At 43.0% G+C, this 288,358-nt stretch overlaps 3 protein-coding genes, 1 long non-coding RNA gene and 1 pseudogene across 8 annotated transcripts; 3 read left to right on the forward strand and 2 right to left on the reverse strand.

The window, feature by feature from the left end:
• Positions 1-1,006: 1,006 nt before the first annotated feature.
• LOC306659784 lies at positions 1,007-15,676 on the forward strand. Its single transcript, XR_013763435.1, has 3 exons — positions 1,007-12,509; positions 12,994-13,162; positions 13,489-15,676. It is a non-coding gene; the product is annotated as an uncharacterized lncRNA (long non-coding RNA).
• Positions 15,677-26,773: 11,097 nt separating this feature from the next.
• Positions 26,774-202,576, reverse strand: RBM20 (RNA binding motif protein 20). 2 transcript variants are annotated; one of them, XM_079138670.1, is made up of 14 exons: positions 202,276-202,576; positions 79,052-80,138; positions 77,561-77,622; positions 75,886-75,977; positions 75,467-75,555; positions 63,866-64,006; positions 61,452-61,583; positions 53,080-53,159; positions 50,737-51,403; positions 44,468-44,572; positions 42,725-43,385; positions 41,047-41,181; positions 33,971-34,092; positions 26,774-29,754 (listed from the first exon to the last, which is right to left on the reverse strand). In XM_079138670.1, the coding sequence occupies exons 1-14, from the start codon at positions 202,449-202,451 to the stop codon at positions 29,644-29,646; spliced, it is 3,660 nt and encodes a 1,219-aa protein (XP_078994796.1). In that variant the 5' UTR covers positions 202,452-202,576; the 3' UTR covers positions 26,774-29,643. The 2 variants fall into 2 exon arrangements, with proteins under 2 accessions (XP_078994796.1, XP_078994797.1); XM_079138671.1 differs by lacking the exon at positions 202,276-202,576 and adding an exon at positions 97,033-97,157.
• Positions 174,245-175,567, forward strand: LOC306660439 (CMP-sialic acid transporter-like; annotated as a pseudogene). Its single transcript has 3 exons — positions 174,245-174,443; positions 174,638-175,020; positions 175,205-175,567. The product of its transcript is annotated as a CMP-sialic acid transporter-like (transcript).
• Positions 202,577-202,725: 149 nt separating the features above from the next.
• Positions 202,726-209,500, forward strand: LOC306660442 (uncharacterized protein). Of its 3 annotated transcripts, none has more exons than XR_013763625.1 (5): positions 202,726-203,463; positions 204,827-204,901; positions 205,354-205,507; positions 206,165-206,268; positions 209,058-209,500. XR_013763625.1 is itself a non-coding variant. In XM_079138691.1 (5 exons), exons 1-3 carry the CDS (start codon positions 203,523-203,525, stop codon positions 205,357-205,359), a joined length of 318 nt encoding a protein of 105 aa, XP_078994817.1. In that variant the 5' UTR covers positions 202,726-203,522; the 3' UTR covers positions 205,360-205,507; positions 206,165-206,268; positions 209,058-209,500. The 3 variants fall into 3 exon arrangements, 1 of the variants encoding a protein (XP_078994817.1); XR_013763626.1 differs by having other exon boundaries at positions 205,357-205,507; XM_079138691.1 differs by having other exon boundaries at positions 202,726-203,759.
• A 33,280-nt stretch (positions 209,501-242,780) lies between these two features.
• Positions 242,781-274,440, reverse strand: SMC3 (structural maintenance of chromosomes 3). Its single transcript, XM_079136900.1, has 29 exons — positions 274,285-274,440; positions 273,204-273,279; positions 268,220-268,258; positions 266,685-266,752; positions 264,825-264,896; positions 264,535-264,614; positions 264,187-264,265; positions 262,706-262,823; positions 261,608-261,783; positions 261,280-261,360; positions 260,669-260,833; positions 260,239-260,360; positions 259,112-259,325; positions 256,115-256,218; positions 255,836-255,935; positions 255,270-255,430; positions 254,761-254,902; positions 253,199-253,349; positions 250,770-250,922; positions 249,686-249,837; positions 248,424-248,582; positions 247,609-247,716; positions 247,094-247,202; positions 245,925-246,172; positions 245,626-245,838; positions 245,153-245,344; positions 244,784-244,961; positions 243,776-243,882; positions 242,781-243,187 (listed from the first exon to the last, which is right to left on the reverse strand). Exons 1-29 carry the CDS (start codon positions 274,297-274,299, stop codon positions 243,116-243,118), a joined length of 3,654 nt encoding a protein of 1,217 aa, XP_078993026.1. The 5' UTR covers positions 274,300-274,440; the 3' UTR covers positions 242,781-243,115.
• Between the last annotated feature and the right edge of the window lie 13,918 nt (positions 274,441-288,358).

Raw genomic sequence — 288,358 nt, forward strand, 5'->3', positions numbered from 1 at the left:
TATCTCCTGAGGGAATGTCCAGAACCTTAAGCTGTCTCTCTGCTCTCTGGACTCAGCCACAGTCTGGGCCGGATTTTCCCATTGTCTAATGAGCAATATTTGAGTGTTGTGTTGGTCTCTCCAGAACCTGCCTCCTCCTCCACCAGCTGGCTCCTTCTCCTGATTTACCCTTTTCTACCCGTCTCACTGCCTACATATCACTTCTAATGCTATTATTGCACAAAGAAACATCCTTCACTAGTTTCTCGTCACCTTCTGGAGTATCAGAACCTCAGCCAAACATTCAAGGCCCCACAGCGTGACTTGAAGGCTTTCTGGCCATGTCTCTCCACGCTCTTCCCAGTACATTCCCGCCTTTACCTCAACCCACTTGGATCACCCACTGCTTCATATGCTTCCCCATCTCCTTTATCATATCACCTTGAAATGCCCCTGTTCTTACTCCATCTCTGCCTGGTGCAATCCTGCCCATGCCTCATGGCCCTGCTCAGTCTTTATTTTGCCGCTTGGTTTACCTGATCTGTTTTCCTGTCCCCTGATTTCACCCAGTACTGGAGGCACTGATCACATTTTACCTAGCATTATTTTATGAGTTCCTGTCCTAGCTCTTCTCTCCCCAACAAGAATGTAACCTTGATGAGGATAAGATCTGTCTCACTCGTTATTGTTGTGGAGCCTAAGAAAATGCCTCATACACTTGCTGCATCCATACAATGAATACACCTTGATACATGAGTCCCCAGAGGTTCTCAGCCATTGGTTGTCACCCCCTTCTATTAGGCAGGACCTCAGAATTAGCCTCATGAGTCATGTTCACGTTTTAAAATCAGAGCTTCCCAGACACTCAGTTTTGTTTTGGTTTTTTTTTTTTTTTTTTTTTTTTTTTTTCCATCATCTGCAGTCCTCTTTTCCCTTCTCAGTCTCCTTTCCATTGAGAGGCACTTAAAAAAAAAAAAAAAAAAACTCTCTCTCCATATTTTTCATTCTCACTTGATTTTAGTTCTTGACCCTTTCCTTCTTCCTCCCTCCAAACAACCTCCTCTTAACTCCTGCTGGATGCTTTCATTTACTCGCTCATGCTCATTTAGCTCATTTATTAAGCACCAGTGTCATAACCATGTTGTGCTAGGCAGATGTCCTAATATCTATTACAAAAGAATGGGATATAGTTACCATTTTTAAAGAGCATCCCAAACACTCTCCTTTTTAGCAAATCACCCCCAAAAGGACTCATAAGGGAGTAAAAGGTTCACATCCTTTTTGCCTATCATCTCAAACACTACTCATGATGTCTGGCATCCCAGGACCCATCTTAGGGTGCAGATGACCACTTTGAACCAGATAGGAAATGGGATTCTGGTTTCAGTTCCCCCACTAACTTTCTGTAAAACTTCAGCCCCTCTCAGAATCTCTGTTTCTGCACTAGTCCAATTCAGAATTGGAGTTCAATCAGTCGTTCCCACAGTAGTTTCCAAAGAATACAAATTTTGCAGAACTTTAATAGATATTATGCAAAAAATGGGGGAGGGATTGTTCCATGGTCAAAACCTTGGAAAGAACCTCTTTGAACAAACTTAAAATTCTCTTTCCCCCCAACTCTTCACAATAAGTTTAATAAACTATGCACCTTTAGATTCTTGGAGGACAGGGTAGGAAACTTAATCACATTTCCCAGTTTATTTGAACACAGAATCATTTTTTTCCCTCAAGATACCCCAGAATTGGTTTTACTTAGAAACCAGCGTGGGAAATATAGATGACAGCAACTGTCACCAACATTCCTTCCAGCTGTGTTGAACCCTGGTCACCTATGCCTTTGTAACTAAACATAAAAAAAGGATAAAAATAAAAGAACAAACTGAAAATGGAAACATGTCCAACTGCCAAGAATTTTGGCCTACCAAGTCAATCCACAAATATTTATTGTGTGCCTATTCTATGAAAAGCCCAGAGTTGATCCAGCTGTGTTCTTGGAAAAAGACATCATTCTGTCTTAGGATAGGTAATGCCTGAAGCCAAGCGCTGCCCAGGTTCTGGGTCAAAATATACATTTTCATTTCACATTATAATCATCCTTGAACAGGCTTTCCGTTACTTGTAACCCTGAGCCTGTGGGCTTAATGTTAATTTAACTGTTGGATAAGAGAGTTCTTCCCTTTACCTCATTCTGTTCAGAATGATGGAATTGCAATTTCATTTCCTTGCAGAATGACTTATTCCAGGGACTAAGGAGAAAAAGGGCCACCACAGTTACCCAGGATGAGAGAGCTGTTCAGAGGTGGCAACAGGTGTACCTCATCTTTCCCATACACCTCAGGTTCAAGCATTGTCAGGATGCGTAGAGGAAAAGAGTATTTGGCTTGTTAGAGTGTGTGGGATCAACGGTAGAAGGTAGTTCTATTTTTTGCCTCGGAAGTTATTGATTTTTCCCCTAATTGTATTGCTTTGGCATTTCACTTTTATTTCATGAACCAGTTGAATAAGTCAATGTTCTAAACTATAAAAGACAAAATTACCCACTGCAGGGGGGGTTTGGGAAGCCTCTGGTTCTGCATTCTGGGATGCTGAGCAGGGTATTTAGGTGGCATGCAGGAGTTCTGTGAACAGGAGTCAAGAGATGAGTTTGCACTGGTGGCAGGAGAGGATTCTGTGAGCTATGGACAGAAAAGTACTGTCACTCTCAAGAAGGGGCTTTCTCTGGATGCAGAGCTCATCCCAAAGCTGGGAATGATGGATGGCTGTTGTAAAGTTTGGAGTGCTAATGAGTTAATGTAGGTAAAATACTTGGAAATACAAAGATGAAAGGCAAAAGATAAGCACCTAGGATTATTAGTATTATCCTTGGAACTCTCTCCAGTCTTCATGCTTTGAGCAAAGCCTCATTTTGAGAACTCTGATTCTTAGTAAGCACTGTTCATGCACTCTCATGAGCCTGAGAAGAGGCCATTTTCCTGAGGACCAATGTAGGTCAAGCCCACTTTCTTCCAAAGAACTGTGAGATGCTGCTGCCATTTACAATAACTTCATCTACCTGAACTGACATCCTCCTTCCTTTTGTCAAACCAAGACCTGGATTTTAGGAATTCCTATGAGGCAGAAATTGTTCTTTAGCACAAATGGTAAAAGGTCAGTGAAATGTGCTTTGAAGAGAGCTGCAAAAAGAATTCTAATGAGAGTTAGCATTTGCATTTTAAGGCTTACTGAGCACTTTCACGTACACTTTCATCACCTCTCTGTGAAGTGGACAAGACTGTGCATGCTTTAAATGTGAGGGAAATGAGGCTTAAGCAGGTCGCTGGGAACCATAGAACTTTTATGCTAAAAGGAAATTTGGGGATTCTGTAGTTCAAATTCTTCATGTTACAAATGAAGGAATAGAGACCCAGAGAAATGCAATGTGCTGCCCAAACCCACACAACTAGTCACAGTATCAGAGTCACAAGGGCAAATGCCATTTCAGTGTACCAGCCTTGTAGGGATCCTGTAGACAGGGGGAATCCAGACCTTTGGGCACCCAGGCTGGGCTGAATTCTTTCTGTCACTCAGCCTTCAGTCTTCTGAACACAAATCAAATATCTGTACCCTTTTCTGGTTCAGAGCTTCCTAGGATCAGATGAATCCATTTAAGGTCCTGGAAGTAAGAATGAGGGACAGAAGGAGATGGAGAGAATTTATATGTTAAGAAACTATTCATAGGGCATTTTCAAGAATCTCTTTCCTGGAGTAAAGAGCATGGAGTATGTGAATCATAGCACAAAGAAGTACATGCAATATTTTAAAATAGTACCAAGAGGTATTGAAAGAATAATAAGGTCTTACTTCCCCAATCAGGTTTTGAGTGGTTTTCTTGGTGCATTTGTCTTTTGTGGGTTTTATCCCCTGCCAAATCACTCCTGCTACTTAAGGATTTAGAAACAAGTTCAATTAGGGTAGAAGAACTCCAGTAAGACATCTGTCCTCAAAAAGCCCATAAATTTTTACCACATCTCCTATACCTGGCCTGAGTTCTAAGCCTGTGCAAACTCCAGGCTTCTCAGACTTTTGCAATCATGGACCAATTCAACCCTGCACTTTTCAGTGTTTCATATAACTGCCACACCCTCCGTTTAATTACGATTAGTTGTGCTCCTCCAATTGCATCTTAGGGGGCTTTATTTGCATTCTTCTGGAACACTGGGTCCCTGGCTAGGCTTCACACATCTCAGACTCAACCTTCTCTTCTCCAAAGAGCCCTGGATGCACTTAACAACCTTTATGTCCTCTTCCCCTCTGTGTTTGCAGTTTCTGCTTGCCTCCCAAACACCATTCAGAGTCAGAGCCTAGGGATCATGGGATAGAAATGTGGGCCTTTTGTTCTGGAACATAAGAGAAATCAGTGAGCTGTGATTAAGAGAGGCAGCTCTATAAGAAAACACAGAGAAGGCTGGAGAAGGGTGAGGAGTGGGCTCAAGAGATAAAAGCTGGTTAGAAGGGAACACACAAAGAAAAAGAAGCTAACAGATTGAACCTATATTTATTTTGATAAAAAAGAAATATAATGGTGGCGATATGAACTGGGAAAGCCAAGAGAGATTTTTGTTTGTGTGTTTTTTTGTTAAATGTTTATAATAAGAATGCAGTCATCCCCATGAAAAAAGGGCCCGAGAGATGACCTAGTGAGGCCGACTTGTTCAGATGATAACCAAAACTGAGGTCCGGAGAGGGGAGACAGTCTGGCTGCAGGCAAGTTCCAGTTAGAGCCATAGTACCTGATCCCATTATCTGTAGCCACCTTCCTTTTTCCAAATGATTCTCTGCTTGTGCCTTGTCCTTCTATCCCTGTTCTCTTTTTTTCTTTCTTCCTTCTTCCTTCCTTCTTTTCTTTTCCTCCTCCTCCTCTTCTCCTGCTCCTCCTCCTCCTCCTCCTTTTTTTCTTTCCACAAAGCTAGCAGGGTAGCTTTCAGAAAAAGAAAAAAAAAAAAAAAAAAAAAAAAAAAAACTAAGACTGGCACTTTTAAAACGCAACTCCAGGAAATCCCTAAGTTCTGTAACTGAGCACAAACAAGGACATGATTGGCAACTCCTCAGCACAATTGACAAAGCCAACAACAACAGGAACTAGCAGGCCATCCTCCAAAAACCAAGAATCCAAAAGAAAGGAAAACAAATAACTGCTGAGGGGCAAGTGACAGTTTTACCACCATTTCTTGTGTTTTGTCTTTGCGTGTGTGTGTGTTGTTCTTGTTGTTGTTTTCAGACAGTTCTCCGAGAGCAATGAATCTAGGTTGGCAATTTATTGATGGCTTCAAAGGGCATATGAACACCCTAAAATTTTATCAATTTTTATTACAAATATGCATCTGATCTCATAACAGGTCCATAACTGTTTTTCGTAAGATGCCAAAAAAGAGTTGTGTCCCCAGAGAGATCAGGAACTTCTAGAAAATAGCATATTATTGCATTTGAGCCCATGTTTACAGTAAGCATTTTACCAGGAGAAGCCAACAGACTTTCTTTTTTGTGTCAAATCAGATGTAAAATTGGAGTGTGTTCAAAATAACCCCACAACAGCAAAACAAAATAAAATTGATTTTTAGGACTGTAGTGGACCTGAAAAGAGATGGAAATGCCATCTCACTGATACCTCATGGTCAGGTATGGCATTATGGTTGACCTCAATAGGTCAGAAATAAAAGTTGAATCTCCCCAGATTTCCTAAACAAAAGTCATAGCTCCATCACCATCATTAAAAATCTTTGAACTTGTTAAAGAAAGAAAGCATGGTATGTTGTCTCTCACAATATGCTCCACAGATGTTCTTCCTCAAAAAGGTACTAGGAGGAATTAAGTTTAGGAAAACTGCTTATCATCTTTTTACATGTCACAAGTAAACCCATGTGATTTTCTTGAACCCCATGTTTGCCGAACTTACTTGACCATGGCACTCTTTTGTGCTTGTCTATCAATATCTTTTAAAATACCTTGGGAAACACTGAATCAGTAGAATAGGATCTGGCCTAGAAAGCCAGAGGCACGGTTTTCAATCCTTATTAATTGGATGTGTGGCCTCAGATCTTTTAACTACTCTGAAGCTATAGAACTTGAAAGGTCTCCCAGGTGCTTTCTGGGACTGTGAGGTCTGGGTTGGTTGCTAGTCTAAGATTCTGCTTATAGCCATTTGCTAGGATTACACTTATTTTCATTCAGCAAGCTGTGTGGTACAATGATTTTGCTTATGAGTTACCTTCTCTTAAGAACCCTTTGGAGAGACAAGCAAATGTCGAGGCACTAGAACCAAAGGGAATCACCACTGTAAAGCTGGGTCAGTATTATTCACTGTAATGAATATATATAGGAGGCCCAAAACCATGGACTTCAGCAAATGCAGGTTGTAACTGTTGGCCAGGGCATTGATGGAACTGGTTTTTACAAACTTATACAAGCTCTTTGAAACCAGCAAGATTTTACGAGGCATGATCACATGACCTTAAAGAGCAAATGCTTCTTTTCAAAAGACCAAAGTTATTCTGAGAGGAATCGTTACTGTCTGGGAGAATTCCCTATCTCAGAGGAAAGGAGTTCTGACCACACCTCACTCTCAAAGGTGTTTCAGTGAGTAATAGCCCTAACTGTGGCTTTCTCAGGGAATACTAGAGGCCTGGGAAGACTTGAAGTACCACCTATGAACTGTCTTGAGCTCTTGCATAATCAGAGGGGACGTAGCCTAGGGTGATGCATTAAGACTATACATGCTTTTTGCATCCTAGGCACAGGAAACTCTATAAAATTTCTGCAGGCATGAGGAAGACCTTTAAAAGCAGAGGCCCTAAGGCTGCAGGGAACAGGGCCATAGATAAGTTGGTACTTGTCCTATGGGAGGACTTTTTCCCAGTCACCACTATAGCAATATATGTGACCTTGTTTCCAGGTGAGGCCACATTTTCAGGTGTGCAGCTTCCTACCTCCTATAAGGAATCTTTCAAAAACAAACCCATCTTATCGTCCCTTTGCTCCTTGGTGCCTCATGAAATCTAAACAGTTTAGCAAAGCATACCTATGTCTTCCCAGATGAACTTTACCCTATGTTGAAAGTCTGGGCTCAACAAATGAAGTACTAGTTTTGAGCAAGTTACTTCACATTCTCTGATCCTCAGTTTCCATGCCTGTAAAATAGAAATAAATACACTCTTTGTTGCACTAGGGCTGTTGTTTAAATTAAATGAAATAATGTTGGTAAAGTACTTAGCAAGATATTTAATACCATATTTTAAGTACCTAATAAGTATACTTTGATTGCTATTGATATGATTTTTACTTATTGAATTCTGACTGATCCTTCATAGGAGGCAAAATACCTCCTGTGAGAAGTTTTCTCCAGACCAGGGTAGAGTGAAAAGTCTCCCGTTATTTGCCTGTCGGTTCTCAGGCTGGTCTCCCAGACTCAGTTCTTTTTTTTCCGCATTGACTCCCAACTGGCCTGAAAGGGCTCCTGAAAGGCAAAGCCCTGCTCTGCAACAGGCACCTGGTAGGTTCTTGTCAATAAATGTTTGGTGAAAGAATAAAGGAACTAATAAAATTTCTGTTTTCTGTGCAAGAGCCTGCCTGGGCTGTCCTTGGAGTTTCACTTCCTGGTTTAGCTCAGCAGATGCCTGTCTGTCATTTGCTGGGCCTGCAGGGAGCTGCTCAAGAGAATAAAATAAACCACAACCAGCAGCCTTCGGGGCTCGCAGCTGAAGCCCGACCTCGTTGTGAACGTGCCAGAAGGGGAACTGTGGCAGTGCACGAGGGCCCCCCAGGAATGGCAGGAAGCTGGAGTTTCCCTGCCACACTGGCTCCTGGGCAGAGCCTGCAGACTCCGCCAGATGTCTGGGGCTGAGGCAGGATTAATGCCTCTGCCTCAGCCCAGGGATCAGGCTTCTGTCCTCTCTGAGCCTGCTTCACTGGGGTGAGGCCTGGTTCAGAGGAAGAGCTGATAAAAATAAAACCAGAATGGCAATGAGCTGTGCAGGAAGTGGCAGGTCTGGGAGCCAGAGCAGAGCACAGCTATTTAGGTGACATACCACAAGAAAAGCTGCCTGAAGATCAGACCATAGGACAGAACCCTGACTCTATTTGCATTTGGGGGTTTCTTCTTTCAGGAGTCAAGCCCGCAATGCCTGTGGTTGTCAGGCAGTTTAGGCCCAGGTTTGGCCTCTGCACTAACAGGTGGGTTGGGGTAAACAAATGGCCTCTCTGAACCTCGTTTTCTTGTCTAGGAGTCATTGGGAGAACCATAGCAAAAAACTATCCAAAGGATTAAGTGTCTGCATAATAAATACGTTTCTTCCTTTCTTTGCTGTTGAGCACTATGGAGGATAAGGAAGTTCTCCACAACCTTAGTATAGGCTTAAGATGCACCACACACATATATACACAGCACATACATACACATACCACACACAACCCATGTACACACACCCTACACAGCCACGCACCGCACACATACACACACATTCCCCATGCACATGCTAGGTTGAGAACCTTCGTGAAGCAACAACTCTATATGTTATTTCGTTGGCTGCTCCCTAACTAGAAACAGATCATCTTCCCCCAACTGTTTCTGGGCCAGAGTTCCTCTAAATGGGGATCTACTCATGGTGATTTCATTTTCTTTTCTCAGTCCATAATCATTTGACACATTGCCTGGGTGTTCTCTGCAGCCCTGGCCTTTGGTTAATTCATAAATCTAGGAACTGAGGGAATGCTTATAAAAATTCATAGAGATTCCACCATTTATTAAGTGACCACTATTTGTCCAGCACACCCTACATCTGCCTGTCCTTGTTACACCCAGCAAGAGACTGCTATTAACCTTCCATACAACAAATGAGGAAATGAAGACTCAGAAAGTTCAAAACATTGTCCAAGGTCTCTCAAGAGTAATGGGCAGGGTTGGGATTTAAATGGCAATGGTCTATTGGCCTGAGATATCTACTGCCCACTGCAGCCTACAGACATAAGACCCAGTTCAAGTTCTGGAGAAATTCCTCGTCCACTGCTCTGAGGACCACCCAGGATGTTGCTCTCACAGGTTTTCACTCAGGTTCTGCTTGCCCAAGGGTCCGCTCCTCCCTTTTGCCCTCTTGGAGCAGAGCCCCACTGGCAGAAGCCTGGAGGCCTCCACTTCCCCTGCCCCCAGCAGTATGGCCAACACAAACTCCTGACTGGAAAACACCAGGCCCTCTGGACAAGGGCTCTGTGTGATGCTCTAGTACCTGCCTGGTGTCTCTTCTGTGAAAAGCCCCAGCTGGGGTAGCTAGGCTGCCAGGCCTCAGACAGGCAGAGTTCATAAACAGCTTCTCCAGTGGTCCAGCAATGGAAGACTAGAGCCAGCTGCTGCCTGCCTCAGTGCCTACAGTGTCCCAGGCTTGGCCAGCTACAGCCATTTTCTGGAAATCCAGCAGGGAGCCCGATCTTCCGAGGGCTGAGGCTGTGAGCTCATTCACAGGAGAAAGTGGGCTTTGGTGTCCGTGAGAACTAGGTTTAAATTCTAGCTCTACCACCTTCTACCAGTCTGGTTTTAGGAAAGTTGCTTCTGCTGCCCAGACCCCTGCTTCTTCAGCTATAAATTAAGTCAACAACATCTACTGTCCCTAACTTAGTGCTATCTCCTTGTCTCTGAAAAGAAAGAATTGGACCTCATGACCCTGAGGCTTCTATCCTAAATGCTGTCTGTGCAGGCCAGAGTGAAAGTGTCATCCTATTTCTGGGGTCAGTGGGGAAGTTGAATGCCTCCTTGTGAGCTCAGTCCTGTGGAAGGTTTCCTTGTTTACCTCAACAAATTTTATTAAGCACCCCACAACTCACCCCATACTTGAGGCCTCAGGGTACAGAGATAACCAAGCAACAGGCCCCGCCTGTAAGGAACACACAAGAATGATAAGACCCATAAAAATAAGTATTGTGTACAGTGGAAAGTGATAAATGCTTTAGGAGGGGCACAGATTAAAGGCTACAAAGGTTAAGAATAGAGAAAGGGTCATTCTTAGCTGGGGAGACAGGGAAAGTGGTGGTCAGTCCATGAAGGGTCTTCAATGGTAGTGTAAACATTAGAGGGCCAAACTCTTGGCAGATCCGAACCAGGGGGGTTGGAGCCTTTTGTTAGTCTTCTGCCACCTGGAGAACCTGGACTATAAAATTTCTAAAAGGGAAATACCAGTTTCCACCATTTTCCCAAGGGTCTTATTCCCTGAATGAAACATTTCAGCATTTGCATAAAATGTGTGGTGGTCCAAGGCTGCCCCTTCTTCCTGGCTGTGAGTGTTCTGCAGTCTAATGCCCATCCTCTCTTTCCTCTGCCCTCTCACCCAGCCCTCTCCCTGCATGAAAGACATGAGAATAAGGCAGGTGGAGCAGGAGACAGGTGTCCAGATCAAGGAAATAGTCCTACCTCCACAGACAGAGGGCCCTGGGACCTTTGTTGCCCTGCCAGCTTGCCTTGGCCCAGATCTCACCATTCTGGGAAGGAGTTAGCCTCTTGAGGAAAGGATGTGTCAGTGTTAGTTGGCTCAAGTCACCTGATCTTCGTGTGTGTGTGTGTGTGTGTATTCAGGACTAGGTGTTTTGCAGCAGCTGATTTCAGTCTGGGTCAGAATTGTGCAGCCCTCAGCATGCTGCTATCTAGAGAAGATTAGCGTGCACAGTCCCCTGCAGGCCTCAACTGCAATAAACTAACAGTCTTGATATAAACACAGCTATTTGCCAAACTAATTCCTGATGATGAAGGGACCTACTTCATTAGCAAAGAAGATCCAGGTGGATTGTAGAGTTGGTTAGAACTCCCAGAGAGACAAGGGTCTGAGTCTGGTCTTCCCAGGAGGGGTCCTGGGAAGATGTGTCCCAGCCAAGCTTTTGGCTCATAAGGCCAAACCTCATGGAACCACAAAGTGGAAGACACACTTGTTTTAGTGCTTGTTCTGTCCCTCATTTGCCATGAGCTCTTGAATCAAGTCATTGTGTCTCATGGGCTTACATTTCTTTATCTGCAAAGTGGGACAAGAGCCGTAAATGAACAGAAGAAACGACTTCATCTCATCTGTCCTATCTCTCCTTGGCTCAGAGAAAAGACCCTTAGATCTTCTCCTGGAGCCTGAGTTTTCTCAGTTCATAGAGTGAGGGCATGCTTGGTTTTCTGGCTTCCTAGCCTACCAGTAGATGACAATCATTGATTAGCAGGGAGTTTGTCTGCTCGAGATAAGCACACTGATTACCAATGGAAACACACAAGCAAACAGGAAAGCAAGGGAAGGAAAAGAAAAAACGTAGGGGAGAAACAAGATCTTTAAAAGTCACAGGGGCCAGTTAGTCCCAGGGCAAACTGTTTGTTCATATCAACAACTCCAGAGACCATCATGCCCAGGAGCCTAGTGTGATAATTGATATAAGGGCTTTCCCAGCTCTCTGTAGTTACAGTTTAGCAAGGCAGGACTTTACAAAATATTATTTTAGGAAAAGATTTTTCAAGTTAAAGATGTTTGGGGGCTTAAATGGGGGAACTCTCCAACATGCTGAACTTCTAGATATCAGAATATACCTAAGTCTTCCACGAGTGCTCTGGAAGTCAAAGTTATTATGCCAGTTCTCCTGCATATCAGAGTTTGGCCCATAGATCAAATTAAACAATAGAGATGTAGGTACTACTGAAAAGGCTTAAAACATTATCCAAATTATCCACTGGGACAGTGATGGGTAATTGCATTGGTCTCAGATTGCTTTTGAAAACTGTTTAGCAATGATCCTAATAAATATGCTTGTTGATGAGTTGCCCTAGGATGTAAATTCATTTTGCCTTGTGTTTAGACTGTGAACTTCCAGCAATGTTTGTGGGCATGTGGCATACCGATGATTCGGGAGAAGGAAGAGGAGGAATTTCCAAATACAGATTCCTGAAACACACACACACACACACACACACACACACACACACACACACACACACACATATATATATATGTATATATATATATATCCCTAAAAGTATTTGTAGAAAGCACAGGAGACTAATTATGTAACATCAGGATGGAAAGATTGCTTAAGCAAGACAGGAAACCCAGAGGCCATAAAGAAAAAAACCGACTGATTTGAATACTGGAACATTTTGAACTCCTGAATGATGAAATATTTGAAACTTTTAACAGAGGAAGGATGAAGATGCCTCAAGTCAAGCACAGACCCCTGGAACCCCGTACCTGCTTCAGACTCTGACTCCTATTTCATCCCTGGGTATTTCAAAACACATGGTCTTGTCTCTCTGCTGACAGATATCCATGCTTAATGTACAAAAAGTGCCTACGAATAAGAACAACTTGAACATCCCAACAGAAAAATAGACAAGGAATATAAACACAGAATTCAGAGAAGAAAGGCAGATGGCTAACAAGCATAAAAAGATGTTTGACTTCACTGTTGTCAGAAAAATGCAAACATTAAAAAATTAATAGAACCCAGTACTCACAAAGATATATGGAAGAGTACTCTCATAAACCATGAATGTAAGTATCCATCAGCACAACTTTAGGAGTGAAGTAATTTGGCAGAATCTACTAGAATGTACATACTTTTTGACCCAGAAATCTCACATTCAAGGAATTGAAATCATAACACAGATTCATAAACATACATGTCCTTTGCAGCAAGATTTGTAGTAGAAAAAAATTGAGCCAAGCAAACATCAGTATGTTGTGTTAATTACCATATACCCATGCTAGAAAATACTATTTGGTCACTGAAAAGAGTGATATTTTATATGTGTTGACTTGATACGTACGATATGTTGTTGAAAAGGAATGAAGCAGGACACGTGCAGTAATATTTGATCTGTAAAACTGTGCATGGGGATGCATACTTATCTGTGTCAGTATAAACCTTGGGAAAAGTCTGGAAGTATTGAACCAAGGTATTAATAATTCACATCTGGATCAGGGGATTTGGTCGATGAAGAAGACTGACTTCTCTGTTTACATATGTTTTTAATAGATTTGATCACTATCTCCATTTTATGTGGAAGTTTACTGAGGCTTATAGATGTTATCACTCACCCAGGTCAAATAATGAAGCTGCTACTGAGTAGCAGAACCAGGACTGCAGTTGAGGTCCACCTGGTCCCTAAACCCGTGGTCCTTCCAATTGCCATGCTGCTCCCAGGGTGGGTTCACAGAAATAGCTTACGTTATGGGATTCTACCTGGGCGTTTATGGACCCCGGGCAGACAGGAATCGGGCTATGACAGCCCCAGAGCCATTTCTTGGGTGGTTTCTGTTAACAGAGGGGGAAGGGGTAAGCTGCAGGGATGTTCTGGGGAGGTGCTTTGCTTCCAAACTAGGCCTCTGTTTTGGGATCCTCAGAATTCTATTTCAGGTCCTGGGGGTGGGGAGTGGCCACTGAGGCACCCAGCTTGTCTCTCTGGGCTGCTTCTTTTTGAGAAAAGGTCACATGGTCTAGGTGTGGTTTACTTCCTACCTGTCACCCTAGAAGCCTAAGGGGGACCGGAGTATCAACCAGCATCATTGCCTCACACAGAAGGTGGTCCAGCTTCACCGACAGGATCGCCTCTGTGTTCCCCTTGTGCCATATCCTCAACTGCAGGGTGTGATGTGTCTATGGCCTTATCCACGATATTCTGAGAGAAGCAAAGAGGCGTTCCTGGACTCTTCTGCTGACGATCGTGGCCCCAAGAAAAGACAAATTCCTAATCTAAAGGAGGGAAGTCAAGACTGTGACCTCCTTCCCCTCCCGAGAGGAATTCCCCTCCCCTCCCCTGCATCTTTGCCGGGCTGAGAAGTCCTTGAGCCCTGTTGTCCTCTACAGGGAGTGGAGAAAAGGCCACAGCACAGAATGTTTTGCTCTGGGCCCCCGTCTCCTTGTTTTTCATGTGCTGGTGCTGTTTTGGCTAATTCCCTGGCCTCCTGCCTGAACCAATATAACAGCGCCACCCTATCCTGGTTGACATCCCGGACTTGGCTTCTCCTCTGTGGTCTCATGGTGCTCACCTGATGCTGCCTTCCTTATACACCCTTCCGGAATTTCTCAGTCAGGGCCCTTCTGGATAGCCCTGTCCTGCCTGACAAACTGATACTGAAAATTCCAAAGCTCTCAGGGGTCACTTTGACTCAACATCCTATCCCCCTGCACACACGAGCTGGTCAACTTATAATGACCCGCCTCTGGATCATAAATTCCCTGTGAGGGCACTGGCCACATCTGCATGTCTGCAGACAGACCAGTGGTAGGGCCTTGTACATAGATGTTTCCCATAAGAATCTGGTGACTAAATGAATACTGGATGAATCCACTTAGCCTCCCTTCTCTCCTGCCACATACGACAGCTTACATCTTTGCAGATAATCCGCTTGAGCAGAGTTTTTCTGTAAGTAACCAGCTTATAAATATTTTAAGCTCATAGGCAAGAAGCAAATTCTAGGTTCTTATATAGGTACTTGAAAGGCAAAAGAGAAAACAAATATCTACAAAATTTTTATTGATGAAGTTCAAAATATAATAATAATTGAGTACAGTTTGTTGGTAATATAGGTCTCCTAATGGTAAGAATAAAATTCCTTTTTGAGGAATAACATTTGGCTTAGTTGAGATTCAAAGTGTCTCCTATTGTTAAAATCTATTGCAAGTGTTCATCTGTTAGTACTGATGTGTGACAGGATTTTATAAGTTTCAGCTTTGAAAATGACAGTTGAATTTCACATAATTTGCACATGTCATAAAATCTTTTTTTAAAAAAATGATCGCGGCTTGCAGGCAGTGTAAAAACAGGCAGTGGCTGGTTTCAGTTTCAGGTTGTTAGTTTATCAAGGTTGCAGGCTAACAGAGAGCAGGGTCTTGGCATTCTTCCTCTTGCTTCTGTCCCCCATATTTGTGTTTGTAAAACCTTAGGGCTTCAGAGACTCTTTCACTCCCTTTCTTAGTGCCTCTTCCTGAGTCTGTCAGTTCCAGAGAAGCGCTCCCGGGCTTCGTTATTGCTCAACTGCCTCAGATCAGAGTGGAGGCAGACTGCTGTAGGCCCTTCCTTTCCCAAAGCTGGCGTTACCTCTTTGTCAATTGCACAAAAACCGCTGGGAAGGACTTGCTTGTGGTTCTTCTCCAGCCCAAACCACACAGAGAGGGGAGGCCTCCAAAAGGCTGGGGTAATGGGAACCAGTTGTGCTCGCCCGGCCCTGCACACAGAGGGAACGAATTCAAATGCCTAAAATCTCTGTACATCCTGAAAAATGTATCATCTGGGGAAGGCAACTGACCACAGCTCAGAATGCAATGCGGGCAAAATGACATAAATAATGCACCACAAGGACCTCACTTTTTGTAGATGTAGGGAGTACTAAGGAGATCAGGGACTTGAGAGAGCATCAATCATTCATTGACTCATTCATTTATTCAACAGATCTTTCAAGGGTCTGTGATGTGCTGGGCTTATATCAGGCCCTGGCACACTGCAGAAAATAAAGCAGATACAGTCTCTGCTCTTGCATACCCCCCTCTTGGATACCCAAACCCACAAATGTCCAAGTCTCTTAGGTAAATAGCATAGTATTTGCCTATACGCTCTACACACACTCCCACATTCTTTAAGTCATCTCTAAATTACTCATAGTAACTAATACAATGTAAATAGTTGCTATATCATATTCTTTAGGGAACCACGACAGGAAAAAAGGTCTGTACATATTCAGTACAGAAACAATCTTTATTCCACATGTTTTTGATCTATGACTGGTTGAAACTGTGGATGTAGAACCCATGGAAATGAAGGACTCTTGGGTAGTCAAGAGTATTTGCTGGAGCCCAGCACTCTATGGCATATTATCAGTATTCCCTGAATTTAAATGATTACACCAGGAACTAGTTGGGGAGAAAAAGAACTAAATAAAGTAACCCAGGCAACTTTACAGCGAGACATTAGAACGTTTATTGTGCAGTTTTCCATTGAGCATCTCCAAGAGAGGATATAAGAATTCAGCCTTCCCAAGCTTATTTAACTGTGACATCCTTTCACGAGTTGCATCTTGTGGCAGTGGAGTCACATGGAACATAGTTGGGAGCACAGCTCTCAGGGTCACTGAAAAAGTCTAGTGAGATCACTCACAGACACCATGTTCATGGTCCCTGCAGCTGTACGAGGAGTGAATTTGACTTTGTCACTAAAGGGAAGCACAGGGTTCACAAGACCCTGTAAGCCTCAAGACCTGTTGGGTCCCAATTCCAGAGTCAAGCCTGACCAAGATAGGAAACAGTCACACCACACCACCGTTGAAAGGAGCCACAGCTCCTTGCCTCTCAGCTCTTTCCAACAGAACAGGGAAGGTGCCAGTATTTATCTCCATGTGATTCTGAAAATAGTTTTGACCTTGTGCAGAGATCTAAAGACTACTATCTTCACTGATGCACAGCTAGCAAATCTTGGAATTAGAGTGTGTCTTTTTTAATGGTTCTGGTAGAATCATGGGGAAGATTTGGGGGGGCCCATTTGGGCCATGCTCCTCTCCCTGAATCAATCACTGTGACAGAGAGGATAAAGTACTCTGATCAGATCTGGATCCTATTGATACCTGTCTGAGAAGGATGGAACCGATCATTGCAATCCAATCAGAGGGACTGGGTTCCTGTAGTTAGCAGTGATTTTCCTCATAGGAAGACTAGTGAAGAAATACTGCACAGGCAAAAACAAATGATAAGTGACTCATTAGGGTAAAAGAAGTCGAAAATAAGGCGTGGGGCAAGGACTGCACCCATTCTTGAGGGGTCCTGAGACCAGAACCAAGCAAGAAGGGGATTAAGGCTAAGAAGAAGGTTCTCAGGCAGGAGCATATCCCTGAGGGCACCAGCTTCTGGAACCAGTTTGACAGCATTTTAACTCAACTCTGCAGGCAGAGCCAGGCCACCAGACCCCAGATGGGTCAGACTGTGTGCGTGTTCACAAAGGTAGACATTTCCTTCTACGATTCCTTTCAAGGATGGTGGGGTGTGAAGGTTACCATGTTTCCTATCTGGGTCAGGCCTGACTCAGGAATTGAACCAAGTGGGTCTTCAGAGATGGTTGGTGGGGCAAGGCAAAGGAAATTCAGAAGTCAGAGCTGGGAATAAGAATGACTATCCAGAACATCCATCAGTTTATAAAAATGAGTCATGTCACACCCGGCACAGTATTAGTATTAGTAGTAGCAGTAGTAGCAGTAGTATTTTGGTACTGGGGATTGAACGTGTGGGTACCTTACCACTGAGCTATACCCCCCAGTCCTTTTTGAAAATTTTGAGACAGGGTCTCACTAAGTTAGCGAGACTGAAGTTCTTGCTAAGTTGGCATGGCTGCCTCTACTTTGCAATTCCTCTGCCTCAGCCTCTGAGACATTGGAATTAGGAACAGGCCTGAGCCACTGCTCTAGGCTCGGCTACCCCAATTTTTTTTTTTTTTTTTGCATTTTTAAAAAAATTATTTATTTTGATTCGTTGAACACAAATGGGTACAACTGTTGTTTCTCTGGTTGTACACGAAGTAGAGTTGCACCATTTGTGTAATCATACATGTACATAGGGTAATGATGTTTGTCTCATTCTGTTATTTTTTCTTCCCCCCACTGCTTCCCCACCCCTCTCATTAGCTAGATTGTGGAACCAACCTAGATGCACTTCAATTGATGAATGGGTAAAAGAAACTGTGGTATACATACACAATGGAATATTGCTCAGCCATAAAGAAGAATAAAATTATGGCATTTGCAGGTAAGTGGATGCAGTTGGAGAATATCAGGTTAAGTGAGATAAGCCAATCCCAAACAACCAAAGGCCGAATGATCTCTGATAAGTGGATGATGATACATAAGGGGGTGGGAGGGAGGCAAGAGTGGAGGAAGGATGGATTGTATAGAGGTACCCCACTTTTAGAATGGCATCCACTCAGATGCATTTCTACCTAAGTTTTCTCACTTTAACCATTTTCAACTCTGCATCTTGTACTCTCTTACCTTCAGAATCACTGATGTGATCCACTAATTTGAACTTTTGGGAGCAGTGTCCTCTGGTGACCCAAACTTCTCCCTCTTGAAATACTCTCTTGGGTTTCCTTGATGTCATACGTTCCCGGTTTTCCTCCTGATTTTCTGACTGCTTCTTCTTAGATTCCTTTACGATCCCTTAAATGATGGCAGTCTTTGGAGATTCTTTCACAAAACCTCCTTTCATCCCTTTAGGCAGTCTGATCTGTCCCATGCTCTCAATTTGTACCACACTTCTTTCTTAGAACCATTGCAAACCGATCCCACTACTGCATGCACAAATGCATCCTTTGTGTGTGAAGTTTCTTCTATACTTTTCTCAGGAGCCTGGAATCTTCAGAGCAATTTGTACATCATTGGCACCAATGCCATTATAAACCCAAACATACACAGGGGAACTGAAACCAAGTCATTGTGACCACCCAGATGTCCAGCTAGTGGTGTGGGTGTGGGGGATGTATGGGGGCGTGTATGTGAGCCTGTTTTTCTATCCATCTCTCAGATTGTCATTTAAATGGGGAAAAAAAATCTGTGAAGACTTTTGGAAAGACTTGGCTGCAGCTTTTAGAAAATGTGGTTGCCTCTGTACAGTTTAATTGAGTAAAAGAGTCCCTCCTATGTGCCTGACACATAGAGCAGGCATCATCAGAGTTCATAGTGAAAATGGATGGGGAGAAAGGGACTGATACAGACACACCTGTAGTCAGAATCAACTTTAGAGTCCCACACAGTCCAGTCCCAGACCATTGTTGCATCTTAAAGAATCTAAACTAAAAGTACTGTATTCATACATTTTAATACATACAATGATTTTTTTTTTTCACATTTTAACATTGATGAAACCAGGATGCATCGAACAAATGAGTCATGTGTTAGGGTTTGACTGATGGTGTAATTTTTCCCCTTCATTGTTCAAAATATAAAGAAGAGATTTATACTTGATGCTCTTTGATTAGATGAAAAATATTACTTGGATCCCTCAAAGAACATGAAGTGAGATCAGATTTGTCATTCACAACAATGCCCTGTTTCTGTTTAATACCTTAAGGCTGCCCCAAAGTCTCTCTCTATCCCTACCTCTTCTCTCCCCACCAAAATGCACAAAATCCTCCCTGCAGTCCAGAGGGGGTGGGTGGGGAGATCTTTCTTCCTCTCCCTCCTGTTGTCTCTCCCTTGATTCCTGTGTCTCTCTGGAGTCCATTTCTGACACTGTAATGGACACATCCCAGCCCAACTCCTCAGTTTCTTCTCCCACACTGATGGTGGCCTGCTCTACTTAACGGGAAAGAAAGAGAAGGAAACACTTGGCAGGTAGAATGTTCTTTAGCAAGGAAGGTGGTAAGGAGAGAGGCTTTGAACAGTCCCACAGGAATAGTAGTTGTGCCCCGAGCAAGGACAACAGGAAGCTGGAGGTGGATGCACCCTTCTGCAGCAAGGCCCATGCCCAGGGAGTGTTATCTACCAGGGACATCCCAGGAAGGCTCAGAAGATAAAATCTCCAGCTGTGACGGCTGCTCTCCAGGCATCGTGCACACTCACACACACACCCATGGGCACAAACACACAAACACGTGCGTGCGCTTAAACAATAGACCAAGGCCTTTCTCTGCTACCTCATATCACACCAGAAGGGAGCAAGGCAGGGCCAGAATGACTGCTCCTTTTCTAGGGATGAAGATGCCCAGGAAAGGGAGAGGGAGGTGGCAGCATCGTCTCCCAGCAAATCAGAGGAAGAGGCAGGACAGAAACCTGACTCCTATGTTCTGACCAGACTGGCTCAGATGGGAAAAATGGCTGCCTAGAGCTTGGAGGAGGTGGGTAGTCTTGTCCCAGAGCAGAAGGACCTTGTTAGCTAGGCTGGCTTGAGGCCAGAGCACCAGAGAGGCTGAGCCCTGCTCTATCCCTACTCCCCCACAAAAAAAGTCACAAAAGGCAGACAGCATGTGAGAAGAGTGGCCTCATGGGATGAAGACGACCTTATAACTCTGGGGAGGGGTGGGGCTGGAAGGAGGAAGTGGAGGCAGGAAAGTGGCCTCTGGGGAGATCATGCTTACCAGGACATAAAGAAAATAAGGGAAAGCTGGAAGGATGAGTCTGTAGAGGAGGTAAGAGAGGAAGCCCCAGTCTGTCGCCTAGCTGCATCCTGGAGTTTGGGTCCTCAGCCTCCAAGGTCTCCAGGGGCCGGCTGGAATCTCAGGGATCTTGTGATGGGAGAAGGACCTCTGGGAGAACCTGAAGGTCCCTGATGACGGGAGTGGGCTGTAGTCTGGTTGACCAGCTCCCTCCTCTCTGAGATGAACGCGTTCCTGTGCCAGCATCAAGGAAGAAGCCAGTACAAGGCACGCTGAGTGTGCCCTGCCCTTCTGCTGGAGGCTGGGCGGTGGGACTGTTAAGAAGGGACGAGGCTGTGCACAGGAGCTCAGAAGGGAATCCTGCATCAACACAGGTGCAGAAGTCCTGTCTGATCTGCAAATCCAAACCCAGAGCAGACCCGCCAAGGCTGGCTGCACCCTAGGAATGGTCCAAGGCAGCTCAGAGGTCAGAGCCTGTGGGAAAAATGGGGAAAGGTTTTCTTTGGCAAGATTTGCAGAGCCAAGGTAGAGGGGCAGAAGGCCCTGAGTCTAAGAGTCCTATGTCCCTATTGGCTTTCAGATCTGGGCCCCTGCTGAGCTGCAGAGGCTCCTTTTTGGTCTCTGCTTTCTGCTGATTCCTGGCTGTAGTCTGTGTCACTGGGAACAGGTCAGGTTTAATTATTAATCATCTGACCAAATCAATCAATCTAGACCAAGGTCTCTCTCTTCCAGGGCTCTTCCACTTAATGGTCCAATTCCCTCTTCCCTCCCCAGTGCCTTCTAGATTCTAGAAAAGGATGCTGGAGCCTTCCTGCAGCCCCTGGGTCTGTGTGGGCACCAGGCAGGCAGGTTTCCAAGGTGCAGGGTGAACCAAGGCCATCCACCCTGTGTTGACACAACTGTCATAAACCTGCTTTGTTCCCAGCTCTGCCTGAGAAGGTCCTGGAGAACCTGGAGGGCCTGGCTAGGTGGGGATGCCAAGTGAGGACAGACTGGTTTGGGGAAAGGATGATCAAGTGAGGACAGACTGGTTTGGGGAAGGGATGATCGGGAGGCCCAGAGAGATGAGGCCGACAGAGGAAGCCCAGCTCCGTGGCTGCAGAAGAATCTAATTGTTCAAAGGCTGAGTTTGAAGCCCAGTATCAGAGTCAACTCCCAGCCTGGGTTGGGGGACCTGGGGAGGGAGGATAGGCAGGGGCAAGACAGGGGTTGTGGGGTCTGGCACTCCTCCCTGGACTGCTGCAGCTCCTGCAACCAGCCAGCTGGATCAGTTCTCATGGTACCTGGTGACCGGACGGAGACCTGGGACTGAGGCTCCTGTTACTCTGCCAGTCCCAAGGATGGGTGAGGGGCTGTTTCGTTGTTCAACTCACATCCACTGATACTGGCCCTGTGGTGAGCACAGTGGGCAGGACGTGCTCTCTGCCCTCGTGGACTCAGCGAGTGCTGAGCGAGGCAAACAAGGCGACGTGATAAGAGCTATAAAACAGGAGCCTCTGCATGTGTGTCCAGGGGAGGGGTCCAGAGGGTCCCAGGACACGGCCAGGAGCAGGAACACCTGGGGAAGGCCACAGAGCATCAAGGAAGGCTTCGTAAAGAAGGTAGCACTTTACAACACTAAAGTCAGAGTCTCCAAGTAGTGGAAACGCGAAGGACGTTCCAGGCAGTGGGAAACCCACATGCAACCCAAGGAACTGAGAAAGGCCAGTTTGGGGACCAAGGAAACATGAGCATGGCTGAGCCACAGACGAAGGCTGGTAAAGGGATGGCGATGCTGGGGGCGGGGCTGACAGCCAAACTAAGGCATGTGAGGTACACATGAGGCCAAGACGGAGAGACCAGGGCAGCCGGCCCTGACGAAGCTGCTCCACAGAGCCATTTGAGTGCTCCTGATGGCAGACACCAGCTGGGGGTGGGAGGACGGTCACAGGGACCACATTTCCCACACGCTGTGGCTCCTAGTACTGGGGTTATAGAGCTTGGAAATGACCACCTCAGCCCCACTTTTGACGGACAGTGAGTCTCCTCTCCTGTCTTTCTTCAGCTCCAACAACCTCAGGCAAGCACAGAGCACATATCAAAGGTACAGATGAGAAGACTGAGGTGCCCAGAGGTAGACATTGCCCCAGCCTCAGAGCGAGTTCATGGTGATTTGTCTCAGCGACTCAAGGGTCCTGATTCCCTGCAGTGACCTATGCCTAAGCCAGAAAGCTCTCTCCTGCCTAGGCTTGCAGACAGTGAGGGTGAGAGATCTCATGGGAAAACAAGGTTGCCCTCTGCACATCTCCTCCCCGCCACCCTCCAGGGTACCTATCAGGTGTGAGAGGCAGTTCCCAGGCTGGCCTGAGGGAAGCAGCACTTCCCAGATAGGCTAGGTTCCCTCTTGATGGCTGCCGTCCTTTGAGGGGAGGGGGAACCCAAGAGTAATGCTGGGGAGTTTTTTCCCCCAGGACATAGTCAGGCAGAATCCCTTCCCCTCACACCCCCTCCCCCAACCAAGCTCTCTGGTGTGGCAGGACAGGGCAGTCAGATGGTGGGAATGACAGTAGCCTCCCCCTTGTTCTAAGGACATTAGTTCTCAGAAGTTCAGTCACTTAACGGGAGAGACTTGAAAATGAGTTTGAGAACAAAACAAACAAGCCCACAAACTCAAGCCAGTACATACTCTCAGATGGGCTGGGTAGGCATGAGCCTTTAGACACTGAGAGGCGTCACCCTGACATCAGCCATCTCCTCGCACAGATGGACCCCTCCTATTGTCCCCTCCAGAGGCACCTCCATGTGCTTTTCTCCAAAGTTGGGCTGTCAGGTACCTAAGGACCTTTTCAGATCATTAGTGCCTCAGTACCTCTACCCATACCACGTACCATCCCACAGAATTCTTCTAGAATATAGATTCAGGAAGAACAATCTCCCCAGGTAAACGAATGCCACCTCCATTTTAACAAGAGAGTCATGCAAGAGAACATGGTTCCTCTTTTTGCCTTGGCTCCCAGGAAGCTCATTTCCTTGGCCACTACTCTATCAGTCCATACAGATTACATATTTGCTACTTCCAAACTTCTTCCAGTCTTATCTAAAACTTTTCTGTTGGCTTAATCTGATACACCATCTCATTTCCTTGTAAGAGAGATGGCAGGTAAAAAACAATCAAGTTTCACACAGGAAGGTCAAAAGTAAAAACTACTAGCTGGCATTCTGGGGTCTTGGGAAATCCCCTTTTGATCACACTCCTCTACCCCCAAATCCTCAGAGAGCAGACATCGGGGTGCTTTCCTTTCCTCCCCTACCCAAAGCAGGAGGAAGTTGAGCAGACCCCTGAGGGCCCTCCTTCCTCTTTTCCCCAGAGACCCTGCTCCCCAGGCAAAATCTCCAGAGGAAAGAGTGGAAAGAAACGCTGGCCCCTTTGTTCTTTCTTCCTATTTCTCTAGTGGCTGAAGGCCTTTCTCCATCTACTTTCTAGAGAAAGAAGGTATTGGGGAGAACAGTTTCTAGAATTTAATAATTATGATATCTGCCACAGGTTCCTTGAAGTGTAGCTCAATTAGGATGCTCTCAGTCCGCCCAGACCCTAAGGGCTTCAGGGAGATGCAGGAACAGAGGGCCCTGGCCTAGACAGGCAGGTGGGACTAGTGGTTTGAGTCATTGAGTGGTGGACCTGGGTTTTCCTTTTTTTGTTTTATTTTGTGGTACTGGGGATTAAACCCAAGGGTACTCTACCACTGAGCTATATCCCCAGTCTCCCACCTTGTCTTAATATGCTTTATTTTGAAATAGGGTCTCGCGCAGTTGCTGAGGCCAGCCTTGAACTTGTGATCCTCCTGAGCTGCTGAGGTTACAGGCGTGCACTTATGCACTGGGCAGAGGCCTAGGTTTGAATCCAACTCTGCTGCTTACTGCCTGTCTGTCCCTTCGCAAACCACTCTGTCTCCAGGCATGGTGGAGATGCCTCTGGAGTGGACATTAGGAGGCTTCCTCGTTTGTGTGAGGAGGTGGCTGATGTCAAGAGTGATGCCTCTCAGTGTCCAAAGGCTCATTCCTACCCAGCCCATCTGAGCCTCATTTTCCCCAGATATGAAATGGAAGAACAGCAGCACCTGCCTCTCAGCTTGTCGAGAAGTCAAGGGACAATGTCTTTGCAGAGTGCACACTGGGCATGGCACATGGACGGGCTCCGTAATCAGCAGGGCTAATGCTGGTCCTAAGAGTAGCTCATGGAGGGCAGGAGAGAAAATGCAAGTGAATCTCGGCGTCCCCGATGCGGTGACGTGGCCTTGGCTGTGCCACTGTTTCCCATCACTGCAGTCTCCCCAGAAGGACTGCAGGCCCTGGGCAGTTCTCCGTCCGTAGGGGCAGACCTCTCACCAGATCTCCAGGAGTCTTCTTAAGGACCTCCGCGCTATCAGCCATTAATAAAGACATAGGGAGTAAAGACTGGCTGTCCTGAGTGGAGTAACTAAAAACATCCTCCACATGCCACAAACCCAGTCTCATGACCACCCCCTCCTCTGCCAGCTCCCATCTCCATCTGCCACAGGCAGGCTGATCTCCTTTTTCTACCCCTGCACCCACTGTATCAAGCCTTTTTACACTAGAATTCCCTCTACTCTGAATGGTCTCCATTCATATGGTCTCCGGCACCCCCCAACCAGTAAAATAAGTGCCCCTTCTATCCCAGGAGCCTCTGGGGAAATCCCTGCTTGACATCTACGGTAGCGTGGTTCACAGTGTGCTCGGTGAACTCTACCTGCCCTGAATTTCCCCCAGAATCTTGCTAAAATGCACATATCTAGGCCCTTCCCATGACCAGAGTCTTCACAGGAGAGGGTCAGGAATCTGTATTTCTAGCAAGCTTTCCAGGTGATTCTAAAGCATGAGCCCAGATATCCCACCATTACCTAGGAGGAATACTTGCTATTATCATTCAAAAGGTAACAGGTCTCAAGCTAGATAGGGCCAAGATTTGTATTCACATGACCTGACCCAGTGGGGCACTGTAAGCAGCAACCCCAGTGTCCAGGCTGTGACAGAGCAGGGGCAGTCTGGAGCTGACCTCTGGGGGGAGGTGTGGGAACAGGGAGTGGAGGGAGGGGTCTGGCTCAGAACCAGGCTGTGAGTCCTGCCAGCACATCAGAGAGCAGAGGGGAACACCCAGGCATGGGGAACAACTGCTCAGCTCCAGGGGCAGCCATCTGGTAGGGTACAGCGTGGACCGTGCTCTCCAGAATCGGGCCACCTAGAGCGACGTGCTGCAATGAGGCCCCTGGGCATCCTGCATCCCAAACTCAGGGCAGCAGGTCGGCTCTAGGCCCATCCCCTACTTCTGCCAGCTAAGCGGCAGAAGTAAAATAAAAAGTGCAAATTATAGGGTTGGTGATGGGCCATGCCAATGGAACTGTATAAAAATAAATAGAAATAAATATGTATATATATACGTACAAGTACAGAATCTCAGATGATTTTAAACTGAAGGTTCTGATTGAATGCAGGGACACTCTCCTCTCTCCCTCTTGGGGGTTGTCCCCAACTTTCCAATATGAAGGTCAGTCTACTGCGGGGAAGGATGCTTCTTTGGTTGAGAACTGGAGGCTTTAGCTCTGTCAGAGGAGGGCCACCATGGGGTGGGGATGAGGCAGGGGCGGAGGTGGAGCAACAGGCTCAACAGGAACTTTCTTCAGGTCAGCAATCTGCTCTCAGTAATTACAGTAAGCCTCACTCTGCCCTCTGGGTCCATCTGCCCAGCCCCTTCCCACTGACTCTGGGGCACTCAGGGAAAGGCCTAGAGAAGGATCTCGGTCTTCTGAAGGACTGGCCAACTGAGCCCAATAGATTGGCCTTATTTTGCTAAAAGAAATCGTTGAGCTGGGCTGGGTGGCACACTCCTGTAATCCCAGTGGCTCAGGAGGCTGAGGCAGGAGGGTCATGAGTTCAAAGGCAGCCTCAGCAATGGCAAGGTGCTAAGCAACTCGGAGAGACCCTGTCTCTAAATCAAAAGATATGGAACAGGGCTGGGGATGTGGCTCAGTTGTTGAGTGCTCCTGAGATCAATCCCAGTACCAAAAAAAAGCGAGAACTTAAGAACTTCTGAAATGTGGAGGGTTGATGCACACGGCACAGACTGCAAAGGCAGGTAAGATCTGGTGCCTTACAGAGTATCAGATGCTCTCACCATAATTATCTAACCCTGGAGGGGTCATTGACCCTTTTACACCTAAGGAAGCAGCCTTAGGAAGTCACAAGGCTAACAGTGGCAGGATGTGGCCTCTGCTTGGCCCACTATGTCCACTACAGTGCTGACCACCAGATCTTCAGTGTCATGGGTCATGGAACCACCAGAGGTGGCCTGACTATGGTGCAGAACAGCTGGGTTCACTGGAAGCTGGGGTTCCCTGGGGAGTAAAGCTAGGGTTTATAAGAGGACAAGAGATTGTTCGCCTGAGCTCTAAAAGGGACAGAAGCCTCTCACTTCTTCAGGCTCACTCCCCAGAGCCTCGCCCTTGAGAATCTCTGATTCTCTCTGATTTCCTAACCAGAGCTCTACATGGAAGCTGTTTTGTCCTTTCTCTTCAAGTCTTTAAATATTCATGAATCAGATAGAGACCAGATCCCAACTTTTGCACTGAGTGAGCTACCCCCAGCCAAATGCTGAAGGACCCCCACATGACATGCATAACACACGGTCACTCACTTATAAGCTTTCAAATTCGCTTTATTAAAAATCTTTTCCCCCTTTTGTAAAAACGAACACCTTGCGGTCAGTTATACAAATCAGGAAAAACGGTGACAATTTATAAGACACTCAACAAATTTCCAATACTTTACAAGTTCAAACTTTAACTAGTGTTTTTGTTTTTCTTATAAACTCACAAAACAAACTGGTCCAGTTCAAGTATAATCTAACAGATCACTACCTCAGACTGTCCAAGAATGGGAAACCCTGATATTAATGGCTGCTGCTCACACCAAGTTCATCAAATTCTTTGGGAGTATTATCTGAGTGTATTTTATTCCAGGGGTTAACAATGAAAAGAAAATGACCCAGGTCTTCTGTTGTATTAACCCAGGGCACAAATGAATCTGTTGCTCAAGGTAGCACCCTCTCTTGAGCAACCCTTTCAAGGAGACACTTTGAAATGGTTGACAAAAACACTGAAGAAAAGCTTTACAAAAGAGATTGTTATTTTTCTGGTTGCCTTTAATACTGCATCGTGTGTGACACACAGAGGAATAAAAAGTGCAAATTATAGGGTTGGTGATGGGCCATGCCAATGGAACTGTATAAAAATAAATAGAAATAAATATGTATATATGTATATATATACGTACAAGTACAGAATCTCAGATGATTTTAAACTGAAGGTTCTGATTGAATGCAGGGACACTCTCCTCTCTGCCTCTTGGGGGTTGTCCCCAACTTTCCAATATGAAGGTCAGTCTACCAGCAAGGAGCCATTGCATTGTACGGGGACCTGCAATCTGGATTTCTACAGAACACTGCCAGGGGCGGGGGGACCTAATGCGGTCTACTCCCACTTTGCTGGGGGTGAAGCGTCCAGCCTCTCTAATAATGGTGCGCAGCTCCAGCCTCTGATGGAGGAGGTAGGCTTTTCCCAGCAAGATTCAGTGAAGAGGCCAAACTGCTGCTCCCAGAATCCTCTCCAGTGGGAATAAAGACACACAGGGTCAACGGTTTTCTGAGAAATGGAGGAGACAGCTGGTGTTCAGAATGTTGTGGGGTGAGCCAGGGGTTCAGTCTGGGCTGAGCCACAGTCTTCGGGTCTTTTCTACTTGAGATACCGACCTTCCTGAGGCCTCCTGTGGCCTGTGGTGGGCTCTGGTTTCTTGCTTCTTCCAATCTCTCTTCACCACTCCTGTCTAAACTGCTCTGTTTTCCTCTGGTAAGCGCCTTGACTCTTCTCTCTCCACTCAGGGACTGTGTGCCTCAAGGTTTACACGTGATCCGCTTACGTTTCTACATTTGTTTCTTCTGTGCCTCAGTTTCCTCACTTCGTTGAACTAGATCATCTTTTCACCTTTCTTGCATTCATGGAGAAGACAGCATGTGCAGAATAAGGGGGAAAACCCCACATAATCCCTGCCCAGTCTCCCTGCCCATGTGGAGGAATGGAAACAATAGGAAGCTCCCAGAGGAGAGACATCCATCTTCCTTGTCCCCCGCTGAGGGGACTAAGCCATGGAGGCACCTTCAGGGGAGGAACTCAGCTCCTGGAAATAGCACTGCTCCCTTCTTCCTGAGCTCCACTCGTGGCATTAGCAGAGTATTATTTCTTCCAGCAACTTTGTCCTAAATCCTTCCACTGAATATCAGGCTGAGACCCTGCAGCCCATCTGGGGCCTGAAGGCACTGACCCCACTTGGAATAAGGGCTCTTCTGTTCTTATAACATTTTGACATCAAAGTCTGCACATCTGGTCAGCCCAGAGCAGCACTCTACCTTCTGCCTGGCTGGAAAGAACCCACCTACAAATACCTGGCAAACCTCAAAGCCACTCTTCAGTCCTGTGGCCTTCTCTTAGCTCCCTGCCACTGAGGGATCATTTTAAAACCTCCCCACTGTGAGGTCCTTGGACCCCTGAGTGCAGGCACCCAGGGTGAGTCAAGGACAGTCGCCTGGTTTTCGCATCTTTCCAGCCAATGCCGCACGGCAGAGGCCAGCATTCAACCAGAGCCCACACCAGCTGCTGTTCAGCTAGAGGGAAAAGACACTTCTGTCCTCAATTTTAGTTAAAATGAATCTATACCAAAATCACTGTCCCAAATAGAATAAATCCTGACACCTCCTGAAATCAAGAGGTGGGATGTAACTTTGGAATCGATCAGAGCTTCAACAATGCAGGGCTCTTTTCTTCATAAAATCAATCTGCTTTTACTTTAAGGCATTTCAGTCGGGTGGATTGCTAGAATCACCGCGAGGAGAAAGTTATTTAAAATAGGGATTTTTCAAAAATGTGGGATCCAGCTGAAAGAAGCCGTTAATGAAACCACTCTCTGCTTCTGTCAACAGATTCTCTCTAGTGGCCCCGTGAGGACTGGGCTCCCTCCCCGGCTCCAGCACCCAAGGGACACACAGATGCCAGGCTGAGACGCTGCTACAGATTCACAGAAGTAGCTCTCCTGACCCAGGGGTCTCCATTAAACCTCTTCCTTGCATGACTCAGTCTGGCCTGATCTGTTCTATTCTATCAAGAATTTAAACACTGAAAATCCCTGAGAAGTCGGATTTTATGAAAAGAAAATGATTCTTGGCACAGAAGGAAGGAGATGGGGAGGGAGCAAGAGGAAGAGAGAAAAGCAAAGTTGAAAGATTGTGAGAGAGAAACCGGGGTCCAGAGGGAGAGAGCTGAGGGTGACTTGGCTCACGGAGACACTTCAGGGGTTTTTAATGAGCCCCAGGCAACGTGCCCTGCCTGGTTTTCCTTCCTCTTTGCTTCCATCCTGTCCATCCGGGAGGCCCCACCTCTGCAGGACTCCTCTCTCCACTTTCGGAGGCAGAGGCGGTGGCCGCAGCAGCAGCAGCAGCAGCAGCAGCAACATCAGAGCCTCTTCCTTTCAAAGTGAGGCACAATTCCGCTGTCCTCAGGCCTGGGGCTGCCTGCCCCCTCTGACTCCTTCAGGCCCTCCTCGGCCAGCTGGGACAAGTATTTCTGTGGTGAGAGAGGGGGACAAAGGAGGCAGGGAGATGTCAGTGGTGGCCTGCTGGGAGAGGAGAGAAAGGGGTGTGCCCAGGGCCCCTCAGGTCCTAACATCTGTACCCAGTGAGCAGACCACCCTCTACTCTTGCCAGTTACTTGTGGGATACAGGACCCCATTATGTTAGTTTACAAATAATATGAATCTCTTAGGGAAAAAGGAGGAAGTATAGATACAAACAGTAGCAACCACTGCCACTTTCTAACTGCTTGGCTTGTATAAACTCAATCCTCGTGACAATTCTGTCTGCCATCCTGAAAGAGCCCAGTGTCCAGGCAGCATGTCCACATGTAAAAGGCAGAGGGAGGGAAGCCAGAGGATAGGACAAGACCAGCACTAGCCCAGCCTGACACTGGAGACTCCCAACAACCTGTTTCCTGTCAGGGCAGGCTAGTGGGGGAGGGGGAAGGTCCTGGAGGTCCGTGATGGATTGAAATGGGCTCATCTGCTCTGCAGCTGGAGGCCACCTCCACGGCTCACAAGGCACTCACAGCTAATGCTCTGGCCAAACATGAACCACCAGCTGGGGCTGCCCTTGGATGTCTGGAGTCCATGCAGAGACACAGGAATAGGAGAGACCTGAGACCCCAGCTGGGTCCTCTGACTGTGTCAGGGCAGCAAGGACAGGAGAAGGAGGTCTGGATTAGAGGTCAGAAAGGGTTGGTCCAGCACAGATGTTAAATGTTCAGGCTGTGCCATCTGGTGACCTGGGTTCAAATCCAGGCAAGTGACCGAAGATCCCCAACATCTGTAAAGTGCAGGTGACAGTGGGAACCTCACACAGGGCTGCTGTGAAGTCCCTGAGACAACACAAAGCATTTAGCATGGCGCCAGGCACAGAGTGAGCACTCAGGAATATCGGTCTTTCTCATTAGCAATGCTAATGATCTGGGGCAGTCCCTCATCTTCTCTCAGCCTCAGGCTCCTAATCTGTTAAGTGGGAGCAGTGGTGTTTTCCCCACCCCTCCCCTGGGATGAGACTGTGGGTTTTGGAGACGGGTACAGCCTGACAGGGAGAGGGGCTACTGCTGTGTCTGTGGGCCTGGCTGCTGCTGGGGAGCCGAGTTTCTCCTCTGCCTTAGCCCAGGAAGGGGACATGGCCAACGGATGAGAAGGACGCCGCATGTGGGCCGGCTCCCCTCCAGGTCCTGGAGCCAAGCCCATGTCCAATTTCTGTTTGGTGCAGACTCCACCTGCCATTCCCCATCACTTCTGGAGGATTCTCACAGTGTGCAGCGGGGCACAGCAGGGGCTGCTCAGAGAGTATGGAGGCTCCTTCCACCTGCTCTCTGCTCCCACGGTGATCCCGACCCCTGCCTCAAGGCCTCCTGGTGGGTGTTAACTTTACAAGTTGCCTGACTTAGGTGTCGGCCAGCACCTCTGCTTGGGTCTGAATTCTTCACTTTTCACATGCGCAATCTGGAGTGGGATGGGTGGGGCTGTATGGACAGAGGCATTCTGTCAAGGCCCCTGACAGAAACCCTAGCTGGGAGGCCTCTGATGGAGGCTTCCGGCTCTTGACAGGTGCTCCAGGCAAAACTGAACTGTGGCTGCTCCGCATGAGGGGCTTAGCCAGTGTCAGCACCTGATGGCATCTGGGGACCACAGGAGTGGCTCTGGCCAGCTAGGGGAGGGGAGTCTGCCTGGGGTTTGGCACAGAGGCACAGAACACAGTGCAGTCTACTGCCCTGAAAACAAAACAAAGCAAAACAAAACAAAACAAAACAAAACAAACAACCAAAAATAAAGACAGAAAACAAAAAACAGGCCCTGGTAAGTCTGAACTCTCCCGAACTTTCTGAGGGACAGTGAACTGCTTGGTCTCCTTGGGGGCTACCCAATCCCATGAGAATGCTGGATAAAATAAAAGATTCTCACATCAAGGTGTCAAAACTTGCTGGAAAGATTATTTAAAATGCCCAGCCTAGAGGCAATGAATAACCCAGAGGTGGCAGGTGGGATCCAAGAAGGTGTGTTTTTAAAAGATGCCAGCAGGGACAAAGACTATGGTTTGGGAAAACCAGGACCAGATATCTCCATGACCCCTCCAGCTCTGCTATTTTATAGGTTTCGTTGTGCTGTTGAAAGGACAACAATGTCTTCAGGCTGGACAGCTGTCCTCTGTTGGCTCTGTGGATCCCAGTCTGAATCCCCTTCTCTGGCCAAGACAGGTTTTTTCCCCCTACCTCCCAGGAGAGGCTGGCCTTGGTCAGAGCAGCTGCTCTGCTTTCCAGAAGGAAATCAAGAGGCTTAAGTGGCCTGTATTTGGGCACAGCCAATGACAGTGACTTACAAGTGTTGACTCAGGTCATGAAGTTACCTGTCTCAGTTTCCAAGACCAGATAATAGAGTAAAAAGAAGAAAGTGATTAAGAATCAGGCAGTCTGGTCCTAGGCCCCGTCACTTACTATTTGCCTGGCCTTTGACAAATCATAGGCTTTTCTATGATCCTATATCCTTATTATAACATGAGAGTCAAACCACATCTGAGTTTTTAAATTTTTTAAATTTTTTGGTACTGGGTATTGAACCCAAGGGCACTTTACCCCGAGCTACATTCCTAGTTTTTTTTTTTTTTTTTTTTTTTTTTTTTTTTTTTTTTTAATTTTGAGACAGGGTCTTGCTAAGTTGCTGAGGGTCTAAGTGGCTGAGACTGGCCTGGAACTTGCGATTCTCCTGCCTCAGCCTCCTGATTTGCTGGGGTTACAAGCAAGCCCTACCAAGCCCAGCTGAATCTCTCAACATGGAATGCAGATTCTATCATTCGGGGAAATTTCTCTAATTACATATTCCTGTCTTCCTCCTGTTCCTAACTCAACTCAGTATCTGACCTGTACATGTATTAGTACACGTTCTTTCAAAATATTGTCCAGGTGATTCCTGTTCACATCCCTGGTTAAGAACAACCAGGTCAGTAACTCTAACAATTTAACTGAAACAGTAATGCCTGGCTTGAACTAGGGTGCAGACGCTGTGGGGATTTCTCAAGTTGAGCTTGTGGAGCAAACCACTGGCTTGCTGCTTATAGTAAAACTGGGAAGTGCCTTGAGATGCTCACACCTGGCTATCATATGCCTGTCTCTGTTATGTTGCTAAAACCCAGCCTGTACCAGAAGTTAATCACGAAATCCACATTCAAATATCCTCTATCTTAGGTAGGTCTACAGTACAGAATACACTATCACAGTTCATTGATTTTTTTAAAAAATACATTAACATCTCTGAAATCACAATGCATTTTACAGTTGATGGAGTTTACTGTTGAATTCTCAGCATAGCATTTTCTAGTTGGTATCAAAAAATGGTGTCTTGGGCTGAGGATGTAGCTCCATGGTAAAGTGGGTGCTTGCTATGCTCGAGGCCCTGTGTTCAAACACCAGTGCTACACAAATGAACAAAAACAGTATCTTACAAATGATGGCAGATTAAACGGGATGAAATATGGTATACAGTATATTTTTATATGTGATTTTTCATATACTATATCCACATTTATTTTATTTGTTGTTTGTCTCCTATACTAAAATGGAAGCTCCAGGAGGACAGGGATTTGTCTGTTTTTGTGATTATATCCCCAGTGCCTAGAACAGTGTCTGGTACATAATCTACCTGTGGTTATTATTTGCTATCTGGATGAACATTTAACTGGAACACAATCATGATTTTTATTCTAGCAAATAGGGCTACCTGCACAGAGGAAGAGAAACAGAAACATACCACCATACTTCACTGATATTAAGACACCTTAAGGTCAGGCCAGGTGCAGCAGAGCTGGACCCTCCAGGTCTGGTGGGAAGGGGTCAGCCCCAACCCTGGGAAGGAGAACTCAGGCTCTTCTGTCTAGCTGGGGAGGAGATATTTAAAAAGCAAGCCCAAAGGGAGGGATGTAAGTTTTAAAGGTGAGACAGATGTTCTGGAGCCCACAAGAGGCAGCCACCACGTGGCACAGCTGGGGGTGGTCAGGCATTGTCCACATGGTAGAAGGACATAGAAACTCATGGAAGTAGACTTGAACGGTGAGCTTGGGGAATACAAGTCTCTATGCCTCGAGTTCGCCTCGTGGGTTGGGGCTCGGATCAGAGGCAAGCAAGGCGGAAGACTCAGGATGCCTGGCCTCAGCACAGACTGGGGGACCCCATGGAGTGCTGAGCCAGTTAGGCTGGCAGTTACCTGTAAGTTCCTGTAGTGGACAGCGCTGCGACAGTGGCTCACCTTCGCCGCCTCCTCGCTCGTGTAAAACAGCCCACACAGCTTGCAGTAAAATCCAGTCCTGGGAACCACGAACTCCACGCCTGGGGGAGAAGCGGGAGGAACAGGCAGGCGTTAGGAAAGCCAGCGGTGGGAGTCCCTGGGGTCCTGTCAGCCGCCAGAGGAACCAGGAGCCAGGAGCTCCACCCTCGCTTGCTATTGACTTTGGCTGGTTCCCTAGCTTCTCCAAGCCTTACCTCAGTCTCCTCATTTGCAAAACAGTCACAAAGAGGCCAGCCCCTGCTCCCCTCTATTGCTCTGCATCTTGCCGCTGGGAATCTAGGTCCAGACCCCCTACATCAACTTGCTTTCAGGGAAAGATGGAGGAAGGGTGTTTCTGACATTTCATTGCCTTTGGATTTCATTTCTCCACACTGGACCCTTCTCTGAAGCTACTGTGACCAGGATTTTTGGAAAAAAGTTCTCTCGACTTCATTTATTTCAGAATTATGTTCATTAAAGAAAAAAATGCTTAAATAATTAAAAGCAAAGGGAAGAAGGTCACCCCAAGTCATTCCAACTCAGTTTCCTTCCATGTGATTTATCTTCATGTAGGGCCTTTTACTTTCTACTTGTTTTGGGGGCGGGGGTTGGGCAGTTTTAATCATACTCCACGTGCAATCCTGTATCCTCCCGTTTTCACCGACAAGTGTATCTTACACACTTTCCCATTTTCCTCCCATCTTTATATCTGATCCATCACTTAACAGTATTTCCTTTGTGATTTTTTAAAATATAAGTTCCAGAATTCTGGGAGGCCTTTTGATACAAAAGACATCTCCCCCAGCCCCGCCCCCAGTCGCAGTGAAGTGAGTGTCACTGCCGGAGGATTCAGTTTTGGCCCCCTGGTGGCTAGTCCAGCTCTGCGAAGGTGTTTGGCGGGTCTTGGTTCCCCTCTTGAAGACGTGGTCAGTGGTGTGCAGGGAGCCCAGATCCGAGAAGGCCCGGGCCAGCTGCTCAGAGCCCATGCAAATGGGACGAGTGAGCTGAACCGCTCCCAGGGCCCAGGGTCCTCTCCTGAAAGTCAGGGTGAGAAGAACACATGCCCTGTGCACAGGGCACCTGCTGACGTGAAGCTCCATCAGGAAGCAGGGTGTGAGGGCTGTGACCAGCAGGACCCCAGGGAACTAAACCAGAGGGGCCAGGGCTCAGGCACTCGGGTCCCACCTGCAGGTTGGGGGCATGCCTCCCTAAGTGTGAGCAGACACCACGGCTCCTCTGCTGAGGTGGGCAGAGCGTGGGGATCAGGTCACCCTGGGCAGAAGGGAGAGAGGGGACACAGCAACTCCTCACAGGGCGTTGACAAGGGAGGGAGATGACAAGGTCTCACTAATGAGGGCCTTGAGTCCATCTCCTGGCCACAACCCCGGCTCCTCCTCCCCCTCACTTTCCTCCTCTTGCCTTCTGGGGACTGAGCTAAGTGCCTAGGAGACCCTGTCATAGAGAAACAGCCTAGACTTGTAATTAGAACTTTTTCCATCTCAATATAGCCACTTATTAGAGTCAAGGGGCAGCCCTGGCAGAGGAGAGGAGCGAGGGAGGGCCCGGGAGGCCCGGGCTGCCTGCAGCCTGCCTTGACACGGCTGCCTCCCTGGCCTGGGTTTTCTCTAACTGCCACGTAGCCGGCAGGCGAGCCCTCAGAATCCACAGCAGCAGTGAGCGGGTGTCACTCGGGTCCAGCTGCCCGGCGGGGGCTGAATGTCTTTTCCATCCCCCCGCCTCCCCCAACGGCAGAAGACGGACATTTGGCCCTTTCGGGGCCACTAGTCCCTTCACACAAACAAGATCCTGCTGTCGATGGGGAAGGAGCTTTAACCAAGGCCAGCCTCCTTTCCCTGTGGCCACCTGCAACAGTTTTGGGCTGACTGCTGCTCCATGGGAGCTGGGACCCCCACAATCCAAGAGAAAAGCCACCAACAGAGGGCTTGGATCAGTCACGCCCTCTGTCCCACCCCAGGCCCGCAGGCCGACAGGGTGGTCCCAGGAACAGAGTCCTGCAGTTTCCTCAAGCCCTGTCCTGGGACCCCCAGAAGGGGTGCAGCTGCCTTAGGCTTCCCACAGAGCCTGAGGCAGGAACCGAGCTGCCAGCTCCTGTGCCTTGCAACCTGAGCTGCACAGCTACCATCTATGGGGTTCTGGGTGAGATCTCACTTCAACAGAGGCTTCCACTGCCAAAAGAGAAAAAGAAAAGAAAAAAAAAAAAAAAAAAAGACTTGGAAGAAACCACAGCACAGTGGAGAGAATACGACACAGAGAGTCAAATAAGCCTAGTTCTTTTACTTATGCTGTGTGACCTCGGGCACATTAATTAACCTCTCTGAGCTTGGTTTCCTTATCTGTAAAATAGGCATAATAATACCACAAATGATGCCATGGGGAAACACCTGTCATTGTTCCTGGTGCTAAAAAGTGTATTCGTTTGTACACATATTTCCAAACTATTTCTCCACGGAAGCCAAGTGCCTAACTATTGGGCCTCTTGCCTGCCCCTGCTCTCCCCAAGGCCACTAGAGAACCGGCTCTACAGTTTGCGAGGACTTTCTTTTCTGGCCCCGCCCAGTGGGTTGGGTCAGTCCCTACAGTTCAAGGACAGGGAAAGAGGATCTAGGGCGGGAGAATCCCCAAAAGGCTGGTGGCCCACTCATGATGCAGTGGCCACACCACTGCTTCAAGAGGCCTCTGGGGTGTGGGAACATGAGGCGGCAGCAGCGGGAAACACCGCCGTGGCCCTGAGGAGCTCTGGAGCCGCTCGTCCTCCCACTTTCCAGCCTCTATTAAGTACAATCATTAAAGCTGCATTTGCCTTCTAATAATAGCTCCTGGCACGGGTAATTATGACTGTGTCATCCTAGCAAAGCCCGGTGTGGAGGGAGGGGGAAGCTCGCTTTTTGCCAGCAGTGCCGTTTGGTCCTGGTAGGAGCAGGCCTTGGCAGGCCCGGCCGCCCGGGGTCACACAGAGCCAGCCCGGATCACATGAGCAGCGCCCTTCCCCAGCCGTGCCCGCCCTAGCACCTGGCAACAGGCCTGGCCTCCCTTTCCTCCCAGTGGGGTGCCCAGTTCTTGGCACCCCTCATTTTACCTCCCTACTTTACTCCAAGTCTGAAGATGATATCACCTCCCTGATGTCACATTTCTTTGCAGACAGGGATCTGTCTTGGAGGTGGAAGGGTTCACAGCCCCAGTAAGAAGCATAGTAGGTCTCAAAAAATAAACAGTAACAATAGACAAGCCTTAGTAAGTACCTCCTCCTGGAAGGCACCGAACCCCACACATATCCGTTCCTTCAGTCCTCAAAATAACTCTGCATGGCTGGTTTCTATTACTGTGATTTATAGGGGAAGAAACCCAAGTGGAGAGGTGAAATGAGTTACTCTTTGTCACTCAGCCATCAGGTAGTAGGATCTGAACCCAGGGACTCAGACACCGAAGTCTGTGCTCTTAACTTCTGCACCGTGCTGTTGGCCTGAACTGGAGGACAGGAGGGCAGGGTGGTCAGAGACCAGACATCCTGAGTTTGAAATTGAACTTGCTGTACGAACTTGAGAAAATCTCCAGATTTCAGTATTCTCACCTCTTAAACAAAGAAAATAGAATCATGTCCTGTTCCAATGAGCTAAGGGGCCTCTAAGCTAACCCAAGGCAATCTGTCCAAACTGAAAACAACCCAAACTAGGTAAATGAATCAACAGAATGTGATGTATCCACATCCATCCCCAACAACAGAAAGAAACAAACCATCGATATGCCCAACTATGTATGTAGATGCATCTTTTTAAAAAATTTTTTTTAGTTGTCAATGGATCTTTTGTTCAATTTTATTTATTTATATGTGGTGCTGAGTATCGAACCCAGGGCCTCACACATGCCAGGCAAGTGATCTACCGCTGAGCCACAACCCCAACCCTAGATGCATCTTCTTATTAGGGGAAATAAAAGAAGTTGGGCAAACCCAACAATATAGTCCAGGGTTTCCTTTATATAAAACCCTAGCCAGGCACGGTGGCACACGCCTGTAATCCCAGTGGCTTGGGAGGCTGAGGCAGGAGGAGGGCAAGTTCAAAGTCAGCCTCAGCAAAAAAGTGAGGCGCTAAGCAATTCAGTGAGACCCTGTCTCTAAATAAAATACAAAATAGGGCTGGGAATGTGGCTCAGTGGTTGAGTGCCCTTGAGCACAATCCCCAGTACCCACACCCCCCAAAAAAAGCTCTAGAAAATGTGACCAAATATTTAGGGACAGAAAGCAGATCAGTGGCTGCCTGAGGATTGAGATGTGAGGAGGGAATCTCAGGAAATTTGGGGGTGATGAACGTGTCCAGTACCTTGATCGTGGTGATGGTCTCACAGGTACATGTAAGAATCAAAACTGATCACACTGTACCCTTCAAATATGTGCACGCCACTGCCTGTCAATTATACCTCAATATAGCAATTTTAAAAAACGGGATACCATTTTCCTCATAACAGGCTGGCAAAGATTGAAAGCTACAAACACCAAAGCTGGCAAGGAGGTGGGGAACAGGAACTCTCCTTCAAGGTAGCAGTGAAAACTGATACCATCTTTTTGAAGTGCAATTTTGTGACAATTATAAAAATTTTAAATGCAAATACAGGTGGCCCCACAGTTCCCCACCCACCTGCTAGCACCCTGGCCCACAGCAATGCTGGCTGGCACACAAAGGTGACCAAACAAGGCATCTGGAAGACAACAAGGACAGGGGTAAGAACATACTTCTAGAATTTTGAATCCTGACTCCAGTCTTTGCCAATCATTAGTTTTGTGATTCTGCATCCCAGATTTCTGAACTATAAAGTAGGGATAAAGATGTCACCTGCCTCATGGGCATTATGAGCAGTCTTAGTGAAATAATACATGCCAAGTCCTGGAATGCCATCTACTAGGTAAGCGAGGACAATAAAAATAGCAATTACAGTGTTTCATAATGGAAAGAACCAACATAGAAGACAACTGAAACGCTCATCAGTGGAGGAAAGAATTGACAATCTGTGGTACGGTTTTTAGAATGGCATATTTGCAGCAGTTAAAAAGAATATGTTGGGCTGGGGGTGTAGCTCAGGTGGTAGAGTGCTTGCCTAGCATGCACAAGGCCTGGGGTTCAATCCCCAGCACCACCGAAAAAAAAAAAAAAAAAAGAATATGTCCTCTGTGTACCAACTCACAGAGATCTCTAAGACCTGCAGTTAAGTGAAGAAAGCAAATCACAGAACATCACGTGGATAGTGTGATCCTATTTTCAGTGGGCAAGACACTGGCTACCTGCAGGCTGGGGAGAGACTGAGAGATGAGCTAAGGCCTTTAACACTTGCTTCATGTGGTTCTCCTTGTTTGAATTTGTTTCAATAATCCTTCACATTTTTTGTAATGAAAAACAAAAATAAAAAGACATGAATTATAAGGCAGCAGAATTCACCTTTAAATTTTTGCTTGTGTTGATTGAATTTCAAGTTCTCGGGTGACACAAGATTGGGGGTACACTCTTGGTTGGTTGCCCTACAGTGCCCAGTTGGGTGTCAGGTTGTCCAGTGCGTACTGACTGGATGACTGAGTGGACTGTGGTCTCTGAGGCAGGTGTGGCAAGGGTTTTCCAGGTTTAAAATATCCAGGAGCATCATGATTCATTCTAATGTCTGCCTTTTTTTTTCTTATTTTTTAAGTTTTTGTCTTGGAAGATGGTATGCCTCAAATTTATCCTTTAAAATAAAGAAAAAAATCTGACTCTTCACAAGTGTACAGTACACTTGGTACAAAGAATCAGTCAAAGTTCTTTGTTTTGTTTTAAAGAAGAAAACGAGAAACTTGGATGGAAGGGGTGAGCCCCCACATGGATGAGCCCTTCCCAAATGGGGGACATGCATTTTTCCATGCCATTGGCTTATCACACTTCCTCGCGACACTTCCCCAGTGACATCTTCCCAATCTCTCCCTCCAAGCAGCTGCTGTTCCTCCTCCTTTCCAACCTGTCAGGGTTAATGCAAAGACTCAAAGATGATTAGGCTGGAGTGAGTCACTGTGAGGGAACACAGGGAACTTTCTTTTTCTTTCTTCCTTCCTTCTTTCCTTCCTATTTTTCCCTACTCTGCCCCACCAGGACTGAACCCAAGGGCACTGTATCACTGAGTTCCCAGCCCTTTTTATTATTTTGAGATAGCTTCTTGCTAAGATGCCAGGCTGGCCTCCAATTTGTGATCCTCCTGCTTCAGCCTCCCAAGTTACCAGGATTATTGGTGTATATCACCATGCCTGGACCAGGGAACTTTTTAAAAGTATCTTTCCTCTTACTGTGAGCTGCTACTTAACTCCCCCCTTTAAAAATATGTTCTAGGTGGTTCTATTATCACACTTCCTCTGCCCTGTCCCCATATCCACCCTTGAAAAACCACTGATCAAGTCCAATTCCATGTTAACAGATGAGAAAACTTGGGCTCAATGGAACAGGAAGGACAAGGACCTAGGTCTGTCTGTGTTCAAACCTCCTTTTATCAGCCATCTACTCTGTCCCAGTCACAGTCTAGTCAACATCACTGAAGGCCTCAGACAGGCTGGTCCTTCAAAGAGAAAAATTGTAGCAGTACTCCAGGAAGGTCAGGGACAAGGAAAAGATAGTAGGAGAGGAGCTGTATTTCTGTTAATTGTGTGGAGGCTGCTGAGCCTCTCATTCCTGCCTGATTAGGGACTGAACTTAGCCTCTCTGGAAGTCAAGAATAAAGTATTCTCTGACAGGGAAAACAGGGCTCTCTGGGCTCTGAGTCCCTGCACAGTGCTGTGCCAAGCCTGGTTCCATGGAGTATCTGGTCTACCGCGGACACCTGAACTTGCAAGAAGCCTTAAAGGAACATTTTGCCCATCTGGGTTATGGCACCATACATTAAAATGACAAGGACAAAATGACAGAAAGCCCTGGGGTGTTGGGGGTGGGGTCCACACGGAACTGTCATTTCCTGGAGCCAAATTTCAGGAAAGACTGTGCAATTTCACCTACCCAGAGGAATGCTAAGTTCACTGAACACGTCCTCTGGCTCCCAGGAAGGCAGAAGAAGGGGCTCTTTCAGCTCCACTTCAGGATAGTCCGGTGATCTCCCGTCCCGCGATTTCACTTCCACGTACCTGGGGTTTTCTGCAAAACATGAGCCAAGCCAAAGGACTAATGAAACACAGCATGCCTCAGAGAGTCCCTGTAATTCTGTCCCTTGTACTGTGTGATTGGGAACTGTCCCTCGGACTGCTTAATCACATGAGGCCGGGCTGCTGACTGCTAATTAGAACCAAAGCACTGTAATTAAGAGCATTTTCCACCGCAAAAAGAATGCCACACACGTAACACTCGGCAAGTCTTCACGCTCGTCCCAGGGGATGCGCTGCTATGGCCTTCAGCTGGGGTGATCCACATCCCCTCCACCCGCAGTGTCCCCCAAATCAGAATCGCTCCATCTCTGCAGGCCCAGGAATTGTAGAAGGGATCTGCTGACATCCACTAAGGCTGGGACAACAGGTAACACCATTCTCCCCCCAGGCTTGTGAAGCGGTGTTATTAAATGTGAACTCCAAACACTGGATATGCTAATGAACCACGGACACTGGAGCATGCTGAGACCTAGGCCGCAAAACAAAAGGCGCTCCATTGAAGAGGTGAAAATGTCAGCACCCCTTTATTCCTGCCTCCTCTCCATAGTCTGGGTCTCCTCATTCCTCTAGCCACAAACAGGCAGCTTGCAGCAGAGTTTCCATGGAGACTCAGATCCCAGCAGGTGAAAAACAGCTCAGGTCAGCTTGACATGGAGGAGGAAAGTCCCATCCCCCAGGTCCCGACAGCTTGGGCCACCCCCAGGGTCTGGGTTGAATTGTTTATTTTTCAGCCTTTCCTCTGTGCTTTCTGCCCCATGACCCTTACTTCAACCTTGTTACACCATGAGCGTTCTGTAAAATGAATCTCTAGTTATTTTCACTATGAGACTCTCCAGGGCTACTCTCCTTCCCTCCCCCGCAGAGCCCTTGATAGATCTCGGTTTCCACTTGGCAGAGGAGCAGGGGCTTAGCCTATTTTAAACTCTCTGTTTCATGATGTCACAGTGCCCAGCATAGACACAACATCACCTCCGGTGGAGGCGGAGTCCCTCCTGGGACGAAGCTCGTATCACAGTCAGACCCTGGGGGAAAAATGGGTCTGAGATAGTAAGAAGGAAAACAGCCATACCCCTCATCAGGCCCTGTTCCTTCCCTGTCTCCTCCTTGATCTCTCTTCTCCCACAGTCCCTTTCCCATCACAGAGAAAACAGCCAGGGGAGTCCCCCACATGCAGACGGGAGCGGTTGGCTGATCCCAAGGAACCCAAACCCCTTTTGCTCGGAATTCAAGCTAACTTTAGATGTCCAAGCCCATCTGGGCTCCCACAAAGGCAGAGTGATCTAGCCTGTCTGAGTTTGCTTCCCAGAGCACATGCCACCACCTATCTGATTTCCTTCACGGCATTTGCCTGAAACTCTTAACAGTTTAACTAGGCTTTTAGAATTTTGCTTCCGTTAGTAAATGACTTTCTGCATTGGCTTCAAGGCGAGTTGAAAGCTCATTTGGTTTTGATCCAGCCTGCACATGCCCATCCTTCTTGAGGGAAGCAATGGTCCGATCCACCCAACCGCCCAGGAGAAAGGGGAGGTAGTTACCCTCGGTCAACACTCCTTGGCAAGGCTGGCTTTGGAGGTCGGTCTCAGGAGTGGGGCTGGTTTTCTCCTCCAGGAGGCTGCCTTCCCCAGCCCCATCTTCGGGGGTCCCCCTGGCCTTGCAGTCATCAAGAACTGGGCTCTGCTGTCGGGCCCTCTCCTCGGCTGGCTGGGGGGAAGACATTTGCTGGGCTGTAGGGGCCAGACAAACATCTGAGCTCTGCGCTCCCTTTGCCTCCTTCTCGTAGCAATCCGAATCCTCCAGTGAGAGGCCTGTCTCGCGTTCAGCTGGCTTCCGCTCAGCGTCCAGATTTAGGCCAGGCATTTCCACGTCCGTGTCACTGGGACAGCTCGTGGAAGCCGAAGGCAGTTGTCTGGACAGCTTGGGGCTGATTTCTGCAGCCCCGTTCCCTACGGTCTTGACTTCCTCCCCGGTGAAATCCTCGGCCAAGTCCAGATCTAAGGTGGTGGTCACACAGGGACACACTTCAGGGCAGATTTTGTCTCTCTGGGCAATAGGTATAATTTCTTCCAGCTCCGGGATGTCTGGCTCCATGATAAAATCTTCTTCTTCCCCTACCTCGTCCACTGTGACGAGCTCCTCCATATTCGTGGGGTACCAGTTCTCCCCCTCTGCCTCACTTCCACTCTCCCAGTCTTGCTCCTGTGTAAGAACGTAGAACGGAGTCAGAGAGTGGCTGGGTATCCAACCGGAGGACACAAACCTTGGCCATAAGGACCCCTCAAACCAGAAAGATCCTCAGCATTCTTCCTTCTACCTGGGAAGGATTACTGGGTAATTAGAAGCTGTGAACCACTTGAGTCCCACATCACCGACTCGTGCCGAGGATGAGACTCAAAATGGCATACCATTTGGAATAAATGCTTCATGCTTGATCTACCATGTTGAAAATAAGACAAAGAATTTCAATTCCTAGTTCATAACAGATGCTTGATAAACAGGTTTTGAATGAATGAATACATTATAAATGCTAAATGCCTGCTGGAGCTAACTCCTTGTCTGTGGGGACACCATTGAAAGTAACTGTGGCAAAGTCTCACAAAATTCCTCCAAGCAGCTTTTCACAGGAAGGCCACAATCTCGGTAGCCAGAGCAACTTCCACCCTCACCCTCGACCCCTCCTAAGGTTTTCCTCCCAGCAGCCCATGAACTCAGCAGACAGATTTGGGAGATCAGCTTCTCCTGCCTGGAAAGGCACAAAGCCAGCCATGTTCCAAGAACTTTTTTTTTCCTGCTGTGGAAGCCCCAACCCAGAAGGACTCTAACTGGTTTTCCTTTTTAATTAAATAAAATGGCCATCACAAGCACAGTAAGTGTCCTGCTGTTCCCAGGGTCTGGGCCTGCCGAGGTCAGGACTCCAGCTCGAGTACCTGAAGCAGCGTCTCCCTACCTCCTAAGGGACCTGCTTATTTTGAGAGACTGGCTTTGAAGCTGAGTCTTTTTTGGGGCACATGTTCTCTCTCAGGAGCACAGCCAAGTTGCTGGAGAGCGAAGCGGAGCCCAGGCAAGTCAGTAAAGATCTTCTTAGTAAAGACAATCCAAAGATCCCAGGCAAAGTCACCCACTCCAAGAAGAGGTGAGGGGACCAGGTCACTCATGGAACCAACAGTGGGGTCTCAGACACATTTGATACAGCTGGTCATTGCCAAGCAGGGTGGGGACTCTCATGCCTCCTGGCTGAAGCACAGATGTGACTACACTGCTAGTATCTGGGACAAATTTACCTTCTTTGTCCTTGTGTTTTCTGGATCAGAGGACTCTGTCTCTTTCTCCTGTCTGCCCACTGACTGGGGGCTTCCTTCCATGCCCTCCTGCTCCTCTTTTCCAGCCTTACCGAGGGAAGAACAGAACAAACAGAAGCGACCGTGAGCAGAGGCAGGGAAAGAGGGAGCACCAGGAGAAGAGTGCCACTGAGCACAGCTGGCCGCTACAGATGCACCTCACGCCCATCACTTCCTCTTTCTTTACAGAACCCCTCAGACACACCTGTTGTCATCATCCTATTTCACGGAGGAGGAAACTGAGGCTCAGAGAGGTTAAGTAACTTGCTCACAACAGAGGCAATGCAATGTCTTTAAAAAAAAAAAAAAAAAAACAATACCTTTGTTTTATTTTATTTATTTTTATGTGGTGCTGAGGATGGAACCCAGTGCCTCACACGCGCTAGGCAAGTGCTCCACCACTAAGCCACAACCCCAACCCAGAGAAATGTCTTAAAGTCTGGTCTGATGTCTTTGTAAACTGCATATTTTTTGCAGTGAGGGTAAGTTGAAGAAAACAAAGGTGAACTGAGTTCGGGTGACCATCCTGGTGACATCTTCCCAATAGACCCATCCTGCCCATAAAAATATCACAAGTGGCCACTTGTGGGCAGGAAGGGCTGTCACCCAGTCAGTGCCTCTCACCTCTTTTGCCCTGTCTCTGTTCTATAACCTTAGCCAAGCTCACACTCCCTTTCTTGTGTCCCTCTTTCCATTCCTTCCCCATTTAAGGTCCTCACAGGAGTGTCCACGAATGAGAAACAGAACACCTGAAAGCAGCTGTTTGGCTTGAGAATTTAGGCTTCCAGCCTTGTACAAGGGTCGATCATCTATAATCCACAGGCCACATTTGAACTGCTGCCCATACGTGAGCTAAGAGGGGATATTATAAGGTTGAACAGTTTCATTTTAAACAGTTACATAAGTACCCACATAAAATCCTGTTTTGCCTTTTGGCCCACACAGAATATCTACCATCTGATCCTTTGTAGAAAAAGCGTGCCAATCCCTGCTTTAGAAGTTTCTCCCATGACTTAAACTTTGGTGATCAAATCAACGACTACTCCTGGGACTTCCTGGGGGCAAACTGCATTTTCTTGACATTTTTGGCTGAGACTGGTTCAAAGTAAATGACTCCAGCTCTAATTACTTACAACCAGACACGCCCCCTTGGGCTGACAAGGAGTCAGCTGGGGCAGGAGCCCAGGGCTGACTGGTTTAACCTGTTACAACCAGACAGGAACAGATTGTTCAAATTGTCAAGCCCTTGTTCTTCTCAGTGTTTGGAGACACAGATTCCACCAAAAGCTTCAGTTCAAGTCTTCTGACCCAAGTATGAAGTGGCTACAGATAACCTTTTCAGCCATGGGAAGCCACAGCCTCTACCAAACGGTGACCACTTTTCTTTATCTCCCTTAATACATTATTCATGGCCCTCCCTTGCCAAAATAAATAGCCCTTATCCTTCACAAGCAGTTCTCACAGAAACACGCTCCTAAAAGCAAGAGTCAAGCTGGGAGAGGCAGGGACAGCCTTGGGAACCTGGCTGAAAGTCCCCAAAGAGGGAGATCCCTGCTTCTCCTCCCTGTAGGTAAAGGAGCAAGGCGGTGTCATCTCTGGCTTCCCTCTGCCCGAGGTTCACTTCCAGGTGAGAGACAAATGCAGCCCATGCACCCAACTGCCCACACTGGTTAAAGACTAAGATATTAGGTCCCAAAAGTTGCCAAGAGGGCTCTGCCCCGGACTGGTGCTAAACTATCTCCAGACTGGTCTCTCACTTCTGCTCTGAGCATCCCCTAGATCTATCTTCCTGTAAGGCAATTAAGAATGACCATTCTAAGATTCAACAACTATCATATCTTCACTTCCTTGCCAAAACGTTTCATCTGCTTCCCCTCACTTTAGGATAAAGGCAAACATCTCGAATCTGCCTACAAGGTGCATGATGCCGTTGCTGTGGACAAATCAGCCTCCCCTCCCTGACCGTCTCTACGCCAGCCACACTGGCTTCTAGCCACACAGGGAGCCATGGCATAGGCTGTTCCCGCTGTCCAACCTCCTTCCTCTTCACCAAGGAAATACTTACCAGGCCTGCACATCCCCACAGGCACATCCTGATCCAGGGACGCCTCGGATTCCTTATAGGTACTAATAGTGCCACAGACCTCTCTCCTCAGCACTTCACAGTGATACTCTTCTGTTTATTTGAGGAATGACTTCATTAACAAGTCCTTCTACTAGATGACTGAGTTAGGAGATCAGGAGTCAGTTCTGCTTCACACACAATTAGTGACCGTGGATACTGGTCAATACAAAAATGGATCTGATAGAAGGGGTTGAGGTGAATAAGAAATCTGCACCTGCCTCAGAGCATGCTAGAGTCTCTGTACTGAGTGGTTTTTCCATTTATTCCTCTTATGGATTGTTTATACTAGGGGTTGCATTCTGAGGATCTCTGAGCTGCAGGTGATCCACAGACATGTTTTCGTCTATACAGTTTGGAAAGCATGGGAAATTTTATACAGATATCTGGACTTGGGTCTTGCTCCAAGAAAAGGAGATCTAATAGTAGGAGGCAGGCGTTCCTAAATGACAATTATAGACTACAGCTGAGCAGCTGCTGGCTGCCCCCCGACAGACAGGCACCAGAGATGGTCCGATCATTCCCAATCAGCCCCATTTTTCCATCCTTTCTGGTCCTGCCTGGCTTCTCTAACCTGGGTGTCTGGGTCCAGTGAAATGGAAGACTTCTTTCCCATGCTTTTTAAAATCAGAGATATGGTTTCTTTCCTTCCTCCTAGGATGCAGTGGTCAGGGCTAGGTCTCATGTGTGGACGGGGACACTGAGAACACTGAGTAAGTGCACACCTGGGCTTCTCCACCACAGACACTTTCTCCAGAGATCTCTGAAGACCTCTGCTGAGCACACCCTCATTAAAGTGCTACAGCAGCCTTGTGATCATGTCCATTTTACAATCAAAAGCCATGAGGAAGAGAACAGGGTGTGCCCTGGTTCTCAGAAGCCAGGTCTTTACTGAGAGTCTTGGCTCCTCCATTCATTCTTTCAACAGTGCTTATCAAATGCCTCCTCTGTGCCAAGCCCTATGCCATGAAACAGGGCACAGCTGTGAACACAACAGACCACGATTCCTGCCCCTTGGAGATTACACTTGGGGGTGAGGGGTGAGGATAGATGCTAAATAAAATAAAGAGGCTAAGTCATTAGCACTACCCAAAATAGGAAATTGGAAAAGGGAGAGAAGTGGGTTGATGTGTTGAGACTCTATGCAGTGGTAAGGGATAAACTGCAACCAAGAATAAAGACAGGAGGTGGGGAAAAACCCAGGTGGAGTCTGGGGTGGTCACCTCCTTGGCAGGGAGATCGTGTGCAAAGGCCCAGGGGGGAGAGGAACCTGGTATATTAGAAATGCAGAAAGGACATGTCCTCAGCCTGTCCCTATTGTCCTCATTTCGAAGTTCAGTCATTTCCTATTAACTGACTTCTGGGACAGTCCTGTACAGATCTGGGTTTTTCTCAAGTTCATAATATGGAGTTTGAGAAGAGTATAGAAAACACTTTGTTCTACTGTTATTCCAACACACAGCGTTGGGCTGCCTGGCTCCAAACCCACAGAAACAATCTACTGGGGACCCTGACAAATACTTAATGACTCCCCTCTGAGGGCTACAGAGACAAAATCAACTAGAAGTATAGAATTAAGGGAAACTTGGGCTTTTCTGGGAATCTTTCTGGCTCTTGGGATGACTCAGTGTGTGTGTCCCTTAAATGGACAATAATATGCAAACAATGAAGCAGGGCAGGAAAAATCAGGTTCCCAAAGAAGAGTCTCAGAAGTGTGGGTAGGCATGCAAGGGGGCAGCTCTACCCCTTTGCCAAGGGCACATATAAGGCCTGAGCTTACACTCCTGCCAACTTCTGCTCTCTGCTACTCTGAGCCTTTTGTTGAGGCACTGACCCATCCACCAGCACCCTGAACACTTCCAAGCCAATACAGCTATCCTTTAGTGTCCAACGGGATGTGTCCAGAACTCCCTTCCTGCACCAACATCTGCAGCTGTTCAAGTTCCTTTCATAAAATGGCACAGAATTTACATATAACCTAGACACATCCTCTCGTGTACTTGAAATTATCTCTAGATTACTTATAATACCTAATGCCATGTAAACGTTACTGTGAATAGTTGTCACACTGTATTGTTTAGGGAATAACAAGAAGAAAATAAGTCTGTATATGTTTAGTACAGACTTAACATTTTTCTGCAAAGGTTTCAATCCACAGTTGGTTGAATCCACAGATCCAGAACCTGCAGATTACAAGACTGATGGTACACTCTTCTTAAAAACACCTGCTGGTTGACTAGGTCCTCCAGATTCGTTTCAAGACCTTAGCAAGACACACAATATCCTTCATGAACCCACTCTATCCATTTTCCTAATCTCATTTCCTGTTCCTCCCCTTGCTGAGCCAGTCAGGAAAACATGTGACAACTTTAAATCAGGCAAAAAATTTACTAGGTATCCTTTCAATAGAACACTGTGCATTTGTCTAGCACATTCTTCCAGGGTATCTGATTCTCCAGGGGTTAGCATCTTTCATTGTCTTGAGCTGAGCTATTTCACAACTTTGTAAGTTGCAGAAAATTGATCAAGATACAAATAATTCTTGTTCAGAGAGATGCAAATGGATTTTATCTGATAGAGATGCAACTGATTCCCCATCCTCTGTGGAAGAGGCCAGTTTTATATCATTTGCAAATTTGTTTCAGCATTCCTGATTGCTTATATGCTTGCCTGCTCTTTGGAGTCTCCTTTGGGCTGACTATTACCTCTTATGGGTCCCTCATTAATGAATGAATTGAATAAAATCTTTAGCCTGTGTTCACTATATGTTTACACCAGAGTTATGGTTTTACTTTTTAAAAAACAATCATCTTAATATGCCCTAAAGATGTAACCACATGGAGTATCTCCAGGTTCTTAAAGATAGTCTTTCATTTTCACTTTTGCCCTTACTACTGCTTCTTCCAGGAACCCCAAGCTGCTTTTTGTCCACATTTAATACCCAGCCCAAATATCACCTTCTCTGTGCAAGTTTCCTCTTCTCCCTGGGCAGAGTTGATTGGCCAAACAGCCACTAGTCCACTGTAAATTCCAAGACAGGTTCTGTTGTATGCAAATTATTTTATAGGTCTGTCCCTACCATTAAACCTTCCATTCTGCATAACACGGGCTACGTCCTATTCATCTTTGAATTCCCTGTGCCTAGCATACCACCTGGCAAGATGGCACTGCACCCATGTGTGTGGGAATGAAGAATGAAGTATCCAAAAGTGACCTCCTGGTGTTGGTGGAGTTGAGAATTGGGCGCCTTATTTGGACTTAGTAGTTGTTACCAACTCCTGAGTCAGGGTGGCCAGAAGACATGCATGGAGGATTTTAAAAACTCAGCTTGCTTATGCAGACCCCCAACCTACTTAAAAGTAGAAGGCTCTGGCAAGAAGGAAGCATAAGCCAACTCAGAATACAAACCCAGTACCCAGAGTCCTGCCCATGACCCCCACCCTCTGTGACGACAAAAGCAATGTGGCAGGGCATAAGTCTTCTTGACACCTGGCTGGAAGTGCCTGCCAGTTGCCATGCATTTTCATTAAAATGGAACTAAAACCTTGTGGGCAGTGTCTCCAGAAACACACCACGCCCTGGGTACCCAGTATAATTTAGTGGGTCGTGACTCCTTCTCATATACCACTCTCATCAGAACTCCAAGATTGTCAGATGCTTTTGGCAGCAGAGAGGACAAAGTGGACCAAAGATCTAATCTCCTCTGGCAGACTCTTTGGGTTCAAACACTCAGGGTCACTCTACCCCAGACAAACAGGACTACAGAAGGTCTTTACCCTATGTCCCTCCCTAGCTTCCTGAAAAGGAAACAAAGTGTCATGGGCTTGGGAGCCAGGTTGTCCATAATGGCCCACGATTCTGGCTCTGTCTTTCACAATGAAAGTCCTTGGGTAAATAACGTAGTTCTCTGTGCCTCAGTTTCCTCATTTGCAGTATCAATGATACCAACCTCTCCAGGTTGCTGTGAGCATTAAGTGACTTAATTGAGAGCTCATGTTGAGCAGAGTGCCCAGCAAGCTCACTCATTCAGTAAATGCTCAGAATCGTTACATTCTCCTCCCCTACCAAGTGAAGGAGATGGCATCATTACCTCATTCTCCGCCATTTTGTTTTCTTTTATTTCATCGTCTCCTTCTTGGTCTCTCTCAGGTCTCTTGGTTTTATTCTTCTCATACTGCTTGGATGTGGCACCCTCAGGGGCCCTAGTGACCTTGGGCCCCAGCCCATCTTCCTTGCCAGAGTCATCAGGGTAGAGGTGTCTGCTTTCCCGCAGCCTGGCCTCATCTTTCCTCCTGGACCTCCCAGGGGCGTCCTGCTGCTTGAGGTACTTGTCCAACTTGGCCTTGGGCTCTTTCCTGTAGTAGCCATCTTCCCGGCTTTTGTAGCTGGATGCAGAGTGGAGGGGGTTGGGGGACCCAGACCTCAGGTACTTTTCCCGGTGGCCCCTCCCTCCTTCAAGTCGCTCATCCAACTCAGCTTTGTCCAGCTGTCGGGGATAGTGTTTGCGATCATGTGCCCATGTGTCCGTCCTGTCCCTCTTGTCCTCCCCGTTCTCCCTCCAGGGGACTGGGTCTCGTTCCTCCTCCCTCCTGGCAAAGGGAGAGTGCTCCCACGAGTCCCGGCCATTGCCCCAGTCCCCTCGGGAAGGGCCTGGAGGACTGTGGGAAGAGCTGCAGGAGGTGAAGCTTGGAGTGTGGGACCTTGGGGAGAGTGACCGGCTCACAGGACTGCGAGACCGAGGACGTTCTGGGCCATATCTGTGAGGGAGCAAAGGAGCAGGATTTAGAATCTGCATGCTTCCCACCCACCCCACCCCACCCCCAACCGACCCTGACATACTCAGTCTCTCTCACAGATATACTGGGCATAACCCTACCCAGCTGGATACTCTTCAGTCACAACTGCCCAGAACCACAGGACATGGTCCAGGAGAAAGACCTGTTCTGCCTACTGGCTTCTATGAGGTGGGACTTTCCCTAAGGGTGGTATTGGCCGCACTCTACCCTTTGCTCATTCTGTTCCTGGGAAGAATAATCAGATTGGTTTAGTTCAGTCACATCCTTTTTCTTCTTGGAAGTGAGCTATGCTCAGAGACTCGGGGACTCTCCTCCTGGGGCTATGGGTGTGGGGACCAGGAGTCCAGGCTGTCTTGGTCCAGCCTGAGTAAAGCTGCCTAACCCTAGTGTTCAATTAGCCAATCTCTTTATAAGACTTGAAGCCACCCCTCTACTTGGCCTCTATCAGAATACAGGTAACCTCTTGGTTTCTACTTTTCTCATTTGGTGCTCATCTTAATTTGTTAAGATCCTGGGCGTGGGAGAAGGATACTAATTGTTAGCAAGTGACAGGGGGGAAGGGGGGAGCCCAGAGATTTCAAAAACAAAGAATTAAGCAGGCTTTAAGGGTTGAAAGAGACCTCAAAACCAGGATCTTCTTGTACTCGAGATGAAGAAACTGAAACCCAGATCAGGATCACAACATGTCTGACCCCCCTCCACTCTATCTCAGAAGTGCAGGCCACACAATATGGTCTTACATGTTGGTTACAAACCCGAATTTTTAAAAATGTACAAACATTCTAAGCATGAACACTTAACACACACACACACACACACACACACATATACACTCTGAAGCCTGGTATCAAGCAGATCAACCGAGCCACATGTCTGCTATCCTAAAAGGATGGGCATTTTTCATTTGGTTCTCAAATGTAGGACAACCACACCGCCCTTACTGGCCAGGGGACACATGTGTGTCTTCCTAGGACCAGGCTGCCTTGACCATCGTGGGAGACAGCCTGGGCTCTGACCTCCGCAGTGAGGTCAGAACACCATCTGTGGCATCCCTGGGTAAGAACTATGGGCCGTGCTGGCCTCGTGCCCCCTCCTGCCTGCTTCCCATCTTGGTTCTCCTCAGGGCTGTCTTTACAAGGGAGCGACCCTCGTCAGCTTGTAGCTGTACCTTGATCTGGTCACCAACTTCAATTGGAAGAAATGACTTGGAAAAATGCATGCATCCTCTGTTCAGAGTAACCCTGCAAGAAGCTGGGTGTTTTGAGACCATCTGTATTCTTTTCATTTGTCTACATCCAGCTCATAAAAAACCAAGAGCTGGCTCTAAATAGAAACCACACACACCACATGTATGCTCAGACTGTTCTAGGGGAGAACAGACTTGCCTCAAAGGGCCACATATTAACAGACCCTTTTTTCTATTCCTTTCCAACAAAAGAAAAATGGCCGAGCTTTTGCATTCCCTTGAGGTTAACCTGAGCAGCCCTTCTGGACTGGTGCTTTCCATCAGGAACACGGACAGGTAGGATCCAGAAGGGAGGTGGAGGGGCAGAAGCAAGGATAGGGCTTGGTGTGACTCAAATCCCAACTGCAGTGTTCCAACTGCCTAGAACCTGCCCAGAGACGCGAAGCCTCACCTGTCTGCTTCCCGGAACATGTCCCTCTCCCTCTGGGAGTGGATGTCCTGGATGATAGCGGCCACAGTTTTTCCAGGTTTCTGGGCAAAGTTAGAGAGATCACCATTAGATCAGAGGTGGCCTCACCAAAGCCAGAAGGCGGCAGCAGTGACTCTGATACAGTCTACCAAAGGGGGAAAGTGCCTTTCATTAGAAAGAAAAAAAGGCCTAATCCAAGTGATGAGGAGGGTGAGCATCATATCAAATGAGGTAGGGCTGAGGTCCTGAGAGTGTGGCATCCATGGAGCTGGGCATAAAAGGAACCTGAGTTCATCGCCCATGTGCTAAGGATAAGCAGGGTCCTTAATCCCCACCTCTTTCCTCCCCAATTAAAAATAAAAATACAAAAAACTTAAAACATGAGGGAGGGAGGAAAAGGAGGGACATTATAAACTTGGAAAGAGATCTGAAGGTCACTGAATGCAGCCTCTGCCTTTTATATGCGTATCAACAGACTGGGGTCGAGGCAGACTCTGCCCCGCGTAACTCCAGGACCATCAGTCACACTGTTTCCCATGCAGATGGCGACTCCCAGAGTTGAGCTGGGTTCAGGGTCAGAGAGTTCAAGAATCTGAACTTAACAGACACTTTACCTCCAAGTTCCTTTCCATGACATATGACCCCTTCCCTGCCTATTCTCATGTGTTCGTAAATAGAAATCATCTGGTACTCAAGGTAAACTTGTAAGGTGAACATGGAGAGCTGTTTGGAGCCTTTCACAGCTGAAAATGCCAGGTACCCCAAGGCTCAGCCCTTTCCAGAGTCACTGTGTGCTAGCTATGCCAGAACAGGACCAAACCAGCCCCCCAATCTCAACCAAAGCCCTTTCCTAAACCCTGGATGGACAAACAATAACAAAATAACAAAAAGTTAAATGCTTTCAAAATATAAATTTATAAGCACCAAAGAAAGGGCAGAAGCATTTCTCAAAAGACTAAAGAATTCATCCATTTAATAAACAGGTATCGAGCAGGGTGACTTTTAGGGTATGTAAATTATGGTTCAATAAAACTCATATTAAAAAAAAAAAAAAACAGGACTAAAAACCCTCAGTCTACAATGTCAAAATGTGATAAACATTTTTATTGAGAAATTTAATCGGTTACTTTTTTTTTTTTCTGGACTGGGGATTGAGCACAGGGGTGTTCTAGCACCACGCTGTATTCCCAGTGTTTTTTATTTTTTGAGACAGGGTTTTACTAAGCTGCTGAGGCTGGCCTTGAACTTGTGATCCTCTTCTTGCCTCAGTCGCCTGAGTAGCTGGGATTTCAGGTATGTACTGTGGTGCCCAGGATCTCAAGTATTCCTTTTTTCCCATGTAATCCTACAAAACCGTAAAAGTCATTCAAAATCAGGTACCATCATGTATCTCATTGTACAAATGGGAAGGCCAGGTTCAGAGACGTGATGTGGCTGGAACCAGGATCCAGTGAGTACTCTAAGTGGATAAGCTGCTAGCCTGTGTCACTGTGGAAGTTGAAGGCCAGGCTGGGAAACACACAGAGTAGGTGAGAATGAAGAGCGAGCTGCCCATGGTTTCAGGGTGAGAGGTCAATGCGAGGACACAGGGAACAGATATGGAATGTTCAGTCCAGGGGGGGAATCTCATTATCAGCTCAAGATGCAAAAGGAATGAAAGTGGAAGAGCAGGCAATTGGCCCTACCATGTGAAGACACAGGAGGTCAAGAATCCAGTCAATTCCTGTACAACAGCATGTCTAAGAACTTACCACTAGTTGGGACAGCCACCCCAAAAGGCACCTTGAAACTTTGGTGAATGGCCCCTCTATGTACAACTACAGCTATAAAAGTTGACCCTTTATGAGCATATGAAAAGTGCCACTTCCACTAACCAGGTCACCCAGGATGCACACGGTCAACCAGCACCTCACCCCCTTGAACTGGGCCACACACAGGGACCAGGGATGAGCAAGTGAAGAGGCTGGGGCTGTCCTGGGCTGAGAAGGCTGCTACCCAAGCTGCTTCCTGTCTCCCTCCACCCCACCACCCGACTTGAGACCACCGGTTCTTTAGCCTGGGTGATTGGTCACTCCCTTGCTGTAGAAGAAGGAGGTGACGGTATTTAATGTGGATTCCACTGAGTGGGTCTCCTCCTGCCTGTCTACCTTGAACCTTACAACGGAAGCCAGCTACTGTATCATCAAGGGAAAAGCCAGCTGGGATGCTGATCCACAGAAAGACCCACTACAGTGCTGCCCTCACGCAGGCCAACACTTCAGGAGCAGTGGAGCTTGAGAAAGTCGGTGGGAGTCATCAGGGACCAAGTCCATGTGACGAGATCTGCCATTACTCCAGAGGACACATCCTGGGTCCCAAATCTGAGGTTCACACTACCAAGTTAGAAAAGGCCAAAGAATGTACTCCAAACTGGGTAAAATGTACATTACGATTTTTCAGAATATAAAAGTAAAAATTCCCTGAGGTGGTTAGATGGGGGACTTTTGTCCAAGGTCCCAACTATCTTCTGCTCTTTTGGAACCTCAAATCTTCCCAATCATTCCTTCGAGTCCAGACACAGGAGGTCATAAGGACTCATATGGAACAGGTGCCCCAAAACACCAGCTCCGAGAAGAATGACTGGAGAGACAGAGGGATGGAGATGCAGAAAATTAACTGGCAGAGACAGAATGCAAATAGGACATGCTGGGGCTAGTGATTACAGGCATTGTGTCCCCTTCTGAGGATCAGAGGGTCAGTTCCACTATTAGAAGTGATAATGGCAAATTGTTTGGCACTCTCTGGTCCAAACACCCTGCCAGCTGCTATCTGAGAAGGGGACAGAAATGACCAAAGATTTTCAAATAACAGAATTGACTTCGCAAAGCTCCAAGAAAAGCCTGTCAACCTTTCTTTCAGGGCAGCCTCTGCATTCTGTGGTTAAAGGTGTAAAGAAGGCAGATGGAACAAAGTTGTCATCACCTCAGAAAGGTCAAAAAGGGAGGGAACAGAATAGGCCTACGATGAAACTTGGGGTAACTTTTTATTGTGGTAAATTTTGAACATAGAAAATAGAGTGAATGGTAGATGGAGCTCTATAAATCCCCTCCCCATCTTCAACAAATCTGTTCAATCTTTTTGCATCTGTACCCCCACTTACATGCCCCCCCCCCCCCCCCCGTTATTCTGAAGCAAATCCCAGGTGTCACTTCTTTTCATCCATTCTTTGATGACACTGATGCAGTCCAACAACCACACAGGGGCACCCACGGGGCTCACAATCAACACGTCTTGCTGCTTCTAAGACAGGGTGGTTGATTCCAAGTCCCATGTTGTGCCCCCAAAATGTGGCCTCCTGAGAGGGAGACACCATGGCTTGAAATCTCAACCCAGAAAGAGCAGCCCTGGCTCTGCCTTCCACTGGCTGGGTGACCTGGGGTCAAGACTGGTTGCCTGTGGAGACTCACTTTCTCCACCTGTAAAGGTGGGATAATGAGGCCCATCTGTCATCCACCAAAAGCAGCGTGGCAGGCTGCACCCACGAGAGTTGTGGAGTGCTTGGCAACATAAGAGGAGCTGCTGGGCAGTTTTATGTCTTCAGATGGCTCTGCGACTGTGGTTCATACCTCCAGCATCTTGGGAAGATGCTGAGATCGCCCAGATGAGCCAAAGCCCATCAGAGCCAAGTCCTACGGAGGCAGCCCCGATGGTTCTGGCGTTACTGGACATCCCAGCCTCTCCATTTCCTCTCATCTGACTCCTGCCTAGAAACTCCCTAAGTAGGGTCTCCTTGGAAACTTCTCCTTCTTTATGTTCCTAAATCACGCCAGTGTTTACCTCTGAACTTCCAGTAGCCCCCGTGCTTGTGGACTTACCTTTAAATCTTGTATCATTTTACACAAGAATAACTAGTCTCCCAGTTAGATAGTAAGCCCTCTCCCACCCAGGACCGTGTCTCAGATCCATTGCAGCTGTTGGTGCCATGTGCACAGAGAAGACCCTCAACAGTCAATTTCTCAATTTAATCTTCTCAACTGAGAGCATCACGGCCCACTCATAGGGCTGCTTCTCATGACCAGAGGCACTCTGCAGCCAGGAGGCTGGCAAGACCAGTGACTCTGAAACCAGGCCCTCTGCCTGCAGAACCCTAGGACTATCAGTCCCACCACAAACCTACTGAATGAGAATCTGGGCATGAGGACCCCAAAACTCCCTCAGCACCTCTCGGATGCAGTAAGTAGAAGACAGTGGTTTAAATTCTACCTTGGAGACATTAGGACTTTATACTTATTGAAGAAGTCTCCAGAGATTCCAGTCATCCTTCCTGGTCTGCAGCACGGATGACACTCTTTAGAGGCTGTCTTTCTTATTCATTCTATGGGTAGGGTAGCTGATTTATGAAAAGCTCTACTCTAAATCCCCTGAGGAACAGAATCCCTGTCCAAAGAGAGTATGAAGAAAGAAGATATGGGCATAGGAAACAGCAATCAAAAGAGATGAAAAACACTTCAAAACCTATTCTTTCCCTCCTGGCACTTTGCCTTATGAGCAAAAGGCAAAGTTAGAGCAGAACCATGAATCAAATTTGCCCCCACCTCTACCTACCCTGGTGGGGCAGGATGTGGTAACCCCTTTGACTCAGAGACACAAGGATGTGGCATTTTGCCATCTGCCTGCCCAGTAGCCATTCTCTCTCCTCCTGGTAGGAGCTGTTCCAACACCATCTCACTCCAGAGGTCTGCGTAGGTCCATCCCTGGCTCTGAGGATGTAGCAGGAGATGCAGCTGATTCAAGTATGGCCTTCCCCAGGGCCACAGAAATATGCTCAGGGACAGGCACATGCACTAAGCTAAAGAAATCGAAATGACTCTTAGGACTTTTTTTTTTTTCTTTTGTGGTGCTGGGGATTGAACCCAGGGCCTTGTGCTTGCCAGGCAAGCACTCTACCAACTGAGCTATCTCCCCAGCCTGACTCTTAGGATTTTTATGGGAGCTACTAGGAAAATCCCTGACACTCTCTTGTTGAAGGACATGGGGACATGAGGAGCCAGAGCTGCTGAAGGCACTGAGGCTATCATGCCATCTAGAGGAGAGAGACTGGGGCTGCTAAGGGCCATCCCAGGAGGCACCCAAAAACCAAAGCCAGGACAGCAAGAGGCAGAGAAAAAAAATCAAGTTCTAATGATCTCATGAGGGTCCTGAATCCAGCCATACCTGCAGCCAAGAGCTAATCCTGGACTTTTCATTTACATGAGCCAATAAAGTCCTTGTTTTACTAAGTCCATAGACTTAATTGGAATGAGTTTCTGCTGCTACTTACAGAGAGAATTCTAGCTGATTCATGTCAACAGAGGAGCATAAGGAATGCATTACTATGTAGTTGAAATGCTCTCACGTAAATTATCCCATGAGACCTTCGCATTGACCCTGAGAAGCCGTGTAACAGCATGGGGAGAAAAGTCCTACTGAAGATCAGAAAATAATGTGCTCCAGATCCTTGATACTTCTGGTGTGCTTCAAGGACCAGGAACATCAGCATCTCCTGAGAGCTTGTTAGAAATACACAGTCACAGCTCTGCCCCAGATCTGCTTAATCAGAAATGCATTTTGACACGAACAGCAGGTGATGTGCATGCACCTTGGAGTATGAAAAGTTCTGTTAAAATGCTATTTTTGCAGTTTCCTGAATGGGTGACTGTAAGTAAATTACCTAATTTCTCTCTCTCTCTCTCTCTCTTTTTTCTCATGTGGACAATGGAGATCATAACAACATAATATAACAATGAAGACAGAGTGCAAAACCAAAACAATGCTAGGTTTTAATCATGCTTCTTCCAGTAACTGTGATCTTCGGCAAGTTACTGAACTTCTATTAGCCTCAGTTTCCTCATCTATAAAATTGAGATAATAATACCTGACTGACAGGGCTGACGTCAAGATTAAGTAGATAATGCATGCAAAGTACTTGGTTTATCACCTGCCCCTGAGTACCAGGACTCAATTAAGGGTACATGTCATTGTTGTACTCTTGTAATTACTGTTATTATCCACCCGGCATACTTCATGGGGTAGGGTGAGGTGAGGCTCAAAAGAGGATGTACAAAAAATTTTTTTTTGCTTAAAACCAAGGAAGTCAAGGTATAGTAAATTCCTGATCTGGATGCTGAGGTTCACAGAGGTTATGCAACTTGTCTAAGCTCATCGAAGTGGGAAGGAGCAGAGCCTGGGTTGGCACCTCCACCCTCCAATCTGGCATAGGTCACATGGCTATCTATGGTTCCTTGTTTTCATGTCTTTCCTCCTGCCAGACTGAGCTTTTCTCAAGCTTGCTCCCTCTATGTCCATGGCATCTGGCCTAGTTCCTGCCCATAATAGGCACTCATTGAACATCTGCTGAATGCAAACTTGAACCATTTGACCTCTTTAACCCATAGTTTTTGCATCACCCCAACCCAAACTATCTCTCTTGGTAAAGTGCCTTTGTACTTTAAGAAGCTGATTACTGCTGTTCTAATTAAAAACTTGTGATGACATCTCATTGGGACACCAAAGCTCCTCCGGGAACATAGTGCACAAACTCAATTTCAGCTTTCAAGGAAGAAGCCAGGAGAACAGGAGCTGGCATGGTACAGAACAGGGCGGGATCTTCTACTTGTCTGATGCTTTCATTAGGAAAAGAAAAAATGGCAGATTCTGCCTGAAGCAGAACTATTGGCAAAGAAACTTCAGAGAAAATGCAAGCAAAGCAGAATCAGGACTTGGGAGACCGGTTGACATATTCTCCATTTACATATGTAGACTTGTCGGAATGCTAGTCCTAGCTAGACACTACTAAGCCTTTGTCTTTTGATGTCAACCTTGAAGATGAAGGGCAGATTAAGGACTGTGAGTCTTGAACAAAATAGATCCTAAATAAACATGGAATGAACTGGAAAAATTCCTATTAAATGGGACAATAGAAAGCACAAACTCGTACAGTAGATTGAAACACAAATATGGCATTAATTACAATAAATCCAAATGGACTAAATGCTCCAGTTAAGAGAACTCCTGTCAATCAATCAGAAGACAATGCAAAAGAAAAGTATGGGTAGATGGCTTTAAAACAACAACAGCAACAAACCAAAAACAAACAAAAGCTTCCCACCAAGAAGATCCAGATGAAATAGTCAATAAAAATGAAAAAGTGCTCAACCCCAACCAGTCGTCAGGAAAAAAAAAATAATGATAAACCTTACACTATCCCCAGACAGACAAAAACTATGTACATGTGTATCAGAATTACACTTTTAAGAAGGATATCAACATTGTCCCCAATATCTTAAAACTAGAAACAAGTCAAATGTCCATCAGCAGAAGAATGGATAAACAAACTGTACAGCCATAGACAGAAACGTATATACCAGTGAAAATACACAACATACCCAATGACATGGAGGACATAATGTTAAATGAAAGAAGCAAAACCTGAAACAAAGTGCACAGTATGATTTCATTCATATAAAGCTTAAAAACAGACAAAACTTCAACTTCTCACCATTGATCACTGTTTAGGGAGTCATGAATGGGGAGTAGAACTAGAGAGAAAGCACAGAAATAATTATTATTGTCCAAGTCGGGGTGAAGAGGGAAGTCCCCAGCATGAGAAGGGACTCTCCGGGGCTTCTGGGTACTGACCATATTCCTTCTTGACTTTGGTGGTGCTTTCATGGGATTTAGGCGATTTCCCCAAATACTTTTTACATTTTAAAATACAAAATTATCCACTCTGCTGATATTTATTTTACTTCTCAATAAAACAGGAAAGAAAGGAAAAAAACAAGAAAGAAAGAAATGCAGAAAAAGCTAAAACAAAATTGGAGCACGGTTTGGAAATATTTCAGTTCATCCCCGTGTTCTTCCAGTGGTCAGGTTAGTCAAGCGCTACTGAGAAAGACTTCTGTGGGGCTTAGGACATAAATATGGAAGAGGGAGGAAACAATAAGAGACCAAGGTGGCGTCAGAGGAAGAACAGTTACTGAGGGCCTGTGTACGCAGAGCAGAAGCTGTCTTCAGGGTTTAGGCCTACCTCCCCCCACCAAAAGGCAACCAACCACCTTTCCCACTGACTTCCTCCTTCAAGACTTCCTTTGTAAACATCTTACCCTGTAAAATCATCCTTTGCCCATGTAGTCTCAGGCAGCCCTTTGCATTTGGCACTTACCTCAATGAACACTTTTCTTGCTGCCTTTCCAAGTGATATCCTCAAAGTAGTGAGTGATTTTTTAATCTCTTCCTGTATTCTCCTTCCAACAGCACTTAGGTCAGTGCCAGGCAAGTAGGAGAAAGTCAACTGCTGTTTGTTGAATGCCTGAATGAATGAGAGGGTGCCTTACCTTCAGTTGCAATTCCTTATATCTCTTGGACATCCGAATGAGCAACTTTTCACCATTGATCACAGCAGATTTTTCTTGATAATACTGGACCATGGCCTGGGCAGCTTCTGTGTAAGCCATCTCTAAAAAGGCCTAGAAGAGATGGAAGGACATACATTGGACTTGACTTCACTGGTCTTGAACAAATTTCAGTATGTGGTATGGGTTCATGTAAATGAAGTTCAAGAACACGCAAAACGGATAGTGACAGAAGTTAGAACTGAGCTTCCATTTGGAGTGGGGGTGGGGAGATGACTGGAAAGGGGCATAAGGAAAACCTTCTGATGTTCTGAAAATGTCCTGTGTTTTGGCTTGGGTGCTAATTACATGGATGTACATATGTAAAAAGAATGAATGGAGTTGTACACTTAAGACTAGTGTACTTTATGCACTTGAGAATATCTATTTTATAACTCAATAAAAAGAAAAAATCAGTATAAGGAAGAATTCTCTTTGATCTCATCTGTTCAAAGAGACCTTTTTATTAACTTTACCCAAAGAGTTCATTAGAAGATGGCCCCCTTCTCCTGATCTCCATGGTTACCAAATTATTATTAATTATGTATGTCTGTCCTGGACTACATCATGCCACAGAAGCCCCTCTGGGGTGGGAGGGCCCATTAACTCAGAGCTCCTGGGTTGGGGGCTGTTGCCCATGTGGCTCGGGCTGCTCGTTGGTGATGAGGAGGGCAGGAGACGGAGGCACACGCCAGGGTTGTTTGAGCTCTCACTCTTCTTACAGAGAAAGAAATATATTCTAAACCTTGGGCCTCACAAGCCCTTGGGCTTGAAGGAAGGCTGGGGGCACTGGGAGTTCAAGAAAGGAAAAGACCCAACCATGTTTCCACAGCACCTTTCCTCTATTTGTTCTGATGAAACACGGAGAGAAAGCCCCTTTCCACTCAGTTGTGTCTATGGAGTTTCTTTTTTTTTTTTTTTTTTTTTTTTAATTTTATTTTTTTTAATTGTAAACAAATGGGATACATGTTGTTTCTCTGTTTGTACATGGCGTAAAGGCATACCATTTGTGTAATCATAAATTTACATAGGGATGAAATTGGAGAATATCATGCTAAGTGAGATAAGCCAATCTCAAAAAACCAAAGGTTGAATGATATGGCTAATAAGTCTATGGCGTTTCTAAATAGACTGTTTCGATAGACCTGCCAGTTCCCTCCACTAGCTGCTGTAGCAAGTTTGCTGCTGATGTTTCTTAGATTTGTTTGGTTTGTACTATCCTGAGGTGTACTGATTCTGGCCCCTCTATGTTGAGAGGGAAAGGTGGTTTTCTCCCATTTTCTGAACTGAATGGGTGATGCAAACTCATTGGCCTTCCTTCCCTCCCAGTTGTTGGCTAGTCTCAAATGCCTGGTTTTCTTCCAAGTTGTCACAATCTATGACAGAAGTGTGTGCACCTAAGAAGTCAAGATTCTTTGGGGTTTATTTCAAATTCTGCACCTGGTTTTCTAAGGGCTTCTTGCTTAATATAAACATGTTAGTGTCTCTGCCTGCCCCTAGTAAACCAGGAATAATACTAATGTAGACAATCTCACTGTATTAATGTTGCAAGCTAAATTTTGTACATTTACCCAAAATAGAATTCCTGAGCAGTGGAAACACAGAGACTCAGTGGTCTATGCCCAGGTTGAAGGAAGGAGGCCCTGATAATCTGTTGTGGCTTTAAGTCTCCACAGTTCATGCCTTAGTTGGGAAAATAATTTCTTCTCTACCTGTTCCTTGGATTCATAAAGCAAATATTTTTATTAAAATAAAATAGAAAATATTCTGACTTTTGACCACTTCATGTATAGCACCCCACCCCCACCACTCTGACTTTAAAAATGAAGACAAACATATTCAGTTCCCAAGGGCTCAGTCAATTCCCACAGGTTAAGCATTCTTAGTTCCTTAGACTTAGGAGGCCTCTAATGATTCCCTCCTGCTCTCCTGCCGAGACCCAAGGGCCTCATATAGAACAGAGGACGGTTCTTGGCTGACTCCAAACCTGAGCCATCAGATGTGATAAGCTTAGATGAGGCTGTAGCATACACTTAGAGGATTGGCAACACGGATGATCAAGTCCACAATCCCTATTCTGGGGCCAATTAGCTTTTCTGTGTTACTGAGCACCTCATCCCAAAGCACCTCCTCCTCCCTCTAGGCGACTCACAAAGGCCTGCACTCATCACAAGAAGGACGGTGAAACATCAGGAAAAAAACAGCCCCACAGATAAATTCTGCTGTGCCAACAGGAGCCAGCTGTGAATTGCCTCTTTAAGTTAAGAATAGGCTTTTTTAAAAAAGAAAAAGTATACAGTCCCCTTTCACCAGTGTAGACCATCCCGTCCCCCCAGAGTGAAAGTCCCCAGGTCTACCTGGTTAGTCGACTTCATGAGGATGTAATTAGTGACCTTTCCAAAGGGCAGCCCCAGGTTAATGACATCATTCTCGGTACAGCTTCCTTCAGGGAGATTGCAGATGTGCACCACACGGCCAGCACCTTTTCGCTGTGCAAACTGATGGAAAAAGAACAGTGGCTCATCTTCAACAGGCCTTTCCTTCGCCTCCTCTATTCCAGACAGTCCTAATGGTTATCCTCCCCCAAATAATGATCGGAAAACAATCATTTGCAAAATCAATGCAGAAAAGGAATTCACTTGCAGGCACACATAAAGTGTCAATTCTATTCCCTTTCTTTACAAAAAGGATTCACATTCCTAAGGAGCAAGAACACCCAGGGCTGGTGAGGATACAAGGAAATGAGCGTATCCATATGTTGCTGGTGGGGGAGTGTGTCTCCAATCTTTTGAAAATATACTTTCTCCATGATCCTACCATCCCAATTTTGGAAATCTATCTTACAGAAATTAAAACGTCAATATAGACTTGTGTATAAAAACTTTTACTGTAGTACTTTATGGGGTGGTAAAAAAATTTTGGAAACATCCTACATGTCCAATAATAGGGGAATATTTGAGTGCATGATGATTCAAGCATACAATGGAAAACACAGACCCATTAAAAGAAAGAAGGTAAATGTGCTCATATGGAATAATTTTTAAGACAGCTTGTTAAGTAATAGGTTGCTAATTAGTATGCACACTATGAGCCTATTTGTGTGTGTGTGTGTGTGTGTGTGTGTGTGTGTGTGTGTGTGCACCTTGGATTGAACCCAGGGTCTTGTGCTTGCGAGGCAAATGCTCTACCAACTGAGCTATATCTCCAGCCCTCCAGGTCTTTTTATTTTTTATTTTGGGACAGGGTCATTCTAAGTTGCCCAAGCTGGCATCAAAGTTGTCATCCTCCTGCCTCAACTTCCTGAGTAGCTGGAATTACAAGCAAATGCTGTCATGCCTGGCTCTATGATGTCATTTTTGTAAAACAAAACTATATAAGAACAAGATAAAGAAAGAATCATAGAATGTTGATAATTGTTGGAAGTGGTTAGTTAACAGGGGCTCACTATAAGTCTCTATTGTTTTCTATGTCTGAAACTTTTTTGCAATGAAAACATTTTAAAGGCTCTCGCCACAGACAAAGGCATGGAGTATACTTAGCAACCTGTCAGTGCTGGTCATCTTCAGAGGAGCAGAGCAGGAAGGTAGCAGGGGACATGTATTGAATCTGTTTCATATATGCCTCAAATTATTTGACACAATTTAAAATTTTTCCAATAAAGAAAAAGGACATAGAAAGGTTTGTGGGAATCTAATACATATGCATGGACATTTGCAGCAACAATCTGTGGTTTAGGGCATTGGTTTTCAAAACTTTTTTTTTGCCTTGGAATCTTTTCTTCAAATAAAATTCTATACTCCAGTCCAATATATTCAATCAATAAAAGGGCAGCTATTCTGGTCAAACTTTGGGGTCTAGCACCCTACTACCTTGCCCCAGGCACCTGAAAGGCACAGAACTTGGAAGCCAAGGCCTGGACCTAAATCAAAGCTCGTAGAGGAGAGAAGTGTGTTCCTTAGGCCTGGTGAAACCTTAATCAGCCTGGAAACCCCTGAAAGTTCAAGAATTAGTAACCATAAGCCAATTCAATGTGGAAGAGAAGCATACAATTTTCCAAACCTAAAACATATTCTAATGGCATAGCCTACATTTGCAGTCACAATTTTCTACAATAAAGTGAACTTCAACATCTCATTACACTTGATGTGAGTCTGACTCTGCCAAGGTAATAGAGAGGCACGTTTGAGGTCTCATTCCCATCAAGTGTGAGTAATTCTACCACGAAAAGCCCTCCCTTGTCTCAATTGGAGGACAATTGGAGTCAATGAGAATTTCCATTCATGGTTCAGTCCTGAATTGGAGAAGCCCAATTGCCCCTTTCAGACTTTCCCGGTGATAGCATCCCAATGTCAAGCACCTTCCCAAAGGGGAATAAGAATTCAGTGTGTGGCATAAGCACTTCCCCTCCCCAGAACATCCCTCTGTCTTCATGAAGTGCAATGGACTCTCAGAAAGCTGAAAAATTGAGTCTAAGTCTGGGTAGCAAAGAATGCGCCCTTCTGCAGGGACGATGGGAGAAGGGCTGTCAAGGGCAGGATCTCTGCCTTCCATTAGGGTGAGCCATTGACATAAAGACACAGACCCAGCCGAGCTTTCAAGCACAGCCCAGTGGCTGGTTCTCTGAGTTTATCAGCAGGAGGGCTGGGGCTGGGCGAGCTGCCTGGTCTCTTTGCGGGGCACGTTTCTGCCCCATGTGACTTTGCTGTGGTTGGTCTGGGCAACGTGTGCTTGGACAACAGCACAGACACACAGGGCAGTTCTGAGCCAATCCCTCTCCTGGCCTGTCTAGTTGCCTAGTGACCAGGCACTAGGGCCAGCACTTCTCTCATTGTCTCCTCCAGCCTAAAAGGAGGACTCAAGAGGCCTTTATCTGAGCACAGCAGAATAAACAGGAATTCACCTCCCAGAGAATAAACACCCTCCCCGCTGCCAGTCACCAAAGGAGACAGGAGATGTAGTCATGCTGCAGATGTTGTTGCCAAAAGCACTAAAATGAACAGGCGTCAATCAAGGGTTTCACTCAAACTTTAAAGATACACTCCCCTCTCTGCAAGGTTCTCGTCTGAACTAGAAAGTGAGTCTGACTGATTCCTGTGTTGTAATTTAGTAAGATAACCATGAGATTTTTAGCATTCTTCCAGTTAATTATATTAATTTGGAGCTTCCCACTTCATGAAATGCAGATGGGTTTTAGGTACACTTAGATTCCCTCAGGCAGTGGGCCAACTACCTCGAGTGCCCAAAGCAGCTTCTTCAGTTTATCATTTTCTAAGTGAGCCATGAAATGTAAACCTTGAGAATTGCAAATATTGAGAACCACTGGATTAACTGTTATGTGTTGTGTCTGCTTCAGGGGATGGGATAAAGTCTATTCAATTAGAGAAATTATTTTTGTATGTTAAGTTCTTTTGTCAATATTTTACTTAGTAAAGTTAAACCTAACTTTTTTTTCCTATCATTTATATAAAATATCCTTCTGTTGTTAAATTCAATTTAGGTTCAGGACCATGTTTGGGTCATAAAAAAAAAAAAAACAAACTGTAGGGTGATACGTATTATCACGCTAATCCTGAAATAATTTTATATAAATATGGTTATTGTTTATGCCCTATGGGAGATCTGAATGAGAAGGGAGAAAGGGAGAAGGAAGTGGGAGTGAGGTCCCTGGGTAGTACCTCTAGGGTAAAGTTCATTCCCAGGGGGCACTGATAATCCTAAGTGCTTTTGAGAAAGCGGTATGACAGAATTATGTAGTAATTCCCAACCTGAGTTCTCTAAAGCATTTCTGAAATTAATAATACAGTAGTAGTACCCCTTGTCCACAGGGAATATGTTCCAAGACCCTCAGTGGATACCTCAAACCAGAGTACAAAAATGCTGTTTTCCCCCATACGTACATATGATGAAGATTAAATTTATAAATTAGGCACAATAAAAGATTAACAATTACTAATAACAAAATAGAACAACTATAACAATATGCTATAATAAAAATTATGAATTTATAATAAAACTTTTGAATTGTTTATTTCTGGAATTTTCCACTTAATATTTCCGACCAGGGTTGACCTTGGGTATTGAAACCACAGACAGCTAAACCAAGGACAAAAAGGAACTATCGTATTGCAGTGCTGTCGGGGGCTAGATAATATTTTTGACATTCAAAAAGCTAAATGATGTCAGACTTTGAGTTCTTTTACGCTCTTGATTTAGTAAATTTGTGTCAAATCAAACTAAATTTGGCCCAAGGATGCCTCTATACTTTGGGACCTTACTTAACACCGCACAACCTAACTTACTACAGAAAGTCCAACTCAGGAGTATACTTTTGCAACAAATAGCCGAGTTTCAACCAATCACAGCAGCTGAACTTCAGTCAATCAAAGGTGGTCAACCAATTGGAACAAGTTCAAATAAAGCAATTGGCTAGAGATAACCAATCCAACTGTGCCTTCCTCACTTCTATTTCCTGTTCATAATGCTGCCTGCCCACCTGGTAGAGTACAGCTCTCTAAACCCATTCTGATTCTGAGGGCTTCCTGATTTCTGAATCGCTCTTTGCTCAGTTAAATCCTGTTAAATTTAAGTCATTCAAAGTTTTTCTTTTAACACGGTTTAGATCTTAGGCTGATTGGTGTGTCTGTATCTTTGATTAGTAAAAATGGGTAACTAGTTAATTACTCATTAATATACGTACTTGACAGATAAAATCTTTCCAAATAGTAGATAGGACAGGGGCAGCTTGGGATAGGAGTAAATAATAAAAGGGACTTTGGGCTATAAAAAGCATGGGACTTCCTGACATAAGTGGAAAGAACCCAAGCCTGGAAAACAGAGGACCTGGGTTCCAGTCCCAACCCAGCCACTGATCAGGTGTATGACGAGTTTCCTTTTCTGGTCCTTAGTTTCCAATATCTGAAATGAGGCAGGTGGCCTATATGTCTAAAGTCTTTTCCAGATGTAAAGGACTGTGCTAATGGTTTCAAGTTCCAAAATTTCACTCCTCCCAGAAGCCTTGAAGGCTAAGCCCTAAGACACAGGATAATGATACCCTTCCCCGTGGGTGCTCAGCATAAACAGGAAAGCCCTGCTGTCCACCTCCGTCCCAGCGAGCGTGCTGTTTACCCTCTCCATGTATGAGCTCGGCTGTTCAGCTGCACATCCACTTACAAGCTTGTTCACTTTTCAGGCATGCCTGTCTGTGTTGGTAGTGATCTCATCTTTCCAGTACTGAAGATAAGCTCTAAGTTTATCTTCTTGTTTGTGAGCTCTGCTGCTCTCTGAATCTGCTGCCATGGTACCAGAAAGAGTTGAGATGATAGATACATTGAGATGAACTAAACACTCAGGCCTGGTGCTTCTCTGAGCACAGAACCACACCAGGCACCAGGGTCAGGGCAGTGGGGTATCAGACAGACCCAAGTCTGTGTCTCTGCTGCCCAGTTACTGAAGGCCAGCATAGGCCAATTACTGAATTTCTACAGAGCTGAGTTTGCTTGCCTCTAAGACTTATTCCATAAAACTTATTCCATGGGCCTGTTGAGAAAAGGAAACACCACGAGGCAAGTTAGATGCCTTGGTGCAATGCCTGGTATCAGCAGGCTCCCCTGAACACACACTGATCTCCTTTTCTCCAGCAATTAAACAATGAGCCACAATGATGATCCTAGATTGGGGGAAAATATTGCTATAATTACGTAAGAGAAAGTTCATGTTCTTAGGAAATTCACACCGACATAGAGTTCAAGAGGTCCATTATCTCCAACTTACTCTAAAATAATGACTCAGGAAAAAATGCACAGCTGCCTAAGAGTGACAGAAGAGCGAGCCATGTTTAGGGGATGGGCAAAACGTGAATCTGGGCAGAAGTTATATGGGAGTTCCTTACACCTGCTTTGTAACTTTTCTATAAATTTAAAATGTATTAAAAGTTACCAAAAGTACATTTCAAAAGATGAGTAGGTGGATTTAAAGGGAATGGGAAGAGCTCACTGACTTGAATTTTCAGTGTGCGCACTGAGCGGCTCAGTCCACAGCCCCCCGCTTGCTCTGCCTGCTGAGGGCTCAGTCCACATCCCCTGTCTTGCTCTGTCTGCTGAGTTCCCAGGAGGCACGAATGCAACAGGTGCATTTGAAACTCTCCAGCCCAAGGTCAGATCTCTAAAAGAGTTAAAGTGTCAGGGTTGTAACCAAAGCCCTAATTACCAACCTAGAGGGAAAATCATCCTTTCCCAGCTGGCAGAGGCTTCGGCCTGCCTGCAGGCCTGCACTAACCTCGAATGCCCCCCATGGGATCACAGTCCTGGGCTGTGCATTTTCACTTGCTGGGGCTGCTAGTTTAAAACCAGATGCTGCTTCTAATGGTTCATATGGCTGAGTCCCAGACCTCCCAGCTCACCCACAAATCTTCTATAGCTAGGCGAAATGTGAAAAGAGCAAACAGACTTGAATATGACAATTCTGAGACCTTACATTAATGCCCTTTGGTGCAAGTAGGAACAGGCTTTGCACACGAGTTCAAAGAAGAGGCCCAGTTTAAATAACTCAGAGTTTCAATCAGGATGTGGCTAGGGCAAAGGCCTGTCAGGTGAGAGAAGCCTCTCAACGTGATTCCTAGAACTTTGGAGCATAGATTCAACCTTCAGTAAGCGATATTTGCGCCTCAGTCCCCTCTCTTTGGGTGACCTCATTTCATGTGGCAGAGTCTGCAGACCTCTGCTGGTTGTGTGCTAAACATACCTATGGACAGACACAGGGCAAGTGTTACTCCTCATGATGTTATTCTGAAGGTGAGATTGCAGATGGAAATGGGCATGGATTTCATTGCTATGGATCTTAGTTTAACTTAGAGGCCTTTATTGACACTTTCAAATATTTTATAGAGCAGACTAGCTTTGACTTAGAGTGAATTCACTTTACTGGTGCCAGACTTGCCTGTGATCTTGGGTGGTTCACATGCTGGCAACTTTATCCCCGTAAACTTTGCAGTCATGGGATTAAAACTGGAGGTCAACTGCCCTACAGCCAAAACTGGATGGGAGGACACTGAAGTCTGGGAGAAGATGAGGAACTGAAATCTGTGATCAATTTAACAGTGGTAGATTTGTAATTAAAACTCAGGACTCAATGAAAACTCTATCCATCACAGGCTTAATGAATTAAGGTAAACATATAATAATGACGTTATAAATAAGACTTTATGTTCTGATATGGGAAATTAATTAAAATATATAGTAAGTACTCATGTTAAGTGAAAAACACCAAGTTGCATAGTAGATTATATGGCATTATCTGACTTGTGCAAAAAATATACTTTCACTCATTCAACATGTATACATCCATCAGCTAAAGTTATATGTAGTTATAGCAAAAGATATTTATCTTCAATTTTCTCAGCAAAGTAGGAGTTTGTTTTTTATATTTGTTAATGTTAGAACTACATATATATATATATATATTTTTTTTTTTTTTTTAATCTTGTTTGATTACTTTTTTTCCCCCAAACAAAAGCTATTTAATTCACAAGATGGCCACTCACAGAGATGGGAGAGCAAGGGTCGAATCCACCTCTTGTGTTACTTCTGTTTGTTTTTGCAGTCCTGATTAAACCCAGGATTGCTCTACCACTAAGTTATATCCCCAACCCTTTTTATTTTTCGAGACAGGATCTCACTCAGTTGCTAAGGCTGGCCTCAAACTTGAGATTCTCCAGCCTCAGCCTCCCAAGTAGCTGAAATTACCCCTCCCATGTGGCTGGAAAATGCATAAAATGGCCCCTAGTGAGGGGACAGAAGCCATGGCAGCTGGAACGGTGGGGCAGGGAGAGGGTGCAGGTAAAACAGGCCACATCGTTTACAACTACTCATACTCAAGAAGTCAGGATACTAGAGTACTCTGAGCCATAAACTCAGAAGGACAGATAGATATTCTAGAGACAGCCAGCATAGAAGGGACAAGCTATGACTTAAGCCTTTGGTCTTCCACAAAGATTTGTTTCCCTGAGTCTCAGTTTCCTTTTTCATACAAGTCCCCAGAGTGCACAGAACTGGTGAGAAAGAAATAACAAAAACCATGTGTTTCGTCCAAGGCCAGAGAGGCCCATTCATGGCACCTGCACTAAATAAACTCCAAGGTGGCTGTGAGAACGGCGAGACAGTTTTATGGGGACAGTCACCGGCAAAACACACCTTAGGCCAGCACAAGAAAACTATTTACAACCCGAGAAGGCCCCAACAGCACCTCCCAGAAACCTGATTACGCTGTTTATGACTACTCAGGAGGCCAAGGAGAAGGAGCCTCAGCTCTGTCAGATGGAGGAGGCTTAAGTGAAAGGGAACACCCATCTCCAAGATCCTGGAGGGAGGGGCTGGGGACAGACACAAATACCCTGTCACCAGCAAACACAGCACACTAGCGTCACTCCACTGTCAAAAATAAACATGGAGCTGGGCACAGTGGCGCATGCCTTTAGTCCCAGTGGCTTGAGAGGCTGAGACAGGAGGCTCGCTAGTTCAAAGCCAGCCTCAGCAACTTAGTGAGGCCCTAAGCAAATTACCGAGATCCTATCTATAAATAAAATACGAAAAAGGGCTGGGGATGTGGCTGAGTGGTTAAATGCCCCTGAATTCAATCCCCAGTACCAAACAAACAAAAAGCAAACAAACATGTAGAACCAGGCACAGTGGCACATGCCTGTAATCTTAGCAACTGGGGAGGCTGAGGCAAGAAGATTGCAAGTTCAAGGACAATCTCAGCAACTTAGTGAGGCATGAATCCATTGAATATGGAAAATGAAAAATTCCAAGAGAGTGTGACCTGGGAAGAGGAACTGAAAAAGAAAACCCTACATTGATAGCTTTCATCCCTTCCAAGATAAATCCTTTTCAGATGCTGGCCACTGGTTGGGAGAAAGTGCTTCATCAAACCTAGAATGAGAGTCTCTAGGAAACACCTCTTCCAAAATGAATCCTCTCCAGGTGCTGGCCACCGACCCCCAACTCCAAAACCCAAATTCCTGAATGCCCAAACGGACACACTCACTAAATCACCTCTCAGGATAACCTATATAAGCCCAAACTCCTCCTTTGACCAGGGGCTCATTTCCCACCAGGAAAGTGGGTCCATCAGAACCACAACTCCATTCCTGAATAAAGGTTTTTGGCTGATTCGTGAATTTTGTGTTTGCCCTGGTCTTTTTGCGCTAACATAAGCAACTTGGTGAGACCCTGTCTCAAAATAAATAATAAAAAGGGCTGGGGGTATGGCTCAGTGGTTAAGTGCTCCTGTACCAAAAAATCTCCCCCCGCAAATCCCCAGTACCAAAATAATAACAACAACAACAATAACCAAAACAAGAAATAAACATAGAGAGAAATGTTTGGACTCCAGCAGAACAAGTCAAGTTTAAATTCAGCCCAGCTGTTGCCAGAAGAGCTGGGTGGTGGTAGCAGATATTTTTGGTGGTCAGTTCAGATTCAGGGCAGTTCAGATATGTTCTACAGGCTCAATCCTGAAGCCCTGTGTGTCTTGGTTCTCCTGCTTAAAAACAGGGTGCTTCAGAAGCAGTAACTGCTGTTTGCTCCAGGGACAACAGTGATCCCACAGAGGCAGATCCCTGGAGGCACCTGATTTTACCCAACAAAACGTATTTCTAAAAAGATGGCCCGTGAATGGTATTCGACAAAAGAACCTGGTGTAAGACTGGGACACGCCTGTAGGGGATAATGCACCAAAGCCCTTGCGAGATCTCTGACAGGGGTTTCCCTCTCCTCACTAAGGCCTTCTCTTCTGTTTGAATTTCCACCATAAGCATAAAATTTGTATGCAGGAAAAGCCAGGTTCTTGGCACTCACTGGAGCCTGGCAAAATGCCCTTTGGAAACAGCGTAGTCATTCTTTGATGCCTGCTTGTCTTTGAAGATCAGTATTCGTACAAAGAAAAAAAATCAATAATCTATCTGAGGAACTCTCTTCCTGTTTAAAGGAGTCTGAAAAAATGTTTTTGAGTCGCTGATTAATCAGCTCTTCATTTCTCAACTTGTCTTCAAATGTTAATATGTTTGCATTTCAGGTTTTCCAGAAGAGAGATACAGGGGCTTTCAATTTCATTTGCCAAAAATGGCTAGCACGGCTCCAGAATCCAACAGAAGGGTGTAAATGAACATTGGCCCCTGGTAAGGCAGGAACTGGTTGGGGCAGCCTTTGTCCCCGCAGATGTCTTTAGGAAGGTTCACATGACCAGCAAGATTTCAGAGAACATATAATGATAAAGCCAGTCAAATAATGCTTTTCCCCTTACATGGAGTTTATAGAAAATGCCTTCAAATGCCTGAGTTCATCTTGGGAATGCTGTCCCAGTGCAGAAGAATCTGGATGCCCCACATGACTGGCCTTGCTCCATGGTTATCTTGCTCCATGGTTGCTGAGGCCAGGGAAATCCCTGCCACCCCCAAGGTAAGCTCAGATCCTCCTAAGTAGCTTATGGGGTGAGAGAGGGGAGAAGCGGGGTGTGCTTACTAGGGAGAAGAACCATGTGGGCAAATGCTGTCTTTTCCACTGAGCTACATCCTTAGTCCCTCCAGTTTCCTTTATAAGGGACTCAGTTGATGCCAATTCTGTGTCTTTGCCCAGACCTCTAGAAGTGGTCCATGAACAAGGTCTGGTCCCTGGGCCACCTGTCACCCAGCACAGCCCTCCCTATCTCAATCACAGTCCCGTCTACCTCAGTGCCTGGTGTGGGGGTCCCAGAGCAGCATGTGAGCACAGGTGCCTCTGTGACCGGTAGGGCCTGGGAACAGGCCTGGGAGTCAGGGAACAGAAGACGAAGTCATGTCGCTAGGGGTCTGTCCTCAGAGACAAAGGATGGCCTCTCTGAAACCAGCACTCCACTCTCCCTGGGACTGAGCCAAAGCTGCCAGTGATTTGGACGTGGCTCTGAGTGGTGAGGATGCAGACGGAAACCATCTAATTCCCTTTCATGAAAATATGGGCTTCCCGACAGGTGCCATCTCAAAGCCCTTCTCCCACACAACGTCCCAAAAACAGATCTGGACGGACACACCTGGGCCCGGGGCAGGCCTCACGTTTGGTGATGAAGCTCCCTCCTCCCAACTCACCCGCCTGGGCCTAGAAGCTACGCTTCACAGCCTGCTCTTTCCCTGTTTTGCAGGAATGCCCCAACACTGGCGGGGACAGCACACGGAGGCCTGCTGCAGAGACCTTGTGCATAAGAAGGGAGAAAGGCTGCAGCTTTGCTCCACAGAAATTGAAAAACGCAGGCAGAGGGGAGAACACTGGACCAGGTGCCCGCTAGCTGGATGCGGCCATGCACGGTTTGCTTTAAAGCCATTTTGGCCTCATGTCCCACCAGCCTTTGGTGTACCAGAGGGGGAGGCTGCACATAGCAGGAAAACACTTGATGTGTAAGAAAGGGAGTTGTCACAACCAGCAGGCAAAGGAAGGATGAGGCTTTAGGGATTTGGGGTACTAAGTGCATGTTACATAGAGAGAAGAACAAAACCAAAGCCAGAAAACAGAAATCATTAGACAGTACCCACCATTTCCCGGAGGGGTCATCAAACGTGACTAGTACAGGGCCCGGCTGCCTCTTTTTGGCTCAAGTTTCAGAATTACCCTCACATAGGGAATGATCCACTTCAATAAAAATCAGAAATTATTTTAAAATTAAAAAATAAAGAAAGCTCAGACTTTGTTTTCTAAACCAGTGCTAAAGGCTAGAAAGTCAGTGAGTGCCTTTGATTTGATGAATTTTGTCAGCTTTTCATCCATGTTTTGATACTAGCTGGACTGAGTGAAGCAGCTCTTGACTCTGTCTAGGGAGGCTTTTCCGAAGGACACAAAGTCTCATCCTCAGAGTTGCATCCCAGCCTCCTCTGCACCTCTAGGCCCAGATGTAGCAAGTAAAGCAAATGACAATGGAGAAAAGGTTTCTGTACTCACATTTGTCCCTGAAGGAAATGCAGGATTTGACTGAGCAAACGACCTTGCCGGAATGGCTGCATACGATGTTCCAAGATTGGAGGCATAATCTAAATAATAAGTGACACAAGCCAGGTGAGAACTTTAGAGTCATGGTAGGGACACACATGGGATGAGAAAACTGAAAATTAGCTTAACATATTTATTAGCGACTGGCATGATTACATCTCTGGGCGTGTTGCAATCAGCAATACTGTAGGTGTGAAATAGCTCAGAGAATGGGGGAGACAGCAGGCCCGTTGCATGTTGGTGGCTTGGGATCTGTTTGCTTTATAAATGCATAGGAAGGACACATCAGAGAAGTTCTGGTTCTTCAGGACAGGACATAACGAGGCTGCAGGAGCTGACTTCTGCAAACTGACCGGTAGGGCTATGCTCACCTTCATTCCCAGCGGGGCTATAAACAGCTGTGCTATTGGGGGAGCCACACAGCGTTCCCTCTGCCGAAGCCAGTACACACCGGATGTCAGCACTGGAGAGGGGTGAGAGGGCAAGTCAGTTTCTCAATAAATTAAATGAAAATTTACCATATGCCCCCAAAATTACACTCCTGGGTATGGATCCTAAATAGTTGAAAACAGATCCTCACACAAAAACTTGTTCATAGCAGCAGTATTCACAATGGCAGACCATAGAAACAACCCAAACACCCATCAAAAGATGAATGGTTAAGCAAAATGTTATATATGTGTAGTGGAATATGATTCAGCCATAAAATGTTCGTATGTGTGGATGAACCTTCAAAATATTATGCTAAGTTTAAAAAGCTAGTTACAAAAGGTCACACAGGATTCCATTTACACTCTGAGAGGCTAATCCTTAGAGACAGAAAGCAGGGGCAGGTCCAGGGGGCCAGGGGAGAGCAGGGGGCAATGGCAGAGATTGCTTAACAGGGGATGAGGTTTCCTTTGCGGGTAATGAATATGTTCTGGAACTAGATAGTGGTAATGTCTGCACAGCCTTGTGAATGTGCTAAATGCCACTGAATTGTAACTTTACTTTAAATTGTGATAAACCACGACATGAAATTGACCATCTTCCCTATTTTGAGGCAAATGGTCAGTGGCATAAAACATGTCCAATGCTGTTGTGGGGCCATCCATCTCCAGGACTCTTCATCTTGCAAAAGAGAAACTCTGTGTCCATGAAAGACTGACTCTCAGCCTCCCACACTCTGGCAACCACCATCTGTTTTCTATCTCGATGAGTCCATCTTCTCTAAATGCCTCATACAAGTGAAATTACGCAGTGCATGTCCTTTTCCAACTGGCTTATTCATTTTGTACATTGTCCTCAAAGTTCAAGCATGCTGTACCATGTGTCAGAATTTCCTTTCTTTTCAGGGCTGAGTAATATTCCTTCATGTGCATAGACCACATATTATTTACCCATTCATCTGTTGCAGCTGCTCCTGGCCTTTGGCTGCTGTGAATTATAAGGTGAGATCTTAAAATGCACACATTTCAAACCACGGAACCCAGTTGTCTCTTCTACACCCTGGAGTCTGAGCACATCACTGCTTTGCTCAACCCTCCGATGGCTCCAAGCACACTCACAGCAGCCCTGAGTCTTCACAATGACTGAGGGCTCTGCTACTTCCCTGGCTTCTCTCCCTGCCTTTCTGCCCTGGTCACACTGGATGCTAGGATCCAGCATCCCAGGTCCACCCCAGCTTCAGGACCTTCACACCTGCTGTCCAGTCTGCCAGGAATGGGTTTCCCCCAGACAGACCCAGGCTCATTCCGAGGTGTCCTCAGTGAAGTCTCTTCCAAATGCCCTCTAGAAATGCAAGGACCAGCCCCTCGTGCCCACATAAACACACACGCACTTCCCACTCCTGCCCCAGCGCTGCTTCTGCCTAGCCCTTACCACCAGGAACGCTAACTTATTGTTCATTTTGTGTCTCCCCTGCATTAAGCGGAAGCTCCTTGCAGACAGAGACTTTGCCTATTTCTCCGGGGTTTCCTTTGCACCCAGCACAGAGCACAACAGACAACAGGCGTTACCAATCTTGTTGAGCACATGCATGAATCTAACCTCCGGAAGAGCACTTACTTTTCAGAGAAAAGCAGGCATTTCTGAGCATGCAGCTTCCCCTTCACATGCAGCTCCCAGTCCTAGGCCAGAAGGAAAGAAAAATGACTAAAGTAGAATTGCATCCATGGAGAGGCAGAGGGTGAGTGCAGAGTAATCATCAGGCAGGGAATACTGAGTTCCCAGAGGCTGGACCAACCCTGCAGACTCACCTCTTCCTCTGCCTCCTCCTCCCCCTGCTCCTGCCTCCCCACTCTGCCTTCGCTCCAGGGCCCTGGTCCGTACATCCCACACCCATCTTGGACAACAACCCAAACTTGAAAATCAGACTTCTTCGTCCCCTTCCAGTGGACCCTGGAACCCACCTGCTACACCTTCTGTTCTTGCAGAGAGACCACTTCTATTTCTATAGCCAGCTGGGAGATTCTGGCCAGTGGACTCACCAGTAATAAGACCTCAGAAGAGGCTCAGTCCTTGGGCATCTCCAGAGTTAGCCAATCCCCTCCCCAGGCTGGAGGTGAAAGGGTATGTCCCACCGAGTCACAGGGATGTTCATGGATGATCTGACTCAGGCAGAGGAGAGTAACACCCTGTGATGTGATTCCCACTAAGGAGGGACTTCATTATGTTCTGCAACTGGGTGAGAAATGGGAGACAGGACAGTCCAGCACCTAAGAGGTGCAGGCCTGGGGCAGGTCAGACACATTTTTGGGTTTGGTTTCTGCAGTGCTGGGGATCAAACCCAGGACCCACTACTGAGTTACATGCCACGTTTGAATCTCTACTCTGCCACTTTCTAGCTAGGAGGTCTGGGGAGAGTCATTTCATCTCTGTGCCTCCGTTTTCTTGTTTGTGAAGTGAGGATAATCCCAGGAGAGACCTCATAGAGTTGCCCCGGCACACAGAAAGGGTTGGATATGTGAGTTATTATAATCATCATTGCTTTGGAATATATCACTGCATCATCAATACATTTTTGGGGGGAAATTATACTATAATGGACTTTTGTTTGTAGCGGTTTGAAGCATCTTAAAACCAGTTGGAAGGTGTCTTATCTCTCCATATTGCAAATTTTGCAGCTGAGGTCCCCTATAATAATTTGTCTAAGTCCCACCTGAGAATTGCTCCCCGCCCATGACCCTAAATTCCACCTTTTCTTCTCCTTTCAAACTCAGTCCAACACATGTACTTGAGGAGTGGTGGCTTGTCGGCCCACCACAGAGGAAAAGCCCTCCCCAGGGAGGCAGGAGGCCAGTCCCTGAGCCCTTCTCTGCAACCCCGGTTGGGGTCATTCCCTCCCCTGGGCCTCAGCTTGCTTACCTATAAATGGGCCTTAAAGTAAGGCTGGGCCTCTGACATACTTGTGAAATTCCTTTGGGTTTTAGTACTTCTGATTTTAATCAAGGGTGCTGGCAAGGCTCTGTTCCCTAGTCCCCAAATGTTCGCTCTCTGGGCCAGCTGGATGATGGTGGGAGCCAGAGCAGACTCCCCAGCCCGTCCTGGACAACTCACCTTCAAGTCAAACACCTTCTTGTCGCACATGCTACAGATGTGCGGCAGATGGAGGGGCGCCACACCGTGGAAGTCATTCAGCTCGTGAGCCTGCAGGGGCCGCACAGACAGCATGGCCTGCTCCTCCTTGGCTCTCCGCCGGGCACCGCTGAAACCCTGCTTGCTGTTGTTGAGTCGACCCCCAAAGGAGGGGGGGGTTCTGTCTGAGGTGGGTTCCTCGGGGTCGTACAGTTCATAGGGCTGGCTGGGGGGTGGAGGCCACAGGCTGGGACCTGCTGTGAGGTCAGGTTTGTTCTGGCCAGAGAACCCAGGGGGGCTCTCCCACTGGCTGTTTGCACCCTGCAGCAGGGCCCCTACCTCGCCTTTCATGCCCCCGGTCTGCTCGGCTGGGAATCCACCTGCCACGTGGGACCCTTGGGCGTTGGGTCCATAGAAATCTTTGGGAAAGGCGGCTTGGCCATCTTGCCCTGTGTGGCCATAATGCCCTTCATAGGTCACACTGCCCGAGGCAGAGGCTGAGGCTGGCAGGAAGCCGGGCTGACCGTCTGCTTCGGAGCCGAATGCCTGGCCAGTGCTAGCTTTACCGTACTCGTAGAATCCCGTGGAGGCCGGAGCAGCCCCAGCCTTGCCAAGGCCCAAGATGACTGCTGGCTGGGCAGGGGTCTGAGGCATCACCCCGCTGAAAGGATGCATCACCATGGCACTGGGGGGCTGGCTGGGAAGGCTCACGGAGGCTCCAGGGCCTCGAGTCTGGCTGGGGGGCGAGAAGGCAATCGCACTCGAGGGAAACCGAGTGCTGGGTACGGCTGCAGCATGTTGAGGCACTGCAGTGTGGCTATGGGGAGCACCGAGCACGGATGGATGCCTCAGCTGGCTAAAGAGAGGCTGGGACATGGCCACTTTGGAGAGGACCTGGTTCAGCACCGTGGCAGCCGCAGTATTGTTGGTGACAGCCGTCTGTGCCAACTTCAGCCGGTGGAGGGTGAGCTGTGCCTGCAGTTGGGCCAGCTGGAGACTGGCAGGCGAAGGCAGCAGAGGGTTCGGGTTTCGCACAGAGAAGGGCTGCTTGTCCAGGAGCTTGGCGGCGCTGCAGGAAGATGAGAGGCCTGATGCACGGCTGGTTTTGGGGAAGGGGCAGGAAGCTGTTTTTGCTTCTCTTTGGTCCCCCTCCCACATAAATAAGGCCCTTCTATGTGGGTATCAAATACAAGTGAGTTGAAAATACCTGGGCTCACAAATTTTAAAAAGCCATAACTCCAAAAGGAAAATTATATGACAGAATGTTCCAACTCCCCGTTAATTAGAAATACAAATTAAATCCACTAGAAACAAATATTTACCTAGCAAAACAGCCAATATTAAAAATAATGACAATGATAATAATAATAATGATAATGATAATAATAATAATAGCACCCAGTGCTGGAGAGATTAAGTGGAAGTGATACCTTTTTTTTGGCACTGGGGATTGAACCTAGAGCCGTATGCATGCCAGGCAAGTGCTCTCCACCACTGAATCACTGAGCTACAGCCCCAGCCTGGGGAGATGAAATGAAATAGACACAATATCGGTGCTAGTCTGAACTCATACCAGTTTGGTAAAAGGTAGTCTGGCAAAATGCATTCATCACACTAATATTTTTTACCCAAAATTCAATTCTATAAAACTATTCTAAGACAAAATACCCGAAGATGTTTAACATTACATTGTTTGAGAGTTCCAAGTTGAAAATGACAAGCATCCAATAGTGGGAAGATGGGGTTTGAGCTGAGTAAATTATATCTACATAATGAAATATTAAGTAATCATTTTCCAAAGACATTTAAATTTCTACATTATTATGTAAAATTTAAGACATTTTTAAAAAGTATATTGGACCAGACTCAGTGGCACATGCCTGTAACCCCAGTGACTCAGAAGCTGAAACAGGAGGCTCACAAGTTTAAGGCCAGTCTCAGCAACTTAGCAAGACCCTGTCTAAAATTTTTTTTCAAAATTTTACAATAAGGACTGGGGATGTGGCTCGGTGGTAAAGTGCCCCTGGATTCAATCCTCAATACAAAAAAAAAAAAAAAAAAAAAAGTATATCCAGTATCAAGCCTAAGATAGAAAACATTCCAACATGCTAAACCCCCTTGGGGCCCTGCTCTCCCCAACCTAACCTGCCCCATCATTGCCAATAATAAACACTGTCTTGAATCTTTTAGGTAAAGTCACTGGTTACAAAAACAAAAATTAAAAAAAAAAAAAAAACATTTAATGACATGAGAAAATCCATATGCTCCAATGTTAAGTGAAAAAAAGCAGGTTTCAGATTTGCATGCAGAGTGAATTGTATGTCTATTGGTGCCAAACTTATTTTCATCCTTGTCCTCATTTCACATCCAAGAATAACAACCCAGCTCTGAAACCCAACTAGCATAAGCAGCAACCCAAAAAATTACAAGTGAAAAATCTAAATTTGAGGTAGTAGGCAGTAGTCAGCTCTCACAGAAACTTATGGGGCAGGAGGTGGGGCAGGGGTGGTATTCTGCCTGACATGGACCAATCGGGTGGCCTGTGTTGGTTGCTTATGGTGTTTTGTGGACCAAATGAGGACACATAGTCTAGAAACGAGATAGACTCTGCCAGAAAGTCTGAGATGTGTGGTTACCAGAGTCAGGGCTCTGGGGTCTTAAGGATCCCTTGTGGGAAGTGGGTGTAATCAAGAAATGTGCTCGAGATTTGACGAACTGGACTCCTAAGACATCTGAATGGGAAGAACGGGCCTGTGAAATCTGAAATCATGACTGCCACAGACAGTCCTGGCCATGTCGTCAGCATACTTATGAACGGTAGACGGGCAGCAAGTCCCCAGCTGGGACAGTTTACTCTCCTCTGTCTCGGGCACTATGCAACAAAAGTCCAATGACAATGAAGCTAAAAGAGAGAGAGAGCGGCTGGGGTAGACCGAGGTGACGTGTGGCAAGCGGGTGGCACGTCACAGCTGTCCCTTTGGAGATGGGCCTGTTGCAGCTCTTCCACATTGGAGTCGAAGTCGGCTTCTGCTCAGTTTTGCACTTGGCATTGGAGGTGGTGTGGAGGTGGTGGGAGGAAGGGGAGTAGGCAACACTGATCACATTTATTATGATGCAACTGTGTGGCCAGTGCTTAGCCTGTGCCACCTCGTTTGGTCATTTCCACCCCAATTTTGCAGAGAGAGAACCTACAGCTTGGCGGGATTTAGTGACCTCTTTACTGAACACTCACTATCAGTGAAGACAGGGTGGTGAGGATGTAGGATTCAAATTCCAAAGAGGCTTTGAAAAGAAGAGGAGCATCAGGCAATTGGAATACACAGTCTGGGCCCCTTTGATACATCCTCGTGGGCTGTTTCCTGTCTTGTTTGAAGTGAGTTCCCAGAACATCAGACACACCCACATTCAAATACAAGTACAAGACACATCTCAGAGCCATGTAAACATGATGTTATAGTTTGGATGTGAAGCGTTCCCAATTGGCTTGGTACCCAATGCAGCAGTGTTCAGGGTTGGGGCTTTGGGGAAGCGATGGGCTCTTGAGGGCTCTGACCTCATCATTTGATAACTGAACAGATTTCTGGGAGGTCGTGGAAGGTGGGACCTGGCTGGAGCAATGAGGTCACTGGGGGCATGTCCTGGAAGAGTATTTCTTGTCCTCTGCCACACACACACTCTTTCCCCCTCTCCCTCCTTCGCCATCTTCCTCTTCTACTTCCCTGCCACTATGCGGTGGGCAGCTTTCCTCTGCCACATCTTTCTGCCATGATGTCCTGCCTCAGTTCAGGCCCAAAGCAACGGAGCTGACCAAGCCTGAACTGACATCTCTGAAATCATGAGCCAAAATTAATCATTCCTACTTTAGATTGCTTTTCTCAGGTATTTTTCACAGTGACAAAAAGCTGATTAACACAAATGATCTTGTTGTTCTTTCCCATTTGTGTGAAAAATCAAAAACTTGCTGTGAAGTTGTTAAAGAAACACCCAGCCAGCAGACCTGCTGAGTTCCAAGGGCAGAACAGGCTGGCGTTTTAAGATACTGGGAAGATCAACGTTAAAGGCAGTTATAGACCTTTTCTTTTTTCCAGGGAGATGGAGTTGCCCTGTTATAGCCAAGCTCTGGGGACTTTAGTGTGACCCAGCACAAATCTTGGCGGCAATGAGTAGTAAGGCACTAATTGCCTTCACAGATAAGAATACAAAAGAAGAGGATGGTCAAGTCTGGTGATAGATTTTAACTTGTGTAGCATTAGGTAGCTCTGCTTTAGAAGAGCAATTAAGCTTAACTCAAAACCCTGTCTACGCAGGGCCAACTCTTCCTACCAAGTTTGTCCATCACACAGACTGTCCTTACTAACAAGGCGATAATGAGGTGCCAATTTGGTTTCCATGACCAGAGTAAGACAAGGTTGGTTATGTTTTTTCCAGAGAAGTCAGCTGTATTTCTCTACTTGCATTCTGGGCTGAAAGGAGCTCTTGCTGGAGACTCCTCTTCACCTTTAGAAAGCCATGGGAGGGAGAGCTATGTTCCCAATCAGGAAAGATGACCACGCTGGGCCTATGTAGGTCAGCGACAGAAATGAGTGCTTTTCAGAGTATGCCCAGGTTGGAGGAACTTACCACTCAGATCCAACGTGAAGCAAGAGGACTAGGTGGCACTTTGCCTACCCAATACCTATTGTCCCAAATTATATTCAACCTTCACAAGAAGTGATTTTATATGAATCATAGTTGAACACCTCTTTTGAACTAAAATCTTCATTAGAAAATGACACATCATCCTATTAAAGAAAAAGAAAGACAAAAACCTAAAACTCTTAGCTTGTAAGAGTCAACAACCTGAAATTTCAATGCATCTAGTGAAAGAGAATAATCCTAATGAACTGTTTTGCTGTTTTGTTTGAAGTGAGTTCCCAGAACATCAGGCCCACCCACACTCAAATACAAGTACAAAACACATCTCGGAGCCAGATAAAAATTACTTTGTTACCCTTTCCCATATGTGTGAAAAATTAAGCTCCACAAAAGAAGGGATATGTTGGAGATAACTTAGGTTTTTTCAGCATGCTATCTACCACTTGAGTCTGCCAGGGACAGAATGAAGAAGTAAGGAAATGGCCGTGGCTTTGATGAGATGTGGACATCTCATGTGAATACACATTTCTGTGAATAAAGGCCCTTGAATAGTTCAAAAAGGAGAATCTAAATATGCCCAGAGAGCAAACAGATTTTGCTGTTGTACAGCTAAGCATGTGAATAGGTAGATGGTCACCTACCTAGGGTACTATCTATAATTTCCCATTCCAGCACAGGAGTTTCAATACATTCTTCCCCCTAAGTCTAGGTTTTGGAATTGAATAAGATATCCACCTTCTAAATCCACAGCCTGTGACTATTACCTTACATGGTAAAGAGGACTTTGCAGCTGTGATCAAATTAAGGCTCTCGATATAGGAGAAGGTTATCCTGAAATTATCTAGGTATGCCCTATGTAATTGCCAGTCCTTAAAAGGTGGAGTGAGAGAAAGAAGGTGTAAGAATGGAAGCAGAGGACAAAAACAGGGAGGATGCTCCCCTGCTGGATTTGAAGGTGGAGGAGGGGCTATGAACACAGGAAATCCAGGCTGCTTCTGAAAACTAGAAGAAGCAGGAAAGCAGTCTTCTCTGGAGCCTCCAGAAAGAACTGACCCCCCACCCCCACCCCGACTTTAGTCCACCAAGATTTTAGTCCACTTCAGACTTCCAGAACTGTAAGAAAATTAATTTGGTGATAATAAGCTACTAAATGTGTGGCAGGGCACTGCAATGACAATGGGAAATTAACGCAATCTCCAAAGATACTTAGATGCCAAAGAGGCTTCACTCAGAGCAGCAGGGGTCAGGGGCACTGACTAGATCTGGTGGGTATGATCTTATCTCCCCAGGAGCCTTGGGGAACACAAACCACCTGTGTGGGCATCCCAAGACCTTCGGGGAACTTGGCCAGGAGCCAATTCTACACAAGCAGATAAAACCTAGAGGTCCCTTCCTTTGAAAGTCAACTTTCTTTATTCAGCTGGAGCAGTTGCAACTAGGGGAAGCTTAGAATTGCAGGCTCTTGGGGATCAACTCATCCAACCTCCTCATTAACACAGAGGGAAAACAATTTGTCCCAAGCCACACAGCTGGCTGGTAGCAAAACCCTAAGGAGAACCCGGTTCATCCAACTCAGTATCCAGTGCCCAGGAGAATAGCTTTTGCCTCTAAAAGGCCTAGCAAAGTCACAGGACTGTCTTTCTCCTCACTCATACTGATTTGTGCTTTGTCCTGCCACTCAGAGAGGTACTAAGGCACTCACTGAGCACTGGGGAAATGCAAAGATGCTGGCTCTCTCTAGAATCCCCCTAAGCTCCAGAGTCTATGACAGCAGGGATGCCCCCTAGGGTATATGGGGAGGGGGGAAATTCTGGGCACATTTCCTCTTCCAAGCCTCACATTGCAGTCATGTAGTCAGGCCTGGGAGCTGCAGAGGAAGAAGAATAGCACAGTGAATTACAAAGCTGGACACCAGGTACAGAGTGAGAAATCTGTCTCACAGCCACCTGAGGCTGATCCACACTTGCACATCAAACAGTACACTGTGGGTGCACTAATCCAGCCAGGCCCCGGTTAAGGTTAAGGCTGGCTGCCCCAGCCCGGGGCTGAGCTTTCATTTCTGAGCCATTAATTGTTACAAAGAATTCACAGTGTATAATTAGTTTAAAACTCTGTTTCACTATTTGCTTAGAAAGATTTTTTTTTTTATATTTAAATTAAAGCAGCATTTCTCTCAAGAGTCTTAAAGATAAAATATAACATAAAGGAGAATGCTGGAATGTTTGAAAGAGGCAGATGAAAACTGTTTCTAGGGGTTCCATTCCATTGTGTGGAAAGGACACGAATCTACTGATTCCAGCAGGAGGGCACAGCAGCTGTCTGGGCTCCACAGTGCTCCTGGTTGATCCCAAATCTCTTGTGCCTTTTATTTGCAGTCCCATGCATTCATATTTGGCCACAAGGAGGGGGAAAAAGTGTTTTCGGTTTGTGGCAGAGTGCTGGAAATTCAGCAGGATTTTTGTTATGTCCTTCATTCTGTTCTAAAAAGAAGGGACAGTGTCCCCAAGATACAGGCAGAAAAACCATCAGAGGGCCAAAAGGATGCTCAGGAGTTTGTCCATTCCTGCATGAACGGAGTATCTATCCTGGGCTGTGCAAAGCTGACAATACCTGAAGATGGAGAAGGAGAAGCCTTTCCAATACCATAGGAGAGGCAGAACATAATGCACAGGTAAACTGAGGCAAGCTGAGGCAGGACACAGAGGAAGGGGTTCACAGCGCAGAAGCTTTAGGGAAACTTAACAAATGAAAGAGAGCAATTCAAGGGCTGTTCCTGAACTCTGAACAAAGATCTATCAACACTGGTCTTGTTAACGCAGCCACAGATGTGAGGATGCATCGGGGATTTGTGATTGGCAGCTGGAGGGTGAACTGTGGTCACAGACCTGGGCCTCCATCCGCCTGTTTTGGGATGTGAGATTGGGGGAAAGTTGCCTAATTTTTCCAGCCCTCAGAATTTTCTCATCTGTAAAATGGGAATAGAAAGCCCCATGCAACGAGTCTCAGACCTAGGCAGTCAGAGTACCACACCCTGCTGGCCACCGTGGTTAGTTCAGGAGGGTCACTCCTTGAAATTTCGCTGGAGCTATCAGGAAAAAGATACTCTGTCCTGCTTGGTTGCTAAATCAGTTGTTAAGCCTCCGCTTAAGGAGAGCCTGCTTGAGAATAAAGCCGGCTGAGAAGACACTGGCTGCCAGACAGGGTACAGGCAGCTGCTGGCTGGCCTCAGGGAGCACCCTGCGCTGGCTTTCCCTGGATCCATTCTGGTCTCTTCTGCACATGAACCAAGACATTTCCTTCATTCGCTTAACAGAAGGAATAATGCTAAAAGAATGCCAACCTACTTCAACCACCTACGTGGAACTCCCACAGTTCCTGATTCCTCTGCAGGGCCCACACCGACTCTCACAAGGTTCCCCAACGCTCTCCTCCAGGAAGTGGACTCACTTCAAGGACCATGGGAAGCTAGAGCAGGAACTTTGGTATGAGCATCTGCCAACCAGAGAGCCCTGCTTCCTGAAGGTTCAGGAAACAGAATGTTCCTCCACCCTGCAGATAAGAGCTCCACCCCAGGGTCACAAGGCCAGGGAGAAAACAGTGTGGGAGGAGAGGGTGTGGGCTGGGGACAGCCTTTCACAGGTTCAGAGCTCCAGCTCTGGACACTCAGGTGCCCCTGTGAGCAAGAGAAACAGCACCTTCGTCCTCACGGTGGGGGTGTGGGGGTGGTTCATCACCCTCTGCACCTAACAGATCACTTTTGCTGCACTAAGAACTGATTTTGCATTAGTTATCCCTCAAGGAGGAAAAGATCTTTAATAAAAAATACAATGGTTCTTCGGTCTTCTCAGTTGGGGCCCAGGGGAGTATACAGGGAGTGCCTAGGGGCTGTGGGCAGTCCTGAACGAATTAGAGATAGGACTGGGTTCTCCTCTCAACACCTCAACTTTCTGCTTGTCAGCTGTGTGACAAGAGACTATATCTTTGAGCATCAAGGTGTCGGTTTATAGAATGAGGATCTTAGCAGTAAAGCTGTCAGAGTGCTCTGTAGACTGCTGGGTGCCAGAGATGTAGGGTGTAACATTCTGTGCAAGATTAGTGGACAGAAGACATATTCTGTGTGATCAGACACACATTTTCCTTTCAGAAAATATCCCTCTATACAGGAAGTGGTATTTATCACACTCTTGAAGGTAATCTCATTGACACTGTTATGGTTTAGATATGAGATGTCCCCCAAAAGCTCACATGTGAGATAATGCATGAAAGTTGAGGCAAAATGATTGGGTGACGAGAGCCCTGACATACTCAGTGCATTAATCTACTAATAAGGACTAAGGCATGCCTTCGGGGTATATATTTTGTTCCTGGTGAGTGGGACACATACTCTCTCTCTCTGCTTTCTAGTGGTCATGTCCTGAGCTGCTTTCCTCTTGCCATGAGGTTCTGCTTCACCTCCAGCCCAGAGCAATAGAGTTGGCTCTCTATGCACTGAGACCTCTGATAACCTGAGCCCCCAAATAAAGTTTTCTTCCTCTCATTGTTCTTGTAAGGCCTTTTGATCACAGTGGTACAAACATGGACTAAAAAAATCAGCAAGGTTCAGGGTACAATGAGTTAACATCTGTTCAGTCATGTCAATGGGAGTACCCATCATTTCAATGTGATTCTTCTGTGCATCGCAGCTGGAAGAGAAGGGACATTGCCCAGAGGCTAAAAGCACATTTCAGGGTTAGTACCAACCTGGGTACAAATTCTAATTGACTATTGAAAAGCTGGTGGCTGTGGGCCAATCCTTCTCTTCAGTGTCATCGTGGTTAGAAGGCAGTTGTCTACATCTAAGCTAGGGGCTCACTGTGAGTGCTGAGTGACAGGGGTGCATAAATTGTTCAGCACAGCTCCTAGCACACAGCAAGCAACCGCTGCTCTATTATTTTGACCGTTGTCATTATCATTGCCATTACCATTACAGTCATCACCCCATCATTGTTACCCGCAGGCGGGCTGCAGGTGCACTCTGCCAAGGCAGATGAGTCTTCCTCGGAGATAGAAATGGATGACCAGCAATGCAAAGCAATGAAAACGTGAAGAGAAGAGGAAAGAAGGTCAGAGGCAGAGGGCTGCTGACAGAGGAGAGAGCAGGGCTGGGGCTGGCGCTTGAGGGGAGCAGAGTTGTAACAGCTGCTTTATGAACCAGACCAGAAGTCAACAGGACACAGCTGAAGTTGCGAATTATGAGCATTTGCAGACTCAGTCACTGGCTGTTCCCTGGGTGATATGCAGCCACCCAACAGCAGAAGCCAAGAACCACAGTCTAGAATATGGCAGTGTCTAAACCAATCTAACCAAGCCTCCTGGAATACACACCACTGCTTCCCAGGTGACCAGCTCAGGAATTTAAATCCACTCCCAGTTTAATTCAGTTCACTTTCCTGCCTGAGTAATGAATATTCCATTTCTTCCCTTGTGCTAATATATAAAATATAATCCAGGTGAGAGGATTCATAACCAGGCAAGAGAATGTTTTCCAGGTTTTCTCACGTGGCCAAATCAAATAAAGCACCAAGCTGAGGGCAGGTCTGTGCTGGGCCCTGTCCTTCCACGGTCTGCTGGGAGCTGAGTGTCTTCTAGAGCCTAGTTTCTCAACTGCAGTGCTCACTTTGGCAGCACAGATACTTAAACTGGAACAGTGCAGAGATTAGCAGGGCCCCTGTGCAAGGATGACACAAATTCGTGAGCCGCTTTTCCTTTTTCTACAGCACAGTAGAATAGTTCACAATAATATATTAAATAGTTTAAGAAGAACTACAAGAGAGGAACCTGGAGTCCCCAAACAAAAAGAAGTGATAAAAAGATGGAAATGCTAATGTCCCATATGATCAATACACAATGTTTACATGTATTGAAATATTGCACCGGACCCCATAAATATGTAGTTATTATGTGTTAATGAAAAGGAACTGAATCCTCAGCTCTACTGTAGGGCTCTCAGAAGGTAAGTCCAGATATGAATTGCAGGGGTAGTCCCTACATGCCAGGTTACAAAGACCATAAACACAGGGGACCTAAAGTTCAAAGTTAGGGTAATTGTCACAGATTTTAAGAGCAAGAAGGCATATTAGAGATCATTTCATTTAACCCACTCATTCTACAAAGGAAAAAGTGAAAGCCAGTGGAGTTGGGGTCATACATGAGTCAGTCCAAGTCACCCGCTTGGATAGAGGAGCTAGGATGGGGACCCAGGGCTGATACAGTGGCTAATGGTGGGACAAGTCCCCAACACCCAAGGCGGGGGCTCTTCTCCTTTGTGGAGAGAGCGGATGGCATGCTTTTTGATGGCGCCCTCTTCACTGGTAACAATAGTGCTGCTGGATCGTCACTGGCTGGGCCTCTGTGACTAATTTTGAGATTACCGGGTCAATGCTGCTAACCCGTGTTTGGGCCTTTGCCATGACATTACCATACGATGATTCATGTCACCATGACAGCTCTTGGAATGATTCATAAAAGCAATAATAATCCTGCCATCTCTCTTTAGTTTGGTGTTTTTTAGTTGGTGCGTTGATAAGTGTTTTCATCTCATTCGTTTTCTGATCTCCAGAACAACTACATGGGTAGTTAAGTCAAATATGACCACTTCTCATTTACGTTGAGACCGAGACCCAAAACGTGGGATGAACCACCTGAGGTCATCTAGCCCTGAGTCTCTCATAATTGGCTACTTAATCCAGGAACATGGCTGAGAGTCTTTTCACTGTGAGGCCAATGGTTATTTCCTCTGTTTACACGTTTGCTAACCGGAGGTTCCAAAACTACATTGGTGCTCCCTGCCTGGTGCTCCATACTACTTTATCAGATAGAGTGTGAGTCCCAGAGCCAGAGCAATGGCAGGCATGAAAAACAGCCAGAGGTTTTGTAACCGAGAGGAGGGGGCCTTACCTTTCCTGCTAGAGTTATTAGAAGAATCAGAACATGCAAAATAAAACCAAACAATGAGTCCAGTGCACACGTTCAGCCAAGCTGTGACAAGAGAGACTTGAAGCAAAGAGAGGACAGAGGTCAGCCTCACCACCAGGAGACTCATGCTAGTCCTTCTCCTCTTTCTCTTCCCTCCATACTGCTTTTCTTTCTTTAAAATATCATTTATTCACATTATTACTCAATAAATGTGAGTTAAGTGAAAAAAATCATTTATTTTATAAAATGATGGTTTTAGAGGTGGGGATTTACTTTTAATGTTAAAAAATAGCAAGAATATAACAAAACCTATGAACTCATTGCCCAATACCCCAAACATATGCTGCCATAAATGTCATTTTTGACTCAGAAATTTTTTACCAAAACAATTATAAAGTCTCCATTGTAACTGAGTCTGGTCTAATTCCACTTCCATCTCCCCAGAGACATTCGTGTATAGTATGTATGTCTACCATTCTGTACATCTGTCTATCTACCTACATACAGAAAAACTAATAAAAATAACAGACTTTTCCTATATACATGTGTACTCATAAAACAGCAGGTGGGACTGGTTTCAACAAAATTTGTCCTTAAGAAACAAAGGCTTATTCTCCCAAGGGCAACACAGTGAAGTGAAAAATTGCTGAGCGAGATCAGAAGACCCAGTTCTGGTCCTTTGGTCATGACAGATGTCCTGTGGGACAGCAGATCAATCTACTTCCTGGATCTCAGGGAAAGTTTTTTTGTAAAATGAGAAAGCGGGATTAAAGACTTTTTGAGGTCTCTTCCATCTTTGAAATCTGACGACTGTAAGGTTCAATTTCCTCATCTGTCAAGTGGAGACAGTAATGTCTGTCCTGCTCACTGCTGCACAGGACTGTTGTAAAGGTCTAGCACAATCTGCAGGTGCTCTGCCATGTGTGTGATAATAATAATTATCATTATTCACACGAATTAAGATGTTTTTAAGCTCCTAGAAAAACGTTTTAAAGCAAGCCTTGTTATACACACGCTGGTTGGGATGTCTGTGTTATAGGCCAACCAGTGGATAGTGATTTAATTTCCTATCCCTGTCATCTTGGGTAGGCAGTTCAGCACAGCTCTCTTAACTCTATCCATGAAGGTTCAGTGAACAAAATACCAAAGCTCCTCATTGTACAAATCTCATGACACATTGTACAAATCTCAAAGACACTTCCAGATAGATCTATAGCTTTCAGAGTACAATGAATTTGAACCCACTAAGAGCTGGAGTTGATTTACCTTGAAACACATTTCTTCAGAAAACCCACATTGGCCAGAACTTCCCTGGCTTTGTATGGGTTAAATTTGAGGGAGCTGATTTGACCTCTGGGGTTAGAGCAGATCTTTCCATTTTCTGAGTAACATAAGATGGGGTAAATTCTCTACTGAAAAACGTTTCTGGGGAACATCTGAATCTTTGAGATGGAAAGATGAGCTTTTGGGACTGTGTATTTAATAACTATGACACAAAGTTCTCTAAAATACCAAATTGCTCATGTTTGTACACATGAATGAGATTTAGGGGTTGATAGAGCCTATTGTCCCACGGAAGACAACACACACACACGGGCATTAAGGTCCCTGTATGCACTGGCCCCTCTCTGCACAACTTTCACCAGGAGAACCCCCATCCTTCAAAAGGCAGTTCATTAGACACCTCCCTCATGCAGCCTTCCCTGACTCCTGGCCCCATCCAGTGGGCACTGGTGGCCCCCTCGTATGAGCCCCAGAAACCCCGGCCATTGTGCCAGCCTGACTCGACTCTCTCTCATAATTGGCTACTTAATCACTTGCCTGGCCTCATAACTGTCCCGTGATCTTCTGAAAGCAGAATCTCCATGTTCCGCACCAGGTCAGAGTCTGGCACATGGTAGATACATAGAACCAATACCATCCCTGTCCATGTACGCTCTTGTTCCATGTGCATCCACACGTAGGATATTAGTTGTGTATCATTCTCAATTTGTCTTCCTGGCTAAGTGTTCCCTGTGTGCTGCTACAAAGCTTGGAAGGATGAAGTTCTGCAGAGAATACGGATTAGATTCAGTCTTTGAACACTGGCAAAATATGTAAATACCGCCAACTACATCAAGTATATAATTCTAAAACATCCAATAAACAGACTTGTTGTCACATTTTCCCTCTTAGCCAAATCTGATGAAAATACCTCTTCAGTGTGTGATCTGAGCAAATGTGTCTAATCCACATGATTCTGAGAGGAAACACATGCTCCGGAAATTCTCCCTATGTCCTCTGAATTTTCTTTTCAGTAGTGTATCCTGCTGAGGTTTTTCTACCAAGACACTAAGGATGGTTATCAAATTCAAGCCAATTTTAAACCAAAATACCATTTTAGATTAATTTCAAAGAATAGAAATTCTCAAACTAGCTGTTCTTTTCCTAGAGTTCCCTGACTGTTAACCTAGGCCTTTAACTGATGTGATTAAAGCCAAATGAAACTGAAGGAATCCAAATGAAACTGAAGAGGCAGGACAGGCTAATGAAAGGAGAGAGGGGCACTTTTTTGGTTCTAAGTAGACCTACTTCTTATAAAGGCTCTGGTATCAACAGCTATGCATCTTATGAAGGTTTGCCCTGTAGATCTTAGTTTTCTCATCTGCAAGATGGGAGGGTCAGATGAGACAACACTGAAGGTTGCTTCAGGCCTTGTGATTTTAAGATAGCAAGTGTTTTCTTTAAGCAGTTATTTATGGCACACGGAGATATTAGGATGATACGGAAAGAGGTACAGAGACGATTTCAGGACTGAGTGATCTTTGTTTCTAGCCCCTGTTCTTCCTCTGGTCCTGGGTGACTTTGGGGAGAAGTACTTAATCTCCATGTAATTGAATTGTGTGGCTGTAAATGCATGAAGAGACAGAGGGACCCTCAAACTTTGGAAGCCAACAGGAGAACTTCTGAGGGTTTATGACCAGTGTCTGACCCCGGAGCTCTGGGGTGGGGCCTGAGGATCTGCATTTATAACCAGTTAGGCGACACCGATGCTGCACTCTGTGAACTGCTGAACCACGTTACCTTGAAAAACTTTTCAACTCTAAGAATCCATGGCGAGTTGTACCATGACTTTGGTAACACCTACATTTTTAATGAGCTACTTCCATCTCCTAGCCACCCAGTACACCAAGGGGGCTCCTCTCCCCTTGCAGGTTTCAGACACTGCAAAGTGATTTCAAGGGCATGGGTAATTAATCTTATAACTACCTTCTTTTGTGAGACTCGATCAAACATCTGAACCGACATCTGAATAAAAACACTCAAGGTTCAGAAAACCTTAGGCGACTTAGTTGCTTGATGGGCTCAGCATTTTTGGATCAGGTTTCTTGAACCAGAAGAAAGCACAGCTCCATTCACACCTAGTTTACTAATGTGGAGGAAGAGGGTCAGCCTCCAGAGAGCCAAATATTCTTCAGTTGAGCAACATCATGGTAAGGAAAAGGTCCATTCCCACACCCATTCTGTACAGCCTAGGCTAAAAAGCAAACATAGAAGACTATTTAAAATTGTTGTTTTGTTTTTGGCACTGGGGATTGAACCCAGAGGTGCTTTACCACTGAGACTCATCCCTAGTCCTTTTTTATTTTTTATTTTGTGACAGGTCTCACTATGTTGTTTAGGTCCTTGCTGAGTTGCTGAGGCTGGTGATACTACTGCTTCAGCTTCCCACCATGCCTGGCACAAGACTTTTTGGTGAAGTTATTCATATCACCACATCTCAAACTTGGTGGCACTTCAGAAATAATTGGTGAGTTTAAAAAATGTCAATGCTTGAGTTACACCTCCAAAAAGTCTGATTCAAACAGGGTATTGAGATTTTTTAAATAGCTCCCTATTGTGAAGCAACGTTCAAGAATCACCAATCTAAAAAGAAATAGAGTACATCTGTTCTTTATAACTTGGTGTCCCTCAAGTCATTTGGACATTCCAAACAGTGTGATCATTTGTGTTAAATTACCCTTAAGAATAAACACTAAAATCTTTACAAGTCCACAGGGGGTCACAAAGAGAATGGGCAATCAATAAATATTTCTTAGCTAAGTCTGACGTACCCTTTATACTATTCCATAAAAAAAAATTTTAGAGGGGCACATGCTTGAAATCCCAGTGATTTGGGAGGCTGAGGCAGGAGGACCACAAGTTTGAGGTCAGTCTCAGCAACTTAGTGAGACCCTGCCTCAAAAGAAAAAGAAAAAAGGGCTGCAGCTGTAGCTCAGTGGTAAAGTGCCTCTGGGTTCATCCCCCCAGTACCACCAAAAACAAAACAAAACAAAACAAAATTGTGACAAGACATCCCCCAGAGGACAAATACAGTTTCTGCTGCAGAAAGTCAGGTAAGGTTTGCTGAAGAGGAACTTTGCCTTCTAAATTATAAGTGCTTTGAGAAAATTATCCACATCCTAAAATCTTTCAAACTCCCAAGTGCCTGCTTGGCTCAGTGCTGGGCAAATTAGAGGCACTGAACAAACAGTTGTTCAACTGACTTAAATTTCTGACTGTCTTTAAGCTTATGGGAATGTAGATTTTAGCAGAATGTGCTGTTTCATCATAAAGTATAAGGCATATGTTTCTCTTGGTATTGGGAATATGCAGGGTTTAGTTTAGTTCCCTTACATTCCTTAGACTAAATGAGAACATTAGGGTTGCAACTTTATAAATGAACTGCATAACTACTCCTTGGGAAAGCATCCATTTCCCAAAGCGAATGGAAGTTTCCGGTGCCTTAAGACACACCTTTCTGACTACAGCCAGCAAAACCCAGGTACCACCTATGGCAGAGAACACGTGTAAATTACTTCTGGCTTTTGCCTCTCCCTTATAAAGCTTTGGCCCTGTGAAAGCGACAGCAGAGTGCAGATAAAAGAAAACACAGCAGGCCTTAGAGCGACAGCCCATCTCCATTTCATTTGCACGTGCCACTCTCAATATTTTCCCCCCGAACACCACAAACTAAACCTGTGGTTAACATCCAAGCAGTCTGAGAACTGCCTGGGCTGAGGCCAGGGAGGGTAAAACTTGAAGTCTGATTTTTCCCTTGAAACTGCTCTCCAGCACTTGCTCTGCCACCCTATGCATTGCTAATTAGGAGCAGCCAAGGCCTGACATGAACACAGTCCTCTATGGTAAAATTGATTATTATATTACTATGGAAAGTAAGGAAGTCATTTTGTTCAAAATATCAAATTCCACAAAATCATACATGGCAGCTGTTAGTGTATGCATGTGGGGGAAGGGCAAGTGTGTGAAAATACCAACTCTCTCCCTTCAGTTTTCTGACATCTTTGCAAAGATGTGAAAAAAAAAAAATAGGCAGGAAAAGCAAGAAAAGATTCTAATGCATAGAAGGCAGAGACCAATAGCAAAGCTACACGAAGGATTTTTTTTGTAAGACTAAAAAATTCCCATGGTACAAGATACATCTCAGGTCCCATTTTATGAGTGTGGACTTGCTTTTACATACATGCAAGCAGAAAACCAGTATTCCTCTACTGCGGGTGTGGAAGCTACTTTTAATTGCATCAGATAAAAAAACGAGGTGAGTCATGTTTGGTTGTGCTTGAGGCTGCTAACAGATCATCACTTCTGGGTCCAATTATGTCCTCTAACCTCACTACCGAAGTTTATATGCTTACTTGTTTGCTTGGGGACTATTAAAATAGTTTTGCTTTAAAGTGTTAACTTTTCTTAAAGATACCTAAGAGTTGCTGAAATTCACATTGCAGCCAACTTCAGAGGTGCTTAGAAGCAGCTAGCATTGTCCCTTGGCAAAATCTCCCCTGCTCATGGCTTCTAACCCCGGCACTCCTCCCGCTTCAGAATGAGCTTGATCCTGCACTCAACAGACACGAGACACTTCTTGCCTTTACGTTCATTTTCCCATTGTCAAAAAATTCCAGCAATGAACACAAAACACCCCAACCCTAAGAGACCCCCATTGTTCCTAAGATTTCGGAATTCTGAATGCGTCCCCTTCCTGTCCCTCCGATCTGGTGATAACGCAATCTGTTTTCCAGTAGCTGCGCGACTTCTCTTTATGAAAGAGTTTAGTAAGTGGCGTAAAAAGAGCATACAGACTTACTGACATCGGGATCGCTGATTTCACTGGGGTCATGAGGTACTGTTTGAGGTCACATGTTAAACAGCCGTTGTGAATCATTTATGAAAATTCTTTTAAACAGGAGGGGGTGGAGGTACAGACAAAACGCACACTCATGCACGAACGCTTAGCGCCAAGAATATGGTCAGAAGTGCCACCTGGACTAAAGAATAAAAAGAACCCCTTGGTTTCCCCTCGGGCTGGGGCGAGGTAGGGTGACGTCATGCAACCTTACCTTTCTGAAACAGACCAGGGCACCTGGCACGAAGTGCTGACCTGCGGCCACTGAAGCCGGGAGTCATTTTGGGTGTTGCGCGTGTATCTCCCTAGAAAATTCCAACCACATTCTACCAGCTTCCCGCATGCCAATCATGAAGAGCCTCCACTTAGACTCTCACGAGTCTGGGAAGGGGCAGAGGAGTGGGGGATGTAAGCCAAGGAGCGAAGGAAAGAGAAAGAGCGGTCCCAGCCACTGCATACCGGTCTGGAAGGGGAGTCACATGCCACCGGGAGCCATTCCTGCTGCATTACACATGCTGAGTGTAAATGGCCAACAATATCAGTCGATGTTTATGCCACATGTTCTCAGCCTCTTCACATATCAGCACCCAAGCCAGCTCTATGCAGAGAGGTCTCCCGAGAACAACTGCCTCTGCAAGGAGGCTTAGGCTAATTGTGCTGGCCATTTTTAGGAAAATTCCAAAGCTTCCTGGCCTGGTTTACTTCCCCGTTTGTTGTTGTTGTTGTTGTTAAAGGTTTATTTTTAGTTTGCTTGCTTGTTTGTAACTCTGGATTACACAGGTGACAATGTGGTCCCGAAGGTACCCACAGGAACCTTCAGCAATGGAGCCACATCAGACAGACTCCCAAGGAGCCAACCTCCTGCACCCCTCCCCTCTCTCTTGCTTATTTTTGTGGAACAGGATATGAAGTGAGAGAAGCCATCGCTTCACCTGCCTGGTGGTAACTCAACATCTGTCAGGAGGAAAAATGCTCTCCTTTCCTCTAAGCAGCGGCTGGAGTGATATTGCCCCCTCGGGAATGCCAGACATTTTGGTTGTCAGAACCTAAAGCGAGGGCTTATAACTGGCATCTACTGGGCAGAGACAAGGAGCACGCAAAATATCAATAGTGCTGTGGTTCAGAAACTGCTCTAAGGCTAAGGACTTCAACCAGTGTTAGAGAAAACACAAAAGAAAGAAACGAGAAGAGGGAAGGGGAGGGGAAAGGAGGAGAAGAAACTTAAAGCTTAAAAGAAAGAAAGAAAGAAAAAAAAAAAGACAAGAAGCTCCTCCCTGTGAAGAAGTTCCTAAGGCCCAGGGGTCAAAGGATGGGTCTGACCTTTTTTCACAGTTTAATTACTTACAAGTCTTCCCAGGAGCCACCAGTTTTTTGTTTTTGTTTTTTGGGTTTTTTTTTTTTTTTTTAACTTTTCCCTTTCCAAAATGCATACTTAAGTGATCAAACCACTTTCACATGATTTTCTTTCTTCCTTTTTTAGGTACTAGGGATTGAACTCAGGGCCACTCAATCACTGAGCCACATCCCTAGCCCTATTTTGTATTTTATTTAGAGACAGGGTCTCACTGAGTTGCTTAGCACCTCACTTTTGCTGAGGCTGGCTTTGAACTCATGATCCTCCTGCCTCAGCCTCCTGAGCCACTGGGATTACAGGCGTGTGCCACTGCACCTGGTTCACTTTTGTGTGATTTTCTAAATCACAATCTGTTGTCGTAGGTACCTCATTGCTAGGTCATGTAAAGCCATCATCGTCCCAAATGGGACAATGCAAAGTTAATCTGCAATGCCTGGCATTCATTATAATCCCCTTCCAAAATGATTCCACAGAGTATGTTTTTTAAAAAGTAAAAACTCCCCAAGAGCTTATAAACAACTCAGTGATGAAAGCTCACTAGGTTCTCCTACTCTTAGATGCTGTGACGGATGGGGGTAGAGGGTGGGGGTGGCCCGTCTCCCACCCTCATGAGGTCTCCCTCCTGCTGGGATGCAGTGTGTGATGCTTCCACAGCCCACTGCAAAACCAAAGTGAAAGCCACTCAGATCTGTCTGGACAGCCCTTTTCCAGCTGCCCTGGAGGACCTGCGCCCCCACCAGCGCTCCCAGGAGAGCCCATCGGCTCTTCGGCCCAATTCAGTCACAGCCCACAGGCTGCCCCAGGCTCAGTTGGCTCTCAGCCACAAACTCAGTCCCAGACACCCCAAGGCGCCAGTCCCTACAGGAACTAGCCACCCTGGCCACAGCTTCACTTCTGCCCAGGCCTTGGTCCCTCCCTGATCTACTCGGTTTCCCCAGGGCACAAGGCTCCAATCCAGACTGCAATGGGACATTCTGCCCTCTCTATCTAGGCTTGTTCTTCATGCCCAGGACTTTCTTGGGATGAGAGTTTACTGAAAAGGGTTCCTCCACACACATCCCCAAACCAGAACCCAAGGCTGTGTGCCCACCTGCCCCTCAAGGGAGAAGAAGTGGTGTGTAGTGGTTCTGAACAAAGGCCGTGGGGTCAGCCAGCCATAGCTGGCCACAGCAAAGGGGACTGAGGACCACGCCCACCTCCAGGATTGTGAGAGAAGGTACACATCCAACACAGCACAGAACCTTGTGCAGCCAGGGGTGTAACATGATATGCCGAATGTGAACTTTCATTTTATTAAAATAAAAGCAGCCTTGATACATGGCCCATAGTGTGATTCCTGAAGTGTGAACTTGTAGTCATATGCAATGCTTGGAATGAGCCCTTCTAATAGTTTGGTCTTAGCTCTTACCCAGAGACTAACCAGGTGACATCTGGAAATGAAGAAGCCTAAACTGAAATTCAATTTAACAGAATAAGCACATGTTGAGTACCTATTGTATACCAGCACTGTGCTATGCAAGAAGGGAGGGAGGGACAAGAGCATAGTTGTGCCAGGCACTATGCTATCTGCTTCACTCAGCTCTCGGTCTTCGAGTCTTAAACAATTAAGGTCACTATTTACACTTTACAGAAGAGCACACTGAGGCTCCAGATGAACCAGTATCTTGTCTAAAGAGCCAGAGCTAGTGTGTGGTCATCTGAAACAAGGTCTGTTTGATTCTGAAACACCTCCCAGTGTGCTAGGTGAGTCATAAATGTAAATGATACACTTACAGTAAAATGAACCAACTGCCTGGGGTAAGGTGTGCTCAGAGTATAAGAGCAGGCCCAGATACAGGTAAGACCCAGTGCAAAACGAAAATGCAGGGCACTGGCCCAAAACCTGCTAGGAATTTTTAGAAGTCTACAGCAGAGCATTAAACCAACGGAGCACGTGGGCTGCCTAAGCATGGGCCCTTGTGCAAATGCACACCCAGAGGCCAGTCCTAAGCCCAATGGAAGAACTCGGTCAGATTGGAGGGACCACACTGTCCACCTACCCTGACAGCAGCAAGGAAGGGAGCAGCCCAGCCTGAGGCCTTGCAGATGACCAAGCCAGTCTGTCCCTATTCCCTTCAGCTATTTCTCCTACCCGTGCCAGAGCTAGGACTAGGGCAAGAGGTACAACCTGGACTAGGAGAAGCAAGAGGCACAGATGGCCCAAGAGAACCCTGCAGTGTGCTATGATGCTATGGGTTTCTCCAGCTGCTGCAATGCAAGGGGAGGACCTCTGGGGACATGTCCTGCAGTGGGTGGTGCCATAATCCCCAAACGAAGGTGGCAAGGTGGTAAATTTGCCAATGTATGGAAGGACACTCTGGCAGGGGTACACAGTCCACATTGGGGGAGATAACCAGTAAGCACAACAGATGCTCAGCTTGGAGCTGTGAGATGAGGCTAGGCCTATCGTCCACTCACTGTGTGACCCCAGCCAGTTACCTAGACCTTGTGAGTCAAGATGCCCAAGTGCCAAGCCGTGAGAACCTAGGGCTATGTCATAAAGATGTTACAAAGCTAGTCTGCCATCCCCATACGACTTCATATTAAATAAAAAACCAGTGTGCATAATTTTATATACATAATGGTTAGAGCCCTACTACCCTTTGGTAGAAAACACTTCTAGAGAACACATCAAAAGTTTAACAAGGGACAGATGTGTCTAGACGGTAGAACTGGAGGTGATTCCTTTCTCCTTTTGTAAATTTTCCAACTTTTCTTTAATAAACCTGTCTGGTTTCCAATTAAAAAATAACTTTTTATAAGGCAGAATAATTCAGCTGGACTAAGACCACCCCATCCCATGGGGCTAATGGGGGGTCCTAGATTAGACCCTGCAGACTCAAGTGTCTCACAGCCGCTTCCCACCAGGGGGACTTCTCTCCCAGAAACTACATACAAAAAAGTGAAGGAGGTGCATGCAGCAGTGAATGCCCACGTGGGGCACTGCCACATTTGTCCCCACACAAGGCCAAAGTGTGTGATGCAGGTTGGTGTTCCCACTTCTGTTCCGGGAAGGCCTCTGCAGAAGCGGGCAGACACAGACTTCTGCTTCCAGAAGCACATCATTCAGGGACCACAGAGGTTCATTGTACAGCCTTGGACTCCTCCACCAGAGGGGTCAAGGTCGTCAGCACGGAGAGGGCTATTTGGTACCTGCTACAGCCCGAGGGCCGCAGCCTCTGTCCTTTCCTCTGGCACCGCCCTCCCTCCCTGCCGCCCTCACCACAGGTCTGAGTGAATTGCAGAGAGTCAGCCAGGACCAAGGAGAAAAGGGAGGGTGGTCATTCGACCCGTGGAGGTGGGCTCAGCCCTGAGGTCTCCAATTTAACATTTTGATCCTCTCTGCTGGGTTTTGCATGACTTTCAGGGAGGTGCTGGGTCATCTTTTCTTCGGGGTATGCAGGCACAAAGGAGGAGTGGCCAGTGACGACTGCGTGCCAGTCCAGGATTAGGGGCTGTGTAGCAGGGCCCCTCTAATCCGCAGCACGCTGAGCCAGGGTTGGCTACCTGACCTCTCTTTTCTCCTGGGAATCTTGTGGAGCTGAACCTCCACCCACGCTGGATGGGCAGAGCTGATCCCTGCCATGGCTCTGCCTCCTCCTCCCACTGCTGGGACCCGCCAGTGGCTGCCTGGAATAGCCCAGTCCTTGGCCAAGAAGTACAGAAGCTTCCAGGGCCTGAGAGATCTCAATTCATGTGTGGCATGTGTGGAAACCACTGGAAATAACCCTAGGGCCTCTCCCCTCCCCTTTCCTTCCCTCCCCTCGCCTCTCTTCTTTCCTGTGCAACGCAAAGTGGTAACTAAAGGTAAAACTATCTTTAAAACTCGGGCTGACTATGCTATCTTTAGCAATGAGGGGGAAAAAGAAAATCCAGAAAAGATGAGGCCCCTGGGATGGACAGGAGGCAGCAAGCTGAATAAGGAGTGACCCCTCGACAGAGCCATGGTAGAGGCCCTAGCCTCTTGGTACAAGAAACTACAAGTAAAGAACAAAGACAGGATTCGTTCCCAGAATGAACAAGCCGGGCCTGTGGAAAGGCTGTATCCTGCACAGACAAAGGCCAGCCACAGCCCGCTAGAGTCGAGAGTGGTGAGTCAGACAATGTGGGCATGAGCCCATCGGGGGAAAGGAAATTGGTTCTTTGTTGAGCAGGGTTTTCGTTCCCATCTGGCTAAGTGTTATTCCTCCGTAGGTTCTCCTGGGGCCCACAAAACAGAAGCAGGAAGCATCAGTGAATTCTGCAGATTTGCCCTTTAAAGACTGAACATAGCTTCTAGACATAAATCTCACACTGGGGCTGCGTTGTGACCATATTCTCAGGACCTCTGCACAAGCTCTTCTCTCTAGATGAGCTGCACTGTCTAAGGGGATTACTTACTAGACACAGGTAGCAATTTAAATCATTAACGTTAAATAAAATTTAGAACTCAGTTCCTCCATTTCACCAGTCACATTTCAAGTGTTTAACAGTCCATGTGACTGGCAGCTACCACTTTGAACAGCAGGGAACACAACATCTTCAGCATTCTCAGAGTTCCATTGGACAGGACTGCTTCAGAGCTTCACATGACTGACAACCTCAGTTGTCAGTGTTGCCTTCTCAAAGAGGCCACCTTGCACCTAGGAATCTAAGGCAGGACATTGAGTCACTCTCTGCCACCTTCCCTTAACCAACCTTGATCACTATGAAATTACCTTGTTTTTTAATTCTGGGCTTTATTACCTGCCCCTCCCTGGAGTGAATGCTTCAGAAGAGCAGGGACCTCACCTGTCTTTTCTACTGCTATATGCCCAGTGTAGAACAGTAACCCGTTCCTCCACCTGCACAGCAAAAACAGGCAGTGGAACGGGATGGCTGGACATTGTTGAATAAGTGGTTCCCAGCACTCTGGGATTACAGGATGCCAGCCACTCCAAGCAGCTGTAGCTTGGTTCCCATGGACCAAGATACATACATCCGAGAGTGGGTCCAATCAGCAGCATCTGGGGAGCCTGAGTGTGGGGGACCTGCTGAAGTTGTAGCAGAGTAGATGAAAACAACTTTGTCCACTCTCCCCCGAGAACCCCGTTGCCTTTTGCTCCTGTCATCAGTCCATGGCACCGTGTCCAGCACTGTGCCCTGTCTTCCTTCTCTGCTTTTGTAACCGATCAAGACAGCCTCTCGCACAGTAGGAGATGTTCCCCACAGGGTGTCAGTTTTCCTCCACATGTGTACACAAAAACAACTGGATGGCCAGGATCCTAGGTTAGAGGCACTGATATTTCCGTGCTTTGCATACTCTAGGACTGCTTTCTGATGCCCCCTTGGGAAGAGGAGGAATCACTCGACTGCAACTTTGTTTTATTACTGACTTCAATTAAAAGCTGAATGGCAAGAGTAGGACAGTCAGCAAAACATGACCCTGTGGCCGAGCACCAGAGGATAAGGATATAAAAGCTAGAAAACAGATCACGTGAAATGTTTTACTGATCTTTCTTAACACGTTGAGTATAAAAGTCACCTTTGTTTGGGATCAAAATATTCAGCCAGGACATCAGAAAAACAGGGCATAGAAGCTGGGTGTGGTGGTGCACGCCTGTAATCCCAAGTGCTGGGAGGTTGAGGCGGGAGGATGGGAAGTTCAAGGCCAGCCTCAGAAACTTAATGAGGCCCGCAGCAACTGGGCGAGAGCCTGTCTCAAAATAAATAATAAAAAGGGCTGGGGATGTAATTCAGGGGTGAAGTGCACCTGTGTTCAATTCCCACTAAGAGGAGGAGGAGGGGAAATAGGGAATGGAAAAGCAACATGTGCTTGGGAGGAAAGTAATAAACAAATAGAAAGCAAAATAAAAGGAGGTGGACTCTGTGCTCTGAACAGAAGGAAGGGACCCTCTCTGTTAAGGAAAATGTGGGGCTGGAGGCGACAACCCTGCAGCTTGCCGAGAAAGGGGGACAGCTATAGAGAAGCTTTTTGGCAATATACCTTGCAATTCTTACTGAGGAAGCACATCTGAACCTAAGCTGGCTTCCCCTTAATGAGCACACAGCAATTGTCTGCCCAGGGTTTAACTGAAGTCTTTGTAGCATTAATTAGTAAAGCACCAGTCTCACTTGTGTAGCGACACTGCGGAACAACGAGTTTCAAGAGAGCTGGCAAGGAGATGCATCTTTCACCCCAAAGTTTTATGAACTCAAATTCCAATATACATTCTGAAATGATTTCCAGGAAATCGGGTCTGCTGCCATGTGCAACTCATGGATCAACCATAAGACTGCACAAACTCCGGCGACAGGCAGCAAGACTGTCATTTTGTCTTCTGCTGAGTCTTAAGCCACCTCCATTCCTTCACCAAATGACAGTCCCCCTCTGGGAGGGAAGGAGGCTGGACACGAGGGATACGCACTGAGGAGTGAGGAGGGAAGAGACACCAGAAGCCAGATTGGCACATCAACCCCATAAGCAACAGGATGACAAACATCCAGCAAAGTCACCCTCACAACCATCCTGAGCAGCTCTGCTAATCTCAGTCCTCTCTCAGCCCACCACACAGGAGTTCCCCCCTGCACAGGACAAGGCTGAACTCTCCAAGGGCAAGGTCCCCACCCCACCCACAGGGCGCTTCCCACACAGAACTCTGGCACATGTTTTCTGAATCTGCCAATGATTTATAGGCTTTTCCTCACCTTGAAGATATTTTCAGAGATTTTCATCTAAGTTTGGGATATGAAGACCAAGTGGTCAGAAATTCAGTCTTGACATTTGGGATTTAAAGTTTTTAAATCTTGATCCAACACCAACTGGTCAAAACGTGACATTGTGGGTAGGCCAAAGACGGGACTCATAAACCTGAGTGGCCCAAACTTATCCACTGACACATCCTAAGCCACGGTCAGTTAGGAATCTGCCTTCATTGTCACAGACACACGTTGCAGCATTAAGGACCAGGGTATGGGAGAAGAAGCCGCTGACTAATGCTGTCTCCATAGCCCGAATCAAAGCCAGCTGCCCTCATAGCCACCCTTGGAGAGGCTGGACCTCAGCCACTGCAGGGCAACTCAGGACCAGCCGGGTGGCTGGGAAGCAGCTAACTGTAGTTTTCCTTAGATGGTCTTTTTTTTTTTTGAGGCAAACATGAAACTTATTGGCCAACCAATTAAAGTTATCCCTTGGGAAAAGAATAAATGGGACCAAGCAAAATGGGCTTTTCAATTTCATTATGTTCATGTTAATGTTTCATAATGTTAGTGGGCGGCCAGCAAAAGTCTCACACACCCTCCCCGCAAAAGTCCGCACCAGATCAGTCTCCCATATGGCTACTAATCTCTTCACACAAATTAAAACTTGTGATCCTACATTCCCTTGATCTTTCTGCACTTGAAGTTTCTGAATTTCCTAAGGACAAATAGAGTTGTTAAACACACAAGCATAATTTTATACAATAAAAATGTAATAGGTTTTTCCCATAAGGGCAGGTTGGGTAGGTTGGGTTATTTGGATCCCAAATCCTCTGGCTGAAAACAGCTGTGGCTATTTCACCTTAAAAGCACTGAAGGGCTGTAGAGCTAGCACAGTCCCGCCAGGCAGTTTGAGGGGAAGATGAATCCAGACACTAGTGGAGCCTTTGAGTACACAGCTGATCTTCCGTGTAGATAGACACTGGAGGGGTAAGAAGGACAGAAGTCAAGGCCCAGAGCACACCCAACATGAACACTCTCACTGGGGACCTTTACCTCACTAAGCTGGGTCTGAAAGGCTACACCCTCACAGTTAGAATAAACCAGAATCAACCAGGCACTTCCTGTCCCTCCCAACCCCAAAGCCCAGGGAGAAACCTAAACAGAGCAGGAAAAGAAAAAGGAAGGGGGTAGAATACCCCTGGAAGATCTGGGGATGGATAGTACAGGTGGGCTGTGACTTCTGTTCATAGGGACTTCAAAAAAACAGACTCTCAAAGAGAAGAGTACGCTTACCCCAAGGATCTGGGAGCTCCAGAGATAATTTCTTATGGCCAATAACTAGCGAAGTGGTAAGCATATAAGGGAATGATTAATCAGGAGTCCTTAAAAATAAGCAATGTGAGTGAGGACCAGTGTAAAGAAGAGGGGCAGACACAGAGCTGGACAGGCTTCTCATACGGACTTACTGGGTTCATCTGTGGTCACCACATGAAAAGGTAAACGATAAGCATGGCAGTGTCTGCAGGGAACAAGAAACTTTAAAAAAAAAAATCTTAGATTTTGAAGAGAATAAAATGGAACTTTGAGAAAGGAACCACTGAATTACAAATAAAAATCTTAATTGAAGTGTTTGGCTAAAGATTAAAACTGAGAGATAAATTAGAACTAGAGGTCAGATCATAGGAAACTCCTGAATATAGCATCAAACAGCAAACATATGAAAAGAGTGGGCTTGGAACATGCAGGACGTAGTAAGAAGGTCCAACGTAAATGTCACAGGGGTCCCAGTAGAAAACAGTGGGGATGGGCGTGAGATAATACCAAAGCACTGATTCCTGGAAATTTTTCAGAACCACTGAAAGACAGGAGGGTTGAAAGAACACAGAATCCCAAGCAGAATAAACATAAAGGAATGAACACTTAGGCACATCAGAGCTGCCAGTGATCACAGTGGACAAAACTAAAAGAAAAGCTTAAGGGAAAAATATTTGTTACCTTTAAGGAATGACAGACAGAAAAATGGCATTTCAACCAGGAGCCAAGGGACAGCTGAATATCTCTAAAATGCCGGAAGAAAATAATGACTAACTTCTACACTGATGTGGAAAGATGAATAATGGCTTCCGGAGATATCCAGGTCATAGTCCCTGGAACCCATGGATGTTTCCTTAGATGACATGGAAATAAAAAAGGACTCTGAAGATGGGTTAAGCTGAGGATCTTGGGATGGGGAGGCCACCCTGGACTATCTGAGTGGACCCTAAGTGCAATCACAGTGTTATTTCAAGAGGGAAGTTGAGGGAGACTTGACGCAGAGGAGAAGGTGATGTGACGGAAGGGAGACTCTGAAGATGGTGTGCTGGCTGCTGGCTCGAGGAAGAAGCAGGGAGCCTCCAGTCAAGGCATGTAAGGAAAACCGCTGTAGAGGCTGGAAAAGGCAGGGACTCCCCTCCGGGACCTGCCCAGGGAGCAAAGCTCTGCAAATATCTCCATCTTAGCATGGTGAAACAGACTGGGTTTCTGTCCTACAGAACCGCAGGAGAAGTTGCCAAGTTTGTGGCAACTGGTTGCAGAAACTGTGGGAACCTAAGACAACTGTCAAAAGTAGCCTTTCACATCGAAGGTGAAGTCTAGGAGTTTTCAGGCATACAGAACCTGAGAGTTCATCCCCAGCAAAAGAGACTCTAAAGGTTGCGCTTCAGGCAGAAAGCATCCCATCACACGTGGAAGGTGAAACACGAAGAGGAAGGAAGAGCGAAGAGTAAGAAGTGCAGCAGGCGAGGTACAAATGCCCAGCGTGCAGAACCATGCATTTCACAGTGCTCTCTAAAAGTGCAGCATTAAAACACACAGCAAGGAGAGAGAGTAAGTTGGGAGAGGTTAAAGGTTTTTAGAGTGTTCCAATAACCTGGTATTACAAAATAGAAAATGAAAGTTTTTATGAACTCTAGATGATTATGATATGCATAATTTCTGGAGAAGAGAGAGTGTGTAACTTTCTAACTAGCAGAGGGGAACACAGGTAGTAAAACTACAGAGAAAAGCAAGGACTCTACCACAAAACTGCAAATGGAGGCTGGGATGGGTCAGGGGCTCGGTGGGGCTTCTGGGCACCAGGGGCTTCCCATTTGTGGACCAGTGACAGTTCCTAGATGTTTGCTTTATTTGCTAAACTCTGCATAGCTGCTCTATTTTTTGATGCATGTGTATCACTTTACAATGGAAAATAGGATTGAGAACAACCACGCATATATGTATCCTTTTCAGCTACACTCTATGTCCAGACTCTCTGTCTCAGTGTTTAGTAAATTAAAAATCCATAGATATGGTCATACAAAAACCTGCACATGGATGTTTATAACAACTTTGTTCATAATGGCTGAAACTTGAAAGCAACTCAGATGCTTTTCAGTAGGTGAGTGGATAAATAAACTGTGGTGCATCCAGACAATGAAATATTATTCAGCATTAAAAAGGAGCTGACTAGTATGCAAAGGCAGGGAGGAACATTGAATGCATAGGACTAAGTGAATGCAAACAACCCGAAAAGATTACACACCGTCACATTACCATGTGACATTCTGGAAAAGGCAAAACAGTGAAAATGGCCAGGGGTTGGTGGGAAAGGGATGAGTAGGGGAAGAACAGTGAAAATATTCTGCCGATTCTAAATGATAGCTACATGTCAGTATGCATTTGTCCAAGTCCACAGAATGTACAGCACCAGGAGTGACCTCTGCTGTAAACTATGAACCTACAAGGGTAAGTATGTGTTGATGCAGTTTCACCAATTTTAAGAAAAGTACACTCTGAGGGAGGATGTCGATAAACAGGAAGACGGCATGTGTGGGGATATATGGCAAACCTCTCTACCTTCTTCTCAATTTGGCTGTGAACCTAAAACTGCTCTAAAAAACCAAAAATGGCCTTAAGGAAAAAAAGTTTGCACACCTGTAGTCCCGGCAGCTCGGGAAGCAGAGGCAGGAGATTTCAAGTTCAAAGCCAGTGACTTGTGAGGCCCTTAGCAACTTAGCAAGACCTTGTCTCTAAATAAAAATAAATAAATTAGTTAAAAAGAATGGGAATGTGACTCAGTGGTTAAGCACCCCTGGATTCGATTCTCAGTATCAAAAAAAGAAAGAAAAAAGTATTTGCTGTGGGGGATCATTTGCTCTCTCCTTCTCTCCCAATCTCCTTTCCAAAAGCCAACATCAAAAGCGTTCTATTTGTATTTTGCAGTTTTAATGCTTTCACCAAATAAACTCTGTATTTAAACAACAACAACAAAAAATCCATAGACGGGTTCTCCAGAGACTATCTCATGCAGCTTCTAATAAGTGAATTATGATTACACCCAGTTTATGGATGATGCAACTCAAATCTAATGAAGTTAAACAATTGATCCAAAGTCATAGTGACTGCATCTAAATTGGGAATAACTTTCATGTCCATTTCTCAACAAAAAAAGCAAATTTAATTTTTACACCCCACCCCCAACCACATACACACCCTTTATATATCACAAACATCGGAAAGATTTCCCATTGTTGGTCTGCTGTACTGACATAGTCCCAGAACTAAGCCTGCAACCTTTTGCCTGACTAGTCTGCATATTTAAGAAAAACTGCCCATGGCCACAAATGTGTAAGCGCCTGTAATTAGCAGTACCCTTGCAAGACTCTCCCTTAATATTGATGCAACCATACAATTCAAGTGGCACCACAGGAGGGATGGAAAATACAGGACCCATAATCAGGCCTGGACTTGAATGTGGCTTCCCAGGGAGATGTTTGCCAAAAAAGATGCTGCTGAAACAGCAAAAAAGTACGCATTACACCACAGGGACAGCAGCATGCTAGAGAGGAACAGTCATCGCCCCAGCCCACGGAAGGGAGGAAGCCCACACAGCTTTCCCTGCTGGGGGTCACAGTGGAGGAGGGGAAGCACTAACAGTGGCAGTGGCTTAAGAAATTGGTCTGCACAGAGGTTTTAAGAAACCAACTTCATCTTAATACAAATAAATTTAAAGAGCAACTTCATTTATTACTAAGTTTCTGTATCATCTAACAAAATAAAACAACTGGCATAAAGCACAAGTTTTTCAACACTGGTCAGTGAAAACCTAGAAATTTCACACTTGCCTCTGGCAAACATCTGCATTTCCCAGGTCCCCCTGACCCTCGACTTCCGCTGCACAAACTCTATCACTTCTATGGACTTGCTGGACCTTAGTTGAACGGTTACTATTTTGATGTATGTCAACAAACTCGTAATGGAGCTAAAAAGGTACCAAGTCGAATCACTGCCTGTATTTCAGGAACCACAGTTTTCAATCAGTGTGGCCATTTTCACTAATATTATCCAAGTCACAGAGAGCCACAGGGAGTTCATTAGGCATCCCTAGAACATATCCTGCAAAACAATACTGTGACAACTGCTTGAAGCCCGTAATTTTTCAAACCACCTTGCAGGGAAAAAAGAAAAAAAGAAAAAAAAAAAAAAGAAGAAGAAGATACCAAGAAGAAATAGCAAATGAAATGTCTCTTCTCCCGAGAAAGAGGAGACAGAGGAGAAGATTAGAGTTAGGCCATGACAGAAAGAAAAGAAATTTCTTTAGAACACACAATGGAAAGAGTAAGTTGAATGAAGGCAGCGTGTTTGTGTATACCCTGATCTGATCCTGCAGCAACTGCCTCTCCAATTAGATTCTCAATAGAGTCTTTTAAAGTTCATTCCCATGGCACAAAGGGACCATTAAAGAGAATGTTCTGTCTTCCAACTGATTCTCTTGTCATCCTTTGTGCAGACAGATTTTGTAGAGACATCCTGTGCAGTTTGAAGGATCTGTCCACACACATGGGATTTAAGATCCCTCAGATCTTGGACATACTCCCTGCTGGATCGACAGCAGTGAAAACTATAGTTAAATACTCAATCGCAGTGAAAGCCATACTGCCCTCTTCTCTTTGTCTTCAAATCCCTCTCTCTGTAGGTCAAGAGGAAATGACTCCCTACATTTCACTTTTCTCATTGGGTGAATCCCATTTCACAGATGAAAAAACTCAGGCAAGCCTGTAGGTGAGGCAGGATTGCAACATCCCTTCTTCAAATCACCAGCCCGAGAGGACCACCTTGATCAAAACCCCTGCCCTCCCTAGAGACCCATCACACCCTTCCTCCTCCTCATCCCATCAGACCCACATATATTTCTTGATTTTTTTTTAATCAGGCCACTTGATTGCAGAGCAATAATGAAGACCAACAAAGCTGGTCAATATGAGCAGACGCTGTCCCAGGGGATCAAGATTCTCTGCCACTCAGTCGTGAGCATCCTTATCACTACGAGGTGCCCAGATTCACATGTCAAGGGAAACAGCAAGGTCTGGAACTTAAATGAAGTCAGGCAGGGCCTGTGAATTAAGAGGTTGGGTGAGTAAGACTTTAGTGCCCCATGATCACTTCCCTGGCCTGAACAGAGCTGTGTGCTTGTACAGCGCCCTTCCCAGGTCTTCTCCCTTCTCCGCTCCACTAGTAGTTGCCACTTCTCCCACAGAAGGAAAAGAGAGCCCGCCAGGCAGGGGAACCTGTGCATGTAATCAGTCCATCTCTCGTCTGGAATTCCAGAGCGAGAAGTCCCCGGGGTGCCACTTGGGAATGATCATGCTAAGACCAGCATCTGTCTTTGGAACTGCCTGGCAATTTCCCTGACCCAACCATGGCTCCCCTGTGGCATGCTGAGGCTGGTGGTTGCCTTGTGCTTCCTTGAAAAAAAATCTTTAAATACAAAAATATTGAGGGCTGAGGGTGTAGCTCAGTGGTAGAGTGCTTGTCTAGCATTTCCAAGGCCTTGAGATGGCACCTAGCACCACAAAAGAAAAAAATGAAATAAAAATTTAAAATATATCAAATGCTTGTGCATCTACCATTCAGAATTAACTAATGCTAACGTTTTGTCATTTTCAATATTATGGATAAGAGAGGCATCCGTGCCCCATCCTTCGCCCTCCCTCTCTTCCAGAGTCAGCATTTATGTGTATACTTCTTCTAGCCATAATATTATACTGTGCATCCACAAATAATGACATTTTAACTAAGTCAAATTTATCAAGCTTTCCATTCTGAATTGAGTTTTTAAAATATTTTCTAAGAACTGTCTTTAACTTTTACATTGACACATAATTGTACATGTTCTTGGGGTACAGTGTGGTGCTTGGCATATGTATACAATGTGCAATGATCAGACAAGGGTAATTAGGATGTCTATCACCTCAAATATTTACCCATTCAAAACGCCTCCCTACTAGTTGATTTGTAAAATACCATCAGTTACTATGGTTACCCTGCTGTCCTACAGAGCACTAGAATTTAATCCTCCTAGTTTTGTGCCATTAACCGACCTTTCTCTATCTCCTCTTTGCCACCTCCCCTCCCTGTCTCTGGTAACCATGATTCTATTCTCAACTTTTATGAGGTCAGCTTTTTTGGCTTCCACATACGAGTGAAAACATGTGGCATTTGTCTTTCTGTGCCTGGCTTTCATTTAACACAATGTCTTGCCGTCTTATCCATCTTGCCACAAATGACAGGGTTTCGTTCTTTTCTATGGATGAATAATATTCCATTGTGCATAGATACCACATTTTTTTCCATTCATAAGAAATTCTTGTTGACTCCTGAGGTCATAAAAAACATTCCACCGGGGCTATCTTCTAAAAATGTTAAAGATTTGATTTTCACATTTTGGTTTAACTGAGATTTATCTTTGTATACATTGTGAGATATAAATCTAGTATTTTTCTATAGAAATCCAGTTTTCTCAAAATGAGTCACTGAGGAGGTCAACCTTTCTCACTGGTTGATAATGCACAACTACTGCATGCTTAATTCACAATGATTATTTTCCAGTTCTCGAATTTTTTTTTCCTGATCTCCTGTTTTTCCCCCAAGAAGCATCAGATCTATTAATGTATCTTACTCTTCCAAATGAATTTTAGAATTGGTTTGGGTAATGGCAAGAGAAATCCTATTGGGATTTTAATTGAAATTGTCTTAAATGAGATGCTTTCATGTTAATGAGTTATCCCATCTATGAACATATTACCCATGAATTACACGGTCTGAAAATTTAATGAGTTTTTCCATTAAAGTCTTATGTTTTATTTAATTTACTTCTAGGTGTCCTACAGTTTAGTTGCTATTGTGAATAGTATCTTTTTCTCTACAACATTTCCTATAGGTTATTGCTATTCTATAGAAATGATATTACTTTTTTGTAGTTGACACCATATCCTGTCTTTCTGCTTACTTTTTATTATATGAAATCCTTTGAAAGTTTCTGGATTTTGAAAATATACAATCATGTCTTCATATAGCAAGAACTTTGTCTCTTATTTTCCATCCTGTTGCTTCATTTATTTTTCTTGTCTTGTTGTATTGGCAGGGCCCTCAAGCACAATGTTGAAAGCAGTGGTGATATGGATTCTGACCTTATTTCTGACTCTAATTGGGAATGCTTCTCAGGTTTTCCCAGTGAGCACGATGCTGGTCATAGGGTATCCTTCTTATGTTCTTAGATCACATCTTCCCAACTAGTAAACTTCATCATAGCAAGGTTTAAATCTCATATCTCTTCCCATCCACTGTAGCACAATACTCACCACCTGCTGGGTTCACAATAAATGTTTGTTTATATAATCCTAAACTCCATTACTGTAGTGCTGCTTGTATTGACACTTCCTGATTTTCTGACCCTGGCAAATGTGGTAGATGCTGGGGAACCATTAGGCCTGAGGGTTGTAGAATGAGTGCTGAGTACTCTTCAAGTCTGTGTGTATGTGGTGGGGGGTGCATTGTAGAGATGGTAGTGCATTTAGCTGTGCTCTAGGATTTCATGAAGAAATAGAAGGATTCTGGTTTTTAAAAAGTGAATTCTGGGGCTGGGGTTGCAGCTCAGTGTTAGAGCGCTTACCTAGCATGTGTGAGGCACTGGGTGCAATTCTCAGCACCCCACAAAATAAATAAAAAATAAAAAAGTTCATCGATGACTTTAAAAAAAAGGAATTTAAAGAAAAGTGAATTCTGCCAGGGTTGGGGATTTAATATCCCCTGAGACTGGTGATCCTTCATTGCCCTCCTTGTTTATCCCAAATGAACACGGATTATCTGGAGAGATTAACTGGTCCCCACATGGGTCACTGACTTTCAGATATAGAGGATCTGCTCCTTTGTGCAGAGCAGCGACTTCAGAGGCTAGAGGCCGCTGCTTACTCAGCTCAGCTGGAAAGATGCCACACCCTCTGGCTTCTCAGAGAGAATGCAATTCCTGGGAATGTGGCCAGCACAATCCCCCTGAGGCTGTGCACACAAAACCACCAGGAACTCCATTCAGTCCTGAGGAGAAAATGCCTGCGTGACAGAAAGCAAAGCGCCACCCAGGCTCCCTTCTTAGGCTCAAGCCTCCCCTGGCAGCTGGCTCCCTTTAGCAGGGGTGGAAACTTTGGCTGAGGTGGAAAAACACACGACTGGCCAGCTGTAGCTCACCTGCCTAAGGTGTGCAGGAGAGGAAATGACAGGGCCAGGACTCAGAGGAACTGTCACCCCCACCTGAAACTCTCCTCTGCCTTGTGCAAGCAAACAACCAGGAAGAGGGGAAAAGGAGTTATACTTCACACCAGGGTAAAATCAGATCAAGTGGAGGCAGTTTCCAATCCTCAGTTGCAGAACGTGCACAGGTCAAGTGCAGGGGTCCGTGGCACAGGGAGAACATACTCCCCTGGAAGTCAGAAGACCCAGGCTCAAGTCTCAGCCCTGCCAGCACTTGCCTTATTGTCACAAGCAACCCTTCAGCCTCTGAGTACCTCATCATGGGGACAATTACTATAGTCCAGAGTCCTCTTCCAGCATGGGCCAGACGTAAGAGACAGTCTGGTTAGTTCCTGAAAAGTCCCAAGGCCTCTGCAGGGAGTTTGCACTAAGACTAAATATGGAAAATCCCTGATGGTTGGCTGGAAGGACTGAGAGCAAGCTGTGAAAATGGGAAAAGCCATTAGCCGGGCTTTACAGAGGCACATAAAGCCTTCCCTTGTTGTGTCATAAAAAGTCGTTTATCACTTACAACCAGTCTCAAGACATACCCAGACCAGCGCAGGACAGGCAGGCATCGCTTCCACATTATTCCCACTGCCACAGCCCTGGTCAGCATTTCTGCCTGGATTATTCCAGCAGCTTTCCAATCTGTGTATTTCCTAATACCCCTTTCTCACCACTCCCAGCCCCAAATGCAGCTCCATGAAGCCACCAGAGCTGTCTTCCCAAAAAGCAAGGTGGAACACGTCACTCCTCTGCTCAAAACCATCAGGGGCTCCCATTTGCCAGGGAGTAGTCCAGACTTCTCAGAAAGGCACTCAGCCGCGCTAGCCTCCCCTTGCCCTCATCTCTCTGCAGGTCTAACATGTCAGTCACCCGCAACCCACATTTACCCAGACACATATGTACCCTTTGGTCCCTGAATCCAGGTCATGTTGGCCCTCTTCCTGTATCACTAGTGTCACAGCCTACTATCAGAATTTGCTGAACGTATGCCCCTCTTTCCCAGCAGACAAGCATCCTAGGGGGGTGAACCATGTTTTCTTCTTCTGCTCCTTCCCCACAGTGTCTTTTACACAGCAGATTTTCAGAATATAAAATGAAGGCTGAATAACAAAGAACAACCATGAAAGTATTAAAAAATGGTGAAAGAAGCCATCTACAAAAGGCCATCTACTTATGACTTCGTTTGTATGAAACATCCTGAGTAGGCAGACCCATTGAGACAGAAAGCAGACTAGTGGTTACCAGGGGGAGGGGAAGGAGGGAGTCATTGGTGAGTACAGGATCTTCTTTGCAAGTGACAAGTTTCTGAAACCAGCCAGCACTAATGGTTGCACAATACCATGGATGTACTTAATAGCATGGACCCGTACGCTGCAAGACAGGTTAAAATGGTTAATTTTATGATATGGGCATTTTATACATACACACTAAACCCAAAACCCAAAATAGAGGCAGAAAAAATATAAGTAACTAATCTAGGGGTATATAGCTCGTAAGTGTAATTAGAAATATCCAGGTTATCACTGCAATTTTAAGGCAACAGAGAGCTACCTTCCATGTCTACATGCTGCCCAAGGACAGTACATTCTTCCCAATACCTCTGGAGTGACCCAGGCCTCATAGCCCTTGTTTCTAGAAATTACCCATGTAATACCTGGCCCAAGAGCATAGCTGCCATGTGTCATTCACTGGCTGCCTGGAGTGTGCTGGTTTCAACTCCAAGGTCAGCTAGGTTGTGAGCCTGGAGGCCACAGCCTGCGTCACCGCCTCTCTGGGTCTGCTGACCAGACTGGTGTGGTAGATTCAAAAAAGCAAAGTTGAATGATGTTGATACTTTTCACAGTTTTAACTAGCATTTTAGCTGGAAAGTTCTCATGTTCTTTTGGTCGGCAAAACATAACAGTCTCCTTTTGCCAGTGATTCAATCTCAGGAAATTCCTTCTTCCCACAGACTGACTAAACCCACTGCTGCCCATTGTTTTCTCATTGATGAAGGAAAAGTTAACACCACTTTCTCCACGTATTTGCAAGAGAAAGTGTCATTTCTCCACTTCAAACACTGCATGAACATTAAAAGGTATTATAAACTGCATTATCATAGAGCAAGTTAGTAAATAAAAGTACATGAGACTACAGCTTAAAGAGTTTAAAACATGTCAAGTATAAAAGAAGTTTTATTTCACTCGAAAAAGGTGTTTTTCTTTTTAATCTATTTAAGAATTAGCAAGGGATGCCTAGATTAAAAAATCTAGCTTTCGGGGATTGGGATTGTGGTTCAGTGGTAGAGCACTTGCCTAGTACATGTGAGGTACTAGGTTTGATCCTCAACACCACATAGAAATAAGTAAAAGAAAGGTGATAGCAAGGGGCGGTGGAGGCACTAAGCAACTCAGTGAGACCCTGTCTCTAAATAAAATACAAAATAGGGCTGGGGATGTGGCTCTGTGGCTGAGTGCCCCTGAGTTCAATCCCTGGTGCCAAAAAAAGAGAAAAGTATTGTGTCCATCTACAACTAAAAAAAAAAAAAAAATTTTTAAATCTAGCTTTGGGTCTACTACTTACTTATCCCTGGAAGTGAGTTTTTCTGTCCACAGATGAGGATAAAAATGCCTTCCTGTGAGCCTCGGAGGAGTGCTGTAAGATGTAATCAAGACAAGCAAAGTCTCCTGTCAAGGGACGAGCCCTGGATATAGGGGAGACACTTGATCAGGCCCTCAGAAAGGCTGCACACAGATGTACCTGTGCATCCTGGGCACCAGGCCTCTGCTCCACTGCTGACCCACCTGACCAGCAGGTACTCTGTGTCCAGAGGGTTCTGCAGAAGTGCCCCGAGAATCTAAAGGAGTGAGAAGCCAGTGCCACTTGGCCAGAACAGTCAGAAAAGCTTTTTTAATCAACACTCAACTCTTCTTTCACACAATAATGAAAATACCAGCAATGCACACCAGGCAGGACTAATTTTTGACAGATGATTTTCATTTTTGTTGTTTTGTTTTTGCTTTCTATTCCAAAATCATCATAGACTCACATGAAGCTGCAAAAATAGTATAAAGAGAGCCCAGCTTCCCTCAATGGCTGGCACCTTGTCCAAAGTATTTGCTCTCATTTTCCCTCATTTCTCTTTCCATGGGCTTGGCTACCATGGCTTTAGTCCACTGCAATCTGAAAATATTGAATGGCAAGTTCCTGTAGAAAACAATTCACAACGTTTGAATTGTGCCATTCTGAGGAGCATGATGAAATCCTGCCCAGATCGTGAATTGTACAGTATATCCACACGGTATATACTACCTGCCTGTTCGTCACCTCATAGCAGCCTCACTTATCAGATCAGCTATGGTGATATGCAGTGCTTGTGTTCAAGTAGCCCTTATTTTACCTAATAAGGGCCTTAAAAGGCAAGAGTAGTGATGTAGGCAATTTTATTACTATTTTATTACTATTTGATTAGTAGCTGCTGTTGATCTCTTACTGTGCCTGCTAATAAACTTGATCAAAGGTATGTATGTCTAGGGGTGAAAAAAGTACGTATAGGGTTTAGTGTTGTCCATGGTTTCAGACATCTACTGTGGGTTTGGAATGTATCCCCCGTGGATAAGGGGGACTACTATAAATAAACTGAATTATCCAAACAAAGAAATTGTGATTAATACCATAAAATGAACTAAATTACAGACCTTAATTAGTGCATGCGCTGTTTTTTAAGTTGACAAAGAAAAACAGTGACGCAGAAGGTAAAGAAAGCCCTAGTATAGAATTATTTACACCATGACCATGAAATCAATACAATATGATTTCAATTGGCAGTTTATGAGTAAGCCAACATTGCTTTATTGCAATGAATATTTCTTTGTGATTGTTTCCACTGTGATCGGATGATATTTGCAGTAGAAACTGCAAGATTCCCGTGGCTTTTATGGGCATATCCAGGTGGAATTTGGTGCAGGCCTTGAAATACTCCTGGTTGCCTGAGCAATGCCACCATCTGGTGGCCAGGCCAGGAACTACGAAAGGCCTAGACAGTGGGCAGCTCTCCACTTGTGGGCCTGGAGTGATGAGTTGAGTCACCTTTAAATCTACGCCAGGAGCTGTCCTGAATATTGTAATAAAAAATGTTTTGTATTGAAAATAACCACTCCCTGGCAGATTAAAAATAAATTTTCCGAACCCCCTCCCATGAAGAGGTGAGTCTATTTCCCCATCCTTTGAATCTGGGCTGGGTTCCTGGCCGGCCTTGAAACAGAATGCACAGGAAGTGATGCTGTGCTACTGCCAAGCCTCCCCCTAGGGGGCCCTGGAGCTTCCCCAGCTGCCTCTGGACTCTGCTGCCTTGTGAACAAGCCTGGGCTGGTCTCTCTGAGAATAACACTCACATGGAGAGAAAGGGCAGGGGGCAGCTGTCTCAGCCACTTCTGAGGTCCCAGCCCTGTGGGTGAGGCCAGCAGTCTCTGAGGATCTGCTTCCCAAAGTGTCAACGAGTGAGCCCAGGCAAGATCAGCTGGTGCCAACCCAAGTTGTAACCCACAGGATCTTGAGAAATAATAAATTGCCATTGGGGCATGGCTCATAATGTAGCAGTAGACAGCAGATACACACTCTCAAATTTATGCTTAAAAAAAAAAAAACCGTTCTGGATTACAAGCTGAAGGTTTATTCTCACTATTTCAGATTAGGGGGAGGGGCACAGTACACATGGATTCTTCCAGGTGGTGAATCTTAACTGTGGCTCACATGTCGAATGGGGCATGCTCTGATGTCATCTCCAGCCCTTGCCACACGTTACCATCCATTCATTCATCGCACTAACTAAACATGTTGAAAGTCAGGTACTAAACACTAAGGACTTGACATTGAATTAGATTCGACTGTCCTTGAGGTCATGGCTATTGGCAAAGATGGGAGAGCAAATGCATCACAATGACAAAGTGTTGTTAGATTAGAACAGAGGAGTGACCTCCCTGTGGAGTAAGGGAGAAGTGTCATACTAGTCAGGACCCAATGGAGGAAAGAGAAACCACTCCGGACTTCCTTAGAACAAAGGGAATATAATCCAGGGAATATTTTGCACAGGCAAAAAGTCAAACAAACACCCGTAGGGACAAGAGTAGGAGCAGAGCCCTGGAAATGCTCAGCCATTGCCAGAGATCCAGCCACAGAGAAGAGGGCATGGAACATTCGACAACCCCCTTCCTCCACTCCCATCTCCTGCCAGTGTCCAGCACTGGTCAAACCCAGGAGCCTAGAAACAGTCTGCAGGGAGAGGCTTCATGACCGAGGCAAGGCACGAGTCACTCCTTCAGGGATGAACAGATTATTCCGGACACCTGGGCATTCTTCTACCTCCGTTCCCCTTCCTTCTCCATCCCCACCCCCAGAGCAGGAAGAGTCTTCATCCCGACATAGCTATTGATGTGCCAAGAAAGAGGTCAAAGCCACCACAGCACAGGTGACTTCTTTTGTACACACATGGGTCTTTCTCAAAGAAGAATCTTACCAAACATTTGAATAAGGAACTTGAAATTCTATGAGGTGAAAGACAGAGCATCTGTCTATGAGCCAAGATGTTATCCAGAGGTGAGACCATGGAAGACCCTGGGCTCGCCCTCTGAACAGTAAGGGCCCTGAGCTGACGGAGGGGGCTCTTGTGAGTCTCACATCCTGTGACAAGGCTGTGAAGGAGAATCCTGAGTACCTCATCAGCCCCGTGAAGCCTGGAGACCCTGGCTGGAGGGCAGACAGTAGCCATAAGGGTTCAAATCCTGGCTTTGCTTCTTGCTATCCCTGGCCTTTATTTCCTAATCAGTAAAATGGAGTAATAATTCCTCATTTACAGGGTTGTGAGGAGGTTTCAAAACCCACTGAACATCTTCTGGATGCAGAGTGTAGTCCCTGGACCAGAAGCATCAGCACCACCTTGGAACTGTTTAGAACTGAAACTTCTAGAGCTTCACCAGAGGAGTTGGGAATCCTGGGAGAGCCCTGATGTTGTGTTTGAACAGCCCTCTGAGGGATTCCGATGTCTGCTGAAGTCTGAGAACCAATAGTCTAACTCAAACACAAAGGGCTCTCAATACATAGCAACTGTTATTACTATTTTTACAGCTTCAAGGAATAAGTTTGGAAAAGACAACATTTCACACATCACCGACAGCTATAGTTACGTGAGATGAGCTGGAATTTGAAGACACTCAACGCTGTAAGTTCCAGTACCAATCGTGAGTGACTGAAGATGCATCCATCATCATCCACACATGGCCAAGACCAGCCCCACTGCCCAGATGACTCCAGCTGAAACAGGCCTGCCCAGGGATGTTAACAATCCTACCTACTCAAGATGAGATTTACCTCTGCACTGCAGAGGAGTCTGGAAATATCGCAAATGGGAGGAAGGAAAAAGACATGGGTTTTCAAGAAAGAGAGGAAGAAGATACCAAAGCCAGGAAGACATACATATTCAGCTCTAGCAAAGTGGAAGTGAAAATCTGGTAGAGAAAGATCTCTACCCAGAGACTAGGGGACAAGAAGGTTGAGAAAAGAAGAAGAAGCAAATGAGAACAGGTACCTAAGAGGCACGTGGTGCCCAAAGAAAGCACAGAACATGGGGGGATACAATGGCTTCCTGCTTCAGAGAAGAAATGGAAACCAACACATAAGAAGCTGAGTAACTATGACAGCATTCTTGTACTGCCCCTTTCCTGCCCACGGTGGAGAAGGAGCATCCAGGAGGAGCAGCTCCCTGACTCCATCAACCAGCTGAAGTTATGCTCACGTGTCCTCAGACGGCTCAGCTGCCACTAGATGGGAGTATTTTGCTAAATTGGGTGGGAGACGCTTTTTGATGTTGCTTTGCTGTCACACCATTTGGACACAGGAAGGCAGAGGGTTCCTATTCAGGCAACTGCTTTCAACACCCACATAAACAGCAACGAGGAGAGTGGGAATGTGTGAGAGCAATGCTGGCACCGTCAGGAAGAAGCACTGCAGCTTCTGAGGAGCAGAAACAACCTCTTGCCTTTGCTTTAGCATTGGGAAGACAGTGAGATCAAGGCCATGCCTTCAACTGTCCTGGCCATCAGCTTCTCTGGTCCACATGCTGGCTACCGGGTTTTACAATGAAACAGGAAAGAACCAATGTGGATTCACTGCCCTCACTAGAAATATCACTAAGCCCCTGTAACAATGGATCCCCTCCTTTTCTTGGTACAAGCGTACATATCTTCAGAGTTCTACCTCAATAGCTGCATGTACAATCGCAGTACATTTGAAACGAAATAAAGACTGATTTTTAAAAATCCCAAACTTCAGCAGCCACCGGAATTATCCGGAGAGTTTGTTCTAACACAACATTGCCAGCATCACCCCCAGAGTTCCAATCCAGCAAGTCCGGAGCAAGGTCCAGGATCTGCATTACAATCAAATTCCAGGTGATGCTGCTGCTGGCCCAGGACCACCCTTTGAGAACCAGTGTTCTAAGGCAATAACCTTCTCCCAGTTCTTTGACTTTCCTCCCCTGGAGAATCAAAGGGTCCAGAGCGCCACCTTCAAGACCCCCCAGAGAGGAGCCTCTGGCATCCTGCAAGTCTACCATGGGCCTGGTACTATTTAATTTACCCATCCTTATCCTCCCGTCTGCATTTTCTCTTTATGAAGAGGTATCTGAGGCTCAGAGGGGTGAAGTAATTTTCCCAAAATTATCCAGTATGCAAGTGGAAGACCTGGGGATCAAATTTAGGAAACATGACACTGAGTCACATTAAGAGCATAAGTCCTATGCACTTAATCTCTCTGCTCTTTCTCATAATGAAAAGAGGCCCAGAGCCCTCACTAGTGGTCCCTGACAAATCTCTCAGGCAAAGAGAAGCTGATTCCTCCCATAAGGGAAGACTAACACCTCAAGTCATGCAGGCAACGGGTGGGTGTGCAAACTCCAGGTCAGGAGGCTGGGACAAGGTGGGAAGAGGGGCAGGCTTTGGAGTAAAGCTGAGCAGAGTGCAAAACCTGGTTAGTTCCACTAGCACCCTCTGCTCCTAGCAAGCCACTCACCCTCCTGGCACCTTGGTTCAATGACAAGCAAAATGAAGTCATTTACCCCACTACAGATGGAGAGCATTAAGTATGGGCTTATAGGTGAAAGCTTCTATTTATCCCATAAGCCTTTCCTTGACTTTTGGTAAAATACATACAGTATAAAATTTGCCATGTTATCATAAACTTTTTTAAAAACTCTGGAAATGCTGTTGTCTTAGCTCTCTAAACGGAGTTATCATGAAACATCAGGTTCTCAGAGCCCTCCCAGGCTTCAGTTGCTCTGAGAGTGACACTTGTGTCACAGCAAGGAAGTGTCAAGCAGTTCACTTGGTGGACCCCGGAGACAGCCCCAGGCCTGCTCCCAGATAACACATCCTTCCCAGGTCCAAGCTCATCAGAGAGTGAACCTTTTGCAGAAGGAGGTGGGTGAAGAATGAGGCTAGAGTAGAATGGAAATGAATACTTTTATGTTCCTGGTATCAGTCCTTTGATCAAGAACCAGAGGAGTCTCTGGTTTCTACAAAGGCAGCTTTAGGGGGCTTAAGACATTAACAGAACTTCGAAGCTACTACCCAGGTGCTTTTGAAATAGAAAACACCGAGAAGAGCTATCAAAATACAGTTACTAGAATACCTTTGGGCAAACAGCTTAGTACTTGAACTTGTATATGAAGTTAGGTTCTTTTTTCTTTCAATATGTCATTTGTAAAGGAAAGAAGCAATGTTAGGAGAAAATAAAACTTCTGCACAAGAAGTTTATGGATGATGAAAAAAAAAAATCCAGTTTAGTCGACTTCTTACCTTTAACAGCCCCAGAAAAAAATCCAGGTGAACACACTGAAAGTCCAGGTCCCACCTTCAAGATCAGGTTCAGGTGAAGATCAAGGTTAAAGGGTTCATGCTGCTAAAGATACACTAAAGTAAAGATACACTAAAGTAAAGTAAAGATACACTAAAGTATGCCGAATACTTCTGCTTTTTAGCTTATTCATAGGAGCTTCTGGTCTGGGAAGGGACAGAAGAGATCCCAGATGTAAAGCAGTAGACAAAGGCAAGGATGAAGAATGTGGGAACAAAAGCTGGAGGAAGTGTTGGGAGTAGCTGAGGGAAGCTCGGCCTGACCAGGGATAGGGTCAGGGATATCTTGAATAGCCAAGAAGACAAAGAAAGTCAGGTTGGGTGCCACAGAATCAAAAGTAAAGGACAAATGCGGATAGCAAGATAGGGAAGGATCTGCACCCTGGATAATAAGACCACGTAACCCTGGACAGAAGTAACCAACATAAGGAATCTCTATGAATATTTCTCCCAAGCTGGGTTCATTTGGCTTCAGCGACCACCCTGGGAGCTCACAAGAGCTAATGTGGCTGTTCTTGCATCTGCTGAATAATGCCCTCTCAAGTGAATGTATTTACATGTTTTCACACAAATGAAGATGTCATATCTGGACCAGGTGTGGTGGTAAACACTTGTAATCCCAAGAACTCAGGAAGTTAAGGCAAAAGGATTACGAGTTCAAGGCCAGCCTCAATAACTTTGTAAGACCCTCTTTCAAAATAAAAATAAAAAGGGCTGGGAATGTAGTTTAGTGGTAAAGCACCCCAATACCAGAAAAAAATATAGGTGATATCTGTGACCTCCCTCCTGAGTAAGGGAATGGATGAAGGTAAGAAAGAACCAAGTTACCTTAGCCCGGGAAGGAGTCTTTTGTCTACTTGCAGGGAAGGTCAAAGTGAACACAAATTTGCTTTCCTCATTCAGGCTAAGCCCTGGTGGGAGAGGAAGATGTGGAAGGGACAGGAGAGAAGGTGGGCTCATTTCTCTGGCAGATCTATAACCCAGCTCTGTTGATAGGCAGTTCCCCACACTGGGCCCCCACAAGCTCCTCTGTCCTTCCCTCCCCACTGAGCCTTGGCCACCCTTCTCTTTCTTGCCCTTGTCCATGAGACACTCAGACTAAGCTGCCACTAACCCAATAGCACAGTTGGGGTTTGGCTGATATTAAACCCCCCCCCCCACAACTGCAAAAAAAAATTTTTTTTTTTTGTCTTTCTACCACACAGACTCACAACTACACTCCCCAGTCCCACCAGAAACAAAAGCATCCTAATCTTCCAAGGTCAACCCTGCTCCATCCCAATTGACGGACAAGGTCATCAAGTCCACACCTAAACAGCAGATTTCTACAAAACTCTAAATGGGCTTCTTTTCAGAGCCACAACGGGGTCCTTCCTCAGCCCTGGTCTTCCTGATGAACCTGTTTCAACTCAGCATTTGGGCGGGAAATGCTAAGCTGCCTGGCATCCAAGTTCCCAGACATGTCTGCATTGCTGAGGATCAGGGAAGGCTGCAGCAGCACTGGGCACTCGGAAAGAGAGGGAGAAGGGACAGAACAGCTGGGGCGGGGAATTCCCAGTGAGGCAGGAGATCCAGCCAGGCAGGGCCACTGGGTACAACTTTCTCATGTTTGTGGGGTATATTAATCTTGCAGGTGGCTCAGAAGCCTCATACTATGACAACTACCCCACTCCGAGGCTAGTGTTTGATTTGCTTGCTCTCAGTTCACTTTCACAGTTCAACCCCCAGTACCAGATTATTAATCCCCATCAGAGTTGCCAAAAACCACAACCCCAGGAGGTCACCACTGGGGTACTCAATCAATGCTGCCGCTCTTTCATGCCTTACCCTCCCCCATCCCCCCTCAGGCCTCAGGCGAGTTCTGTCTGAAAAGGACTGGAAAGTTGGCTCCCCATTCCCAAATTGTAGACTTTTTCTCCTCTTTATGCCCTAATGTAAAATTCTCTGCAGGGTCGAGAGATCCAACAAAATAATTCGGTTTTGGGAGAAGACAGCCAGCATCAGAGGAACAAGGGAATGTTGTCTGCTTTGTTCACTACTCAGTCCCCCACACTTAGGATGGAGCTCGACGCAGGTTGACATGTAGCGTGTGCCCGATAAATGGGTGTGGGTAAAACACCCTCCCAGACTGCAGAAAGTTTTCACAGTTTCCTATTCAAATCTCATCCTAAAAAGAAGCCTGCAAGAGCTCTCAACGGTACCAAAGCCGCTACATAGAGTCTCACCTGGTATGTGCAGTTGTCAGTCCTCAGGGGACCAGGTCCCCTCAACCCACACAAAGCTGTCTGTCATCTCAGTGGGGTGAGGTCTTGCTATATTAAAAATCTTCCTGAAGTAAGAGTTTGAGGGGATTGTTGTAATGGATCCAAGCTAAGATTTCATCTTCTTGACTTTCAGGATAAAATTATCTCACCCACAGGTTAAAAAAGGTACATAAGTTACAACATCAAATTCAACACAGATGCAAATCCAGTTTTAATGAGGAGGAAGTGACTGAGCACAAAGAATCATTTCCAAGGACACCTGCACTTGGATGAAGACTCAAGTCACATCTAAAAGTGAGCAACGTAAAGGTTCCAAACTGGTGTGAGCTCCTGGAGCTAACTCTGAGTTCATGTCCACACCCATGTGGCTCTGTCGTGGTTCTCGGTTTTCTTGTTCCAGTCCCTTCTCTACTCCAGTTTCTGCTCCTACAACCTCACCTCCCTTTTCTTCAACATTTGAAGAGTGGATCTTCACCTCAAGAAGCACAGACCAGCTTCTCCAAGGATAGAAATGAAATCCTCTTTATCGCACTCTATAACATTCTAAAAACCTAGAAGATGTTTTTATTTTTATAATTTTGTGGTGCTGGGGATCAAATCTTGGGCCTTGTGCACACTAAGCATGCATTCTACCATTAAGCCACATCCCCAGCCCTAAGACATGTTTAACTTAGCATAATTCTTTTGCCCAAAGATGAATAATTCAAAACAGAATGTCAACCATCAGTGGACGATGAATATTATTTCTTCAGTGGGTGGAAGGGAGGGGCTGCTTTCATTTTTACAAAAAAAAAGGAAGAAATGGATCTAATGAATATGATTTAACAGATATTCCCAGGTATGCTGAAAAGATACGGGAAAGGCAGACATGAATCAACATTACTCCCACACATGCCAGCCAAGTCAAGTCACCTGTCAGCATCTGTGAGAACTTTGTTTTGAGAAAGGCCCCCCAGTAGGGCAACCAAATTTCTGGGGATAAAATTTGTCCATTACCTTGCTTTAGAGGCGATAATCTTTAAAGTGAGAGTGAAAGTAGCTGAGAGAGCAGTTCCTGGACATTCTGAAAAGTCACAGGGAAGTGCCCAGTCATGCAAGTGAGGGAAATCTGTGGCGAGAGTGAAGCCAGTATTTCTCAAGCTAAACAGAAACCACCAGCAAGATCCCCAGGGATCCCGAAAGGGGCTACACCCCTGCTCTGCCATGAACTTGATCAAGGCTCATGACACCAAGAAGCAAGCCCTGCATGGACAAATCTATTTATGGTAACCACAAATCATGGTGTCTGCCTCCTCTGTCTGGAGATCATTTATCCTGAGGTAGCGTCCTCCAGAAACACCAGCCAGGGTAGATGTTTGGATGTCACATTGACAATCCTCCAGCCGCACACCTGGCTCTGTGCTTTGTGGCTTTGCCTCCTCATCTTGGTCAGCTCCACAATCCAAGCAAGAGGTGAAGGGTGGGAAGGGGTCACTGATTCTGCCCTAGAAGAAATGTCAGGGTTGGGGACAGGGATGGACAAAATTGAGATGCCATCAACGAGCTCTGGAGCTAAGACAGAAAGAGGTCCCTATTTGGCGGTGGCTGCAGGTGTGTTTCACAGTCTTACAAGTTTCTCTCCTGCGGCATTTTTCAGCGAGGGATGATTCTGAGACAGAGACGAGGAGGGAAGAGAGCAAAGAGTCTCGACAGAAGTAGGATGCCCAGCAGGGAGCGGGGTGCCCAGAGGAATCGATTCTATAGGGAAAATACTGAGAGGAGTCAAAGGAGAGTTTCTGAGCCTGGTATTCCTGACAATTCTAATGATAAGATCGGTCATTACCAATTCCAGTCCCAATTCTGCTGCCTGGAAAGGTTTCCTAGGATCCCCAGGGTCTGCTATGAGGAACTGCTTCTGTGCTAGGTAGTCCCAGGGGTCCCAGGGTCTCCAGACCTCTGAATTCAGAAGACTGAGTTCTCATCTTGATGTTGTCACAGCCGTTTTTTCTTTTTATTTCTGGATGTGGGGGGCGGTTTACTGGGGATTGAACACAGGGTGCTTAACCATTGAGCTACATCTCCAGCCCTTTTCATTTTCAACTTTGAGACAGAGTCTGGCTAAGTTGGTGAGGCTGGCCTCAAACTTGTAATCCTCCTGCCTCAGCCTCCCAAGTCACTGAGATTACAGATGTGCACCTGTCTTGTCTCAGTCTTCTTACAGCAGGAAAAAGAGCCAATTTCCCTACAGAAGTTCTGCTCAGCAATCCAGCAATGGGGTGTCAGTAACCAGTGTAGATGGACTTCGAGTGTCAGGGGCTCCATTTAGCTCCGAAGGCCCTATGTTCCAGGATGCAAAAACTGAAGTTTATGAAAGAAAAAAGTATTTAGGAAATGATTTCAGGACCTGCCAAAAATGAACCTGACTTCTGGGGACATAGCAGTGAACTGAATGTGCCCTCCAAAATTCAGTTTTGCCTTCATCGATCCGGATTGTTAGGCAAGTAATATTACCTTTATCTAGTAGAGAAAGGAAGAAGAGCTTCCCCCAAATTCTTAAACGAAATCTGAGAGAGTAGAATAAGGAAAGAGATGCCTGTTTTCACGGGAAATAACTCTTATAGAAGCGATCACAGAAATATCTGGAAAGAACTATGGCCAATGGTAGGTCTGGAAAAGAAGGTTAGTGCTCACCTCTCAAACAGAAAGAACAGGGAAGAGCAGGAAAAGGACAGGGAAAAGCAGAGGTCACAACCATTCAAAAGACGAGCACACCAAAATTGCAGTATAGAAATATTGAAGGCTTCTGAGTATAAGAAATACACTGGAGAAGATGACCAGACTGGAGGGAAAAGAAGACCAGAATTAGAAATGAAGAATTAGGGCTGGGGAGATAGCTCAGCTGGTAGAGTGCTTGCCTCGCAAGCACAAGGCTCTGAGTTCGATTCCCAGTACGACCAAAAAAAAAAAGAAGAATTAATTCAGGCCAAAACTGGCAGTTTTGAGATATGTAGTTCTTTTAGAACAAAACGGGTGAGAAGAATGAGAAGAAACGGCTGGGTGCGAGTCGCACACAGGAGCAGGATGGCTTTACACGTGCGAGTCGCACACAGGAGCAGGATGGCTTTACACGTGCGTGCGATCCAGAGGCATCCAAGGTCAAGTGCAAAGGGTGAGAATTCTAAAAAGTCAGATGACTATCTTGCATCTTACTACCATTGTATATTGAGGGGAGAAAGGCTGACATTTTGCAAATCAAGATGAAGAGAACACCTACTCAATGGAAAACTAAGGAAAACGCATGCGAGAAGCCGCTTCTCTGAAGCGGACAAAGACAGGTAGCTGTTCCTTGCAAGCATTCTAAGGTAAGAATTCTATTCATTATACACTCTCGGAATATCCTCAGGTGACCTAGCCTAGAGACAAAGGGGGAAGAAGAGGGTTTTACAAATTTATAACGTAAATGACTGCTGGAAGTCATTTTAAGGACCCAGGTGAAGGTGAGGGAATATGTAGAAGATGATAGAGTCGTAACTAGAGCAGGCTCATTTATGAATTCAGCTAACTGGGGTGAATTCCTCAATTTTTCAGAAAATATGGGATTTGGCGGAGGGAAACCATGGCCTATTGTACAAGCAAAAGATAATATGGATAGAAAAGGCCTATTCTAAAGGGAATTCCAAATACAATTCGGCACTTCCCTTCATCCATCCATCCTTTCCTTGATTCCCCAGATCACAGGAGTTGCCTATCTTCCTTCTTTTCTTCTTCTCAAGGAAAAGAATCAAGCAGAGGAAACCGCAGCTCCTTTGATTGTTTGCTCTCCGGCTTGCTTGTTTTTTGTTTGAATTTGAGGGCAGGGCTGGGGGACATGAGAGGGAAGGAGTCTCCCAACACAGAAGGACCAGCGGCCTAATATGGAGAGAACTGGCCTCGTGCAGAGTTAACAAGGGTGAAGATTACCTTTCATACCAAGAAAGCATGACACTGAACAGCTTCCGACCTCAAACTTACCTAGTCACTGAATGACACCCTGGAAATCCCTACTAGAAACAGTACCACACAAGCATGCCAGTTACTCAGGGCTAATGGGGGACCCAGCACACAGGTTTCCACTGGGGCATGCCTTAGAGGGGTCTGACCCTACATGCCTGCTAGAAGCAGGATGGCAGCCCGGAGAGGGGGTAGAGGTCAGAAAGGATGGTTTCCCCACAAGACAGCGCTTACGCTGTCCATGCTCCACCCCACCATGATGAGCTTTGGACAGGAGGATGTGCTGACACGGTCTGAGGGCTGACCACAGGCAACACTCTGCTCATTTCACAAACAAGGTTCTAGCAGATTAAAGCTTGTCAAGGCCACAGATGTCAAGAGCACAGCCAGCAGGAGAGCCGCACCTGTCTGAATCCCATCAGGGCAAGGCTGCCTGCCTCTCCCAGGGTGGAGGAGTCCCCAGGACCAGCCCCGGAGCTGTGCCCATTCTGCTGGAGGGGCTGCAGAACTGGTGGGGACTCTGGGGTTGGACACGCAGGGAAGGGGGATGGGGAGGGCCAAGTCAGGATTAATGAGGTTAAAATCGGGAGCCCTCGATTTCACGTTCCTAACTCCTTCCCACAGGTTTTGCCTAGGTGCCACTGTGCTGATGCACAATCAGAAGGCAAGCCGAGCCCTTCTCGTGTGTTCTAAGCAGCCAAGGAGCCACCCTGGGAACCGCTCCTTCCAGCAGCACACAGAGCTCCTGGCCAGCACAGGCAGGCCTCTGGAACTCCAAACTAGTCTGGAAAAGGAGAGGCAGTGACATCATATCCCCAGAGAGGGAAAGTCAGGAGATTGCCTCTCAGTATTACAGCATCCTATTAGGGTATAGATGGGTAAGAGCCCCCTCAGGCCTACCCACACTGCAGTCAGGACACAAAGGCAGTGATCCTAAAGTGAAGGATGACTGGGAATCAGTGGAGCCTCTAAGAGATCCCACCTGGCTTCCACATTAGCACAGCGTGTGGCAGCGGCCTGCAGGATCAGGGAGGGAGCTGTGACCTTAGCTTCTGCCCTCCTGGGGCTTCTGGCCTAGCAGAAGAAATAGATGTTAATCAGACTGTGTGAAGTTGGTGTTCTTAAATGCTTTCAACAACAAGGTAAATGAGGGGGTGTGAACCTCAACAGGAAGTGGCTGGAATCTGAGAAGGGCAGGAGTTCACCGGGTGAGGAGGAGAGACAGGAAGGGCAGCAGAGGGGGCCCAGGCACCAGGAACTGAAGGCAGAGACGCCCCCAGACAGGAGGGAGCCTGAGGAACAACCAATATGTAGAGATTTAATTCACTGGCAATCATCTCTGAAGAATCAATGATTGTGCTGCAAATGGCTCTGTGTTGGAGACCTTCTCAATCTGCATCTCCTACACACCTAGCTAGCAAGATGCTCCAAGTGGTTACCATCGAGTTACAATATGGTAATGACAGTGAGCCTGGGCACTGTGAGGTCTCACATCCCCCGTCACCTAACAGTCCCTTGCACCGCTTATCCCATGTGATTCTGTCTTATTTGGCAGGGGGATGGTAAGAGGATCTTCCGAATTCGCACAGCCTGCATGTGGCCAGGACCATATCTGAGCAGGGACCAGGCCCAGTTGGTTCAAGGTTGTCACTCAGGAAGTCAGCCAGAGCATGGAAAGATGCCCAGGGACAACACCTTTACCCCCAGTGTCAGTCTTAAGATGTGGTGACTCTGCTAGCCTCCCACGGCATCACCTGCCTCACCTGTAAAGCAGGATAATGACCTTGTCTGTCAACCTCGTTGTGGGATTCAGACCAACATGTGTGCCCGACAGGTTTAAAACGTGAGGCTTTGTCATTTGGCAAAAACTCACCCTGATATTAACTTCCCATAGGCAAGGTGCGTGCCACCTTCCCAAGACCTCAGACATAATCAACAAGTAGAAAGAGAAAGAAAATTGAAGCTACATCCCTCACCTTGACCCTGGGGCACAAAACTGAGCACTAGCAGAAATTTCCCTGAGGTCCACTATGCAGAACCATGTACTATCTGAGGCACACTGTCCCTCTCCAGGAAAGAACTAAGCTTCCCCAAGGAGAGGCTTGGCCTTTGGCCTCCCTCAGCTCTGAAAGGGGTCCTTTAAGTCCTTGGATCATCCTGTCTAATAGTCAGGACTATCTGTCCTGCAGATAGTCTAACAGTGTGCTTTAGGATAGGGCCCTGAGCCAAGCAGTACCAGTGTCGTGAACCCAGAGACTAGAGACCAGGTATGAAAACTTTCCCCAAGGCCAGGTGAGCTTCCTGGTTGGTAATGCTACATGTGTGTGGTCACACACTGTTTCCAGAAGCTAGCGCTTTGCACAATGCCCAGGAAAGGACAACCAGACACTCCATGCATGGAACTCACCTGGACTCTGCCCTTCTTTCCTCAGCTTATGTTAACCTGTATCAGTTCACTGTAATAAATCATAATTGTGATTACAAGAGCTTCTAGTATATTGTGTCTTTCTAACAAATTACACACCTGAGTAGACCCCTAAGTATAGACCCCTAAGTTTACAACTCTGAACTCTGTGGTTCCTCTTCAAAATCATTTAGTCCTCACATAGATGCAAGGAAGTAGGTGTTATTCCCACCTCACAGACCGGGAAACTGAGCAACTTAGCAACTTAAAGAAGCCATCACTAACCATGATCCCATATTCAGTGGGTAGGAGAAAGGGTTCAATCTCAAGTTGTGGCATCCGTGACATTCTTACCTGGCCACTCAGTGGTCCTGCCTCCATCTGAGACCACATCTCAGGCTGTCCTGAGAGTGGCAGATGAAGTGAGTAGAGGGTCTTCTGTCTATGTGGACCCATGCAAGGGGAGCATGATGGGGGAATCTTAGCAGGTGCTTTAGTAAGGGAAAAATAGGGTGGCATATAGATGCTGGGAGGCATCGTGAACCAGTTCCAGCTTTCAGATAAGCCACTTAGGACAGAGACACCCACAGCAGCCCTGAAACCCAAACCTCAGTCCTTTCATGGTCAGAGAGAAACCAGCCATCCGGAGCGGGAGGTTGGACGGCAGTGATGCAATGCCTCCCGGGACAGGACATTCCGCTGAGAAGCCGGTCAAGGGGCTGCGTCAGGGATGGGGGGAGGGGAGATGCCCAGGGAGAGAGTCCAGGCAGGAGGGGCAGATGGGGTGGCCAGCAGCACATCTGCCCAGGAGACAGGCATCGCGTCTGTCTGCCCCGCACCACTGCCTGCCAGGATGGGGGGTGGGCAGGAAGGAGGCTGCACACGCAGCAGATTCCACTCCCGCCCAGAGACCAAGCTGTGGCTGTCAATCCTGCCTCCCGTCTCCGGGAACCTGGCATGGCCAATGTCCTCAGTCGCCTACGCACACGCCACCCCAGCTCTGTGCCATAAAATTAGTTTTACAAGAGTATGGGATTTAACACTGCCCCCCCCCAACTGGCTATGTGAACTCTGCAACCCCCAAATATGAAGCCAGGCAAGACACCATGCCTAAAATACAGGTTTTTGTATTTACATATATATATATATATATATATATGTACACATACATATGCATACATATGTATATATAGTGTGTGTATATATATGTATATATATTTTAAGCCTACTTCTATGTAGTTGCTTTCTATTTTATTTTAGAAATGTACACAAGAAGAAACAAATTGCTTTCTTTTTTATTTTAGAAATGTACACAAGAACAAAAGAAAAATCTGGTCAACTGGATTACCTTGCTTTTGCTTTCCTTAAGAGTTCATAAATCTGGTTATAAAGGACTTAAGCAAATGAGTCTTTAAAATTTAATTGATATATATTTATTGCACAAGTTTAATATTTATGGGGTACAGTGTGGTTTTCCACTCATGTGTATACTGCATAATGATTAAATCAGGGTAATTAGCATTCCCATCACTTCAAACATTTATCATTTCTTTGTGTTGGGAACATTCAAAATCTTCTTTTAAGTTCTTTTGAAATATACAGTCAATTATTGTTGCCCTTCTATGCTGCAGAACAGCAGAATTCATTCCTCCTATCTAGATTTTGGTACCAGTTATTCATCCCCTCTCTATCCCCTTCTTCCCAAATCTTCCTAGCTTCTAGAGACCACTCCTCTACTCTCTGAGATCAGCTTTTTAGCTTCCACATGTGAATGAGATAGTGCACCATTTATCTTTCCATGCCTGGCTTATTTCACTTATTTCACATAATGTCCTCCAGACTCATCCACATTGCCATGAATGATAGGATTTCATTCTCTTTTTTTGGCTGAACAATAATCCATTATGTAAAAATACTACATTTCTTCACCCATTGATTCACCAGTGGACACCTGGACAAGTGATTTTTTTTTTTTAAGGAGAAAGGTTTTTAATATAAAAATAACTGAAAAACATAGCTATCTTTAAAAATAGTAATGTGAATTGCTAATATAATGAATTAATCTGGGACTATAAAATACTCTTGAGGGGATAAGCTTTGAAACAGGTTATTATTAATCTAGAAATCCCTGCAGGGGTCTATGTGCAGTTTTCATGAAATTGAAATTGTGTGCAAAACCATGTGGGTGTGCTCTCCAGAGTAATCTTTCTGAGGTGGAAGTCTGAAACTTTCATCAACTTGTGAAAGGGATTTCTGAGTCCCCAGTGTGAGAACTACTAACACATTCACATCCAGCACGTCATGGTCTCATTTACTTCCAAGACACCTTCATGAATTAAATAGAGTCAGGATGATTATCCTGCTGGGTAGACGGGGAAGGGGAACCATACCCACATTCCCAGAGCATGTGGGTCATTTTCTTCACAGCTTGGTGACAGGGTTTATCACAGTTCACCTTGCTTGGTGGTCCATATGTGTTTCTCCACCTAAAGAATTTAAACTCCTTAAGACTGGGCTTCAATCCCAAATGCCTAGCATGTGCCAGGTGCATAGACAGGGTCTGAGAAGTCGAGTTCCTAGTGGGGGATGCAGGCAGACCAGAGTCAGAGGCGAGGCTGCTGGACACCGTCTTAGTAAACCTGGGACACTTAGGTGGGTGCCTGACAAATGTTTGTCAGTGATAATGATGATCCTGCCTCCTTCGCCTGCTATTCTCACTCCTCAGATGATTCACACGCTGCAAAAATATCTGCTTTGGCTACAAAGAAAGAATGTACCCTCTCTAAGTCTTGAAGTGCCAGACGGCTGGCATGACAACAATATGACCCAGCACACCCAAGGCTGCAGGGATGTTACCGGGCATTTTAAGGTAGCTATTTGGAAGGAGAAGTCAAAGATTCAATGCAAGAATGTGGGAATTGGAATAACTGATCACTTCTCTCTACGTGATTCAGTGATTCAGTGATCCCCCCTCTGCCTCTAGAAACAGAACTGAGACAGTTCTTATGAAGCACTCTTGCAGAACAGGAGGTTATAAAGATGAGGCCTCTGGAAACCCCTTGAAGTTCTCTTCTTCAACAAAGAAGTGGCCACTCCACTGTACAGCCACTTCACTTCTACAGCTCCCACCTCTGAGCAATTGAACTTGAGCAGCCCGGCTGGAGCAGATGCCTCCCTCATTGCCTGATGTGGCGCCTTCTGTAACACCACTAGGTTGAAGTCCCAGCTTCAGCTTTTGACCACTGCCCCAGGAACTGGAAAATGGGATTTGTTTGTCTGTTTTCACAATGGTTTTGTGTTTTTGGCAAAGAAGGGGAAAGAAGTCAATAGACTCAGCATGGTTTCTCACTGTGTAACTTTGGTCTAGTAAACTTTCTGAGCCTCAGTCTCAGCAGAATTATTTTAAAAAATAGACTATTATGTATAGCTATGATGCATTTAAAAAGAGGAAGTAAATTCCATGTAGTCTGGCACATACTAGATGCAAATTAATAGTAACTAGTATTATTTAGACATGGGAAAGGAGATATGACTACATTCAAAGTAAAACTCAATTCTAACACTTGAGAAATTTCATAAGAACCGAGAAGCTCAGAACCCTGCTTTCTCTGTCCACTGGCCCAGAGGAAAGGCCCTGCATTTGTACAATAGTGTAATAAGTGCAATAAAAAGACAAATAACCCCAATTGAAAAACAAAGGACTTTATTAGACATTTTTCCAAAGAAGATAGGCAAATGATCAATAAGCAAACAAAAAGATGCCTAATATCTTGATCATTAAGGAAATGCAAATCAAAGCCATGATGAGATTCCCCTCATACCTACTAAAATTAAAACAGCAGGCAGGCTGGGGATATAGCTCAGTTGGTAGGATGCATGCCTTGCAGGCACAAAACCCTGAGTTCAATCTCCAGCACCACAAAACAAAACCAGCAGGCAACAGTAAGTGTTGCAAGAATTGGAAGAAAATGGAACCTTCATTCACTGCCAACAGCACTGTAAAATATGCAGACACTTCAAAAAACAATTTGCTCATACTCCTCAAAATATTAAAGGTAGAGTTACCCTAAGCCCCAGCAATTCTATTCCTAGGTATCTACCCCAGAGAACTGAAAACATACATCCACAAGAAAACTCACACATGCACAGCTAAAGTAGCATAATCTATAACAGTCAAAAGTAGAAATAACCCAAATGTAAACTCACTGATAAATGAATAAATAAAACGTGGTTTGTCTTTACAATGGAATTTATTCAGCTGTCAAAAAAATTCACTGTCGCCCACCACAACAGGGATGAACCTTAAGACGTGCTAAGTAAAGAAATAGTCACAAAAAAAACACATGTTGCCTTATTCCATTTATGTGAAATATCCAAATCAGGCAGATCCATGAAGGCAGAAGATGAATTGATGATTACCAGGGAAGGGGAGAGAACAGGGATAGGGCAAGACATATAATGGGTATGCAGCTTCTTTTTAGGATATGAAAATGTTCTGGAAGGAGATGGTGATGATGGATGTACAACTCTAAATATAAAGAAAACACTGCTGACTTGTATATTTTAAAGGGTGCATTCTATGACATGTGACATATCTCAATAAAGCTGTAATTAACAAAATGGCACTCACCTCCTACCTAACAGGGTTGCCATGAGCTCATGGACACAAAGCCACTGGTACATGCCCCAGACCTAGAGCTCCTTCATCAATAGTCCTGGAGTTAATAATGAGTATTGTCACCCTGCATCTAAGGTTACCTGAGGTCACTGGAAGGACACAGTGGAATAACATTGATTAATTCTGGGACAGGCTCTAAGATTCGAGGTAGTACAAAAAGAAACTTTAGTTTTGTTTTTTAACAGAATGTTTAAAAAAATTTTAAAGCAGAATACATTCATATATTACTTGGATAATTAAAATTTCATCTTAGGGCAGTGAAACTACTTTGTATGTTACTATAATGGTGGACATGTATTATGTCCTTGTCTGAACACACAGAATGTCCACCAACAAGAGTGAATCCTACTGTAATCTGTGGGCTCTGGGTGGCACTCTGGTGTCAGTGTAGGTTTACCAACTATACGGCATTGACCACTCTCGCAGGAGATATCAGTAATGGGGAGGCTGTGCCTGGTGAGAGGTGTGTGCAAAATCTGTGCACAACATCAGTTCTGCTGTGACCCTCAATCTGGCCCTAAAAATAGAACTATTCAAAATTGATTTTTAAAAAATTACCTGCTACTATGCATGAAATATATCTTTCTCTATTAATCATTTCAGGTTGCCTTACCTAACAATCATAATTAAACGCAGAGAGCAACTAAAGGTCAGGAAGTCTCTACAGAGGAAATGTCACCAAAAGAAAGTTATTTGTAATATAATTAGTTGCTCTAAATTTTACCCCACCTCCTGCCCCCAAAATTGTTCCAAGACAATAGTCAGAGGTGGAGGTGGAGGGCAGGTGCCTAAGGAGGGAGCAGAGATCAAGCCCGGGGGCCCCCAGGCCTCATTTCAGCCTCTGAGGATGCAGGGACCCTGCCCGCCAGAACCTGTGTGCACTCGTGTGCTCTGGCTCTAGGTGAATCGAGGAGGGAGGCTCTGCAATAAACTGCCTTAATCTACTTATCGCACCTATTTTTAGCCTCCATTTTATAGCTTGGTGAAATGAGAAGGTGCAGGAAGGTCCAACTACCAGCTACATTAAGATGTTTCAGGAGAGGGAAGGAGACAGTCTCACAAGCACAACTGGTCGGAAGCCACAGGTTGTTTTTGAAGATGACGCCAATTAGAGACACTGCTGAAGAGCTTGCTGAGTTGCCCTTTGGTCATGCGATGAGGCATGGTCTGGTCTGTGCAGCAATGATTTACTGCTGCAAGGACCAGGCCTGGATAGACCCACACAGAGACAGACACCTGCACATCAGACCTGTCCCGCTCATGACTGGGCCCACGGGAAATGACATTAACAGGAGGAAACATTCACACTGTCCACTTGGTGACTGGCCCATAGGGAGGTCACCAAGGGTCTAACAGTAGACTGGGCCCTCAACAGAACAAGTCTGGACTTGATGTTTCTATCTTCACTTGTCAAACAGGTGAGAAACTTCTATGTGTCTGATGGGGCTCTGGGGCTGGAAGATCATTCAGCAGAGAACAAAGTCTCTCTCCTTGTAGAAGTTACATTCCAGTTCAGGAAGAGAAAAAAATATATAAATAAATGTATAACATGTCCGGCAATGGTCAGTGCTCAGAGAAAAAGAGGGAAAAGGCCACAGAGCACAACGGGGGTGAGGAGGGGTGCATGAGACAAGGCCAAGGAAGGGTTCTCAAAAAGGTGACCTTGAGTGGTATCACATGAAGGGAGAGAGTGAGTGAGCCGTGCAGGCCCAGGAAGGAGAGGGCTCCAGAGAGCAGGAGCAAGGCCCAGGGTAACCGAGGAGGAGCAAAGGGACATGAAGAAGGTGGTCATGAAAACACCTCGATTCTAATCTGAGTACAGTGGGAGGGTCTGGGGCATTCAGAGCAGAGGGAGGAAATGGCTGGGTCTGCATTCTGGAAGGTCACCCAGGCTGCCGGGGGAGAGGAGACCTCCAGGCAGAATGTAACAGGCACTGCTATGACCCAGGTGAGGCATCGTGGCCTGGCACAGGTGATGGCGGAGGAGGTATGCAGAAGTGGTTGGGTTCCCATGTGTCTTCAGGAAGTCCTGAGACATCTGCTGATGGACTGGGCATGGGGAGACAGAAAGGTGAGAGCCCAGGATGACCGCAAGGGTTCTGACCCGAGACTAAGTTCAAATCCCACAGCTGAGCTGCAAAGTGTGGACCAGGGAGCAGACATGGGGAGCAGATGTCACTTTTCCAGGGCGGCAAAGATGGTATGAGGTCCTGAGGATTCCCAAACGTTGTGCCCAAATTCCTCGGCATCAAAGGAAGCGCCCCATGACTCCCGTGTGAATGGAGTGGGCTTGTCCATGTGTGATTGGAAAGGTGGGAGGTGGTCTGAATGTCTGTGTCCCCCACATTCATGTTGAAACCTGACCAATGTGATAGCATCAGGATATCAGTGGGGGGGTCTTTTGGAGGTGCTTAGGTTGTGAGGGCATGACTGGGATTATGTCGTTGTAATAGGAGCTCCAGAGCTCCCTCACCTCTCCCACCCTGTGAGGGCACAGTGAGAAGGTGCCTCATGAACCAGGAAGTGGGCTCTCACCAGACTTCAGCTCTGCCAGAGACTTGGTCTTAGACTCCCCAGCCTCCAGAACTATGAGAAATAAAAGTGTGTTAAGTCACTCAGTCTATGGTGATTTGTTACAGACACCCAAACGGAATAAGGTGGACAAAAAAAGGGAGGCAGGACCCCTTATACATGCTACCCACTAAATCCTCAGAAAGTACATATTAGAATTCTCACAGTGAGATAAGATAAAGATGAAGATGCTGAATAAATATCTAACCCTTAAAAGTCCTTCCAGGCAAGACACAAAGTTCAGATGCCATGAGGAACAAGACCGACAGGTTGGGATTCATAAAAATTGCAAACATCTGCTCAACCAAAGAATAACAAAGACAAAACCTAAAACTACACCCACATACACCCACAAGACAAAAACAAAATAGATCCCACTTATAAACAAAACTAAAGGCAACACCTAGGAGAAAATACCTACACCAGCACAGCACAGAGATGTGTGCAGCAAAAAGAATGTAAAGTCAATAAGAAAAAGACAACCATGTTTTTTAAGAACTTTTAAAAAGTTTTTAACAAGGGAGCAAATACAAGAGACCCAGAACGTGTGGGAGGCAGAGCAGAATTGAACAAGATCTGAAGTCACTACCCAGGGTCGCACACCTAGTAAATGGCAGAGATGGGATTAAGATCGACTGTTAGAGACCCCAAAGCCCATGCTCTCTCCATTTCTGGTTCAGTGCTACTCCAGGCAGCTAGGGACATGGGTCCCATCTCTACAGTAAGCCCTACATATGTGAAAGGGGCAATCAGAGCTTGGCATCCCAAAACTCAGTAAACACCTCACATTTTTTAAGTTCCCTGCAGATTATCACTCTTAAAACAAAATGAAACTTGCAGAGATGGAATTTTGCTGGAGGGAAGGAAGGGAGGACATGGAGCGGGAGAGGGGAGCAGTAGAATATTTATGAGATATGAAGGGAAAATATGAGCTGGGTCCCAACAGTACTTCTAAAGAGTGGGAAAGTAGGAGGGTGTAGTGAATTAAATATGAGGACTCCCTGTGGACCACCTTCCCCAGCTTCATCATTATTAAAAACTGACTGCACACTGTAGAAGGAGCGAGAAAGAGGACTGGGCAGGCATCCTGCAGCTCTGTTCTCAGAAGCCTGCAATTGAAGATGGCCACGCTGGTGCCAGGGTCAACCTCAGGATGTGGAGATAAGGATGACATCAGTACAGCCAAGCAACTTCACTTTATAAGAACCCACACAAATAATGAAAAAGCTCAGTCAACTGATATTTACAAATACAAGTACAGGAAGAACAGGCGCAGTTGTAAATTGAAATGTTCCATATTTCAAAATCCTTTTACTCCATACTCCAGCAACTTATTTAACAAATATGTGCTTCCTCAAATACTCCTGCCTTCCGAGTTCTGACAATCTTTCCTGTGCTCTCATTCCAAGCTGGGACATAATCTACACCTTGTGATATTAAATCCTGAGATCACCCTAATCCCAAATCACACTCTTTCAAAGATGGAAGAATGGATTCAGGCAAACAGTGCATTTTTTAGATTATGCTGACTACAGCATAAGCAAGGTTGTGTGGGCCTGTGAGACAGGAGAAGCCAGGCTCTGTGGTGCTCTCAGGCAGGTGTTCCATGGTCGGAGCACTTACTAAATGGCAGGAAATGAGGTCAAACCTTGCTCTGGGTTGAGGCTTCCAGAAGATCACCTGCTCAGAGGGCTGTTTCTGCTCCTAACCACTCAACTACCATTCCATCCCCATTACAAGGAAAGGGAAAGGTACAAAGGGTGCTCAAGCTACTTATTACTAATCTTTTCCATGAGCAATTAATGATATGCACGGTCATTCCTCAGTACCCACAGGGAATTGGTTCCAGGGCCACCAGGATACCAAAACCCATGGATGACAAAGCTGCTTGTATAAAATGCAGTAGTATTTGCATATAATCCAGGCACTGCCTCCTGTGTACTTTAAAATCATCTCTAGATTACTTATAATGCCTACGACAGTGTAAATGTTATGTTGGTAGTTGTTTTACCCATCATTTATGGAAAAATGACAAGAAAAAATAGTCCATACATGCTCCATTCAGATGCATTTTTGTTTTCAGATATTTGAAGCCACACTTGGTGCATCTGAGGTACACAACCCATGGATACTGAAGGCCAAAAGTACTTCAGTTTTCATTGTTCATGTTCTACCTCTTTACAAATAAAGAATATGAGCTTTCCTGGGAGAATTTTGCTTCAAGTCAGAGAGAACCAAGCACATAAGAAGCTTGCATTATGACTTCTGATGTTCACTCTTGTCCAGTTGTTTCCTTCTGGGCACATCCTTACCTACTCACTTCGAAGGTAAGTGTGCCCACATGATGAGTTCTGGCCAACACGTTGTGCATAGAAGGAATGTCACCTCCAGGCTGAAGCATTTAGTTCCTGGTATGAGACCTGTCAGTACTCCTGCCCTGTCTTAGGGATCAAGAAGGTCACATATTCCAGTTAGTACAGCCATGAGGTAGCAGAAACTCAGTCATCCTGGGTCCCTGAGGCACTGTAAGGAGCAATCTTTCCAATAGTCCCCATACCAACACAGGTAGGAAAGTAAATGAGTGAAAAATAGTTTTATGTTATATGAAACCTCTGGAATTTTGTGGCAACAGTATTAAGCCTAACCTATCACAACCTCATTAAAAACAGTTTTTAGTCTAACAGAAGACAAAGATGTGCCCATAAGTAAGTAAAATACAATAAAGGAAGACTGACATTAGCCTGACCCACCCACAGTATTCCACCAACATCTTGGGACAGAGTGTACAAATGACTGACACAGACATGCTTTCGAGGGCTGGGCGTGTTGCTCAGTAGAACAGCACTTCCCTAGCATTCATGAGGACCTGGGCTTGATTCCTGGCATCACAGAGGGAAAAGTTCTACAGCTAGTACAGAGAGAACCATGACGGGAGGTGGAAACTTTCACTACCATCTGGGAGTGAATCAGTAAAAGTAATGAAGCAGAAGAAATAGTACAAGATAAATACTTTTACAAACGTACTAGATCACTGATATTTTCTTCAAGTTCTTCTGGGAAGGTCTCTACAATAAGGACAATCTTTTTCCCCTAAGCCAGTCTCCACCAGAAACTGGAGGACCAAGTAACAATCCAAGCCAGCTAGCACTCCCAACCTAAGCTTCTGGGTCTTGCACCCAGCCAACTGATGAAAAAGGATTTTTCTGACTCTTCTGTGAGGATGATCTAAGATGACTGGCTATTTTAAGGTCCTCTGCACAGAGTGTAACAGATATGCTGCTCATGGATGTGCTGGGGAATTAGACAGAATGAAATTCCTGACGCATAGGATTATTTAGTCAAGTGGAAGCAAGGTAACATTCCCCCAAAGCCTTCACTGAGAAAAAGGTTTTAAGATGGACCACATTGTCCTTCTTCAACAATTCTGTGGGGCCGGACCACCAGGAAGGACTTCCCCAGCCTGGCCCTCTTACCTTCTGCTCTTACTGGTGGCTACCACTGGCCTGGGCCACCCACATTTCCCCATTGCTTCTCCTGCTCTCTGGGGGCAGCAGCTCCTCCAGCCAGCTGCCAGCAGCTGCTCATTGCCAGGTGTCTCAACAAGCCCTGGTGGCAGAAATTCCTGCTCTCAAGTAATGTGATCTTCCAGGGGTGCCTCAGATTGGTAGCCCTGGGCGTCCTCAGTGTCTTACCCCTAGGCAGCTCCTGGGGGCTTGGGTGACCATATGGCTAGCTCTAGCATGACTGCCACCCCTGCAAAGAGCCTCAGACAGGGGACAGTGCTGCATTAGCAACAGCGCTACATTAGCCATCTTTGTTGCGGCAACAGCACTGGTAACATCAGCCAAAGAAACATCTGCCAAAGAATTAACTCCTTAACAAAACCTCTTCATTGCCCTTTCAGGACTGCAGATATGGTTACATTTCTAGCTGCCCAGCACTGGCAGGACCAAGGCTCTTGAGTAGGGGAATACTCTTCTTCTTAAGAAGGTCTCCCATCATTCCTTAATCCCAAATTTGCCACAGCTCAAGTGTCTTCTCAGTGGGCTTGGCAGAAGCCCCAAATTCCTCTTCCTGCATCCAGTCTGCAGGATCAGGAATGCCTCCATGCCTCTCACCCAGGCATAGACCTGCTTAACCCAGGCCCCCTTAGTAAATAGGTAAATTTCATTCCAACAACTTCCTGGGGGATAATCCAAATGACATGCATCTTCCAGGGAAGACATCCAAACAGCATCAGTCTTCACAAGGAAGCGTCTCTGACTCTTCCCATCAGCCTAACAAGGCACACCTTAGTGGCATGGAAAAGGCACAGGAAAAAGGAGCCCTGATTCTGGTTCCAGGCTTCTCCCTTACTAGCCAGGAAACCTGAAAAATAACCACCACCCTAAGCTTCAGGTTCTTCACTTGTAAACTGGATTAAATCTGCTCTGCCCACTTTAGGAAATGGTTATGAAAGTGACATTAAATTAATGAATGGTAAAGCACTTTCAAAATATTCTACAAAGCTTGTTTAAAATGCTTAATTGGCAAGTAATGCATAATTTAATTAATAAGAGGGTCCTTATCAATGCCATAAATGCTGAGACTGCAATACTAAATTATTAAATAAATACTCTGTCCCATTAGTGAGCAAAATATCACGAGGAGCCCAGGAGAGTTAAGGCTCAATCCTTGCTATCCATTTACCCTAGTCAGGATTATAATCTAATTAATTTTACTGCATCTAAAATGAGAGTGGAGGGCTGGGGCTGGGGCTCAGTGGCAGAGCGCTTCCCTAGCATGCGCGAGGTACTGGGTTCAATCCTTAGCAACACATAAAAATAAACAAATAAAATAAAGGCATTCCATCCATCTACAACTGCAAAAAAAAAATTAAAATAAAATAAAATACAATCAAATGAGAGTGGATCCAACTCATGTTCCTAACAGGGAGGAAAATCAGGTCCAGATTAACTATTAACGAGCAATGGTTTTAATATTAGCTAACATTTAGTGCATGTCACTTGCATAGGACCACACAGCAGGTCACACCAGGCCTGAAACCCAAGTGTGCAGACCGGCCAGGGCTCCTCCCATGAGTCTATGTATATAAATCCACTTCTCTGCATCTGCTGTTAGTCCAGCCTCTGTGTCAACAACTTATGTTCTATGATTCTTACACGGAAACCCCGAAAAGGACAAGGAGAGAGGAAGAATGAGCAGAGATAGTAGGCAGACAACGAAACATTTATAAGAGGTAGCCTAGGGGAAACGAAGGCACTCACAGAGAAAGGAAAAGATACTTAAAAATATGAATACCAAAGTGAGGGTGATCTAAGATGACTGACTATTTTAAGGTCCTCTGCACAGAGTATAACAGATATGCTGCTCATGGATGTGCTGGGGAATTAGACAGAATGAAATTCCTGACGCACAGGATTATTTAGTCAAGTGGAAGCAAGGTAACATTCCCCCAAAGTCAAGATCCCCTCTCCTCCTCCTTCCTTCTCTCAGGTGGGATTTAACTGAGAAGAGGATCAAAGTGCAGGAAAGCAGCTCTGGGAGGAAGCCCAGCGGGGCAGCCCCAATAGTCAGTGTTCTCTAAAGTCAAAAGTGCCAAGAATGGGGCCAAGAGCACCTGCCTCACAGGGTTGTCATGAGGATGACGTAAGCAGACAGGTGTGGTTACAGGCAAGGGTAAGCACACAGCACAGGCTAGAGAAGAGTTTATTGTAATCTGGAATCTTGGCTACATCCTTCTGAGCAGAAATGCTACTGTTAGGCTAAAAACACCCTCAAATGCGAGGGAAAACATTCAACGTGGGCATAATCCAACTCCTGGTATCTGCTTCCACTCGTCAACACACGTGAGGACTAAAGAGACCCTAGATGCCAGGGGCCAAACAGCAAGGGAAGAATTTGGTCAAATACCTTGTTTTTCACACTTGTACTTTATAGCAATGAATTCTTTCTTGATGCAAAATCCTAGATGGGAGTCTCAAACATATTGCTGATGTGATCAGAGCAGGTCTGGGAGGGGGAGGGGAGGGACCTAGAGGGGACCTTGATTCTATCCTGATCTTTTGTAGCAGCCCCAGGGGTTCTAAGGAACTCAGGTTAAAAAATAAATTCTCTTAAATTCAAATGAGTTTTGACATGGTTCTACTTAAAGCCTTTTAATTTTTGAAATTATAATTCAACTTTAAAATTATGTTTATGATATGCAAGGACCTTTGGCCAAATCGTTTCTGCCCACAGATAGAAAACTAAGAGATGTTTCCCCTCCTGCACCATCTGCCTTGCCAGAGTGGGCTGAGCCCAGATTCACAGGCTGTCTGCTCCAGGGCTCTCAGCAGGCCAGCGGGGTTGCCCTCTCAAAGGCAAACGTCCAGCATCAAAATGCCAGGGTCATCCCTTAGATCTTTGACTCCTGATCCCAGCATTTAAATCCTGGCCATTTCACAAGCAGCAGGAGGGCATCAGCCGTGCCACATTGTCCAGTGGGGAGGAGATGTCAACAAGGGTTTAGAATCCCAAGCTGTTTATCTCCCATTGAACCTGACCCCACCTCAGAAGAAGGCTGGCTCGGCCCTGGTTCATAGGCAAGCTGCAGATTGGGCCAACAGTTGAGGCATGAGGAAAATATCAAAAACCAGAAAAAGCGTAAAAACAAAGGAGCAGCTATTGATAGCCAAGGACTTAAAATGAAATAAAATTCCATCAATGCCTTGTGTAAAACTGGATACTGGATCCAGATTATCCCCAAGATTCCAAACACCCACTAAAGGTTTCTGCCATGAATAGCTCCACCCACCCTTGGAGACCATCCCTCCCTCCCAAAGCCATTTCTTCAACTTCACTTTTTCCTGTGATTGGTTTTAGGAATAGAAGCCCCAGGGAACCAACTCCCCAAGACTGTCTTCCAGAATCAAAATCAAATGCACAGGGTTGTTGTTTCAAATCTTTATTGTCTCTCTCTCTCTTTTTTTTTTTTTTTCCCCTGTTAATAACAAAAATAACTCTCGCTTGTTATAAAAACTCAAACTCAGAGACATGAAATTTAGAAAGTGGAAAGCCTTTGAAATCCCAGACCCCAGCTATGGTCATTATTAACAATTTGAGAAACAAGAATTTGTCTTGTTTTTGTCTAATAAAATACAGAGAACCTACATATCTTAATAGAAACTGGCAAGAAATGAGATTTTAACTTTATATTGTATGCAACAAAATTCAAATGTTCAAAAACACTGTTTGCCAAATACTTGGAACTTTGCAAACAGTTGGAATGTATCTAAATTCATGTGTAATGTACTTAAAAGTTTATAATGTTTAGGTAGTTAACAAATTGGACTGGAAATTTCAAACTACAGAACTAGTTGGAACTGAATTACCAGGTAGTCAATGCATAGAACCAACTTTATCATTTGCAGGGCCCAATGCAAAACAAAATATGGACTTCAAATTATTAAGAATGTCAACACTGCAACAGCAGAGCATTAAATCAACAAAGAGCCTTCCCCCTTTTTTGCAGTAATGGAGAGTGAATCCTTCTTTGTTCTACCACTGAGCTATATTCCCAGCCCTTCTTATTTTTTGAAACAAGGGTCTTGCTAAATTACCTAGGCTGGTCTCTAATTTGCAATCATCCTGCCTCAGCCTCCCACGTAGCTGGGATTACACAGAGGGGACTCTACAGTAAAGCCCGCCTTGCTGATGCACATGGATTAAATATATACCTACCAAATGTTTACTTTATATTTGTATGGCTTTAAATCTAGCATGTTTGCCTTTAAAACCCCATTCTGTTTTCTAAGAATGTTTAACTTTTTCTAGGAGTAAATTGGCAGATTGGCAATAAAGGCCAGGAAAAACATTTAAAATCAGGATAACTTAGTTTGACCTTGATTAAGTTTTGTGTATATTGATGTATTTTCCAGTTGAAATGAATTGCCATGTGGCTAATATTATAAAAATGCACTACATTCTGAAATATCAGCTAGCAAAAATAAAACCTTAAGCTCCATTTTATATCAACGATCTACCTGTGAGATTATTTACAACGTAAGATATTTTGTAGGACAGATTTATAATATGTTTCCAATTTTTTTTAACTTTAAAAATAAAAAGTACTTCCTTTACATTACTCCCAATAAGTCATCACTAAATAGACTTCCATTAAAAAAAGAAAATCTTAGCACTTGGCAGATTAAACTGCATAAAATTAAGAATTCTCTTTAGCACCTTTTAAGTACAACAGGTTCATTTTACAACACAAAATTGCCACGTAGTCATCCCAGACACTTCCTGGGTCACTTAAACATATTTCCCATTCACCATGAGCTGTATGGTGCATAAGAATAGCTCAGTCTCTTATACATGATAAGAATACCGAGAATTCCTTCTTAACTGCTATAAAAGGCTCCCGGAAAGCCACCAAAAGGCCTGGACCACATTCCTTGGTGATTATCAGTAGAAGGAGGCAGAGTTAGGACAGAGAAAGAGGGGAAAGTGGCTTATGAATAGCCCGGACCACAACCAAGCCTCTTCAATTAGGAGAAACAGCTGCAGAGTCTCGGCTCCCCCAACCAAGGAGTGTCACTTTGTTTCTGGGGTCTGCCAGATAGACAGCTCAACACCATTCTGAAACTCCTCACCCTTTCAGCCCAGGAGACAGCAGTGGAGATCTCTCCACTTCTAATGGACACATCTCAGATGCCCAGAATTTGTTCAAGCTTCCTGGCGTTCAAGGCAGTCACTCAATAAACGCTGCTTAGAGAGAATTGCTGTTTCCTGGGAGAGGTCAGAAGGGACCAAATGGGAGGTAGCTCTGCGACTGGTCATCCTCAGCTCCCTCTTCCAGGTGCACAGCTATCCCAGAGACTCACTGCAGATGAAGAAGGAAAAACAGTTCACATTTTTTAACAATCTTCCAAGACTCCAGGCACTTTGTGAGGGTCCATACAAAACCTGCCATTTTGCAGAGGAGACTATACACAGTCACTAAGCTAAAGGTCAACAGCTACAGATTGGCAGAGGTGGGCTCCAAACTCAGGTCAACCAAACTCCCCAAGTCCCTGATGTTTGCACTGCATAGTGGTGAAACACAGGGTGGGCTGCCCCCGTGCAGACACTCAAGCGGGGGTCTTGTCTCTGGAGAATTTTAAAACAGTAATAAAATCACTAAAAGTCGTCTCCTTTTCTAATTATCAAGCGTCAGCAGTTATAAACAAAAGCAATTATTTTGTGTGTTTAGGTTCTAAATGATCATTGCAGTTACTGTTGAACTCTGTGTGTGTGTGTGTGTGTGTGTGTGTGACTGTTGAACTCGTGTGTGTGTGTGTGTGTGTGTTTGTGTGTGTGTGATTTTCTATTCCTTCTTTAATAAGGATGGTTTTTACATGAAAGTTAATTTGGAGAACTCCTGACTTTTCAGGTTCACACGCAAATTCAGACTCAGCTATACACATTGAGAAAATGAATTCTTTAGCGTTCAGAATCTTCTAATTCCACCTTGAACACAGTGTCTAAAATCTGTGCAGTGCCATATATTCTTGGGTTTAAACAGATTTGAAACAAACAGTGATAGCAGTGATTGTAAAATCAAAGAGAACTCTACGTGACCAGCCGGCACTTCTATTTGTGTTTAAAATGCAACACAGTAAATCAGCAAACTTGCTTGGTAAGCACGAATTTTAATTCAGATGTGAAGCATTTATTGAATTTGAGTAGTATCTTTAAAACTTAAATGTATTATTTAGAATCATTCTTTGTTTACAAACTAAAGGCAAGTCAAGAAAATGCTCACAGCAGCTTTATTCACAAGAACCTCTCCATATTTCAGTTTCTTTCAGAGAACACACAGTAAGTTGGGGCCTCTGATCCCAATCCAGGCAGTCTAGATCCAGAACTCTCTCTCCTAAGATGTCTACATTTCACCCCTAAAGGTAAGCAGGTGGATGAAATTCTAAATCCTGAAGGTCCCCAAAATCGAAGAGAAAGTATGACAAATCTTTAGGCTCATAAACCCAGTCATAAATTCCACATGCTCTCCACTTCAAAGGAAGTAAACAGAATTATTGGATTCCAACGTGAAACCTCTTACCAACTGTGTGGGTGGGGGAATATTTTCAACACTTGAGAGCAACCTGCCACTTTTGCCAGCAGAGGTTGGAAAACAGAGAAGCACTGGGCAAATTTGGGGACACATTTCAGAGGGAAAGAGTGAGGAGCCATAAAAAGCAAATGCATCTGGGAGTGGATAAGAAGGGAAAGCTGAGGCTCACTGAATCAAGACCATGTAATCAGTTTATGCTTCACACTCAATCGCCTGGCTCTGCAGCCCTCCTGCCCTATCACTAAGGCCCATATCTCTGCTGGCTCTCATTCTCCTGGAATAGCCCTCCATTAGCTCCCTGACTTATCAGCCTCAAGCCTGCAGGCTCTTATGAAGGCTCGCCAGTGAGAGCCCTGGGCACTGAAACCCCGAGCCCATGTGGCATTCCAGGCAGGCCTATAGCAAGCCCATCTTGCTCAGAAGATTTTCAGATTATCAAGTGGGGAAGGCGGGAATGTCACGGCCCCTATGGGTGGACATGGGGACATTCATCAAAAAGACAGTTACCATGAAATCACTGTCTCCATTTCCCACTAGATGGTGTAGAGCTTGAGTTTGTGCATATGCCTGGGTGTGGGGACAAGCATGCATACAAACCCAAATTACTATCATGGAGAAACCATTTCCCAAGTGGGGCAAAGTAGGGCTAGGCCCAAACTTTTCAAAAGACAAAGTACCAACCAGAAGGACAGTGTAATTTAATGCTAATTAGGAAAGCACTGGCTCGCACAGTTTCCAATGGATAAACAATGTGAACAGCATGTCCCGTGTGGTCCAGGCTGGTGCCATGCACCATTTGGAAAACAGGGAAGAACTACCAGGAGGAAGAACCAGACCTTGTCAGTTTCTAAGGCAGGCACTCAAGAGATTCTCTGTCAAACTCTGCCCAGCAGTTGACAAAAATTAAGCCCAACTGTGAACTCTGGGCTGGAAGATACAAGGAGGAAATGAGATTCTTCACAATCTGCAATTCTGAGATAGAACCCTGGGATGCCATTGAGAATGGTGACAAGGAAAATGGAGTCTCAGCTCACTGTCATGGCCCAGAATGACTCAGGTCAATGTGTCAATTTTCATACCTAAAGGGCATTTCCTTTGCAACAAGGTTCTGAAATTTTCCTCTACCAGATGGGACCGTCTGTGTTGCCCACTCGCCCTTCCCCATTTCTTGCTTTGGTGCCTGGAGGGCATGTGATGAGCTGCTCCTGGAGCCCGTGTCACCATCTATGTCAAGGAAGCCACAGGCACAAGAACAAAAACATGGGATGTGGCAAGGGAGAAGGATGGAGAGACCCTGGTGCCTAAAAGTCCCGGCTGATCCAACCACACCAAGCCTGGGTCATCCTGTCCCCAGACTTCTTGTTAAGTAGTGATAAATGTTCCTCTGGTTTAAGCCACTGTTTGTTGGTTTATCTGGTGGCCAAACATTTACTTGATACAGCTCCCCATAATGATTTTGGTCAATAATCATAGTCTCATTACCGGTGTTACTCCCTAACTGGCCCAAGTCTGCAACTTGGATGAAACCTCTAGTTCTCCTTATCCTATTATCTAAATCTCAGGCCCTCATGGAAAAAAATGTAGCACCATCAACCTAGCCAACCCTGTCACCTGGAAGTCTGCTATCGGTGCCAAAGGCACAAGAGATAAACACAAAGACACAGAAATGAGGGAGAGAAGGGACAAAACAGGAGTGGAGAAGTTTAAGGGGGAAAAGGAGAGACAGGAGACAGATGCCTTTTAAAAATGTGTTTTTGCTTTTTTTTAAGGGACGTCCTCATGCTTTTTAAAACTCAGCGTGTTCTGAGTAAAAAGCTATTGTGTGCTGGCTCTCCACCACCACATAGTTCTGGAAAGGCTGAATCCCATCAGTTGAGCCCCTCGACCACATGGTACAGGCGTGTGAATGACCGATGGCTTTTGCGTTGCCTGTGCATGACTTGGCGGGGCAAAGCAATTTTACTTAGCTTAGGTCCTGACATTCTATCATGTTCCCTGTCGAGAGGCCAAGTAGTTCTTGGAACCCTGCACACCAAGTGACATATCACAGAACCCGAGCAAACGAGACGGCTCTTTGCCAAGTGCCCTTAAACTAAAGGCTCCCCTTCCCTCTGTCACCTCCGTCGCAGCGGTCTGGCTGTCTGGGCTGAGCAGAAACCTGCTAAGAAAAGGTCACCATCCTCTGGCAACACCCAAGTCACTGTTCAGGGAGGCCATGTTACAAAGTGCGGGGCTATTTGCAATGGAGTCGCCTCTGGCAGTGGCTACCACTGCATCAGGGGCTAAAAGTGGCACAGAGCAGCGTGCTCTAGGTTCTTGAAGGAATGTGGCAGAAGGCTGAAGGAACAGCCATCAAAATGACACCTCCCAGTCCAGCTCCAAGCTGTCTGCACTCCACCTTCTTCTGCCACCCGAGGGATGCTCCGTCAGGCTGTAAGGGGAGAACCTCCAAGGCCACCTCACATGACACCGTCCGGAATGCCTGTGGCTGGACAGCAGAGCATCAGTGCCCTCATCACAGGCTGTCAGAGCTCTCCCAAGAACGACGGGTCCTCAAGGACAGGCAGGCGTCCCACCAAGGTTCCCGCCGCAAGGGCACCTCCTGGTGAGGAGGCCGGTATTCCTCCCAACTGCCCTCCCCTCTGGCTCCCCCACAGCCTCCTCTTCTAGGACTTGCTTCATTCCCAGTCCATCGCCTGAACCATCTGCGCTCAGAGCTGCAGGGAATTACCCAGCAACGTCCAGGAGAGTAAGGCTAGCTTCTGCCCAGAGAGCGTCTAAGAAACAAGATCCGTTTGGGTTTTTTTTTTTTTCCCCCTTCTTGATCTTTTTCAATTTGAGGAATAAATGGTGCAGACCTGCCTGGTGGTGTGGGAAATGTATGGACGAGCGCTCAAAGAGCAGTAGCACAGGAGAAGGCTGGTCAGCAGAGGCTTCTTGGAGGAGGTGGGGCTTGAGCAAAGTCTTGAAGGTGAGATGAGGACCCAAAAGGAAGGACAGAGTGGGGGATGGGGACAGCAAAAGTGTCATGATTATTAGGGACATTGTGGGTTCTGGGGCCAGAAAATAACCAGCATGTTGGCTCCATGGCAGAGTGAGGAGTGGACTCACGGGTGGGGTAGTGCTGCATTCTACACGGAAGCTGATAGTGCACCAGTCCTTCTACCGTGAACATCTGTGTTTCCCAACACCTGGCATGTGCCTGGTTCATAGTTGGTGCTCAATTAATGCTAATGAAGGAAGAAAAATTATTAAGCACCCTCAGTCATGCTGGGGGACCCAAACCAAGAGTCAAAACAATACTCAAAAGTAGGAATTAGAAACTCAAATATCCCAATGGTCAGGAGGTAAAGGTGTAGCTGGCTGGGAAAGAGCAGTAGGGGCAATGCAAGAGTGGACACCCATCTTCAGAGGAACAGTCCCTACCTGACTCGAGTCCAGAATTGCTGCCGAGGGCTGTGAGCCCAGTGCTGCCCAGTCTTTCGATTACTATGTGAAATCTTCTGGTTCTCAGATGTTAACAACAAATTCTCTTTTTCCTAAATCATAAACTTCTTGAACCAAAGAAAACACATCATCAGAACCACATTCAGCCTGTTGGCAATCTTTGGTTCTACAGAATACATTTTTTTTTGGTCCAAAAAGACTATAATCTAGAACGTTCCCCCCAACAAAACTAAACAGAAATGAGAGTGGGGGTTACTTTGGGGGGCAGAGGGCTGGGAATTGGAAGAGGTATCTGGGAGGCTGCAGATGCCCCATATTTGATCTGTGTGGTGATCATGGAGGTGAGGACACGTTTAAAAATTCATTTAGCTGTGAGCTCAGGGGTTGTACACTTTACTACATGAAAGTTATAACTCAATTTACAAAATAAAAAAGTGGAGTCCCCAGCAGCTGAACAAAACACGCTGTACAGAGATACAAGCAGCGTTGTTCCCCTGGCTTCAAATTCCCTCGTCACCCTGTTGTCACCCGCTGTATCTACACTATAAAACACTCCTGGCTGCATGTCCTCCAGGAAGCTTGTCCTACCCTCCCCCCAGCCCAGCTCTGCTGTTGGCCCATCTGGGTGCTCCCAGAGCCAGACCCATGAATGTCACTGTCACCCCCAGGATCTACAAGGTGACCCTCCTTTATACCTCTGTCCTGGGGACAGGACTGTGCTCACTGTAGCCCAGGCCTAGTGCAGTGGGCTTTCAGAAAATGTCTGACATGATAGCTCCGGCCATCAGCAAGCAGGAGGAGGCCTCCCACCCTGTCTCTATTTCCCCAGAAGTCCCAGAAGTGGCTGAGCATAGAATCTGGAGGGAAAATGCACATACACACACACACACACACACACACACACACACCCATGCCAGAGGACTGACTGAGAGAAGGAAAGGCAAGGGGCAGAGTGGGGGGACTTGGGCAACTAAGGACTTAGCATTCTCCTGCATCAGCCGCAGGGACTTGCTACTGTGTGCCTGTGTGTAATTCTTAAATCGTCTCCCCGGCTGAAAAAACTTCTAAGCCAAACTTCAGCAGCATCAGAATCCCCCGAAGGTCAGTAAAAACAGATTTCTGGGCCCACTCCGGAGATTTGGTGAGTGGGAACCGGGCTGAGAACTCGACTCCTAGCTAGCTTCCAGGTGATGCAGATGCTGCTGATCCAGAGGTCCCGGTGCATGGCCCAGGGCCAGACGCGACCACTACGAGGGAGCAGGAAACACCATGGTGCGTGGCATTCTTTCATTTGCTCATTTAACAGGCCTTCTTTAGACGCGTGCCGTGTGCACAGCCGTGTGAATGATGCAGACATAATTAGAGCCAATGGTTGCGCCGTCACCTTTGGTCACCAGAAAATGAATTGCCACTTCTCTGTGCCCTTCCCAAGATGTGCTGTTGAAGCGGAAAACGACACCCACTTTCGGCCACTCCCCAATGCTCAGATGGTCTCAGATTCAAACTCATGACTCTGAGAAGAAGGTTTTTGAAGTCCACTCCCATCAGCACGAGCATCGATTTCCCCAAAGGTCTCCTGTTAAATGAGCCATTTGCCTGGATCTGCCTTCAAGAGATCGCCCCCTCATTCAACCAAAGCGAGATTGACTATAGTTTGTGTCGTCCGACTGGGCAGGGGGGCAAATGAATTTTCCCAGAGACTATGCCAGCAAAGGGTCTGCAGAAGTGCCAGAGGGCAGAGGCAGCCTTCCAGCAGACAGGCAAGCACACTGCTCTGAAATAGCACCCTTCCCCTGTCCCGGGCAGGAGGCGCATCCTGACATATTCGGTTACGAGTGAGTGCCTGGGCATTAAATCTAAATGGCCCATGATATGGAATGCCCGGGCAGCATGCAGTTGGATTATTTATGCCCTCTGCACCTGTGGAAGACGAGATTTAATTATTTATTTCGTGTTAAGTTTCCAATCCTGGGCTTCCCGTCTGCAAAAGAATAAAGCACCTCAGTTAAACTGCAGGGGACCTGGGATCACCACTCAGCAGGGGCCGGAAAACTTGAGGACCTTGGCACTGGGATGTCATCCTCCTCCCTGCCTAACAGGAGCCTAGCAGAATTCAGTCATGTGTGGAAGTTTTAAGAACCCTTTGAAGTGACAAACCTGAAAAATTCAGCTGTGGCCTCTCAATGAACGTGTCATTGGAGAAGCAGAGGCACCACCTCTGGACCTCAGCGACACAGCCCTCTGCTGGAACATCCTTCCTGACACAGTGGAAGGCCCCTGGCCTCACTTAGTCTGATTTCTTCCCAAATGTGGGTAGCGAGTGTTTTGAATTTATTAGAATTCTCAAGTTCAATGTCACTGGGCTTCTTGTGTCTGTTTAACCTTTTAAATCCCAAATTTTTGATTCTGTATATATCATAAGTCTTCAGATATTATTTCAAAATTACCATACATGGTATGTTTGTAGCCCAATTTAAGTTTCTGTGGGTGTCCCACATCTGGAATGAAGGGACAAAATGGGCCATAGTGCAGTACTGTGGAATGATCGAACAGAACTAAATATCTTCTTATGGTTAAATCCAGTTGGCAGATGTCAACAGGCTTGTGGTTTAGAAATTACTATTTTCAACCCAAACCATCATAAGCTCTCCACTTCAAGCAGAGCTACTAGTAATTCAAAACTCATCTTTTCTCGGACCTGCCTTTTCCTTTATTATTAACTTGAGCCCAATCTCCTACAGTAATTCAATTACCAGATTTCCATCTTACCACATTTTCTCCTTATCAGCCTTCATGTACAATTCTAGAAGATTCCCAAGGCCCTGCAGAAATTTACCTACTGCTCCATCACAGTCCCTGTTCCTTGAGCAGGTGGCTGCTCAAGCTCCCAACATAAGGGCCAACCCAGACCCAGTAAAGCGGCAGCACCTGAGAATGGATTCACTCCGTTAGTAGAAACTGGATTAAGGGTTATATGTTGTACAATTTGAATAACAGATCATGTTCTTTCTTGGGACCAAGGCTGCCTTTTGGTTTGGGTTTTATTCCTTGATTCTGAAAATGCACAGGAAGTTGCCTGTTTTGTGTGCTTCTGTGTTTTGCATCATGGGTACATCGATGGTTACAGTGGTGCTTGGCACACGGCAGTTACTCAGTAAATACTTGTTGAATAAATGACTCTCCAACACCCACCCTCAGAAGAAAGTCACAAAACTTTCATACCACATAGATGTAGGTTGCTTCTTCGAGCTCTGTCTGACCTAGTTACTGAAAAGACACTTGAGAAATTTAAACTTAACCCAAATATATCACTCATTTATTCTGTTGTACAAATAAATGGGCCAAAGACCATATAAACAAAGTCTGTTTACCAAGATTAGGCCACTTATTAATAATATTTAACCCAAACTTCCACAGAGGCCCTATAGTCTAAACTACATCACTAATAAATTAGAATCATTTTTAGATAGCCTGATAATCTTATATGCATGTTCTCACTTTTAATGGGTCACAAGATACACAATAAAATATTTTATTTAATGTTTGGCAAAACCAGATTACATATTGCATAGATAATAATCTATACAAGCAAAATCCCTCATGTTCCTTGGTACTTTGCTTTGTTAAGAAATTAAATGCCATTTAAAAATGAGTTTCTGTCTGAGACAAGAAATTCAATAAAACTGAGAACAGTAACAAATTTGCTAACAGTTTCATTTTAAAATGGCCATGGCTAAAATGGGCAAATACCTAGAAGCATACAACCTACCAAAACTGACCCATGAAGATATAGAAAATATAAGAAGACCTATGACAAGTAAGGCAAGTGAATCAGTAATCAAAAACCTCCTAACAAAGGAATTCCTTGGACCATATGGTTGCCCTAGTAAATTCTATCAAACATTTAAAGAATCAACACAACTCCTCAAACTCTTCCAAAAAAATTGACGAGGGAACATTTCCTACTTATTCTATAAGCATAAATCTAACATCAAATCTAGACGAAGACACTCCAAGAAAAGAAAACTACAGAACAATGTCCCTATGAACTTGAAACAAGAATTCTCAACAAAATACTTACACTGAATTCAGCAGCATCTTTAAAGATTTATACACCATGACCAAGTGGGATTTACTCCCAGAACACAAGGATAGTACAACATTAAAAAAAAAATCAGTAAATGTAACATGCCACATTCATAAAATAAAAGAAAAAACATAGGAGCATCTAAGTGATGCAGAAAAAGCATTTGACAAAATTCAACACCTTTTCATGATTGAAAAAAATCATATACTAGGAATAGAAGAGAATTTTCTCAGCATGATAGAAGTCTTACATGAAAAACCTGCAGCTAATGCACGTAATGGTAAAATACTGAAGGCTTTTCTCCTAAAATCTGGAACAAGACAAGGATGCCTGCTTTCTACACTTCTATTCAAAATAGTACTGAAGACTAACCAGAGCCGTTAGGCAAGAAAAAGAAGGGAAAGCATTCAAATTGGAAAGGAAGTAAAACTGTCTCTATTCACAGAAGGCATGATCTTATATGTAGAAAGCCCCCTAAAAGCCTGGTGCAGTGGTGCATGCCTGTAATGCCAAAGGCTTGGGAGGCTGAGGCAGGAGGATCACAAGTTCAAAGCCAACCTCAGCAACTTAGTGAGACCCTGTCTCAACATAAAATATAAAATATATAAAGGGCTGGGGATGTAGTTCAGTGGTTAAGCACCCCTGATAAATCTGGACTATCGTCAACTTCTGTGCATCTAAGTGTACTGTGAAGAGAGTGAAAAGACAACCCACAGAGAGAATAATACATCTGATAATGTGTTAATATCCAGAATATAGAAAGAAATGCTATAACTCCATAACAAAAAGTCCAGTTCTAAAGCAGGCAAAGGACTTGCATCATCCCCCATGGAACTGGGTGTCATGGAAATAAGGCTCTTCACTAATCTTGCTCAAAACAAACTTCAGATTTTTATAAACCCATGACCAGTACAGAAAAACACTATGGATTTCCAACAAACAGGACATGAAAGAGTTACATGTAAGCCACAGACTTAACTGTTTCCAGAGCTCCCATCTACTGTGCTGAGAGAGAAGGGTGGCCCAATTCAAAAAAGAAATGAAAGGTCTAAGATAGTCTCTCCAAGGGTCGGCGCGTGCTTTTTCTTCACGGCACTTACTAGCTGACATTATATTGTCTCCGTGCATGCTGACTTGTTCACGTCTGCTACCTGGAAGTTAAACTCCTTGGGGGCAGAGGTTGTCCCCCCTGCTCACCCATGTACCCCAGGCTTAGAGCGGAGTCTGGTTCATGGGTGACCTTAGTCAGCATGTGTTGGACCAGGAGAGTGCAAGAGTTAAGTTGGATGAGGTGGGTCCTCTATCCTGATTGTATCAAAGCCAGTACCCACCCTGATGTGGGACTACAGTTTCAAGAAGTTATCACTGGGGGAAACTGGCTGAAAGGTATGTAGGCTTGCTCTGTTATTTCACACCAACTACATGTTAACCTAAAATTACCTTCCACATAAACAGTTTTTAAAATTTGAAGACAAAAAATGTACACCAACAATTGCCTTTCCACAGAAGATCTGGCTTACTCTTCAAAGCTGCAAAAAAGTTACAAAAATAAGAAAAGATTCAGAGAAACCGTTACAGATTGTGGGTGACAATGAAGAAATCAAAGTGTCATGTGGGATCCTAGATAAGATTCTGGAACAGAAAAAGGACAGTCATGGAGAAATCTGAATAATGCCTGCTGTAATAGTATCGTTCCAATGCTACGTCTTAGTTTGACAAACGTACCAGTGGTTATGTAAGATATAACTTAGAGGAAGCTAAGTAAAGGTATGTGAGGGTGCTGTACTTTCTTTGATTTTATTAAATCAAAAATTATTCCAAAAGAAACGTTTATTTTTTTTTAAATAAAGGGTTAGAAAAGAAGTGTTTCATACGTACCAGGTAGCTAACTACAACTGCATCTGCATTACTTTTCAGATAAAAGAATTCATATAAAGCTAAGCAATAAAAGAACGAAGGCATGAGTTGACACAAAAACAACTGTGTTTCCATTTAATAACCACACGGCCTTCCTTTCAAAATCCATAGGACCAGATTTGCCTTGGAATTTAGAACCTTTCTTATTTCAAACAATGGGTAGGACCCATGTGCTGCACACTGTACCCCAGGGGGCCCAGGGCAGCGCCATGCTGTCAAACACATGGAAGTTTCTTCAGCAAAAGGCATGAAGTCCTACTACATGAGATAAATGAAGTCAAGACTGTGAGTACCCTCTCCTCCTTTCAAGTCAGGTTTTGATGCCAAGAAATTTCACTCAAAATTAACCAAAAGGACTTTTAGTTTACAGAACTTTTGGATTTCAAAATTGCAGAGAAGGAATTATGGACTGGATTCATAGTATTCCAAATGAAGGAAGCTTTTGATTTTTAATCTATTCAATTTCCAAATTTTCTAAAAATTGTCACTGAGTTCTTTTCCCTCCCTCTCCTTAGGGGGTAACATCTGTGAAGGCAAAGGAAGGAGAAGGGGGCCTTCCAGGATGTCAACATATTTTTTTTTTTTTTTTTACTTGCTGACAAAATATTTGTGCTTATTTGCAGGGAAAGCATTATAATTTGATACATGTATAAAATGTTTAATGATCAAGTCAGGTTAATTAGCTTTTCCCTCTTCTCAAATACTATGAAGCCTTTTGGGGAACCTTCAAACACTACTCTCTAGTTGTCTTAAAATGTACAATCAAATGCTGTAGTCGCTCGATATCCTACTTTGCTGTAAAATTAGAACTAATTTGTCATCTAACTATATTTTGGAACCTGTTTTCCAACTTTTCTTTGTTTTCTCCTTCTAACCTTTAGAGACCTCTATTCTATTCTTTATTTCTATGTTCCCAACTTTTTTTTTGGCATCCACAAGTGAGTGAGAACATGTGGTATTTGTCTTTCTGCGAATGTTTAATTTCTTAATCCAGGGGTTAGTAAGAAGGGTGAGCCTTCAGTGAACTATGTGCTTTTAATTTGTGCACTTTTCTATATGCATATTAAAATGTTAATTCAACTTTTTTTTCTTCTTTTTTGTTTTTTTGGCATGCTGGGGATCAAACCCAGGTCTCCCATATGCTGCTAGGCAAGTGGCTCCACCACGGAGGTATGCACTCTGCCCCACATTTTTAAAAGCAATAATCATTGAATTGAAGGTCATAAAAATGGTTAAAATAACTAACATAAGAAGAAATCTGCTCTCATCTAAGATATGTAGTCAAGTTCCCTGCCATGCACAGCTCCACAGTGAAGTGACCTGTACCCAAGGTCACAACAAAATGCCGGGAACAAGCAGAGACGCCCAGCTTGAGGACTTCTAGTCTGTCATTCAAAAACACCAGATTTCTGTTTCAAACCATTTGTTCTACAATATGTGTTACTAATTAACTGGGAAAAACTTGTAATACCATCACATTGGAGTTAATACCAAAGCATTTTTTGCTCATTTAGATTTATTTTTTCCCATGAAATTACTGAACTGATGTCTGGATCAGATATCTCCATTTAATTTGCTGTAACTATGCTTCTCTCTAATAATGCGTAAAACCATCAATGACCGTAAATACGATATAAGCATTTTGCCACATCATCCAACTTAATCACTCTGCTATAAATACATCATGGATGATTTAAATCACATTGATTGGACTCATCACTAGAAAAAAAAATCTTAGCCCTCCGGTTAACTATGACATTTAAGGATGGGAAGGGAAAAATGATTTAGGCTCCTCTGGATTATGTACTTTTAACAATCTTACTGCTTTCCCAGTCAGGCACTGCCATATGACCTCAGCTTTTCCTTTTGTTTAATTTACAACCTTGCTTTTGATAGCTTACCATCTTGCAAGCCATGGGCAGCTGAACTGGGCTAGGATTAGAAAAGCACTGAACTTATACTAAGAACACAATTGATGATTTCTTTCCACTGTAAAAAGTAAATGATCAAGAAAGATGCCTACGGGGGAGGAAGGAGGTAAGGGAAAAGGAGAATGTGAACTGAAATCGAATTCCATGCATGTGTGATTTTATCGGGATGCACTCAACTACTGTGTATCACTATAATGCTCTAATAAAAAAAAAATGCATACAAGCAGAAAATTGAAAACAGGGGTTCTTAACTGGACATCAGAGTACAAGGCAGAGACATTCTGTGCTAAATTGCATGCACGTGTGTGTGTGTAAAGGCCCCACTTCATCAGAATCTCAAAGAAAAATCATGACCTTATGCAGAAGGGGTGAGGGGAATAATCACTAGTTATCATAATAAATAGAAGAGAGTGAAGTTTGGGCGTGAAGGCCCCTCATTTCTATCACAGCTTTTGTTAAATACATAAAGGGTCACGGCATCGTAACTGGGCACTGCATCTTGGACCCTCACAGGCAGGCAGACCTGGCTCCACTCTGCAGATTGAACCTGTCAGAGCGTCACAGCTATTCAATGTGGACACAGGACCTGGGATACAGACAGCATTTAAATCTGTCACCATCAGTCACCTTCAGGTTTAGGTAAAACACCTTGGAGGATTTCGAGGGTCTCTTGGCAGTTCTTTGATCAGGGAGGCCTTCACTGCGTTTTTTTTTTTTTTTTTTTAACAGAATGAATTTTGATTCATTGTACATAAATGGGGTGCAACTTTTCATTTCTGTGGCTGTACCATTGTGTTTTTAAAACAAAGACTCCACATTATATTATAGCATTATAGAAATGCAATACTTAGTGCATGAGTTTGAACTTATGTTTTATAGAGCATGCAAAAAAAAAATCTGCCCTTGATCATTTTAGTAGTGGTCATGATCACTCCATCCCACCTGCCGCTGCCCAAGGCTGCCTCAAATCCAGCCCCGTTTTCCATTTCCTTCCAGTTATTCCCTTTCCAGGCACCAAAACCTGTTGGGTCAATTGCCTGTCAGGTTAACCGCCTGACATTACCTGAAGTACAATCTTTCCTTCCTACCTTCCGAAGAGGGTTCGCCTTCCTTCTCCCTCTCTATTAGGGGCTATCAGGGACATGCTAACCAAAATAGTCAAGACAAATACATTCCATTGCCCTCTTCCTATCTAGGTGTTTAAATGCCAGAGTTATCTTGCAGCTACCCCATGACCATTCTGAACATAGACACAGCTGTCAACAGAAGAATGGAAAACAAGAAAGCCCCTGCGAGTTGGACCTGACAGAAGACAGCTTTGTCACAGGTCTCCAAGTCGAAAATAGATCACCCACCACTCAGAAGGGCCACAGGACACTTTTCCACTCTTATCTCAGCGGCCTCCAGCAGTTAGGTGAAAACGCACTCAGCACTTGACGGAGTGAAGTGTACAAGCAGTGACATGCTTCTGAAAGGACTTCTTTTTGACAGGCCCGGCCAAGGACAAGATGACAATGACTCTGTAAGGTCACGCATGTGAATGTGCTAGCATCCACAACAATCCCAAACTCCAGAAAGGACAGCAAAGGCCCACACCAACAGCTGGTCCAATTGCCCCATTTACTGACCCAAACAAAGCCACTCGCCACCACCACTTTTTGGGCCAGCTGCTTTCCTTGGGATAAACCTTTGCAAATATATTCACAATGCATTCACTTCTCAAGATGTCAGGATGCCCCACAGTCCAGATACTTCACCAGCAGCTCTCTGTACAGGTCGCATCCACATTTTAGGGAGTGAGGTTTTTCTTTTTTCTTTGGTTTGGGGGATTGTTTTTGTTTTGTGTTGTTTTGCTGGTGGCCCTAAGCTTCAAGAGGTCTTCATGTGACCCCAGCACATGACTTCACATGACTGATGGGAAAACATGTCGTGACGAGGTCTATGGTTTCTTTTGTAATTTTTTAAGTATTCAATCAACTTTTTCATCCAAATCTACAATCAGATGAGGTGAACATATTATGTGTAAATGTCATGCCAAAATTCAGGGTGGTTTTCATTCCTATCGGGAACCTGCCTGAACTTCCAGAGGGCTTGTAGCAAGCACACTTGTTTGGGAGCAAAAGAAGGCAAAAGTTTATACCACAATATGTGAGCTTTGAATTCTATACTAGGGCAAATAAAATGCTCCCAATATTTCTTTTGGTTTTTTATGTGTTTGTTTGTTTGTTTTCCTTTGGGGGAATTTTTTTTTTTTTTCTCTAACATTGTCTGGGGGCAAATAACAATCCTTATCTTTCAATTTTTTCCTTCATTGGCACTGTGGGAGAATTTTTACCACACATTTCTCTAAAAACTAAATGAATGTATTCACCCACTCCACCCAAAAAAAATTATTAAAAATATTTTCAAAGAAAGGAACACAGACTGGTCCTTAGTTGGGGGATGTGCCTGAATTTTCTCTCTTCCTTCTATTTTCATTGACCAGAGAGCCCTAAGTAAAAACCTTGGTTCTGAAAGTAATGTAAAGATCTAACAGACTGGCCATTCACCTCATCTTCCACATGGTTACTACAGGAACAACTTCATTTCCAAGATGAAACTGAACTTTCTCCTCTTTTAGAAAACTGATTCAGCCCATTCACTTTGTTTTTAAAGCAGATTGAATTTTGAAAATGGAATTGGAAGCCTGATTGGGGTGAACACCCCACTACAATCTAGCAACGAGTGTACAAAGCCAGGAAATTCTATTTACTTTTGATAGCAACAGCAACTTTTCCACTCTCAAATAAACTTTCCCAACAAATAACAGATGAGCAAGAAAATTCTCAAAGAGCAAGCAAGGAGGGAGGCCCAGTCACTTGAAACACACTCTCAATTCAAACCTGACCTAGAGTTGACAAGAAAACACTACAAAACTCCCCCTGCACACAACAGGATCAATGAAAACCCAGGACCAGCTCCAGAGGCCGCGACACTGACTCCAGGCAGCTCAGCCAGCTCTATCGCAGGTTGAGACCGCACATTTGGCTGGTGCTTTGGGTTGAAAAATAAAACTGCCTTCTGCCATTAACAAGTTAATGAAATGCAGACCCATTAGGTCTGAGGCCACAGGATGCCCACAAGGTTGTAATTAGAATAAAGCCGACTAGGAAACCTAGAGGGTAGTCAAAAATTAGATGAGACCAAAACTTCAAAACTTGTGACAATCATAAGTTGAAACATAAGAGAAATATAGAGTCTACACTGATATATAACTTGATAAAATAAACAAAGGAAGGAGGAGGAATGGCTAATCCTTGTAGAAGGAGTCCAAATGATGAATGTAGAAGGACTAAGAGAACAGAAAACCACCAACAGAACATAACAATGACAGCTGGTGTGGTGGCACACACCTGTAATCCCAGCCACTCAGGAGGCAGAAGGAGGAGGATTGCAAGTTCAAGGTCAGCTTCAGCAATTAGTGAGGCCCTAAGCAATGTAGCGAGACCCTGTCTCAAAATAAAATTTAAAAAATTTAAAAAGGATCGGGGATGTGGCTCAGTGGTAAAGTACCCTCTGGATCCAAAATAAAAACACAGCAGGGATAACGGGTGCAGGCAAACTCCACAGGTGGATGCTAAAATTAGTAGGTGAAAGTCTGAAGAGAAACTGGGGATTTGCATAATCCTACAGTATCTCTCCAGAAATACTCTTCATTACAAAGGAAAAATAGAAACTCTTAACTTTGCAGTTAACAGCACCTTAAGCAAGTGCTGAAGTAAGTGACTCATCGAGAAAAGCAGGATGCTTCTCATCAACAAAAACATCACCTCTGTCAAATCATGAAGCACATCAGAGGGATGCTAATCCAGGGACTAGTGAACCACAGCTGGGGACCAAATCTGAACCTCTGTTCCATTGCACAAATGAAGTTAGACTGGAACACGGCCCTGCAACGCTCCCTTATGCCGCATCTGAGGCTGCGAGGGTGCCACAGCTGAAGATGAGTGTGCGACAGAGACCGTATGACTTGCAAAGCCAAAAATGTTTACCTGGCCCCTTGATAGAAAAGTTGACTGATTCCTGTTCTACCAAACATAAAACTCTTCAAAAGAGTCAAGGTCATAAAAAACAAGGGAAGACTGAAGAACAGCCACACAGTGGAGGAGACAATGGGGACATGACAATCAAATGCCAGGTGGAATCCGGATTGCATCCCAAAATAGAATAAAAAAAAAAGACATTAAAAACCTGCTGGCCTGGGGCAGGGCTATAATCTGATGACTAGTATCCTACCAATATTCCTTTCCTACTTTTGATAAATGTAACATGGTTGGGCAAGATGTAAACTCTTGGGGTTGCAAGGTGAACTGCATATGGAAACTTTATGAAGTATTTTTGCAAATTTTCTGTAACATTATTTCAAAATAAAAAGTTAAGTGCAATGAACTCCTCAGCCTGATCTCAGGCAGAGAGGGAGCAGCTGCTGCTGCCATCTCCAGGCCAGCACTGACCTTCCAAGGTTTATCTTATGGGGTTTAAAACCAACTGTAAAAATAATTCCAGTGTCACCAAGACTTCAGGCCAGTGCCCTGAAGGGCAGACAGGATTAGCAGAGAACATTCCTTGCTTCAACCAATAATGCCCTTAAAAACATATTGCAGTTTGGGGTCCCCTGCATTCAAATGCAAAGCACAAACACAAGAATGGCCTGAGACATCTAAATCTCTCCCCTGGGGTCTACTGAAACCTAAACTAACCACGAAAGACAAAGGGATGTGAACATTTTCTGGAAGTCTTGGTAGGGGGAGGTTGGATGCAAACCCCACCGCAGAGGAGACACAGTCTGGACAGCAGAGGGAGACAGTGTATCCCTAGGATTCAGGGCCAGTCCTGTCACCAGTTTCTTCAGCAGCCCTGACAAGGAGAGAAATGCCTTTACACGTGTCCCTTCTTCGCTTGCTCAAGGGCTGTCCCTGCATGGCCAGCAAGGAATGTGAGAAAAGAAAGTGCCCACATTTCTCTCCCCTCATTCGGGACAGGCACAGGCCACCCAGACTCAAGACTCTTCATGAATCACATCTCTAATTATGCCAGAACAGAGAGAGAGAATCAGACAGAGCTTGTAAGGGAAAAGTGGACAGGAGAGAGATGCAAAGGGCACTGGGTGAAGGGACAGGGCGCACATGGGCGGCAGGAAGGGAAAGTGTGAAGGCAGCTTTCCTTTGCAAGGAGCAGCTGAGCAAACCAGCCCTGTAAAACCAGCTGCTCAGCCTCACGCGGGCAGCAAAGCCGGGACAAAAGGAAGGTCCCAGCACACCAGCCATGAAGGCCAGTGGGTGCCCCTCCTGCCAGGTGACAAGCACCGAGGAGCCCTGAGCCTGGCTCACTAGCTGCATGTGACAGTCCTGGAGCTGGCCAAATACCCTTGGCAGATCCTGGCTCTCAGCTAAACACGAGACCCAGGAGGAGAGCAGCAGGCCGTCTAGCACACCAAGCCCGAGGGCTGCAAACAGGAGGCCCACAGGAGGAGGCTCCTACCCTGGGAACTGACAGGGCCTCCTCCCTCTTTGCAAGAAACAAACCCTGAGGTGGGGAAGAACCAGGCAGTAGCCAGTGCCATCTGGAGAAGGAGGTGGCAGTGTTTATGAATGGACCATTTTGGACAGGAAAACAGCCTTCAGGCTGCCCAGACCAGGCCATCCCTCCCCTCTCTGAAAATTCCTCCAGCCCCATCTGTTCGGAAGGAGGTAACACACCCAAGAAGCTACCCACCACCCACTCCCGGGCTTCCGCCCTCACCAAGAGCATTCCAGTGGTTTTGCCAAACAAACTAATGCTCTCCCCAGGGCAGACTGCGTGACAACAGGTGCCCGGCTTTAATGCCAGCTTATAGTTTCTGGATTTCATTGTTTTGTTTTGTTTTTTAATTAGCCTAATAATTGTTTTTCAAGTCTATTTTAAAGCAGTGTTGTCCTACTATGCCCTTTGCTAGCAATTTCAGAAGAGGAGGTTTAGAAGCAGCAGTGGAACCGTCCTCGACCGCCTCTGGCGCCAGACAGCATGAGCGGTGAATGACAATTGCCAAATGAAGGTCTTCCGTGGCCATCTGCACTGGGCCTTGCACGCTAGATGGGAAAAGTGTGGGCATGTGCCTCAGTCGGTCAGGGCTGGGGGAGGCAGACCTCCTCCCAGCCCTCGGCCATGCCCTCTCCCAGAAAACAGCCCAGCTGTGGACAGACCGACCTCCAGCATTCTGTTTTCAACTGCCCTGTCCTTCCACCTAGCCTGGGGGTAGCGGGGGGTTCAAGATTCACTAAGGAATTCAGCCTGACTACCCTTGATTTTCACAACAGTGCTATGAGGCAGGCACAGCAGACAGGAAACTAAGACATAGGGGTGACATGATGTGCCCCACTAAAGAACAATAACAGAAATCATGATAATTAAGAAGAAAAAGGCCAGCAAACATTTATTGGGTACTTCTTATATGCCAGGTACTGTGCTAACCAATCTACACAGGCTTCTTCCTGGCCCCGACCCTGGAAAGAAGGGAGTGTTTGTAAATGAGAAAGAGGCTCCATTTTATGGATTTGAAAACTGAGACTCAAAGAAGCCCATTTTTCTGCCCAAAGCCACAAAGCTATTTAGCACAGTATCCTAGGTTTGAATCCAGAGCCTCTCTGCCTCTAATGGAGTCTTGTAGCTGTGTTCCAAGCCTGGATGAGCAGAAACCAAGTCTCTTCAGGAGTCCAAGGTATTACTGGAACTTCCAGTCTCCTGGTGCAAAGCTCCTACTGCATCATTCCATAGAAATGTCACATCCTGGCTAAGCATGAAGTGATTCTATCGTACACATTCTCCTCCTGTTCACTGCCTCTACAATAAAATTTGGAAAACCCATTATGGCCATCAAGCTCAACTTCTTCATGTTCCAGATGTAAGCCTCCAAGTCTCAGCAAAGTCAAGCTGATTGGCAGAGGGGCTTTGAGGCTGGACAGAGAACAGAACCAAACTGCACCTTCCCAGAAATGAATAACAAGGGAGAAGTCACAGAAGTGAGTCCTTTCCCTGGCTAGTCCCAACTCTGGATGTCCCTCTTAAGTGACACAGCCATGGGTATACTGCTGCTTTAACCAATGTGAACCAATTACAAGCAGTCTCAGAGTAGTTATGGGCTCAAAGATGTCTTGAAACAGAATTCCAGGTAGTGAGACCCTCAAAGCAAGTCAATGGCAAATTAGCTACTTAAATGTCTTCACACCTAAATGTTTTTTCGCATAATCATTTTTAGTCTTTGGTCTTTGCTAGGTTTTCATAGAAATCTCTTTTGTATGAATAAAGTTTGGGTTATTCTTGTGGCTGTATATCCCCAGCATGTATTGAAAGAAATTCTTTATCCTCAAATATTCATCTCCATTTATGCCTTTATCTTATGTTATTTGGTTTATGTGTCTTCTCCACACTAGACAATAAGACCCACTTGTAAGGATCCCACCTATTCCACTCATCACTCAGCAGACAGACAGCACCTAGCAGGTAGTAGGTGTTCAGTTACTACTTCTCTCTGACTTGAATTAACTAGGAATAAAGTGTCCTATGGGTTAGACTTGTAAGGAGCAAGCTCTGGAGGGTGGGAATCCTCTTTGCTTCAAGTAAAACAATTTGGAAAGCTACAATTTTCCTAGTCAGGTGAACATCATTGTCTTTGGACAGACCTCCATTACAGAAGACACACCATGTATGATATGCACAATACATAAATATACGGCCATCAAAACCACCAACCTTGTATTTAAGATCCCTTGTTACAAAACACACCTATGAGAAAATTAGAGTAATTAAACATTGGGTAACCCTCCGGTTTTTCCAAAATATCACTTAGCACCAATTAGAACTAAAAAAAGAAAAATCCAATTTTAGCCTTATTTGAAATTTTAGACACAATGATTCTGGGATTTTAACAAGATTTTCACATTTTCAGATGGAGTACATATTTTTTATTTTTCTTTATAGCCTCTGTGTTTGTTTTCTTTTGTTTGGGTGGGGTTGATTTTTTTGTTTTTCCCCCACACAAAACCTGGGTCTCACACGTTAGGCAAGCACTCTATCACTGAGCCACACCCCCAGACTCTTCATAGCCTCTTTCACCCCCAATTTCAAAACCATATTGTGTTAACAGGAAAATAAATAAATAGTATTTGGTGGTTCCCAAAAAGCCAAGTTCACTATGTCAAGGATATAGAGGCTTGAACAAAGAGGTTTGCCACAACCAAGGAGACTTAAAAAGAACAAGAAATTATTCTTCCCTATCAATGAATTGTGGTTTTTGAAATTCTTGGATAAAGTCATATAAAGACAAACTCTACAACCAGAGGAAAAAACTGCATGTAAACAGCTCAAGATGTGCAGGGCCTCAAGTGTGAGAAGCACTAAGTGCTGGCACCCCTTGAATTCTGAGCATGTTGTTTCTAATTAGCATTTCATCTCAGAGCACCGTTTTTCTTCACTGGCTTTTTTTTTTCTTCTTCTTCTTTTCTGTGTTTTGTTTAAATGTCTCTGTCTTGGTTGGAAACATTTCATGCACTATTTATAGACAATTGAGTACACTGCTTTCAAATGTCCTTTTTCTCTGAGAGATGCAGAGCTCCTTATACATGAATCAGCACCATCAGGAAGCTGGAACTGCAGCAACAAGGACACCAATAATTCAGCAGATCCCAACTTCAGTGCCTGGAATGCACAACTGCCACCAGATCCTGTGCCAAACCCCAGTACAATGGCAATGTCCCGGCTTTACCCTACAAGTTCTGGAGGACAAAGTGAAAAGCAATCAGTTCTCAGAGTAATGCAGAACCATATCTGGAATGGATAGCCCATGCCTGGGCTGCTCCAGCAGGAATCCAGCACCTGGTATCTGTGCCGACTACGACTGCAGGTGATTCTATCTGAATCACGTCTTGCCCTCATTCCTTCTCATTCTCAGACACTGTGTTAGAGCCCCACACGTATCTGAGAAATGTAAGCCCAGAGCAGTTATCATTTCTGCCTGCTTACTCTCTGCTGGACACTCTACTCAGTGATTACATAATTACCTCATTTAATCCTCCCAAACCAGTAGAATGGGTATTGTTATTTCTTTCATAATGAGGAAACTGAAACTCAGAAACTTGGAAGCAAGGTCACAGCTAGTAAGTGGAGAGCCAAAGGCGAGCCCAGGTCTGTCTCTGATTTGAAAGGCTAGACTCCCCAAGGACCAAGGGGAGACCATGTTAATCCCTCAGGAGCTCACGATGATTACTAAGCCACAGTATTATATAGCGGTGAAGCACACAGACTCCAAAAGCAAGCTAGCTCCCTCATCCATTCAAACTTCAGCTCGGCCTCGCACCAGCTGAACTCAACCTCTTTATATTTCAGTTCCTCTTCTGTGAGGTGGACGTAACAATTGTTTCATAAGGATGTTTGAGAATTGAATAAAATAACACCTGTAAAGCCCTCAGAACCACCATGTAAACACACAGTAAATGTTAACTGATGAAGATAATGGTGGTAGTGGTTTCAAGGATAGGCTCTGTTCTTGACTTTGGAGGCTCCCTTCAAACCTAGTCCACCATCCAATCTAACGCTTTGCCCGTGACAATTCTTCATAAATCTTATTCTTCCAAACACATATTCTTCCCCCTTGTTTCCCCATGTTCTTCTCTGATAAAATTTCAATGACTTCACTTCCACCAATTAAAACCTCTCACTCATTCACAGCTCCTTCAAATCCCACCTCCTCCTTGAAGTCTTCCCCAAACACTGAAGCCCATTGGTCTTTTCTTTCCAGACAATTTGCATCTCAGAGCGTTGGTTCTTAGAGTGGCATTAGCAATCAACAATGTACTATGAATAGAAAATTAAAACCTGTCTTGAAATATTCATTAACTATCTCAGTTATGTTCGCCTTTTCACAACTTGTTTGCAAGCTACCAGAGGATGGAATAAGAGATACTTCTTCATCTCCACGTGCAATGACACAGAACTATGTCAGACACACTCATACCCACACACATACAAAATAGACATATCCTCTGGCAGAGGAATCCTAAAGTTATTGGCTTAAATTATTTTGGATTACAAGGATACTGAATGAAATCAACAAAGAGCCTTAAGAATATAGCACACCAACAACATTAAATACCAGACCCTGTATTTGATCTCAAAGACTTAAGCAGTACTCAGTCTTAATGCCTGCACTTATTACCAGCTCGTTAATATGCAGGGCTCCTAATGCAATTAAAACTATTTGGATTAAACAATTCAAAAGCATGAATCCAGTGAGCTGCAAAGTGATCCACAAAGACTTGGGCAACATTACTGAGCTTGTGTCATTATGACAAAGACATCTAGCTACTGATTATGTAATTCAAGTCCTCTCGGCAACTGGAAATGGACTTATTCCCATTGGGAATAATTCTAAGAAGATGGCAAAGATCTTGTTTAAATTGTAAGTCACTGGAATCCTGTAACCTGAAAGTAGTAGGACAACACAGAGCTCCTGGTTGTAAGAGTTCCCTGTCATAAGCAATGCCCTGTGCACACAGAAGCCAGGTGCAGAACGCATAAACTGGCGAAACGGTACAGTCCCTAATGGATGCTACAGAAAATAAGACTTGATTATCCGGCCAGTTCACCTGTTATTAAAGCCCAGCCCAGGGACTGAAATGCACCCTTGGAGACTTTTTTCCAGGCATCAACTTCAAAAAGCAATGGCAAAATAAAAATGCAGGAGAGGTTGTTCAGAATAACCTCATGTCTGTTCCCTGCCTCAGCAAGTCAATCCTCAAACTGCCAAGAGAAAGCCTCTCCTCAAAATGTTTAAGAAGCCATCCCCAGAAGGTATGTCTCTCTCACACACACAAATGGCATTTCCTCTCCATGTGATAGTAGCTCACAGATTACTAAGTCATGACAGTTTTCATCAGCTCTCCAAGCACACCAGTTTAGGACAAGCCCCAGAGTCACCCGAGTCCTGTAAACAACTTGAACCACATTTGCCCAGATTCTAAATAGCCCCATGTCTTCACCATGTAAAGAGCTGGAATGAGTGGGTTACAGAATGCAGTTCTAGGTTCCAAATCACACAGGCCCCCACAGCCTGACCTGCATCCTCCCCTGCAGCCTGTGCGTCAGTACCCACTGAGGATGCCAACTCCCAGTGCTGGCAAGGCTGACCGGAAGGAAGCGCATGGCATAGCTAGCAGCAGGGAATATCTGTGCAGCTTCTCAGAAATCCATTGAAAATGTTAAAAAGGGGTTGGGGATGTAGCTCAGGGCAGAGTGCTTGCCTAGCATATGAAAGGCCCTGGAGTCAATCTCCACTACAAAAAAAAAAAAAAGTAACCTGAAAATATTAAAAAGGCAGGGTACAATTGTGCCTGCCTATAATCCCAGGTCCTTGGGAGGCTGAGGCAGAAGGATCACAAATTTGAGGTCAGTCTGGGCAATTTAGGGAGACTCTGGCTGAAAATAAAATTAAAAGAAAAATTGAAACCTCTGGGGATGTAGCTTAGTGGTTCAATTCCCAATACCACGCACTGCGGCAAAAAAAAAAAAAAAAAAAAAAGGAAAGAAAGAGAGAAAAGAAAACAGTGAAAATGGCTGGGGATGTAGCTTAGTGATATGGGCACTTGCCTCACATGCATGAGCACAGGGTTCAGACCCCCGTACCGGTGATGCAGGGAAGCATTTCCACTCCCTGTCTCACTATAATGGACTATAATTTAATATGGGGGGAAATTTTAGGCAGAAAAGAATTACCACATTTTAAAAGGAAAAAAAAAAACCCTAAATAAATAGTATGTAGTCAATATGTACATTCTACAAGTAAGGATAAGGGGGAAAAAAGCAAATCCAAAGTTGACCATTATAATACGATTAAAACTTGAGGGAAAAAGAGAGAAAAACGATCACATATATATACAAACGACTCCCAAACAACAGCTGATTTTGGAGAGTGGACCCAGACGGTTTTCATTCTGCTTTTCTGTTGTCCTATAAAAACACAAACATTATTTAAAAAAAAAAAAAAAGAAAGAAAGAAAAAAAATTTAAAGTACAGCCATAAGCGCTGGCGCACGCCAGTAATTCCAGTGGCTCAGGAGGCTGAGGCAGGAGGACCGAGAGTTCAAAGCAGCCTTGGCAACTTAGCGAGGCCCTAAGCAATTCAGTGAGACCCCGTCTCTAAATAAAATATAAAAAAGGGTTGGGGATGTGGCTCCGTGGTTAAGTGCCCCTGAGTTCAATCCGCTGTACAAAACAAAAGGACAACAACAAAAAGGCTACAGTTCAAGTCCACTGCACAACCCAGCACGGTAGGCGCATGGGCGCTCCAAAACGAATCGCTTGCCCACCGCAGGGGAAAAGCCCAGCTCTCGGGCGCTGTGAGTCCCCGCTCCCCGCAGCGTGGCAACGTCTCCAGTCGGGATGCAGCCGCTGCTGGCCCCCGGGCTATGTGCCAGACGTGGTTCTGCTCCCCCGCACCGGGAAGCGGGCCCTCCACTGCACACTGGGCCAGCGGTTTCGCTGTCCCTAAAAGCTCGGGGTCCCAGGGAAGGCAGCCGATTCCAAACTCGGCGGGACTAACGCAGGGTCCCAGCGCCCGTGACACGGGGCACAGGGACCTTCCCCTTGCTCGGGCTGCAAGATTTCTTACACTTCCGAGTGTTAAAGCACACACGGGGTTGGATTCTTCGGAGCGCTCAGCAGAAAACCAGGATCCAAGAGGAAGGGATGGGTGGTCCAGCCAGAAACTGGCCAGGGTGGCCGCCTTCCCAGCGGCCGCTGGAGGCGCCACTCGCAGAGTCCCGGGCATCGCCTCCGGGAGGGCGGGAGAGGCGGCTCCACGTGCAGAGCCACTAAACCGTACCCCCATTGGGCTCCCTGAAATCCCCGGGTAAAATCAATCTGAGCAAAATTGGATTCTCTGTGAACAGCCAGCCAACCAGAGAGGAAGAGGAGTCCCCACTCCAGGCCCTAAAATACCTTCAGGTTGTCCCTCTGGTGTGAATGTGAATTCCTTGAAGAGGAGTGGCTGTCAACCTCAGCACCGGCACCAGCTGACATTCTGACCATCAGAACTGACTCAAAAAGCACTTCAGAACAGGACTCAGTTTTAAAAACCCGAGAATTCCTAGGGAATATGAATAATCACGGTAGGATGAATCTGCTGTAAATTAACATTTAAAATGGAAAAAAGACTTAAAGGGGACGTTTCCTGGGAATACAGTTAATAAACTTGTAAAAATACTTTTTTAAACATTACATCACTTCTATTCATTTTTTGAAATCTTGAATTAGAGGTACTTGTTTAACAAACACACAGTGCATAATACTTGCATAGGCACTGTTCTGGGCACTATACAAATATTTACTCATTTCTAATAAAAACCCTAATAATGTAGGTGGATGATGACCCTGTCTCAGTCTGTTTTCTGTTGCTATAACAAAATATCTGAGGTTGAGTGCTTTATAAAGAAGAGGTTTTGAGTTCCGTGCAGGGCTGTCGGAGCGCCATGGCTTCCCCGAGAGAAAATGTCAGCTTACTATTCAAGTTATACTGCTTGACAGTGATGACCTTGGTGGCTGCAGCTTATACTATAGCTTTAAGATACACAAGGACAACGGATAAAGAACTCTATTTTTCAACCACAGCTGTGTGTGTTACAGAAGTTATAAAGTTATTGCTAAGTGTGGGACTTCTAGCTAATGCCTTGATAAATTAGCCCAGGATTATATGCCTTCTAGTAGTACTAATCAGATCAAGAGTTGGAAGAATGAGGCCTACTTTTGACCAAAAATAGGTCAGAAAGAATTGGTTTCAGTCAGTTGATAGCGAATTTAGGTGGGGAGGCAGCAGTGGAATCTCTCTGTATTCAACATGGAGCTTCAGGACTTCTTCAGAGAAACTGGTAGTCTGGGTAGATTCAAGGCATCTTTAAGCGAAAACGTCTTGGGGAGCCCCAAGGAACTGATGAAGTGAAGTGTGCCATCGTTAGTATATGCTGTTCAGAACAACATGGCTTTCCTAGCTCTTAGCAATCTGGATGCAGCAGTATACCAGGTGACTTATCAGTTGAAGATTCCCTGTACTGCTTTATGTACTGTTTTAATGTTAAACCGGACACTCAGCAAATTACAGTGGATTTCAGTTTTTATGCCACGTGGAGTCCCACTTGTACAGTGGAAACCAGCCCAAGCTACAAAAGTTGTGGTGGAACAGAATCCATTATTAGGGTTTGGGGCTATAGCTGTTGCTGTATTGTGCTCAGGATTTGCAGGAGCTTGTATTTTTGAAAAGTCTTAAAGAGTTCAGACACTTCCCTTTGGGTGAGAAACATTCCAATGTATCTATCAGGGATCGTTGTGACATTAGTTGGCGCCTACTTGTCAGATGGAGCTGAAATTAAAGAAAAAGGGTTTTTCTATGGTTACACTTATTTACGTCTGGTTTGCTATCTTTCTTGCAAGTGTTGGAGGCCCTCTACACTTCTGTTGTGGTCAGTATACAGACAACATTATAAAAGGGTTTTCTGCAGCAGCAGCCATTGTCCTTTCTACCATTGCTTCAGTGATGCTCTTTGGATTACAGATAACACTACCTTTGCTCTAAGTACTCTTCTTGTGTGTGTTTCCATATATCTCTATGGACTACCTAGACAAGGACACTACATCATCCCACAAGGTGAAACAGCTTCAAAAAGAGAGAATCATTAGAGTGTGATTTGAGCCTCAGGAGAGAGTTCTACTATGACTAAACCATTTGCATTAAACTCGAGCCTCTAATCAATCTTGGAAGGTAGCTTAAACAGAACAAATTAACGGTATGGCATGAGAATTAAGAAGAAAACTGTATGAATGAACTGTAATACAGAGATTTAACGTGGGCCTGTTTGGGTCAAGCTGTTTTAGAATGAAGAATTTTATTACTATATATATAAATTATGTATATAAAAAGCTATGGAGATGATTATGGTATTAAAATCATGTGAAGCTACAATATTCAAGTAAGAAGGTATGGGAAAATGTTCAAGGGTTAAAGTGCCAAAGCTATTTCTGTACTAACTGTTCTCTTGTTCAGGAACCAGGGGAGAAGGATGGCCCTTCCTTGTTCTCCAGTTCATGTACAATATTGTGCCCCAGCAGCAGTAGAGACCTAGCTCTTCAAAGAGGCAGAAAACAGACAGGCTAGTTGAGAAATAAACGGGATGTGTAACTTCTCAAATGGAATCTATTTCCTAACTCAGACAATGATTTCTAGGTGGTGACTGAGTACTCCTTTAGTGCTGTATTTGTGCCATTCATTGTCTGGTTCATATTTCTTTCCTCTTAGGTGATGTACTTTTTTTCAAAGAAATTTCTGATGTCACTTTTATACTTTTTTTTTTATAAAGTATGGTTAAATGTTGTGCTCTCAAAAATTTGTGAAATTTCAGTGTTTTTAAAAAAATTTCTATGATTGGGAAATTCAGAAATAAACTTATTTATATGAAAAAAAAAAAAAGGTTTATTTAGTGCAGGATTGGGTGATCCTATAGGTTTCACCTCTGGTGAAGGCCATTGGCTGCATCACAACATGGCAGATGATGTTATGGCATACAAGAGGGAGAGATCACATAGTAAGGCCAGAAGCCAGAGGGATTCAGGAAGCAGGTTCCTTCTTTTATAACAACTCACTCTTCCATGAGCACTCACGGGGGTCCCATGAGAACTATATCAGTCCCTTCAGAGGGCAGTGCCCCTCAAAGATCTCATCACCTGCCTTCCTTTAGGCCCCACCTCTTAAAGGTTCTACCACCTCTCAACTTCACCACCCTGGGGACCACACTTCCAGCCCATGAACCTCTGTGGGATGCACTCAAACCTTATACAAACCATAACACCCCCATTTTACAGAGCCAGTAACTGAGGCATAGAGAAGTTAAGTAACTTGCCCAAGATAACAGCAGATAAGTGGCAAGTGGCAGGCGGGGATTCAAACTCAGAGTGGATCCAGAGACCACTAAGCTGTGGTGAAACCAACATCCTCAAATAGTACTGTTGACTTTTTAAATTGGCACAGCTTTATGGTGAAGCAATTTGGAAAAAAAATATCAAGAGCAATAAAAATATATTCTTTGACCTGGAGTTCCCACTATGGGACATTGTCCAAAACTAAATGCATGAGAAAATCCATTACAATATCGGTAAGAGTGAAAAACTAGGATCCTGGCTGCCCATCAGCAGATAAATATTAGAAAAATATTGGTAGTTTGACTCAGTGGAATATGGAGCAATCACAAAAAATTAAACTATGAAAATGATTCAACTGCAAGAAAATATTTTTATATATCATGTTAAAGAGCAGACTGGAGGCAGCTCAGCAGTAGAGCCCTTGCCCACAATGTGCAAGATCCTGGTTTGGGGGGTAGGGGATATAGCTCAGTTGATAGAGTGCTTGCCTCACAAGCACAAGGCCTGGTTTCAATCCCCAGCACTGCAAAAGAAAAAAAAAAAAAAAAAACAAGAAAAACAGAATGTGGTGAAATCAAAGGGAGATCAGTAGAGTCAAGGAAAGGACCAGGACAAGGGAGGGGGATGAGAAAGAAAAGAGAAATACTGGGGAATGATACTGGTCAAATTATAGTTATATTGTATGCATGCTTGAATATGTAACAGATGCTGCTACTATGTATAATTATTATGCATTAATAAAGATATGAGGAAAAAACCCACATCAACAAAGAAGAAAACAAGTGAAATTGTATGCAACACAGTAATCTCTTCTAAGCTGTAGTTTTGCTTCCCACAGTTTCAGTGACCTGCAATTAATTACAGTTTAAAAATATTAAATGGAAAAGTCTAGAAATAAATAATTCATAAGTTTAAAATGGCAAACTCTTCTGAATAATCTGATGAAATCCCTCCCAGTCCTGCTCTGTCCTGCCAGGAATGTGAATCTTCCTTTCATTCAGGTATCCATGTTGTATATGCTACTCAACCATCAGTCACTTGGTAGCTGTCTTGGTTATCAGATCGACTGTCACAGTATCACACTACTTGTGCCCAATTCTTATTTTAATTAATAAAGGGCCCATCTCATGAGAACAGTGATGCAATGGAGGCACTAGAACATAAAACACGGAAGGACAAATTAACTGTGGTACTGTGTGACACTACAGAGCATTGAGAAAAAAAACATGGTATGTTTAGGGTGTCAGGCATCAACTGGGGGTCTAGGACATATCTGCTGTAAAGAAGAGGGGACTGCTGTATTTTAAAATACACGCACATGACCAAGAATAAAAGGCAAATAACTGAGTCTGACAAAGAGATTATTGCTAGTATTTTTATTTCAAATTTTTTCTTTTATATTATTAATATATACTATATACTATTACTATATATGTAATACTATTTTACATAAAACTTGGAGAAAAGAATGTCTCAGAATATTTATAAGACTAAGCCAGATTTTCCCAAACCCTGAGCATTCAGCAGGAAACATAACAGGGAAGGAGGACCAGGCAGTGGGCACTGCTCTCACTGGCTGTGCTGGGGAACTCCAGCTGAGACCATCACCCTGCATTCCAGGCCTCCCATCAACCCCCACAATCACAAAAGCAGTAAAAGCAGTGAAAGAAGGGAAGACTCATGACCCAGGCTTTTCTCTTTCTTTTTCTTTTCTTTTTAATGTGATCCTGGGGCTCAAATCTAGTGCCTAACGCATGCTAGGCAAATGCTCTACCACTGAACCCCAACCCCAGCCCAGTGCCTAGGGCTTTTCACACACAAGTGTACATCTAAAGAAGCACAGTTCTGTTGAGCGAGGCTTAGGTCTCACCAGGGTACAACTTAAGGATGCGACACATACTTCATCTTTCTAAGCCAGGTAACAAACAATGGTCCCTGGGAAAGAGACAGAGTGATCCGGACCATTGCTTGGATCCACCTTGAAACTCCAAAATGTGAGATCCTTAGACTCCTAAGACATCAAGTGGAGACAAGGGGAAAACAAGACAAAAATATTCTCTTTATCCCCAGCACCGCAAAAAAAAAAAAAAAAAAAAAAAAAAAAATTCTCTTTAGCAGGAACAACCAAACCAGGTGAAATCATAAGGTTTCAAATAGATATATCAATAGGCTCACTAAATAAAGTTCCGTCATGGTCAAAAACCAAGCAAAAGTATCTTGAACAGCTAAACAGGATGAAATGGAAGTTTCAAAGAAATGGCATATTATTTTAAAGTCAGCAACTCTTTTATCAGGAGTTTGTCCATTCAAGTCCCAAGCTTTATCTAGAAGGCAGCAAGAGCATCCTTCAGTCACTGTGTGCCTAAGGACTGTGGCAACACGCAGCTTTTCCCACCCCACCCTTTCCTCTTATGAGTTGAACAGACCAAAAAACAAAAAAGCGCCAGTTTGACAGGCAGGGCCAGTTCCTTTAAATTTACTACAACCAAGTGAAGACTCAAAGTTTGCAGATTTGAAAACAATCTGTTGAGCCTAAATGTGTTGTAATTTAAGCCAAAGGTTTTGGGTGTGTGTGTGTGTGTGTGTGTTTTAAAGAAACATTAAGGTAAGTGGTTGATGTGGCACAGCAGACAAAAGCCCAGGAGCAATTTCTCAGCAGACGGTAGTGGCCTGTGAACACATCATGCTTCAAGTGATTGCTTTTAACAGAAAATGCAAATCATGTATGGAAGGAGCTCAGTGTTTATGTGTCATTCTTAGTCCCCACAAGTAAAACGACTGAGCGCACCCACGCACATGCACGCACGCACACGGCTTCCCAGGGCTCATCTCTCACGCTGTTCAGCAAATGTTTTCATAATTCTCCAGCCACAACCAACCTCACCATCTGCAGATTAGCAAAAGCAATTGGTATTTTAAATTAATCTTCCACTTATCCTCAACCACAGTTTTGCCATCACACCAAAAGAGGGAAGTTTTTCCTCTAGTTAAAAACAACATCTTAAGGGGGTCCAGGAAAAAAGCAGGGGGCCGGGTGGGGTGGGGGGGTGTCCAGAAAACCATGAACTCAAAACACATCCGTGTGTAAATGTGCAAGGGGAAATAACACATCTTTGGCTGACTGTAATACTTTTGCATATAAATCACCTCTTTTCCCTTTATTTTCTGTTCTTTTGTGTAAGACACCATGTTGCGGGGCAGGCCTCAAACTCAGTTCTCCAGCCTCAACTCCCTGAGTAGCTGGGCCTACAGGCAGGCGCTGCCACACCCAGCTTTTATCAATTGCCATTTTCAGAATCACTTTGAAAAGGGGGATAAAGGCAAAACAAAGCAAGGGTCAGGACTTATAATGACCAACAGGGGTTTTTCAAGTGTTTTCTTTTTAAAATGTCCATAGGGAATTGCCCTAAAAAGTTCAAAAAAGACCCTATCTGTCCTTGACTTCAAGTGAAACTCTAGGCCAAAGAATCTTGAGAGCCAGGGTGAACTCTGCCCTCTCCCCTCCCCTATTCACAGTCCTCAAAGAGCAGACATTAAAAAGACTTCCAAGAGGGAATTTAAGAGGGTTTCTGAAAGTTTCCCCCAGGGCTGTGATCACTCATCAGAAACTCTCTGGGCAGGAATGACACTGTTAGGTTTCTTTCTCTCCCTCATCCACCTGTTGTTCCCAGTCTCCTTGCAGGGCCAGGGCCATTGCAGTTTCTGCCTGAAGGACAAGGTCTCTCCTGCAATCCAGTAACCCCCCTTCAATCAAAGTGGCTGCCTCTCAATTGGAGCCCCCTTCAAAAATATGTGCCACTGCGAGCTGCCTTATAGCCAAGCATCTGCAAATACCCACAGGTGGTCATTTTGTCCTTGATTTGTTTTTCTTTTTCAGCATGATGCTGGGCTCCATCTTAACCTTCTAGAATATGTGGAGCTGGGATGGGTGAAGGCACACAGACTCAGAGAGCAAGGGGTTCGACTAGTTGTCCCTAACTTCCCGTGGGGCCTCTGGACTCAAGGTAGACCCAGCCACAGTTCTGGAATTCCAGGCAGGGATGCTTGGCATAAGTAAGTAATTGAGTTAAGGGAGATCTAAAGAAAGACTTCACGTTCACATTCATATGCTAAACTCAGTTAAAAATAGACTCAAGAAGGGCCTGACTTCACTTTTAATTTTAGCCTGGTGATGAACATGCCCTAAAGACAGAAAGTCACCAGGCATTTTCCTGAGTGCAGTGATCTTCATATTTTTATAAAAAGGAAATGCAGCATGTTCTATTAATAAAAGTGCTGTAGCCTCAGTTAAATCTGGACAGTTCGTAAATGTTGGCTCCCCTGGCCAGCCGCTCACTCACACCCAAGCAGGCAAGTGGGCAGGTCACATGCCTGGGGGGAGGGGGTGGCCCGGGGATCAAAGGCCACATGTGATCGCTTTGTGATCAGCAAGGCACTACAAGGCATGGCCCCTGGACACCTCCCAGGTGACCAAGTGACTCAACCAAGTTCATCGGCCAGTAACTTTTAAAGGGCGCGTGAAATGATCCACGTTGCCAGGATGGAGACCTGTGTGGTATGAGACTCAGAGACCAAAGGGGGACTGTGCTATAGCCGTGAGAGGTAAACAAACTAGCAAGGCGTGACAGTGCGGCGCTGGCTTCAGAAAGGACAGGCCATTTCGCTTTCTCCTGCCAGTCTCCAAGATGGCAAGGTCAGAGGTGGCGGTCAGCTCTCTAGCTCTTTACCTTCCCATCCAGCCACCTGGGAAGGCCCTCCCCCCGCTGCCCATGCCTATCAAGCCACATAACACAACTAAATGAGACCCAGTGGGGAAATTACCACCCTTAGAGAGTAGCGCCTTCACAACCAGGCTACTCCACAATTCCACTCAGGCAAGGCTGCCCAGGTCCCCAAGAAAGTGCTGGCACCGAGCGCAGGCGTCCAGGTCGCAAGCACTTCCACACACGATCCCCAGCCCGGCTTTGAGATTCTGGGTCTCAATACACTTCTGCTCTCTTCCAAATAAGCATCGAAGCCTTCCCGCTTGCCAGGCGCTATATATGCTCAGAAAGGACAATCTCACATCCTCTTCCTCACAACCAAGGTTGGCCAAAGAACCTGAGGCAGAGAAGAGCAAGACCGCACACCCAGTGAGGATGGCCCCGCTGCTCTAACCAGGCCCTCTCAGTCCCCAGCTCAGGCCGGGGTCAACAAAGAAAGTCCCAATAAGATCAAGGGGCAGAAGGTCGAGGTGGGAGTTAGGCAGTCTATTTCCCTTATCTGGCCTTACTTGCACTTGGGTAAATTTCCCTCCCTCAAAGGAACAGCTACTTTTCTGTGTTGGTTGAGATTTTTTTATCTTGTTTGCTCTTGCCTTCATTTTCCCATTTTTATATTATAACTATTTATAAAACCTTATAAACCCTCCATTTGAACAATAATCTGACCCCTAAGAGGAAAATAAATTCTACAGAGTAAAATGGACCATAAGTTTTGGAGTCAGATAGATGTGAGTTTGGATCCCAGCCCTTCCATTCACTGACCAGGATATTTTGAGAAGGGTAACAGGCCCAAACTCAGGGATGTCTAAAAACGATGAAAAACCAACGAGCTTTTGTTTTAACTTTTTATTGTGGAAATTTTCTAACTGTGCAAAGGTAGAGGGAATAATTCCCATGTACTCATTACCCAGCCTCAGAAAGTATTAACATATGACCAATCTCACTTCCTATAATCCCACCCCATTTCTTCTTCCTCATTATTTTGAAGCAAATCTAGAGTATATAGTTCTAGAATATAACAACTTTTAAAAAGCATGATCACAGTATTACAACAATAACTAAATACATGAATATTTCCTTAGCCCCAATATCCAGTCTACTAGAATTTCTCAGGTTATCATACATACACACACACACACACACACACTCGTTTGACCTAGGATCCAAATAAGGATTATAGACTGCATTTTGCTGATAACTATTTTAAGTTTCTTTTAAAACTACAGATAATCCCTCTGCTATTTTCATTCTTACAGTATATTTATTGAAAATACCACATCTTCTGATCTGAGGAATGCCCCACATTGGTGATTTCGTCTCCATGGTGTCTTTTTGACATGTTCTTCTGTCCCCTATATTTACTATAAACTGGTAATTAAACCTTCAGCTGGCATAGATTCAGAGTCTATTTTTCATGGTACTATGCGCTTCCTACACACCTTAGAAGCCATATGCCTAGAAGCTGCCTCATTTTGTGACATTAAGATTGATCGACCAGGCATAGTGTTGCAAGCCTATAATTCCAGTGCCTTGGGAAGCTGAGACAGGAGGATTGCAAGTTGAAGGCCAAATTAGCAAGTCCCTGTCTCAAAATAAATAAAAAGAACTGGGGATATATCTCAGTGGTAATTGCCCCTGATTTTACTCACTAGTATCAAAAAAAAGATTGACCAGCAGATTTGAATGTTGCCAACTTGATGCATTTACTGTGAAATTTTCATCAACCTCACCTAATCGTTTGGCAGTCATTAACCACCATGCTGTCTAAACTCATTTCACTAGGGACTGCTAAGTGGCAATAGTCTAATTTTGTCATGTCTTCTGTTTATTAGCACTCTTCTACATGAAAATTTTTCTCTCATCAGCTGTTTAAATACTCTAACCATTAAGAAAGGTCAGAATAAATGCCTAATTCTCCTTTTTTGATCAGTTTTCAAAATAAATTGGTTTCTCAGCATCCCACAGTGAGAACTACTAAATTGTTTAACTCATAGATTTTACACATTTTAACATCTGGTACATATCAATTCACTATAGTTATTCTGCTATTCAAATTGTACAATACTTGGGCACTAGGAGCTCTTCAAGTTGGCTACTGAGTTCTTCCCACATTGCTACCAAGCAAGGGCTCACTGCCCAATACACACAGAAGCCAATACCAGGGCGCTGGATTTTTGTACAAAGAAAAACCTTCCCAGCACCACAAAAACGAAAAAAAGAAAAAAACACTTTATTTCACAGCTGACCTACAAGGAGATCAGGAGCTGGAAGCATAAATCTGCCTTCCAGTCTGTTGGTGGTGGTGGAATTTATGTTCAGGTACGTGCAGGCCTTTGCTGGTTTCAACAGTATGCACTGGCATTTATTTGACAGTTTGCCTTCTGGTACAATACGCTATTCAAGTTCATTTTGTACATTTTTGACCCAGTTACTTTTCTAAGAATTCTTAGATCCTTTTAAGAGTAAAACTGTTTTAGAAGCCACAATGTGAATGTTATAGGTGCTTATTGTTACCAGGTTGCTCATTAGTTCAAGGCTGTTCAGTGGACAGGGTTAGAAAATAGTTTTTATTTCAGAAAAATACATCAGAAGTTCATACTGATATTTCCAATTCAAATTTAGCATTACAGGATTTTCAGTTAACATCTTTGACTATAAAATTGGTCTTTTTTTTTTTTTTTTTTTTTGCAGTGCTGGGGATGAACCAGGGCCTTGTGCTTGCGAGGCAGGCACTCTACTAGCTGAGCTATATCCCCAGCCCAGTCTTTTTATACACTGAAAAATCTTGATTTTTCACACAGAAACACACACACACACACACACACACACACACACACACACACACACGGGTGTGGATTATACAATTAGGGTTTTTAATCAAATCATTGTGTTTCAAAGTTACCTGAAATAATTCTGCACCAACTTAATACATAAATGTGTTTCATTTCTGCTCTTGATTTGGGGGATTACATTTTTTTCCATTTCAATTTAATTATTTATAATTAAGAAAAACGTGTATAGAATTCCAAAGTTAAATCTCCCAAACAAAATACATTCATTGTCTACCTCTGACCCGTCCCCCATTTCTTTTGCACCAACTGTTTTCATTTAACAGCACACCCATAGCAACATGTATCTTCCTCCTCCTTTTCTCTGCTACATAGAACACACTGCGTAGATGTCCTTTCGTTCACTCAACCCATCCCCTACTGATGGACACCTGTATTATTTCCAGTCTTTTGCTTTATTAGAAACAGTGCCATGAGGGAGCACCTTGTGCATATATGTTATTTTTGTCTGTGTATCTTGGAGTAAAGCATATAAATAGGATCGGTTGGTCAAAAGGTAACGCACATGTTATTTTGCTAAATTATTGCCAGATTTTCCATAGAGGTTGTGTCATTGCACACTCCCATGACGGAATGAGATGTTTTACATACTGACTTTAATTTTTTTCTTTTTCCTGAAATCTCTGGAGCTTAGTTTAAAATCTTTGGACGGGATTTAATGAAAGCTGTCTAACCCAGGTCTTCACATCTGGACAAAGGAATTTCTTCTGCAAAAGGGCAGTGCTCAAGGATCTGCCTCGATCTTCTGCTTTCTCAGATTGGCACTCTACACACAATTCTCTGATGTCCGAGAAGTCAGGCCCTGTACCACATATTCTGATTGAAAATACCACAGGTTAGTCTGGGTCTTTGTGAACTGGAAGTAGTTTCCCCATTTGGAAAATGAAAGATCATTGGGGTGGGAGGAGCCTCAGTGCCTTCTCTCCTAATCCCCTCACATCCTTTCTAACAAAACACAGATTTGATTTGGAATTTAATGGCACCACAGCCAAGTGCTGGCTCCTATCCACACCACACCACTGAAGATCATCTTCCCGGCGCTTCCCTTGACCCAGTCCCCGCCCAGTGTCCGAGATTAGGCAGCTCATAGACTTTGATCTTCCTGCTCACCCCTACTTGGACCATCTTTGAAAGCTGGCCCCTCCGGTTATGGAATATATATATATGAATATGAATATATGTCCATCTTCCTCCCACTTGAATCATACAAGATAGGCAACCTTATATTATGGGGACACACTTTTGTCCCTTAATAATACAGCTCTGAGAGTTCTCCGTATTGGTACGCAGAGATGGTCTGCATAGTATTGAGAGGATGGAGCAGAGTTTATTTCCAGTTCCCTATTACTGGACACACAATTGTTCCAAGCTTGGGGGCCTCTATTTCAAGGGCCTGCAGCCAAGCCTGCTGCTCTCCCTCTGCCATCAAGATCCCACCAAATATACAGCTCAGAACTCAACCAAAGCGGGTCCAGCTAGACTGGCAACTGCCAGAGGCAGGCCGCAGCAGGAGCACCAAATCCAGCCTGCCCAGGGTGAGTTGTGTTTCCAAGAATCACACAGGAGCAGAGGCTGCAATCCTCTCTCAGCAGACACTGTCAGTTTCCAGAATCGCAAAACTCCCATTTGGGAGCCAGCAACAAACGTCACAACCCCATCATCACTGAAGTTGGGATTTTTTAAGAAGGGCTCACTTAATCATTCAACAAAGTTCACTGAGCCCCATCTAGGTTCCAGAATTCTTCCTGGGTACTGGCAGGTAAATCCTTGAATAAAAGTTCCCTGCCACTGTAGGGCTCATACGGAGGGGGCAGACGGAAAGGGGATGTAACAGACAACAAGAGCACAACAGATGAGTAAACACATATGTCATTCAATCCGATGGAACACAAGAGTTAGAAAATAGAGCACAGTCAGGGAGCTTGCCCAGGAAGTGACGGACTGAGGATGCAGTTTAAATAAGGTGGTCAAGGCAGGTCTCCTTGCGATAGCATGAGCAATAACTGCCACAGTCACCTGTGATATCAATGCCATCATTAAACTGTTATTATCACACATACCAAGGCAATAATAAAGAACTATCTTGGCTGGGCATGGTGGTACACACCTATAATCCCAGCAACTCAGAAGGCTGAAGCAAGTTCAAAGCCAGTCTCAGCACTTTAGCAAGGTTCTAAGCAACTTAGAAAAACCCAGTCTCAAAACAAAAAATTAAAAGGGCCAGGGATGTGGCTCAGTAGTTAAGTACCCCTGGGTTCAATCCCCAGTACCAAAAATAGATAAATAATAAAGCAAAGCAGTATCTCAGTGTTGCAGGTACAGTTTCCTTGAGTCATTTTAGAAATTGCTTTCAATAAGCAGAGTGCTAGCTTAGGGTTTAAAAACCTTATCAGTGAACCAGAAGTTTTTTGTCATTGAAAGCTTTTTTTTTTTCTTGTTTAATATAAATCATTTAAGAGTTTGTTGTTTGAACAAGCATCAAGGAAAGTACAATGGATGAATTATTCAACTCTGCTAAACTTTTGCTTTTCTTTTTTTCTTTTGATATAGTGATAAAAATAAGTCAAATTATAGTTCATGAAAAAGTAATTATGTAAAATAAAATAAACTTCATTTGGTATCTTCCAGTCTTTAGCAGAATTGTTCAGTCACCACCTTAACACTCTAAAACAATATATTTACAAAATACTTCAAAATGAAAATTATTAAAATAATATTGTCTCAATAATAATCCATTCCCTAGTTCATTGAAAGTTTTGATACAGCCGAGTTTAAGGAAAGTTCCAACTTGCTCATAACTACCCTTTCTCCCATTTGGATCAAATCTCACAGAGGAAAATTCGGCCTGGAAGTCGCCTGTACACAGTTAGGTCCCTGGCTGGGGATGACCACGTGGGGCAGAAAGTTGGGTTACATTTGACACTAACCTAGGAAGGAAGAATGTGCAGGTAGGGAGGTTTATTGACAAAACTCCCCTCATGTGACTTTTAGCTCTTCCCTTCATCTTGCCATGCATGATTTCAGCCCTAGTTAGTGTTCATCTTCTATTTCTCTGCGAAACAGGATCTAATAATCCATCAGGAATCTATTCTCATAGATGAAATCCCATTTCATCTTTCTCATACAATCAAGATTTTCTGGGTCTTCTTTTCCTAGTACCATTTCCACTTAATGCTAAGTGGTGAAGTGGAATTTATTTTCCCCTGATCTTTCAGGATGCCTGGAAAATCCTGCTCATAACCTCACCTCATATCAAATCAGAATGATGATGCCTATTTCCCTACGCATCTTACAATCCATCCCTACTAAACTAGGTGTTCTAGTTCTTGTATTTTCAATCTTAATCCTAGTAACTATTCCAACATGGCAGTTGTTTGAAGGAGACATAATATTCAGACCACTATTCTACACCAGTGCTGACTCAGAATCCTAGTAGTTTATCTTCACTACTCTTTTGAATCAGACACCAGTAGACTAGCTTTTTATTATCATCAAACAATGAGCATCCATCTCATAATTCCTTAATATCCCCAAATTAGTACCATTTATAAACTTAATTGAGAATAAACTCCCCAAACAAAAAGTCATTGCAATACATTAAATTACCCTGGTCCTTCTGTTCAGTACTTTGTTCCTATCAATATACATTCCTGTGTCTTGTCACCAATTGCCAGAACAAGCCTCACACCAATAAGGAGCCTGCTGTCCCCAGGCCCTGGTGGAGCTTCGGGAGCTACGTGTCTCACCTAGGCACACAGTGGGGCTGGTGGAGCCCGGACTTTAAATCTTTTGAGTCTGTGTTCCCCCATACGCTGCCTTTCCATATATAAAAGTCTATCTAGTCTTCCAGACATGCAGCACAAGATGGAGAAACCCAAGCTTCAGTGTCACGGCCATGCTCACCTGTGAGACCACCCCACGTGGTCTTTCTCACCCCCAGGTCAGTTAGGTGGAAAACCAGGTTGCAGTGAAGTCCTTCATTCTAGTCTATATTCAACAAACTGCATCAAGGACCTAGTAGGTGTGAAGCTACCAAGTGAATGGCACAGGCCCTGCCTGTGGAGTCATTTTGTGAGACAAACAGGGAGGCGTGGGGTAAATACTGCAATGAGATCACAGACTCCTCTCCCTGCTCAGGGCCAAGGAAAGCTCCCTGGAAGAGGTAAGGGCTAAGGAGAACCCACCAGGATGAACTGGAGTGTCCTAGTAGAGGAGAGGATGGTCTAGGTAGGTAGAGGATACAGGAGGGCAGCCCAGATAGGACAGAAAGCCCAGGGGTTGGAGGGCTAAGTAGGAGCAGATCTGAAAGGCCCCTCAAATATTCTGAAGCCTGGCCTACAGGCAACAAGAAACCCCAGCAGGGCTTTCAGCAAGCTGAGGACAAGAGGAAGGCTGTCCTGGTAGAGAAAGAAAAGTCCGAGCCCAGGCCTGGCTGGAAGCAGGGGAAGAAATGGCAGGCCTGAAGTAAGGGGGTGGCAGTGGGCAAAAGGGAGGAGGGAACGCAAGTTGGAAGAAGGGGAAGACCTGGCCCTGAGCCTGGGTCCTCCGGTCACTGGCCATGGGACCCTGAGCCACTACCAGCTACTTAATCCCTACCTACTTCACAGGGTTGCTGGAGGATTAAAAGGGATAACCTAGGAGGAAACAAAGTGCCCTGTGAATGCAAAGCACTGAACACATGTGCAGGTCACGCCAGCACTGCTGCACGGGCAGAGTCCACATCACCCGGACAGGCGCAGGCCGCCCGGCTCCACCGGTCTCCGAGGCTCAACAGCCTCCCATCAATCTGGGCTCCAATCCCCTCTTCTATAAAACAGGAGAGCTGAAGCAGATGGCCCTTCTAGCTTGAAGTTCTGTTCTGTTGTCTCAACCTGCACGGTAATACTTATTTGTCAAATGAAAAAACATTGGAGGAGGATACATTGATAGAAGAAAAAGAAAACAAGCTAAGGAGTGACTGATTCTGAAGACAAAGATGAAAAAGTGTGTGCTCTTTAAATGCCTCCATGGGTCACATCCACATGCTAGACTTGCAAAGAAAGGTTCACACCAGCTTTATCTGTAACAGCCCAAACTGGATAAATGGAAGCCTGAATGTCCATCAACAGAAGAATGGATAAGCAACTGTGGTGTAGCCATGAACAGCATACAATGTGGCAAAAAATTTTAAAAAGGCCCTGAGGATGGAACCCAGGGCCTCACACCTGCTAGGTAAGTGCTCCACCACTGAGTTATGCCCCCAGCCCTTTTTAATTTTCATTTTTTATTGAGAGGATCTTGCTAAGTCACCCGGTCTGGGCTCAAACTTGGGATTCTCCCACCTCGACCTCACAAGAAGCTGGAATTACAGGCACAGCACAGCAGGGCCAGACTTCTGATGGAAACACCAACTCAGGTAACCTCAAAATCATATGCAAAAAGAAAATCCACAGAATGGGAAGAAAACATTTGCAAGTCATTTATCTGATAAGGGGCTGGTACTGAGAATTTATTATAAAGACTCTGACAATTCCACAACAGAAATGCAAATTTAAAAATGGATGATAGACTTGAATAGACATTTCTCTGAAAAAAATACGCAAATGGCCCACAAGTACATGAAAAGAAACGCACTGTCATTAACCACTTCATGCCCACTAGGGTTGCCATAAAAATAATAATAAAGTAACAAGTGTTCGCAAGGATGTGGAGAAAATGCAATCTGCATTTACTGCTGGAGGAAATATAAGATGGTGTAGAGCTTTGGAAGGCAGCTAGGAGTTTCCTCAATAAATTTAACATAGAATTACCTATGACCCACCAGTTCCCCACCAAGACATAGCAACAAAAGAACTCGTATTCAAATAAAAACCTGTAAACCAATGTTCACAACAGCACGATTCACAATAGTCCAAGGAACAACACAAATGTCTACTAATGGGTGAACGGATAAACAAAGTGCTATCAATAGAACATTACTCAGCAATAAAGAGGAATCATGTACTGATACACACCCCAGTATGGATGAACCTTAAAAGCACTATGCTAAGTGAAGAACTCAGACACAAAAGGCCACTTGTTGTGTGATCCCACTTATCTGAAATATCCAAAATAGGCAAGCTCACAGAGACAGAAAGTAGATTAGATATTTTCAGGAGCTAGGGAGAGGATGGGAAGTAACTGATGAATGGGTAAGGGTTTCCTTTTGGGATGATAAAATTGTTCTGAATTAGATGGTGGTAATGGTTGCCCAACATTATGAATGTAGTTGGTGTCAGATTATACGCTTGAAAATATTAAAGGGTAAATGTGATTGCTACAGTTCCAATGTGGCTTCTCCTCCCAAGAGTCATGTGCTGCAAGCTTGGTCTGCGGTGTGCTAGTGTGGCTCTGTTGTGCAGCTGGAGCTTTAAGAGGTGGGGCTTAGTGGGAGGTCACCGGTCATTAAGGGTGCTGCCCTCAGAAGGAATTAATATAGTTCCCCTAGGACTCTAGTTCATTCTCCCAACAACAAGTTGTTATAAATTGAGGTCACCCCACACATTTGCCATCTTCTGTATGCAGTTTTTTTTTTCCCTTTCGACTCCTCTGCCTTGTGGTGACATAGCCAAGGAGGCCCTCACCAAATGCCAAACTAATCGGGTCTCAAGATCTTAGACTTTCAACCTCCAGACCTGTTAAATAAACCTCTTTTCTTTATAAAGTATCCAGTCTCAGATATCTTGTAATACCAACAGAAAGTGGACTAATACAGAAATGTATGTGTATTTTTATTACAATTTTTTAAACATATTCCCCCCAAAATCATTTGCGGGTTGAAAGAAGCCAGCACCCCCCCCCCTAAAAAAATACAAGTTTTGATTCATTTGTATAAAATTCCAGAAAATACAAACTAATCTGTAATGACAGAAAGTAGTGGTCAAGGAGAAGAGGAAAGGATAAAAAGCATGAAGAAACTTTATTATTAATTGTGTGATGATATGCAGTTTGGTGTACTTCAATTACATTTCTGTAATACTGAAAAAATTTAAAGTTTTATATAAATTATCACTGCATCTCTGAGTCACAGAATTATTGAATTGCTACATGAAATACACATCAAGGAACTCATCGTTTCACTGGCTTATACTGCAAGCCCTTCCGCAGATCAAAAGCAATCAACCTTTTCCTAATTTATTGATTCTCTTCAATCTGGCTTTTACATACCATGGTTTCTTCAAGCAAAAGAGCACCTGTAAGAATGTCTGAAAAGGCAGCTCAAGAAGCTTGCCTGGCAGAGACTGACAGCTCAGGGTGGCCAGGTTTCAAGGCAGGAATGCCTTTTGCTATTAATAGGACCCTGAGACACTTTAATCATTGCTGAATCCTGGTTTTCTGAATTGGTTCAAAAATGATCTGGGAGAACCTGGCAGATGTTCACTTTGCAAATCAAACTATCATATCTGTTATTATTTTAGCACATGCGGAGAGGATTATAAGTGTTTATATACTCTCTGTGAGCATCAAATTCAGGTCTGGCCTAAGATGCATAACAAGCAAAGTAAGACAGTGAATCAAATGCCAGAGTCGGATTTGCTCATGGAATTTAAATTGGGATATGGATTTCACTTTAAACTAAAAGGCACACTTAGAGCTAAAAGGAAAAAAAAAAAAAAAAGAAAAAGTTTTTAATTGGATTGCTTAGTTTGTCTCAAATTAAACTTGACCTACTTTCAAATTTGTTTCAGCCACTCTTTTCCTGTCTTTTCTTTGTGATAGATTTTCTATAAATTATCTTAAGATATTTACATATAGATGACTTTAATAATCTCTATTCCTAGCCCCACTCCGCCAGTTCTTTAATAAACACGATTTTCTTAGCTTGTCTGAGTCATTGTAAAGTTGTGAGTCAGTGTCCTCATCTTATTAAATGGTGAGAATAACAGCACTTCATAGATTATTGTTGGATTAAATCACCAACTAGATTAAACACCCATAAAGTGCTTAGAATAAGGGCTGGCACACAGGAAGCACTCAACAAAAGGTTAGTAGCTATCTACTATTGTTCCCTTTTGCAGATGAGAATACTGAGGCTCGTGGCTGATAGAGGCAAAGCTGAATCTAGAGCACAGAGCATGCCTCCTCCTGATTCCTTTTGCCTCTCCACACCACTTTCCCCATCAAGACATTCTGTGTATGAAAATAAGAGTACCAAACAGGAACAGGCAAAAATAGACACGTAACTTAAATCTAAAAAGCATAAACAAACTGGTAGTCACTGACCAGCTCCCCGACTCACTGGTTGAGGCCCCAGGGTAAGTCATCGGTCATTTTTAAAGTCAGTTTCATATGCCTTTTTTAAAAAAATATTTTTAGTTGTAGATGGACACAATACCTTCATTTGTTCTTTTTTTAAAGCAGTGCTGAGGATGGAACCCAGTGCCTCACATGTGCTAGGCTCTACCACTGAGTCACAACCCCAGCCCGCATAAAGCCCTCGAAAGGGGAGATGGAAGATTTTTTTCAAAGAACCAACACTGTTTCGAGAAGATGCCCAAAAAATATCATGAGCTAGTAAAAAAATACATTAGCATCCACTTCTTGCCATTAGCCATTAAAAGGAATTTATAGTCACCCTGTATGGACATTAAAAAGCGTGGCAGCTTCCTATAGGAGTTAAGTGGAAAGTGGCTGGCCTATCAGTTGAATTCTTTCAAGTCAGAATGGAAAAATCTAGAGACTCAAGCTAATATCTCCAGGCTGGTAGAAGGCAAGCATATTTGCAAGGCTGTTCAATTTGAACTCAAAGTCCAAACTCATCCATTCTAAGGTGATATTTATTGATCTTTCTGGTTCCACATGTTACATTGAAAGTGGGGTTTTTAATTTGGTCCAATTAAAAGAAAAAAAAAAAAAAAAAACAGTAGGTGAAAGTTTATTGGGAAACAGGATATCCAGAGGCCTCATAGTATCACCCCTCAGACTGTTTACAAGCAGTCTGTCGACAAGCAAAAGATGTCACTTTACAATGGAGAGCACTGGGTGTCACCATGTTAACCAAGGGATGGAACTCAGATCTATATCACGCATGGTGCATCGTCGCCAAAGTGCTCACCCTGAACCTGGAATGAGGAAACAACAGCCAGCCAGTTCAGTAGTGTTCACGCTACGGGACAACTGTCCTGGAATCCGACACGAAGATCACAGAGGTAGATACACCTGATAGGCAAAAGAAAGAAACTCCTGGAACAAAGGCACTTATGAACCAAACCAGGGGGTTAGACACCTGCTCAGTAAGACATCCTGATAATTTAGAAACAGTTAAAAATCTAGTGTTCCTTAGATAACATTTAAATAAGCCTAGCTTCCTCAGATATATATCATTATGTAACTCACTTTCAAATAGTTCAGGGGAAAAATAGGAGAAAAGAGAGAGAATGCACAAAAGCAAACAAGAACAGGAGTGTGGCTCCCTAAAAGCAAAGTATAATACAGTCAAAATTATATCCTTGGTTGAAACGAACTTGAGGCAGAGTAAGCGAAGGACAGGTGACAGAAACAATAACTGGCATTCCTATTGTTGGCTGGAGTTTGAGAAATAAAATATGTTTTACTTCCCTTAAATAAAAATATGAGCTATGTTCTATACTTTAAAAGCTTCATCTTTCCACCACAGCTTAAAGGGTGTCAGGAGGATGCTTCTGTGTGTGGAAGGAAAGCAGGTATTGGGTTTTTCCCTATTATGGACCCAGAATAAAGTAATCTTGAACCATCAGCCCAGGAGAAAATGTGATGCTCGGCTTCTGTTTGGCCGGAAGACAGAGCGTGAGATGCCCTGCAGAGACCCGGTCTCCTGCCAGTGGGGGCAGGGGCACAGCTCAAGGAGGACAGACACACCCAAGGGTGCTCTTCTCCATCTTGTAGGGGGTATAAGCAGACTGGAGTCTGAAGATAGATGATGAGCTGACAAATGGCCTTCACTTCTCTCTCCTCTACTCCCAGGCAAAGTAGAGCCCAGCAGAAAACACAACAAATGAGAAGTGGGGATTCTCATCTCGGCCTGGCCACTGTGTGACCTTAAACAGTTCAGCTGGGCTCTCTTGTGTTTATTTGCCTTACCTAGAAAACCAGGAGGGTGGGCTAAAACAGCTCTCAGAGGCCTTCCAAGATGCTAAAGGGCAGCGCAATCTTGAAGACAGGGTGATACCAATGTGAAATGTCTATTCCCTTTTGTTTTTAAAAATGAAAGTATTTTTGTCTTCCCTGACTGCAATGAAATATATTTTCCATATGGAAAAAATAAGATAAACCACTATATTTCACCACCCAGAGTCAGAACCATGGTCATGGTCCACAATTTTATACTTGTTCCTTAGCCACTTTTTCAAACTTCGAAGGGCTGACACACACACACACACACATTTTTTGAAAACAAACACAAAATCCTTGCATCCTTGCTGTTTCTAATTGTTTTTAGTTAACAATATTACATGATCCTTGCTTCATATCATCAATAAAAGCAAGATAACACCATTCTAATGGTTAACTGGTGCATGCTATTATACAGACACCATGTTTTTTCCCAACTGAGAAATATTTAGGTGGTTTCCAATTTTTTGCTCTTCTAGACAATGTTGCAATAAATATCCTTCCATATTTATATCTTCATTTATGTACATTACTTAGAGTATATATGTCAGGATTTAATCACACAACTAGTCTCCCTTTTTATGCAAGGTTTAAAAAAATATCAATGTCAAATAAGGTTTCTCTATTCCATGCTAGCCTGGGAGCACAGAGCTCTGGCTGAGGTGCCCATGTCCTTCAGAAGATCTGGAAACATTCCTCTGGTCTCTTGATTCAGTGAGGCCACACCGAAATCTGAGGCCCAGCTTTAGGACAACCACAATTTCTGCAAGACGGAAAAGAGTTTTTAGGGCTGTTCTTGGCGGGTATTGGCTACCCACTGAGCAAGCGGCCACTGTTTTCAAAGTTCAGGCTCCACAACGCTCCTATTTCACGTTGGTGGCTCCTTCGTTTACATTTCTGCCTTTAAAATCAATAAAGAAGCCAAACACATTCCCGCCTGCCAGTAATATATCAAATTCAGACACAAAAAATCATTGGATCTGTCTCCTAAATTGAAAACAGTATTCTCTTTACAAACCCAAGGATTTACTTAACACTGCAAAATAAGCAACATTCCAAAATAATTGTTTTATACCTCCATTTTAAAGATTAGAAAACCGTTATTAAAACTGATATTAGCATTTACTCTTTTGACTTTAAATCATGTTCCTGATCCAAATATTCTTTGCAAATGCTCAAGAAAGCATTTCATTCCTTTTGTGGTGGTTGTTTTCGTGGTTGCTCAATCTCACAAACATGTACCTACACCCATGGCTGAAATTAAATCAACAAGGAACATATTCTCTATCAGATGGGGTGGGGTGCAGAGAAAGTCATTCAGCAATACTCCCGAAGACTCACCTCATTTGAGTCTTGGAAGAAATTACCATCCATCATTTCCAACCCCTGGAGAGGCTGGATTAAGAAGGTTAATTTGGCTTGTCTGGGTCACCCGCTCCCAGTCCAGGGTTTTTTCCTCTCTGACCCTCCTTCTCAGAAACTGAATAATTAATTTAAAGCAAAGACACTCGTTTTATACTCAACAATGTCAGGCAGATCCTAAATAATTCTGTTTAACCAAGAACTCAAAATAAGCCTCCACACACACACACCAAAAACAAAAAATAAAAGGGAGAGAGAGAAATTAAAGCATATTTATAATATATTTCACCTTGTAATTCTCCTAACACTGGAGATCATGTATAAGGGTTGGTCTAACAAAATTCAAAGACATATTTGGGGGGCTGGAGTTGTGGCTCAGTGGTAGAGCACTTGCCTAGCACATGTGAGGCATTGGGTTCAATACTCAGCACCACATAAAAAATAAATGAATAAATAAAATAAAGGTATTGTGTCCATCTACAACTAAAAAAATAAAATAGGGAAAAAAACATATTTGGGAAATTGTCTACAGAAGAGTTGCAAAACTGAAAAGTATTAAAGATGTGCAGAAAACCTCAAATGGCGTTTTCCAGGTTCGGAACAGAGAGAAAAGTGGTGACTGAGAGCCGATGGGTCATGAGTGTGACCGAGAGAAAGCAGGTGCAAAGAAAAGGCCGCAACAAATGGCCCCGGTGCATCCTTAAAGCACATGCCCACATTAAAGCCAAGAAAAGTGGTGTGAAAACCATCTCCATGGGGTGATAACCCCCCTACACATGTGCATGACCCCCAGCCTTTGGTTTCTGAACACATGGAAAGATTTATTATGCAAACTGAGCTGCAAATTACTAACACGTCCTCACACAAGCTGCCTCGCTGCTCCCTTTTTGCCCATAAAGTACATTAGCATTAATGCATGCTATCTCCCCTACAGATCTGCTGTCAGCAAGTTGGAAAACTTGCCTTGTAAACCATCAGGGGACTTATCTTATAAAATCCAGCAGGAGTGGTAGGAAAGAAGGGGATCAATTAACAGGACTGTAACTCCCAACATTGTGAAGAATTTATCATATTAGATGGATATTTGCAACATACCCAAAACAGGAACAAAAATAGTTGGGGAGGTGGGGGGGCGGTGGGGTCCTTCCCTCCCACCTCCTCCTCAAACATCTGGCAGTGATGACTGGTCCCCAAACTTGCCTTGTCAAAGACTTTTAAACCTTTGTATAACTCCTCAGATGGGTGAGATTTAAACGTGACCACCCATTAGGCCCATGTGTGGTGTTAGAAACCAAATTCACATTGCAGATTCAAAAATCTGCCTTCCTAATCAGAATCAGGATTTCCCCGTGTACTCACCAGCGGGGACGAGCGATGTGAGGCACGTGGGATGACATGTATTACAAAGATCAGGGAAGGGTCATTAACCAGGGAAGGGATAGCCATGGGTTCTTTTCTACAAATCACTATTTACCATCTTTGGTTTAATTCTTGATTACAGGTCATCTTACTTTTGGCAAAACTTTACAACACTGAGTTCTAAAACCTCAGCAACCAATCCTTTACGCCTACTATGGCTTCACAGCAACTCTTCCTGTTAAAATATACAAAAGAATATTAGGTCATCCCCAACTAAAGCATTACTGTGGCCGGAAATTAAAATCCCATTAAGTAGCATTTTGTGGTAGAGGAGATTGGGTCAAGCCTTTGACTGGCAGGGCTGATGAAGGGACAGGGGATCCTGCTTTGGAATTTGTCTTTGGAGTTTCAGCTCCACTACCTCACCTAATTTCCATGTTTGGTTTAGAGCATCTTAATTTCCGTCCTTTGGTTAGAGCCTCATTCCCAACTCTTTGCGTATTTTTGTTTACCAAAGTTGTGAATTGAGCTATATCAGTTTGTTTACTTGAAACCTGGCTGTCTGGGCAGAGAAGAAATATTAGTTTAAACTGAAGTTAAGAACCTACAGCCGCAAGAAAAATAAATCAAGGGGAGAGAGAAACTGGATAATGTGGGATCATTTCACTGTGAGCCAATCCTGGTTGGGGACTTTTCCCCCCTGATAACTATCAGAATAGGCAAAGAGATCTTAACAGATCAGAATTCACATGCCAACTGCCAAATTTAGGCTTTTTAAATTATCAATTTGATAAACTACTCAAGAGGCAGCAAGAGAAGTTGACAGAAGAATAAAAAAGGGAATCAAAATTTTTTTTCCTCATGTAGCACTGGCATTAGAACAGCTCTGTGTGCACCATATGTAGAGTCATTTAGTGTGACTAATGGGAATAATGTACTACATTTCATAATACTGATCTCTTGGGCAATTTGAGAAAAACTCATAACAGGAAGGCTATATGCACTATCTAAAAATACTTATCACAACGAACCCTCCAGCAAAATTTATTAAAAAAAAAAAAAAAATACCTGAAAGAGGACATCTAGGGGAGCAAATAAACTTTTCCAAATGCTAAGAAAAAAGCCTGTCTTCTCTCCTCCCATTTCAGTAAACACTTAATCCTCTCAGATGTTTTCCCCCTGCTGAATGCTTGTCTTACGTGCAGTTTAAGATGGTGTTTAAAATTTTCAAAATTCTTTCTACAAGTGTATTCCTATTTCCCCTAAAGGAGGGGGGTGGCGGGGGCTCAAACTGATGTTAGAAACTGGCACAGATGTTAGAAATTCCATCCTCTTTCCAGAAAAGGACCAAATATGAATGTGAGGTAATATCCCTTTTTAGCAAATTTTTATTTCCTCTCTCTGGCTCTGGATGTAATTGTCAATATGTCCATCAAAGTGGGTGGACATCATGCCCTAAGAGTTATGTGATAATCCCTCCCAATGTAGGATGTCTATAAAATTATCTGATATCAGAGTTGCTACTTATAACATCTTCTATTCTGAGTCAGGGAAGTCTACAAACAGAGAGCAACAATTTAACGCTATTTGGAAGATCATAGCTGGTTTTGTGTCTTCAAAAACCACCAACACTAGCACTCAGGTGATACTACCAAATGCTAAATCAAAACTTTTGCTATTTTTATAATTGGTTTTTTTATTTGCTTAAAAAAATGAGCTGGAAAGGAAAAAATTAAATCTTCTGGGCTCAAATACACAACCTGATGCCATCAATGAATCAGGAATACATTACCTGTAAATCAAATAATTTAGGAAAATCACTTATGTGGTTCACTTCATAAAAAGGTGTGTGTTTAATTTTCAGCATGATTACTAGCACACTTTGTAGTCCCATCTGACAGCTGACTTCAACATTTCACACAGAATTGAGTGACTTTGTTTTCATTATGATAAGCATTTTAAAACTTGCAATCTAAAATGTAAGTACGCGGTGCTTATCAAGATTAATAAGTAACTTCCTATAGATTAGGGTTAGGTTTGCTTTTAAAGCACACAATTGAAGCAACATAATCTTGGAAGTAAAACATTAATGTTTGAGGAGTTAAATCCTTATAAAATACCAACAAACAAATGTTTTCTTACTTCTGCTAGCATGGAAAATCCATTTAACTTTTAAGTTCTCTTCTCTATTCTGATTTTCTAAACTCATCCCAAATCTCCTTCTAAGCTCTTATTTATATTTCCTGTTGCCCAAACAGCTAAAAAAAAAAAAATTGTTTTAAATGTTTTCTGTTATTTACAATAATACCTCCAGACTGGCCAATTTGGAAAATCCACATTTCAAACAAAAATTGTACAAAATATCATGTTTCTATAATTTGGTGGATAATCTTTACAGGTACACTAATTTTGGTTAAGGGAATGCAATGGGTATATAATCCTTAACTGGAACTAAGAATGCAATAAGAAAGCAAAATATTCCTGACTAGAAAAGCACCCCCAGAAATTCACTGTAGATGCAGTCTCCATAAGCACTGAGAACAACTTTAGTAAAACAAACACCCAAACCCGTCTCATTATTCACCGTTGCACTTCATGTGTTTAGCTACTTACGTGCAGTATTCAGGCAGTTCTCTTAACACCAAATACAATGCACGTGGACAGGAATCATTTTTATTATGATCGTTACAGTGGTTTTACCAGAGTCATTGACTTCACCCAAAATGAAAGCCATTACTAATAAAAAACAGCATAACACAGACCTTGAGAACTGCAAGGAGTCTTGTAACTCCCTAAATGCTATGCTACATGAAGAATGATGTGCCCATAATTTTGAAAGAAATCAAAACTTCTCCTCTTACACTTTACATAATGACTGAAATAACTAGAAAAACTAGAGGTTCCTAGTAATATTTAATATATGTTTCATTAGAAAAGAACTTCATCCAAAGCTTTCGCTCACTGAAGTCTCCAAATCCAGAGGCGGACAACTCATTTTGCCGCTAAGGACAGTCTCAACGCTACATTTTCTCAAGGATGGCTGGTGCAAACGAACGGCACCACCTCATCACTACATAAAAATGGTTGCTGAGATTAAATTATGCAAACGTGGTTTCAAAATAAGCTGCTCAAGTTTCAGCGCATTAAAGATGGACCTGCAAAGCCATTTGCCATGTTGCGCCTGGTTCCAGCGGAATTTCAATGGGGACAGAGGGGAGCACAAACCCCAAATCATCCTTATAAAGAAAGACTCTGAAACATAAGCGCCCGAACATCAAATCCCATGGGCACATTCACTGGCCTTGGACCTGGTCCCTGAACAGCGATCTGTCACCAATGCAAAACAAGACAGAGCCATAAGGCGCTCCTTGAGATCTCCATCCTGGGCTGTAAGCAGAGGGGGCCATCTTTGAAAAGCTCAGTTCTGTCTTTTAAAATAAGATATTCCAGAGAAAGAATTTTCAAAATGGGAGAGAAGTTTTTAGGATAAATTATTAATTATAGGAAGTAATTAAAATCTACGTTAAATGGCCCATTTCCACAAAATGGCATTTATTTTCCATCTGGCATCATTTCATAATCAGACACCCATCTCCAAAGATTTTTCTGTATGAATTTCCTAGTTTTCTCCTACTGAAAAACAAATGATAGAAAAATGTAGGAAATTACAATACCAAAGTAAATTCCATAAGCTCCCTATGTACCCTAATTTCAAGGCACAAGCCAGTGGCTAGGTGAGAAGTACATCAGATGTTTCCAAATTAATAAATGGTCAAAGTGGATTTTTTTTAGTAAGTAGAATTTATATTTTTAAGGCCTTTTTTTTCCCTGTCGGTTTATATTTATGTTAAGGACTAAAGAGATATGTCAAGTAAGGAGTTAACATAAACTATCAATCATATTTAGTGTTAGCTGAAATAATCTGCACAACAATAACATGAAATATTTCCATTTTAAATAGCTGTAAACAGTAGTTGAAAGTTATATAAAATAGCAAATTTTTAAAGCAAAAAACTTTAAAAATGGAGCTTTACTATTCCAGTCAATAAATAGGGAACCATTTTGTACTGAAATATGAGACCAACATTATTGATGTCAAACTTGAGTTTTCACTCTATTACATAAGTCGGTTTTCAAGACCATAAATATTTAACTGCTATTTGTTTCCACTTACACCCCTCACTGGTTACATCTCTTGCTACATTTTAATAAGTTTAGTAACTCCCAGCATCAATACAGCAGCTCCATGCTGCAGTACTTATGTGCAGTTATTGAGTGCCGCTTAGTTTCCCCAAAGCGCTCACCATTCACTTTCCTACGCTTCTTAAACTAGTATTGAAAACTTCGTCACAAGCTGACTAAACCTTTAGGAAAATAAAGATCCTTCAAATAAACCAGCATTGTAGGCCTGAAACTGTCAAAATCTCGCTAGGAGGAAGAAAACAAAACATCACCATTTTACTTTACGTTTCCCAAAGGGGCTGAAAGAGCTTCTCGGGACCTACTGCCCATCCCAACCATCTCACGCATTGGGACGACAATGAAATTCACGACCCAAGTCGCACAGTTCACCCGAGTCACAAGATGGTAACATTAATGGTAAACTGTGGTGCGGCCGAGAGCCCTTCGCAAGGGCCTTCTTGAAAAGTGTCTACACCTCGGGGCAAAGCCAAATATGTTGTTTACAAGCCCTCATCTCCTATGCCACCCCAAAGTCACTGGTTGACTCCAGGCCACCATTAAGGGTGGTTTCATTCGTGAAAGCATTTCACTTACGCACCCTCACGCGCGCGCACACTCACGCCCGACTCTCCATACATTCCAGAGGCCTCCGGGGACCAGAAAGATGAAAACCAGTCTCTGGGTCATTTTCCCCCAATTTGAACTATTTTGGTTCAAAAGAGTCAACTAACATCCCTGAAAAGACAGGGGATGAGGAAAACAAAAGTACTTCCCCCAAATAACTTTGCTTCTTTCTCCCCAACCTTACAGCCAGCCAGAATGGCACCCCAGAGAGAGAGCTAGAAAACTTCAAACGCAAGGGGGCCAGGCTAGGATTAGCAGGGACCGAAGATGAAGCCACAAAGAGGGTGTCCCCGGCGCGTCCCAAGCGCACCCACCGTTCCGGCTCCCTTCTCCCTCCTCTTACTTTTGGATGATCTGGGGTAGGCCGGCTTGGGGCGGCGGCGGAGGCGGCGGCTGCATCCCTCGTGGGCCCGGGGGCGCCGGGGACGCCTGGGCACCCGGCACAACGCAGGCATCTCTGTCCGGTTGCTCCGGACCGCTGGGGTCCGCGTCCTGGCTCATGGGTGCTGCCAGCACCATACAGGGCGAGACCCACCCGGGCTCGCGGCGAGGGAACGCGCGAGAGGGGCGGTCCCAGGGCACCGGCACTCTCTGGCCGGGGTCCCCGTGCCTAGTCCCCTTGTCCTTTTCGGTGGCGCGGGGAGGAGACGCGAGGGGCGGGGAGGAGGCAGTCCCCGCGGCGCCGCCTCCTCCGCCGCTCCCGCTCAGCCGGCCGGGCCAAGCGGGGGCGGGGGACGGGGGCGTCTCCCGGCCGGCGGGAGCTGCTTGGCGGCCAGGGGCCGCTCGACGCTGGGGTGGCCGGGGGAGCTCAGCCCGCTGCCTCTAGGCGCAGCGAGCCGGGAGCGCGGCGTGAGCTCTCCGGTCCCGAGCCTGGCGCTCCGCAGCGCAGCACACGGCGTGAGAAGGCGGAACGCACGCCCGCCAGCGGCCCGCCGCCGCGCTCTCGCTCTCCCGGGAGCAGTGAGGCCTCCCGGTTGTCCCGGGAACCGCGCGTGAGGCCTGGCACCCCTCCTGCCAGGCGGAGCGGACTGAGGCCCGGGGCGTCCGCGCACATCGCTGGTGCTCCGGGCTTGGCATCTTCCGGCGCGGCTGGAGTCCCGCCAGCGCCACTCGCCTTTGAGGGACCCGACTCCTTAGAAGAAAGATCCGGACCCTATCCCAGGCCGGTGGGACCTGTAACCTCAGGTCTTAGATGACCAGGCCCGAAGGCTCTCCAAATTGGCAATTCCAGCTGCTTATCGCAGGGGTCCCCAGAAGCAGCGGTAGTGGCTGCGGTGGGTTTCCGCATTTCCTTTTCTCCTCACTGAAAAGACCCGGCGAGCGCAAAACCAAAATCAAGCAGACGTCCTATACTTGCTACTTATTGCCAAATCTTAGTGGGACTATATAGGGTACAGAGGGGAGCGTCGTCAGACGTCCGCCTTCGCCGCCTCTGGATTTCTGCCCCTTGCTCAGGAAGCCTCGTGCGCGGCCACCTGTGCACCCGAATGCTCGCCGTGGGCGTGGACAACGTGCGCCTCTAAAGACCCAGGTGCAGCTTAGTATCCTGGGGCGCAGGTGTGTGCCTAGGAAGCACCTGGTTCCGCAGAAATGTCTAGCAGCTGGGCAAAGACCGGGAAAGTGGCTGTCCAGGGGCTTCTTACTGGCTGTCGGACTTACAGGCATTCCAAATCCCGACGCCAGCAGCCCCGGGAAGCGGAAAAAAGCGGGTCTCTGCTGCCCGGAAGCCAGAGCGCTCCAGACGGCCCATGGCCTAGAAAGGAGTTTGCTGGGGTGCTGAAGCAGTGTCGCCACCCTCCCATAGCCACGAGGAGGGGAATTCTGGAGGTGGATCTCAGACCTGGCAGCTAGTGAATTCCCTTTGGAATGTTTTCTCATCTCGGTTGGGAACTTCCAACCCAACCTCAGGAAGCTATGTCTGCTCCTCTCCATTTCTGCCATCCTACCTGGGGTCTCTGTGATATTCTCCTTCTCTATCCCCTTCTTCCCTCACTTTTTTTTCCCTCCTCTGACAAATGAAATTATATGATCAATTCTTTATATTCATGAAGCTCAGATCACAGTTCAGAAAATGGAGTCTCGCCCGCCCCCTCAAAACAAACAACAAACAAATCTCAAGTGAATAGGGATTGATTGCTGTTCCCACTTTACAAGTGAGGAGGTTGGGGCGATTTGTCCAAGGACACCGGGCTGAGGCTGTAGGAACAAAACTCCTGTCCGGTTCTCTGGATGACTGGTTCATGGGTTCTTCAGTTTCTATTGCTAAGTCTTAACTGTGGTTTCCATAAAACCCTATCGTCTACTCCCACCTCCAGATTTCCTTGGTGGAAAGACATTACCTGAAATGAACAGTGTAACTCTTCTAGAAAATAAATTAAATCTTTCTATATATTTGCATCAAAATCTCCCTCTGAGAATACTTAAAAACCTCAGGGCAAAGATCTTTGTAGTCACCAAGACCTGATTTTGAGTCCAGATTCTACAATTTACCAATGGAATGACAGCCTCTCTCAGTTACCAAATACTAAGCATTTGGAGACCCTAGCTCCAGAGTATCCCCCAGGAGTAGGGGGGATGTATCTTGCCTATTTGGTGCAGGAGGTGTTCCATGTAGCATTCATTATAGGTATGATTCTTTACATTACAGTCTTGTAGCCAAATAGAATCATAGATTTCAAATTCCAGGAAGCTGAGTGCCCAGAAGTCACACCATATTATTAAGTCTAACCTCCTAACATTTTTGCAGAGAATATTATGTTCTTTACAATTATCAATTTTTAATTTAGTTTTATTTTTGTGGCACCAGGATTGAACCCAGGGTGGCTTTGCCACTGAGCAATGTCCCCAGCCCTTTCAATTTTTTTTTTTTTTTTTTTCCTTGTTTTGATTCAAAGCCTCCTGAAGTTGCTGAGACTGGCCTGGAATTTGGGATCTTCTTGCTTCAGCCTCCCCAGTCGCAGGGATTACAGGTATGCACCATCACACCCCACCTGAGAGCACATTGTACAGATGAGCTCTCTGCACCACAAGACTAGCTTATGTGACAAAATAAGAAACAATGTATAAATCTAGGTATTCTTTGGGCTTTTCTGTCACCCTTTCCATAAATTTGAAATTTTCAAAATAAAATCAGAGAAAAATGAATGTTTCACAAGGTGTTTTTCAGAAATCCTATTTCCATGATTTATGTGTGCAGTTCATGTGTTATGTAATCACCAAAATTGGCATTGGAGCAGATCCAAAGGGAGAGGGCAACACTGGCAGAAATCTGAAGCTCCTCTATGTCCTATCTCAGATACCCACAAAAGTCTTCCAGGATGATATTAGACAAGCATTTCCATTATGCAGGTCAAACAGTAAGTGCATCTAACCGTTCCAGTGAAAAATTTTTTTAAATTTATCTTTTCTCGTTTCTTTCCAGAAGTAATGAGAAAGCATAAAGACACTAGCTGGGATTGCAGCCCTTCTTTTTCTGTGCTGTCCCCTTCCAGGTCGCTGAAGGGTGTGCTTCACAGTGACTGAAGCAAGAGGAAGACTGAGTCACTGGTTTCACAAATGGGAAGTGTGACTGCAAGGTGAGGGCTGGTAACACCTCTGTGTTCCACTCTGCAGGGATGTCCTGTCCCTCCTTGACCCACGGACTACCAGCAGGCAGTGAGGCTACTGGTGTTTAACATGTTGAACACCTAACTAGAATCAGCTGCTTAGGGATTTCATAAGTCACCTTCACACCCATAGTTACCCCATGAAGTGGCTACCACTATCTGTATGTTATAATTGAGGAAAGAGTGTCAGATAGTAAGACTTACTCAAGGCTACCCTGCTTTTAAGGGACAAATAGCAGGACTGCAGGTAGGTCAGTCTGTCCAAAGCTTTTCACCTCATCCCTTAACTCGTCTCTCCTGTGATGCTGCCTGTGTCTTCCAGTGAATGTAAAAGGCCACCTGCTTTATGATTCAACTCTGCCACTCTTGTCTACCCAGATCAGTCAATTAGTAGGAGATATCTAAATTGATGGTGCAATAAGAAAATTTAAAGAAATGAAGCAATCCGAAGGAAAGAGAAGGAAATAGCACTCAGGTCTCTATTACTCTAAGGTCATTCTCAAACTTGCTGGGACTCTGACCTCTGGCTTGCTTTCTAGTATTAATAAATAAATGTTCACCGAGTTCCAGGCTCCAGTCCTAGAAGTCTTCTTGAGCCATATTTCATTTCATATCACCACTTTGCAGACAGAGAAGTTTGAAGAACCCATGCAAGAGAGCTGGGATAGGAACAGTGGAGTGGAGGTTTAGACTCTGGTCTGAACTCCTGGTTGTCTGTTCTGTATTCAAAGGTGAGAAAACCCACCTTTGGGGCTGATGGTAAGCATTCTTCCCTGCAGATGAGATCATTTAAGATGTGCTATGTTTCCATTATGTGTACTATTACTGTTATTTTTTAGATAACAGTTTACTTAGTAGACTGTAAAGTTTGCTAATACCCAGAGCTGGTGAAACTTTGAAATGCATTCTCATACACTGGGAGAAAGCAAGAGTATAGGTTACTGCAACCTCTTTGGAAGGGAATTGGAATTGACCATTAAAATTCCAATAAGGGGGGCTGAGGCTGCAGCTCAGTGTGGTAGAGCTCTTGCCTCACATGGGTGAGGCACTGGGTTCAATCTTCAGCACCACATAAAAATAAATAAGTAATAAAAAAAAATGTTTTTAAACTGCAACAAGGAAAATTGACTCAACAGTACCCTTCTGGAAATTTATTCTATGGGTTTATCTATAGAGCTACTTGGACAAGGGCGTTGATTGTGTCATTGTTACTAAAAAGGGTGAGAGTGCTTACCAGTTAGGAGGCCTGCTTATAGAAAGATGGTCCCACCTATGCAGGATTACAGTGTAATCTGCAAAGGGAGGAGGTAGACCTCCATGCACTGCTGGGAAGGAACTTCCTCCAACTATCATCAGGAAGAACATAAAAGGTCCTCAGTAGCATTGTAGTATGTTAAATTTGTGTAAAATCAGAGTATAGAACTTTCTGGAAATTTTCTACAAGTAATTATTACGGCAGTGCCTCTGGAAATTGGGACAGGGCCCGAACCTTTCCCTTTAATGACCTTGTTTTTTTAAAATAATGTGAATGGCAAAAGAATTATATTTTTATTGGCACATTACAGTTGTACATAATAGTTGAATTCATTTTGATGTAATCATTCATGTGTGGAATTTAATTTACTCCATGTTAGGTCCCTAGTTCTTTTATGACCTTCAATGTTGTTTGAATATTTGAAATAAAATGTACTGAAATGCATATTATTTAAATCTTCTTATTAGGGACATTGTTATTTGTATTAACTAATGACAAAACTTAATGATTCATATTCAACTAGTAATTGTAACAACACTTAGTACATTAATAGGATATTTGCTTTTAAAGCAAAAATTCATCTGAAAGAATGAAGAAAGGATAATATTGTCCAGATTTAAACTCTATCCTTTAGATATCCTAACAGCTCCAGGAGAGACAGTTAAATAATTAAATAAGAATTTGCCAGCAGTTGAGTTGATATTATTAATTACAATCTACTAATTTAACAATTATGGATATATACCAAGCAACCTATCAATTTTAGCTGTAACATATTAACCATTATTCTGTTAATAAGAAGTTACCATTTTTTAAATGTTACTGTGTCCGTCTGTCTTGAGCACATAACATTTCCCATTTAATCCTCACAACCATCTTTTAGGTTGTTATTTTCTGCCCATTTTACAGAGGAAAACTAGGCTCAGTGAAATTCAGCCCCTTAGCCAGCTGGTGAATGAAGGAGCTGTGCATCTAACCTCCGTCTGTATCACTGCTAGAGTTGAGTTCTTAAATTACTCTATCTGGTGTTTCTTGGTGAGATGGGGCTTTTGATCCTGGATGCCCCTCTCTAAACACTCAAGGTCTGAGCCTCTCATCTGTCTGAACGGTTCCAACCATTGGTTTCCCTCCAGGGCTTCTCTTTGCTACACCCCTAAGTTGAGCTTTATCTATTTGTCATACCTCTTTCAAAACCAGAATATAATCTTGTTTTTGAACTCCATGGAATCCCTGTAGATGTTTAAAAACAATCATAAAATAAAACCCCATCCTGGTTTCACAAGGGATCAACCTCTCTGAAAACCCAGGAGAGACAGTGCTGAAGGATGCTGTTTAAAAATAATATGGTTACTCATGGAACTGGATGCACATTTGAATTTGAAGGAGACAGTCAGGGAACTTTAGCTGAGGAAAAGTGAGGACATGACCCATGAGGCTCTTTTCTGCCCGACAACTCAGAGAACGTCCCTCATTGGCTGCAGGGAAAAGCTTAGCCTCCATCTCCTCCAGTGGGGGATTTATCAGCCAGAACCCTGCTCCTCTAATAAGCCCCACAGGTGTTGTATTTAATCAGAGAGGCAGCGGGGGGGGGGAGTGGGGGGGATGGCAGGGACTCCAGGTTCTGGACCATTGGGCGTGTTCATTGCCCTGGAACAGAAAAACGATTATCCCAAATCACGAGTGACATGAGCATCTTTGCCTCCCCCAAAACCATCACTGTCTCAAGCCCCAGGGAGTAAGAACTCTGTCCTTCCACTACTGGCTTAGTACCTGGCAACAAACCAAGTGCAGATTGAGTCTAGGATCCTAGTGACTCAGGGCAACAGAAGAGAAGGTTACCTGGGCATGGCTTCCTCGATGGTGGACTTTGGAGCTGTGCTTGGGTGAACCAGAGAACCAGAGAACAACATGCTCATGTGCTGTTTCCAACAGAAAGCAAGGCAGGTCCCAGTACTAGGCTCCTACATGTTATAAAACGAGTCACAACTGAATTTCTTGGGGTGGGGGGATAGGAAGTGATGGAGGTATGACATGAATGTGGGGGAAATGTCAGCTGGTGACTAATTGCATGATTTAAGTTCCATAGGGCTCGGCACCCCCTGTGGAGACCCAGCTTCCACACTACATGCCTAATCCCTGGGGAATGTCACTGGCCCACGGTGTGACTCCAGGCCCCAGCCAAGCAAAACAGCACTTCTCAGAGAGAGGGGGTTCCTTCATGCAGCCCCCTGCTCAGGGGCCTCCTCTGTCTTCTCTTATCATCAGCCTGTCTGTCAAGCCAGTTGGTCTGCGGAGAATAAACATCTCAGGCTCTGTGCCCACCAGCTCTGGGATCAGGTGACCATTATGGAAGGCTACACCGGAGGCCTCTGCATGCCAGAGTGACGCCGGGAACAGAGAGAGCCTGTGACGTGCTGACCTCATGGAGTGGGCACCCGTGCAGCTGGCCCAGGATGAGTGCCACTCCCTGGTGTGGCCTCTTTGATCATCTTCAGGCCACCCCCTCCAGGAGACCCTGCCCAGTTCCCTTTTAACACAGACTCTGGAGTCAAACACCCAGTGCCACAGCCTGCCTTCCTATGTGGTACTGACTGAGTACTTTACCTCTCTGTGTCCCCAGCTGGAAAATGAGAATAATAATGTTACTGGTGAGGATTAAAGGTAAGGCACTTTGACCAGTGTCATCTGGCATGACTGGGCCCAGTAAGCCATTGACTGGGCCCAGTAAGCCATTGTTGGCCGATTTTATTATGATTCCTAGACTTCTCCAATGAGAAGCGGGAGGAGGTCAGTCGTCCTCAGCATTAATAAGATCTAGGATGAAAAGACGTAGTCACAAGAACAGGTAAACAGAAAAAGAGGATATTGTCAGAAGAACACACTGATTAAGAAACTTATGGACTTGGGTTTGGGTCCTGGTTCAGCCCAGTGACAGTGAGCAGTTTATGTAGACTCTCAGCCCTCAGTTTTCTAATCTGCAAGATGGGAATAACAATCCTTTCCTTCCCCGCTGTTGTGAGGTCTGAGCTCAAGCCTAGCCCAGAGTCACCTCTCAGCACATAGGGCTATGATGACAACTGTATGCCCAGCTATGCGACCCCCACCAGCTCTGAAAACCCAAGCAGGATGCCCAAGAGAGTGGAGGGGGTGACAGTTGTGGTTTTGTTTTGTTTCTCAAAGTAGGGGATTCGGTAGGTAGGGATGGGGTATCACTTGCTCCCTGGACTGCTTTCCCGAAAACTTGACTCTTTTTTTTTTTTTTTGAGATTAACTTTTTGAGACTGACTTTATTACTTTATTAACCCATTATAAAGCTTATGATATTCACCCAAGTTGTTGCGTGCATCAATTATTTGTTCCTTTTATTATTGAGCAGCATTTTGTACTATGGTCGAACCACAGTTTGTTTATCCATTTACCTGGGGAAGGATCTTTGAGGTTTTTTTTTTTTTTTCAGGTTTTTTTTTTCTTTTTTTTTTTTATTAATTTTCTATTTGTTCTAATTAGTTGTACATGACAGTAGAATGCATTTATACATTTTGATAGATCATACATGAATGGAGTGTAATTTCTCATTTTTCTGATTATACATACTGCAGGATCACATCCATCATGCAGTTGATTAAAAAAATTCCAGGGAAAGTCTGTTGGGATTGGGGAAAGGAGGGAGTTGCTAACATATGTCCATTTTACTCTCCTTGCTCCCCAGGAACCCATGAACTAAGGATAATAAGCATGCCTTGACTGTCGGAGGGAGGGGTATGGTTGAACTGTGTTCTCGCCAAGGATACGCTGAAGTCCTAACTCCTATTGCATGACGAGGTGACTTGTAAATAGGGTCTTTGCAGATGTAATCAAGTTAAGATCTGGTCATTAAGGTAGGCCCCATGCAATGTGGCTGGTATCTTACAAGAATGGGAGGTTTAGACAGAGACACACAAGGGAGAGTAGCAGGTGGTGACAGATGCAGCTGCAAGCCAGGGAACAGCAAAGATTGACAGCCACCACCAGCATGCAGAGAGAGGCAAGGAGGGATCTCTACACAGTCTCAGAAGGAGGGTGGCCCCACTGACACCTGGATTTCTGACTTCTGGCCCCAAGAACTGTAAAACAATAGTTTCTATTTTCGAAGCCATCTGGTTTGTCGTACTTGGGGATGGCAGCTCTAGGAAAATGGCACAGAAGGGAAGGAACGAGAGAGGGAGGAGCCAACAGACTTTTGTTCCCTTCATCGGAGAGCCCACAAGGCTAGAAGGAGGAATGCATAGCCAGAGGCCTTCTCCTCCATCCCATAAAGGCTTGATCCCAATTCCAATTCTAGGGCCACCAAGTGTCCTTCCAAGGAAGGCAAACTATTTGGACCAATTAAGACATGGGCTTAGGAGACAAGGATCTATGGTTTAAGAAGGAGGGGTTTGGCCATCCAAGCCTCCGCAGCCTTACCCTGGTCCAGCCTGTGGGGCAGGCTGGGAGAACACCTCTGCATCTGTACACCCACCTCCTCTTGTCTGCCTCTGGCTCCTGCTGAATGCCCCCTCTCCTTTCTCACCCTGACCCTTCGAGCTGACTCCTCCTTCCATACCCAGGAGCACCTTTCTGGATTCTACTAGTTCAGAAATCTCTTCCCAAAAACATACCATGCACATGGACTCAGCAAAAAAGCTGGAGTATCCATCCTCATTTCAGATAATGTGGACTTCAAGTCAAAGTTAGTCAGAAGGGATAAAGAAGGGCATTACATACTGCTTAAGGGAAGCATAAATCAGCAAGATATAACAATCATAAACATCTATGCCCCAAACAGTGGCTCATCCATGTATGTCGAACAAATCCTCAATTTCAGAAACCAAATAGACCATAACACAATAATACTAGGTGATTTTAACATGCCTCTCTCACCACTGGACAGATCTTCTAAACAAAAATTGAACAAAGAAACCATAGATCTCAATAACACAATCAATAATTTAGACTTAACCGACATTTATAGAATATACCATCCAACCAAGAGCGAATACACTTTCTTCTCAGCAGCACATGGATCCTTCTCTAAAATAGACCATATATTATGCCACAAAGCTAATATTAGCAAATACAAGAAGATAGAGACACTACCTTGTATTCTATCAGATCATAATGGATTGAAGTTAGAAATAAATGTAAGAGTAAAAAACAGAAACTACTCCAACACCTGGAGATTAAACAATATGCTATTATATGATGAATGGATAACAGAAGATATTAGGAAGGAAATTAAAAAATTCTTAGAGGTAAATGAGAACAAAGAAACATCATATCAAAATCTTTGGGACACTATGAAAGCAGTACTGAGAGGAAAATTTATTTCATGGAGCACATTCAATAAAAGAAGTAAAACTCAACAAATAAACGACCTAACACTACAGCTCAAAGCCCTAGAAAAAGAAGAACAGACCAACACCAAAAGTAGTAGAAGACAGGAAATAGTTAAACTCAGAGCTGAAATCAATGAAATTGAAACAAAAGAAACAATACAAAAAATTGACAAAATAAATAGTTGGTTCTTCAAAAAAATAAACAAAATTGATAAACCTTTAGCTACACTAACAAAAAGAAGACCAGAGAAAACCCAAATCACTAAAATTCAGAATGAACAAGGTAATATCACAACAGACACGAGTGAAATACAAAACATAATTAGAAGCTATTTTGAAAATCTATACTCCAACAAAATAGAAAATTTCGAAGACATCAACAGGTTTCTAGAGACATATGAATTGCCTAAACTGAACGAGGAGGACATACACAATTTAAATAGAACAATTTCAAGTACTGAAATAGAAGAAGTCATCAAAAGCCTACCAACAAAGAAAAGTCCGGGACCAGATGGGTTCTCAGCTGAGTTCTACAAAACCTTTAAAGAAGAGCTCCTTCCAATACTTCTCAAAGTATTCCATAAAATAGAAGAGGAGGGAACCCTCCCAAACTCATTCTATGAAGCCAATATTACCCTGATACCTAAACCAGACAGAGACACATCAAGGAAAGAAAATTTCAGACCAATATCCTTAATGAACATTGACGCAAAAATTCTCAACAAAATTTTAGCAAATCGCATACAAAAACATATTAAAAGGATAGTACAGCATGATCAAGTGGGTTTCATCCCAGGGATGCAAGGTTGGTTCAACATCAGGAAATCAATAAATGTAATTCACCATATCAATAGACTTAAAGTCAAGAATCACATGATTATTTCAATAGATGCAGAAAAAGCATTTGCTAAAATACAGCACGCCTTCATGCTCAAAACACTAGAAAAAATAGGGATAGTGGGAACATTCCTTAACATTGTAAAGGCCATCTATGCTAAGCCCATGGCTAATATCATTCTAAATGGTGAAAAACTGAAAGCATTCCCCCTAAAAACTGGAACAAGGCAGGGATGCCCTCTTTCACCACTTCTATTCAATATTGTCTTTGAAACTCTAGCCAGAGCAATTAGACAGACCAAAGAAATTAAAGGGATACGAATAGGAAAAAAGAACTCAAACTATCCCTATTTGCTGATGATATGATTATATACTTAGAGGAACCAGGAAATTCCACCAGAAAACTTTTAGAACTCATAAGTGGATTTAGTAAAGTAGCGGGATATAAGATCAATGCAAATAAATCTAATGCATTTTTATACATAAGTGATGAATCTTTGGAAAGAATAATTAAGAAAACTACCCCATTCACAATAGTCTTGAAAAAAATAAAATACTTGGGAATCAATCTCACAAAAGAGGTGAAAGACCTCTACAATGAGAACTACAGAACACTAAAGAAAGAAATTAAAGAAAACCTTAGAAGATGGAAAGATCTCCCATGTTCTTGGATAGGAAGAATTAATATTGTCAAAATGGCCACACTACCAAAAGTGCTATACAGATTCAATGCAATTCCAATTAAAATCCCAATGACATACCTTCCAGAAATAGAGCAAGCAATTATGAAATTCATCTGGAAGAATAAGAAACCCAGAATAGCTAAAGCAATCCTTAGCAGGAAGAGTGAAACAAGGGGTATCGCAATACCAGATCTTCAACTCTACTACAAAGCAATAGTAACAAAAACAGCATGGTATTGGTACCAAATAGAAAGGTAGATCAATGGTACAGAATAGAGGACACAGACACAAACCCAAATAAATACAATTTTCTCATACTAGACAAAGGGGCCAAAAATATGCAATGGAGAAAAGATAGCCTCTTCAACAAATGGTGCTGGGAGAATTGGAAATCCATATGCAACAGAACGAAACTAAACCCATATCTCTCACCATGCACGAAACTAAACTCAAAATGGATTAAGGACCTTGGAATCAGACTAGAGACCCTGCAGATTATAGAAGAAAAAGTAGGTCCAGATCTTCAACATGTCGGTTTAGGACCAGACTTCCTTAACAGGACTCCCATAGAACAAGAAATAAAAGCAAGAATCAATAACTGGGATAGATTCAAACTAAAAAGCTTTCTCTCAGCAAAGGAAACTCTCAGCAAAGGAAACTATCAGCAATGTGAAGAAAGAGCCTACAGAGTGGGAGAAAATCTTTGCCAATCATACTTCAGATAGAGCACTAATCTCCAGAATCTATAAAGAACTCAAAAAACTCTACACCAAGAATGCAAATAATCCAATTGACAAATGGGCTAAGGAAATGAACAGACACTTCACAGAAGAAGATCTACAAGCAATCAACAAACATATGGAGAAATGTTCAACATCTCTAGTAATAAGAGAAATGCAAATCAAAACTACACTAAGATTCCATCTCACCCCAATTAGAATGGCGATTATCAAGAATACAAGCAACAACAGGTGTTGGCGAGGATGTGGGGAGAAAGGTACACTCATACATTGCTGGTTGGGCTGCAAATTAGTGCAGCCACTCTGGAAAGCAGTGTGGAGATTCCTTAGAAAACTTGGAATGGACCTACCATTTGACCCAGCTATCCCACTCCTTGGCCTATACCCAAAGGACTTAAAATCAACATACTACAGAGATACAGCCACATCAATGTTCATAGCTGCTCAATTCACAATAGCCAGACTGTGGAATCAACCTAGATGTCCTTCAATTGATGAATGGATAAAGAAACTGTGGTATATATATACAATGGAATATTACTTAGCCATAAAGAATGCTAAAATTATGGCATTTGCAGGCAAATGGATGAAATTGGAGAATATCATGCTAAGTGAGATAAGCCAATCTCAAAAAACCAAAGGACGAATGATATTGCTGATAAGTGGATGATGACACATAATGGGGGTGGGAGGGGTTAGTTTTAGGGTTAGAGTTAGGGTTAGGGAGGGGGGCAAGAATGGAGGAAGGAAGGACTGTATAGAGGGAAAAGAGGGGTGAGAGGGGTGGGGGGAAGGGAAAAAATAACAGAATGAATCAAACAACATTACTCTATGTAAATTTATGATTACACAAATGGTATGCCTTTACTCCATGTACAAACAGAGAAACAACATGTATCCCATTTGTTTACAATTAAAAAAAAAGAAAGAAATCTCTTCCCTCGTTGGAGACCATATTGCAGTCAAGGTCAACAAGTCCCACTCTGAAACTAATTGTGTCTTCCCTGATAAGTCACATGCATTTTTATTTGATGATGTGGTCCCTTTTCACTGTTTCTTCATTTATTTTTTCTGTATCATGTTTGTGCCCCTGACAAGACCAGGGATTCCTGCAGAGATTGGGAAAGAGCTTCTCAGAAGTTCTTTCAGCCTCACTGAGATCTGCCTACACTATGATATAAACTTGTTTCTTTGATTCAATGCAAGAATGTTGACTATGGAGACTTGCAAATAGGAGTGTTTTGTAGTTCTGTGGTTGATTTGCCTATAACACTATTTTGGGCGGCAACAACTTTAAAATCAGACAGATTATAAAGCATGTGTAGGCTTAAATCAACCCTGATTCTATTGATTAGTAGCTAGCAACTTGGGCAACTTGCCTAACTGCTATGTGCCTCAGTTTCCTCACCTATAAAATGAGGTGTGTGTGTCAATGTGCTTGGCACATTGTAGGTGCAGAATTTACCTCTGGAATCAATAATGTATATAAGTGCTTAGCACCATGTCTGGCAAAGTTCGTGATGATAGAGCGGAAAAACAAACTTTCTCCGACTGCACATTCACAACAGAGACCGCTTCTGTCATCCCCAGATGTGCTTCCTCCCCATCAGCAAGCAAGCCAGCAGTTCTGCAGAGGATGCCAGTGGGCAGCCTCTAATTCAGTTCGGTGCTACCCTGCCTGCCTGGAGACAGCATCAGAGCCCTCAGGTCGATGGCTAGGTCTACAAGACTGCTCCCAACTTCAGGTGCTCATCCCAAATCCAGGCTTCCGGCACTTCCAGCTCTTCTGACCAACCAGCTACCAACTGGGGTTCCCATCCCCCTTCCTTATTCTCAACTCATTTAGTAGAGCGACTCATAGAACTCAAGGAATTTAATCCACCAGCTTATGATGGAGGATATTTTAAAGGATACAAGTAAAGAGATGAAAAGCTGCATAAGGTGGCGTCTAGAAGGGTCCCGAGCACGGGCGCCTCAGTGCTGTGGAGCTGCAGCGTGCCCCTCCCAGCTGTGCAAGCCTCCAGAAGCTCTCTGAACCTTGTCCTTCGGGTTTTCTAAGAGACTCAGTTGCACAGGCATGATGGTGGAGTCATGTGACTGGGCAATAAGGGCATGATGTGATGGTAAGCGACTGGGTGAGGGGCTGGCGTTGTGGCTCAGTGGAAGAGCGCTTGCCTAGCACGTGTGAGGCACTGGGTCTGATTGTCAGCACCACATATAAACAAATAAAGTCCATCAACAACTAAAAGATATTAAAAACAAAAAGCAGCAAGGCCTGTGTGTTCAGATTTCTTGCTTCTCTGGGCAGCATTCCTTCCTCCTGGCTATGGAGCAGGACTCCTGAAATGGAGGTCTTATGAGCTAATATCAGACAGAGGAGGTCAGAGAATTGATATACGGTCAGCTCTAAGAAGAAAGGAGGGGCGATTAGGGTTTCTCTGGACTTCTTGGGAAGAGAAATTCTAGTTTTCTGTGACATGCTTTGGACAAGGAATTATGGGCCAGAAACCATGAAGGAAAGTCAAAATTTCTGTTTCGGTCAGCTGTTTTACTGTTGTGGCCAAAAGACCCGTCGAGCACAATTTTAGAGGAGGAAAAGCTTATCTGGGGGCTCATGGTTTCAGGTCTCAGTCCATAGATGGTTGACTGCCAGGGTCCAGCCCTAGCAGCAGTGGGGGTCCTAGGTGGATGGGAGGCGTCGGGGCGGTGGAGAAACAGCACACAGAGATGCCAAGTGTCCTGAGGCGGAATCTGAATCTTTATTATTCACAGAATCTTTTTGTATGTTTTTTTCTTTGGTATTGATGACATCATTTCATGGTTAATACAATGAAATGTTATGTAAAAAAATCTTTAAGGGGCTGGGGAGATAGCTCAGTTGGTAGAGTGCTGGCCATTAAGCACAAGGCCTTGGGTTCAATCCCCAACACCACCAAAAAAAAAAAAAAAAAAAAAAAAAAAACTTTTAAGAGTATAATTAATGATCTTTTTCAAGAAACATGTTCTTACTGTATGATAGCTTAAATTAAAAAAAAAAAAAAAAAGTTCCCAGCAAGGTAGAGGGCAGTTTTAATTTTGTTTAGTTTTAATTTCCTGAAAGAATACATCATTAAGTTTCTATACAACTTACCCTTTTCAAGAACTCTAATGTTAGTTATTAACAGTGGAAAGTTTTTGTTATTACTAACAGAGAATAGAGGAATCAGTTTATAGTTAATATTTGTTCTATTTCATGTACTCAATGGCGGACTAAAACTCTATTTTGATCTTTAAAGAACTAGACACAGGAAGAACACAAATTGTACTTATGATTAACCTATTTATTTTTTTATTAAGTCAGAAAAATATCCTTAAGCTTAATCATAAACACTAACAAAGCAATGAAGATCAAACACCACATCAAAGCTCAGAGGAATACATTCTCATATACATATATATGACTTTTAGAGAATTTGTATATTAAAGAAATTACAGGCTCCTTACAAATGGAAGCAAATCGTAATTGCTTATTTATGATTTCATCTAAGTATTAATATTAAACTTTATTGTATGTTTTTTTTGGTGTCCCAGCCCCATAAAATCTTCCCAGTATTCTCTATAATCTGAATCTAAGTATATATTGATTATTAGTATTAAAAGCAACTGCACATGGAGACATGCCACTCCCATGGCCCCCAAGAGGGAGGATGATCTTTCAACAGAACTGTGTCAAGTGTCGGATCCTCTACTCCAACAGAACCGTGTCAAGTGTTAGAGTGGTAGGAAAGAGATGCGGCATGACTCCATTGCTCTGGACCCAAAGTGTGGCAGAAGATGGTGGTGAGAGACTGGTAGAAGGAAGTGGCTTAGGACAGGCCACCACAAAGAAGCAGAGAAAGCTTCTCTCCCCACAGACAAAATATCTACCCCAAAGGTACACCCTGAAGGACGCACTTCCTCCAGCCACACCCTACCTGCCTGTAGTTACCATCAGTTAATCCCTATCAGGAGATTAATTAGGTTAAGACTCACATAACCCAATCATTTCACCTCTAAACTTTCTTGCATTGTCTCACACATGAGTTTTTGGGAACACCTAAATCTAAACTATAACAATATATATATCAGTTAGATTTCCTGGAAGATTTTGAGATAGAGAGGGGGTTCAGGATTATTTGGAGTCTGTGATTGACACAGGTGGAGGGAAGCAGGATTGAGCGGAAGAAATAATTGAATTGTGGTAAGCAGCAATAGAGACCCCGCCACCACGGAAATGCTAAAACCGTGGTGCCCCATCAGAAGCAGCAGAGTGGCTCTCAGCATTTCCATGTCCGCATCCTCCCAGGTTCAAGTCTGAGGGAAAAGTGAGCATGCCCCTCTCCCAGTGGTCCTCAAAATTACATTTCACAATTTTAAGTGGCCCTCCTTATTATATTTCTCTGCTCTGATTGGGTCAAGAATCTATTCATGAGCCAATCTACAGCCAGAAAATGTGATACTCTCCTTGGGTGCACCTGGTGACTTCGACTCCTCCTGAAGCGTGCAAGTTGAAAATCAGAGTTGTGATTCCTGCAGTAGAAAATCGAAGGGTGCCAGGAACGAGTGGGTGCTGGACATCAGAGGTCTGCCACGCCTCTATTCTTCAACTGAAAAAGGTGTGAACTCAGTCTCAGCCTTGGGTGTGTCAGGTGTATACTGAGCAGGAAGGATAGAATGTTATGGACTGCGACAAGCATGTCCAGGTGTTTGACGCACAGAAAAGTATTCGAAATGTTTGCTGAAAAAATATAAATAAGTGGACCAAGTACACATAAAGAGAAAAAAGCAGGCACTGGTAATCCTCAGGCTGAATTTTAATCTCAGCTCTGGAGAAGCTTCGGGTTGCTGGTTAAGGAGGGTGTGGTTTCATGAGTATGTTCACTTTGTGGGGATTCACCAGCCTCTACATTTATGGGTCTTTTTCTGATGGATTTCACATTTTTTTTTTTTTTTTTTTTTTTTTGTCGTGCTGGGGATTGAACCCAGGGCCTTGTGCTTTCAAGGCAAGCACTCTACCAACTGAGCTATCTCCCCAGCCCATATTTCACGCTTTAATGAAAAGTTTCCTTTAAAAATTAAAGAAAGAAAAAGGAGCAAAGAAGCTTCACAGTCTCAGGCATGGATAATAAAACTACATTCTTTCCTCATGTTCTAGTCTTTTCTTTCCGTCCATAATCTTGGACAAGTTACAACCTCTCCATTGCTGGGTGTTTATTGCTCACAGAACCATTTCAACCAGGATGATTTTCATGACAATTCAGTGTCCTTAGAAACTTCCCAACACCAACAATAAAGATGGGGGTTTTGAAAAACACGTGTCATGAAGATCGTTATTAAGTGAGAGTCTTAAGATGTGTGTTTTGTATTGAGTTTCAAGAATTCCAACAACTAATTTTTTTCTGAGCTACTTGAAAGTCGGTTGTAGATACCACGACAGTTCACTTCTAAATAACAATATTCCCAAAGAAAAAAGATGTCCTCCTCTGTAACACTGAGACACCCAAGATGTTCAACATTGATTCAACAGCACAATTTTCTGTTCATATACAAATTTCCTCAATGTCTAACGAGTGTCCTTCATATTTTTTTTTTTGCTTGTTTGTTTTTGTTTTGTTGGGGAGGATACTGGGTTTTTGTTTGTTTGTTTGTTTGTTTGTTTGGGTTATTTTGTTTTTTGGTGGGGAGGGGTTAGGTTTTTGAAGAGTTCAGGTGAGTTGTGTATAGAATTCATATTCTGGATTTGCCTTATCATTTCCTCATTGCTAAATTTAGTTTAAAAAATTTCAGAAAGAAAACTACATAGGTGATGTTGTGTATTTTCTGAATTACCAGTAATTTGTTCCATTACTGGTAATGCTAAATTGTCTTGCTTGTTTAAAGCAGATGTTGTCTCTTTCCCTTTGTAATTAAAAATACTCTTTGTACTATACTTTGAGACTATGTAAATAGTCATTCGTTTTAGTGTTCATTATTGATCCTTGCCAGAATCAAGAATTGTAATAACAAACGAGAGTTTTCTAATTGAATCCATGCTTCTACATTTATTAGTTGATTTCTTCTGTAAAGAGAACACCCTTTTTCTCCTCTCTCCCCTCTTTCTCTTCTTTTCTTTTTCATTTTTCTTTTCTTTTCCTTGATCTTCTCCTTCTCCTCCTATTCTACCATCTCCCCCTCCCTCCACCCTCCCCCTCCCTCCACCCTACCCCCCTCCCATTCACACATATTCTTATTTCTTCTTCCCTCACAAAAAGATTTTAAATATCATTGTTCATTTTTCTTCAATGAAAGATTCTCTTTTGCCCTTTTCATGTTGGGTTTTATTGGTTCCTTTGTCTCTCCATTTTATGAGCTTTTTGTGTACTAGGGATATTAGACCTTTATCTCTGATAGAGAATGCAAATGTTTCCCCTTGGTTTTTTATTTGTCTTTGGACTTTGTTCATCACTTTTTTGTTTTGTTTTGTTTTTGCCATAGCAGTGTTGCTTTATTGTGACATAGTGAAATTTATCAATCTTTCTTTTGTTGAATCTGGGTTTTGAGTTAGTTTCCCCACATTGAGATTACATTTTAAATTCTCATGTACCCCGCTAGTGCCTGTATGATTTTGTTTTATACACTAAGATGTCTGACTCACTGGGAGTGTGTTTGATGTAGAGTGTGAGGCACGGGTCCAATTTTATCTTTCTCCAAATGGCTCCCAGTTGTCCCAACACCACTTGTTAAAAGAACCAGCTTCAAGATTTGAGATACCAACTTTATCGTACGCTCAATTTCCATGTGTACTTAGGTCTAATTCTGGACTTTCTATTTTATTCTAATAGTCTGTTCATTTACCATTTTTAATTGTTGACTGTGATATCATTTATTATTTGACAAGCCTCTTCCCTTCTAAGCTCTTCTTTGGGGGATCCTGTGGCTATTTTTACATGTTTATTTTCTCATGTGAACTCCACAATCAATTTCTGGAGGTGGTGGTGTGTGATATTTTTAGTAGGATCACATTAAAGTTGTATGTTATCTTGGGGGAAATCAAATCTTTGTGATGTGAAGTTATCACATCAGAGAACAAGGGATGTCTTCTGCTCTGCCCAAATCGACTTTATGACATTTGGGAGCGTTTTAAAGTTTTCCTCAGAGGTTTTAATGATTTTAGCAAATAAAACACTTGACATTCCAGCAGATCAAAGCAAAAATTTTACTACAGAATAAAAGTGATACTAGACAGGAGGTCAGAGCCAAACCAATCGCCACACTGATACCAGCTCCCAGACTTAGAGTCCAGAGGCACAAGGGACCTAGAGTCAGATGGACAGTCCATCAAGCCAGAGGGTGGCACCCACAGCACTTGGGATCAGATATTGCCTTTGTACTACCTGAGCTTGTGACACCCAAGGGATTCCTAATTAGTTATATGAGTGACCATATTTAGAACCAAGCTTGCCCATTATATTCCATTTTCCTTATTCATGACTACTTGAATCATTTATCAGATGCTTAGTGCCATATTGGATTTACAAATCCCTGGCAAATTATGTTAGAATTCCTACATACATTTCTTCTTAGTTTGTCCCTATACATCGCCTGTATTTTTGTTTGAGAATACTCTTATTTATACAATTTAGTTTCATCATGAAAAATCATTTTCTAAATTAGTTGCTGGGAAGACATGCACTGTTTTTTGCAATACCTCCATTTGAACCATGGTACCAGAATCTCAGGACCCTGTCTGAGACATCACAGCAAATGAGTTAAGCCTTAGAGTTAGTCTATCAGCTTTTATTCCTACTCAGTCGTACCTATTTTTAAATTTTAAGGCACATTAGAATGCTTTTATTGGAAGATACCTCAAGTCCTTTACTTAAAGTGACAGGGCGGGGGCTGGGGTTGTGGCTCAGTGGTAGAGCACTTGCCTAGCGTGTATGAGGCCCTGGGTTTCATTCTCAGCACTGCATATAATAAACAAATAAAAAGTTCCACTGACAACAGCAAATATTTTTTAAAATAATAAAATAAAATAAAATGACAGGGCATAAGTAGACTAAACATGATAACCCGCCACTAGCACTTTCAGGAAAAAGCAAGCCGTCTCTTCCACTGCTCTTAAAAGTTAAAATGGTGTGACTCTCACAGTCAGACAATGACTCCTTCTGTGTTTATTAGCAGGCTGAACCTGAGCAAGTCACCTAACCTCTCTGGTTTAGATTCCGACCTAAAGACATGAAGGTAAAAATTTCACCTTTGGGTCTGTTGTGAAGATCAATGAAATAACATTTAAAAAGTACCTAACACAAGGAGAGAAGCTCAGCTAATGAGAGCCATCAGAACCAGCACCGCCTGTGCCATGACCAGCCCCACCCCCTCCTCCTCACCAGGATGATAAAAGCCTGAACACCACTTTGGCCTTTGGCCTGGGAGATGACCAACAAATCTTTGACAAGGTGACTATAGAAAGAAAATAATTTGTGCCTCCAAATGCTAATGTGTCTATTCCTGAGATCTCAGAGTCTCACATTCCAACAAAGTGTCTTAGATGACTCATGTTTGATGTTTTTTTTGTTTTTTGTGTTTTGGCACCGGGAATTGAACTCAGAGGCACTCAACCACTGAGCCATATCCCCAGCCCTATTTTGTATTTTATTTAGAAACAGGGTCTCACTGAGTTGCTTAGCACCTCACTTTTGCTGAGGCTGACTTTGAACTCGCAATCCTCCTGCCTCAGCCTCCTGAGCCTCTGGGATCATAGGCGTACGTCACCACTTCTGGCATGTTTGATGATTATCAGTGGTTTTTGTGTCCGGTAAATTGGTGACTATTTAAATAATTCTACACCTCCTAAAGAGATTGCCTCTGGTCCTAACCAGCAGTTATTCTTCTGACATGGTTAGGATGGGGCAGTGTCCCTGTGTCCCCACAGGATCCAAGACTGCCCCCACCACCACCCTGTCTTGTCATTGCTGCTTGCTGGTTGCATCTGTAGGAGACCATGAGCTGCTCTGAGAAGTGAAGAGTTTTTGTCTTGCTCGCCAGTATATTCCTGGATATAACACAGCACTTCACAGAATCGCAGGTGCTAACTAAATATCTGTTAAAAAAAAAAAATGAATGAATCTTATTGCCCCCGACTCTTTTAGTCGTCACACCTAAGCAAAAGAAATTAAATGATGAGAAGCAAAACTAGTATGCAGCAATGAAAAGTGATAATCATGAACATTATGTGGGAACTTAAAAGGATTCTGTGAGAGTGTTAAGTGATGGACAAGTTACTTGAATTTGTTTTGGTCTTATCTAGAAAATAAAGCTATTAACATCTACCATATTGGTTCATTGTGCTGCTTAAATGAGAGAAAACAGGTAAAATGTTCCACATAGTACTCACTCCAAACATGCATTTGATAAATAATAGTCATTTTGTTGTTGTTTAGGATGATAAGTGAGTGAAAGAAAAACACAGGACAAAAATTCCTTTAGGGTTGGTGGACTTATAATTAATAAAACAGATCACTGGACAATTCTTTTGAAGTAGCTGAATCATGTGTTTTTTTTTCTACAATTTCAATTTTTTTTTAGTACTGAGCATGGAACCCAGTACCTCCCAAACGATAGGCAAGCACTCTATCGTTAAGCTACACACCCAGCCCTTTTTAATTTTACTTGAGAGAGGATCTTGCTATGTTGCCCAGACTGGCCTTGAACTTGTGGTCCTGCTGCCTCAGGTTGCTGGGTAGCTGGGATTATAGGCATATGCCACAGCATAAATTTAAACATTTTGTGATTAAAATCAAACTAACTTGAGTTTATTACTAGTTCTATGACTCTGGTTAATAAAGTAAAATAAGTATTATGCCCTACTTGCTCTGGAGGGCTTCAGTGGATCCCCAAAATTTCTCTTTGAGTGTGGTTACTTGCTTTTATTGAGTTCTTTCTCCTCTGCCTTAATTTCCCCTCTGCTGTCCTGTGAACAGCATGTTGGTCAGAAGGGAGATCCTGAACAAAGGAGAGTTGATGATTCAAGTGACAACCAGTGAGCAGCAGTGACGGCTGAGACCAGGGAGGGAGCTGGGGAGCAACATGGGGGTGCAGGTACCCACAGAAGAACTGTGGATGGGACTGGGAAGTGGAGACAAATCGACTTTGCCCGATCCTGGGTTTGGAAGGACGCAAGTGCAAATGACATCAAGACCCAGGAATGTTAAAAAAAAAAAAAAAAAAGGTGCTGGAGGAAGCGTCCTTTGATCTTCACTAGAGCTTAACTAAGACATCTGCCCCAAACCAGCTCTAGCTCCCCACCTCCCATGCCTGAGCTCCGGGCTATTATTACCTCTCTGTCTGGATCTGAGTAGCAGGAGCCTTTGACCCTATCCCCCTGTGGAGAAAGCCGTAGGTCTTGCCTTGTTAATGTCTGCAACTTTCCAGAGTCATGACAACTGATCAGCACCAGGAAGCCTACTCCTGCTGCTGGATTTCTCCCTTTCTGGCTCCAGAAATAGCACACATTCCCCGCCTCTGTGTGTTCGGCCCACTCCCTTCTGAGAACACACAGACAGAATTGGATTAAGGGACCACTCGTGCTAAATGTAAACAGTCATGTGTATTCGGAGTCCATTTGTTTTCAAAGTCCAGCAGCCCCCTCTGCACCTGTTGGCAGAGTATCAACTTCCTCTCTTTCATTCATGCTGCATGGGAGAATCAATCATAGTTTCAATTACAAAGTCAACAACATTTGGGAAGCCAGGCGAGGCACTTTCACTTAATCCCCACAAAAACCCTGCAAAGTTATTGTTGTGCCCATTTGGGGGACCAGAGAACTGAGACCCAAAGAAGTTCAAAAACCTGGGCAAAAATCACACAGCAGAGCCGGGATTCAGAATAAGAGCTCTGGCCTGTTGGGAGCCTGGCTCCTTCTGATACCACCTACTCTAGAATGTTGGGCTTCAGAGATTTCTCTGTAAGTTTATGTTTTCAGGCACAACTGCTACTCAAAGCCCATTAGATAAAACTTGAGAAAATGTAATCTTTGTTCAAAAGCACAATGAACATCTTCCTGGATTACTGAAAAGGAGCTTGAAAGTCAGCATTTTTAAGCATATGAAGGAATATTTTTTTTTTTTATTGTAAACAAATGGGATACATGTTGTTTCTCTGTTTGTACATGGCGTAACATATGAAGGAATCTAACCCTCATGAAGAAAGCCAACAAAATCAAACAACGGGAAAGAACATTTAATACAGATAAGGTTAAAATAACAAGATCATCTGACAAAAAAACTTTTTTCAAACCTCTAGGTTGTGCAGATGAAGAAACAAAATAGCTACAAGAACAAAACATGAGTCAAAACAGGCAAAAAAAAAAAAAAAAAAAAAAAGGAACTAGAGAGTAATGAAAGAGAACCAACTGGAAATCCTTTTAAAAATCAAAAATAGAGTTCTTACTTTTGGCCTGGATGGAGTAATAGAGATCAAACTTATCCTTTTGCCAGAAATAATCACATGAAAACCAGAAGAAGATAAGAAACAATGACTTTCAAGACATGAGGCACCAAGAACGGTGACCTCCAGAAAGGGGATCGAGGCAGCCTGGGTGGCTGCAGCTCACCCCTTGACCGAGACGCAGCCCGCTTCGTGTTACAGACGAGAAACTGAGGCCCTGGGAGAAGGGACTTTGCATAGGGCACACATGTTACCAGGGTTCAGGTTCCGGCCTGTCTGAACGTGGAGGCTGTGATCCTTTCTGGTCTCTGAACACCTGCAGAAAGGGGCCCTCAGAGGACGCCCTTTCCCTGGGAGGGAGGGCATGGGCAGCAGGAGACGCCTGTCCAGTCAGAGCCCACATCTTTGGCTCTTGGAGTCAGCGAAGGAGGTGGTAAAAAGTCGAGACCACCACCAACAGGATGGGCAGGGAGCTCAGCCTCACAAGCTGAACCCTGGGAGGAGCTCCTGAAGGGGTAACTTGCGCCCCTCCAAGGCTCGTCCCGCCTCTACCAAGCAAAAGAAGAGCTAACCCCCACAGCCCCCGTGTCCCCAGAGGTGGTGCTTCTGGCATTCAGCATCTCACTGACAGGTTGGCTTCCTGTTATGACCCCCATAAAGTGTAGCAATACCAGTGTTTGGCCTTAGTTAGGAACCTCTGCTTGGAGGCAAGGATAGGATGAGCCTACGCAGCATGGTGATCCGGCTCAGGGTAACGCTCTTGCTCTCTGCCCCTCGTGGCACCCCAGCCCCTGGCTCTCTTAGGTGCTGGACGAGGCCTCGCTCACTGCCCTCACGACCTTCTGAGGTCTCTCCATGCTATAGAAAAAGCTTCCCCTGGATGTGACCCAAGACTCAGTGGGTGCCCTGGGAAAGCACCAAATCCTAGACACACTATATTTTTTCCCATACCTATGATAAAGCTGGATTCATAAATTAAGTCAGAGATTAGCAATAATTCATAATAAAATAGAAAAATCACGACACTATGCTGTACTAAGTCATATGAAAACTTTCTCTCAAATATCTAACTGTACCCTAGTCATCCTTCCCATGCTGACGTGAGACGACGGGCATGGTGCCCGTGCAGAGAACGGAAGCGCGGCTCAGTGCTCTTTCGTGCCATCAGTTGGAACACATTTTCTGTTCATCTCTTTCACCCCCAAATGCCACGCCTCTTCCATCTTAACTAAATACTCATCACACGCGGCCAATGTAACTTTTGCAGTTTGAGGTGTGACAGAAACACTAGCACACATTTCTTTTTTCCTTCTTCACGATTTTCATGGAGAGATTTGTTCTTATCTTATCATAGACTTTAGCAACCTCAGCATATGATCTTTTTCTTTCCTAATTAACGTGAGAAGTTCCACCTTTTCACTTAAAGGAAGCACTTACAGCTTCTCTTTGGCACATCCACAAGAACTCCTCTCGTGCTTTGGGGCCATTAAGATAAGGGTTATTGAACTCGAGCACTGATACGCTGCGCTGGTTGGTTGATCTGATAACTGGAGCTGCCATTAAGTGACTAACAGGGGTGGTGTGGACAGTGAGGACCCCCTGGACAAACGGATGATTCACATGAGGTGGGGGTGAGAATTCATCAGGCCACACAGAACGGCACACAATTTAAAACTTAGAAATTATTTATTCCTCGCGTTTTCCACTTCATATTTTTGGACTGTGGCTGGCCACAGGGAACTGAACCCTGAAAAGCAAAACAGTGGATAAAGACTCTTGTATCCTGAGTCTTTTGGCTACACTGGTGGGTGTGTACTGGTAGCTCTTGATTTCCATTCACATTGTCTGAAGACTTTCAATGGGTATTGGCTTTTGTGAAATGTCTGTCAAAAAACCTGTGCCCATTTTAAAAATTAACTTGGGTTGCCTGTAGGGTTTATTTCAATAATGTGGAATTGAGTCATTTGTGGGACATAAATGTCAGAATGCTTAGATTTGTATTATTTGTGCAAGCTGAGCATCTTCATTGGTTTAAGATCCACTTGTATTTCTTTTTCTGAGAGTAGTCTTCATCTTTTGACTATTTTTTGTTAGGTTTTGGCCTTTTTGTTATAAATGATTAGGGACTCTCTGTATAATGGAGATTAGTCCTTTGTCTTAATATCAGTTAATACTAAACAGTCCCCTACCCCATCTTGTTGGGGTTTTTTTGGTTTTGCTTATGGTGTACTTTTGAGCCAGGTAGGGTTTGTTTCTTTTTAAATGCAGTTGAATTTATCATTCTTTTATGTTATGATGTATGGTCACTTTTAACTCCAATTTCACTATTATATACCAAAAAAAGATGAAGTGAGGCAAGGTCTAGCCACGTTGCTCTGAGCCTGAGGAAGAAAATGACCTGGTGAAGAGGGGACAGGGCCCCAAGCTCTTTTTTCTGCTACCTTTTAAGTGTAGATCTTTGGAAAAGTCAGTTTATCTCCCCTTGGCATAGTTGGTTTCTTCATCCACAAAATGGAGGTAATAATTAAACGAAGGTGTATGAAAATCACTTAGCACATGCCTGGAACAGAACACAAACCCTCTACACAAGGTTACTTCTCTCAGCGATTTTTGGGCAGGTGTGTGAGTGTGTAACAGGTGTAAATGAGTGTGTGGGGGTGTGAGTAGGAGGAGGCATGGCTGGGTGGTGGGATGTAGTATACAGTTGGCTCAATTACTCATGGCCTCAAAATAAAAAAGCTGCTTGAAGCATGTACAGGCCCAGGGTAACTGTAAATCCCACAGCCCTGGCTGCAGGCCAGAATACTCCCTGCCCACCCTCCCCACCTTCTCACTGGTGGAGACCCTTTGGCCTCACTCCCTCCCCAGCCCAGCCCACAGACACCCAGAGGAAGGGAGACTCCAGGGTGGTCTTGAGGGGCAGAGGCTGGGACCTCCTCGGTCTGCCGGGCGCTTTGGAAACCCTCACATGTATTGCTTGCCTGCTCTGGGGACCTCTCCAGGCAGGAGATCAGTCTAGAACACTAATGAGAGAGAGGCGTGGCCAAGGCCTCTCCCCCTTTGTACTTTGAGTTAGCCAGAAGTGCCAATTCCAAGTCCCTCACACACTGAAGTTCACAGAGCAAGTGGGTCTTTATGCCTGTGTTTCTCAGAAAGGGCCAGGAATTCCCTTTTCTGTACACCCATTCCTGTTCTTGGCTTCTGGGAATGCTGTGAATTTATTTGTCAACAGACAGCCCACTTCTTCCTAAGTGAGTTTTGTAAAGCTGTTTTTCCATGCCTTGGCTTAAAATGAGAGGCACACAGGCACCTTTAGAACCAACTGGATAGCTGACGTGAGCCAGGTAGGCATTTCCCCAGTAGTGCCTGTCAGCCCTATGGAGACTGGTGCTGGGAAAAGGCCACGGGCAGCAAATCCAAACTTCTCATCCTGCTCACAGGGGACTAGGTGTTGAGAAAGGGCATGACTTGCCTGACTCCAGCACATTCGAAGCTGGTCCAGGCTGAGACCCAGAGCCCAGGAATACTAATTTGTCCCCCTTCAGGATCCCAGCTTCAGATAAAGGACCTTGAATATAATGGAGCTCAAACTGACAGTTGGCTGGACTCAAATCCAGGTTTCCAGGGGGCCAATCCAGGACTCTTTCTATTCCTCCAAGATGCCACTGGAAAATTTCTACAGAAATACTTTGCAAGACCCTTTTTGAGGGTAGCTGTGGTAGATTAAAGATGACTGCAAAATCTTGGCTGTTCCTTCATGGAGAAGTGGGGCCCAATACCTCTTCTCTATGGAGCAAGGCTGGGCTTAGCAACTTGCTTTACAAATTGAATGATATGGGAGTTAAGATCTGGGCCTTTCAGGCTGGGGTTGTGGCTCAGTGGTAGAGCACTTGCCTGGTTCGTGTGAGGCACTGGGTTCGATCCTCAGCACCACATAAAAATAAATAAATAAAATAAAGGTGTTGTGTCCATCTTCCATCTTCAACTGGGAAGGGGGGAGAAGATCCAGGCCTTTCAAAATTAGGTCACTAGCAGCCTAGCAGCATCCACCTTAGCCATTTGTTGTCACTCATGTAAACCCTAAGCTTTCTTGTATGAAATTCAGCCACCTTGAAACCTCCACGACAGAGAAATCACTTAGAGGCCTTTGGCTGACAATACCAGCTGGATCCAGTCTTCTAGTCACCAGTAACAATGTGCCAGACAGGAGTGAAGCCATCTTGGATGCTTCAGTTCACCTGCAGCTCAGTCCCACTTAGGTGACCACCACTGAAACTACTTGCCTGGGTTCTTTGACCCACAAGATTGTAAGATATAGTTAAATGGTGGCTGTTTTAGCCTGAGTTTTTGTGTCATTTTTTTACACAAAAATAGATATGTGTATGATAACTCTCCATCCAGAGGAGCTGGCTGTTGAGTCCTTTCTGGAGTGAACACACATTCCTTGGGTCTTACACACTCTGTCAGCACACCCTTCCTTTCCCATCCTTCTGTCCTCTTTTTCTTTTCTTTCTTTTTCCTTTTTCCTCAAGTAATCCTCCTACCTCAGCCTGGATTTTTTAAAAGATTTTTTTTTCAGGGGGGGTACTGGATTGGACCCAGGGACACTTGACCACTGAGTCACCTCCCCAGCCCTATTTTGTATTTTATTTTGAGACAGGGTCTCACTGAGTGGCTTAGTGCCTCACTTTTGCTGAGGCTGGCTTTGAACCCACGGTCCTCCTGCCTCAGCCTCCAGAGCCACTGGGATTATAGGGGTGTGCCACTGCAACCAGCTAAAAGCTTTTCTTGAAGCTGTTTCTGATCCCAAATATCATGACATAACTTGGACATTAACTGACACAAAATATGCAGCCTCATTCTCATGGAGCAACCCCTGTATGAAGGTGCTCCCTCTCCATTCCCCAGCTGCCTCTGAAGATGCTTTCACATGGTCTCTGAGTTTGAACAGTGGAAATGGAGACAAGGGTTAGCAAACTTGACCCAAAGCACATGACTTTATAAAAAGTGCCAGCCTGAGGTCCGAAACCCATACTCTTCTCCTGAGTCCACATGGACTGTCTCCTTCAATGGGTGGGAGCTTCCTGGGGCCTCTCCACCTATGTGGCAACATGCCCAGACAGGCTGTGTTGCTGACATTAGAGGCCTTTTGGAATTAGGGTCCCAGCACCCCTGGAGAGCTGCCTGCAGGATGATGGATGGGCACAAATCCGAGCCCAGCCTTTCTCCACCAACCAAGCCCCCTCCTCAGACTCCTGCCAGCAGCTGCCACCATCGCAGCCTCTGATTCGGTTACAAACCCAGGGCCCCCACTGCCTCCTCCTCCTCCTTCCAGTACACAGGAGGCAGGGACCCACCCTTCCTGGGAACAATGTGGAAGCTGAGCACGAATCTGTCAAAGGCACTGCCAGCTGCCTTCCCTGCTGAGGGCCCGGTCTTTGAGCTCAGTCTCTGGGGTCTAAGAAGGCTGGTGCTGAGGAGGGACAGGCATGGCAGCCCTGCGGTGGGGATGTGTGGAATCCCACAGTTAGCTCTTTCCATGCACAGTGCCACACCTGGCCTGGGCTCTGCACCTGCTGCTGGAGGCGGTCACTTCCTCCCTCCCTCCCAGTGTGCGCGCACACATGCACAGTCCCGCCTCTGCTCTCACTTGGGCCTTCTGCTGGTTCAGGAGCGCAGGCCTGGATGAACTCTGGCCTTCCTTCACCACTTCACAGAGTCTGGTGACTCTGGGGCTGTTCGTAATCTAAGCCTGTTTCCTCAATGGGAAAATTGGTTAATCATAGCGCCAAATTCATAGGGCTTTATATCCCAGATCCTCACCGAATAATTCAATAAAGCCAGTCATCCCCCAAGTCTACCTACTCTTCCTGTGGTGAGACCCCAATCCCACTCTCTTCCATGCTCCCTGTTCCTTGCACCATCCCCACACCCACCCAACTGGACTTTGCCTGAGTTGCTCTGTACCAGGCCTCTGCCCTTCCAAGCCTGAGGATCCATGAGCTTCTTTCTTCAGGGCCACACTTTGGAGGGCTGAAGTGAAGAGTCGGAAAAGTGTCACCCATCACACGTTTAGAAAATGTATCCAATACTTGGAAGCAAGACAAGTGCACTGGATACTCTTTCAAAGCCATGCTGAGGGCATGGATGAACAGACCCCGAAGAGTAACTGACTCTCCAGGAGAAGGTAACTGTTTGACCCTGTCTTTTCCACTGATTAAGACTCAGATTCTGTAAAATGAGATTTTAACTTAGAGGAACAGAGGATTGGTAAATTGAAAGTGATTCTTGCAAGAGAGAAAAGTTAACTCAAAGGTTAGTTTTATTGCCCTGTAGGACTCTTGTCTTCTGGTGGTCCAACCAACAAGATTAGTAAGTTAGGCTGCTCCTTTCGGTTTGTTTTCAACTTTATGGAGATTATGCTTCAATTCAGAGCTCACGTTTCAGGGTTGGGAGGGCCCTTGAGAGTGGAAATCGGGAGGAAGACTGAGGTGACTGCGGATGATGACAGGCCACGGGATGTTGAGGCCGAGCTCACTGGGAAAGTGCACCTCTCTCCTGAGTGAATGACGCTGAGGGTGCTAGTGCGGTGTGGGTGTGTAGGGGTGCAGGGGTTGTGAGTTGGGGGTGCAGAAGGAGTTGCAAAGGCATGTGATGAAGGCAAGTGGTGAAGAACGCTTCCTGTTATGAAGGGTGTTGGAGGAGGCGGGGGAATATGGCAGGTGCAGACTGCAAGGCCCTGCTTCTCTGGTCCAGGCCTAGATTCTGGCTGCTGAGTGAGCAGTGGCCGGTGGGGTTTTCCTTAGTCTCAAGGCTCACACTGGCTGGACTAGAGGATACAACCACTGACTTGGTCATGCTCAAGGCTGGCTTTCACAAAACTCCCTGGAAACCACTAATAAGGATTTTTTCCAGGTTCACAAACATCCTTTGTTCCAAAGGTCAAAGATTTCAGCAGGCCTGACCTTACTTTTAGATTTCCCTGGTGAGCAGGTCTCACCTGTGACCTTCCTGGGCCCTGTCCCAAACCTGCTGATTTAGAACCTCTGAGGGGAAAGACTGCTGCTCTAGGTAATCTGATGATAAACCCAGGAAGTAACACAGGTCAGACCCTCTGCCTTGCTAAGAAGGCACATGGGTCCTGTAAACATTTCTACATGTCCTGGTGAAGCCATTCGAGAATCTTATGCAGACACCAAGTGCGTCCCTCCAGTAAGGTAAAGTGGGTCCACAGAGTGCAACTTCTCTCTAGTACTCGATCCCCATTGCTCTATGGGTGGAACCTAGCTAAAGAGAATCATGGCAAAGACAGAAAGTATGGGGAAAAGCCACTGAGGGGATCAGCAACCTGGGGTGTGACAGGAGCTGGCCCACCTGCGAGAAGACTCCTTCAGTAATGGAGAGGCACCACGGACCTATGGATCACAGAGGTGGACAAGCCTGCCTTGGAATCTGGCCTTTACCTCTTAGAGCTACACAGCCACAGTGGGTAAGAACCCCTTTACTGGGTACTTTGCTTTGGAAGATGGGGAGAACAACAGGTCCTCTTAGGGCTGTTGTGAGGCTTGTCTGCTGAGAGAATATCAATCACTCGGCATGGAGCCTGGTACCTAGTGCCAGCTATTGTTATCATTCATTTATTCACTCAGCAAAACCTCACTGCATAAAAACGACAAAAACAAAGAACCAAAAAAATGGAAATATATCGTCCTAACACACATAGGACTTCCAAGGTAGAAGGTTGCTAAAGGAACATTTTACTCTAAAACAACGAGAGGAGGGTTTGGTTTGCTTTTTAAAGTGACAGGAAAGGAATTGTGGGGGAAAGCACAGGCTTGACTAGATGAGAGTCTGCCACTACTACTTCTTTGCACTCTGTTGAGAGTAAGAGCAGATTACAGAGGACCCAAAACCAGGGGCATGCTTACTGCAATCTGTCTTCAGTTTTGTAGGATAAATCAAGTTGTCATCCTGCCCCTGCCCTCATGTGTCTCAGTTTGGTGACCTGGAATTATTCTTGGTTCTGCCAGCTCCAGACACCTCCCTCCCTCAAATGCCCCAAGTTTCTTCCTAAAACCCTTTCCACACCTGCTAACTACAAAGTGAGGCACAATTAAATGGATCTGAGTACCAAAGGAGAAAAAGGAGAGGGGGGCAGAACCCAGTTATGTTCTTCAGAGCTGGAAGGTGGGAGTAGAATTGGGCCCAGGCTCCTTGAGGAAAGCTGAGCTCTCTGTGGCAGGCTCAGGAAAGGGCACAGTGTAGTGGCGGTGTGCCTCCTTTTAGGTTGGGAAAAGAGACCAGGGTGGGGGAGGTGAGTAGAGTTGAAATTTAACTACCAGAAAATTAGCAGAATTAATGGCACTTGGTCAACAACTTACTAGCAAAGATGCACAAGGGCCCTGCAGAGCAAGGAGAAGGGACTCTTTCTCAAGTAGCACCTGAAAGAGCTTCCACACTCCACCATCTTGCTAAAGCCTCTACTTCTGTGGCATGGCACCCCTAGGGGTGAGGGCAGTAAACTGCAGGAAAGATCAAAACTCTACACATGGGCTGGGGAGATAGCTCAGCTGGTAGAGTGCTCGCCTCGCAAGCACAAGGCCCTGAGTTTGATCCCTAGTACCGCAAAAAAAAAAAAAAAAAAAAAAAAAAAAAAAACCTCTACACATACCCCCAGACTCATGAACAGCTTAGAAAAGAACTGGATCAGGGGCATCCCACACCCTTCCTTGTGGCTGCTCCATCTGCAAGTGTTGGCACTAACTTCATTTTGAGTTGAAAATGGCAGCTGGGGAGTCTGGAGAAGCAGGATAAACCAGGGGTCTGCTATGAGTTCCACCACTTTCCAACAGAAATTTTTAGGCAAATTACTTCACCCTCAAGTAAACAATTTCCTGTTGATCCTGGGGCTACCACCACCCATTTCAAAGTTGCTGTCTCTAAGTGAGATGATTAAAGGACCTAGCTGGTACCTTGTAGGAGCTTATTACGGTGTTCACACAGATACACCAATACACAGCAACGATGCTGTCTCTGAAAGACTAATCCTCATGCTTTTGCCCCATGGGACCAAGAAATCACTTGTCATCAAATAAATGCCTTTTTCTTCTACCCAGCCAAAGTTAAGAGGTCAGATGGACAGAAGAAAGGGTAAAGTCACTGGACAGGTCTCTTTGGCACCTAGCTTCAGTGATTTCTCCTTTCTGGGTTCCTCTGAGTATTAATCTCACAATTGGGATGAAAGACATTCTCAGAACAGAAACATCATGTCACTTATCTCCTGTACCTTACATACCACCCATCACAGGGCCATGCTCAATGGCAGTATTTGTAGATGTAGCATTATGAAGGACAGTATTTAGTCTGCTGTGAACACAGCCGAGGCAGAGAGGCAGGATTATGAGGCACAGGCATGCACACATGCTCCTACACACCTCCTCACAGTGGGGATGCGCCCTTTTTTCTCAAACAGCACAGACTCTATACTTCTGGAACAATCCTAAAGAGGATAAGAGTGTTTTCTCCAAAGTTACAGAGATTCTAATAAGATTTTTGATAAGAAAAATCAAGAATTCCCATCACTCTAAGAAAACATGGGAGACCCCAATTCAGACTCAAGTGTTCCAGTGGGCAGAGGACCTAGAAATGATAAACTAAAAATCAGCTTAACAGGCACAGCCACTTTAAGGAATGCCAAGTTACAGACAGAAATGGTGGATAAGAAAAACTAGAACCAACTCTCCTGGGTTTAAACAAGGATTCAGAAGGCACTGGCAGAAAATACTGCCCTGGGGTCAAACAAGTAGAGTTTTTGCAAGAAAGGTTTGCCATTGTGTTAACAAGATTCGACTGAACAGCTCTCCTGTAGCTTTCTGAATAGTAGTACAAACTGTTGCAAAGCACTAGGTACCTTTAGCCAGAAGTGTCCAATTTAAGACCGAGCTGCAAGTGGTGAACACTGAGTTCATAAAACGTTGCAACAGAGAAACCTCAAGAATATCACACCTTGTCCTTATCATTGCTCCTGGAACTCTAATAAACTAGTTTGAAAAACTAGACTGAAAAACTGGGGAGCTGGTATGTGTCAAGGGCCCCCTCTAGTGGTTCTGGAAAAAAAGAAATAATATGGAATTTAGAATACTGGGAGAAAAAGCAGCGTAGACATAGCTCAACCCTACCAATCTTTGCAGTCATTGTTTCTAATTCTGAGATGGCATGAGATTCCTGTGTCTGAAAATCTCTTCCAGCAAGGGTCTTAGAAGTGGCATTGACTGTTACTATATTACATGTTAACTGCCTCTGTAACCTTAGTCCCAAATGATTGGGCCTTAAACCCATGTCCCTTGAGTTCAATTTTTCTATGGTAGTTTTGTTTTCTTCACACCTTATATGTACACTTCCTTTTTTGCAGTCTTTTTAATGGTTGAACTTATGAGGCAAAACTCCTACAACACCTTTGTGTCACCACACACTTTGATGAGCTTGATAATCAGCTTGCCAGGCACTGGTCTGAACTACATAAGAATCCATAAAAACCACCATTCAGATGCTCTTTGCAATAAACTGATACTAACTAATGTGATGACTTGAGAGAGTAAATATATCCATGCTCTCTTTGCAAACCTAATCTCCATGCTGCCTCATAGCCCTCTGCAATTACTGGCTGCCACAAGGGCTCTTACACCCAGGAGACTCTCTGTCTCTAGGAAGGGGAGACTGAGTGCCACACGATGGCAGATTTATGGAGCAACACTGGCATCATCCATGAAGGAGACTGGCAGCCAGCAGTAACCCAGTCCCCCTAGGACATGGAGACAAGTGACCACAGTGTACCTAAATAGGTAAGGTTTAAAGAAAATGGGAGAGTGAGCAGAGAAAGGGCAAAGAAAACCAAGGATGGTAGTGCCTTGTGCCCTCAAAGTCTGTTTCTGTGTAACATGTAGGATCAATCAATACTCTACAAATATGATTCATCACCACCACTTTCACAGTTAACTTAAGAGAAATACAGAGCTCATGTATTAAAAGCCTGCTCTAATGAAGCAGGAAAGTCAGGACTGGTTCTGGCTCTGTCAATTTCTAAGTGTGCTCATTTATTCAGCCAGATTACTCATTTAATCTGGGCTTCACATTTCCTCATCTGTAAAATTAAAAGCATTAGACTAAAAAAATTATTCTCTCTAGATCTAAATATATCCTAAGGGCAAGGTCTTGATATTTTTAGCTTGGACAAAGTGTAAACAAGAAAGCCATATTTAAGAGGATATGCTTTGCAAAAATCTGAGCTCTTGTCAAAATAAAGCTCCTTCTAGAAATGTTAACTCATAATCAGCCCCCTTTAAGAATTATTTAATGTGACCAAAATAAAGGCCATAAACACTTCTGGGCAAGTCTATTGAAATAGATTTTGCATTACTGTCACTGATGAAAACAAGAAATACATGTTTCTCCCCAAAAAAAGTATGAAAATAAAGGAGTTAAGACATCCCTATTGCTTAATCCTCACACAAGAGGATAACTTACCTAACTAAATTATCATTTTTTATTTATTTTTTGGTACCAGGGATTGAACTCAGGGGCACTCAACCACTGAGTCACATCCCTAGCCTTTTAAAATTTTATTTAGAGTCAGGGTCTCATTGAGTTGCTTAGGGCCTTGCCGAGTTGCTGAGGCTGGCTTTGAACTCAATATTCCTGCCTCAGCCTCCCGAGTTGCCAGGATTAAGGTGTGCACCACTACGTCAGGTCTTACATTATCATTTTAAAGTAGAAATGAAAAAAAATCCTCAAGAATGATCCTCCTAACATACAGGTGGTAAAGTAACAATTTGCTGTCATAATTTTTAACTGCATTAATGTGCAACTAGTTTCCATTTATACTTTCAAAGCTTAACACATCAGACTCAGCATAAATATACAAACCTGGATTATTTATTAGTGTTCTAGGACAAAGAGATACAACTGAGCAAAAGACAGATAAAGAATACCATTCCTATTATGGTAAATTGTTGAGGTAGAACATATCCCAACCCTTCTGTGGCAGGCATCCCAACACCTCCATGTTGGGCTCTATGAAGACCATTTTCTGGGTGACTGTGAAATCTTAATATTTTTCTCCTCCTGAACACTGGGAGTCTTCCTTTGAGGGAAGTGAAAGAGCTAATTCTCTACCTAAGTTGTTAGAAAAACTCCTCTTAAGAATTAAGTATTTTCAAAAACAGGTTTGCTATTAATACTTCAAAAAGGAAAACTGGGCATGGTGGTGCACACCTGTAATCAAAGTGACTCGGGAGGTTAAGGCAGGAGGATCACAAATTCAAAGTTAGCTTCAGCAATAGGGAGGCCCTGTCTCAAATAAAAAAGGGCTGGGGATGTAGCTCAGTGGTCAAGTGCCCCTGGGTTCAATCCTTAGCATCAAAAAACAAACAAAAACAAAAACAAACAAAAAAACTTCCAAAAGTCAGTTTCTACTAACAATCGAAGCATCTGTTTTAGTTAGCTTTCTTGCTGCTGTGACTGCAAGACCTGACAAGAACAATTTATAGGAGGAAAAGTTTACTTGGGGGCTCACAGTTTCAGGGGTCTCAGTTCACAAATAGCTGGCTCCATTCCTCAGGGCTTGAGGGAAGGCAGAACATCATGGTGGAGGAGTGTGGCAGAGAGAATCGGCTCACATGAGATCAGAAGCAGAGAGGCTCCGCTCACCAGATACAAAATGTATACCCCAAAGGCACTCTCCCAATGCCTAACCTCCTCCAGCCACACCCTACCTACCTTCAGTAACCACTCAGTTAATCCCAGCAGGGGATTAATTCACTGATTGGGTTAAGGCTCTCATAACCCAATCATTTCTTCCCTTACCTTCTTGCACTGTCTCACACATGGGCTTTTGGGGGGATACCTCACACCCAAACTCTAACAGCATCCAACAGGATACTGAAGGAAATTCTATTTGTATTTGTATATGGCTATCAAAATTTTACTTCTGCAAATTTTAAATAGGAATATTTCGTATTATACTACTAAGTGAAAAATCCAGGATATAGTTACATATCTAGTGTAAACAACCATAAAACTTTTTAAGGTTTGAAAGAAATCCCCCAAAACGTTAATAGTGGCAGTCTGGCTGGAAAGGCAATTTACAAACCCTTCAAATCCACTATGGCAAATTTTATCAATTTATAACAAAATCTCCAAGTGGAAGAATCAATAATACTGAGGAAAGAACTATCTAGCCACAAAGCAGCTCATATTTATATGTTCTTATGATTCACTGGTGAATGTCTGTCCTTTCTCTAAATTTCTAGGCTAACTATGCTCAGGTTTTTCATTTTTTCTATTCAATCTTATTAGAATTAATAATCTATGACTAAGATAAAGCAAAGGGTATGGATTTTTAAAAACATTTATTTTGTTTCATTATTTTGGTGCTTTATTGTTACAAATTCACTGGAGTTTCATTGTACAGATTACTTGGAGAGATGCTTAAGAACAACACTAAAAAGCTATAGAATGTAGCTCTATAACATCCCTTGAACTCAGTCTTAGATGGATCTTACATTACACCAATTTCTGTATTATTGGAGGGTTAGAATTATAGAAAAGCTACAGGTCATACACCATACACCAACCATTTCAAGCTACATAGTTATTTAGTAACACTTGATGAATACTGGGTAGATGCATCAGAAACATTAGGAATATTAGGTATTATGGTTATATAACCCTTTTAATGGTATTTCAGAATATACACTGGCTGATTATGCCCTATCTGAAATGCTTAGGATAGGAAGTGTTTCAGATATTTTTTGGGATTTTGGAATATATGTATAAACCTTACTGAGTACCCCTATCTGAAAAATCCAAAATTCTCAAAAATCTGCAACTTTTTTGGATACTATGTTGATGCTCAACAAGTTTCAAATTTTGGAGCATTTTGGATTTCATTAGAGATGCTCAACCTATATACCAAATTCTCTTTTACAGAAGATCAATTTTAGTATAACAAAGTTATGGAGTATAATATACTAAGCATTTTAAATCTATAATCAACTTACCGAAATGAAAATAAAAAGTGATTGCACATTTATAGTTCAATATGAAGTCTTATTAGTATTTTATTTTAAAAGTGCCTCTTTAGGTACTTCTGGCTTCCACTAATGCATGGGTAGAACCTAACAAACTCTCCTATAGGTAACTATAAACTCTTGGCAAAGGTGGGATTGGGTGAGTCAACAGGAAAAGGAAATTAAAGGTAAATATGCTGGAAAGGAAGAAATAAAACTGCAGATGACAAAACTGTCTATATGGAAAATTTCAAAGACTATCAAAAAAGTTACTATAACCATTAACAGCATTTTCCAAAGTCACAGGATACCCTCAATGTGAGCACTTAGTGACATACTTTCAAAGAACAGAGCATGGAAAGGGAGGAAAAGTACAAAAATGACAAAATCTAGCAAACATAATCTTGAGGAGGTAATCAGTGATAAAGCATGTTAACAATATGTACTGCTGCTTTAAGTGATGCAGATACTTCACTTCTGTGGTATTATTTAATCCCAGAAAACCATGAGACAAACCCAAATTGAGGAACATTCTACAAATATCTGAAAAGTATTTTCCAAAATTGTCAAGGAACAGGCTGGAGTTGTGGCTCAGTGGTAGAGCACTTGCCTAGCAGGTATGAGGCACTGGGTTCAAGTCTCAGCATCACATATGAATAAGTAAAAGTCCACTGACAACTAAAAAAATTTTTTTAAAAAAACTGTCAAAGAATGAAAAAGACACAATGATAAACTGTCACAGACCACAGAATACATGACAATTTAATATAATGTAGGATCCTTTGTGGATCCTAGGAAGAGAAAAAGGGCATTAGTAGAAACATTAGTGAAATCTGAGTTAGTTGAGAGTAATGTTGGGTGATAGACATACTATTGCAGTTGTTAGGGACTGAATTGTGTGTCCCTTTCCCCAAATTCACATGTTGAAGGCCTAACCCCCAATACCTCTAAATGTGACTATAACTGGAGATAGGTGAGCTTATTTTTTAAAAAATATGCTTCAAAAAGCACCATTATAAGAATAAAAGAAAAAAAAAAAAGTCATAAAAGCTGTGGCAAAAATTTATCAGTATATATCTGATAAGGATCTTGTATTCAGAATATATAAAGAACTAAAAAATGCTATAATACAAAAAAAATTTGAAAATAGGCAAAAGATACGAATAGACATTTTAAGAAAGAAAATATACAAATGACAAACACGTGAAGATACTTAACACCGTTAGTCATTAGAAAAATGCAAGTTAAAGGCACGAGATACCACCCCACACTCAAGAATGGCTATGAAAATACATAAATAACAACAGAAAGTGATGGTGGGGGGATGTGGGGAAATCCTAACTCTCATGCATCTATTATACAAATGAATAAAAAAGGGTCAGCACTTTGGAAAAGTTTGACAGTTCCTCAAAATGTTAGTTACCATATGAACCAATATTTCCATTCCTAGGTACATATCCAAGAGATGTGAAAACATGCCCACGTGACAGTTTGTTCCCAATGTTCACTGTAGTATTATTTATAGTAGCAAAAAGATAGGAACAATCCAAATGTCTAACTGATGAACGATCTAAAAAAAAACAAAAACAAAAAAACCCCATGGTATACACTCATATAACATTATTCAGCAACAAAAACTAACACATGCTACACCATGGAAACACCACGAAGTTAAAGAAGCCAGTCACAAATGAACACCTACTGTATGGTTTCATTTATATGAAATGACCAGAACAGGCAAATCTATAGTACAGAACAATGTCAATTTGGTTGCCAGGAGCTAAAAGGAGGGAGTTGACTGCTAACAGGCACAGTGTTTCCTTTTGTTGCTGTTGTTTTTGGTACTGGGGATTAAGTTCAGGGGCGCCTAACCTCTGAGCCACATCCCAGCCCTTATTATTTTGGGACAGGGCCTCATTATGTTGATAAGGCTAGCCTCGAACTTGTGATCCTCCTGCATTGGTCTCCTGAGTTGCTGGGATTACAGATGTGTATCACAATGCCCAGCTCAGGGTTTCCTTTTGGAGTAAAAGGGTTCTAAAATTAAGCTTCAGAAATGGCTGCACAATTCTGTGAATATACTAAAAATACTGAACTGAACTAGGTCACATGGGTGAATCTTATGGTGTATGAATTATATCTCAATAAAGTCATTTAAAAACATAAAAAGTCCCAAAGACCCCCCCAGGGGGGTCAGTTTCAGTAACAAAGTCTTCTAAAACTATTTACTTAGCCAGGAAAAAACAAGGAAATTATAAGACATTTTTTTGGCTTTAGTGTTCTCAATTACACTTAGAACTACCCTCTCAAGGACAAAAGTTCTATTAAATACACTGACATCTTAAAAAATGATTTTTAAAGAACTCATTACCCTGAGTTAAAGCAAGGGGCTCTAATTATCACTGAAGATCAAAATCACCACAAGGAACTTTAGAAATAGCAATGACTGGAATCCCAAACCCTTAGATTTTGATTCAACATCCAGCAGTTATATTTTCAAGTTTCCCATGGTTCAAGCACACAACTGGACAGAGAATCACTGATGAAATAAAACAAAATATGGAAGTGCATCTTTTAAGTGAAAGTGACACTTTCTTAGGCAAAGTAAAAAGTACATATTTAAATTATTATTACTGTTATTATTACTTATGTGTGCAGTATACAGGATTGAACCTAGGGATACTCTACTACTAAGATGCATCCTCAGCCCTTTTTTATTTTTTGAGACAGGGTCTCACCGAGCTGCAACCCACCTGCCTCAGCCTTCTGAGGAGCTGGGATTACAGGTATGTACTACCAAACCCATCAAAGAAAAACTGGTTTCTAATCAGGGAAATGACAAAAAGCCACATAAAACACAAAATAAGTCATAAAGCCAATCATTTAATTGAAGCTATAAAAAAAAGATGCAGTATAACTGACAATAAGAAAGAATATTTAGAACGTTTAAAAAGATTTAAAATAGGAGCAGGGCACTTTACAAAAAGCTGTGTGAGAAACAAAATTTTTAAACTATTAGTAGAAATGTAACATTACAGAGTATCTTATAAAATACAAAGACAGAAGTACAAAAGGACTATGTGTGTTCTAAGTCTGAAAACAATAAAGACCAAATATTTAGCTTTAAATTTACAGTTCCTGGGTATGAGAACCATATTATTATTTACATCTTCCAAATCTGTTGGCAATATTTTTCAATTAACCATGTGTAGTATCGTCTTCTACAAAGTCCTTGGCCATCTCTGCTGTGATCACATCAATATGACTAACCTGCAGAACAATGTTAAAAAACATTACATCTTAAATAATTATATCAGTGTTTACACTATATAAGGTAATGTTTACAATATATAGCCTAGTCCCTAGGCTTTAGAAATGATTCTAAAGCATTATCAAAACCTTTATTTACAATAGTGTTTGTTCAATGGATGGGTTTAAAATATACTTTATGTCTTAATGCTCTGAAGATATATAGGTAAGTACTTATGCCTATCCATCTGAAGTTCCTTTTTGTTCAGGTTATATTAGTTTGCTATTTCATCAAAATCTCAAGGCTGGAAGATAACAGTTTAGAAGAGCTGTGTGTGGTATATAGCCAAATAGAAATGTATATAATTGTTAAAGGCTGTGCATTCAAGAAACATTGAGTAGACCTGACAGGAAGATACTGTCTCTTAATATTAATGAAAATAAAGAAAATTGAAACAAAAAATGCTATACAAAATCTGATAAACCTCATATTTGGAAAAAATTTTCCTCACAAAGACAGATTAGTTATTATTTGTCTTCTTTCACAATTTAACATAAAACCAGAATCCATCAAATATAATGCTTGTTAGCAAACTGTAAAAAAAATACCTTATTTCTGAACTTTACACCATAGAATTTATCAGCAGACTCAAGCAGTTCAGGCCTAAAAGTAGTTGTAATAAACTGAGCATGTACAGCAAGTTCCATAATCATATCTGAAAAAAGAAATAATTTAATAAATCCCTTTCCTCAGGAGATCTAAAAATTTAAAAAGCAGCTATTTTACTCTCATCTAAAATTCAAAACTGTCAGAACAGTCTGCAACTTTTTTTTTTTTTTTTTTTTGGTACCGGGGATTGAATCCAGGGATGCTCAACCACTGAGCCAAATCCCCAACCCTTTTTTGTACTTTTTATTTAGAGACAGGTTTTACTGAATTGCTTAGGGCCCTCACTAAGTTACTGAGGCTGGCTTTGAACTCGAGATCTTCCTGCCTCAGCCTCCCGAGTCACAGGGATTACAGGCATGTGCTACGGAGTCCAGCTCAGCCTGTGACTTATATTTGCCATGCACACATCTGCAAAAACTATCAACTTAACTTCTTCAATTAGGAACAAAGCTTAAACCCCAGTACCTTAAAGCTATAGAAAATAGATGTTATTTACTATAAAGAAACTTCTAGGAGTATTACAAATAAGAGCAAAGGTTTTCTCTCTCTCTCTCTCTCTCACACACACACATGCCATCTTTCTTCTACTGCCCACTCCCCCAAAAACCTTTTGGACTTACAAGATCAGAATTAGATTTTTTGAGCATAAAACTGCTTGACAGAGGTACTATTCTAATGCTGAGCAAATCAAGCAGATTTTAACAAAATTCAATTAAAGTATATTTTCAATTAATTCAAAGTAGTACATCTACTTCTCACATAACAACTGAAAAGCAGTCAAATACCAAACTTTAATAAAAACTATTAGAAGAGAAATTATCTTATTTACTGAATATATATCATTTACTCTCCCCAAATATCTCAGGCAACAAAAACTATGATAATAAAAGAGGTAAGGAATCATCTTTAAGCAGGTTCTCATTTTAAGTACAAAACCAAAATTATACCTGACACAGCCTTTCGGTGCTGAGCATCCAGAGCTTGGTCAATCTCATCAAACAAGTAAAAAGGAGCTGGGTCACATTTCTGAATGGCAAAAATCAGAGCAAGAGCTACCAGGGATTTCTGTCCACCTGAAAGCTGTTGCATTTCCCTCATTTCACCTTGTTTTCCTGTAAATGACACCTAATAAAACATAGTAAGAGTTAATATTGCAGGGGTTAATTAATAGTAAAAGTTAATATTACTTCTTAATAGTAAGAGTTAATATTACTTCTTAAAATGAAGCTGCATATGATGTATAAATGAGATGTACAAAAGATTCTAAAAATCCTATAGTATTGTACTGAATAAAAATGAACATACAAGTATTTTACCCTAATTCCAACTCCTGTGAACTGGTCAACTGATGGGACACTGCTTTGTGATCCAGAACCCCTCTCACTTTCACCACTCCCTTCTCCTTCATCCTGAGACTGACTGCCTTCCACATCTCCTTTCTTCATCACCAAAGTAGCTTTGCCACCAGGTACTAACTTCTGGAATACTTCACTGAAGTTCTTGGATACCTTAAAAAAAAATATATATATATATATATATCAACTCAAATACAAATTTTGCCTAAAAGGAATTATACATACTATTGCTTTAAACAAAGTAATTGGGAATATTTTTTAATATTAAGAATAAGAACAGATAAGATTCTTTTCAGAGCTATGTAAAACATTCAAATTACTACATGTTAGCAACCCATACACTGGATTTATTCAAGTATATTAGATTAACCTTACTAACTGAGGAACAGATGAAGTTTTCATCTTGCATGTTTTAATAATAAGCAGAAACATACCTGTTTGAAAGTTAACTGAATAGCTTCATATTTTCGAAGTTCAAGTACATTCATCAATTCCATGATCGATTTGTACCCCCTATCCAACTCTTCTTGACGCTTTATTAACTTTTCTTTCTGCTCAGAGAAATTTACAAACTGATCTAAAGCTTTTTTGTTAACATGGCTGTACTTCTTTAACTCAGTGTTGCACTGCTCGAGTTTTCGAAATAACTACAAAGAAAAGAAAATATGTAAATAAATCCATATACTACAGGTAAATCTGCAATGAAACTTCAAATTTAAATCCAACAAGTTACTTGTTTGAGGCTCAGTGTCTGGTACTTTTCAAATGCTTCCTGGGGAAGTGATCCAAGTTCTCGAATTTTCTTCATACATTCTTCTTTCTTTTTTAATAGCATGCCTTGTCGATTTGTCATCTTTTCCAGTTCTTTAGTATCGTGATTTATAGCATCCATGTGTTCTTTTTCCATATTCTTCCAGCGCTCCATACTCTTCTGAAGCTCCTTAATTCCAGCTTCTGTTTTATCAATGGAATTGTCCAAATCTAAGATGGGAAAGAAACATAATTAGACTTTAGACTGTTTTAGAGCCAGAGTGCTATTTGAGCAAGATTTTTTAAATGACCAAATATTCCAAAATAAATAGGTTTTAGCCTTTTTCAGTGTTTGTTTGAATTTTACTGTAAAAATGCACATACCACTTAAGTCAGGACAAAATTAGAGGTACATGTGTCACTCAAGAATAATCATGAGCACACCTGTAATCCCAGCAGCATGAGAGGCTGAGGCAGGAAGATCATCAGTTCAAAGCCAGCCTCAGCAAGAGCAAGGCACTAAGCAACTCAGTGAAACCCTGTCTCTAAATAAAATACAAAATAAGGCAGGGGATGTGGCTCAGTAGTTACGTGCCCCCGAGTTCAATCCCCCATAAACTCCCCTCCTCCCCTCAAAAAAGAATAATCATGAGGGCTGGGGTTGGAGCTCAGTGGTACAGCACTTGCCTAAGACATGTGAGGCACTGGGTTCAATCCTTAGCACCATATAAAAATAAATAAAAATCAAGGTATTATATCCATCTACAGCTAAAAAAAATTTTTTTTAAAAAGAATCATAAAACTGTCAATTACATAGTTTTGATTATTTAATGTTCATATTTATAAATAGCTAAAAAAATTACTTTCTTTTCAGTAACTAGGTAGTAAAACTTGATTCAGGAATTTCATCCTTTGTTAACTAAATGAATAATTACAGTCTCATAATATTGTCTGAAATCTATCTCAACAAAGTAAAAGTTACAATTTATAATTAACCTACTAAACTCCATTCACTATTAATTGCTTATGATGATGGAAAACAAACAAATTATTAATATATGCTTTTGCCTATTTGGATATGTCATTCTGTCGTAAGCTTAAGTTTATAAAATAAACTAAATATCATAATTTTTTTGCTATGCAGAAATTCACCTTCTGATCGTGCCATAGTATCTTTGACTCTTTTATTAATGGCTTCAAGTTCTGATGTTGTAGCAGTGAGAACAGTACCCCCTTCTGTCTCTCTCAGTTCATTAAGTTCCTGCAACACAAAAGGACCTCTGGGCATTAAACCATAAAAGAGGAATTTTGTTAATTTCAAAATGTTGACTGCCATCAGTTGCTATAGCTATTCTCTAGTTTCTACACATATAGTTCATATGACTGCCAATATTTAATAGTATACTGAAAGGGAAACAAAATAATGTAATTACTAGAAAATTGCTCAACATGACTTTAATGAGGAAATATTAACTAACATTTACTGAGCAGGTAGAATGTGCCAAGACAGTAAATATATAAAGCAGATACTACTATTTTACACAAAAGGAAACAGAAATAATAGATGACTTGCCAAAAATCACACACTAGGTGGCAGTGCCAGAACTCCAACCCAGAGTCTCACATATAACCACTTTTGATAGGTTACAGTCAAAAAAACCACATACCTGTTCTACTTGGTCTAAGCGTTTCCTCAGATTCTCATTAAGATAAGTCTCTACTCGAGTAATAATACCTTCTAATTTAATTCTTTCATTTAGTAACTGTCTGTTTTCCTAAAATTAAGAAAAGAAAAATTAATTGAGTACCTAAGCATTAACATTTCACACATTTCTATTGTCTGCTCCATTACTTGTGTTGAAATGAGCTAAGATGGAGTTTTATATTTTAAACATTTACAAGAAGTTCTATATTTTAAAAATTTTCTCTTTCTCATCTATTCAACAGAATGTTAAGTTTGGAGCCTGGTTTTTAGGAGACATGGTGCCAAGAAGTTTTTATTTTCTTGCTTTTCATTTTTTGGGCTAAGTGTTGTTTATAACTATGCATTAAAAAAAAATCAAATGTTATTCAAGACAATACTATTAAATATATAATGGTAGTCAGATCAATATATTTATATTTGAATTAAGAGGTTCCATTGTACTAATGATAAATGTGCATTAAATAAGAAATGATTTCTTATATAATTCTAACATATACAGAATGGCTTAGAAACACTTATTAAAACCTTATTTACTCTTATGAGTATGAAAAATCCAAGACTCATTTTTCTATTTTCTCAATATTCTTTTCTTTTATATTCTATTGGTTCACTATTATTATATATAAAAGTACTATTTACTGTCACATATTCATATGTGCACATAAAATAATTTGGCCAATTTTATTCCCCAGGGATTCCCCTTCATATTTTTATTTGGTAAGAAAGGTGATTTTCACAACAGCCAATGGATTTTTTTCCTTTATCAGATGTACTTGCCTGCTGAAGTTGACGAATTTCATCATTCAATGCATCTACCCTTTTCTGATCTTCCAGACTAAGTTGAGAAAGCAAATCAGTTCCCAGTTCTGCTTTCAGTGATTCTCTGGTGGACTCCATAGCATGCAAACTTGCTTCCAAACTTTGTAAGCTACGTTGCTACATGACAAATTATTCACTTCTTAATAAAGGTATTAATCATTATTACTAACAGTGAAAAACTAGACAAAAAAATCTATGACATTAAAGTGAACTACAATAATCACAACCCAATTAAACATCAGGTGCTATAATGTGTTGCTGAGCTATAATGTTCAGTAGGTTAAGTGTATTAAATGCATTTTGTGTTGGGATATTTTCAATTTATGATAAGTTTATCAAGACACAACCCCATCACATAAACCAAGGAGCAACTATACTACTTTTTTCTTCCTTTTTCTTTTTAGTGGTACTGAGGAACTGAACTTAGAATCTGAAGCATGCCAGGCAAGCCTTCAACCACTGACTGACACCCCCAAACCCTGATTTGATAATTGGGACCATGTAAACAAGAAAAACATTTACAAAGGGAAGGACAAACCGTACTTCATGGTTAAACTATACAAAACTTTTCAGAAGTAGTCACAGGAACAAAAAGAATGCTTTGGAACAGTATACTTGTGAGCACTTCTTTTTTTGACTCTTTCTTGTCTCAGTACCACTAATACTCAAAGTTTTTGCCCAAACTGCTTCAAGTTTATGAGGCAATAATCAACTGTTCTTTGTACAAGTCTGCTTCCTATTCACTTTAATACAATCTGGACAAAATACAGTGAAATATTCAAATAGTTTCATAATGCTTTCCAGACAAAAAAGGATAGACAAATTAAATACCAACTATTAGACAGCACTATAATGCCATAGCTCAAAATGTCTGTCTATCCAATTAGAGTAGGCAGCCTGAATAAAACCTACAATAGAAGATTCTGGGTACATATGAATGTAAGTATGGTACAGATAGATGTAGATGTCTAGAAGCAGGGGTTCAATCAAAAAATGGAACATAAGAGATTCAATAACTCATGTAACGTATGATCCACCCCCATTCTATATAATCACAAGGATCCTTTTTGTTTTTTTCCTGTTAATTGCAGTGCCAGGGGCAAACCCAGGGCCTCTGCACATGTTAGATAGGCAATCTACCACTGAACTACATCCCCAGGCTACCACCCCAATTCTATATACTTAAAACAAATCTATAACAAAAGACATACTTAACGAACCTTAGGCATAAAGGTTTTCTCTGACTGCTGCCGCTTCTCTTTCAGCATCTTCATTTCTGATAATATGCTGTCTCTGGATGCTTTAAATTTCCTTTGTTGGGTTTCTATCTGCTGCATTTGGTTCATCAACTGATCAATTTCATTATTAATCCATATACAAGGCTAAGGAAAATTCTTCCCAGGTTATATGTCACATGTTCTAAAAGTATGAAATGTAGACCCTGGCTACGTCAAAGCTAAAAAGCCCAACTGCTGCTTTGTTTGTGTTGCTGTTTACACTGATAGCACAAAAGCTATAAATTCAGAGTTTAAAAAAAAAAAATACCACTTTTACTGGTATTTACAAGAATGTCCTTGTAGCAGTAGCAAATAATTCTCAATGATCAAGTACTTATATTCATATTATATGACAAAATAGGAAGCATACATCAAGTACTTATCTTTTCCAAAGCGCTATGATTGTTTTTAGAAAATGCACATGGCACAACTACTCCTGTTGTGAACTGAACTAGGCACTCTCCATGTTGCACTATTCATATTTCAAAGAAAAACTATGTTATTCAGATTTGCCTACTTCATGGCCATTTCCTCCACTAACACTAAATCTGTACTTGCACCAAGTGACCTCAAAACAGTAAGTTCTAATGGACATTTTTCATTCCTTATATATTTGACATCTGTACATTATGGGGCATTACTGATACCTCTAACCCTCCTCCTTGAAACATTTCCCTGATCTTCCTTCCACAATTCACTGACCAATTCTTGGTTTCCTCTTTGCCTGATAACCTTTAAATTTGGTCTAAGGTTCTTTTCCTTCAAAAGTAGACACGCTGGTATTAGCTACTTAATAATTAAGCAAAGAATCAATATAAAAAGTAGTTTTTAGTTTTTTCCCTCTAAGTCTTCAGAAGCTAAATAGACGGACATAGCTCTTCTGCTTAAATAAAAGCCAAAGTAAAACACATTTATATATATACATGCATATATATATCACACCAAACATGCAAAACATTATAGGCTGCAATCAAAATGTATTTTTTTCTCTACAGTATCCATTATTACACACAAAACAAAAAGATATTTTCAATATTTCTGCGCAGGTTTTCATTGAGCTTTGCTTCAAGCTCACCCAGTTCTTCTTCTGCTTTTCTAACATCTTTCTGTAATTCAAGTCGAGATTTCCTTGTGTCATAATAACCTCCAGTTAGAGCACCCCGATGACTGACTTGGTCACCTATAAACAAAACATAAGAAAGGTAGAAATTCCGTGTGACAACTTTATTCAATGATAAAATGACCATAATAAAATACTATTCTAAAGGCTTTAAATCACATAATATGAATTAAAGGAAAATTTAAGAATTTTAGTTACCCTGAAAAACTTTTGCTTCCCAATGCTAAAATCTGCAGTCTTGAAAAAAAATATACTTTCTACGTAAGCCTGACCATCTGGCAGAAAGTACAAAGTGCTAGATTAATGAGGACATATCAATATAACACTAAGACCTAATCTGGAACTCCACTAGCTATATTTGGGAAAATCTGAGCATCAAAAATAATAGCAATGTGATTAACACTGAATTTTTTAAAAAGTCCATGAATCACAGTGATACTTAAACATAAAATAAGTAGCTGGGCACACTGGCGTACATCTATAATCCCAGCAGCTTGGAAGACTGAGGCAGGAGGATTGTGACCTTCAATGTCAGCCTCAGCAACTTAGCAAGACCTTAGCAAGCAACTCAGTGAGACCCTGTCTCTAAATAAAATACAAAAAAGGGCTGGGGATGTGGCTCAGTGGTTGAGTACCCCAGAATTTAATCCCCAGTGCCAAAAATAAACAGACAGACAGTGCTCTTCTTTATAAAAAGCTAATAGTTAATAAGCCCAGAGGCAATGAAAGAATGTTTAAGAATCGCTATTTCAAAACCCCAAGAATAATACATGATTTAGGCAAGGGTAACAAAGAATGCTAAAAAAGTTGTTAGGGAACCTAATACTGAGTTTTAAAGAACAACTGCACATATATAACTTAGTTACAAAGGGGAAAGGCACCTTTACTGTTACCTGAGACCTGCTAGGGATCAAACTTAGCATCACTGAGAGTGAGACACAATAAACGATGCAGTAAAAAGTACACATCACTCACGCAAGCATTCATACCAAGAAAGTTTAACCTGAATTTAACCATAAGGAAGACATAAGATAAATTTAAAAAACAGGACGCTCTCTAAGTCAATTTCAGGGGGATAGTGGGATGAGAAAAGGGAACAAAAAGAACTGTCTTTTAAAGGGTCTAAAGAGAAGACATTGCATGTATCCTTGATTGAATCCTGAATACAAAAACGTGTGGAAATAACCAACACCATTTGAATGTGGGTACTTTTTAGATGTCATTATTAGGTTAATGTTCAATTTCTTAGGTGTAAGAATGGCATATGGTGGTAACAATGGAAAATGCTTTTATGACACTACATGATTAAGTTTTAGAGATGAAGCGCCAATATGCTTACAACATATTCTTAGTTGGTTTATGAGCAATGGCAAGAACAAAATGTAAACATAAAGCTGGGGATGGGGATGTTATTTTTTTTCCCCCAACAAATTATGAAAGAAAAGTTAAAAAAAAAAAAAAAAAAAAAAGTGAGGCCAGGTAACTGACATACCAAGCATTCTTAACCAGTATTTCACAGATAAAATTCAGATCTGTGACTTGGGTGTGGAAAAAAATGTACATCTTTATTTAGCACTTCCTTCTATAATGAATAACAATGGTATTTTAAGTACTCATGACTTTTGTTATCAAGAGAAAGTTATTTTCATGTAAGATTACACTTGTCACACAGATCTCAAAATTTTGCTTACGTGCATGTGTGCTTCAAAATCATGGTAGTTACTAAAGACATTGCTATATCTTGTCTTTTAATATATTTAAAAATGTATTACAGGCTGGGGTTTTGGCTCAGAGGTAGAATGCTTGCCTAGCACATGTGAGGCACTGAGTTCAATCCTCAGCACTACATTTAAAAAAAAAAAATTAAAAAAAGTATAGATTTATTTAAAAAGAATGTATTACTATATATTTTTAAAACGTGATACATGCCAATATAATGGGTTTCCTTTGTGATCCCAAGTATTTTACTTTATGCATTTAAACTGTGTGAGAAAGGATCCATAAAGCTTCACCAAAGAGCCAAAGGAGTCCACCATGCCAAAAAGATTAAGAACCAAATTATTTATAGACCAAATGTTTTTATAAAAAAAAAAAAAAAAAAAATCAATATCAATGCCTGTGTTTACTCTTGCTTGAACCCACTATTTAAAAATTGATAAAAAAATCTGTCATGGATTTTTGAATATTCTTGAAACTTTGACTTTGAATTACTACGTAAGATATACTCATCAAACATGCATACAGCTCACAAGACATGTTATTATACCACCTGTTATATGTGTTAAAATGATTTATTAGAGTTTATTGGTTCAAAGCTAACAATTACTGTTACAAACCTTCCAAAGTAATGCAGTCCATAGTGAAGGCACGGGCCAGTTGGGTTGAAACTTCCATGCTACGACAAATAAGCGTCTTTCCAAACACGTGTTTGAAAGCTTTGTCAAATCTGGGATTGTACCTCAGTTTACTGATCATAGGAATAGCATCCTAAAAATGATTATTTCATTAATAAGCAAAGTGATGACAATACAGCTAATTAAAAACTCTGCATAATTATAATTTTTACCTTTATAAATACAAACACAAACATACTTCAAAACTACTAGTTTTTATATTAAAGATGTTAAAAGAATCATTCTACTGAAGTCTGGAGGGTTGGGAATATAGTCCACTAGTAGGAGGAGGTCTGTCCAGCTGTTCAATTCCCAGCACCACACACAAAAAAAATAAAATAAATGAAATATCCTGGATATTTTGCACATTTAATCACAAAGCTTTCAATAGTAGAGCATTGAGATAAAAAACTTATTAGCTCTGGAGCCAGGCTGCTCAAATCCTAGTTTTGCCATTTAGCAGATGTGTGCTCTAGATAAGCTGCTGAATTTTCCTAGATAACATTTACTCATCTACAAAACTTCAAAAATAAGTTTTTTTCCTTTTAAAGTTGTAAAGATTAAATGAGTTAATAGATGCAAAATAATTTGTATAGCATCTGTAGATGTCATTTATTTTCATTTTTTCCTCTTTCCTAAACTATAGGAATAGGATTTTTATAGATTTTTCTGAATTATGAAATGTCCTACATATAAAAAAATGTAATATATACATGTTAAGCTTAAATTAATAATTATAAAGAGAACACCAATATAACCACAACACATCACAAACAGTACACTATTGACAGTCCAGAAGCCGAGTACCCATTTCCTAATCACACAGTAGTTACCTGTTGGAGGTTACCACTATCATGACTTTGTGCTAATCACTTCCTTGCACCTCTTTCTAGTTCTATTATCTAAGTTCAGTTTTGTGTATGTTGTACAAATGGAATCACACTACAAGCATTCTTACATGTCTTTCTTCATTCATACATCATGTAAGACTCAATTTTCCTCCCCAACACTTAATAGCTGCTACTATTATCAACATTCTGAGGTTGAAGACCTCAAAATAATGACATTATTTTCAAGAATGATGTCTAAAGACTATTTTCAATCCATTTAAACTGTGCTAACTAGTAACAAAAGCAACATTATGCTTTCAGTCTAGCCTCTTCCAGTCACTTTTTATTTAATTTATAAAATATATTAAAAGCATACCCAGAAAACTTTTTAAAATTCCCTTTAAATGATAGTTCCTCAGGAATTTTCCCTTAATTCCCTAATGTTATCATTGTCACCCTGAAGGTTTACATATTTGAGATGATTTGTTTCATGTCTTAGCTGTAATCTCTGTTCTCCTCAACCCCACCAAACAGTAACTATGCTCCATGGGAAGAAAGCAAGTCTATTTTATAGGCCAGTAAATCTCCACATATAGTACCCAGGCACTAGAATGTATTAAGACTCTACAATAAAAAGAAGCTCACTGAAAGAGACCTTAACACACATTGACTCACATTGGTTTCAGGGTAAGCGGTGTCCCTGACATCTAACTTGTTAAGAGGCAGAAAAGTGACCTCTCCGGGAAGATTCATTTTATTAAACTCCATTAAAATCTTCGTGCTGACTTCATCTGAATCAACAATGTGATAAAATAACCTACATATGAACAATAACAACAAAAAAAGACATATTCACTGCTAGATTTCAAAGTGTTGTAAACATTTAAGCATCAAACAATTCAGTGTTTTTCCATGCAATTCAACGTGTACTGAAAAAGATTACACGGAATATTCCAATGGACAGGAGGGAAGCCCAAAATAGGGAAAGTTTTACGCATACAATTAGAAACAAATGCTTGGTACTTACTTCTTTGATTAAAAAGTTAAATAAGAAACTGAGGATATAATGGAAGACACATTATACAAAAACTATAAAGAGCTGTTTCTTAGGTTATTCTTATTCCCTCTTTCCTCCCAAAACCCCATCATGTAAACAAACAAACAAACAAATAAATAAATCTCACCTGTTTCCAGCAGTGACTTCCACACATGTGTAGAAGGCTGGCTCACATTCAAAGTTATTCATCACAATGCCATGATAGCCGTTTTGTACATGCTGGTTTATTCCTTTTCGACGAAAATGGTCCAGCACTTTGTTTATACTGTCTATTCCATTTAAAATGGCCTATAAATTGTTTAGTGAAAAATATCAGTATCACCAATGGCAATCCTGCTGGTTAAGAAGACCATCACATCATACATTCAAATATATAGCAGAGAGTAAATATTCTCCTTGTTAAGCACACACCCCCTTAAAATGTCAACTACATTAAACACTTCATATTATGGGTCTGCTCTGTGACACTAGGGTGAAAAATGGGTTCTCTGCCTAAAAATCCAAAGTGCTATTAATAACATGGTTGCTAGTCAGGATGCTTATATAACCTACTGTTTCACATTTGTAGGATAAGTGACTTGGACTCTACTTCCCTATTCATTACTTAGAACTTAAGACTACAGCTTGAAAGCTATTAAATTCTTGCAACAAAGACTGATTCAATAATTCAGGTAATGAAAAGAACCTGCCCACCTTTCCTGTTGCCGCTCTAAGAAGTTGCTGCTTTTTTTCAAGATCTTCTCTTTTAGCAGCAAGTGCTTGCTGTTCTGCATTCTCCTCTCTCCACAAGTAACTAATTAATAAAAATTAGATGACCTTTAATTTTAAACACATAAGATGGATTTACAATATACACTTTAGAATAAAATACTGAAATCAAACTTACATAGTTAATTGATAAAACAAAGACCATGTAATAATCAGTAATTAGCATTATTCAAAAAATTTAGGCATATTTTAGTCTATACTAACTTTCTTTCACTTTGTAATTCATCTTTCTTATTTTTTACTTCATAGTATTTTCTGTCCAGTTCTTCCACTCGAGCTTTGACTTCATTGAGATCCTGATCCAGTTTCTATGGAAATAAAAACAATTTAAATTTAAAATTCAATTTCATAGTGACAATCCATAGTGACATTAAAATCAGATCACCAGCTACGAAAGGTAATGGAGGAAGGAATTACCAAGGGGAATATGAAACCTTTCTGAGTGACAAACATATTCACTACCTTAATCGTGATGATGGCTGGCTTTACAGGTAATGTACTTTTTTAAGTATGTATAATTTATTGTATATCGATTATGCCTCACTGAAACTACTGAAAAATCAAATTTTAATTTTTAAAAGGAGTAGGCAGAGTATAGCACAAGAAAACACAAACCATAAGATGAACTATTTTAGAAAATATTGTTAAGAAGAAATTAACTTGTGGGCTGGGGTTGTGGCTCAGTGGTACGGTGCTTGCCTAGCACTCTACCCAGCACCACATGAAAAAACTAAATAAACAAAATAAAGGTATTATGTCCATCTACAACAAAAATATTTTTTTAAAAAAGAAATTAACTTGTTAATTAATAACCTAAACCTTACTACTTCTGTAATATACTTTCCAGGATTTTAGAAAAAAGAAAATACAGCCTGGGACAAAGTAAGAAACATGCTGCAACTTTTATCACAGCTATCAGAGTTTCTCCTCCATATCAGTTACTAAGACCAAGATTACTAAGATTCACTAATATCAGTGAAAAAATTCTAAATTTATTTTAAGATACGCAGAAATTATACTACATAAACTAAACAAACTAAACCATGATAAAACTACCCACGACATTTTTTTATAGAGCAGGTATTTTTTTAGTAGTAGGGATTAAACCCAGGGTACTCTACCCACTTGAAAGCTACATTTCCAGCCCCTTCTTAAAATTTTGAGACAGTCTTGCTAAATTGCTGAAGATGGGCTCAAACTTGCAGTCCTACTACCTCAGGCTTTTGAGCTGATGAGATTATAGGCATGCACTATTGCCCGGTGGACTGATGAATTTGTGTCTGTGTAGTTCTGGAACCCAAGCTCTCATGCATACTAGGCAAACACTCCACCACTGAGCCACATCCGCAGCCCCAGATGTTAAAAATACTGCAGAAAAATTAATTCAGAAAACAAATGGACATTTTACATAGCACTGATGCATGTAACTGTACAGAATAAAGGACACTCTATATCTTCACAAGTGGTCACTCTGGTAACACAAGGTGTAGCTGAAATACTGGAAAATAATAAACTTCAAGCATGAAAGAATGAATAAAGCTGCTCAATGGAAAATCTTGGTTTATCATCATTCTTTCAAAAATGGCATCTGCTGATGTTGGTGGTTCCATAAAATCAAGACGAAATTCACTGTTTCAGTAAAGTATGTGTGGCTATCACAACTGACTAATTTCCACATAAATGACTATCTTGCTCAACCAGTGTTTTCCACTTCCTCTATAAAATATTCTGAGTAAAGCCCATAAGCACATGTGACTTTCAAAGGCAATAAGCCATAATATATTACTCATTGTCACTTTTCCAAATGATTGAGTTGTTCATGCTTAGAGTCAGTTGTATTTGCTTTTGTTTTGGCTGTGTAATTATGTTAATGAGTACAAAGAAAAAATTTATGTGCTTTTTTAAACGTGTTAGCATTTGAACACATTCAATGCTGAGTCACTAAAAACTGAATTTAACATAATTAAAATGTCAAGTCACACACACATACAAAAAAGAAAATCTAGGGAAGACTGAGGAACTGGACTGGTTTAGAGCAGATAAATGAAACACATGATCTTAGCTAAGAATCCTGGATCCTGTTTCCATTCAACTTTAATAAGAAATGTATTTACATGTGTGGTCATATGAGAAAATTCCCTGGGAATTCCAGTCACTAACCAGATTCAGGAAAAAAATTATCAAGCCTTACCCAAAAGATTGGCACACTAATGGACACTGATTCACTTAAAATAAAATGCTTAAGATATATATGTGTGTGTATACTACATACATATATCCATACAAACATACATTTTAAAATTTTATACTTTTAGTTTTGATAAACTAACCAATAAACTGGTGGAGACTGTACCACCCCTCCTCACCCTACACCGTCTTACATACTCCCTGTTTGTCAATCCCATCAACTTCCACACCCCTGCACATAGCCATACATACATATCACTTATGAAAGCTTTTACCCACCATTTCTTACTTCAAATAAAATGATATATTCCTTATTCTGGAAATATTCTATCTTCTACTTCCATTTTTAAGAAAGTGGTAGCTAAATATGCACAGTAAGTAATGCCAAATTCACTTAGAAAATGCCTATAAAAATCACCATTGTTTTAACTAACAAAAAATAGTAAGTTATTGGCAAAAAATTGTTAGAATTTAAAAAATGGAAAACTTTTCGAAAGTTACTAAGTTGTTTTAGACTTTTTTTCATGTTAAAATCAAGGGTAGATCAAGTACACACTACCAATCCATAAAAACATATTTTAAATATACTTAATCCCCATGAAAACTGACATGAACAAAATATCCTTTAAAAAAAAAAAAAAAAAAAAAGCCAGATGTGACAGCTCACGACTATAATCTCAGCAATTCAGGAGGATGAGGCAGGAGAACCACAAGTTCCAGGCCAGCCTAAGAAACTTAGGGAGAACCTTTTCGAATAAAAAATAAAAAAGGGGTGAGGGATGAGATGTCACTCAATGGCAAAGCACCCCTGGGTTCAATCAAAAAGAGAGAAAAGAGGAGGGGAAAAGCACTGCTACATATATATTAAATTGTGCTAACCCTTTCTAAAGAAGTATATTTTATGTATTTTAATAATAGTAAGCAAAAGTTATCTAAAAATAAAACCAAGTAGATAGAACAGTGTATGTTTATGTCTTCTGAAAGGTTTCTCAAAGCCATTATAGAAGTTCTTACGTTATACTGCTCCAGATTTTTCTCTTTGTTTGCCTCAGTGTCCTCCAAATCCTTATGTATAGCCGCAATCTGTCTTTTCTTATCATTAATAGCCTGATCTAAAGACTTAAGTTCCTTTTTAATCCACTTATCCCTTTCTTCTTTTGATGTAAACTGGCTCCCTCGACCCTGCTTTGCATAAAGATCCGTTCTTTCCTGGGTAGCTTGAGCCAATCTACACAAGATATAAGAATGGGTTGAAACAAGAACAGAAAATAACCAAGTTTAATCACAATCAATAACATCAACCATACACAGAAACAATAATCCATTTTTTAAAAATTACATTAAAAAAGGAATTACGTGAAAAAGCAATTGCTGTATAATAAAGCACCTTGGACTAGCTAGTTATAGTAACGTAACTTTGAAATAATAATTCAAGTTAGGTAAATAGCCCATACGTAAGAATTTCAGGCAGACCCAATAGTCATTCCAGGTCTGGGTTAGTCAGTTAATCTAGATAATTATAGTGCCCCATTTTAGAAACTTTAAAAAAATATCACAACTACATTGAGCTACATAAACATCTTCAGTCTTTGTAATAAAGACACTGTAAAGATAAGGAGAAAATACTTTCAACATATTGTAAGGAGAAAAATGAACAAAGGATATACATACACGACTCATTAAAATGAATGTGTATAGACACTAAATCGTGTCTATACCTGCTTGCAAATGCTGGCAAGTTCAATTTATAGACAAACAAAAGTCAAAACAGCAATAAGTGAAAAAAGGTACAGAATAAAAACAATGCTATCTGGATTAAAAAAAAAAATGCTTGTTTTAAAAAAGTCTAACATTTAGTAATGTCATCTTGAATAAGTGATCAAATCTCTTAAAGCCCAAAGTTCAAAGAATTTAAAATAGGGTTAAAAGTCAATTACCACTTTTGAGTAGAAATAATGTAGGCAATATGTGTATAATAACACTTGATCCAAAGTAGTTGTTTAACATTAGCTATTACTACTTTCAAGAGCACAGTTAACTTTTGCCCTTAATTACTGTGCCAGTACCTTCTTAACCCACAGATGTGCATGTTTTATAGAGAAACCATGTAGAAAATTAAGTGCTGGTGAAAATTTCCAAACCTCGCAATTCCTCGCTCTTCTTTTTCTTTTACGCTGTTAAATTTAGGTTCTGTTTCTGCCAGTTCTTTCTGCTTTTCTTCTATTTTTTCAAGCAATTTCTGTCTCTCCTTTAATAAACGTTTCTGTAAATAAAGCAAGACAAGTAAAAGAGCAATTTGTTTAAAATTTTTTGCTAAAGTTTAAAAAATCTAGCATAAAATGTTTTCTCGGGGGAAGGGGGGGAAATACCTCATGAGAAAAGCAATCCTCCAACATAAAACTAATTTTTTGAAATGAAAGAAATAAAAAGACAGTACTTATACTGTGCTACTTGATAATGTGGTAAAGTTCTTATAAAACATTCAAGTATGCACCCCCATCACAGAACTATCTTCTATAGTTCTTACTAACTTGAACATTTATGTCTTTCATTTTTAGCATTTTGACTTACCCTTTGTTCACTATTGCCAGCTAATTCATCTTGTAAATCCTTAGCTTTAAGCTCCAGTTTAGTCCTCTGCTTGATTTGTTCTTGTCTTTCAGCACTGAGCTGTTCTTTTTCTTCTTTCATAGCTGAAATTTTTGTTTTCAACTCTCTAACTTGGCGCTCAATATCCTATCCAAAAAGTATCAAACAGAAATGAATCAGGAAATTAGAAGTACAATAGCAGAACTGTGACACCATTAATTCTACCCATTCTCTTTTTTTCCACTCATGCTTTTAGTTACTACCCTGTCTTTACAAATCTTAATCCCTTGACTTCCCCTTGTGGCTATCATTCCACAGTTCTAGTACAAAAGGATTTACTGTAGGCAAAAAATCAATTAATGAAGCACAATAGCACACACTTGTAATCCCAACTACTTGGAAGACTGAGGCAGGACTACAAATTTGAGGCCAGCCTAGGCAACTTAATGAGATCCTGTTTCAAAATAAGAACTAAAAAGGGATGAAATGTAGCTCAGTGGTAGAATGTCCCTGGATTCAAATTCAAGTACTATAAAAAATAAATTAAAAAAAAATATATATATATATGCCTAAACCTTGTTCATAATTCTTACCTCCATTTTATCTCTTGCATCCTGCTGGGCATCTCGTAATTGTCTTGATTTTTCTCCACTAGTTTCTCGCTTAGCAGAAAGCTGGAAAAAAAAAGTTACCATTTCTAACTTGTTTTATATTTATCTAAAATTTCATAACTTCTAGTAAAATATCCAATGTCTACTAAAATAAACTAAAAGTAACCATTCACCTCATGGTAACTGATGAATTCATTAAGAGGTTTCTAATTTTTTCAAGTTTCTATTAAAAATCAATGAAATATATAGGTTGAGTTTAACATATTCATAAAAATAAAATTCATTTGATTGAGAAAGGTAAATATTTTACCTCATCAAGTTTAGCCCGAGTCTCATTAAGTTCCTGATTGTAAATGGTATATTCCAGGGCTCGTCTCATTTTATCCCATTTCTGATACTGAGCTAGTTCTTCCTTTTCTTCCTCTAAAGTATGTAATCTTTCTTCAATGTATTTTAACAACTCATTGATTTTTTCCCGTTTGCCCTCTTTAAAAAAAAAAAAAGTTATGTAATATCACTTCTCAAATACACCATGAATTTATTCTTAAGAACTATAGCACTGTTTATGTGACAACCAAATCTAAGATACTAAAAGGGCAATTAAGATGTTTTTATGAAAGGCACAGAACAAATTTACACAATGTAACAACGATCCTCATATAACAATATAGTAAGGACCTATGTTTAAGTTTCATTTTTAAAAAAGTCAACATGCTGTCCCATAATGTTAAAAAGAAAACAAAAAAACTAGTATCACTGGTGTTACTAATTCTTATTTTTCATTAATAAGAGCATTATCTGTAGCTACCATATATTGAATATGTACTACATTCCAGTCATGGAACTACCCGTTCCTCTATTCACCTCCATGATTTACAAAACAGAGTTTTGTAGATGGGGAAGATTTAGACCAGAGAGATCAAGTCTAAAGTCATGTCAGTTAAGTATAGGATTTTGAACCCAAGGATTGTCAGACTCTAAGCCACAATATAATACAACACTTGAAAAGCAAAATAAGGTTTCATAATAAATGTACTAAGGTAGATTACAAGCTCAAAGTTTTACATTTACTTGTTCCTGAACAATTTAAAACCTAATGCCAAGTGATGTTCCAGTATTTGGGAGGGGAAGATGCATCCAAATTTGTTGTCCTCGCTAACAACAGCAAGGAAGGTAGAGTCAAAAGTAGTTGATTTACAAAGGCCCTATTGTTCAATCCTGACAATTATTCAAAATTAATGAATGATGGAAATCTTAAACTTTAAACTGCCTCAAACTAATTTTGTCTTCACACAATACATAGGCAAATTATCATAAAATATATTTTGAGAACAGACATAACTTTTTAACTGTAACACAATAACAAAGTAATTTGCAACAAAAATAAGTACTATCACATTTATTTTACCAGTTTCTTTCATTAGGGAGATGCTTTCTTCTTTTCGTTCATCATATACTCTAGTACCAGCTACTTCTCTTAATAGTTTTAGTCTCTGAGAATCTGGTGCTGTTGCCATTTGATTGATCTAAAAATTTTAGAAAAAGAATCATTACATAGTTATCAACTGCTCTTTAAGAACTCAACCTTAAAGAGTTCTTAACACATGCATTCACATGCAGAGTTTGAAGATTATGATCTGGCCAATGTAATTTATATAGTACATATATCAATGTATTTGTATCTCCTTTATGTACATGAAATTTAACAAAAGTGATTCATTTCTAAACCTCCTTTATGAATAAGACTCCTTTATGAATAAGAACATACAAATGAAACACCACCAATTTTTCTTAGTCATTATCAAAAATTATAAAAGATGAGTTCATTTTTAAGGAACGAAAGTATTTTTTACAAAGGAAATCATTATTGACATTTTTTAAAAAGGTATAATATTTGAAAGTATAACAAAATTGGTGTTAGAGAGCATGGTACAACCTGCCATGTGACGTAACATATTAAACATTACTATGAGTCAAAAATGCTATCACTGCATAAAAAAATTAAAATGAGTTGGGTACAGCAGTACACATCTATAATCCCAGCAACTCAGGAGGCTGAGGCAGGACTGCAAATTCAAAGTCAGCCTCGGTAAATTACCAAGAGGGTAAATAAAAAGAGGGCTGGGGATATGGCTCAGTGATTAAGTGCCCCTGGGTTCAATCCCTAGTAAAACAAAAACAAAAGCAAAAATGCTAAACTGATAGCTACTCTTATGCACTTATAAAAAAAGAACAGGCTCTGAGCTAAGAAAATGTCTATCAAAAGTATACACATAAAAAAAATCCTTTAGAACAACAACAAAACACTTAAGGGCAAGTTCTAAGAAAAAGTATCTTAGCTATAGATGAAAATTATATGAGATGATGAGAAAAATCAACTGAAGTCTGTAATTGAGCTGTTGAAAAATAGAATCTCTTTTAAGGAAAATAGTATGTAGCATTATGATAGATTCCTGGTAATACAAGCTTTTTAGTATTTTAATTCTTTGATAAACTGAGTGGTAATGAATATTGATTTTAGAAAGAATTTTAATGTAATCGTTACAGAATTCATAAAATATTCTTAAATTTGATTACAGTAACTTCTACAACTCAATGATATCTTTCAGTATACTGTATTGCATTAGGTAAAAATAAAGGTTACCAAGAAAACAAGAGTCATTTCATTTGCTGAAATGCTCCTATCCAAATATACAACGGATCTATTAGGTACTTTACTGTCATGTAAAATACCAACTTCAATGCAAAATAAATCAATGAAAACTAAAGGTGGCAAGGTCCATTTTTGCTTTACCTTAACAATTAGAACCAATAAATCAAAGTCATCATTTGAGGGGTAGAGTCTCAGAAAATTTTCTTTGATTTAAAAAAGACATACAATTGTTTTACCTTTCCTTGTTTAACAATGTAATAAGGATTGCTTCGAGAGAAACCAGCACTTTCAAGGAGGTTCATCACATCATTTTTCCTGTTGAAAAACACCGTAATTATTTTCAGATAAATTATTTTAAAGCACCCACGATAAGCAAAAAATGAGGAGACTGGCTCCTGGGTTAAAAAGTATCAGGTAGTACTGACTAGTCATTAAACTGTTTTATCAGCCTCAGAAAATCTTATTTTCAAGTTCACAGTCTACTGATTTGCTGAACATGAGGCAAGTTATGTGACTAACATATGGCAAGTAAATGACTCTTTTACCCTTTTACAGAAACTGTAAATGTAAAAAACAATGCTTACGTGACCATTTTCTTATCTAAGAAATACTGATCTTTTTTGGCACCAATGACTCTTCGAAGTGAAACTTCCTCTTTATCAATCTAAGAAAAAAATGTAAAAGCTCAGTTTAATTATACATAATTTTAGTATGAACTAAATTATTAAAGCTTGAATACAGCTATGCATGTTTCAAAGTATAAAAATGTTAGTTATAGCAATAAAATTCTCAACATTAGTACTTAAAAGAAACAGGTACTAAAAAAAAAAAGAAAAAGAAAAGAAAAGAAAAAAAAAAAGAAACAGGTACTTACTGGTAACCGGTTGTCCGAATTATCAAAAATAATTTCCACAAAAGCAGAAATAACCCGAGGACCAGTACCCTCCTAAATATGAGAAAAATGGAAAATCTGTCATTAAAATATTAATTATTAAAGTATTTTCATACTCTTTAAACACTTTTAAAATCTGTGGTTAACAAGCCTTATTCAATGGAAAAAAAACTTCTATCAAACTAGCACGTAAATCCTTCTTGCCAAAACAGCAGAGACATTGGATCAGGATAACAAAATCAGAACTATGCAAAGGATATGAAAAATAGATATATTTAGGTTTTATTCTGCAGACCACTTTATTAGACTACACTACCTGAAAGCCCCAGTCACCTAATTTTACCCATTTGCTAATATCAAATATACTAAGACTCTTCTCTTATAATTTCATATTAATGCTAAAGGAACACTAAGATAATCTGTTTTTTAAACATCTGAAACATTCTATATACTTTTAAATGTTACAGATTTAAAAGTGACATTTAACATGTCACAATTATAACAATCTATGACACAACTATGTACCAAGTCCAATAATTTCCAGTTTCTAGAAACTGTTAATATCTAGTGATTCAATACAATTAAGAATGATAATTTGTTCTTTTAATGCCAATATGAGAAATTTAAAATTTTCTCTATAGAGTACTGGTCCTGATTACTGTGCTACAAATCAAAATGAAGAAAAAATAATAATGGCTATCAAAAAGAACTTCCTACTGTGAGAAACTCTGATAAAATATACTGAGGAATCTCTTTTTCTCATCTTAAATTATAAGCAATATTCAAACCAGAAAGATAAACTGCAGTGTTCTATTATAGCTTTTTTTTACAATTTTTTAATCCTAATAAAATACCCGAACAACTTGCACCACTATATTATTAGTTTTTCACAATGGAAAATAATGTTACTATCTTAAATACAAATATGGCTTTTATTAGGTAAACAATGGTTGTTCCTCTATGCTCTCAATTAACTTCTCTGGTTCTGCACTGTAAAAGTCATAACCCTTAATCTGAATCTCTACTTTCTTCTCAGCAAACTTGCTTCCAGAATTTTACTAAATCACATCCTTACTGAAATTTATGTGGAAGACATATCCATCTATAGGCAAATTCTTTTTCTTTTCTTTTTTAAAATTTGTTCTAATTAGATATACATGACAGAAGAATGCATTTTGACACACTACACAAATGGAGCATAACTTCTCATTCCTCTGGCTGCACATGGTGCTGAGTTATATCAGTAGTGTAATCATACACATATATAGGATAATAATGTCTGTCTCATTCTACTGTCCTTCCCATCCCTACCACCCCAACCCCTCCTCTCACTCCCTGGTGCATAATCCAAAGTTCTTTCATTCTTCCCTACCCACTGCTGACTATGGATTAGCATCTTCTTATCAGAGAAAACATTCAGCCTTGGGTTTTTTGGGATTGGCTTACTTCACTTAGCATGATATTCTCTAGTTCTATCCATTTACCTGTAAATGCCACGATTTCATTCTTCTTTAAGACTGAATAATATTCCATTGTGTTTATGTACTACATTTTATTTATCATTCATCTGTAGAAGGCCATCTAGGTTGGTTCCACAGTTAAGCTATTGTGAATTGAGCTGCTTTTATAGGCAAATTCTACAATTTTAACTGTCCCATAAAAATTAGGCCTTTATCTGGCACTGATACAGTGGAATAAATTTCACAGAATAGTATAATTGAGAGACTGTGTCATGTTCACAAAGATTCTGAAACTTGAACAAATGATTTTCTTAACCAGGATTGACAATGTTATTTTAAAAAATACATACTATCAATATTGTCTTAAAATAGTCTTACTCACATGCAACAAAGCCAACCGCTGTTCTGGACGAAGATGACTAAACTCATCACTGAGAACAAACTGAATTGCTAGAAATAAAAAAAAAAATCAAGTACTAGTACAATATAAAAGAGAATTTATAGCTTACTGATAACATCTCATACCTTCCTTAATAATGTGTCAGGTAATGAATACTACAGACAAAATAAAATACTTGCTTTAGACAGACAAAATGATTACAGAAAGTTTGCCTAGATATTAGGCAAAAAATGACAGGACAAAAATATTAAGAAGTTTTCACTGAAATATGTAGGGTAACAAAATGAAGAGAAAACACTGAAATATAAGAAAATATACAAGCAGAACTAAGGTCTACTTCTTGATCAAAGTGTACACTGACTGGTTAGGCTAATGTTATCCAGTCATGCACTGCACAAGGACAAATCGCATATGTAACAGTGGTCCTATAAGATTACAACCAAGCTGAAAAAATCCTACTGCCTACTGACATCATAGTAGATGCAATGTGGTAGTGCAATACCTTTCTCAAAACTAAGGAAACACAGGGAAATGTTTCAGATTCCCAACTTTTACTGCACTGCTTGTACTCCCCTTTCCTTATGTAAGAAGGAGTCATTCCTACCTTCCAGACAAGAGTAAAAACCTAGACCACACTACTTTACACAGCTATCCTGATCCAGGTCCACAGAAGAGACTGTTGATGTTCTGTGAGAGCATTATATAGAGTGGGGGGATGAACTCCTGCATTAATGTGTGTGCTTGAAATGGAGACTGGCTTTCTCTCAATCACCCGGGTTGAGAGGTGGATTCAAACTGCCTTCATCCCCCTGGGATTCCGAAATACACATTTCCACTCTATACTCTTTCACCATCACCAAATTACAACCATTATATGGTATACAGGGTAGTGTACTCTTCGGATTTGTGTGCACAGAAGGGACAGAACCTTCACTCTTCCTAAACCCCTCTTTTTCTGAAGCACTACATGAAAAGGAACAAAATTTTCCCAATCCACTCCTTATACAGTCTAATTTTGATAAAACATTTTTCTTCTTCCTCAAAGGATTTGCTAAAAGAGGCACCATTTAATACATTTTACCTTTACAGAGTTTTCAAAGCTCTATTACCTTCAAACTGACAATAGTTTTTGAGTCTCAAGTTTTTATACACTTCCATCCTTTATAAAAATGATTGGTTTAGAAAATACATAATTCTACACATGCATCTGTAGAATTTATATACTATATTAAAGTTTAAAAAGTGTTTTTATATGTTATCTCGTCTGATCCTCACAACCCATCTAAGACAAATGTGTCCACTTTTATAGTGAAAAGAAAAAATTGAGGAATGTTTTGTTAAGTCTCACATAGCTAATTACTCACTTGGTATACAGAACTCAGATCTCCTCAAATGCAACCATGTATAAAGTATTTCTTGGGTTTAATGCTGGCATAAGCTCATAAAACCAATGATTTTAATAAACTACCTTAAGATATCAAAGTTTTAACTTATTTAACATTCAAAACAATACCTACCATAAAAAAAGTTACTTTTTCCGGATCCATTTCTGCCCACTACAAAAATTTCAAAAGCACAAATTATTTTATATAAAAACCAATTACATTAAAACTATTAAATGTGAAAATAAATTTCTAAATCCAATTTTCTAACACATCTTATATTCAAAATTAAACACAACTGATAGGGAACAAAAGAAATCAATGAACAAAACAGCTGCGATCACCAAATTAAGTATAATTTTTGTATAAACTTCAGTTTTTTTAAAAGATATTTCAATGTTGATCATTTTGCTCTTAAAGTTTAAAATTAATAGAAATAACTAAATATACTACTGGCATTTATGATTTATAATCATAATAATGAATAATTCTATTTTAATCAAAAATATTGTTTTAAGATTATATATAAGTAATATTCTAGAACAATCATTTAAAACTTGCAAGCAGTCTCTCAGATTATACTATATGATAAACCCTACATATCATGTAGATTCACAGAACCATAAAGTATAGATATAAGGCACTTTTTTTTTTTATATAACCTGTATTTAGATGTAAGCAATTCTACATGTAAGAAGACATCAAGTGCTTTTGATTTAATAAGATTGTTTTGTGACAACTGTGGTGTTAAAGAATCATAAATAACTATGTCAATCTCCCTCAATATGGACCATAACATCTTGGGGGAAAAAAATGTATACATAAAGTACAAGAGTAAAAAATAAAAATAAAAAAGAAAGCACAAGAGCAAGGGCAAACGATAAGGTAAGCAGAGAAAATGTTAATAGGTCAATCTAGGTAAGGGTACATGAGTATTCTCTTTACTTTTTTTTTTTCTTTTTTTTTTTTTAAATTGGTATCAGGGATTGAACTCAGAAGTGCTTAGGTGCTTAACCACTGAGTCACATCCCCCTAACCCTTTTTCTTTTTTTAAAAAATTGAGACAGGGTCTTACTAAGTTGCTTAGGGCCTAAGTTGCTGAGGCTGGTTTTGAACTTATGATCCTCCCGCCTCAATTTCCCAAGTTGCTGGGATTACAGGCATCTTTACTGTTCTTAATGGGACAAATTTTCTATAAACTTGAAATTATTTCTACACAAAGGACAAAAAAAATTATCATTAAATGAGTATAAGCAGTTTAACACAATTCATGCACTAATAACTGAAAAATTTACTTTCCTATAAGAATTATTCCTACTCATAGAATGAAACACCATTTAACCATTTTAAAGGATGTTGACTAATCAATAAAGAAAGATATGCAAGATTTATGGTGAAGGAAAAAAAAAGATTGCCAACATATTACACGAACCTATTTTTATTTAAAAAGGCATGCTTACGGATGTATACAAAAACTTGAGGGATACTGAGATACACCCTTCAGATTCACCTGCCCCAGCCCACGCCTTGGCTGACAGGAAAGCTCAGTCTCATACCTTTCATTGTTTCAGCCTATTCTGGGAGTGCATTCAGATCAGAACTGTGAAGATCCAAAGGAGGCTTTAACTCCTTGACTACTTCGGGTGAGACCCCAGAGCAACACATTCCAAAAGCATGGAGGAATAAACATTCTATACAGTAAACTTGACCAGTGAAAGACAGGCACCACCCATTAAATCTCTTTACCACCACCTTCCATCTGACCTTTCTAAAACATGATAGGTCCATAAAGTCTGTCTAGATGTTATCCAACATAATCACAATTCAACTGTGTCTTCTTTATAAAGCTGTGACCAGTTTTCCCCTTCATTCTTGCTCTCAGACTGCAACCCCCATGAAAGCCTTAGCAGCTAAGCCAGCTTGCTATGTTTTCTAAGAAACCAGCGCTAATATAAGTTAATGAAGAATGGTTATCTATGGTGGCACACACCTGTAAAACCCAGCTACCAGGGAGGCTGAGGCCAGAAGTTCCAGGCCATCTCAAAACAAAAGGGCTGGGGGAGCACTGGGGGATTTAGCTCAGTGGCAAAGCACTTGCCTAACATGCAGAAAGCCTCGGGTTAGGCCCTTGGCCCTGGGCAGGGAAACTAAAGGCTAGGGTGTAGCCTAGTGGTACAGCACTTGCCTAGCTAGTATGTATGATGGCCTCGGTCCAATCTCCAATACTTGGGGCCTGTGTGTGTGTGTGTGTGAGATTATCTTTGGGTAGAATTTCAATTTCATTTCCTTCTTTTACCTTTTATGCTTTCTCATAATATATTATCATGTATTTGTCTTTTTACTTTCTTATAATATCCTATATTAACGATATTTTTTTGTTAAAATGCAAGGGAGGAAAAACCACTACCTTGAAAAGGTATATGGAATCATCCCTCATATCCATGAGAAACTGATATTCATTCTCTCCCCCAAATCCAAGGATACACAAGTTTATTATATAAAATAGGATAGCATTTGTATATAACCAAAACAATCCTTTGATTGTAACTGCTCCCAGTAAATGCTATGTAAATAATTGTTATGATGTACTGTTTAGAGATTAATGACAAGAAAAGACCGGACATGTTCAACAAAGAAAATGTTCTCTAATATTTTCAAGCTACCACTTGGTTGACTTTGAGGACTGGGAACAAGCAGATATGGAAGGATGGCTGCACCTGGTACCTATATCAAACATTAAAGCAACAGGACAAGAGATAGTTGGTTTTCAATTTTTTTTAAGGGTCAAAATCATTAAACAACAGTTCAGGAGGCTGAGGCAGGAGGATTGCAAGTTCGAAGCCAGCCTCAACAAAAGTGAGGCACTAAGCAACTCAGTGAGACCCTGTCTCTAAATAAAACACAAAATAGGGCGGAGATACGGCTCAGTGGATGAGTGCCCCTGAGTTCAATTTCGGGTACCTGCCCCCCCCGCCCCGCCCCCCCAAATCATTAAACAATGAAAGTGGTATGCTTTCACCAGGTATTCTGTTTAAAGTCAATCTCAATACATACTACCTTTGGTCTTTGTCACATTATTAAGGTACCTCCTTTTGAAACATGTCTCACCAATAAAGTAACCTTAAGTCTGTTTTAGTTAAAATAGAAAAGAATTCTTAGACTATTAATCCTAACATTGCAACCAAAACTGCAAAATAGCTGCCCAATAACGTCTAAGACACTTGATAGCTCTGACCTTATAAATAATATAATCATTCCAGATAATGGTCATCATTTTACAGATCATTTATAAAATTATACAACTAAAATATTGTTATTTATTAACCTGTTAAGTTAAAGAAATAATATAAATCTCATAATGCTTGTTTCTAAAGATTTTCTGATTGATGAAAATCAGAAAGCACCTGTAAAAAAAATGTAAGCAAAACCCCAGTACAGTGAAGCTACCATTAAAGCACATCAAATTAACACTCTTCGGCACAAGGAGAAAACATTTTTATTCTCAACTATGAGGTTGCAATTGATGTATCAAGGGTAAGAAAAACCTGTCCTCAACTTTATTTTGAGATGGGATCTCACTATGTTGCCCAGGTTGCTCTCAAACTTGTGAGCTCAAATAATCCTCCCACCTCAGTCTCCCAAGTAGCTAAGACTACAGATGTGCACACTAGCAAACTATAGTTGCCTGGTTTTTATTATTTTATCAAAAAAAAAAAAAAAAGTATGATTCTCTTAAGGGAGTCTTCTGTGAACATTAGTAATCAATGTTTCCCCTCCTACTTGTATTTACAACCCTCACTTGCACTATGAACTGAACTATGTGCCACTGAAATTCATGTTAACACCTTAAACCCCAATAAAATGGCATTTAGAGATGGAGGCCTTTGATGATAGGAAAGAGTTGGATGAAGTAAGGAGGGTGGGAGCCATGGGAGCACACAGAAAAATGTCAGTCTACAAGCCAGGAAGAAACCTTCACTAGAACCTAATCACCATCATGGATTTTGAGCCTACAGAACTATAAGAAAATAAATCTATTATTTAAGTCTCCACTCTATTTTGCTGTCCGAGAGAACTAATCTAGCTTGTAATGAAAATACTGTACTGCAGAACTGTATCAATAGCGTAACAGTCTAATTTGCGAGTCTAGAAGTACTCATTTAATCTTTCCTTTAAAAATCAAGCAGAATGTCAGAAAATATTTTTGTTAGCTGTAACAGCAAACTAAACATTATAACCTAAAGAATCTACAACTAAATATTGTTATGACAATCACCATTAGTCTTTTATCCTTACACATATACTTTCTTGTTTAATTTTATCAATAGCCCTATGAGACAGTTATATTCACTTTACAAATGAAAACACTAAAACTTCTCAAATAATTAGTTTGAAAAAGAGTTATGTGCCAGAACTGAGATATGAACCACATTCTATTACACTCCAAAATTTATGCTGCTCTTCCCAACAAGCTACATGTGGTCTTAGGCATTGACAGGGAAAAAAAATTAATTTGTGAATAAATAATCATCACCCTTAAAACAAGGCAATAGTGAGCACTTGAACTAGGATGTGATAAATCAAGAACCCGGCTCAAATGCTAAATTAAGTATCCTTCACTATATTAAAGCTATTAAAACTCTTGCACACATACTACTCAAGTAAAACTGAGTAACTTTTTTTTGCTGGAGGATCAAACCCAAAGCCTCACATATACACAGCAGACAAGCACTCTACCACTGAGCTACATTTCCAGTCCCCCAAATGAGTAACTTACAATTCACTTATCCAAACACTTCAAACTTATAAAACAAGTAATTCATCAGTAATGAATAAAAGACAAAAGTAGCCTGCAAGGTGGCACACGGCTGCAATCCCAGCGGCTCACAAATTTGAGGCCCTAAGCAACTTAGCAAAATAAAAAAACGGGTTGGGGATGTGGTTCAGCGGTAAAGAACCCTAGGTTCAATCCCTGGTGCCCTGCCCAAAAGCAGTTTCATAGAGATTTTATTCAATAATCATTCAAAAACAATTCCTGTATCCTTAAGCCTAGGATGGATGGACAACGTATAAATTTCTGTAGAGCACAAATCGGGCCTAGTAAATGAGGAACACTTACCAATAACATTATGTTTCGAACTGAAGGGATCTACAATCGTCTGATCTCGGTAACTTCGAAAACCCTGGATGATCACCTAGTAAACACGAGACATTTTTGAGAACACACACAAAAGAACTTTCTTCATCGCCATCTTTCTTTTACATTTCTTTCCTGTTTCTCCTTTAAGGCAAGAGAGAAAACTTTCAATCTCATGTCAGAAGAAAATTTTTGGACTGTGTTGATTCAAAGTCTGCAGATGACCATCCTTGGGTCAGCAGGCTCTGCCAGCGCAGTGCGGATTTTCGGCAACGAGAGCTGGTAACCCGCTAGGAAACTCGCCAAAGCAGGCGCGCCGTACGAGGCGAGCGGGAACACCAGCACCGCGGCGCCGCGGTCCGTCTACCCCGCCGGCACAGAGGCCCCAGCTCCCGGACCCAAGCCCAGCGGGCGCTCCGTCGAGACACAATGGCCAGCCAGAAGGGGTGGACGATCCAAGGGAGGAGTGCGCCCAGTGCGCCGCATCCAGCAGAAAAACCTCCCCCAAATTGTGCGAACCGGCCCCTCTCTGCGCTGGACCCGCGCGCGGGAAGACCATTTTGACAGAAGTAAACAACTCAATGAGGAGGCGCGACGGGTTCTCCCAGGAGGAGGATCCCTTTCGCCGCTCGTAAATCCAGAAGGGAAACCCCGGGCCACAGCAGGACCCCCAGCCTACGCCCCCGGCGGCGGCCCGAGCGGGGCCATCTCGGCAGCACACGACCCACAGCCTGCGGCGCCCGCCGCCCCCGCCGCGGCCCGCCAGCTGCCGGCAGCTCACGCCGAGCGCCGCCCCGACAGGCCCGGCCCCTTTCCAGCTGCGCGCCGGCCGCCCCTCCACACCTCTGGGAGATCCTGCCTCCCAGACCAGCGCCCCGCGGGGAAGCGGGGCTGCAGAGGTGCCCCAATTCTCAGCGGCCCTCGTAGCCCGGCGCTCGAGGGTCAGGGTACCTCTGCTCCCCACACGGAGAGGGGCGAGGCCGCGGGGCCAGCGGCGACACCTCCGCCTCAGAGAGCGGTCCTCACCGGCCCGTGAGGGGTGGAAGGGACGCGTAGGCCTTACCTGCTTTATGTACATGGCTCCGCGCCCCTACCCGGGGAGGGTTCTTCCCCGCAAAGCAGCAACTGCGAGGCTGCAGGGTCAGGTGGGGAGCCTACAAGACCCCTCCCCCAAAGCGCCTCTCGCTCCCCTCCAGCCAAACAAAATGGCGGCGCCCTCAGAGGCGGGGCCCGCGCCTCGGGCGGAACCACTCCCAAAATCCCACAGAGCGTAGGGGGAGTCAGGTTCAAGCCTGCTCTCTCTTTTTGGAATAAAAACAGTGTTATACGACACTCTTAAGTGAATATCATTTAATTTTGAAGTTTGAATCTGGCTATTTCCTGTACCTTAATTGGAAGTTTCATTCGAAGGAGTCTTCATCGGAGGTTGCCCTATTCTCCCTCCGTTCGCGTAACCAATGGTCGCGTCCCCAAGGTGGGTAAGGATTCGGCGCCAAAGCCAAGAGTGAGATTCCGAGGGCCAATAGCGGAGCGCGTTGGCGGTCACGTGGTCCCGGGCTGTTTAAAAAAGCGGACCCACGAAGCCCAAACCAGCCCTTCAACCTAGTGAATGCTGGCGAAGGCTGGAATTCTGTGTGGGGAATTTCTGCTGTTTCATTATTCTTTCAGAAGCTAGTATCTCCCACTGGTCCCGAGACACCCCCTCGCAGGACTGCCCCTCAACGACTGGCCAGTGCTAGAAAATTTGTTTCAGTAATGGGGAGCTGTTACTGCTTTGCCTTGTACTATAAATCTAGGAAGAACCTGTATAGTCACAACAGAAAGATTTAAGTTAAAAGCTGCTTTTTTTTTTTTTTTTTTTTTTTTTTTAAACAGCCTGAAAGATAGTAGGTACTAGTGAAGATCCTAAGTGTCGCTGGTGCGAATCAGTCTTGATAGAAAAACATTACTTGTTTAGAAATTGGATTTCTGGACAGCTCTAAAATAACATGCTGGGAAGAGGAAAACAAACAAAAAACAGAAAAACCTACCCCTGTATTAAAAACTACCCAAGTTGGTCTTGACCGCCCGTTCAGTTGCTTGAGGCAGTTCTGGCCTACTTTTATTTCTAGATTGAACTATTATTAGCTTCCATCTCTGTTAACGACCTTAAAGTATCTCCCTTGGAATCTTTTATTTGAAGCTTACACCAAATTCTTTCCAGCTTTTGGCAAAGAACATACAAAACTGAAGCAACCTGTGTAAACATTTCATTTTGTCTCTTAACCCTGTCAGTTTGTGGGATTTTAGGCCTGTTAAAGGTTTTAAACCTCCCAATTCCTAGTGTTTAAAATGAGGATGAAACCACCAAAACATTTGTGATGATTTTCATAGTAATGGAATTTTTATTTACTTCTGTAGGTTTTTCCCTTTTTAATTATTAGCTTATATAATCTATAAAGGCAGGAAAAAGGGTGAAATGTAAGATATTAAAAGGTGATTTTTGAGAATTTAATGCTATTGTCTTCTTTATATTTATGGGTTTATTGTTTCTCTGGGTGAGAATGTACATCTGTCAAAAACAAATGAGGAGCCAGAGTTCCATCCAAGGCTTGGTTTTTGTTTCCTGAGGAAGAAAATTTAGTCAGAGGTGAAAAACCAAGCAAGAGAATTTTATTGTAAGTGAAAGTGAGGCTTGAGCAAATAACACTCTGAAGAGAGAAACAGTAGGTTGTTATCCAAGCAGAGAAATACTAAAGAAACTTAATGCTACATCCTCCAAGTTGGGCAGGGGAGTTTTGATGCCATTTGGTCCTTTCTGGAACTGTCATGGCAGCCATCCCGTTCAAGGAAGCTTCCATTACAAGTCAGTCCTTTGTTAATGCTGATTTTGGGGGTCAATGACCAGGCAAACTATATCTTAGTGTGCCTGAACTATAAAGAAATTGCCCTTTTGATTTACATTGAGAAGCCTATGGCTATAAATCCTAACTTTACAATGATCCATAGACCCTGTCAGGAGTTAGTCCCATTGCTCTTTCCCTCTTGACATATTTCTTAATTGGCTCCCTTTATTTCAATGTGTTTATTCTCTGGGTTAGTACACCTGCTGTTTTCCTACAAGTTACTTGATTATTCCGAAGTCTTAAAGACAATTTACAGAAACCCCATGACCCTGGTATGTTATTAGTTCACATTCCACTGCTTCTTACTAACAACTATCTAACAAATCCAAAAAGGAGGAACTTAACTTTGTTCCTGCCTTTTCTTCCTGGATTTAATTTACAGACAGTAGTAGATATTTAGGAATGAAAAGTACACAGAAGCCAAGTACTTACCAAAGGGCCTGGCTCATATATGCCTGCTACTGATTAATCTTACAGGAGAACACCAAGTGATAAAAAAAAAATTGAAAGAGTGCAGGAAATGGAAAATCATTTTGTGACATTTTGTAATCAGAATATAGGCAATGTATAGCTCGCTGTACATTGAGAAGGAAAAAAAAAAAACTATAGATACATGCAATGATGTGGGTAAATCTCCAGAATACTCTCCTGAATTAAAGAAGTCTTATCCAAGTGAAATCATTCTGTATTTCCTTATAGGGGGCTCTAGAATCAAATATGTGACAGAAAAAAAAAATCAGAAAAATGATCATTTCAGGGAGGCTAAGAGGGAACTGGGAAGGAAAATAAGGGAATTTTCTGGAGGTGATAATAATGTTCTGTATTATTATAGGGGTTTGAGTTCCAAGGTTTATGCATTTATCAAAACCCAGTATCTATTCACCTAAGAATTTTGTATTTTAGGCTGGGATTGTAGCTCAGTGGTAGAGCGCTTTCCTAGCATGTGTGAGGCACTGGGTTAATCCTCAGCACCACACATAAATAAAATAAAGGTATTGTGTCCATCTACAATTAAAAAATGCATATATATTTAAAAATTTTTTTGCATTTCAACTTGGTGACTGACCTCTATAATCCCAGATACTCAGGAGGCTAAGGCAGGAGGGTCACAAATTCAAGGCCAGCCTGAGCAACTTGGGGACACCCTGTTTCAAAATAAAAAATAAAAATAAAAAGGGCTGGAGAATGTAGCTCAGAGGTAGAGCACTGCTAGATTTAGTCCCCAGTACTGGCGTTTGGGGTGGGGTGACTTTTGCATTTCATTGTATGTGAAATAATTGACTATGAAATTCCAGTTAGTGATATGAATGCTGACGTATTCTGGGGGAAGCATGCAGTACTGATGTCTACAACTTTGGAAGTAGGCCTAAAAATGTTAGATGAATTAATGGATTGTGAGAGATAGAAAATTCAGTGGTCCATTTTCAAACTACAGTATTTAACCTTAACTGGCACATAAGATCCAATCATCAGGCTGGAGTTGTAGCTCAGTGGTAGAATGCTTTTCTAGAATGTGTGAAGCCCTGGGTTCAATTCTCAGTACTGCATATAAATAAATAAAATGTCCATCCATTGACATCTAAAAAAATACTTTAAAAAATCCAGTCATAGCCATTTTAACTATAGGCCTTCCTTCTACCAGCCCCAATTTAAAAATTAGCCAATTGTGTATATTGTAACCCCAAGCTCCTCCTTCCAGAGCAAGGGGTAGTACTGTGTTAGGGATAAAAGCAGGCAGACGGTTGTGTGCTTGCTTGCCGGATTTTCTTTGGTAGCACGCCCTTCTGCAGATGTTAAAAATATGTCTTGCCCAGATACTTCTGAGCAGGTGTTTGATTCCTTGAGGCACCCCAGTATTTCTAACATGGATGTATAGACAGTGGACAGATGTGATAAAGTAGGTATAGTAAAGCATTAATGAGAAAATTGTGTGGTAAGTATATGGATTTTACTGTAAAATTTTTAAAATGTTTTTGTATTTTGAAAATTTTCATAACATGTTGGGAGATGAAAATTTCTACAAACTCTTAATCAGCCTGTTTTTACCCCTGTGATGTCATCTCTTGCTCCTTCTCCCCATCTCTAAACTATTTTCAATTAGTGAAATATTTAAATCTCGAAAAGGGATCATGGACTGGACACAGTGGCTCATGCCTGTAATCCCAGCAGTTCAGGAGGCTGAGGCAGGAGGATCACAAGTTCAAGACCAGCCTCTGCATCTCAGCAAGACCCTGTCTCAGAATAAAAAATAGAAAAAGCTAATGGTGCAGCACAGTGGTAGAGAACCTCTGGGTTCAATCCCTAGAACTGCAAAAAGAAAGAAATGAAAAAAGAAAAAGGAAAAACCCAAAACAAAACAAAGATGTTGAGAAAAAAGAAAACTTAGACATGTTTTCTTGTCTACTATAGATATTTTCTAAGAGCTAAAGACCAAACTCTCAAACCTTGGAAGAAGTATTGACATGGAGACATTGTCCCTCCACCAAATCTCACACTGGGAGAATTGCAAACATGAAAAAACCTGGTCTTAGAAAGATAATTTCCTGAATAAACCTTGTAAACCTTTTATGCCATGTCCCCATATCTTCATATTCCATGTAAATGTAATCTTACAATATGTGGCCTGTTTTGTCTTGTTTTTTTCACTTAGCGTGATATTTTCAAAGTTTGTGTCATAGCATGTATGAGTGTTCTTTTATTGCTGAACAAAACTTCATTGTGTGGCTATTAACATTCTTCAACCCATTCATTGGTTGATGGGCACTTGAGTTATATCCGTTTGGGGGCTAGTGTGGATAAAGTGTTATGAACACTTGTGTTCATCTTTTATGTGGGCATATGTTTCCACTTGTCTGTAGCATACACCTTCGTATGGGATTGCAGTGTCATATTCTAATTCTACATTTAACTTTTCAAGAAATTGTCAAACCGGTCTCCAAAGGAGCTGCATCATTTTATATTCACACTGTGATGAATGAGTGATGAGGGTTTCAGTTCTCTGCATCCTTGCCAAAACTTGCTATTGGGTTTTTTAATTTTAGTCATCTTACTGGGTGTGAAATGGTAATGTCACTGTGCTTTTGATTTTATTTCCCTTACGATAAACTACACTGAACATCTTTATGTCCAATTCTCATTTGTATTGTTTCTTTGTAGACACTACCAGATGCCTTGCTCAATTTTTATTTAGTTTATCTTTTCTTGTTTTATTTAGTTTATCTTTTATTGGTTGAAAGATGCTTTCTATATTCTGATACTAGACTCTTATTAGATACTTGTTTTGCAAATATTTTCTCCCATTTTTGTGAGTTGTCTTTATTTTCTTGATAATGTCCTTTGAAGCGCATGAGTTTTTGTTCTGCTTTGTTTGTGGTGGCCTGGCTCCTGCTAGCCAAGTACTCTACCACCAAGCTGCATCTCAACTGTGAAGTACATATATTTTTAATATTAATATCACCTAGTTGAACTTTGGTTGCTTGTGGTTGTGGTGTCATATCAAAAAACGATGACCTAACATCTTGTCCAGTTTTTGTAACTCATAACTATGAAGGAAAGGCTTTACTTGCCCACTTACTGCCTGGAAAACTACCAGTGACCCCCAACACACCCCTCAGTTCATTCAGCCTTTGCTCGATTGTCACCTATTTTAGTTAGCTTTTGCATTGCTGTGATAAAAATACCCACAAGATCAACTTAGAGGAGGAAAAGTTTATTTGAGGCTCACAGTTCAGAGGTCTCAGCCCATAAGGCAGCTGACTCCATTTATTTGGCCCAAGGTGAGGCAGCATGTCATTTGGGAAGGGCCCAGGAGAAGAAAGCTGCTCTGCTCATGGGAGTGTTAGGAAGTAGAAAGAGTGAGGGATGAAGGGGCCAAAAAAAGATGCATCTTCCTTTAGTGTACTGTAGTTCTCATTGTAGAGATCTTTCACCTCTTTTGTGAGGTTGATTCCCAAGTATTTTATTTTTTTTAGAGGCTATAGAAATTAAAGAAAACCTTAGAAGATGGAAAGATCTCCCATGTTCTTGGATAGGAAGAATTAATATTGTCAAAATGGCCACACTACCTAAAGTGCTATACAGATTCAATGCAATTCCAATTAAAATCCCAATGACATACCTTCCAGAAATAGAGCAAGCAATTATGAAATTCATCTGGAAGAATAAGAAACCCAGAATAGCTAAAGCAATCCTTAGCAGGAAGAGTGAAACAGGGGGTATCGCAATACCAGATCTTCAACTCTACTACAAAGCAACAGTAACAAAAACGGCATGGTATTGGTACCAAAATAGAAAGGTAGATCAATGGTACAGAATAGAGGACACAGACACAAACCCAAATAAATACAATTTTCTCATTCTAGACAAAGGTGCCAAAAATATGCAATGGAGAAAAGATAGCCTCTTCAACAAATGGTGCTGGGAGAATTGGAAATCCATATGCAACAGAATGAAACTAAACCCATATCTCTCACCATGCACGAAACTAAACTCAAAATGGATTAAGGACCTCGGAATCAGACCAGAGACCCTGCAAATTACAGAAGAAAAAGTAGGTCCAGATCTTCAACATGTCGGCTTAGGACCAGACTTCCTCAACAGGACTCCCATAGCACAAGAAATAAAAGCAAGAATCAATAAATGGGATAGATTCAAACTCAAAAGCTTTCTCTCAGCAAAGGAAACTATCAGTAATGTGAAGAGAGAGCCTACAGAGTGGGAGAATATCTTTGCCACTCATACTTCAGATAGAGCGCTAATTTCCAGAATCTATAAAGAACTCAAAAAACTCTACACCAAGAATACAAATAATCCAATCAGCAAATGGGCTAAGGAAATGAACAGACACTTCACAGAAGAAGATGTACAAGCAATCAACAGATATATGAAAAAATGTTCAACATCTCTAGTAATAAGAGAAATGCAAATCAAAACTACCCTAAGATTTCATCTCACCCCAATTAGAATGGCGATTATCAAGAACACAAGCAACAATAGGTGTTGGCGAGGATGTGGGGAAAAAGGTACACTCATACATTGCTGGTCGGGCTGCAAATTAGTGCAGCCACTCTGGAAAGCAGTGTGGAGATTCCTCAGAAAACTTGGAATGGAACCACCATTTGACCCAGCTATCCCACTCCTTGGCCTATACCCAAAGGACTTAAAATCAGCATGCTACAGAGATACAGCCACATTAATGTTCATAGCTGCTCAAATTCACAATAGCCAGATTGTGGAACCAACCTAGGTGTCCTTCAATTGATGAATGGATAAAGAAACTGTGGTATATATATATATACAATGGAATATTACTCAGCCATAAAGAATGCTAAAATTATGGCATTTGCAGGCAAATGGATGAAATTGGAGAATATCATGCTAAGTGAGATAAGCCAATCTCAAAAAACTAAAGGTTGAATGATATAGCTAATAAGTGGATGAGGTCATATAAAGTGGGGAGGGAGGGGTTAGTGTTAGGGTTAGAGTTAGGGTTAGGGAGGGGGGCAAGAATGGAGGAAGGAAGGACTGTATAGAGGGAAAAGAGGGGTGGGAGGGGTGGGGGGAAGGGAAAAAAATAACAGAATGAATCAAACAACATTACCCTATGTAAATTTATGATTACGCCATGTACAAACAGAGAAACAACATGTATCCCATTTGTTTACAATAAAAAAAAAAAAAAGATGCATCTTCTGGGGCAATGCCTCCAGTGACCTAGTCATGCTCCACGGGCCTACAGTTACCACCCAGTCAGTCCACACTAGAATGGGCTGATTTGGTTGCAGGTCTCATACTACAATGATTTTACCTCTGAATATTTTTGCATTAGCACAAGCTTTTGGGAACATCTCAGATCAAAACCATAACATCTCCTTACCTATATTTTTAAAAGTCATGTTTATTTCTATGTCTATAAGCACCATTATTTTCAATAGATGCTATTGTAATAAATAAAATATAAACATTTCTTCAGATGGGTAACAGATGCCAGGTACGGTCCCTCGTAGAGTCAACTATTTGGGAGGCTAAAGCAGGAGATCACTTGAGCCCAAGAGTTGGAGACCAACCCAACCAACATGGTGAGACTTCCTTTCAAAAAACAAACCAAGAGAAAACACACACATAAAAGGGTAATAGATGCCAAAATAAAAAGTGGTAATACCGTTCATAATAAATAGGATTTGGTCGTTTTATACTTTGTCAGGGTTTAGAAAAGTGTCTACTGGATGAAGCATTAATACCGAAAGGAAGAGGAAGAGTCCATGGAAGGTTTTGATGTTTAAAATGAGTCCTCAAAGTTGAAAGAGATCCCCTGCACCAAAATGTGAAGAAGAAATGTTTAGCTTTCTTGACAGCTGCTGCAGACCTCTTTTTTTTTTTTTTTTTTTTTTTTTTTTTTTAACACAAATGGAGCCTGAGGTCAGTATTTGAGTTCAAGTAGTTTATATGGGAGGTGACCAAAGGGAACAGAATTGATGGGGTAGGAAGAGTGAGACAGGGAAGAGAGAAAGTTAGTAACTTATGCATACACCATACTTCAGAATGCCAAGGTGTGGCTACCATATGTAATGCCACCATGTACACCTGTGTAGACTGCTCTGCATGGTTTCTGGGTATGCAATATGGAGACCTAGAGATAAGGATGTCAAATGGAAGCTCCTTCTCAAGTTAGAAAGGATTGAGAAAGGAGCGCTTTGGTAGGTGTCTGTGCTCATTGATGAGGCCAAGTAACTGATCTCTCCCCCTAGTGACTTGTCCTGAGGAACTCAGTGAAGACTGAAATTCTGTGACTGGCAAGATACCCATCTCTCTTACATCAGTAAATTGGTAATAACAGTCAATTCTTCCGTACTGGACTCTATGCTAAAGATTTTACGTGGATAATTTCATTTACTCCTCTGGTGAAAGTAGGAATTGAAGAAGGCATTACACCACTTACGAGTGGACCTTGGGCAAGTCACATAGCTCTTCTGGCTATTCAAAGTGTGCTGCATTATATTCCTGTAGTCCATGAACTGTCTGTTCACAAGGAGAGCATTACAGAATTGAAACAGGTGTGGCAACTCCACATTCACATGTATGATTAGAGAACTTGTCTCGTTGAACAAGTCATAGACCAGTTCAGAAGCGCCCATGAGCTGTGTGGGCAATAGAATCATGCTATAATGTGTGATAGTTTAAGGTGAGTTGGTCCACTAAACTGAAGGGATGTAAAAATCAGAGAAAATAAAGTCACTTATTTCCTTTTATAATTTGTTGTTTTTAGTTATTAAAATAATTATTCCTATAAAAATTCTAAAACTGTTCAGTTCCTTAGCCTATTTATTGATTGGAGTAATTAATTAATTAATTGTGTTAAGTTTTTTGAGTTCTTTATATGTCCTGGAGATTAGTGTTCTCTCTCTGATGTGTGTGTGGTAAAGATTCTCTCCCATTCTGTAGGCTCTCTCATCATGTTATTGAATATTTCTTTTGCTGAGAAAAAGCTTTTTAGTTTGAATCCATCCCATTTATTGATTCTTGATTTTATTTCTTGCACTTTAGGAGTCTTGTTGAGAAAGTCAGGTTCTTTTGCTGGGGTTGTGGCTCAGTGGTAGAGTGCTTGCCTAGCACGTGTGAAGCACTGGGTTCAATTCTCAGCACCTCATACAAATAAACAAATAAAAGTAAAAGGTATTGTGTCCATCTATAACTAAAAAAAAAAAAAAAAAAAAAAGAAAGTCAGGTCCTAAGCTGACAGGATGGAGATTTGGGCTTACTTTTTTTTTTTTTTTTTTTTTTCCTTGGGTGCTGGGGATCAAACCCAGGGGCTTGTGCTTACAAGGCAAGCACTCTACCAACTGAGCTATCTCACCAGCCCTACTTTTCTTATATTAGGTTCAGGGTCTCTGGTCTAGCTCCTAGGTCCTTGATCCACTTTGAGTTGAGTTTTGTGCAGGGTGAGAGATAGGGGTTTAGTTTCATTTTGCTGCATATGAATTTCCAGTTTTCTCAACATTATTTGTTGAAGAGACTATCTTTTCTCCAATGTATGTTTTTGCCACCTTTATCTAGTATGAGAAAACTGTATTTATATGGGTTTGTGTCTATGTTTTCTATTCTGTACCATTAGTCTACATGTCTATTTTGGTGCCAATACCATGCCATTTTTGTTATGATAGCTCTGTAGTATAGTTTGTCTGGTATTGTGATGCCTCTTGCTTCATTCTTTTTACTAATATTGCTTTGGCTATTCTGAGTATCTTACTTTTCCAAATGAATTTCATGATTGCTTTTTCTAGTTCTGTGAAGATGTCATTGGGATTTTAATTGGAATTGCACTAAGTGTGTATTACAGTTTTGGTATATGAACATTTTGACAATATTAATTCTGCCTATCCAAGAACACAGATGATTTTTCCATCTTCTAAGGTCTTCTTTAATTTATTTCTTTAGTGTTTTGTAGTTTTCATAGTAGAGATCTTTCACCTCTTTTGTTAAATTGATTCCCAAGTATTTTTTATTTTGAGGCTATTGTGAGGGGTGTAGTTTTCCTAATTTCTCTTTCAAAGGATTCATCACTGATATATAAAAATGCATTTGATTTATGGGTGTTGATTTTATATCCAGCTACTTTGCTGAATTCATTTATTAGTTCTAGTAGTTTTAGGGTGGAATTTTTTGGATCCTCTACATATAGAATCATGTAATTTGCAAATAGTGATAGTTTGAGTTCTTTTCTTATTCATATTCCTTTAATTTCTTTGTCTGCCTAATTGCTCTGGCCAGAGATTCAAGGATTATGTTGAATAGAAGTCACTCCAGTCAGAATGGCAATTATCAAGAATACAAGCAACAATAGGTGTTGGCGAGGTGTGGGGAAAAAGGCACACTCGTACATTGCAGGTGGGACAGCAAATTGGAGTAACCACTCTGGAAAGCAGTATGGAGATTCCTTAGAAAACTTGGAATGGAATCACCATTTGACCCAGCTATCCCACTCCTCGGTTTATACCCAAAGGACTTAAAATCTGCATACTACAGTGATGCAGCCTCATCAATATTTATAGTAGCTCGATTCACAATAGCTAAACTGTGGAATCAACCTAGATGCCCTTTAATAGATGAATGAATAAAGAAGCTATAGTACATATACACACATAGGGGAATATTACTTAACCTTAAAGAAGAATGAAATTATGGCATTTGCAGGTAAATGGATGGAATTGGAGAATATGCTAAGCGAAATAAGCCCATCCCAAAAAACCAAAGGCCAGGTATTTTCTCTGTAGTATATGTGGATGCTGATCCACAGTGGGGGTGGGCAAGGGAAGAACAGAGGGACTTTAGATTGTGCAGAGGGAGTGAGGGAAGGGGCAAGGGTGTTGGAATGGGAAAGATGGTGGAATGAGATAGACATATATGATTGCACGAATGTGTGACTCTGCATTGTGTACAACCAGAGGAATGAGAAGTTGTGCTCCATTTGTGTACAATGAATCAAAACGCATTCTGCTGTTATGTATAACTACTTAGAATAAATAAAAGATAAATAAAAAAAGAAAATTTAACAATTCTAAAAAATATTTAACTGAATGATTTAAAAATATTAATTAAATTAGGGAAGCAGATTTTTATAGTAATTTTTAACTTTAATTTACAGGTGTTACCTGGGAGTTCTCAACCACTGAGTCACATCCCCAGCCTTTTTTTTTTTCCCCCTTTTTTTTTGGTTCAAGTTATTGAACCAGGGGCGCTTTACCATTGAGTCACTTTTTTACATTTAATTAGAGGGTCTTGCTGAGTTGCTTAGGGCCTCACTAAGTTGCTGAGGCTGGCTTTGAACTTGCAATCCTCCTGCCTCAGCCTCCTGAGCCACTGATATTACAGGTATGTGCTACCGGCCCGGTTTCAGTAGACTTTTCTTAACCAGAAAAAGACACACTTTTCCTAATAAATAGCAGTAGCAAAACAACTGATGACTATGGAAGTAATTCCAAAGAAATTAAACCCAGAGTTTTCAGTAGTTTTACTTACAGGCCTGATTCTTCATGCATTGAGTTCAGTTTTGCAGTCATACTTGATACTGAAGTGCTAGAACTCTAGAGTTAGTTGCAGTGATGTATTAGCTAATAAAACTATTGATCTTAGGTAGCATTTACATAGCAACTAAAATAAATAAACCCAAATCAGGCGTGATAGCACACACCTGGAATTCTGGGGATGTAATGCAGTGGTAGAGAGCCCCTGGGTTAAATCCCCAGTAAAACACACACACACACACACACACACACACACACACACACACACACACCAAAAAAATAAAATCTTCTTAAAACCTAAAAAAAAAAACACTTTGAAAGAAAGAATATTGGATTTAAAAAATTGATAGAGATGTTCAATATTTCACATATAAACAGTAACTTGTGTCTCATTAATTAACCCTTTAGGTTGCTAAAATTTTGAAAAAGACATTAGTGCAAGACTGTATCAGAGATCTTGGAAGTTATGAGTGCATCCATGGCAAAGAAGTAGCTCCAGTATCATTTTTTTGTAGTTGGACAGATTTATTAACTAGCTAGTGAATTGGTAGATTAACTCACAAATACAGCTAGCAAAGCATTTTTCACTGCAAGTCATTGAATACACGCATGGTGCTAACATGACGTTTAATTTGGTATGTGATTTGAACATGGTGAATATATGAGGAAGAATTTTTCAGTTTCATTGACAAGCACAAACTCTGAACTGTGTAAAACTATATAAATAATTGCATCATAAAGGAATGTGATTTGATCTTAAATGTGTTGGAGGAATATAGTGTGCAGCTTCATTGACAGAAAAACATTCTAAAGTTATTACCCAGATTAAGGAGCTAGAATGAAAATGTAAATCAACACATTGCTTCCTTAATCAAGAAAGTTTTGCCAAAAAATTGTCAGCTGAACTAAACAGTGTCCAGTTACATAGTAAAAAAGTTAATTATGCAAAAGCTAATGCATTAAATTTGAGATTATTCTCATTAGTATGTGATAATATGGAAACTGATCATAAACATGTGTTGTTGCATGCTGAGTTATAATCCTTACTGAAGGGAAAAGTTCTGTCAGGAATGTTTGACTACAAGACAAACTCTTAGTGTTTCTAGAAAGTAAAAACTCCAACTTTATGAGATCCCAACCTTTTATAAATGCAGTTTGGACAAGAGACATATTTATTTATGTGATATTTTTGACATTTTAGTGATCATATTTTTAAACAAGAAAGAATGCAATATGCTTTTCAATGGCAGATAAAATTGAAGGAGAAAAATAAAAATGAGAAACTTGGAAGAGAAGTTTCTATAGTCTGTTATAAAATGCCCCATAACTTAGTAACAATTACCAATGAAGTGGTGAGGATCTTGATTGCATCTGTAAAATGTTATGACCAAATGCCTTACAGATTTGAGAGAACTGTTTAAATTTATTTACATCAAAAGAAGATCCATATTCCATTGCTACATTGAAAGAAAACTTCACTTAACTATAACTTTATAGGACGAATTGTTAGAATGGGTAATTGACAGAGAATCAAAGATGAATTTTGAAAACAGATATTCGTTTGCTTTATTTTGGATAAAAATGAAAGAGGAAAAATCTGAGCTCCCTACAATTGCCTGAAATCTCTTCTTTGATTCCACAAATCTCAGTGAAGTTGCTTTCTCCTGTATGTTACTAAACAAAACATAGAACTTTCACTAACACTTACCAACTCTTACAGAAACAGTTTCAAAACCCATTGTACCCTACAAATAGCATTGTAGTCCATTCCACTAGGATTAGGTAGGTTAACAATCACATGAGTTTTTCAACCATTAAACCCCCTCAATACAAATATATGTTGCACTCAAAATGGTAAAACACTGTTTTACTCATAATTTTTCATTTAGTTGTGATTGCAGAACAGCAAAAAGTTATGAGTATAATAGCAAGTCTGTTCATTACATGCTATGCACATTCAATAAACATGTACAGATTTGCAAAAATGATTTATTTTTCATGAGGTTATGTTTATTCTTAATATATTTTTTGAAATGTAAATTTATCTGTTGAATCTTACAGTAAAAAAATTGTTTTTTTGGCTGGGTGCAGTGGCACACGCCTGTAATCCCAAGCACTGGAGAGACTGAGGCAGGAGGATCACAAGTTCAAAGTCAGCCTCAGCAATTTAGCGAGGCCCTAAGCAACTTAGCGAGACCCTGTCTCAAAATAAAAAATAAAAAGGACTGGGGAT

The sequence above is a fragment of the Sciurus vulgaris genome (genome assembly GCF_902686455.1).
Source record: "Sciurus vulgaris genome assembly, chromosome: 4".
In the NCBI taxonomy this organism is placed as follows: domain Eukaryota; kingdom Metazoa; phylum Chordata; class Mammalia; order Rodentia; family Sciuridae; genus Sciurus; species Sciurus vulgaris.

Bases quoted from the DNA above. Each gene is read 5' to 3' on its own strand.
- LOC306660442 (XM_079138691.1), top strand. From the start codon at position 203,523: ATGTCTAGCAGCTGGGCAAAGACCGGGAAAGTGGCTGTCCAGGGGCTT. The intron at 203,760-204,826 runs GTGGATCTCAGA...TTTGATTCAAAG, and splicing joins CGAGGAGGGGAATTCTGGAG to CCTCCTGAAGTTGCTGAGAC.
- RBM20 (XM_079138670.1), bottom strand. From the start codon at position 202,451: ATGGTGCTGGCAGCACCCATGAGCCAGGACGCGGACCCCAGCGGTCCG. The intron at 44,573-50,736 runs GTAATGATGCCA...TCCCTCGGTAAG, and splicing joins ACAAAATGGCGGAGAATGAG to GCTGGAAAAGAGGAGCAGGA. The intron at 43,386-44,467 runs GTAAATTTGTCC...GTTCTTACACAG, and splicing joins AAAACACAAGGACAAAGAAG to GAGCAAGACTGGGAGAGTGG.
- SMC3 (XM_079136900.1), bottom strand. The intron at 247,203-247,608 runs GTATGTGGTTTT...TTTGTGTTGCAG, and splicing joins GCTTAGACCAAGTAGAACAG to GAACTTAATGAACTGAGAGA. The intron at 246,173-247,093 runs GTGAATTTCTGC...TTCCCATCTTAG, and splicing joins TACTATGGCACGATCAGAAG to ATTTGGACAATTCCATTGAT.